The following is a 276,473-nucleotide window of genomic DNA, read 5'->3' as shown; positions in this document are numbered from 1 at the left end:
TCTTTTCTTCAGTAGCATGCCACCGTTCCCTCCTTTGCCTAAATACATGCAATAAATCCTCTAACAGCAATGCATAAGTGTGCGCATTTGGAGACACCTGCAGATTGCACTAGAGTCCTATCATATCTTGCTTGTTTGAAAAGTGACACCATGACTGAAACCTGATTTACATGCTTGCTTGCCTAAAACTGTTTCTCTGATGCCTACTTTTCTGCATATCTGTATTTAACTGAAAAATATTAGTAATTATTGACATTACTTCTTCATGAGCACATGGGGACAGTATCACTGATACATTTGGAAAAGCAAGGAAAATGAATTATTAATTGAAAGTGTATAAAGGAAGATTTACTAATTTTTTTTCCAAAATGCCTACACAATTAATAAATGATACTTTTCAATAAAATTTTAAATGAAATAAACACAAAGAAAATTGAAGAGAATCATATTGAAGAGAGCTGTATTATGAAAAATTACTTTGCTCTGAATGCCAGGAATATTTGTTAGAAAGCAGCTGCCTATTTATTAAATATTATCATAGTGTGTTATCTACTGTATTTCTGCTTCTCCTGTTTTGAATTGGTATAAAACATGCTTAAAAGAGAATTTTAATTTTTATTACAAATAGGATGATGAATTAATGGCTAAATGTATTCAAGTTCTCTGAAAGAAATTTGGTTTTGAGGCCATACCTCTAAAGAAAAACCAACAGCAAACCAGAAAACCGCAACATTCTGCTTACAAATGTGAAAACAGTTTGACAAATAAAGCGTGCACTGGGAAAATTATCAATGTCCAACTACTTTGCTATAAAGGTAGCTCAAATGTCTTAGCATGTTCCACCCTGTTTTTACATATTTATCCACCAACTTTATTAGAAAGTATCAAGTGCATATTGTACATAAAAACAAGCTGGCAAAGGTAATTCTTCGATCTGGTTTGTGCAATCACTTTAATATTACTTGTACTGAATTTTGCAACAGGAGACATTCACAAATTAATAATCCCTCAGGTCTTTGACATGTGTTTTCCTACAAAAATGGGAGCCATCTCTTCTGTTTTCCGTTCTGTTGCTTCTTTACTAGTTCCTTGTACTCTTCTGACCTCAAAAACCTGGGAAAAGAGTCCTTTGCCATCAGACTATAGATTAACCTCTGAGCATCATCAAAGCAGCTGAGAGTGGGCTCAGACATATTCTGGGCGATGTGGTTCTTGGTGTGGAAGTCAATATTAATCTGTAAGAAGAAAGGAGGCATAAAATTAATGTCCGATTGTTCGGAAAGCTGAGGTCTGCTCGTGTACAGGACGCAATCAGCATTTGAATTTCTTTCCGAGTACCCTGGCGGATGCAAATAAGAATGAAAGTTATCCCATCATTTTCTAGCATACTGAATTTTATTTTTTTAGCTCTTAAAAAGATGGCATCACTGAAAAAAAAAAAAAAGGGAAAAACTTGCTTACTTGCTTCTGATTGTTTCATCTTTTTGCCAAAGCAAATCCCATGAAGTACCAATTACCAAAGAGTAAATTAGAGATGAAGATACTCAGCATTGTTTTAGGTTTTGGCCCTATCTATTTTGTAAGGATTTTTTTGTTTTAATAAAATGGATTTCAGTCATATGTAAGACATGGGGACATTCAAAGTACTCTCACTGTCAAAGGCAAAACCATCAGCGTAAAAGTAAATTAATTGGCAATTTGTTTATTCACAGTAAGCATTTTAAAAATATTTATAAAATTGAATGCTGTGATGGAATTTTTTGCAAGTTTGCATTTTGATATTCATGACAAAAATACCTGTATAAAAGAACAAATACAGCCATTAACATTCCAATATACTGTTACCTAAAATATGGAGGAAATGGTGCTTATTGCATTATAAAAATGCTTAAGGTAAACAAATGATACTGAAGATCTATTTTTTTAGAAATTTCAGAAGGTGAGATAAACCCATGACCTGTATGAAGAATGTATTTAAAGTATTGTATTTAAAGTATTGTATTTAACCATGAGATGTCTTTGTTTCCCTCACAGAGTTCCACGCGGTGTTTTCCACCTGGTAAATAATTGACACGAAAATGGAAGCACAGACACACTGAATTGCATTTTTTGTCATTTCAGGAAATTTGGATCTGGATTTTCCCGTTGATTCCCATTCTCAGTGAGTACCCGAAGTACACGCAAAAAGCCCCTGTTCACCTCCTTCGGAGCATCAGCTTGTATAAAGTCAGAATAAATCTTTTGGGCTTTTAAGGCGATCTTAGTGGCGGATCTGGTTTTCTTGAAGTCCTCGCAGGCCAGCCAGAACTCCACGTTCTCCTCGCTGAACTCTGACTTCAAAAACGTCCTAAAAGCTGCCACGCCATCTGGGGAAAAATGCGTGAGACCATGGGTGGAGGAAAACTGAAAAACCAATGCAGACTACGTGTATGTGTATGTATATATGCAGAATACACAGTATAATTAATTATTAAGACTTAAGTGGAGAGAAGGACTCCTGGTTACTACTTTGTTCAACTTTTGTTCACTTTTAAGAGAAAAAAAAAAAAAGAAACAAAGAAAGGCTTGTTTGGAAGAATTTATTTTAAAATGAATCCATATCTCAAGCTGTTAGAAAAGACAACTGACAGCAACCGAATCTAGTTGTGTCAGTGAAATTAATACTGTGCAGAGACGCTGCAGGGTGCAGGTCACAGAGTTCCAGCCGGAAAATGGTGCAAGGAAATTTTTAACAGTTCCATGCGGTTTGGGGCTTAACGCCAGCAGGAACGGGATCTGTTAGAGGAGTGACTTTGGGTGGTTTAGAAATAATCACGACACACGTATTTCTCCGCAGCAGGAACGCGGGGCTGGACCGCAAAGCGCCGTGACGACCCGCCAGCAGCGCTCGCGAGCCGGCTCGGCGTGCGCTGTGCGAAAACGCGCCGTTGTGTAATTCTTACCTTTATTCGCTAGTACTTTATCCACGGACATGGACCAGGCCATTGCTTCCCCGGCATCTGACCTGTGGAAACAACATCTGTCCTTGACGATAACGTGGTGACCGCTGGCCTGTGCACTCTGTAGTAGCTACTCTAGTATTTGGCTGCTTGAGGAGCAGGTGAGTAACTCACGCTACCCCATGCACCAAATAACAGAAAGTCAACAGAAAGTGTGGCACTTTTTTTTTTTTTTGGCACGTAGAGATCAACATAGACTCATAAAGTACAGCGTTATCTGACATTGGCAACTTGATTATTCACCCAGGAGACAGCAGCAGAGCTTGCAATTCATTGAGCTATAACAGAAGCGTAGGAGGGATATTAATGTCCTAGAGTGTCTCCTGAATTTCTTCTCGAGAATAAGGAGCATAATTCTTCCACAAACCTCAGTTTAGTGGTGTGTAACTGAAATTTTATTGAAATAGGTTGTTTTTTTCAGAAAATTTTGGGAAAAAAAATCAAATCTTACCAATGTCCTCGTCCAAAATTTTTGAGCTAGAAATTACAAATGTTAATCAGTTCTTCCTGTAAACTCTATAGACAGGTAGTAATAGACGAAGGATTTTGTTGAGCTGATACTCTATTATGTACCCAGAACTGACTCAGTACAAGATTTTATCTTATGTTAAATCTTAGTAAAATTAATGCGTATTACTTTTTTAAACATAAAAGGGTAGATGGAATGAAGAATGTTTTAGTAGCACTTTGCGTTTCTGAAAGATCTCAAAAATAAAACAGTTTAAAGTGCAAGGCCGGAGCAGAGTAATTGATTTTTTTTTTTTTCTTTTTTTTCCTCCCCATTTTGGATACAGATTTTTTTAAAAGGAGACAAAGAGGTATGTAAACTCTAGAATACCTGGAGAGGTAAGCAATGATTAAGTAGATTTTTATCTCATATTGTTTTTGTTGAAACTGCTTCATTTTGTACAAATAGTAGAGACATATTAACCACACAATGCAGGGAATGGTTCCCTTTAATAATAGGAAACTAGAAATGATGAACCAAGATAAATCTTTCAGTCCTACATAATACTAAAAAAATATTCCTGGCAGCAAAATATGAATCCGTTCTGCAATTTCTTACCTTTGCATCCACTTGCTTCTGAAAGTCGTAACAGGAGAGAAATATGAATTATCATCCCAATTGTCTGCAGTGCTTCTTATTTCCCTTTATCAGTTATTTTTCTCCTATTTCTACAGCATGCACATGGCAGACTGTGTAACATTGTGCCAGACACGACCAAAGGCTTTCCACGCATTGCCGCCAGTTAAACTTCAGCGTCTTAAAGGTGGCGAGAAAGCCTCCAGCACCTGCACTTCCATTAAATACTTTGCGACTGATTCAGTCCCAGGCTTGAGCCTTTGGAAAAGAGGATAAACATAGTACAAAATCCAAATAATATTTGTTTGGAGAGTTTCTGGCCAGGCAGAATGTAAACAGCTAGAATTTGAATTTTCTAACACTGAGACTGTCTCTTTGTTTCTTTCTTTTGAAATAGCACTTTTTTTTTTTTTTCCCAGTGTTCTGGTTTCTGATTTCTGGTCTTACCCTTCTTAGGTAGCAAACAGCAGGTTCTTTCAAGCTGTACACGCCATTTACACGACTTGGTATTTTTAGGAATTTCTCACTGAGAAGTACAAATATCACAAGTACACTAATCGAAGTTATGCAGTCACCTCTTCCCATAAAAAGTAGCTGGTGGTGTTGTCATATACTTCCTCTGCTTGGAACTTAATAACTTCTGGAAAGAAACTCTAATATTTTACTGACAATTCATAAGGAGAAACAGTGATCTTAGTATTTAAACAAAAGCATCAGCTGCTTGTGCAAATCTATTAGCTGTTCATAATAAACAGTATCAAGCAAACAAAAGGAAATATTAACATGTACTAGAGGTGGGCTGGCAATTGCACATTGAATTATTTACAAACTTTTTGGGAATCTGGATCCAGCTGGCACTGCTGACGTCTGCAGTTCAGTTCACTAATAACCCAGACTGGGCTTTTGCAGTGGCTCAGGCCCTTATCTGCTCAGCTAATTTCAGTGTATTTTAAAAACTTTACCTGTGAAGCCTCTGGATTAACATATCCGTAAGTCTGCTGACTGTGCTATGGACTTTTTTTCTGAGTCCCCTGCATTTGATAGGCCATAGGAGAGCTAGAACTGTAGGAAAGGGAATGTGGGTCTATCGTTTCAATGTTTCCTTCTTTGCCAATATTACTTGCTGAGGACTACTGATTTATTAAATATTTAAATCTCCTGAATTTTAGGCTTACTGCTTGACTTTTTACTGATACTCATCTTTTATTGTTTAGCTACCTTTGGGCATTAGTTTCACTGAGTTATCTTTCTTTTTGAAAAGCTATTGGCTGTTTAGGGGAATAAGGCATGCCATTTTTTGTTTCTCTGACCCACATCTCGACTAGATACTAACCTCAATAGATAGTATAAACCAATTCTTTATGTACTAGCCCAAGAAATCACTTCCATTTATATATGTTCCTAAAAGCGTTACCTTCTACTCACCCGAGCGCAATGTTGAGAAATGGTCACACTCTCCAATAGCTGTTTTGCTGTGCTGGTGTTTCCTCTCGATCGAGTTCAATATGTTATTGCCCTTCAGCATTTGGCCTTTGTGAAATCCATCCCATACCTGGGTTTGCTTAAATAGTATTGTTTTGTATAGTGTGACCTCAGCAGAAAAAAAGCTGATGTTCTGCTGGTCCAAGCAATTCAAGCAAACGAGACTCGCCTGAATTTCTTATGTTGGGAGAAGCCAAGATAATCTGCTGGCATCCTAGTAACATGGAAACGCCTGTCGTATGGGATGCAAATACATTTTAATCACAGCCTTATGTAAATGCGTACCTTCCAATAGCATTACACAGCATGGTCAACTCGCAAAAATATTTTTTTTTCCATAGAAGTAGCTCTGTGTGTCTTCAGTATGCCACAGAGCTGGTTTGCATAAGAAAATGAGCTGTTATTTTCCACCCAAGCAAAGTATGCCCTTCAGGTAAAATGTTTTGATTTCGAGAACAAGTTGTCAAAATGTTTTACAGCATTCTGGGCTCCTTGTATACAGGATTTCCAAGTACCATAAAAACACAAACCTGCATTAGAAGAAAATTGGAAACAATTCTCAAGAACATAGGCAACCTTGAAGATTCTCATTTAGCGCTAACTAGTAGAGTGTTTGGCACAGCTCGTGTCCTGGATGAACACGCTGTTATTTACACAGCATCAGACCTCACAAAACTTCCTATTTGTATAAGAAGCCTATATAGTGCAGACATATAGGACCATACTGTGGTCTTGTCCTTGGAGACAGGTATAAATTGCACCACGATAAAAATATACGAAAGGCAGGTGTTATAACCCAGAAAGCTCTTGAACCGTAATTCTTTCCGTCAGCCATCTCTTGAGTAGTGCCTTGCGGGTGGTCCCTCCCAAGCCAAGCAGTGCTAGGTACTGCGTGAAAGGGAAAACCTCTATGTTCTTGGCTGCCTCTTTTTGTAAAGGACTATTGCAAGCGTACTTCTGACTTCTCCAGTGTGCCCACAGCCAAATAACGGGGGCAAAGCATGTGTATGAGATAGGAGAGCCCCTCATGAGTCCCCAACATGAGGATTTAATCCTCAGAAGCCTTCTCTTCCTCAAGGAAGAACTGGAGTAGCATCAACTGCAGAAAATGTAAAACTGGAAAGTTGTGAAGAAACAAGAGTTTCTAAAGAACAAGTAAATTGCATGGTGAAGAAACAACAGTTCAGGCTTATCCTCGTTAGGCTTTAGCTTAATCTTCTGTCCTGTTTGAAAACTCTAAATTGACTTCCATGGGATTATATTTCATACTAGTTAATTTTAATTGGGTTTCATAGAGAAGGCAAAGATAGAGGCTAGATCATAAATCCTGGTGTCTGGATTCTCCCTTGTAAGGAGACTTACAAGGAGCTTCCACAAACACGTGCCATTTAGGCAAAGAGAGAGAAAAGCTTTGGTATAAAACCAGAGGGAACTTTTGAGACTACAAAAAATGGGAGATGACAAGAAGACATTAGCAAGAAAAAAGCAGAAGTAGAAGCAAGCTGGAGTGTGTATAGATGAAATACATTTTTACCCCTGGCACAGAGCCCCACAGGAGCTTAAAGGACATTTGATTGAGGCATTTGCCTAAAATGCAAAAAACAGAGGGGGATCTAGGACAGGCATCTGAGCAAGGCGTAAGTCTGTGAGCATATGAATCACTTATACAATTTTTTTTCCCAGTTGAGGTCTTTTGACAGTATGTGTGGAAAGGAGAGGGAACCGCATTCAAAGCAGTAGTTAACTAAGGCAGGCTGAGCAGCTAGGGACAAAAAGGAGAGAAAAATTGTCTGCCTTTTGTGAGTCATTTGTAAGTTGTAGCTTGTAAAGCCATGTAAGAGCCATATTACTGATCACCTACATTAGTGGAAGACAGAAATCTGTCTTTTTCTTTGAGATTCTTTATCTTAGATTTCACTCCTTGTTTCTTGTCAGTTCAAAAAAAAAAAGTTCTCTTTTGAATGGTAACAAATCCCAAAAGCTGAAGAAGATATGCATATAAGTGTATTTTCATCTCCCTTAAGTTAAATATTAATAGCAGGTAAAAATTCAGCACCTAATTGGACCTAAGTATTGAAACAGCAGAAAAGCTTTGTGCTATAGGAGTCAGCAGATTATCTCCCTTATACTTTGCGTCTGGAGAGATCATGTATCTAAGGAAAAAGTGAAGTTTATGTAGAGTAAATTACTGTGTTGGTAAGAGGAGTATTTTGAGTGCTCTTACTGAATGCTGAATGGCACATACAAGTCTAAAAAGCTGCTACATAAAATAATCCTCAATAAAAATACTTGCCCAATAGTGTTTGTACACGTATTATTTGCACTAGGTCGGCTAAACTACAGGATTTATGGCATTGATACATTTATTCTGCCAAAACTAGAGAAGCCTGACTACGCTCTCTGGCACTCCTCTAAGGTTTATCCTATAAGCCCAGCTTTGCAGGGCTTGCCCTTAGTCTGGTCAATCCTGCCTGACTCAGTCCTGGAACAGCATCACAGACTTGTACTAAATCGATGCTTAGTTCATCTTCCAAAACTAAAGCAGAGCACTCATTTTCTCTCACTAGAAGGAGTCTCTTCTAGAAAAAAACTTTTGCCAGATAATTATGTCATTTTCATTTATCTTTCTACCCTTTGCCTTCCTTTTTCTGAATTTATCTTGACTTTCTTCTTACAGTAGTTCCCATGGCATTAGTCTGCTGTAAATTCAGCTACGGTTCGTAATTATCTTTGGAAAACATACATGCATAAATAACTACCAGGAGTATCTGATTTGTTTGTTTTCATTATGAAACTCCTCAGCGGGACTAGCGCTGTCAGTGCTGCAGACTGGTTTTGAGGAAGGCCTCCCTGGAGATAAGCAAAATTTTCCATGTGTCTGTGAAATGAGACAAAGGGCGCCTGCTGACTTATATTTATCATTGCAGACACTTCTGACTAATAGCTTTTTTTTTGTGAAGACGAAAAAGTCTTACTCAAGGTACTATATTTGTCATTTGTTTGGATTTTGGAACAGTATTAAGTATACACATTTTTTCATTTATTTCATCCATGACAAGAGTGAAAGGGCAGATTCTCAGCTGGTATGAAGGAAAATAATCACACCGGGGAGAATCTAGCTGCAGATGTGTAGGTCTTACGCCTGCGTTGCAACAGACCCGCTGTATATGCTCAAGTTCTCAAACCTGTTGTCTTTCTCTAACGAAGTTGGTGATGCAAAACATAGGAACATGCATGTTTTAAATATCTGAGAACTCTGGCATCCAGACATCGTTGGTGATATTAGACATTCCTTAATCAGAAACAGGATTGCTTCTGGCAGAAATTATTCATGTTCAATGGAGTGACAGTCAAAGAACAAGGGTAAATAATCTGTCCAGAAAAATATACTGACTTAAGCCGTGAAATTTGGTGAGAAAGTTGCCTTTCACTGCATTCATGTGACATCTGTGACAATGACAACATGAGTGTAAACAGTTTTTAAAAAAAGAAGGCTGACAAGCTCCAAAGCGGTGATTTATAGGGAGAAAGATGACTGAAATGCAGTATCGACCTTACTGAAGCCATTTGATTTATTCCCAAATCACTGTGCCCAGGTTCGGACCAGTTCTGCACTGGGAAACAGTACGTGCCCAGAGCTTTGGGTCCAGGAGGAGGGAATGGAATAAAGTGGCGAGGATCGTGCCAGCCTCCCAACAAGCGCGTCCTGCCTGCGCCGCCGGTGAGCGGGGGTGCCTCCCAGGCCGTGGTGCTCGGCAGCGCTCCCGGCCGAGTTCTGCTCTCGGAGGTTCCTTTGCGGTGACACTTGTGGCTAAAGTTGAGTTTTATGTGAAGTGAAGCCTTCACGTGTTACTCATCGACGTGCGGGTGACAAAGTGAACCCTGACAACTTTTTAAGTAGATCACCTCAGATTTATTGAAAGTTAGTAAAGCAGACACAGAAACCCCCAGATTTACGTTGGATCAGTAATGAGCATGAAGTCCCATCCTCGGGAACTGCACCTCTTCACTTTGACCACTTACTACTGAAAAGGGAGGAAAAGGGAGAAAGCTTAAATTACATGCAAAGCAACTGAATATACAAGTCATAATTACGACTAAATCCTGCAGTCACTTGCTAAACTGAACAAATGTTTAAGATTTTAGGAATCGCCTCGTGCTTCATGACATGTCTGCATCAATTCTGAAAGCAAAGGACAGGATAACTGCATGTACTGACTATGAAAGGGTACGTGTGACTTCAACAGTAAAGAAATAAAAAGAGAGATTTCTCCTTCCTCCTCTGTAACTATAGAGAGTATATTAATGATCGGTAGAACTGAAGGTTATTCTACCTGAGTCCAAGAGCTGTTAGTTTTCAGATTCTTTTCCAAAATAAAAGACAGAAAAAATCTAGAACAAAGTTTAGTAACAAAGTTGGTATACCATGAATACTTAGAAATAGAAGTGAAAATATTTCTATGTATCTATATATGCATACACGTCCTGATATTTAATGACACAGATTGTCTTAAAATAACATTCTTGAACCTTTGCTGCTGCACATTTATTTGCAAAAAATTAGAATACAAGTTTTTGATGGCAAAGCTAACCTATTCAGCATAAGCTAAATACAGAGAACAGACACATATAATGAGTACAAAATGTACCCCCAAAAATTAAATAGGTATTCTTATGTTCTTATTAGGATATGTAAAAGCTAAATTTGAATTATGCAGTGGCTGTAGTTAAAATCCATGTAACTTTACATTATAGCTAGTAATGTTCCCATGTGTTTTGCAGTATGAGAAAACACCACAAATACTCTGTGCTTAGTGTAGGAAATATTGCAGAAACATAAATATGTGCAAAGGCCAGGTGTATAAATTCTAACTGTGATGAAACTCTGTGCTAAAAAATACAGGCTCAGGATACATGGTGGATAATATCAGGTGGAATTTTGTACAGCATTTTTATGCAGGAAACTAATTTTTTCCTTCAAATATGATTACAGCTCTTTCTAGATTTTTTAAAAAATATATACCATATGAGAACTTTACATGAGATGTCTCGTCAATATGTTGCCTACTTCTCTATAATAAATGAAATTAATCACCGGCTACAGAACTCTGACCTGGTATAAGTGCACGTAACTTTGCTTTCCACCCATTTACACCTGCTAAGGACTTGGATTTTAAAACACGAGTTGCTGCAGTAGCTAGAATTTATGAGGGCTGGGTCTGCCTGTCACCAAACGGTGAAGTCAGGTCGCACACCCTGGAAATCATTGACAGTAAAAGACCGCGATCGTCTCCGAAGAGTGGGATGAGTGGGATTTCTCCCCTTAACCAAATTTAAATAAAGATCAGATCTTAGGAAGCGTGGATAGCTGTCTTGTTCCATCAGCCTGTAGACCGTGTTTTGTGCAGCATCAAAGGTGGTGATGACGGGCTGTTCAATATTCTGACTTGTGACTTCTTTGGTTTGAAAGTCCAAATTCACCTGGAGAATAGGGAAGAGTGTATTCTTTAACATACATTCATGGATTCCCTGTGTTATTATCCGTAGCAATAATACTGTGCTTTGCTGGAAGTCTTTTCTGATCAGAGGACCTTACATCTCCGATACGATGGGATATTAGTACCACAGAATTAGTTTGTATGTTCATGTCCGGTAATGCCTGTCAGAAAGTCTTCATGATGTGTCACTGGTACAATGGAAAAGTGGTAAAATAGAAGATAAAGTCTGACATTTGACTAAAAGTAACTTTCTAATACTGATCGTGGAATAGTTGCAGCTGTCAGGCTTTGCAACACCAGACTAATACTGAACTCCCTCTGTTCTCATTTAGGATTCAGGTAGAACTTTGTCTCATTAGAATATGTTAGTGAATACTTAACATTTCTGGTTTCTGTGTAGAGTTTTGGTAGTAGGAAGGTGAGAAAACTTTAATAAGTAAAATATAAAAAAATATCGGGTTTCTGGGGGCTTTAGGTAGGAAAAGCGTATCAAAATTATCATGTATTCCATGTACTGCTGCATTCATTCTGGGAAGATCTGATTAGTATGAGAATTTTGTTAAAGTGTCAGGTGCTGAGTTAAGCATGCTGTTCTCAATAATAGAATATATTTCAAAAATTGTTGATCCAGCCAAAAAGTGACTTCTGTAAATGCTGTTTTCCCCTCACTGAGATACACCTGTCATTTCCGTAAAGCTGGTTAGAACAAATAGTTTAGATCTAAGAACCAAAGAGCAATTAACGATGACAAAATGGTCCGGTCATCCAGCCTAAGATTTTATGATCCTATCAAACTGTACTCTCAGAAAGTTGTGTGCAAAAGAGCTCTGCTGGACAAGGAGTTAATCAGAGAGAAGGTTCAAGTGTGGTCTGGAAGGAGGTGCTGTCGGCAGGTGTGGGTGACTCGGGCGACCCCACGAAGGAAGTCTCACCAAAGCCAACTGCCGAAGGTGAACCCCAGCACCCACGCTACATGCACCAAGCCAAAAGTATGACAGATAAAGAAATCGTTACGTTACTGTTAGTCCAAAGTGCCACTTCCACACCCTGTCCCCTCCCTCGCTCTCCTGCTGCTCACCTTTTTACTTACATAGATCTCGTGAGCATTGACAGACTCAGCGCTCGATGCCCTCCCATAACTGCTCATAGATTGACTGATGGGCAGCGACAGGTTCTACCTCAAACAACTCAGGGGGTTTCTTTTGTGTAAGGTCCACCCCAAAGACATGTGGCAGGGAAAGACATAAAAAGAGACAGAAGTCTTTGAAAGTGGGAATTTTCTAGGAAAAGCAATCTGAGTCTTAAATATAATCTGTGGGAATTACAGGTGGAAATTGCACCGTTTTGCAATCCTTCTCTTAAAATGAGAATTACACCCTTTTCCTTCTTGTTACAGGCAAGGAGCAGTTAGTGTTTAACTTTTGCTATTCTGACAAATAATAATAGTAAAATACAGTGGAAAAGGAGCTTTGGCAAGTGACATCTGCTCAAACTTGATAGAATTACAGGAAATTGTAAGTCCAAAAGACCTACTGAAGAGGCAGTTTGTGATTTCAGTTAGAGTTCCATCTCCTGACCTGTTCATGTCCTCCCTAGAGCAGGAAAAATATTCCTTTTGCTTGCACTATTATAGTAATATAAAAAGGCCTTAGCGTTGGTGAGGATTGACATATCAACGTATTTTTGTGTATGTGTTGTGTATGTGTGTAACATACACAAAAATATGCAATTACAGCAAGGGGAAGTGGGTCAATCAAGAAAAGTCCAAGCTTAAAACAAAATTATTATTTTAAAGGACATGTTTAATAATTCCTTCCAGTCTCTTCCACTCTTCTAGCTAATTTAAAACAAAGGCCTCTGTATCTGAGTTATGTAATAATTTCATAGATAATTACTGGTTTAAGAGAAGGGGAAAATAAGCCTTTTGTTCTGTTTAAATCAAGACGGATGTTACTTTTTCACAAATGCTAGCTGATATGTCTCATGGTAGCTTTAACATTACCATTTTTCCTTAAATATACCCTGTATGTGTATGCATCTATGTTGGCTTTATAGTCCATTAGGAATCTCTGATTCCGATGATATGATGTTTAAACTCATGTTCTACGCTTAGAAGAGTGCACGGTGTTGAAAGTAGTGTGGAGGACAGTGAGAGTAATCTATGCAGTTGCTTCCAAATTGCCTTCCAGAACTTTGACATTTAGGATACAGCCTTCTTACGTCAGTGACTACGTGATTAACTGTTGCCCCTGCTTCTGGGCATGTGCTGCTTAAAGCAGGTTTCATCAGCTGCACTTGTGTCAAATACTGTGTACAGCGAAGAACGTTTTTACCGTACCTCTTTTGGAGCATCCTTTTTTATGAATGTCTCATAAATGGTCTTAGCTTTTGGCAAAAGTTCATGTGCAGTTTTGCTTTTCTTGTAATCCTCGCAAGCTATCCAGAACTCGATGTTCTCCTCACTGAACTCAGTTTTCAGAAACTTCGTAAAGGCATCCAATCCAGCTGCAGAAGGGAATGTTGAATTGCATTAAAAAATATATCCTTATCAGGCAGTTACTCTTACACACTCTGCAAGGCAACAAAACAGGTTCTGCTCCCTTTGAATTACATCACATTATAGGTAAATATTTTGAAATATGAAAAGGTTCTAAAATAAGTGCAGTTCTGTCATTATGATCCTGAATGCTGTAACTCCCATTACAGAATTCTCAGCATCTGTAAAAATCCACTATCAAGATCTTGTGAATTTAGAAACAGAAGCAATCAAAACATGTGGACTTATGTGGAAGTGATGGACTTTAGTGAGGTTGAAATCTATTTAGGTTGACCAAACCGCTATTTGAATCTTTGCTCATACTGTTCTCCAGTAGCAATTTAAAATGAATGGCTTTTAGCATCGTTACAATTTGCTTTATCCTATTGTTATTATGCTGAAGTTATTTTCTTTCCCAAGCACGCGTCATCTCTGTGGAAGTAATGCGATCGCATTGGTGTCAGCTGTTCAAGGAACGGATTTAAAAGCACACGGTCTCCAGCGCTGTAGCTGGATCATACGTGTGTCCCCCCACAATGGAAGGAGGGACGTATGTGCGTTTGATAATTATGTAAGCAACAGGCCCTTTCAAGTGAAGGACAGCTTTGATCTTATCAGTCTTTTAGAAACAAACTGCATCGGAAGAGACAAAGTCTGTACATAGAACGTTTTCATTTATAAGGTTTGGTCTTGCGGTCAGGAATATTTGAGCAATATTCAGAGGAAATTCTACTGTTTATTGAAGGAACTTCTTGCTGTCTATTTCTTTGTTCAAGAAAATATGAAAATTAAAAGCTATTTTCAACTATTTTTGGTAGTTGGCAGCGTGCTGTAGCCTAAGTACATGAGGAGAGCAGAACACGTGCTGCTATAAATGACCCACCATACTTAGTTTAGTTAACTGCCAGGTCTATTTAAGAGCACAACTGGATTTTATAATTTTCCATCATTTCCATAATTTTCCATCAATTTTCCAACCTAAAAGTCTGCATGGAAAGGAAAAAAGCTACTAACCTTTCTCAGAAAGCAGATTGTCAAAAGATTCTCCCCATTTCACTGCTTCTTCAGGAGACACACTGCTTAAACAGAAAGTGGTTTTGAAGAATTGTACACATTGTGTATTTATGAAGCTGCTGTAACGTGTTATCTGTTACCATTCATGCTCAGGACTGTTTCACAAAGCCCTTGATTAGATCACGTTACTAAAGGAGCTCATTCTCGCAGGGACTTCAGAAACATTTGGTTTAATTTTTTTTTTTCCTGACATTTTTCTTGCAGATTTGTACATTTTTCCCCATTTAAAAACAAACAAGCAAACAAACAAACAGTTGTGCTACTAATCTTTAAGGGACTTGAGATAGATCAGTCTGGTAAAACTCATAAGGGAACCACGTCAGTCACTTACTTAAACTTAAAAAACGCTCTTGCAGAGATGTGGTTTTCAGCGCGCTCGGTCTGAGGCTGCATTACCACAGACTATTTTTAATGAAATACGGGAAATTCTATAGCCTGAAGACGATGTTGTAGCAATATGGTTTAGGTGATAGTCTTATAGGGTAATAGCACACGTAGCCTGGTTTGTTTACCACAAGCATATTTCAAATGTCATGTTATTCTGAGACACTGTACTCCAGTTAGAAAACACCACATATTCTTCATCAAAAATGTCAAATTGCACATATTTCACTTTGTTTTCAAATATTCTGCCCTAGAGAACAATGCAGAAAGGAAAAAAGAACATCCTGCTTTGTTCACACAAATACAACTTTGGAGAAATCTTTTTTTGGTTTCGTATTGATTAATCCTGAATGCACACCTGGACAGTACTTTGATTTATTTAGCAGACTAGAACTGGAGTAAGCCTGGAGATGAATTGTATCATGCTAGGACTTAAGTTCCAAGCCTGAAGGTGAAGTCTATTTTTATCGGGTGCTTTATGAATACTAAAATTTAGAATCATTTTCATTTGAGGGCAAAGCACAGTACACTGAAGGTATCAATAAGCAACTTGTCCAGAGTTACTTGGTTAGAACAGCTTCTTATGGACCGAACGGTTTTCCAGTGGGACTCCCATTCCTGCACGGAGGCTTGCCGTTCTGTTGCCCAGTTCACATGGTTTGGCTTCTCTGGGCAAAATCTGCAGGCACATGAAGTGTAGATGAAAAGAAATTCCAATTGCTTTGAGAAGGAATTTAAGCCAGTGATGATCTCGGTTTTGCACAAAACTAAAAGAATTTTTTTTTTGAACAGGTGTCACATGTGTCCTAGCTGAAGTCATTGCTTATAGGAATGAAATTCTTAACTAGGGAGAGACAAACAGCTCTTGAGGTACAAAAGCTGGAGAACTGAAATTCAAGAAATGAATGTAGGCCAGTAAAGTAGGGGGATTCTGGACTTGAGGAAGATGAGACCTCACTCCCTTACACAGTTTATTTGAGTTATGAGAAGTACAAAAAGTGCAGTTCTCTGAACTGTGTGCACTGGTAAGTCTTGAAACAGTGGGTTCCTATAGCTACAGAAATTAACTTGGTCACAGTGAAAGTTGAACCCTGGTGGCTTTAGACAGCACACACAATCCACAATTGCACAGAATGCTGGAGAGGTTCTTTGCAGGGTTTGGAAACTCCTAGTGTGAATTTCTGATTTTCCTTCAAAAACTACATCAACCCAGTAGCTTCGCAGGTTCCCAAGACCTGGGTGCAGCGATGAGTTGCTGCAATAATAGACAGAAAACAAGATTTGTTCAGCTTTGCCACTTTCTAAAGGTGAGAAGGAACTCACCTAGGTAACAAGGCATTTCCACTATCACCACACTGTCCATCTGCATTATTTGGTTCAGTTCTGTTTCTATTTATGTTAGTTAGTATCTCTGTGAAGAATGGAAACCATAAAAACTAAGTAAATTGCTGAAATTCTAAATCCCAAACCATTATTTTACTTTATTATTTGAAAAAGGTGATTTGCCTTTTTTCCATTTTCTTTTTCACTGAAAATAATCTACATCTCTCTAAACTATACATATAATAATAGAGAAAGATCAGTACTTTGTATGAAACACCCAAGGGTAGTCAGCCACCCAGCACTGTCTGCATGCAGGTCACGTGGAGGCTGTGCCCGCTTTGTTCAGATCTTAGCATGGTTTTACACTTCGACAACCGAGACACAGAAAGATGCTGTTCTAAGCATTGTTTTACCTTTTGTTCATCATTGCAAGGACTGGTATTTCTGAGTGAATGTAAAACCATCGAATTAAGACTACCGCCAGCAGCAAAACAAGAAAGAAAGAAAACCAATAAGCTATGAAACCTCCTGTGAGTGTAGAGTGAAAAGTCTTCCAGGTCATGAATACATCATCCTGTCATTTGGATGGACATGATATTTGGACACGTGAACAACAAACATTGCCTAATTTTCCAGATGCACAGGCACAAGTGTTTAGATATCCGTTTCTCAGCAACTTTTTCATGGGCTCTAGAAACAGAGTTTGGGTCTTTATGCAACTTCTACCAGGTGTTCACAATTATTATATAGTAAGGGGTTGTAGAAGCAGTTCTGGTCAAAGCAGGCATCTTGGTCCCAAAGATGGTAACTGCTTAAACAAGGTTCATCAAGCTTAAGAGGACAAAAGAGCATGGGAAACACTGAAGTGTTCTGAAGTGATCTGTGATGAAAAGAAAAGGGCAGCACATTTTTTCAGCCATGGAGTTGCAGTACTTCATGAGTTCCTTCTTTTCCGTCAAGACCTACAACTGCAATTCTCAATGTATCAGTGATGTCCCGGTACCCTACCGAAGTCAGGAACTAAGCTCTTATTGAAGTCAACAAAACCAAGATTTAACCTGGCATCTTTATGAGAAATAGTATAACAGGGACAATATTACAACACTGTTTAAACATCAGTATCTGAATTTTGGAGACGAGGATGTTCAAACAATTACTGTAATTACCGAGGAACTATACATTCAGTATTTGACTTGCATCTGGCATTTGTACATCACTGAATTGTTTGGAAAACCTGCTTTCCAAGGAGCTGCGTGATTTCCCCAGCAGCAGTAATGTGTCAGCTACATTTCTGATTTGATGCTTGCTCAATATAGTCAGTGAACTAATAAAAATGCTGTTGGCATGAGCGAAGGTTTAAATGTCTCTGCAAGTGTATGGGGAACAGCCGATGCTTCGTTGTGTGAAAACACGAGTGGTGAGTTACCTTGATGCATATCAGATAATTCTATAGTGTTTGTATGCTTGGGTTTGATTGCTAGCTTTTAAGTTAAATAGATCTTGAAAGCGTTATTCTCCGCCACATCAGAATGCGCACACGCAAATGCAGGAAGCGTTCTGGGTCACACAGGCACTTCCTGAAAGGAGTCCCCGTGACTCTGTCTTTCATAATGCTCACCTTGCTGCTTTTGTCGAGTTTCCAGGTTTACCAGGGTGATCACCTTCGTGGAATTCCGATTTCTGCAGGAGAAGGCTCAGCCTGTTTCTCTTCTGCTTAGCTCTACAACAGAATTAGGGCAGCTTTAAAAGCAACCTTGTTGGAAGTTGTGGGTTTGGGTTTTTTTCAAACACTTCCTTCGACTAATATCTCTGCTTCTGCATCCTAGATCCCCCTATGTTCACTTACAGTAATGCCGATGCCACTTCTCCCACATTTATTAGTCATATTAATGATTATTTTCTCTATAGCTTAGCACAAATTTACGTCGGAAGCACTGGCAAAGAGAAAAAGAAATCTTTTCATTTTCAGTATCTTTTTCACTTACTTTAAAGATAAAGGGGTGAAATTTCACGTTAGAGAACATAAACAGTTGGCTCAGCTGCTTCTACTTTTAACGTTCCGCAAAGAAAAAGGAAGTATTGCTTCCTGTCATTGAAATTTTTAAAAAGAAACCTTCCCAGATCATATTCAGGCTCTAAAGAAGCATTTCCCAGAACTTCTTGAAACCTCCCTTTCGTATTTTCTTAGTCTATTATTTGATTTGGGGTTTTGTTCTTAAAAAATATTTCTGTGATGAATTAATATTTTATGTGTACAATTCCCAGGCTTGTAGTTCAAGAGTTTTCATATATATCAGTCAAAAATAAAACGATACGTCCCCTAAATTCATACCCACAAACTATGTTAGAAGATTTCTGTATGTAAACAGCACGCTCGGAGTGTCAGCATGACCTTAAAACTTACCCAGACTTGCCTGGTTTACGTGGCTCTTCTTTAATTGCTGGTTTCACGATTTTGTAATAGGATTTATCCTTTGAAGCAGAAATGTTTAGCTGGGGGAATAAGAGAAGTGGGTTCTCCATCTTCCTCTAAAGAAGCTTCCCGGTTCCGGGCGGCCGCTGGCGCGGGTGCTGCGCCCGGCAGGGCGGGCGGTGGCAAGGCGGAGGTTCTGCACCTCCGGTGCCGCCACGGCTGCACATGCCCCGGACTCGAGGTCGAGTTCTGGTTTTGCAGTCGTCATTTGGGGAAGTGAGATTGCAACTTTGCAAAACGGTCGTCGGTTTGCACGGCGGTCGGCTCCTGAGTTTCGGCTTGTGGAACTCGATTTTTTACTGGAATTAGGATAATGCCATCATTTTCCCCCAAATACCTGTGAAAAGCATATATAGTTTCCATAAAATGAACTCTAATGGGAATAACTTTGTATAAAATAATACACAATGTTGTCTTAAGCTCTTAAAAGAACATTTAACTGACCTCAAAGTGCCCTCTACAGCCTCAGATGCCGTAAGCTGGACACAACACCAGCTCCACCTGCAGAACGCTGACTTGAAACTCGGTGTTCTCAAAGTCTCCTGCAAGAGCCAGGTGAAGCTGTGGTTAATCAGGTATTTTGTAAGTGCAGATTTTAATTTTTGCACCATTTTTCAGAAACGATGAGCACCTCCTTCTAATTTCAAGTTTTTCCACTTAAGGCTCCTCCTTTAGATTTTATATTTGTGGCTTTATTTTCATTTACAATGTCCCAGCCAGGATTAAAAGCTCTTAATTCATCACAAAAATTTGTGAGGGTTTTTTTTAAAATTATTTTTTATTTTGACAGTAAATAACCCAAAATTTCTCATTTCAGTTTGCATAGCATAAAAATGCAGGCTGATCAGCACAAATTACCTCTTCACATACAAGCTGGATGTCAATTAAGTTTCTCGTTCTTAAGTAGAATTTGTGTTGGAGATGTCATAGGAACAATACATCTCCTAAAGGAACCTCTTCAATGTTAGCTGAATGATGGGCTGGAAAATATTAAAACTATGCCTTAGTTAATTGATTAAGAATGAAATAGACCTCCTTTTTTAATGCTAATGCCTCATTTTGGTTATCCAGGTAAGACCCTGAGCCCTGGGGAGAAGACGCGACCTCATCACATTCCAACAATTTTGTCCAGATCTGTGCAATTACTGCAACACAGGTAAGTTCTGGGGAGACTCCCACAATGGCCTTTTCCGTGTGGCTTGTGGAGCTGAGGGGGATGGGAGGTACTAAGGTTCAAAGGAACTAAAAACAAAAGAAAACCAAAAACAAACACAAAAAACCCCCACCACCCCAAAAACCTCTGCTGGGACTCCAAATTCCTGAAACATAACAAAAAAGAGGTTATTTGTTGTGATTTTTTTTGAAGAGAGAAAAAATGAAAGAGAACTCACATGTATTACATATATGATGCAGATTTTAAAATCAGACCGAATGGGAAATGTTTAATGCGAATCTGCCTTTTATGACCCAAGGACCGTCAAGAAGCAGGGTTATGGTTTCACACTGCATTTTCAGTTTCAGAGTAGGCTTATATATTACATCCTGCTTATTTTAAACTGGCTTTAACCGTAGCTGCTTCAATAATATATTCTGTCTTTTACCAATAAGTTAATAAATACAGAATTCATAATTTCATTTTACTCTTCTGCAACAGTGCAGTCATGTGATTTTTTTTTTCACCTCTTTTATGTGTATATAATACTGTCTGTGTTCATCTGCCATAGTTTGATCACCTGGTGATTTCAGTTCCCGGCAAATGTTGTTAATTGTAGCCTTAATAGTTCATATAAGCTGATTTAAGAAAGATTTGCAGCACGAAACATCCCTCAGAAGTGAATTACAGTGACCTTGCCACTATATCATGTAACTTATAGATGGACGTGACCCGTTGTGTCGTCTCTTTCCGCAGCCGCCAGCAACGGGCTCTCCCCAGTGTGTGCCCGCATGGCTTGTCCAGTCCACTTTAATTTTCTTTTTTTTTCCCCATTGGTAGAAAGCTAATCTTAAACCCAGGCCCTGAAGTAGCCAAATTGTATGAAGGTCAGTCTGTGTTTTGTCAGGGATGGTGCTGGTGCTAATAAGTATTTCTATTTTGCGCTGCAGGCTGCAGTAATTATAGCAACAGTATTAATGACCCTATAAATGCTTCTGGGCTGTTTTGTATACTGCACAGTGACGATATAGAAAAACGAATAAGTTATTTTAAGCCAGAAAAAGCAGACCCAGACTATTACGGTGGTGACAAGACTAGAGATAAAGAAAGCTCTAAAGAAATTTGGGATGAGATCCAAATGTCCTGATTCCCAACCATTTCTCTAGCCACCGAAATGTGTTCACAAATCTTTTGGGAAGGAGGCTTGAGATTTTGAAGCCTTCAATCCAGATAATCTCTGCAAAGTGAGAGCAATATTGATTTAGTGATTTATTACTTGTAGAAAAGCATAAATACATTTTTCAAGAGCTTTCGTAGAACACGTCTTTTCAAACTGATCTTTATGTGACAAAGAAAGCAATACTGAATAGATCATAAAGTGCAGGAGGTTCTTTGAGGTGATGTCCTGATCTCTTTGGGCTTATTCCTCAGGTGTCCGCGCTGGCTTCTGTTAGTGTTTGATAAGGGCCTCTCACAGGTGGTGGTAAAGGCGTGTGTAGACCCAACAGCTGCCCTCTGTGAAAGAAATAGAGGCTGATACTATTAGCAATAATGACACTGTATTATACACTGAATATGCTGTATTTCTTTTCTAAAGGCAAGCACGGAAAAATTCAGATGTTCTATTCAGCCGAATGCAAGTGCAGCCCTGGTGGAGCAGTTCAGCTCAGCACAAAGAACTAGAACACAGTGAGAAGTTCTCCTGTGTTAGAAATCCCTCCACATCTTCCTTCAAACTGTTTTTGCTACCTGCCAGGCAAGTGTAAACTTCGCCTCCTGTTGCGTCCGTGCTCATGTTCTAGCACTGGCTGGGCTTCTCCGCAACTGAGTTCTGCCATTGTTCTTATTCAAATCCAGCTTTACCAGTGTAGCTTTTGTGGGGTTGTTTGTTTTGGTTTCTGCTGAAGCAATATTCATATTTGTGGGAGGGAAAAACAAGCAACACAGTCTCTTTACTGCTCTGTGAAGAATAAGCATGGAAGGAAGCTTCACTGAAGAGCAGGGGCTGAAAAGATGTATTTCCATAGTTCTCTTAGAGTTGAAAATTAAAATTACATGTTTTGAATGAATTTGGCTTTAAGAAATCTGCTGCTCTTCAGTAACTCCTTAACAATGTATCACTTAATATTTTTTTATTCATTATTGGGAACCATAATTGGACTTAAAATTTTATAGCACTGTGACTCAATATATATACTTGTTTCGTTCATCTTCAGATTAAAAAAAAACCCAAACATTTTTGCTTCGTGAAACAATACCAAAAGGAAAATACTTTTACTGTAAATCTTAAGTAGAGGAGCTTGTAGTCTGCTAAACCAGTGGAATTCTTCAGTGGTGCACTTAAGAGATTCATACTAGTGGAGGAACTTGGCACGTGCGATATTTTGGAGCTAGTGGAAGAGAAGCACTATAACGCCTGCACACAATCCACATTGTAAAACCTCCTTTTCTTGCTGCTGTTTAAAAGGAAGGAAACAAAATTGCATTTCTTCAGATATGGATCACTGACAACAGGAACATAATGCTTTGCATTCAGAGTCTGTAGGTCTTGAAAGAGTTTTGTAAGGCATCCGTGATGGAAGCTCAAGGTTGGTGCAGGCTTGGCAATCTCTGTAGTTTCTGCAGAACTTCTGGTGTGGAAAACGTTTACATCTGTGCTAAACTAAATACATTTATTTCATCTTTTGAAAAGGTCACAATAAGAAAGTGAGTCTGCAAAGTTCTCAGCTGTGTTCACTTCCTGCCTCCCCTGGGTTCTATGGCCGGCATCTCTGATTAGTGCTGTTTACATATCACATACGTCACTGCCACAATTAATCTACAGGAAGCGGGTTTCTCAGTTGAACCACACGGTGTTTACAATTGGCTCTCCACGTGGGTATAGCAATGACATCACTGCTCGTTAGACAATTGCGTTTTAATGACCAGCTTCTGGAAGTGCTCACCTAGCACACTCACACGCGTTTTAAAATGTGGGTTTTCGCGTGGTACTCACAGGAAATGTTGAAGGCAGGAGTGTTCTCTAAATCTTGCCCGAAATATCCCTACTGCAGTTGTGCGCTGTATGTGTATCTGTCGTACAGAAGCCCGGAGGGTTTCCTCACACGACAACCTGCTTTTGTTCTAAGAGAAAGATTTTATCAACCCATGCTAACAGTGCAAGCGACAACAAGTGTCGGGCTGAGCGTTTCCTCGTCCTCCTGTGAAAGGTGTGGGAGGAGAGCACGGAGAGACTATCACTGAGTCACACAAGAGGGCCCGTTTTACATCAGAGCTGAGTCCAGCGTAACTGAACTATGGTGTGGTTCAAGCCAAGCCCTCGTGTTGGACGTCGGGCACATCCCCAGTCCGCCTTTCCAGGCAGATGGTCCGGGAACGCCTCGGGGATGCCGGAGCACGGGTCGAGCTGTCGGGGCAGTCATCGTCACACCTCCCGCATGCAGAACTGAGGCTGTCAGGAGCATTTCGCATTAGAAAGGCGGCTCTGGGGGGAACAGGGCTACCCAGGGCTGGGAGAGCACTCCAAACAGGTTTTGAAGGTCACGCCTAGGTGTTTGGGAAGAAGTGAGGCAGGACCTTAAGAGCTTAGGCTCTACTGTGAAGTCACACTCGTTTGCTGCGGTATTGCATCATGTGGTCCCTCAGGATAATACGGTACTGATGCAGATACACCTAATGCTGCCTATTTAGAGCAGAGCTAAGATTTCTACAAGAACGATTTCTTTAGCTTGTATGCCATTATGTTTTATTCATTGTTACTTCTTCCTGAAGGTACATTGTTCTGATGTCCTGATTTAGGTGATGTAAACGGCTCTAGGATTTGCAAAGCAGTATGGTGGATTGCTCATCAGAGCAGCAAAAAACCTGGTACCAATAAATTGAAAAATTTGTCTCTCAGTCCTCACTAAATACATAAATATATATGTATATGAATATATATACATTATAAATTATCTTTAAAGCCTGTCAAAAGAAGACAGCATCTGAAAATTTTAAAGCTACCTGTTACTTTGATTATCCTCTTCAGTAATTACCCAAAGAAGTCGACCATTAAAATTACATATAACTTAATAATAATACTGCCAAGTCAAATTTGAAGGAGTATGAAATCTTCAGAAGGACTGAGAAGTTTTCCAGGAAGGTTCAGCTATTTTTTGAGGATTGAGAAAAGCTGTATTCTAAAATATAAGTTGGGACAGTTGTGTTTCTTAGGTGATGCAAGTTTTGCAGTAGTAGTTTCCTTTTCCTTCTCCCAGTTTGTTATAAATCATCTCTTGTGAGGGGGCGGGCATGAAGGTGGGGACGCTCATTGTCAGTGTTCATCAGCCAGTCATAGCCTCTCCTCTTCTTAGCTAATACCAGAATTTCCAGCAAAAGCCTTCAGCTAACAAGCATATGGGTAACACTGGCTTTCCCAAACCCGCCATCCAATTTCCTCTTCAGATTTGCAAGAGCCCTCGAGAAAAGCTTGCTGGTTACCTAGCACAGCAGTATGCAGAGGGCAGCGCATAAGCCTTCAGAACAGTTTCAGGCGTAGTAGACATAAAGCTCCACTCTAGTAAAGTACTTACGCATATGTTAAGATTTCTTACGTGACTGAAACTAGTCTGATGAATTTCCTGTGTTGGATTGGAGACTGTGTGATCTGGCTGAGATCTGAGATATTTTGGGATGCAGGAGTTGTGAGCAGCAACGTAAGAAAGAATTGAACCCACTTTTCACTCTGGACTCTAGACCACAGTACGGATTTTATGGATTCCTCACGGTCACCCTTGCTGTCATGTTTGCGACCAAAGACCTTGCCATTTGGGCACTATCAACTTCTCAAATTTTTCTGGTTTTTAGCCTGGGTCATGACGTGGTTTGTTACTACAGTTTTGATTTGACACAGGCCTTAACTTTTGCGAATGCTGACCTTGGCAACCTCTGGTTTTCACACCAGCACCTAAACCTGATTCCCATCAGGTCCAATCTGCTGCTCCTGTCTTTCTTGTCTCAGTTTCTCTGTCGCAGCTAGAATAACCAGAATCACAAAAATAAGTTTTGCAAAGCTCACCAAAAGTACTTCCTCAAAACGGAGGAAATGCGATATTTGCACTTTCGGTATGCACACCAGGAAGCAAGCTATTTTAGTCTCTCTGTTGAGTAAAAACAGGTGATCGTTTACCAGGTTACACTGTCGGTTTCATAAACATAAAATTCATAATAATTTTTATATTGCTGTGGTCACCAAATCTAATATAAATGTTTGATTTCATCTGTTGCCAATCAACCTAGATTGTCTGAGGATAGAAACTGTTGGTCTGAAACGTGTCCTTATGCCATATAGGAAATAATTTCCATTCCAATTTTCAGTGATCATGAGTCATTGTTTGTAATTCCTAGGGAAGGTCTGCAGATTGCTTTACTCCATCCACAAGCACCTTTCAAATCCTGAGTTTAGAGACTGTCTCTGAGGCTAAGAAAGACGCCTTTTTTTTCTTTTTTTCCCCAAAATAGTCTCTAAGTTTAGAATCTTTGCTTCCTGATGACCCAATCCTGGCAGCGTTGATGTGTCTTCCCCAGAGGATGGAAGGTGAGAACAGCCATATGGGTGTCCAGGTGTTCCAGAGCCAAAATAAGGCACCTCAGCTGAAGGGCTGACAGTGCAATGGCCACAGCTGTCCCAGTGCTCCCTCTGTTGGAAAAATTCTGACATGTCTTTTCTCCTTTCCTTCAAAAAAGGGGACGTGAACAGCACTGGGTTTCCTGCAGTGAGCGGGTGATGGAGAGCCCCGTTGCATCAGTTGTTGCTGCTCACAAACAGTTACCCTGGGTTGGGCTAGCTGTGGCCAAGGGCAGGCAAGCTTGGCTCCCTGGCCCGGCTTATCCTACTCCTTTTATTTATCTTCTTTTCCTTATCACGCTGTATCTTTTTTCTGGAGGTAATTAAGTCAGACCCTGTCCTGTTTAGGTGTTGCCCAAGGTTTAGAGGTGCGACAGCTGAATGGCCCGCATGGGTGCACGTTGGGTTGGCTGTTGCCCTGGGTTCAGGTTGGAGCTTGCAGTCCATGGTCCCTGAGGATCTACCTCGTGAGCTATAGCAGAGCTCATACATGAGCCAGGCCTTTCAGGCACCTCCAGTTTTGTGATCCGGTTCATACCAGTTCACCCTAAACAGGGGCCAGTACGTGACTCTGCAAACTCGGGCCATCAACCCTTTGTTTGAAGATTATGTGTATCACAGAACCCTTCTGTCGCTGGTGAGAATGACCAGGAATCCTCTTTCTACCTGCTCAGCCTGTGCATTTTCACTTCTGATGGATCTCTGGTATCTAGAGCTGGATGATCATGCGGCCGTTTCCTGGTCATCCTCTTCCAATGACGGTCCTGTCAATAAGAAATCCCTGTTTGTGACAAGGGCCTGCGCTTTGTTTACTTTTGTTTCTAGTGCTTCTGTGCAGGGCTGTGCAGACATGGCAAAAGACACAACTGCTCCCTTGATGTTTGCACCTGGGGTCATTAGTTACGGAGTGCATGCAGGAACCTGCATAATCTCAGTTGTAAAAAACAGGTGGACTGTGAGCTGGAGTCCTTTTCTGGCCGCGGAAGAATAATTTGTTGCTGCTTCGCCTCTGCACCCGCTCTGCTGTATTCGTTTAGCTGGAGTGACTGTGATGGTTATCTGAGCAGAGCCAAAACCAGGGAACCCCAGCAAGCCCTGGGGCAGATCCAGAGCAGGCACTTCGAAGCAAAACCCCAGTGTTGAGCCCATGACATGTGAGGGAAAGCCTGTTGCACACAGGTGAGCCTCTCTGAAGTCGCAGGCTCCTGCAAAACGTGCTTCTTTTCAGGTGGCTTCTTTATCTGCACTTTCTACTTGCCATCACTTGAAAGCAGTTAAGCTTGTGTTAGGTCTTTCTCTAGCTAAGCATGATTTGATCAAATTTTAGCATATTAGCTATAAAATTATATTAAATTCAGTACAAGCAAGGAAAAAACTCATGACTTTGGGGCTGGCTATGCTCAGACTGCACCAGGGAAGCTGTAATTTGTTAATCACCATCTTTCTGGGTGGGAGAAGCTGCTCCCCCTTTGCTTGAATACCGCTTGCTTTAGCAGGTGCACCCTAACATCACAAGTGCTGGAGACATGAGGCTGTCCTGCGGTATTTCTTGACTCGGTCTGGCCTGTGCCGGACTCAAACTCTTGGATGGAAGTTGCAGGTGAACAGTGTCAGTCACATGTAAAAAATGGTTGTCCAGTGACCAATGTTCAGACCTCAGTGTTTAATTGCAGCTGAATACCACGGTGATAACAGCAGGCTGAGTAAGTCCAGCCAAAGTTAGTTTTTGAAGAGGATGGAAATTTCTTATGTCCTGTCCCCGCTACGAGTGACTCAGTGGCTTTGTATGGACACCGTGCTGGGCATATGTGGACACACAAGAAATGAGTACCGGGACTCCCAAGATGGAAGGATGCAGGGTTACAGAGAGAAGGCTGAAGTGTGTGTAGGGCAGTGAGCCTTCAAATCACAAGTGTGTGGTGAAAACCAACCTGAACAAAAGTGATGCTCGGTGGTGTCTATCTGCCCCATGACAGGCACCCAGCAGGCTCTTGCCTCCTTGCTGTCCTGTCAGCAGTGACAGTCCCTGTGCCATGGCTTCCCCTTCCTTAGGAGACCTTGGAATTTTTCTCCTGAAGTTCTTCTCTCTCTGCATTAGCAGCCGTGAGCTTTGGGAATGGAGGTGTGGGTGATGGATGCACACAGCTCCTGTCCCGGGCCTTAACGATCAACATTGTGAGAAAGTGTGAGGTGAGATGGTCTCGCATCCTCTGAACTGACACTGAAAGAATGAGCAATAGTGCTGTGGCCTTGTAAAGCTCTGAGTAGGCTAATTAGCCAGGGCGATGGCATGGCTAATTGGACAAGGTTGAGCATGGTTTTGGTGCAGCTGTTTTGCTGGTATGTGCAGGGAGGAAGCATTCTGGATAGAAGTTAAGCTACTTCTAGGTCCTCCCTAACGTGCCTGGTAGAGATTTCCTTTTGGAGGGACCAGGTGGCACCTGATCCATAGAAAGGACACAAAACGTCAAAGCTGTCCTTGCTTTGTGGGAGTGTTGGACCAGATCGGTCCTGACTCTTTTCCAGCCTCAGTTTCGCTGTGATTCTGAATTCACCAAAGGACTCAAGAGGCTCCTCCAACACAAGCAAGACATCAGATTGTCCCCAGCAAAGTAGAAAATTGTAGAGCAACAAACAGCACAACTCGTAATGATCTTTGGCTCAATCCAGCATAGCAACTAAGGAAGTTGTACCTTGGACTCCCAGCCAGTTTGCTCTGGGACACACATTGCAGGGGCTGCGGGTCGCTGGCACGAGGCGGAATGTCCGTGGCTCTGCCTGGACCAGGTCCTACAGCTGCTGCTACTGCGTCTGAGAGATCAGCGGAGACGTGTGTTTCAGGGAGCAGCTGTTGAACAGAAACCATGCAGGGTCATTTAGCTAAAATTAAAGCAGAATCAAAATGTACAGCGTTCGCCAAAGCAGGTGTTTTGCTGCCGGCAGGGCTGCGCTGTGCACACCAGCAGTGGGCACTCCAAGTCTGTGATAGTGTCCACCCGGTGTCCAACCCGCACGGACAGGCAGAGGCTGGAGAGGTGTCCCCAGCTGTCAGGGGAAGGCAGAAGCCAGATTTCCCCTTGGTCTTAGCACTGCCCTGCAAACCAGCACCCGAGTAGAGTCTGCAGGCCAGAGAGGAGCTGGGAAGAAGGTTCAATGTAAGGAAAAAGGTAAAGGAGCTTTGATTTATTTTCAGAGACAGATGAGATAATTTTTTCCCTCCATGTCACAGTCCTGGGCTGTTGTATTTTTCATGCTTCATTACAAGTGTTTGTAATTATATGAGTGGCTTCAGAAGCCAATTAAGCCTTCATTTGGCGGCTGCTCTGGATGCTGGAAGCCCTCCATTAGCCTGGGCTTCTGCCAGGGAAAAACACTACATTGTCTTTAACAACTACACCAGCTCCTATCTGCTTAATGTTGATTTTCCTATTAAGTTCAGCTAATACTTTTCTAATTGTGTGAGCTCGGCCTGAAGCCAGGCTGGGTGACTTTTGTCGGTTGCTGCCTAGCCTGAATCAGGGGTGAGCAAAACCCTCAAAAACACTTTACTGTGCACACGTTCAGTTGCATCTAAACAGCCTCTGTCCTACCCAAAACTGAGTTGGGTTTTGATTTGTGCCCTCCGTGTTGCTTCCCAAGGCAAGCACCCCTGAGTCAGGAGATGCGAATGCTGGAGAGCGTACTCACCAGAGCACTGGAGGATGCCATGGGAATCAAAACCAGCAGGCCACCAGAACGCACCGATGGCCACAGGGCCACCTGTGGTCACTGCATGTGCTGGGACTGTGTAGATCTCCAGGTCTCATCCTGCAGACCTTTTGGAGCAGTTGTGTTTTCAAGAGTTTGTTCCTCTACTAAGACAGGAAAAATAAAATGAGAAACACTGCTGAAAATTTAGGTGTTTAAGATAGGAAATAAAGTCTGGTAGCAAAAATCATTCTTTTCTTGAGCATAAAAAAAATATGGCCATATGATAGTTTAAAAACATAATATATCCATAATTCCTGGCAGTGAAATATGCCCCCTGCTCAGGGTGTTTGGTACACAGAGAGGAAGGTTTAGAGAGCTTGAAATCACCTGCAGCAGAGCACTAGACATCCGAACAAGCCATTATTGTAGGTGGTTTCCTGGTAGCATAAAGAAGCAAGAGGGAGCCAGGGCTATTTCAGAGCAAAGTTGAAAACACTAATTGACTTTTACCCACTGGGAAAGAAGATGTAGCATGACAAATGGCTTTGTGGTTCAAATCATTAGACACCGAGGAGAGAGCTACTGGCTAATGGGAGTCTACTGGGCAGAAATGGCCGTGTTGGGATTGCTGTGAGCAATCCGCATGATGTGCTTGTACAGCACGGGGGAGGCAGCAGGACCGCGGCTGCCGTGGCGTGGCCGGGCAGAAAGCGAGGTGGCGGAGGGACGGGGCTGGAAACCTTCCTCTGGGCTGAGCAGCGCTGCACAGCGCTTCCTGGGGCGGTCAGAGATGGCTCTGCCCCTCTGGGGAGCAGGCATGGTCTGCGAGCCCTGGGGGCGCTGAAAGTCTTTAGTTACCCCAACCACCCTCACCTGGGCTCACACACTCTGCTGATGGACCAGGAGCTTTATTTAAACTCAGGCCTTGGGCCCCAGTCCTCTCCTGAGCTATGTTGTTGGTTCTGTCTCTAACCCCATCTCCTGCTGCTCCTGATGTAGGGCTCCCTGAATGTCCCGTCTTGATCCATCCCCGGGCTGTGGATGGACCATTAGTTGGTCCCGGCGCAGCCTGTCCTGCTCGGGTGCTGTGGGACGGTGCCCACCAGTGAGGACACAGCCCGTGCTGGGGTCGCCCTCGGCTCCTGGCTTGTCCCGCTTTATGGAGCATCTCCGCTCCTGCTGTTTCCGAACACGGCGTGTTTCGCGGTGCGTCCTCCTGAGAAAACGACGGGAGGTCTGACGAGCGCAGAGCGGTCACCAGACAAGCCCCAGTAGGAAGGAGCTGCTCTTTACCTGGTGGCCTGTCTTCTGGAGGAGAGATGCTTTCTAGCTGCAGCAGTCAAACGCGTTTATTTGTTGAAATAATAAGGTGTGAGTCCAATGCTCTGTATTTCACATCATATGCATCAGGGTTTCTTCTAGCCACCGGAAGAAGTGAGCTCAGAAATAATCCAAGGGTCAGTTCTTCAACATTAGACTGGAATAGTCTTTATTTACTTTTACAAACTTGGCCAAGGCTCAAGGCACTCTAATGTTATATATCCTTCAGTAAACACAATTAACTAAAAACCAGAAACACTGATATTGTCTTTTCGCTTGGGACTGGTCGCTGTGAGCTGCTTTCTCCAGCCAGAGAATCAGCTTCCTTTTCCCCAGTGTTGCGGGGTAGGCAGAAATCCATTTGGCTTTAAAAAAAAAAAAAAAAAAGTGGAAAGACCTGGACGGCAAAGAGCGGCTGCACTGCCCGTGTTGAAGACGTGTTGTACGGAACCCGTGGGTCCCTGCTGTTCACCAGCCGTTCTGTTTGTCTCTGAGACAGCTACATGGGATTGTTAGGAGCAGGACACAGTCTGCCCCCAACATTTAACCAAAAACCTTACGTGCGAGTATCAAAGCTGAACTTTAGCCTCCGGTTTTATCATCTCCTCTATAAGCCCTTGTTTTTCTAATAGTGTTATAAACCCTTCCCTAGGTAATCCAGTCTAGTATTTCATGATCCTACAGCTGTAAAAATCTTGTCTGCTCTCTAATCCTTACTTGCTGTAGTTAAAAACCACCAACAACAAACCAGAACAAAACAAACACACAATAACAACAACAATAACGACAGAATATACAAACCAATGGATACACAGATCCTTTGGAATGCACCCAGCATTTTTGTGTTCTGGTGCATGCTGCTGTGTAACAGTTGGTTACTCAGTGGCTCGTGCTGTGAATTTGCACATCATGAGGAAAAGTGACCCCGTGTAAGCATGGGATTAAGTGACTGAGAGGAAAGAACGTTACAAATGGTTTGGAGAGCTAATAGAAAATATTCCAATTCCTTAATTTGGTTTAAAAGCCTAACTTTGGTAAAAATATGAATTAATTTCAAAAGAAAAGCTATTACACTCTATTGTCCTGAACTGTGTATCTCATCTATTCATCCTACACTCACCTTGAGCAGACTGTGTAGATGGCACAATCTGCTCCCCCTCCCTTCGTTCCCTATGCAGGATCATCATAATTCTCGATGCTTTCCCCCATTACCAAGTCTGTATTTACACTGCTTCTGAGCCCTGTACGTGCTAGATTCAGCACTGCTTTTCCCTGGCGGAGTATTTGGAGATTCTGGACTGAACAGGACGGAGGAGAGTGTTTCCACCTCAGCCCCTTGGAGGTCTGATCTGATGTACTTGCGGCTACACAAAGTATTTGCTTCACTGAATTGTGAACTCTGGGTAATTGGGTCGGTTAGGTCATCAGTGGAGGTTGGTTGAGATAGTCATGTTTCTGCACCGATACCAAAACACGTTTCCTGAAAATACACTAGCAGCTGCAGAACACAGAATAGGGCTGGATAAAAACTGGATGGAGTCTCGTCTGGGAACAACTTCTGTGTCCCTATATAATAACACCAAGGCATGTGCTGTGGGTTCAGGATCTGGTACTGAAGGATTTGCTGTGAAGCTCCGTTGACCTCGGGCTGGAGGTAGTGTATCTTCCTCTGCTCTCTCATGAGCAACTCCACACAATGTACGAAAGGGAAATTGAAGAGAAAAATTATAATCCTTCTACTCTTAGAGCTGTCCCCATTCCCCTTCCAGCCTCTGCTGCACATTACCTTGTGTGACTCACACAGAACAAAGACAAGCAGGATTTTTGAGCTGATTTCTTTAAAATTTGAGCCCACTTTGGTCTATGCTGCTGACGGAGTCCAGCCTGCCTCCCCCACTGGACTGATGGGCTTTGGACCAAGTGCGCATATATCAGAGAATTTAAAAAGCAGTAAAACAGCACAGTGGGATTCAGCCTCTATTATCCAGGAGCCATAAGTAAAGGTGATCCACAGCTGGATGCAGGAAAATGGAGAAAAACAGAAGCAAAAACCTCTCCTGTCAACACCAGATTTCATGCAGTGGAGTAACCCTGTTAAGCTCAGCGCTATCACATTGATGTACCTTGTCTATGAATGTATATGTTGCGGCTGTCGTCCGTCGACAGTGCGTCCTAGTATAAGCATCATGGTGTGAAGTCCTTGTGTCAAACCAGCCCTGGGGATGGGGCACCAGGCTGAAGATGCTGAACTGGAATGTGCTGCCCCTAGGGCACTGAGCTCTCAAGTTGCAGCAGTCTGGCCTTTCGTGAGAAATATCTTGAGCCTTTCTTTCAGGGGTTGTGGCACTGCTGGAGCAGGTGATGCTCTTGGTTCCGCTCCTTTCTCCATGACCTTTTTTACTTTTTGTGACTGGGGTGCAGCTGGCAAGACAGCTGGCCTCTGTGCCTCCCGCCTTACTTTTCCTTCACATCTCATTCATCAGAGGCTGCTTCAAGAGTTGCTCATTAACCGTCAAAGAGAAAAATCCTGTTGGAACACAATTTTTGCTAGAAAAAGAAAGTGTCACAGTCCTCACTGCTGCAACAGAACAGCTCTGCAGAAAAATGGAAACATGGCCAGGATGGTGCCTTTAGGTTACTGTAGCACAGAGTCCCTCAGCGTAACAAGGACATGAGCGCCAGTGATTAGCAGAGAAACCAGCCTTGAGGGCTTGTTTTGATTTCTGCCTCAGCCTTCCAATCTAACACATTTAATGCGCATCAGGGAGCAGGGCAAGGAGACACTTTGTTCTCATATCTCACAAAGTCGATCAGCTGCATAATATGAACCACTGAGGCAGCAGGAACGTGATCAAGTGCAGAGAAGGGATACATCAAACGCTTTATTGTGGCTGTGGGGAGGGGTGAGCCAGCCCCCCCTACCCAACTCATCTTTCCCAAGCTGCCTTTGAGCCTGTTTTCTATTAGCTGCCTGTCACTCTAGATGCAGCTCAGACTGCAAGGTAGCTTCCCTGGAGCCCCTGTCTATTAGGACAGGAGAGGTAAGCACCCCCAAAAGCCTCTGTAACGATTTGGGATTTAAATCAGCCACTTCCTTTGCATTCGCTTCACAGCAGGGCAGGGATTGCTGAGGGTCTGTGCGGTGCTGCGGCTGAGCGGAGCTGGCTGCTGCCAGCGTGTGTGCCGCACAGGTGAGAGACAGCACCGGGGCAGGCTGCGCCCTGGCCCTCTGATTCAAAGGGCTGGACTCTAAGGGGGAAATAGCCTTTTTTTGTTAAGATAAGGCTTAAACTCAGAGCTCCTGCAGCTTGGGAGACGAGTCTGGGCAGCTGGTCTGGTGTAGTGCAAATATTTCTTTCTATGACCCCCCCCATCCTTCTGAAGCTGGGCCACTGTGCGGCCAGGAATACCTGTCACACCATCCAGAGTACCAGAGATCCGCGCATCATGGTAGCCTGAGATCTTGGCTGTTTCCCCTCCTGAGGCCTCTGCTTTTCTTTCATCAACACATGCTTAAAAATTTTACAGATCCATTGTGCTTATTCAAAGCTTGCGCTGCAGATGTACCAGCCCATATCAGAGGGGACAGACCCTCCACACGGGGCAAAAATTGTGACACCCTGAGCGTGAACCTGAAGAAGCCGTGTGTGGTTTTGGCAGCATCTGCCTCTGACGAGGAAGAAATGCTTCGTTGGAGCTTGATGCCGACTTAGAAAATGGCAGGTGACCAGTCCGTTCTCCCCGCACACACAGTCTGATGTGATGCCTTACCCGATGCTCCATGCACACCTACTGGCAGCTAAGCCCCGCGTACTTCGGTTCAAGGAGGCAGGGTCACAAGGTAGGTAGCAGTGAGGTATGCTGAAGGGAGAGCAGGCAAAAAGAAACTGCTCCAATATGAATCCTTCCAGGCATCTGCCACTGTCTTAGGCAATTTCCTTCTTTGCCTAACAAACAGCAAGAGCATTTGCTGTTGAAAGCACATCTGAAAGCTGTGGGAGCATATAATGACTGTGAGGGGCTTCTGGGCTTTCTTGCTTCATGTCGTAAATTCATCTCTCGTCCTTGTTACATTAGCACTATTTTTAGCTGCTCTTACTCAGAACATAAGTGATTCTCCATTATGAATCTCAGGCACGAGATAACAATACAGACAGTTAGGGATGTTGCCAAGCAGAAGGGTCACGCTGGAGACTTGTGCCTGGCACAGCTCCGCTAGAGATCCTGCCGCGCCGTCCCGAAGCGCTGGGGCACTTGTTTCGGGTCTCGGTGCCCTCCCTGGCAGGACAGCAAACCGCTCCGTGCGTGCACGTGCTCTGTCCAGGGACAGCCAAGCCTCCTGGGAGCCCTTGGCTGCTGGGCCGTGTTCCCAAGGATTGTATTGTCCGGATGCCGTGGGACGTGTCCTCCTTCCCACGGCTCATCTCTGGGGCCCCTCCTCACGTAGCTTCCTGCCCTCTCTGTACATCACTGGCCACTTCGCCCCCTCCTGCTCTCCTCCTCTCCAGCTCTCATGGCCCCAGCCTCCCCCCTTTCTGGCCAGCACAGCTCCGTCCCATTCCTTAGCCTTCCCTGCACTGGCACCCCGAGGTGCTGGTGCTCGCGGGGCAAGGGGGGAGCACAGCTGGGGTCTGCTGGTGCCAAAGAGATAGGACGTGTCTCCAGAGGTGGAGGTGAATGCAGAGTGGTGTGAGGCTGTCTCAGGAACAGAGGGAGAGGACGAGCAATGCCCAGGGAGGATTTGCTGGCCGATGGGATATTGGGCATGTTTTCTGTGGGCATCTAGTGCTTTCTGTAACAAACCAGGGTCCATGCCTGGCAGTCCTTTCCAGGTGGGACAAGCCCATGAAATTAGGTTGAGTGGCAATCTCATGTGAGGGTCTTGTGCGTGAAGTTTAGCTGGACTGACTGGGACAGCCGTGTTATTTCACAAAATGGAGAAACACAATTTGTCAGTGCTACCTCACCAGAGGCTTGCAATTCCCCCATGATAAACAAATAGGATAAACACTCTGTACTTATGGAATATCAAGCACTTTGTACATGATGACAGTCAATATATACTTTGATAGTGCTGAACAGTACAACTCCTTTCAGAGCCATGCTTGGTTTTAGAGCTAGCTTGTCTCTCCAGAGATCAGAAATAGCACCCTGGATCCAAACATACTTGATCTGAGAAAGTCCAGGTCCATAATGTACCTTTGTGGCTCCATCTCTGAGATTATCGAAGGCAGCATCTCCTTTGATTCTTGCATTATATCCTTGGGACCACGAGCCCTCTGTGTATGCCATTTTAAGGACTGCTGCGGTAGGTCTTGGTCAGATTCCTGTGTGATCCAAATGATCCTGTGTTGGATGAGCCAGTTGTGGATGCTGCAGTCTTGATTCAAAACGAGCCCTTATTTTTTCCTTCTCTGTTGAAACTTATTTCTAGCTGAAACACCAAAGCACAAGCGTGCCTTGGGATAGCAGCTTGCAGGAGCCTCACCTGCTGAGCCAGTAATTGCAGTCTTTAGCATCCAGCCTGCATCCAGAGTGGCAGAAAGACAGGCAAACAGGGTTTCAGAAGAGACAGTAAGCTCTCAGCCACGTGTGTCCTGCTGAGAAGGTCAGAAGGATGAAATATAACAACATGGAGCATTTATTTCTTTTTTGGGAAAAGCAGAAATTTATAAATGATGAAGGATTAAGTGTTGTTACTCTCAGCATGATGCTGTGAGCATCAGCTGCAGGGCACAGCCATGTGCCATAGATTTTGCTCACAGCTCTTTCTCTGATGTTTTTTCCCTGCAGCACAGTGAAGCTCAGGTCTGTTTGGATTTTCAGCGCTGCTGTAAAGTAAATTTTAAATAGCAAGAGGTCTTGGCAAAGCAGAGCTCACTGACTAGTATCTGTTTTCCAGTAGTCTTTGCATGTCTATTATATACTGTATGCATTTCTGTGCCATCAGCCTCTGCAGCAAGTGACTTGCAAGTGTAGCAATTCCACATTTTTCCTATGCTGGATGTTTGCCACTTGCAGTTTCATTCTGTCCAGTTCACCTCCAAGACACAGATCGAGGAACTTCAGGCTAGGATCAGCTGTTTTCAGTGCAGTTTCATTTTACTGCTTCCTCTTTTTTGTGATTTCTAAAGCAGCTGCATAGGGGCAGACTGATTCATTGAATACCTGGTACCTTTTAGAATTGCCCTTTAGGCTGGGGGCACATCAAGAGCATTTACTTCCACCCCAAGTCAACTCAGCCATTGAATGCAGCAGGCTGGCATCACACAGTGCTTTTGAATGGATGCTTTTTCCCTGCTGCAGGTGCTTGTCCTTGCTTTTGTGTTTCTTTATCCCGCAATCATGATGTTCTGCAACCCCATCCGCAGACTTGTCAGACATCACCTTTTAAATAACTGGCATACCCTTGGGACAGGCTTAGACAGATGCTTACCGCTTCCAAGTTGCCTTTTGTAAGCTGGCTTTGAGAATTAAATAACTAAACGGTGACCAGGGCAGTAAACAACGTGCTTTGCATGCTGAGCCATCACCCCGCTGACAAAACGTCACCTGGGCTCTGCACTTCTGAATAAAGCTGTAGCCTTTGTTCCCTGGCATGGGCGCTTGTGGTGGGGCAGCTCTAACCCCGCCCAGCTGCCACTGAAAGGTAAGAAAGAAGGAAGGTCCGTCTAAGGTTAAGACAGTACATCTAACTAGATCTGCAGAGACAGAATATTTATCCTTGCAGCCTGTAACTTCACATCCTCTAGTAAGTGTCTAAGCAGAAGAGAGCTCAATAGCATTAAAAAGCTGAGCTTTTTAAAGCTGTAGAAAAGAAGTCGCTGCACAGCTGGGTTGCTAAGGTGCAGAAGTACACTGTACTAAGGGTGTCTTAATTTCTGACGCAGGAACCCTCTTCCTGCCTCCCTTTACGCCTCCTCCTCCCCTCTGCCTTGAGGCACGTTCGGTTGAAGCGCTCAGCCCGGGCGAGGTGTGCGCAAACCACTGGCTGTTGCTGACCCAGTGACGGGTCCGTGGGGGTCCGTCTGAGCCGTCCCACCGTCGCCCATCACAGCCCCTGTCTCAATAGGGCATTTCCCAGCAAGCAAACAGCTTGCGAAGAAGAACATGAAGGAACACAGAATTCTGTGCTTAAATCAATGGCAGCTAAATTCCTGTAGTACTATATACCAGGTCAACATATGGAGTGACAATCCTTAGATCTGTTTGCTGCCAAGGGTGAAGCTGTTCACCGTGGGCAGTCTATGGCGCACGTCTCACTAGAGCTGCCTTTGCTCGGTGGGAGCAGCACCCAGCTCTTGGGTGCTGCGCTTCAGGCAGGGCGTGTGGGCTGCGGAGGGGCTGGGAGCACACAGACAGGACAAAACCTGCTCCTTCGCACCCACAGGCAGCTTTCAGGGACAGAAGCAGCAATGGGAGACTTCTCCAGGAGCTGCAGGCAGAGCTGGGGCACAGGGCAAGCATCTGCTCCGCGTCCCTGGCAAAGGCCCAGCAGATGTGTCCCTGCCTGGGGGCTGTGCAGACCTGGGGATCATCCACACAGTTTTATTGTCAATCAGGTGCAACTGGCTTGCACTAAGATTCTTGGAGGAACAGGCTAAAGGGCTCTCAGGACAAAAAGTGGTCATTTTCCACATGTTTTAGAATAAAAGGAGGCTGGAAGAAAGCAAAAGCTATGCTGTAAGCGGGGTGCGCGCGATATAGTCACAGAGCTATTAACCTTTTGATCAGGGCAGGAGCACTATTAGTACGGACGATAGCAGGCTCATTTGAAAAGGTGGTGATATAATTGATACTGACTGATGTGATTTAATGGGAAAATGGACCTTTTCTAATGAGCTTAATAGTGCTTTTATGAGGGAGTTGTGGTGGCGAAATTGATTTATAAATGCGTATGACTTGCTTACAAATATTTGGCTTAAAATGTCATAAAATCCATATTAAATGGACTAAAAGTGGCTAAATGAGACATTTCAAAGTGGTTTTAGTGTCGGGAAAGCATCAGTGAACAGGCAAACGTTGGCTTTGTTTGTGGTTCAGTGTTATTCAAAACTTTCTCAGTGATTAAGCGGAAATGTTTAAGGGGCTGTTGATCAAGATGGATGATTAGACAGAGATTTGGGAAACTGGACAGCAAATTACTCAAATTATAGTTTTTGTGTTGTCTTATGCCCACAAACAAGAACAATAGCCAGACAAAAAAAAAAAAACCTAACACTTGTTTCATTAGCAAGCCCAAAGGAGGAGAAAAAAGGATTCCATTTGGGCTGAACAAAATTCTTCCTTTGATACAAAGTGAAGTCTTTTCTTCTGAGTAGTAACAGGAGAGGTAGGCAGCCCAAAAACTGAGGGTCGAAGCAAAGAAAAACCCAACGAAAACCCCCTATAACTATTAGGAACTTCCAAGCGTGTAGAAATGACAAAAAAATCTACTGATGTTGTAGGTGCATGTATAAGTAGAAAAACACTTGAGAGCATGGAAAAATTGTATGAGTTGTATGTTTGGTTTTACGAACTGCATGAAGGTGACGGGGCTAAGGAGCCCACAGGATGAATGTGTTAACATTTACAGAGCATCATTTTGGAGAGGAGCAGGCTCAGCAAGAAACTACAACAACAAACCAAAGCTGCTTTGCATTTAGAAGTTCATCTTTGCCTTGTCCAAGAGAAGCAGAGAGGTGACTGGCTCAGCCTGGAGGTGCATCCACGTGAGCAGGTTTCTGTGTGAGCAGCGGATTAACCGTGTGACGGAGCGGTGAGTGGTGCCTCTCACCAGGGCTGGTTTGGGAAGAGCCGCTCTCTCCTCAAAGCTGCCTCGGGGGGCTGTTTGTGGGGCCACGGCTGTGGCTGTGTGTGAAGTCAGGCGGTGCATTGCAGAGACACGGGAGGGAGGGGTTTCCACAGACTCGGCTGTGGGACAGCGTTTCTGGGAATCCCAGTGCTGGCAGGGGGACCCTGTAGGGGCAAGTGTGGCCTCTCCATGTGTGTTTTAGGGAGGTCAGGCCATAGTCGGGGCCCTGGGACAGGAAACGTGGCTGCACGCACTGAGCTGATTCATCCAAACCCAGATCCAAATGGTCCTTCCAGGGCTCTCTGCTCCCAGCTCATTAGCCATAATTCAATTAAAGCACACATATATGTGGAGAAGATGCAGCCCTTGTTACTGGAAGGAAATCTTACCCACTAATGAGTGTACTGGAGAAGAAATCAACGGTGGGAGGTTGCACTGGAAGGGGTTCTGTGCAGAGTGCTCGAGGCTGGGGCGAGGGAGAAGCGAATTGAGGAGCTCAGCTCAGCTCCAGGCTCCCTCGCTGCAGCGGGCCCGGTGCCGGGGCTGACCCCACGGGCACAGGAGTCCCCAGGCAGCTGCTCCTGCAGGGCTTCTGCAGCGTGGGGGACTGGTGACACCCCAGTTAGTGCTTCTCGAGGGCGTGGGGGCTGCTCTGGCTCCCCACAATGCTGTCTGCAGAGCAGAGCGGGGGCCAGACACATGTTGGGATGGGGATGCCCATGAGAAAGACGGGCAGTGCCCTGCCCAGTGTCGCCCTGTGCACCAGGCCCTTTGCCAGCCCCGACCCCGAGGTGCCTGGCTGGCTTTGTGAGGGGTGATGGGGAGGAAAATTGGGCCACAGTTAGCAAGACGGGCTGGGGAAGGCAGCAGTGACAGGAGAGGCTCTGGCCCAGCAGCATATGCTCACAGCTCCCATGACGTGCCCCTCCCCGTTTCCAGTGACGCAAACCAGCCTTTTGCGTGCCCGAGCGTCCCACAGCATGCTGCTCTGAGATGGGGAGGGACCGAGGCGGGAGAGCAACAGCCTGGAGCAGCAGCGACCGCCGCAGCAGCGTTCCCAGTGCTGCCCACCTCCTCCCTCGCCGGCCGCTGAGCCCAGGGACACGTACCACACTTGTGTTCGAGGCGAGCACACGTGTGTGACGTTTATCCCTGGCAGTGATGGTGGGAGGGAAAGCTTCATTTGCAGCCTCGTCTCCCGCTGCCTGGGGAGGCAGGGGATGCAGCGGGGACGAGTGGGTGGGAGATGAGGGATGCCACAGTGGGAACCGCAGACGTTTACTATCGTGCTGTTCCCTGTGAGCCCCTGGGTCCCTCCAAAGTGCCACACGGCCAAGAGATGTATTGGCCAGGGAGCCCCCAGCCCATCCTCACTGCTGATTTCTTCATGCCACAGGTGAAGTGAGCCAGAGGTGACGTGACAGACTTAAAAAACTGGTGTGAATTGCTGCTTCTCTGTCTGGCAGGGAGGAGATTTTGGTGTTGAGCACAGCACAGTCTGTGCCCTGGGAAAAGAAGCCTGACTATGAAGGGTAAGAGATGGAAGGGGGTGCTTTTGATTGGGGACCAGCTGGAGCAGCTAAGAGGATATTAAACTGCAACAGCTGGGAAACAGAGCTGAGAGGAGAAACAGTATGCAAACCCAAACTCCTCACATGGGGACCAGACTGAATCAGTGTGCGCTAATGAACTGGAAAAGGAGAAATTTCAACTGCAGCCGTTCCAGGAGTCTGCACACTCAGTCCAGGGAGGATGCTTTAATTGCAAAGCCCTTTGGGCTGGCTGTTGTGATGGCAGTGTTAGAAATTTCTCATTGCAGTTTGCTCATGTGGAAGTTGGAGAACCCAGGTGACTTGATGTTGACAACATCAGCATTCATTTGAGTGTCATTAGAGCTGCACAGCAAACATGCTTACAATCCAGAGAATTGTGAGATTCCTAAATCTGGTTACACACCAATTTGCAGACAAACTGCAGAATTTCTGTGTTTTGCAGAGAGGTTCCGTGCCCTCTCAAGCAGACTGTGGGAGATTCCCGAGCCAGGAGGTCAGGCTGGGGCTGCCAGGGTTCGGGTCAGGGTTAGAGCTTGCAGACACCTTGACCATGTCGGCCAGCTGAGCTCTTGAATTGCTTGGATGAATGTGCTGCAGTTGTACATAAACGGTAGTAACGTTGGATAAGTTTGATATTAAAATTAAATTAATTATATATTAATTAATGAGCTAAGTGTTTTCCTGTTGGCCGTATTCTGCCCTTTGGCTTCTCTCCTCCCCAAACAGAAGACATCAGAGAGCTGTGGCACCAACTCTGCCCATGCTCAGTCGCTTCTTAGAGATCCACCCAAGTGCTGTCAACTCACCAACACTAAAAGCAGGAGGGGATTCACTCGGTTAAAGTTTTACACTCCCCTGTGGTGGAGGTGATTTTTAGTCCAAAAAGGACTTGCAGGCATATTGCCCCAGGTTGGGCAACAGGATAGTCACATTTGTACAAAAGCATTTTAAAGTTAATTAGAGCAATGCCTTTCAGCACAGTTAATGATCCGAGAGGCAGGTAAACTAGTCTGGGATTTGGGTTGTCTCTGCTGCTGGCTGTAGGCTCTAGAGACACAGGAGGGGAAAGCTCACCTTGCAACTTCTGTAGACCATGGGCAAAGAATTTAAAGGTTTCTGGGGAGAGGGAGCATGGCAGTCGGCAGCGTGGGCAGACAGCCTGCTGCTGAACTGAAGCTTCTTTACTTCATAGCAGGAGCAAGACTGGAAATGCAGCAGACCGTATGCGTGTCCGTCTGCCCAAAGCTTTCCCCTCTTCTATGACGATGGTACAGGCTGTGCCGAGCTGCAGTTCAATAAATATCAGCCAAGTCTCTCTCTCCAGGGGGGCAACTGCGTTCTGCACCCTCCAAAGGCTGAGGACAGGTGGTGTAGCTGGAGTCATTCTGCTCTCCCATGGGACTACAGCAGAGCCAGGTAGTGCAGTCCCCACCAAGCATCCCCGCAGCCAGGTGTTCATGGGCTCGTCCTTTAGCACAGAGCAGCCTCAACGCTGCCACAAGGTCCTCTCTGGGCAGGCACAGCTATGCCTATTATTTTAATTAATCATCTTCCCTTAGGGACTTGGGGACTGGTTTGGCTTTTGATTAGGGGCAAATGCTGCAGTCATACTCACATATCTAAGGCAGCCCTGTTGTCAGCCTCCTGTCTTTGCTACACATGTACATGTGTGTGTGGTGGGACACATGTTTTATATTCCAATAGTCATATGCTCCTCAAGCTTTTTTTTTTTTTTCAGCCTGATCAAATGTATATATCTACATGCCTCTAGAACAAAACAGGACAGTCTCATCTGCATGGGTACTTCTGTGGTGAATTTACATTCTTCTTTCCTTAGAGCTCTTGTTTCTGCATTTGTTGGGATTATAGGAACCTTCTGTGTTTAAAATTCTTGTCCCTCGTTTTCCCGAGGTTGCTTTAAATAGAAGGGAGAAATGAACAGAGGAAGCAGCAAAGCTCATCTCACTTCTCAGAATTGATTCTCTGACCCCTTTTACTGTCTGTGTCTCTCTGAAAATCTCCAGCTTTTATCTGCACCGCTCTACCTTTTGCAATAGAGAAAAGCCCCTGAAGCTTTTTCCACCCTTTTGAAAGAAGCCACCTCCGCAGCCAGACACCAAGCTTCGTTTCTGGTAAGGCTGTCAATCCCACTCACTCCTTTGTCTTGGCTTATACGTCACCCTCTTCCTTTTGGGTGGGCAAAAAGGGGACGGGTGCTGCTGCTGCGCTGAGTCCTGAGTGGGTCAGCGAGCGCTGCTGGGCTGTCTGGGCTGGGCTATAAAGCAGAGTGGCTGGCTGAGAGGCCAGGCTGAATTCTGCAGACGGCGAAGGACCCGCACGCAGCCTCTGTGCCTCCCGCCTCGTTGTTTTTCCTGGAATACAAAACCCGACCTCGGGAGCAAGATGTGCAAGGGACTCGCTGCACTGCCAGTCACTTGCTTAAAAAGGTACTGTTTATTTCTGAGCAACCGTTAATGGTCTTGTTAGCCTGGAGTTATGCTGATGTATTGCACTTTGTGTCTGAAGCAGAAGTGGCACATTAAGCTCTGATTCTTTTGTAAGATTAGATACAAATGATTGCTTACAGGCTTTTTTGGTTTTTTGGGTTTTTTTTCCTGTTAGAAGCAGAATTGCATAAAGGTTTTATACTGAGCTGTGGGAACCCTAAGCTCATCCTTCCCATCAGCAAAACAAGCAGCTTTTAGCATTGCTGTATTTTGGTATTCCTGTTATCTGCTTCTGCTGCAAGATTTGCACCCCTTATCTCCTTTGAATCTTCTGCTGAATTTTCTTTTCTGGATTTTTTGAGGAGGAAGCAAGACAAATGGGGATTAAAAAAAAAAAAAAAAAAAAAAGCCCATTCCCCAAAACGCATCTCAAATGCAGAAACCCAGCCTGGCAGGACCAGAGAGCCTGCCGGCAGCAGGCAGGGCAGGGGTGGGGGCCAGCTCTGGATGCGGCACCAACCGGTGTGGGGTCAGCCTGCACCCCCGCGTGCGTCCTGGTGGGGAGGGACCAGGTCAGGCTCTGCCCACGGTGTACAGCGCTATGGGGCCGATGTGGGGCTGGCCATCCCCCCACTGTGCGGTGCTGATGGAGGTGGGCTGAGCTGTACCCCTGCCACGGGTGCAGGATCTGGCTGCGTGCGGTACCCACCAAATATCCCAGTGTCAGCAGAGCAGAGCCTGCGCACCCCCAAACATGCCCTTGGCAGCATGGCCTGCCCCACAGCCCAGCGCGAGGGGGTCTCCGTGCCTGCGAGGGGGCCACGAGCCCTCCTGGAGGGGTGTTGCTCCTTTTCAGGTGCTATGGGACCTGGGAACCCCCAGCAGGGTGGCTCAGGTCCCCAGAATGGCAGTGGCCCTGCAAAACTTCCTTCTCATCCAGCCCACGCAAACGTGCACGGGTCTGTGATGGCACAGTGCTACATTTCTGGCCACTCGTGACCCCAGGAGCGTTCCTGAGGCTGCTCTCCAGTGGCCGTGCAATGGGAGAGGGTTGGGAAAGTGCAAACTGAGGTTCAGCCTGCTCCCATCTGGGAGAAAAGGCTCCCTGATCGTGGTGGGTTTGAAAACAAGTGCTGAAAATGTGAGGAAAAAATATTGGCTCCATGTCCCCACAATTTGCAGGATCATTTGATGGGGGGAAAAAAACCAACCAACCAACACCCACCAAGAACATTTGAAAAAATGCAAAGGAAAAAAAGAAGTTTCCATCTTTTAACCACCTCTGTCCAGGATTCCCAAAAAAATCCTAGTGCTGGCACTGCTAAGGAAAAATTTGTGAGCCCAAGCAAGCAGTGAGATAAGATATGGCCAGGGCTGCTGACAGGGCGCCATGGCTGGAGCAAAGAGCAGTGCTGGGAGGCTGAGCAGCTGCTGGAGCTCAGCCCCACCGCACAACCTCCTGCTCTGCTCCAGGCTCTGATCTGAGAAGCAGGAGAAGAATTTCCTGCTTACCCTGTCATTGCACCCTGCAGCAGGCCAGGGCTTGCACCCCTGAGCAAACAGGACTGATTTATCTACGCCTTCCTTCTTAAACTGGGAGGAAATCCAGAGAGATGCTGAACCCCACACCAGCTGCGTATGTAGATGCTACTGTCAGTCAATGCTTGTCCTGAGCATGCTGGAAAGCAGGATAAAATTAATCATGCATCCTCACAGGAGCTCGCCGTGGAGCAACGGAGTAGCTTACAGTTGGCATGGGATGGTTGTGGTGAAGCTCCTGGCTCATTCCCTGGTCTTGCCCCACAGTCCTGCTCCCAGCCCTTCACGTCTTTCCTTCCCTCTGTGCCACGGGCTTGGCGGCGGCCCCGGCACAGTCCCGCTGTCCTTGAGCTGGGTGGTGAGCTGGAGAGATGGCAAGGGGTGCAGAAAAAGGATTAGGAAGCGTGTAAGGACTGGACACTGGTAGCTGGGCAAATCAGTTTAGGGAGGAGTGACACTTTTACAGCACAGCAATGCCCTTCTATCACAATATTTTAACTGTAAACAAACAGTAGGAAAATAGCAGCTTCTCCCCCTTTGCTAGCCCTGCCTCCAGGTTGGTGACCTCAGCAAGAAAATTGTGCTGTTGATCATGAAAAATGGCTTATTTGACTTTGTTGTATTTGTCTAGTGACAGAAATGTGCATTACATGGGGAGTAGAAAGTCAGCTCTGGAGTCACTGTCAATGACCTGCACCTGTGTCACTGAGTAACGCTGAAGAAGCTTATTGCGGGTGAGGAGGCTGCAGAGGGAGGTGCAATGCATTATCTTCATCTCTTTCTCAAATTGTTTCTTTCAGTGCCAAAGACATGAAGCATCGTCTGGGATTCTTGCTGCAGAAGTCAGACTCCTGCGACTACGGCTCTTCCCAGGGCAGGAAGGAGAAAATATCTTCAAGGCAGAGGTAAGAGCAGATGCTGCCACACAGTTAAGCCCAGGCGGGCTGCAGCGTGGTGTTTACTCTTTCACTGAGCTGAACTTCATTAGCGTTTCTGCTGCTGCTTCCCAGCACCTCCCGAACACCCGTGTTGATCTAGTGTGGCGATAGTCCTCGGGTATTGATAGTCCCCTTCCATGAAGAAGGTTGAACTAGAGGTCCCTTTCTGCCAACACTTCTGTGATTCGATGCACATGTGCACGTGGAGAGACTCGTGCAGGCTCCTGCACAGGGGAATAACACCATCACAAGACCCATTGTGACTTGACACATCGCACAATCGGCAACACTGTCTCTTTGAGCTGGATTTGTGCGATGGTCCACACAGCTGCACGGAGGTATTGGCTCAGAAAACACAGAGAGCAGCTTGTCAGGGTATCGCTGCTTTCACTGAGGTGCAAGTAGATGGCGTCCTTTCCAAGGAGGGCTCCAAAGGCCAGGGTGTGCTCCTGGAACAGGTGAGCCCTAGATGTTCTGGTATGGTTGGGGGAATGAATGCAGGATGTGTTCCCACGTTCCCCATGTGTTTCTAGTTCCCATGTTCCTCTCCCATACAGCCACTGTTCCCCTGACAGGTTAAAGAAATCAGCCCTTTGGAGTTCACTGAAACGACCTGTCATCCCAGGTCCGTGCCTCAGCAAGAGATGCAGCCAGCCACAAAATAGACACAAAACCCCAACAATTTTTCCAGGAAAATTCCTTTCCAGGCCGTGGCTAGTGGTGGAGATTGCAAACCAGAATTTCTGTGGGTTAGATCTGGGATCCCCAGGGGTCTCTGTAAAGCAAGCAGACATTTCCTTCTTGGTCTATTGTGTATGCGCTTACAACAATCAGGGAAAAAGATTTTCTAATGGTGCTGAGCAAAAATCCAAATTCGTCCTTTCTGTACTCCCCTTAAATCTTCCCCATGTTTCTCCCTTTGTCTCCTTTTAGGGTTAGCCAAGAGGAAGTCAGAAAGTGGGCAGACTCTTTGGAAAACTTGATCCACCATGACAGTAAGTGATGACGTGGCTGCGGAGCGCGTGCGCTGTGAGCAGGCCCTGGAGGGGACGCGGGACCTGCTCCCGTGTCCCCAGCAGCACACAGGGGCGCCTTTGGCCACGCAGGGCCCCGGGACGGGGGCGGAGGGTCCTCTGGGTCAGATCCGAGGGACAATCCCGACATGTCGTGAGTGGGGCTTTGACCGGCTGCTCAGCTGTCCCCTCTGTGCCAGGGGAGGGCAAGACTGCGGCACACAGTTAACAGGGGGTTAAACAAGAACCGAAAAGTGGATGAACTGTTTGCAGCGGAGCCCACGGGAGACTTCGTCTTCCTGTCGGTTCCAGGCTACGCCCGTGTCCTTGAGGTTTCCTTCTGTGCTGTTCCCATGGCCTGAGGTTCTGCGGCGTGCTGGCTGTCTCCTCGGGGCCCTCTGGGGACACGCGAGTTGCTGGTGTTGTGGTTGAGACACCGAGGGTCACAGTGGGGAGCAGGCAGCTGGGGGCCCGCGTGCGACAGCCCCGCGGGGCCTGTCCAACTCCAGCCCCCTCCAGGGAGGCAGGCGGCTGTCCTGCTGCGGCCCCCGGGAGCTGCGCGTTCGCAGTTGCTGTTTGCTGGGTGTGACTATCCAGGAACCGACACTCTTGCCTGATCTGGTTTTCCTCTAAACAATCTGTAGGAGGACTGGCTGCTTTCCGCGCCTTTCTCAAATCTGAGTACAGTGAGGAAAACATCGATTTCTGGATCAGTTGTGAGGACTACAAGAAAACCAAGTCACCAGCCAAGCTCAGCCCCAAGGCCAGAAAGATCTATGATGAATTCATCTCCGTGCAGGCAACAAAAGAGGTATGTGCACAGAACATTTCTTGGGCAAAGGTATCACCCTAAATCCTGAACCAGGCCAGCAGCACGGGGAAAAGAGATCGGTAGTTTCACAAGAATTGAAGGGTGCTGCTTCTCTGCTAGGTAGCCAGGAAATTGTGTCCTTTCTATTGCTTTTGTTTTGGACTTGGAGAGAGAGAAAGTGGGTTTAGTTACAGCGACGTGGCCATCCCATCTGCACGCTCAAATGTGAGAAGCCCGAGAGGACTGTGATTCCCAGCGTTCCAGCTGCTCCCGCGCGGTTGTTTGAGTGTCCTGGCTGGCTGTATCCCAGAGGGATGTGTGTCAGCCTCCCCTGGCAGCTCGTCTGGCAGCAGAGATGTGTTGGTACCCAGCCGCACAGATTCTGCCATGGTTGTGGGGTGTCAACAGCCATTTCAGAGAACTGCCCACCAAGGACGGCTGGAGCACACCTGGTGGAGAGACGCTTGGATTTTCCCTTAGCTATGCCTGCTGCTTCCGGCACTGATTCTACTTATGCTGTCCCTCTGGCCCACAGGTGAACCTGGATTCATGCACTCGGGAGAAGACAAGCCACAATCTGCTGGAGCCTACACTGTCCTGCTTTGATGAGGCTCAAAGAAAAATATTCACCCTCATGGAAAAGGATTCTTACCGCCGTTTCCTCAAGTCCCCCTACTACCTGGACTTGGTCAGCCCACCTGGTGCTGGCTGCGGGCCCGAAAACTGCAAAAGAAGCCACGCTCACACCTTAGACTGCAACTCTAACATCATCTCTCAGTGCGCCTGAACCTGCGGCAAGGCAGGAGCGGGCTGGGTTCGCGCAAGAACATCCGGCAGCAAAAGCGTTCATCGGCATGAAGCAACAGAGCTGTCCCCAGTAGCTGTCTAATGTCCCAGTTGTACCCCATGTCACGCTATAGCCAGCATTTGTAACCCAAGCCAGGCTCAGTTGGTGTAGCAAACCCTCCTCTGACTCGGTCGGTGTGGGAGCCCTGGGGTCCGTGTCTGACGGGAAAGCTGGGCGCAGGCATTGCATGGCCGCTGGGGCTCTGGCGAGCCCGGCAAGCCCAGGAGGGCACGAGCCCCCGCGGGACAGACCCACGGTGTCGCAGTGTGACACCTGGCAAGGAGCAGGGGCAAGAGGAAGCCAGGGGAAGTGCTGGGGACTGTGATCTCCCCTTTCTAATCAGCAAAAGCTTAGATGGAAAGGACTTGCTCTGGTCCTTAGCTGTTCATAGAGCTCCCAAAGGTCTAGCCTTTCAGCGGTATTTGCTCAGAACTCAGGCTGTGCTGCATTACAGTAATCAGACACAGGAAGAGCTCCTACTTTTTCTTGAAGGGAGACCAAAACTTTTCAGACGAACCTTGATTGCCACAGCCACAATCGCAGGGAAACTCTCCTCTCTGGTCACTTCTCCCTCTGTAGCATCTAGTTTATGCTGGCCAAGGATTTTTTCTAGGGCTGTACAGAGCTATTATTCTGGGGGAGGTTTGTTATTTCATATATTCTTAATTGTGTCCTTCATGCTCCAGGTTAAATAGCATAGCTGAGTGGAACAGAAACATGTTCCTTCTCTCCCAGACTGACAGGTGTATATTACTGACTGTGGGAATACATTTGGGTTCAGGTTTGCCTGCCCTGGTTTGTGTGGAGTGATTTGTGAGGGAATAGAGCCACAACCACCACAGCTGGGGAGGAAAGGCCCTGCTTCTGAGTACTTGAAAATGTCTTTTTTTTTTTTTTTTTTGATGTTATTTATGGGAGTTTGTATTTCAGTAGTAGCATGACTCACTTTTTTTCCTGAAGGCGGTAGGAGGAATGTGTCAGTCTCATTACTGCTCCTGGGCTTTGCTGGAAGGCAACTTACATTTTAATCACTGCAGTTGGACATGGCCTTCGCCGTAGGCTTTGGGACTGACCTTGACCTGCAGCTGGGGGCACGAGGAACAGCTGCAGGGGTATCACACTCTCCCCCAGCCCTTGGTCTGTCCTTAGCTGGATGTTGCTGCTCTGACAGCTGTATATTCCTTGCTCTGTATCTCAATCCAGACAGCAGTTCTCACACTGAGGTTTTTCTATGACAGGAGGAGGTGTGGTTCTCCAGTAGGCACTTCCAGGCCCATAGAGAAACATCTCTTTTAGCATTTGCTTTATTTTGTATTTATTTGATTGTGCTGACACATACCACCCTGCATGTTCATCTAAGAGATGGAGAGGCTTGCTAAAGCTCTGAACATAGCCAAGCATGTGGCTGTGTTTTATTTTCCTCTGGTACTGGGAACTCTTGATAACTATTGCAAAAACTGTGTTGATATTTAAATAACGATGAATACATTCTAAATAAAAATGTTTGCATTAGTCCCTTCTAAAATGCAATTGTGCGAACCAAAGAAAATGCATGGAGATGCAATTTATTGGCCAAGGTTATTCTAAAAAGTAATTTTACAAATGGCTTCACTCAGGGGTTGTTTCAAATTATGGAAAGATGAAACAGCTGTTACATCCTTCAGATACCCTTGGCACTATGAGCCTGGGGGAGGCAGGGATGTTTGGGGTCCATGCTGTGCCTGACAGTGAGCTCAGCACAGGGACCACCTGTCCTTGCCGAGGGGCTGGGGTGAGCACAAAGCCCCCTTGGCAGCCTTAGAGGGGGGAACTTAAAGGAGCACCTCCTTGCTGCAAATGTCTCCCCAGCCAGGGCTCCAGAGGGGAACACGTTTTAGCTCAGAGCTCAGCCTGTCCCTGGCCTGAACCCTGTGGTGTCCCCGGGCGGTGGGGCTGGGGGTGCCTGTGCTGCGCTGCTGATGGGGAGTTTCCTCCGGACCAGCCTTCTGGGGGGATGTTTTTATTCTCTTTTTGGTTTCCTGACAAATCACCACATCTTTTGCAGCAGAAGCTCTCAGATGCCTTTGGTCTTGCCAGGGCTTTTGGGCACAAGTTTTAGGAGTGCTCTGCAGAGGGTAAGGAAACACTGCACCTTCAGTGCAAAGAGACAAAATGAATAGTCCATCGAGATAGTAGCAGAAATACATGTTTATGTGTGGATTATTGAGTGGTACAAGAATATGAGTTAACACAACCAGTTCCTCAGTTGCACGCCATGCCCTTCCCTGCATGAAGATCTCTCGTGGAAATCACACAGGGAACGTCAGCCTGAAAACCCGTTTCTTGTAGGTGCGAGGAGCCGATCCCCCCTCCTGACCTTGCTCCAGGTCTTGGCCACAGCACTCAGCACCCTCCAGGTAATGACCAAGGACTGGGCTCCCTGGGCAAGCCCTGGGACACCCTCAGCCGCTGCCTCGCCGGGTCTGGCAGTCCCCGCTGCTGGGACCGGGCGGCACCACGGAGCCCTGCTTGGGCACGTGGGGGGAGAGCTGGGTGACTCACACTGTGGCCGGTGAGGTGTGACGGACTGGGTCACTGGAGTAACCAGAAAACACCCAGCAAACGATCCCCCGGTGTTAATCTGAGGGATGCAGGTGCACGGAGCCCCCCTCCGCGTGTCCCATGGTGGGGAGCGGTCACTGGGGAGGCACGGAGGCAGCGCCTGGTGCCCCGGCACCCTGGCTGCAGCGTGGGGTTGCCTTGCCCCACGGCAGGCGTTGGGGTCCCTTGGAGAGCACAAGACCTGCCTCCTGCACCGGGGCTGCGGGAACCCAGCAGCAATGGGCACAGGGTGATTTCGGAGGGGTTTTGGGAAGATGCACCTTCACTCGGGCGGATGGCCAAGGTTTCCCTCAACAGCATTTGGGACTGCGCTAAAACCCACACACACTCATCTCTGTGATGGACCCCAGGCACAACATCCAGAAACTCTGCTTTTTGACTCTTACTGAGGATCCAGATGCCCACGTTAGGAGTATGTGTATATGGGTGTGTGTATACTTATATATGACTATAGGGTTACAGATGTACTATGTTGTGTATATAGTGCTCACACATACACCAAATTTCATGAGAGCAAGAGTGATACAATACATGAAGTATTTCCTACCAGAAATATGATGGTGGGTATCAGCCCCACTGTAAATACCTCAGGGCTCACAGAAAGCTCAGCTATGGGGTGGGTACAGGCATTGCCGCCTTTCTGGGTCAAGCCTGCCCAAGTAATTAGCCAAACGACCATTCTACACAAACACAACTCAAAAACCCTTCAGGGACCACATTTGATGGCCATCTGATAGCTCACTGGCACCTGTTCAATCACCCCCTAAGTAGGCTTCTAGCATTTTAGCAAAAATTGAGCTGGGGAAGGATTTCCAATAGAGCTGTTTTGTCTCTCCTGAATCCAGCTTCCACCTTTCTTTTCAGCACATACATATGTAGACACCTTCTCCCTGCCCCACAAGTTGCTGTTGCAGCCAGTGGTATCTCAGGTTTGGATGGCATGTAGCAAGCCCACCTCCAGCAGCGTCCCGACCTCTACGGCGTCAGTGTTGGCATTTAATTGCGAAACATGTGAGGGTATCTGGAAATAGCTGCCAAAGGATTAAGTAAAAATGAAAGATCTAGGTCTTTCTGCAGGGAAGCCTGTTTGGTTTTGCATTTCTATGAGTCACACTGTAAATAGGGAGCTTGAACATGCTGAACCTGCTCGTGTTGACACCAGTTCATGGAGGCGATGGGAGGGCGCATGGGCAGAGGTCGTGGGAGCATCCTCAGCAGAAGGGCTGGCCGAGCAACGCCTCCCAGCCCAGCCCTGCTCCTGCCTGCCTTGTGCTGCGGGGGGATCCTGCACCCTTTTGAGAGGACTGTCCTGCTGCTCATGGGCTTCCTTGCAGCTCTTAGGGGCCACCCAAGCCACCCCCCGTGCTTGCCCCAGGGGAATGCCCTGCAAGCATCACCCCATGCTGCTCCAGCGCCGACTTTCCCAGGCCATTTGCTCCAGAGTTAGAAAAAAAAGTCACGTTTGTGGTGGCCTCCATCCTTCCCCTGTGTCTCTGTCCCTGCCTAGAAAACACAGCCCACTTCCTGCAGCTTGGGATGTATTTTTCTTCATTGCCATAGTGACAATGTATAAATATTTGGGGCTGGTGGGGATTTGATCAGATTTTGAAAGTCTTGAAGAGGCTGGCAAACCCGTTGTTTATGTTATTACATTTCACATGAAGTCTCATGACTCGCAGTTGAGGTTGAGCAGCCTGGGGGGGTGACCGGTCCAGGATACCTGCTGGGAGCACGGTCGCTTCTTATTTTGCCCGCGTCTGTCAGGTGGCCGGCCGAAGTGGCTCATTGCAAGCCACGGCCCTGCGGATGCTGCGGCAGCGATCCATTGCAGGGACGAGACATCCAGGGCCCGTGGGGCAGGGGTTCATCGCATTCACCTCGAGGCTGAAACGAGACCCCAGCCGCCTTTCGCGTATGCGCTCGCCCCAACCTCAGGTGTGATTTCTTCTGGTAGCAGTGAGCTGGCTTTGAACCATTGGAAAAGAGCTGATATTTTTAAGAGACAGCCTTGTGGAAACACATGTCCTGGGCAGAGGGGAGGAGACAGGAGAGAGAGACGCAGGCTACACAAACTCAGCAGAGTTTGCCATCTGTTCAAGAAGCCGGGGGGGTTATTTTTCATATTTCCAATAATGAGTTTGGGTTTTTTGTTGTTGGTGGTTTGGTTTGGGGTTTTGTTGTTGTTGTTGGTTGGGGTTTTTTTGTTTGTTTTGGGGGGGTGCGCGTGTGGTTTTTTTTTGTTTTTTTTTTTTTTTTTAATTGGATCTGAATGGTTGCAGTTGCAGCTTTTTTTCCCCCATTGTGGTTTTCCTTCCTCTTCTAATCAATGCCCTTGACTGGGTTTGTGCAGAAGTATCGCTTTGGCATGCCTACTGCAGAGAGGAGCGACCAGAGTAAGAAACGGCTGCAGCGCCATCCCTGAAGCTGCAATCCAAGCGCACCACCAGCCACCGGCACTGCTCAGGGCTGCGCGTAGGCACTGGGGACGCGGGCGCAGACTGTGAGCTCAGCACGTCATGGAAGCGCTGGAGCGAGCGGGAGGTCTGGGTTGCTAAACAGTCCTGGTGTTTTGAACAAACAGATCTTGTTTTATCCTCTTTACAGTCTTTAGTGTGAAGTTAACAGGCTGACAGCTGACTCCAGGTGAGTCACGGGGGAAGTGATGCCACAGGCTCGCTCTGTTCTCCCCTCCTGCCAGCCAGGTGCACCCTGTGGTGCCATTCCTGGGTCTGCCGTACCCCTGTCCCTGCTGTACCCCGTCCCCGCCATACAGCCATCACTGCTGTACAACCATCACTGCTGTACGGCCATCACTGTACCTGCTGAACAGCTGCTTTCTGAAAACAAGGTGATGCCAGCCGCGGTGGCCACGTCCCCCCGCGCCCCAGGGCTGCAGGCACGCCGGGCTCGTTGGGGAGGGGAGCACCTGCTGGGGGCCCTGAGCAGCCTCAGCGATGCCCTGGGAAGCTGGGAGGAGGGAGAGAGCCTGGGGCAAACCAGGGATCCAGGCAAAAGTGGGAGAAAAATCATCGTGTCCTAATGAGTCCTAACAAGGCTGAGCTGGCACTTCTGAGCGAAGCCGAGCCCCACAGCGCCAGGGATGTGCTGGCTGCCCGAGCAGCTCCGGTCACTGCAGGGCTGGGGCTGCTTCGCTGCACTTCAGGGTCCCAAAACCAGGGAGGATCACCAGGGATTTCTGCTAATTGGTCTTTTGTGGGAGAGGAAAGAGACTGTAAAAGAGGAGACATGAGGACATCTGGCAGTCCAACACACGTGGGGAGATGTTTAGCAACGCCCCTGGGTGCTCTTTTAGGGTGGTATCAAGAAAGCAAAGCAGCTGCAGGAGAAGGGGCAGGTGTTGAGACAGAAGCAGTGGGACCGCCCGCGGGGAACGCCTCGCACAGCCCTGCCGCATTGCTACTTGATTAACTCCTGGTAAAACTCTGACCGCACAAATCTGGGCAGGGAGTCTTTCTCCATCAGGGCAAAGATCCTCTTCTGGGCCATGTCAAAGCTGCTTGGTGATGGGTCCACCAGGTTCTTCACGGTCACAGCCTTGGTGAAGTGGTCAATGTTCACCTGCGATGGGAGGGTGAGAGGTGTGGGGACCCTGCCTTTGTGAGGGGTGGGGGACGGCAGTTCCCTGCGCCTGCTCTGTCCCACCAACAACCACGCAGACTCACTTATCTGGGGGAATTATTGGCGGCAGATGTCTAAGGATGAGCTCTGTTCTGCAGCAAATCTAACTCTGGGAGGAGTATTACTGTAAATTGTCATCCCTTATGAACAATGCAAGCCCTCCGTGGGGACAGGCAGGAGTTGGAAGTGCCTGTGGCAGGAGACAGCCCAGCAGGAGACCACTTTTTGAGCATCAAAACTGGGGCTGCCAAGGGTGGGAATGCAGCCCATGGGGATGGGGCTGCCCCTCATCAAGGGACCAGCCCTCCGAACCCCTCGGCCATCACTCTCCTTTGGGATGGAGGCCACCAGGGCAACAGCCTCATCCCTCCTGGTACCGTCTCCTGCCTTGTGGCCACTGACCTCTTTGGGTGCCTCGGTCTGGATGAACTCCTCATAGATCCTCTTGGCCTTCTCTGCCATCTTCACAGGGGACTTGCTTTTCTTGTAGTCCTCACAGGCCACCCAAAACTCGACGTTCTCCTCACTGAACTCGGAGCGCAGGAAGCTGCGGAAGCTGGCGAGCCCATCTGCAGGGGAGACAGTCCCTCACTCAGCACCGGGGGCGCTGAGCCCTTGCTGAGCTCCTGGAGGGACGTGGGATGGGGGCACATGGGACTGGGGGGTGCGAACTTACAGGGGTTTTGCAGGAGCTTCTCCAGGGAATCACGCCACTGCAGAGCCTCCTCCGGTGACGGCCTGAAGGGAGTAAAGAAAGCCCAGGTAGTCCATGCTCATCCCACAGCCCCAGTCTGGCCCGCAGGTTTCTAAATAATTCCTTTGAAAACAGGGAGGAACGGCATAACCAGCTGTGGAGACTGTTGCAGAGCAGGGGCAATGGCTGAGCAGTGGAGATGCCGCTGCATCACAGTGCAAGTACCGTCCTCCTGGGAGAGCTGAGTGCCGGGGAGGTGAGGACAGGGCTGGGTGGCAAATTGCCCTGTGTTTTGAGTGGAGATATGGCTGAACTGCGAGGTGGGTTCCCTCTGCAGCCACAGGTCCCCTTCTTGCCCCAGCGCCTGTATGCGGGAGGGCAGAGCGGGCTCTGCGGGCAGCCGGGAAGCACGCCTGCGTTTCCCCCTGGCTGGGGTCAGTGCTCCTCCGCCCCCACAGCCCACCCCATTCCCATGGTGGGGCCGGACGCCGGCTTCAGTTCCAGCTGTCCCCAGTGAAAACCTTCCATGTTTTTCACGTGCATGGTTCTTCCTTTTTTTTTTTTTTTTAAATGCGATTATTCCAATGTGACTAAAGAGGGCTGCGGTTTTGTTTGTTTTGGTTTGGCTGGGGTTCGTTTGTTTATTTTCTGGCTTTGTTTTGTTGGGTTTTTTTAAGCCTGGAGGAGTTCTGCCGAGCTGCCCTGAGGCACAGGGCTCCTGCCTCGCTGCCCAATGTGGGTGATGCCCAGTGCTGGAGGGGAGTGGAAGCCCCCACCCCGCTGGGCGCTGGGCTCACTGGAGACCATCCCCGCTCCCCACAAGCAGGGCTGCAGCTCAAGCTTGTTTTGCTGCCACAGGGGCAGATGGAACGGCTGAAACCCTCTGGGTGAGCAGAGCATCCCCTGGGCTGGGGCCAGGGAGGGAGCAGTGGGCAGGACCACCCGCCGGTCCTGGGGGCCTTGGTACGTCAGCAGTGGGGCTGGGGAAAGTGCAGGTGCTCCCACCCTGCCCAGGTGGCCCTGGGGGGAGAGGAGAATGGCAGAAATGCAAGGTTTGCGCAGCTTGGGTATCCAGCCCTCACTTGTCATCAAATTGTCAGTACCCAGCAGTAAAGACCACGATGAGGTCTATGATCATTCGCTTTCTGAACCCTGAATCGCATTTGCACTTGCTGTCAAGGATCAAAAGCTCTCCCTCCTCCCGCGTTCCTCCCAGGCATCTCCCCGCCCCTGGTGAGGGGGAGAATCACTGCAGCGACTCAACAAAATCCAGATTTCCTGGAAACTACCAAATTCACTTTTCCATTAGCTGACTGTCCCAGGGATGATATTAACTGTGAGCGAGGTGCTGGCGGGTGAATGATACCAGGGCTGCACAACGACGCAGTGCAGGAGCAAACAACTCCTCCAGCCAGCGCGGGGTGAAGATGTTCACCGGCTCTTGGCAGGGACAGCTAATGGGGACAGATGTGTCTCCTTCTCAAGGGCATCTGGGGCATGGCAGCGACTGTGTATGAAACGTGGTGTCTGTCTGGGGTTCTGCCTGGCCTGGGCAGCTCTTGCAGGGCAGCACTGCGGCTGGACTGTGCTGGCAAGTGTCCCCATGTGCTGCAGCCATCGGAGTCACCGCAGCTCTCTGCGGGCTTGTGTCAGGGTGAGCGGGGCGTTCATCTGCATGTTGGGGTGGTTTTAGCAATCCCCTGGTGGAGGGTTACCAGTTTAATGTTGCCTGGGCTGAAGGGGAGTGTGGGGAGAGGGACTGATGTAAATTAAAAATTCATTATTTTAAAGCAGAAATGGAAACTGTGTTAATACTGCAGCACAGCACATCAGCCTCTCTAGGTTCTCCTCTGCTTTGCTTTGTCATTAAACCAGCCTGGTGCTGGAGAGCAGAGGCTCAGGATCAAGGCAATAAGGTGAGACGGTGTCACCATCGCAGACCTGCCCAGAGCCTGGCGTCGTGCTGTGGGGCCGTGCACCCGGCTTGGGACACGACACCGCACCGAAGCCACCAGGCTTGGCAAGGCTGGCACCTCTGCGCTGAGGTGGGTGACTCAGAGAAGTCCAAGTGCTGTATGCCTCTGGCAAAACCTTTATCAAATAACACGAAATCTCATCAAATGCAAATTGAGTTTCTGTGAGAAATCTGGTTTCCATAAAGCTGTATTGCCTGACATGTCTTATGCTGCCCTGACGTAACTCTCAGAGCCTGCACCTAGCCGTGGGGTCAGGAGGAGCGTGCCACGAGCCGCCTGCCTCGTAAAACCCGCTGTGCCCAGCCCAGACCCCGCAGCAGGGGCTTCAGCTCCTCTGCATCCCAAAAGGGCTCACACCCGCCCCTCCGGTCAGCATGGGGGCCCGTGCAGCCTGCCCTGGCGCGGTACTCACTTCTGGGCCTTGGCTGGCTTCTCTGGTTTCTCTGGGTAGGGGATGATGAAGTCAATGGCTGAGTCGGGCTTCTGGAGCAGCGTGCCCAGCTTGGTCTTGATCTCCTTGGCCCTGCGGGAGGGGACAAGCAGGAGCAGCTCAGCAGAAGGATGAGGCAGCGAGGACGGTCCCTGCCCTGCACCCACATGGGCCCTGGTGCAGACCCCAGCACGGCTGCTGGCGGGGTACGGAGCTGTGTAATTCATCACACGTGGACAAATGGACTCTAATGCTGTCAAGGTGCCTGGCTGAGGTATTTCAAACCAGGCACTCAGAATTAGCAGCAGCTCTTGATCTTGATCTCTTTGCTTTGTCCCCATCTGCGGCCGGGATAATTGTATCAGTGGAGCTGGCAGGCTGCTCTGAGGACAAATTAGGGGATGTGTGTGCAGCACTCAGTTTCTATAGAGACACGTCCTGAGGAAATGCTGGCGAGGAGATGAAGGAGCTCCCTTTGCCGAGGAGCCTGTGCAGGGTGCCCTGCTGGGCTGCACAGCGCTGCCTGCCCCACGCTGAGCCCCATCCCGTGTTGCACCCACCAGCCCCACACCGCCCACGGCTGCTGGAGCAGGGTGCCCTCCCTCCCCAGGTCCCGGCCTGCGGGCAGAGGGACCAGGAAACATCCTCATCGTGTCCCCTGAGCTTTTTGAGGCTGCTGCCTGCAGCAATGCATGGTGCAGCTCCTGAGCCCAGCGTTCTGCTACCAAGCACCCTCACACAACACAGCCAAAATCCCGGGGATGCTATTGCTAACACATAGGCTAACACACACTTCTATACTTGCCAAAGTCAGGGTGAAACGCTCCTTGGTGTGCTTTGTGCCCACCCCTGGCCCTCCCAAGCCCTCAAAACTGGGAGCTTTCTCCTCTGTAGAAACTTTTATTGGGATTATCTTATTTTTCTATTGCTCTCAAGGACCACCAGCAATGCATACAGCCAGCAGCCCTTGACACTTCCTGCTAGTGCTCGCAGTTTCTCTGCTCACTCCTAAGTAGTATATAAACCTTATGTCTGCAACAGGAAGGTCCTGCAAACAGGTAACTCCTGGGTACTGCTTTTCCTGGGCAGGGGGGAAGAAGGGTTTCAGGAGGTGAAGACGTCTGACTGGCAAACGAGTTTCATCCTCCATCTTCCATCCTTCATCCATTTGGAGGATACACGGACAAGAGGGGTTGGCAGCAGGTCCAGCTGCCCCCCAAAATGTGCCCTTTCGTGCAATATGACTTGTAATGTGGTCCTGAGCATCCAAAGCCACAGAGGAAGATCCCCTCTGCTGCAGCTCAGCGTTCGTAGCAAGAGCAAGCTGAGATTTGCAGAGAAAATTCAAGTGTGCTGCGTAAGACTGAACAAATAAAAGGGTGAAAATAGACACCCCCCTTGCCACATCTTTTCAGGGCAGGACTCTTCCCTGGCACAGCAACGTTTGGTGACCTCCGGGCTCACTGGCACGGGGTGTGGATGAAAGCAAGGGGACACACGGCTTCCCCGCAGGCTGGCTGCGGTCGGTGCCGTCACAGCCAGGCTGCAGCTCCCTGGCTTCAGGGCTCATTGTGCTCCTCCTCTCTGCCGTTTATTTTCACAAGCCCTTCCTTGGATGATCGCTCCCTTGCTATGTCTGCTATTTCATTTCCATTCCTTCAATTTTTTTCTCCTCCCTGTAAAACCCTCTCCGTGTTTTGTTTTTCCACCTGCCAGCCCCCCAGGGGTGACTTTCTGAGACCTGGTGCAGGCTCTGCTCCCCTGCCCGCTGCCCCCCGCTTTTGCTGCAGAAACCTGCCTCCAACAGCCGCCCTTGCATGGGGTCTGCACGGACCACCTGCAGCGGGTGCACAGCACGGGACAGCACAGGCCCGGAAACTCAGCTGTTCTCATGGAAAATGTCAGCTGCTACAGGGACGGCTTCTGTTGCTCTTGCTTCTGAGAAAACTTGAGTCTTGCCTGGAAAGACCAGGACCTCACGCAAAGGGTGATGAGGTCCCCACGCTCCCCACACCAAGGAGTCTCTGGGACAGGGATGCTGCTGTGCACTGTTTGTCCCACTCCCTCCAATAAGTCTAACACATGGTGGCCTAATGAGGTGGAAAGACCAGACTGGGAGCAGGACCTGGGAACCCCACTACCCCGATGCCAATGAGGTCAATGCATCCACCAGATTTGGATGCAATCAACAGCAGCTTTACGGAGCTGCAAGTGCTCTCCTGGATAACACTGGGACCTGGTTCAAAATTTTGCTCTCCAATTCCCACCCTCTGACAGTGACTTATGGCCAACATCTGTCAGGCTCAAAGGGCACTAATGGGCCTTAATGGCCCTGAGCAGCCCCAGCTGAGCCCCACGCCCTGCACTAGGATTCCATTTAAGTGCAACCCTGGGGCCACCTTCCCTAGCCTGGTCTCCTGGATAAATGCCGGACCTGTATTGCAGCCCCACTGCCTGCTGCTCCCAACTGGGCTCCCTGGATGGCTCCATCCCATGCAGCTGCCAAGGGACCGCCAGAGGCCACCCACCCTGCCGAAGCCCTGCAGGTCCCGTTGTGGGGACAGCAGCAAGAACCTCCCCACCCTGAGCAAGTTCTTGGCTGTGGAGCCTTAGTGAAACATGGGGGGACTGCAAAGATGAGGAAGTTTGTGAAAGGACAGCCAAAAAGGCTGAGTGCTTGCAGGCTGGTGTGAGAGAGGAACTATTTAAAGACTTCAGCAACAGCTAAATAGCAGGATAAAAAAAGGCAGTTATAAACAAAAAGACATCTTTCAAAAACCCCCCAGCTATGCCTGAGTGAGAAAAAGCAAGAGGACCATAAACTGTGGAAGGTTAAGTGTGAGAACACACAGGAGCGAGCCAAGAAAAAGTCTTGAGAAACAGCTTCCAAGAAGCATTAAAAGAAAATATGGGCTCTGTCAAACACATCAAGAGCACCAAGGCTGCTGGGGAGCGCCAGGAGAGACTCCAGCTTTAAAAACAAAACAAAAGAGAAGCTTGAATAAGTTAAAGGTAAAGCTGCTGCTGTGCCCGTGGGCAGGGGGCTGCCAGAGGGAATGCCTCTTGGGGAGGAAAAAGCCTCCGGGGGGATTCAAGGAGCCACGGAGCCGCAAGTGTGACGCCGTATGGGTATGTCAGCAGCAGCTGCATCAGACAGCTGTGGTGGACACATGGACAAATATGGTCTATTGGAGAGGAGTCAACACGGCTCTGGCAGTAGGAAAAGATTCCTTCGAAGCTACCGGCTCTCTCTGAAGAGGCCAGAGAACATGTGCTTTGGGGAGAGCCAGGGGGTACCAGCCGCTTGGGTCTGCAGGGGACCTTGGAGAGGCTCTCCAGACCCCAGGCAGCTGCAGGGGGAAAGACGATCCTGCGGATGACAGCGTGGGAAAGGTAGGAGACAACGCACAGGGGACACGGTGTGTTTTCCTCAGTGGGGTGGTGCTAGGGGAACGCAGGCTGCGGCCGTGCTCTTAGACAGATCACATGTACAGGGAGAAGGGGTTGGTGGCTGGGGAGAAGATGTGCTGAGCAATGGCAGGAGGCTCTCATGAGACCAGCAACCAAGCGGCCGTTGAAATTCCTCGTAGAGCAATACAAAAAAACCTAATTTAGTAATAGAAAGTGGCAGAAGAGTGATAGCAAAGATGAGAGCAGAGAAGAAATGCGTTGTTCACCCACACCTGGAAGAGTGCTGCTCGGCTGCCCGTGGCGCAGAAGGCAGCGAGAGTCCAGACAAGGGGTGCACAAGGGTGGTCAAAGGACACTTTTCAAATAAAGAAATTGTCACAGGCCGGCCTTCCTGTTCATGCCTGCGGTGGGAATTTGCTTTGCTTTCCGGCAAGTGGCGTCAGCCTGCAGTGGCGCAGCTTGAGCTGATGAAGGGCGACTTCTCCCGAGCTCTCCCCGGGGCAGCAAACACCCTCGTTCTCATCAAAAAACCCATACCAAGGCATTCACAGCTGCAAGGAAACCCTCACCCAGTAACTCACGTGCAAAGTCTTCTAGCAAATATCCTTCTTAAGCAAGTGATGGAGCACCCCGCTGCCAAAGGGAGGACCCCCCCCATGCCTCTGCTTCTCCCCGATCCCCTTCCAAAGCTCCTCCAGCCCCACAGGAGAGGGCAGATTTCGGTGGGGGTGAAAGCAGCCCAGGAAACACCACTGTCACCCTGGACAGGCTTTGAGGCAAGCGCCAGGGTGGAGGGGGTGAGGATGGGTGCCACGAGCAGGGCACAGCAGGCGCTTCGCATGGAGCCGAGCCTTGTGAGCGGGGCCAGGACTGGCTCATCCACGTGCGAAGGAGACACAGGCAGTTAAAGAGGATTTTAAGGCACTCTGGAGCCAGGGCTGGTTTTGCCTCAGAAAGGGAAATGCTTTCCTGCTATTTTCCTCCCTTTCATCTTTTGCAAACATTAAGGTCTGAGGACGATGTGGTCCTGCTCAGGGGAACAGCTGAGGTTGGAGGGGTGGGGAATTTGGGGCAGCCGGGACTTCCCCAGCAGAGAGGTTCCCAAACCAGAGGGGACAGTTTGGGACTGGACCAGCGCTCGCCTGCCTGAGGGTCCCAGCCACGCACAGCATCCCGCTGAGCCCCCGCCAGCAGCCCTCCCGTCCTCCCAGTTCAGAGCTGGGCAATCCCAGTCCCCCTAAGAGCTGTCCATGGCGGGGCTGTGCCGGGGGAAGAGCCTCCCTGTCCCCGCATCCCCGCATGGGCCGGCCGCTCTCACCTCTCCAGGCACGTGTGGGGCAGCGCTGCTAATCCTTTGCACATCTTGGCAGGCTGTGGTTTTCCTCGGCTGTGAGAAAAGTGTGAGCAATGGCTAAGACAGGCAGCAGCAGCTCCGTCTGCCGCCCAGCTCCCCTTCTCGCTGCTATATAGCTCCCGCAGCTGGACCCCCGCCAGCCCCGTAACCAATGCCGGCTGTCCAGCCGCAGCCGGCCCCGGCGGCTTCTGGATTTTGTTTTCTTCCCTCCAAGCTCACATGGAGGGGAAAATGAAAAATGTGGTTTTTCTGGGGTGAGATCAGGTAATCAAACTGGAAGGACCAAGCTGCTGTTTAGGGCGCTTCAGGAAGCCCACAGGCTTTCTTCTTAATGACACATCAGGCTCCAGGTCAGTATTCAGAAGAGACAGGTAGAAATGTTTCATTCAAGCAAGGTTTTTTTTCCAGTGAAAAATGTCACTTTCGTAAAAGTGTTTACAAGAAGTCTCGCTATTGATTTAAAGGCTGTAGCTAATGTCAAAATATCCATAGCTTCAACAGTGGTTATTGGCTGCTGGGTAGCAGTGACTTTTGCTCTAGAACAAATTTGTCTGAATGTAAGCTTAAAAAAGAAAAAAAACCTTTTAATCATAGTAAAAGTTCTGGTTTTGTCTGGCAGTGATACTTTGATGAGGCCAAAAAGAATTCCCACCCAGAATTTTGTTGTGTGGAGAATTTGGACCCGTTTTCCGTCTCCCTTCAGGGCAGTAAAACGGCGGCCGGAGCCCAGAGCTGCCCACAGGGTGGGAACTGGGGCCTGAGCAGGGACGGGTCCCTGTCCCCCCGCGTGGCTCTGCCCCCGGGACGCAGCCTTTCCCTCACCTAGAGCCTGGCTGCTGCGCGCTGCTGCGGCGCTTCTGTTTGCTCGGCTGAGACCTCCTTGATTGCTCCGATGACTCGCAATCACGGAGCCAGTGCCCCCCTATGGTTGTGACATCTGTGGCACAAGTTTCTCCCGGCCTCAGCCAGGCAAGCGGGCACAATGTCGGGTCAACCCAAGGCTGGGGCTGCCCGCGGAGAGCCAAACCACGCCAAACGTGGGGACCAGCCTGTCTCCGAGGGGCTCTGCAGCCAAAGCCCTGGCTCAGTGGCTCCCCCCAGGTCTTCGCCACCCCACACGGGTACAGTTATACCCGCTCCAGCACAGGCACCCGCAGAGGGTGTGTGGCTGCCACCCCACCCCAGCCAGCGCGTCCCCCGGGCATCCTGCTCAGGCGTGGGCTCACCCTGGGAACACCACATGCCCATCCCTGACCTCAGCTACCTGGGTGACTGTGAAAATGTGCATGAGTGTCTTGTTTAACACCCACAGCTCCAAGCTGGGCAGACCTTGCTGTCCACACCCCAAGGGCACTAATGGCCTTAATTGCCCTGACCAGCCCCACCTGCCCCCTCAGCCTGGGGCTACATTTAAGCTCAGCCCTGAGCCTCCTTTTTCCTCCCTGAGCAGTATCAGAGGTGTGCCTGGCGCTGGCTCCTGGATGGACTTTGGACCTGCATTATGATCCTGTCTCCTGCTGTTCTGTGATTATGCAGCAAGCTGGTGATTGCATTTCAGCATGTGAGTACAGCAATGGAAAGACAGAAGTCTGCTAGAAACTGCATCTCCCTGGATAGCCTGGGTTAGCTTTTTACTGGTTTGTAATGGAAATTGCATGAAAAAAGTGCACCCTAAAATTGCAGAGAATGAGATGCTCAAATGACATTTGCCTGGGCTTGGGCTGATTAGAGGCCCCCAGGTGCGCCCAAGGAGGGGTGCCAGACCTGGGGTTTGGGGGGCTGCCCTTCTCTCTGCCTGGCATTGACATGCCCACCCGCCCCCACCACTCCTTGCAGAGAGGGGAAGAAAACAGCAGCCGCAGAGGATGGAGGTACTTGACTCCTTCACGGGCTGCTATCACTTTGCCCTTTTCACAGGGGAGTCAGGGGGAGGCTCTTTTATTAGCACGGAGGTGCCTCAGGCCAGTTTGGGGATGCCTAGAGCCCAACTGCCCCACCTGCCAGCAGCTGGGGTGCAGCCCCCCACTCTCCTAGGGACTACAGCCCTGCAAGCTCAGCACCTCCGCTGGGCTGTGCCAGCTGCCCTCGGGGCCAGAGTGTGCCAGGGCCATTTGTTTTCTAGCAGGGTTGCCACCAGGGCATCCCCAGTGCCAGGCCAGTGCCTGCCAGCTCAGTGGCTGCTTTGATAAGCTCCTTCGAAGGCGAGGTGCCGTTTGCGGGGTGCCGGCGCCTCCTGGCATGGACGGGAGCGGGTGGCAGTGAGGGGTGGGTGAGAGGTGCTGACGGTTCTGGCGGCTCTGGGACAAGGAGGGACAGCGGGGCCGTGGGACCGCGTGGGGAACCCCCGCAGCCTCACAGTTGGCTGCCGAGCCATTGGGAACACAGATAATAATTTTTCTCGTTAACCTTCGGTAGTAAAGTTAGCGTTGAAATCCTGGGGGAGCCTGGATCTGTGGGGTCAGGCAGTTTGTGCGAATGCTGGTCCAGCAGCCACCAAGCACCCGTTCGGGCTCCCCTTCCAGATGCAGCCGAGGCTGATGCCTCTGGAAAGAGAGAGCTGCTTCGGGCAGGGTGGGGGTCTAACGAACGCACAGAGCAAGCTGGGGAAATTGAGGTCCAAAATGAGTGCTGAAACTCCTTGCGAGAGGGTGATAAGGAAACTACACAATGTGCTGGGGTTGCAGTTGTGCATTTTAGCAGAGACTTCTCTGAAACACTGAAAAAGAAACAAGGGTTACGCAGAAATAGTTTGTATTTTCCACAGACCTTTGTCCAGTAAGAAATGTTTGGTTTGCCCATTTCAAAGCTTTAGAGTGCTAAGAAAATATTTCCAATTAGAAACTACTCAGATCTTCCTTTTCTTCCCACGACAGCTTAATTTGTTTAAGAGCCCTTCTGGGAGAGGTTTTTTGGAGATCTGAGTGCACTCTGAGGACCAGATTGTTTTGTGTACACCACGGCTGGTTTCTTCCAACAGTGCTCTAGGTTTGTGTCTTGCAACTGGCCCCTCAAAAGCCACATGGAGTTTCTCATTACACCAGATTTATCCGGGCCCTGTTATTTCAAGACTTCATTATCCTTTCTAGCAACTTGCCTTTTATAGAAGGCAGCCTCACTGCTCTGCAGTTTCCTGGTTCCCACTGGAACTTTTTAAAAATTAGCATCATATTTAACAACATTGACTTTTTGGTAAAGGGATCACTAATTCTCACCCAGGTGAGTATTTGGCAGTTCATCTGAGTGTTCCTTCTGGCAGATTTTTAACCATACGTTCTATAAATTGGGTTAAAAATACCTTTATTCCCCCTCCTTCCTCCCCTCTCATACTTTGGAGCAGTGATGCAAATGTTTGTCCCCTGAGGAATGATGCTAGTGTGTGCTCCTCCACAGCAAAGGCCAATGCAAGTAACTCAGCAAGACTTTCTTGAATGGCCCTTTTCTTCTCAGGGAGCCTGATCACATCCTGTCCCTGAGGCTCTCTGGAGAACTTTTTGCTTCTCACATAGTCATGACTAATTTTTATACCTTTAGGATGCTTTCCTCAAGTCTTCTGTAGCCTGACTTTCACCTGTAACTTTCCAGAGCTTGTGTTCTTTTTTTCTTTTCTCATTTGTATGCAATTTTCACTTCTTTTAAGGTCTTATCACTTCAAGTATTCATTTCCACTCCCCAGTGTAAGCACATCACCTTTTTAAAAAAATCTCTTAGAGCGTTGGGGTACATTTACACCTATGTCATCCAGTGCTGCACGTTTGACCAGCCTTTGTGTGCTGCATAAGTCCAACACCCCTCAGATACTTGTGTGACACTCCTGACCAGCCTACCTCTCGTTTCCCTTTTGACATTAATATTACCCTAAAGGCATGGCTTTTGTTCTCACCAGGACAGTCTGATCAATAATTACAGCTCTGTGGCCCCTTATTTGTTACCTTTGAACTAAGCCCCACGCATGGTTGTGTTTTTCAGGTACAGCCCTCCCTTTGCTCCCCATTAGCACACAGTGTGGGGTTACAGCATCCCACCGCCTCCGCCAAGCTTCTGAGGTCCAGCCCGATGACTAAACGCTTGCGTAGAAGGAAGGAGATGGAGGATCCCTCCACTTGCCACATCCAAGTCACTGACACAGGAGCCACGGGTGAGGTCGAAGAGGAGAAAACCCTGGAAAGCAGCATTACCCAGAGCACTGGGACCCTGGCCAGCTGGGAATTCGGAAGTCACGTAAGTCCTGCATCCCAGCTGCGGAGCTGCCAAGTTGCTTGACCCTGAGCACAAAGCCTGGGAATGTTCAGGGCTGTCGCTGGGACACGGCAGGCTCCTCATGCCCGCGCTGTGCCCACAGCAGGGACCTGCTCCCCTCCCAGCACCCTGGCAGCATGGGGCAGGGACAAACCCACCCTGACACGTGCACGGGGCTGGCATCACGTCTTGCAGACACAGAGCGCCCTTGGGAACAGGGCTGAGCTCTGGTTCGCTTGTGTCTGTAAGGAGAGCCCAGAGGAGCCAGCGGTGACAAGTGTTTTCAAGTCAAGGCAAGTATTTGTGTGGTGTTCATGCTACTGAAGCATCGCCCTGGATCTGAACACCAGTGTCCCTGGAGTAGTCCCTGTGCACTGGAGCACATCAGTGAGGACAAGCCACGTGCTGTATGTTTGCAGAGACTGATTGCGGGCAGAGCCAGCAACCCAGGAGGGTTCAAACTTCTGCTGAGCTCCCAGGGGCCCCGCTATCCAAGTGGCACTGGTGCCACTGGGTGCTCTGTGGGGTGCAGCCCCAGCACGGGCACTTGCTGTCCCTGCCTTCCTCTGTCCATCTACAGCATGGCCACTTGCCCACGTGTTCCTTGAAGTGTCACCAAAAGACGCGATCCGTGAACAGATGTGGTTGGGCTGGTGGTGTGCAAGTGGCAGGCACAATTTCAACACAAAGCACAAACAAACCAGTCACAGGATTTTATTTAAGGCCTGAATTCAAGAAATTGCCTGGATTACACCAGTTTTTACCTGGACTGGCATGCTGGATCCAGGCAGCAGACCACGGTTTCTCCTCACCCACCAACCAGCACCCGCATTTTTGATTGCTTGACAGAAACAGCTGCCATGCAAGGAGTGCACCCCTATCTCCACAACGGCAACACAAGCACCCCACTCCTCTCCCACCTGTGCCTTCATCCTCGGCCCAGAAGAGCATCTGAATGGTGATCAAGCTCTTTCCTGCCCATCTCTTTTGCACTACATGCCCTGCTGTGGCACTGCCTTTCCCAGCCTGTGGATGGCCGCGTTCTCCAGCACCTCCACCTTCCCCTCGCCTGGCTGCAGCACGCAGGCCACCATAGCCCTGGCCACCCTTTCCACAGGCACCGAGTAAGCGGTGGGGAAGACCCAAGCCACAACACCCAGAAACTGCCGCGCCACCCACTCCGCAGGCCGGGACTCCTGGCGCTTGCACAGCAGGACCCTGCAGAGTGAGGAGGTAAGATGGGTCAGGCTGAAATAATCCCCTGGGGAAAAGCTAGAATCTGGGTCCTCCAGCTACGCCAGGGGCCCAGCACAGCTTGCTAAACCCTCATGGGGGCTGTGGGGCTTTGGCAGGGTCCTGAGACAAGTCTGAGGTGAGGCCTGGGACACCAAACTTCTTTCCCCCTAGTGCTGCCAAAAGCAGGACAGCAGTTCTCCCAGGCAGCAAGAGCATAGTATAGCTGAAAAGATATAGGTGAGTATGCCCCCCGCACAATGTTAAGTTCTGTGCAGAGATAAGCTTTGACCTATGTCCCCCAACCCCTGCTCCCAACCCAAGCCTCTTCTCCTTGCATGGCACGTGACCTTGGCTTTGGGACGGGCTGTAGGAAATTGCTGTGCTTGCTCCTGCAGCACTGGGAAGCAGCGTGCTTGGCCCAGAGCTGTGTTTGCACCTGGTGGCTTTCTCCACTCCCCTCCACAGCCCTCCCCTTATGCAACCTTTCTCCCTTTCTCCGTCTCCCAGCACACAGCCTGGCAACCCTCCACCCGAGTCCTGTGCCCTCCCTCCTCCACCACTACTCACGCTGGCCGCAGAATGGTACAGTGATCAAAACCAACAGCCTGGACCAGGTTCTCCACTTCTCCCTGTCAGAGCAGTTGGGTAGGATGAAAGGAGACAAGGATGACTGCGAGCACCATCCCTTTCTCCCTGTGACCTGGGGGGAGTTGCTGAGCCGTGGGCAAGATGGCATTAATGCGAATGCAAAGCTGGCACAGGCCAGGCACCATGTGGGCAGTGAGAAGCTCTCCAGGAAGAGGCAGTATGGGGCAAGTGTCCACAGTGCACACATTGACTATTAGTCAGCAGCGCACTCTTGCAACCGTCATGCTAACTGCAACTGGGTGCTCCTGAGACAGCATCTGGACACAGCGTCCAGCCTGGGGGTCCCGGCACAAGACAGTGGCAGAGAGATGGGAGTCCAGCAGATGTTGGGGGCTGCAGCGCATAACATATGGGGCGGAAAACTTTTGCAACAGGTATGGTGGCACCCAAGGTATCTATGGACTCTCTACCCCTGGACAGTTCATGTCTCACCTGGACATAGCTATGAACCCCTGCGCTTAGCTGTAATGCCATCCTGACTTGAGGTCAGAGAGACAGCGTGGGGCTGGAGACCCCAGCATTTCTTTCCATGGTTTGAAGAGGGAGATGGATGCTGCACACAGGTGCTGTGCTGCTTCAGATGAAGCCAGCACAGCTGCCCTGCCAGCCCCCTTCTCTTGTTCCCTTGTCTCCCAGTAGCAGGACACCGTTTGAATCTCTAGAGGACCTCAGCTCCTGCTTCATTCTCGAGCATCCCAGCGTTTTGTGACTGCACGAGCATCAGGAGCCCACCCCAGCTGCCCCCTCACCTTCACACGGAGGTAGAGGAAGCGGCTGTGCGGGTTTGCCCCCTGGGAAGACTGCAGGACAAAGTGCTTGCAGCCCCCTGCCCGTGCCAGCTCCGCTGCCTGCGCGACGTAGTCCCGGTCCACCCGGATGAAGCCAGCCTGCAGGTAAAGGGGAGAGCGCGGTCAGCAGGGCAGGGAGAGGGCAGGGAGGACTCCTGCCCCGCCGGGGTCCTGCTCACCGTGCCAGCCTTGGCTTTGGTGGTGCCCAGGCAGCAGAAGCCGACGTCGTGTCCCTGGAAGACGGCAGCGTGCTCGCTCAGCCGCTCGAAGTCCACCACCGCCTGCTCCTGCGGGGCAGCCGGGGGTCAGCGCGCCCGCCCCGGCCCCGCCCCGCTCCCCCGGCTCCCCGGGCCCCGCGCACCACGGCCGCTCCCGTCTCCTCGTCCAGGCTCAGCCGGCGCCGCCCGACCAGCGTCACCCTGGCGAAGAGCCGCCGCGCCAGCAGCTCCCGCAGCAGCACCCGGCCCGTCTCCCCCGAGGCGCCCAGCACGAAGCAGCTGCCGCCGCCCGCCGCCGCCATGCCGGGCCGGGCCGGGGCGCGGAGCGGCTGCGCTGCTGCCGGGGCGCCGGGCTCGTCCCGGCGCTGCTGGGGCGGCGGGCGCAGGCTGCGGTGCGGCACGCTGCCGTCAAACGCTTTTGCAGACACTGGGGGAGATCGCAGCGTTTCTGTCCCCCCGCGCCGCCCGCAGCCTCGGCGCCGCCCGCAGCGCGCAGGAGGGACGCCTGCTGGTGTCCTTGCGGTGGCAGAGCCCGCGGCGGAAAGTCCCCGGGAGGCTCTGTGTGCCCTCGCCGCTCTGGCGGACGGGATGTGTCCCTGGAGGGATGCTCAGAGGGGTCTGTGACCTGCCGGGCGGCTCCTCCCCAAAAACTGCAGCGCTCAGTGTGCGCGACAGAGCGGGGGGCCGTGTGGCTGCGTCCCCGGGCAGGAGGTGAGCGACCCACCTGGGCACCAGCTCCGGACCCAGCCACAGCCGTGGGCTCACACCCCGCGGTGACAGCAGCCCTGCCCGCCGGGAGCAGCCTCCGGTGCCTGAGGAGCGAGGGGATGGAGCCCACTTCCCTGGGGAACCCTCGCTGAGCAGGGCCTGGGGTGTGCTGGCAAGCACAGCCCCCCTGCTCCAGATCCCTGCCTGGACGTTGTGCCGCTGATGGGGACGACGGCGATCGTCACCGGGGGGCCAGGTCCTCCCGGGACCTACCCCTGGGCATGGCTCTGGGGTGGGTGCGCGGGCACCCGGGGGCTCTGTGCAGCTGCTCCCACAGCCAGCGTCAAGGGACCCCACGGCACCCCAATCCTGTTTGTCCTGATTCCTGGGCAGGGAGGTGCAGAGGCTGAGTGGCTGGTTTTGGGATCAGCCACGCGATTTTCCAGCCTGGCGTGTTAGCCGAGCGCTCCCCTTGGCCAAGGGCTGAGGATGAATCCCTGATGCACGTGCGAGGCAGGACACACGTCATGAGCGTCACCAGGTTAATGGCCGGCATCCTGCTCCACCTGTCAGTGTGCCGCCGGCACCCACGGCCGCGCACCCCATCCGGCGGGCTGCACCCCCCAGCCACAGGCAAACCCAGGTGGGTGCAGGAGGGGGAGGTTGGGACCTACTGGGGTTTGGGGGTAGTGGGATGAGTGCTTGAGGGAGGGGTGGGGTCAGGATGTGTGGGGGCCATGCAGCGCTCCCACTGCTTGTAGTCTGCTTCTCCTCCACATCAGGGCTTGGTGGGGCCAGCCAGGTGCTGAGGCACCCACTCTTCTGCTGGCATGGAGGCACGGTGCCAGCGCAGCGTGGCATTCGACTGCACGCCCCAGCCAGCAGCCTGCTGCCCCGACTGGATGGCAGGGCTCCCCGATGCCCTGCCGCTCTCCTGCCTCTCCATTCCTGGCACCCACGACTCCCTCAGCCTGTTCGGCGGCCGGCGCCTTCGGTGTCAGAGCTGGGGGCTGGAGGCCCAGCTGGCAGCCGGCATTCGCTTCCTGGACGTGCGCTGCAAGCTGGTGCGAGGTGAGCTCCAGGTCTACCACCTCTGCACCTTCCAGCGGGCCAGCCTGCGGGGCGTCCTGCGCCGCACCCTGCGCTTCCTCCGTGCCCACCCCGGCGAGGCCGTGCTCATGCGCATCAAGGAGGAGCTGCCCATCTTCTCTCAGCCCGGCTTTGCTGCCCAGCTGCGCCGCTGCTTGCTGGAGGAGGGACAGGGCCGCGTGTGGTGCCAGGAGGAGGTGCCGACGCTGGGCCAGGTGCGGGGGAAGATTGTGGTACTGGAGGCGCTGGCACAGGAGGTGCTGGGCATCCCCTACGAGCAGCTGAGCATCAGTGATGCCTGGAACGTACTCTCGCTGGAGCGCAAGTGGGCACGGGCCCAGCGGCACCTGGAGAGGGTGGCCGGTGGGGACACCACAACCATCCACCTCACCTTCTGCTCCGGCAATGGGCTCTTCACCTGTCCCGAGGTGGTGGCCCGCTTCGTGAACCCCCGCTGCTACCAGCACCTGCAGCACCGGAGGGGGCAGCCCGTGTGCTGGGGAGTGGTGATCATGGACTTCCCTGGGGCAGGACTCGTCCGGCTTATTGTGGAGAGCAATTCCCTGCGTGCCAGCAGACACGTCACAGCATCCCCCAGCAAGCCCACAACATCCCCACAGCACCCCCGCGGCAGGGAGGACAGGTGCCACATCCCCACGGCATCCCCGCAGCAGAGGGGACGGGTGCCACAGCCAGCACAGCTCCACTCACCGCCTGCACCTGTGTCCATCAGGACAGACACTGCTCCTGGCCCCATGCCTCTGCTGAAGAATGTCAGCGCCCAGAGAGAAAAAGCAGGTTTCTAACTCTTGCTGAGCACTGCGAAGCCTTTGTGTGACAACAGTGTGACGGCGCCAGAGGCAGCAGAGGAGGGACAGCGGCTGTGGTTGGAGCCAGGCAGGCCGGGAAGCTGCCCCCTGCATGCTGCTCTCCCCCGAGGCGCCAGGTACGGTCACAGCCTGGGGCTGGGGCAGCCGAGTCCCTGGTGGAGCAGCAGGGATGGGGTGGAGGAAGGAGGTCCTGCTTTGCCTCCTCTCAGGTGGGTGAGTCCACCCGAAATGCCTCTCTGCAAAACAGTCCTTTTCCTTTCAAGGGTAAAAGAAGCTAGGAAAGTACTCCCTATGTTGCCTTGCCATGTCCTAGCAGAAAAGTGCAGAGAAGACCTTTTGCTTTTGCTGCTCAGCTATGAAAGAGCTTGGACCCCTCTGCCTGTGGCCTAATCACAGTTAAACTGGTATTTGTAATCATCTTGCTCCTAAAACAGAGCTGTGAGAGGTCAGAGGATGAGGAATTCATTTCAAAGGCAACAACAAATGGTTAGGAACATCCTTCCCTTTGTTATTTTAGTTTTTGTTTTTTTCTTGCAGGGGCTTGCCCCAAAAGTCAGAACCGTTAGAGAGAGACAACACCAGCAAGCACCACCAACCCTGTGCATGAAGAGCTGGATGGCCAAGGCAGAGGCTGTTCAGACAGGGCTACCCTGTCCTTGGGGTTGCTCTACAGGGTAAAGCCCGGTGGTTTGCAACATCACGGGCAGCGTGGACAGGGCAGTTTATAGATCCACAAAAGCGAAGTGTTTGAGATGTAAAAAAGACCTTAAAATGCACATTGTGCCAGAGCCTGCTTTACCTGCAGAAAATAAATCGGCAGTTTGACTAGACTGGCAAGTCACAGGACACAAGCTTCTTGGAGCAGAAAGATAACAGAGATCCCAGGGAGAAAGCATCAAACTGCCAGCACTGCTGAAGCAGGGAGGTGAGAATGAGAAGAGGAAAGCTCAGCCCTGGCCTGCCAAAAGGTGAAGAACGCCCTCAAGGATGCTTCTGTCTTGGGCTAAAAGGCAGCTGGGCTCAGTGCTTGACAGAGGGGATGCCGCAGGATTTCCTGGCCAGAGGAGAGGACATTGTTTGCTCTGCGGTGGCTGCCCCTGGCTGGAGACGCGGCTCTCGGGGCTGAGTATGCTCATCCGCTGGCCCGGGCGAGGAGGAGCAGAGGAGGACAGAGCCCACCCATGCTGCAAAGAGCCGGGCAGGAGGGGAGGGGAGCAGGCAGTGGTGCGCAGGGGGTGATGGAGGTGACGAAGAGAAGAATCTGTCTCTGGGCGTGTTTTGTGGACAGGAGAATATTGAAATTTCTGCATTAAACCAGACATATGACAAAAGCACTGGTGACGTCTGGGATGCTGGTGGCCTGCTCCGTCAGCTGCCAACGCCTCCAACGCCTGGGTTGCCCCCGTGCCAAGCCAGCATGACACCTTTAGGTATTTCTCTCATGCCGGGAAGATGGGTGCCATCAAGGGAGGGCCCGTCGGGTTTGGTGGCCCATCCCAGCCTTCCAGGGACGCACGGTGCCATGGGGAGCCCGTCAGGGTGCAGGCAGAGCAGTCAGAGTTCCCAGGAGCAGATCTACTTGCAGGGTGCTTCTGCTCTGGCCTAGGGCAAGGGCTGCCTGCATGGCTGCACCCCTGGAGCTGCACCCCAGCACCCCGTACCCACCCTGTGCCCCGGCTTGCTGGCAGGACAGAGGCACTGCCTGGGATTCCCCGGGTGGGCAGAGCCGCTTGTTTACTCCTTACCACAAAAGCAGTGAGATAACCTCGGCTTTATCTACGCCCACGGCATCCTGTTTGGCGAACCATTATCTGTGCCAGGCAGGTGTTACTGCTGCCAGGCGTCAGAGAGCCGGCAGGCAGCGTGGGCAGGGGTACCCAGCTGGCAGTGGTGCCCTGTGAAAAGGTGCTCTATCACCAGCGTGGCAGGGGAAAGGTGAGAGGCAGAAAGTTGTCCTATAACTGGCACCAAAGAAATGTCTCTGGGAGGGACCAGGTGACATGGGCAGGAGTGGTTTGCCCAAAACTACCTCAGCACCCCACAGCCCGAGCTGTCCCACAGTCCCTGTGGGCAGGGGTGCAGGCTGCCATGGCCCCTGGGCTGTATTGGAAGCATCGCCATCCTTCTGGTCCCAGCTAATCCTTGCAACCTTCTCGCCCCGTCCAAGCCAGGGCAGTACTTGGATAACACGTTTTCCTGTGGCCAAACACTTCCGAACTGTGAGATAGATTTTATCAGGCACCTCCAGCATGGTTGGAGGACAGTCTGGCTGCTGGGGCTGCAGGCCAGGCGTTGTGCTGGGAGACGTGCCCAAAGGCACCCTGCAGCTTGGGGACACCCTTTGGGTCAAAAACCCCCTGGGGACCTGCGGTGGGGGGGACCTGTCCCCTGCCTATGCGCAGGAGGTGCCTCCAAAGCCTCCACTCACCAGGGCATTGCGGGACCTGGGGAGAGCTGCCCTGGTCCCCATGGTGGAGTGGAGGGTGGCAGGAGTGGGGCTGCACCCCAGCGGGGTGTGGGTCCCCACAGGCACCACGCCACATTCCCACCGGGGTGCCGCCAGCTGCCTCCTTGCTCCAGTGAGCCCTCCCCAGCACAGGGGCAAAAGGAACGGGGAGCGGGGGGGCTCCCCAGGAAGGTGCCTGCTGTATCACTGGTGGCAGCTGAGCTGGGCGGGCTGTGTCAGGGTGACTTGGTTCCTCTGCGGTTTGCTGGGACATTGCACAAGGAGGGAAATAGGCTGGGGCAGGAGCCTCTGCTGAAAACAACACATTTGCCTCTGTGCAGGGGGTTGCGGTGTGCTGGTGATGGGGGTGTCCCTTGCACCCTCTGTCCCCGGGGTCTCACTCTGTCGGGTCCTGGGCGCTCCCTGGGGACACCATGCATGGCACAGCCTGGTCTTGTCCCTGGGGCTCTGCAGAGGCTAAGCCTTGGGGCATCTGCCCAGCTCTGCCAGCTCCCACCTCCCCGTGCAGCATGTGCAGCCCCTGTCACCATGGGTCCCATCCACACCTGGGCACTTCCAGTGCCACTGGGATGCTCTGCACAACAGCCTGCCCGTGGCACGGCCAAGCATGCCGAGAGCGAGCAGAGCATCAGCCTGGGCAGGCAGCGATGGCTGCAGCGGCTGAACCGCTTCCCCTGCAGCGAGCCCTGTGGTCACAGCCTGCGGGTGGGTTGCCCAGCACCCCCAGCTGCACAGCACCCTTGGCAATGGTTTGGAGATGGCATGTGTGCCATCTTCCCCACAGATAGAGCCCACAGCCAGGCTCTCATGGGCAAGAGCATCACCTCCAGCTGTGGCTCAGGAACAGGACACAGCAAAGGAGACACATTTCCATTCCAGATCCCTGCAAGGCCCAGAAGGACAGTGAGGAGGTGACATGGGAGAGTGTCTTTGTGCCTGCTCCCTTGAGCCCCTGCTGCGTGAAGCCCTGGCTTGCAGCTTGTGCTGTGCCCTTGGAGGGGGCAGAGAGACAGGATGCGCCATCCAGCTGCCTGGGAAATCCCGGCGCTGCTCAGCCCGTAAGGCAGGGATGGGCCTTTCCTTGGTAAGCGGGGCAGCAGGAACCCAGCGGGGAGCGTGTGCCCTGCAGCATCCTGAATCCTTCCTGGGGAGCCAGCCTTGGAAACCACCTGAGATGTGAAGGGGCTCCTGGTGATCAGCCAGCTCCCAGCAGAGCTGATTTGGGTCTTCTCTCCCACCACACGTACCTTTTTCTGCTCCCTACAAAGCAAACCTTGGTACCGGTCCTGTGATGCAGGACTCCCCCTGCACGCCCAGGTACCCACAGGCACAGAGTACCTGACCCCACAAACAGCTTTGAACGTGGCCATGTTCCACTATTTGCAGTGGCAGCCTCTGAGTCTCAGCCACCTTGGTTCTGTTTTGAAAACAATATCAGAAACTATTTGTAGTTAAAAAAATAAAGGTGGGAATATTTTTTTTCTGCTGCTCTGCCCTACCGTATCGGGCCTCAGCAGAAGTGAAACTGGCAGGGGCACAGCCTGTTCCCCACCCGGGGCAGTGCCGCCTGTGAGCACCCTCTGGCTCCTAGTAGGTCTCCCAATGCAGGGGAGAGGCAGCTCGCACCCTGCCCAGGTGACCCTCAGCATGTGGAGATGCTCTCCTGCCTCACCAGCTGCCCCTCAGCCTCTCTGCCTGCCTGGCCGTTTCTTCCTGTGCCGTAACTGCACGCCCTCTGCACGTGGGCTGCGAGAAAGCAAACAATCCTGAATTACTGGACATACAGGCTCATCCTCAGCAATTCCATAAAAATAGACAATTGCAGCAAAACATTTTGCAAAGAAGATATCCAGAAACAGGAACTGAGTTGCATTTATATTGGCCAAGTATAAAGTCATTGTGGTGGGTTACTGCTTTTGTGGGATGAGTTCCTCCCTTTGTCTAACATGAGTCCCACTGGAGCAGCGTCTATTTCTCTGGAACTGGAAAATGCATGTGACCTGCATGGCTCTTGCTTTGGCTTTGGCTGGAAATGAGCAGAGTAATTCCTGCAGAAAACCCTGCCAAGGCAATCTTACTTAGAAGCAGGATGGGGTAAGGAAAGATTAATGATGAGTCAAGAATGATCCAAGGGGAGGGGGACACAATAAGGCATGTTCCTGAAGCATCGGTGGAACTTCATAAGGGATATTAACAACCCACAGGAAGCTCCTCTGGCATGTTCTTGGACCATTCTCATAAAGACTTAAAGGCAAAGACAGGAAAATACGTTGTGTAAGTACCTGTTTATAAACAGTGTATGAAAATTCACAGCCAGAGCAAAACGCCTGCCAGTGAGGAGAGGGGAAGCTGTGAGCTCCTGCTCATCACGCCTCATCCCTCCTCCGTCCCCTGGCCACCAGCGTGGGCACTGCGACATGGACGTGGTGGGTCGGAGAGGTCCCAACGCTCTGGGCACCACGGGCGGGGGCCGGACCCTGCTGCACCTCCCGGGGGCTCAGGCAGACCTGGCTTTTTGTGGGGTGGCTCCTGCGGCAGCGTGGGGACGCGCTCAGCTCCCACGCCGTGGGGCAGGTGACGAGCCGAGTCCTGCCGGAGCCATGGCCAGGGCTGAGCGCGCCGTTCCGTTCCGGCGGGGGCCGGGGGTCTCTGGGGCTGGGAGAGCCCCGTGGCGGGGCAGGCGGGCGCGTGGGGCAGGATGCGGGCCGGCAGCGGGGCTGGGCGGGAGGGGAAGAGGCCAAGGGCAGGGAGAGATGCTGTGTGTGCTCGGAGGAAGTGTGGGCACCGCCGCCCGCCCAGGCCAGACGCGCCTCGCGCTGCCGGCAGCTGGGCAACGTGCGCCCGCGGCACTGACATGGTAGGTCCTGCTCCTTTCTGTGGGGATGAGTCGGGGTCTGCCCAGCAAAGCGGGGTAGGGGAGGGCAGGGCTGTGGGCAGGTGCTGCCAGGAACCGGTGCCACTGCCGGGCACCTGTGGGACAGACGCGGAGACGCCGCTGCGGGCAGCCAGGCTGTGCCAGGAGCACAGCGCACTGCCGCGGCAGAGGCAGATGCCAGCCCTGGGGGGCGGGAGGGGCGGGGGCACAGGGCATGCCCTGGACCCTGGGGCTCCCCAGGAGTGAATTGCATGGCAGGCACAGCCCCCGAAAAGTGGGGGACCCTTTCTGCAGCAGAACTGTACGTGGCCGGTGGCACGTCGTGTGCCTGCTGGCACACGCAACATGCCCTTGTGGCTACCAGGTCTGTGGCGCGGGGGCACGGCGGGGTGCGTGAGCCCCCTGGGACAGACGTGCTCACACCTCCCTCCCTGGCACGCAGGGCACTGCTGCGGGACTGCGGTCTGCTGGGAGGACGCGGGCTCTGGGCTCCCGTGGCGTCTGCTACCTGAGCATCGCTGCCATCGCATGGGGTAAGCCGCCTGCTGGGTGGGCACACAGACGCAGCCACAGCACCCACAGGTGCAAGGGCTGGGAGCACAGCTGAGGCAGCACCACACGGAGTTAAAGCTGCTAATCGACATCAGGGAAAGGGGGTTCAGCTCCAGGTGGGGCTGGGAGACGTAACATAAGGCCGAGGGGAAGGAGCGGGGATGAGCTGTGCTGCAGAGAGGTTGTTACTGGTGGGGCTGGAGGAAAGAGGTAGGAAAGCATGTGGAGGATGGGCACGTAGCAGATAGGGCCTCTTGGTCCTTCTCAGTTTGGGGACGGGGCACATGGGAGCAGCAGGGTGGCTGCCCTGGGCTGGGCTGGGGAGGCAGTGAGGGCTGGGACATGGGTGGTGGGAGCTGGGGACACGGCAGGTTCCCAGAGCCGCCCTGAGCTTCTGTCCTGCAGCCCCAGACTTGAAAGGGGTGAAGAGGAGAGCTGCTGTTGAAGACCACATTTTCCTCAGACTTGGTTTTGTTAAGTGAAGTGGATAGTTTGCTCTTCCACAAGGAAATACAGACAAATTATGGGAATTTTGCTTAGAATTATGTGTAATTATTGACCAAACGAGAGCCCTAATTAGACTTGAGAAGCCCTAGATGTGCATCTAATCTGTGATGCCCAGAACACTGCCTGCACGACCACAGTGTGATACACTCTCCTGAGACACAGGGTACCCCAGGCTGGTTCTTTCGAGAAAACTTTGATCCCCATCTCACTTTCTGCACAGATGGACATAAGATCCTTGTATCAGTTTCTGCAGTTGTGGAGATACCTTCTTCTGGGGAGGAGGGGGGAAGCTTTTTTTTGTGGCTAAAACCCTTTGATTGCATCAAGTTGTGGTGCGAAACACTGTAAATAAGAACATGGTTTCAGCAAAGTGCCCCCTCACTTCTGGGTGTGGGTTCCAGTTAATCTCTGGCTTTGCTCTGGCTGATGGGCATGACCAGGATGTGAACTTGGCTTTTGCAAGATGTTGTTTTGCAATACTGAGTTTTGCAAGACTCTTCAGACCATCTCTGGATCCAAATGCTTTTGGGGATGAGGGCATGCTTGTTGCTCTGTCTCACTCCAACCTGACTCTCATGTAGAAGTGTAAAGCAAGAAAACCAAAGTGGTACACTTCTGTGCTTGAGGAAGGAATCCTGTTTTAAGGAACCATCTTGATGTTGGGTTTTCCCCTTTGGGAAACCTTTGTGGCCAGGGGTGTGAGGCTGTGGGGCTGGGCTTCCACCCGTTGGCTGGAGGAACTGTTGGTATCACTGTTTGGGGCTCTCCTGCCACCTGTGCTCTGCCTGCCCCATACTGTGCTTCCCACCTCAGCCTTCACCCACCTCCCTCACCTTCCTCACCCCTGTCCCACCTCAGCTCTTTCTACAATGCCTTGATCCACCCAGGTCTCTGTGTACCCTTAGAGCCCCACTCTCACCCACTCTTGTCCTTTTGCCCTGTCCCCTCAGTGGCAGCTCTTGGCCAGCCCTAGCCCCACCCTCATGTCCCAAGGGACCCCATCCCTGGCTGGGTTCCCGTCCTTTCTGCATCAATCCCGGTCCCCATCCTCTCTCGCAGGTGCAGTGACATGGGTGGAGGTGGGTGCCTGGACATACCACTACAGTGACCAAGGGGACTACACGTGGGAGCAGGCCAGGAACTACTGCCAGACCTTCTTCACCGACCTGGTGGCGATCCAGAACAAGCGGGAGATTGAGTACCTCAACGCGAGCCTGCCCTTCCACAGGCGCTACTACTGGATCGGCATCCGCAAGCTGGGCGGCACCTGGACCTGGGTGGGCACCAAGAAGCTGCTGACGAAGGAGGCGGAGAACTGGGCAGCCGGGGAGCCCAACAACCGCCGCTCCAACCAGGACTGCGTGGAGATCTACATCAAGCGGCAGCAGGAGTCGGGCAAGTGGAATGACGAGAGCTGCAAGCAGAAGAAGAAGGCGCTGTGCTACCAGGGTGAGCGGGGCGGCCGCAGCACGGAGCCGGATCGGGTGGGCTGGGGAGCTTGGCAGGGCGGCCAGCGGCTCCTGCTGACCATCCTCTGTGTGCGCAGCCTCCTGCCAGCCCCTTTTGTGCAGCCAGCGCGGCGAGTGCGTGGAGACCATCGGGAGCTACCGCTGCCAGTGCTACCCTGGCTTCCATGGCCCCGAGTGCGAGGACGGTGAGCCTCCCATCCCCGGCCCTGCCGCCCCGATGGGCAGCCCCAGCGGCAGAGCGGGCAGGCTCATTATGCTCCTAATGGGCTGGTGATGCTGCATCTCCCCCAGTCGTGCAGTGTGCTGAGCTGGAACCAGAGGGAGCACGCATGAACTGCAGCCATCCCTACGGAGACTTCAGCTACAACTCCACCTGCGTGTTCGGGTGCCAGGAGGGGTTTGAGCGGCGAGGGGCGGGCACGCTGCGGTGCCTGGCTTCCCAGCAGTGGTCTGCAGAGATCCCCACCTGCACAGGTAGGGCCTGCCAGGGACTGGGGGACGCAGCGATGTGGCATTGATGCGGCATTGATGCTTTTGGGGGGCAAGGCTGCTCAAGCAAGCAACAGGCTGGGCTTGCTGCACCCCTGCCATTTGGGGAAGCGGCTCCTGGTGCTGCATGCGGGGAGCAGTTCCCCGATGAGGCTGCGATGGGCAGAATGGCTGTGAGCTCTGGATAAGCCCCCTGCTCTCCCAGGCTGTCCCAGCACTTGCTCACTGTCCTGAATCACACCCAGGTGTCAGCACCCTGTGTGCACCGAGCGTGGGGGCAGGACGGTGTCTTGGCACCTCCGTGACCTCGGTGGCACGGTCTGCATCTCCCCAAGCCCCCCGCCAAACCACCTTGGGAAGGTGCTCAGCATCTTGGGGGTCCTCAGAGAAGGGTGAAGGGGGACTGCCAACCTCCAGCTGTGGGAAGGGTGGATCCTGGCAGACTGGGCTGCCTTGAGCAGGGGTGAGGACCCATGAGATGAGGTTAGATATGAGCTGGGAGGGACAGAGCAGGGCAGGAAGCCACAAAGGAGAGAAAGTTGTGGTATGTTACCCTGCAGGGGCAGGGCAAGTCTTCCTGTCAGTGGCTCGAGGGTTGCAGCCAGGTGTCGGGTGCCCCAGAGAGGTGCTTGGCTTTTTCTGGGGGGTGCGAGGGCCCTGCTCCACCTTCCTTGCACCACTGTGTGGTGCATTTGCAGCCTTGCACAAATATGGGATGAGCTGAGAACTGGAGCAGACACAGGACACAACTGAGGACCCTCTCTACTGGGTGACCCAGCAGGAGGGGTCAAGGGGTGGGCAGGGTGTCTCTCTCTCTCTCTCTGTATATATATATATGTACAGCCAGTCGCCCCAGCAAACATTGGGTGCTGCCCTGGCACACAGTGAAGCATGCCAGGCACAGCCTGGGAGGCTGGCACACACACCTGCAGCTATCATAGTCATCCCACACCGGTCCTCTACAGCCCCAAAGCCGCTGTGACAAGGATGGAGGCAGGGAGGGAGGCGAGCAGGACTGCAGCAGCCGTGCTCGTTTGTCCTGGGGGCTGCGACATGGGGCAGTGCAGGGGATAAACAGGGCTCTGGCAGAGCAGCAACTGCTCCCCCCTCCCAGGAAATCACTCCTACAGCAGAAAAATCATTGTACCAGCTGCATTATTACTGCTTTTGAAGAGGTGAGACTTGTCTGGGTGAGAAAGGTAAACAGAAGACATATCACCGTACAGTGTTTTGTTTGACTGGGATTCAACTCTTAATCCCTAGATTTAACCTCATCTATCCTGTCTCTGAGACCTGCTCTCCCATTGCAGCCATCTCCTGCCCGGAGCTCAGTGCTCCAGTCCGGGGACAGCTGAACTGCTCCCACCTCCACGGGGACTTCGCCTTCGGCTCCACGTGTGCCTTCTCCTGCCAGACGGGGTTTGCACTGATGGGGCCAGAGAGCCGCGAGTGCACGGCCACGGGGAGCTGGACCGGGGATGCCCCACGCTGTGAAGGTAGAGCTGCTGCTAGAGCCCAGGGTGTCACCGGCCTTGGGGTGACACTGGGATTTTCCCCAGCCTCTTGGTCCGTCAGTTTAGTCTCCCAGTCCCCAGGCTCCTACTTGAAGCGTGCCTCTTTGCCCTGCAGTCATCACCTGCCCCATGCTCAGCGCGCCAGACTGGGGACAGCTGAACTGCTCCCACCTCCACGGGGACTTCACCTTCGGCTCCACGTGTGCCTTCTCCTGCCAGACGGGGTTTGCACTGATGGGGCCAGAGAGCCGCGAGTGCACAGCCACGGGGACCTGGACTGGGGACACTCCACGCTGTGAAGGTAGAGTTGCCATGCAAGGTGTCACAGGCCTTGGGGTGACCATGGGATGTTCTTGGGTGTCTTGGTCCTCTCATTACAAGAGTTTAGCCTCGTAGTCCACAGGCTCCTATTTGAAGTGTGCTTATTTACCCTACAGCCATCGCCTGCCCGGAGCTCAGTGCTCCAGACTGGGGACAGCTGAACTGCTCCCACCTCCACGGGGACTTTGCCTTCGGCTCCACGTGTGCCTTCTCCTGCCAGACGGGGTTTGTGCTGACAGGTCTGGAAAGCCGCGAGTGCACGGCCACGGGGAGCTGGACCGGGGATGCCCCACGCTGTGAAGGTAGAGCTGCTGCTAGAGCTCAGGGTGTCACTGGCCTCGGGGTGACACTGGGATGTTCCCCAGTCTCTTGGTCCCAGCAGTGTAGTCTCCCAGGCTTCTGCTTGAGGTGTATTTCTCCCTGCAGCCATCACCTGCCCGGTGCTCAGTGCTCCAGTCCGGGGACAGCTGAACTGCTCCCACCTCCACGGGGACTTTGCCTTCGGCTCCACGTGTGCCTTCTCCTGCCAGACGGGGTTTGCACTGATGGGGCCAGAGAGCCGCGAGTGCACGGCCACGGGGAGCTGGACCGGGGATGCCCCACGCTGTGAAGGTAGAGCTGCTGCTAGAGCTCCGGGTGTCACTGATCCTGGGGAACATCCTAACGCCAGCCCAGCCTCTTTGTCCCAGCAGTTTAGCCTTGCAGTACCCAGGCTCCCACTTGGAGTATATCTCTACCTCTGCAGCTGTCACCTGCCCAGCGCTCAGTGCTCCAGACCGAGGAAACATGAACTGCTCCCATCTCCACGGGGACTTTGCCTTTGGCTCCATGTGTGTCTTCTCCTGCGAGACAGGGTTTGTGCTGACAGGACTGGAGAGCCGTGAGTGCACAGCCATGGCGACTTGGACTGGGGATGCCCCACGATGCAAAGGTAGAGATACTGTGCAAGGTGTCACAGGCTTTGAGGTGACCATGAGATGTTTTCTGGTGTCTTGGTCCCCTCGTTCCAACACTTTAGCCTCGTACTCCACAGGCTCCTATTTGAAGTGTGCCTATTTACCCTGCAGCCATCGCCTGCCCGGTGCTCAACGCTCCAGACTGGGGACAGCTGAACTGCTCCCACCTCCACGGGGACTTTGCCTTCAGCTCCACATGTGCCTTCTCCTGCCAGACAGGGTTTGCACTGGTGGGGCCAGAGAGCCGCGAGTGCACGGCTATGGGGACCTGGACTGGGGATGCCCCACGATGCAAAGGTAGAGCTACTGCTCAATGCAGCACAGGCCTTGTGTTGTCCGTGAGATGTTCTTGTGTGTCTTAGTCCTCTGGTCCCAACAGTTTAGCCTCATAGGCCACAGGCTCCTATTTGAAGTGTATCGCTATCCCTGCAGCCATCACCTGTCCAGAGCTCAGTGCTCCAGAGTGGGGACAGCTGAACTGCTCCCACCTCCACGGGGACTTTGCCTTCGGCTCCACGTGTGCCTTCTCCTGCCAGACGGGGTTTGCACTGATGGGGCCAGAGAGCCGCGAGTGCACGGCCACGGGGAGCTGGACCGGGGATGCCCCACGCTGTGAAGGTAGAGCTGCTGCTAGAGCTCAGGGTGTCACCGGCCTTGGGGTGACACTGGGATTTTCCCCAGCCTCTTGGTGGCAGCAGGTTCCTTCTTGAAGTGTGCCTCTTTACACTTGCAGCCATCAAATGCTCAGCCCTGGCCAGCCCCAAGATGGGCCAGGCTGCCTGCTCTCACCTCCATGGGGACTTTGCCTTCAGCTCCACATGTGCCTTCTCCTGCCAGACCGGATTTGTGCTGATGGGGCCAGAGAAACGCGAGTGCACAGCCATGGGGACCTGGACAGGGGACACCCCACAATGCAAAGGTAGATTTTGTGGTCACACAAGTCTGGAAGTGCTCTGCCGTAGCAGACTGCTTTCCCCAGCACTCCCTTCCCCTTAGCACCCCCAGTCCATGGCAGCTCATCCTCTGCCTCCCCAGCCCACACGTCCCACCCAGCAGTCCTGTCCTATTGATGCTACCACTGTGCTTTATCTCCAGCCATCAGCTGCCCGGTGCTGGAGCCCCCCAGCAGCGGCCAGCTGAGCTGCTCTCACGTGCACGGGAACTTCACGTACAACTCCACGTGCACCTTTTCCTGCGAGGAGGGGTTTGTTCGGATGGGAGCAGAGGTGCTCAGGTGTGCAGCCACAGGGAACTGGACCAGGCATCCCCCTGTCTGTGCAGGTACGGTGGGAGCCCCTGCTCCTCTAGCACTGGGGGGTCTGGCTTCCTGCAGCACATCTTGAATAGGGTGGGGGGGCACCCCAGCAGCCTGGGTGCTGTGAAGTCCTTCTGACAACTTTCTAACCTGTGGGTCTGCGGATCTGTTTCAGAGGATGGTGCCCCCTTCTTAAAGCAAGTCCTGGCTTACAGCAGCGGCACGGCTCTGGCAGTAGCCGGCATCGTGCTCTCAGGGACGCTTATCGCGCTCCTCGCCAAGCGGCTCAGCAACAGAGGTAACAAACACCTCCTGCAACCGACCATCACTTTGGTTGGGGGCTCTCGGACCAGGGGGTTACACAGTGTCAGGGGAGGGTGGGATGATCAGACAAGTTTAACAGTGCGACAGCCTCAATACACGTGTTTTATTTGCTGCAAGTTGCTTTGGTCTGGCAGCACCTCCTTGGCAGTTTGTCCAGCTGGAATTGTCAGCAGCCAGGTTTGGAGTGCAGAGCCAGAAAAACATCTTAATTGCAAAGGGGAAGAAGGCGATTGTTCCAGGTCCCCCTCCCTGCTCCATCCTGTGCTTGTCACACTTGGTTCCACTTCGGACGCTGCTCTCTGGCTGAAGGAGAGAAGCCAGAGAGTCGTGGTCAATGGGGCGGAGTTTGGTTGGAGGCCTGTATCTAGTAGAGTGCCTCGGGGGTCAGTACTGGGACCAGTACTATTCGATACATTCATCAATGACTTCGATGAGGGAATTGAATGTACTATCAGCTAGTTTGCTGATGACACCAGGCTGGGAGGAGTGGCTGACACTGGGAGGCTGTGCTGCCATCCAGAGACCTGGACAGGCTGGAGAGTTGGGCGGGGAGAAACTTAATGAAATAGAACAAGGGCAAGTGTAGAGTCTTGCATCTGGGCAGGAACAACCCCAGGTTCCAGCATAGGTTGGGGAATGACCTGCTGGAGAGCAGTGTAGGGGAAAGGGAGCTGGGGGTCCTGGGGACAGCAGGGTGACCATGAGCCAGCGCTGGGCCCTTGTGGCCAGGAAGGGCAACGGGACCTGGGGGGGATTAGAGGGGGGGTGGTCAGTAGGTCAGAGAGGTTCTCCTGCCCCTCTGCTCTGCCCTGGTGAGACCGCATCTGGAATATTGTGTCCAGTTCTGGGCCCCTCAGCTCAAGGACAGGGAACTGCTGGAGAGAGGCCAGCGCAGCCACGAAGATGCTGCAGGGAGTGGAGCATCTCCCGGGTGAGGAAAGGCTGAGGAGCTGGGGCTCTGAGCTGGAGAAGAGGAGACTGAGGGCTGACTCATTCACGGGGATCAATATGGAAAGGGGGAGTGTCAGGAGGATGGAGCCAGGTTCTTCTGGGTGACAACCAGTGACAGGACAAGGGGCAATGTGTGCAAACTGGAACACAGGAGGTTCCACTTAAATTATGAGAAGAAACTTCTTCCCAGTGAGGGTGCCAGAGCCTGGCCCAGGCTGCCCAGGGAGGTTGTGGAGTCTCCTTCTCTGCAGACATTCCAACCCGCCTGGACACCTTCTGTGTAACCTCATCTGGGTGTTCCTGCTCCGGCGGGGGATTGCACTGGATGAGCTTTCGAGGTCCCTTCCGATCCCTGACATTCTGTGATTCTGCAGCTTCTCAAGTACTTCACTAAACAGATCTGGTTATTTCTTTTTTATCTGTACTGCCCATGGGGATATTTGACACCGTTATCAGAGGAGAAGAAGCAGCTCCTGAACCCCACCAGGTGAGCCACGCTCCGCAGGAAGGTGGGTCTGCACTGCGCCCATCAGCCCTGCAGTCACCCTGCGTCACCCAGCCCTGCCCACGTGCGGCTGCCTGCATCGGCAGCGGGAGCACGCTCGGCGGGGATGGGGCGCTCCGACCCCGTGCCCTTCGCACCCCCGCCCTCGCCCCCACGGCGCCGCGCTCGTGTCTGTTTTCCAGTGACCTGGGATCACCGGGCATCTTCACCAACGCGGCGTACGACGCCACCCTGTGAGGCGCGCGGCGCCGAGGTGCCGGCGGCGCCCCGCGCCCCCGCAGCACGCTGGGAACCGTGTCCCCGCTTCCGCTGGGAGTCCCACGTCGAGTCCCCGGGCTGGGGTGCTGCAGCCGGGCCCCCCGCTGCCGGCCCGCATCCTGCCCCACGCCCCCGCCTGCCCCGCCACGGGGCTCTCCCAGCCCCAGAGACCCCCGGCCCCCGCCGGAACGGAACGGCGCGCTCAGCCCCGGCCATGGCTCCGGCAGGACTCGGCTCGTCACCTGCCCCACGGCGTGGGAGCTGAGCGCGTCCCCACGCTGCCGCGGGAGCCACCCCACAAAAAGCCAGGTCTGCCTGAGCCCCCGGGAGGTGCAGCAGGGTCCGGCCCCCGCCCGTGGTGCCCAGAGCGTTGGGACCTCTCCGACCCACGCGTGAGGGGCGCTGGAGCCGAGCCGGGCGCCGTGCACCGCCCCCGCCAGCTGCCGCCAGCCCCTCCCCACGGACGTGCCCCCGCGGCTCCCCCCACTCGCGCTTCCGGCCGCGGGCTTGTGTCAGCGGGACCTGAATAAACGCCTGTGTCTAACGAGCCGCCTTCGTGTGCCCGGGCGCGGGTGGGGACGGGCCCGGCTCGGACCGCGGCGGCTGGAGCCGAAGCGCCGGCGCGGGCACCGGCCGTGGGGGGCCCACGCGCGCCCCGGAGGTGGCCGGCACGCCGCGTGTCCGCCGGCGGCCGCCGTAGGCGAGGCGGGGCGCTGCCCGGAAGGAGACGTAGATTTCGGGAGGAAAGCGGAAGCGATGGCGGCGGCGGAGGCCGAGTGGGAGCCGGTGGGGCTGCTGCCGGCCCCGGGGGGCGGCCTGGACTGGGGTGAGCGCGGGGGCCGGGCGGCGGGGGCTGCCCGCCGGTGGGGGCTGCCCGCCGGCGCTGAGGCCGGCGCTGAGGCCGGCGCTGAGGCCGCTGTCTGTCCCGCAGAGGCGGTGCTGGGCGAGGAGCTGAGCGAGCTGCTGGGCGCCGCGGAGCCGCGGGAGGCCCCGAGGGACGAGCCCGACGTGAGTTACCGGGGGCGGGAGGCCGGGGTCTCACCCGGGCCGCGGGTCCCGCGGGGGCAGCGCGGTGGTTTCGTGGGCGCTGGAGCCGGCGGAGCGGCGGGGCCTGCAGGCCTCACCCCGGTTCCCCACCATGGCTGCGGAGCTGTCGGGCTGGCAACAAACTGCGATTTAAAAGCCAGGGCAGAGCTGGAGGTGAAAGCTTGAGGCGCAGTGCCCAGGGAAAGCCGTGTTGTCACCGGCCCAGCGGAGGTGAAGTTCCCTGCGAGGCAGAGCTGGCGGGAGAGCACGTTTCTGGGTTACCCGAAAGGAGGAGTGTGGGTACATTACATCAGTGTCCACCGACGCTGTGCTTTATTGCCTCGCCTATAAGATCATTTTTCTTGTCTGTTTTCTGATTTTGTCCTAAACTCTTTACTTCCAACCTTATGCATTAATCCCCACGTTTTTCCCTGTCTGATCCTACACGCTGCTTTTTGCCTCCCACGGCATTTGCCTCATGGATTCTCCACTCTCTGTTCTTCCCCCACCTTCTCTCTGCTTACCGTGTCCTAACACACCTCTGGCACAACCCCTGGGTTATCCGACATCAACTTCAGGTACTAAGAGCATTCCTGCAGGTGTAAAGCCAGGTACTGGAGAAAATTTGGTGTTGTACAAGGGCAGGGTATCGCTCGTCAGCAGGTCAGCGTTGTCAGAACTTGTGTGCAGGCTCTTGCTGCGCAGCTCAGGCTGTGGTCTTTGGTCATTCTTCTTGTGTGTTCTGATGAGCCTTTTCTTCATCCTAGCCTGCAGATACTAATTTCTATGCAGTCTGTAGGCTTTCTCAGCCTCCTTTTATGAGGCAAGTTGAGAACATAAGGAGAGGTTAGATTTGAGTGGAGATCTGAGACTTACAGTTGCATCAGCAGAAAAAATGAGGCAAAAACCCGATCACTGTTTTAAAGGTTGTACAATAAATAATGTATATGAATTTATTTTAGTCTCATTTTTTACCATTGAATAAGGCAACTGATGACCCTGGCTTTAGAAGATGATGATGTTGGTTTATTCAAATGTGGGGCGGCCTAATACACACTGTTCATCATATCTTGAGCAAATCAGTTCTCATGTCTCTCTTCCTGCTGGTAAACTGACACGGATACTGCTTTTGTTTATAAAGTACTTTGAGATCTGGTGATGGAAGGGCATTAAGTAAATCTTTCAATTAAGATGAAGGGGAGGATGCCAGCAAGTTGCTAAAACTTGTTTTTTATTATAAGGTGGTTCAGTGACTAGACTTAGAACTTTCACTTTATAAATTACTAATAACAGTACAGTAATTAGTGATGGTCTTAAACTGGTATGTTCCTTTCCTACAGCTCTAAGCTTTAAAAGAAGCCTTGTCTTGTGTATTCCAGTTGAGGATTGCCCCGTTGTGCCCTTAAGGGCTTTTATATCTGGGTGCCTTGAGGCAACTGAGGGATAGTTTTGTTTTAATTTCTAGAGCTGTAAGAATGTGAACATAATGGCTGGTGATTTCATTGTATGTTGTCTTTTTGTATTGTTTCTTTCTCTGAACTGTCATTTCAGGAAAATGATCTCTATAACTTTCATTTTGATCTGGATTTGATGTCTTGCGACTCGGATCTTTGGAATATCACAGGCCATGCTTATGCAGGTAATTTACCTTTTGTATTTTGCAGGTGTGACTAATCCCCCCCACCCCGCAAGGGTGAGCTGTTGTAACTTAAGGACAGTGTTAACGTATGTGAAGCTATTTGAAGTTCTGCAGCATTTAGCTCTGTGATGAGAAGTCGTGCTGTTTCTGTAGCATGGGTACAGCTGATGATGACTGCCCTACAAGTTAAGCTGTTTAATATCTTTAATCTTGCTGTATTTTCTGCTGTGCCTTGCTTCAGGAATTAAATAGCTGGTGTAGGGCAGTGTGTTCTTTACTGATCGGCCATTGTTAAACACTTGTACAGTAAAATTTGTTTATCTGCCTCTTGCAGATGCAAGCGTGAAGACAGAACCCTTGTCACCAGCCACTTCGAATTGTTCGGTCCCTTCTCCATTGTCTGTGGACTCTCCAGTGCAGAATGTGCCTGTATGCAGAAACCTCCCTGTAACACAGCAGCACTCATTCAGAACCAGCTGCCACAAGCAAAAAGCCCAGTGGTTTACTTGTCTGACCAACTTAATGGCATAAGAGGAAACAGCTTGTTTTTCTAAGCCTTGCAAAAACAATTTCCCTTCAGTGATGTTTTCCTTCCTTTCCTGCTGTGGCCCATTCTAAAAAGAGCATGTTCAGTTCTGTTTCCTCAGTTGTGTGTATTGGTCTGGTTGCCAAACTAAATGCTTTCTGAAATTTAGAAGTTGCTGGCCTCTACCCCGCTTCACTCTGCTGATAAGGAGAGGTACTTCTGTGGTTTTCAGTGGTACTTAGCATTGACCAGGATAAAACTGCAGAATGAAACCTTTCTCTTGTTTGCTGAAGGGGTAACACAGATGTGATGAAAGGCTTTTATACTCTGAGCTGCAAGTAGACACTTTTATGTGTTTCTGAAGCATTAATCTCATGTACTTTCTGTCTGCAGGATGATGTGGACTGCAGCTGTAGCTCCCAGATGTCTCCCATATCTCTGTACAGCAAGAGCTGCAAAAGCCCTGCATCCCCTGAAGGAAATGGAGGGAAGAAGCCTCCTGTCAGCATCGCTTCTCGGTCTGGTATGAAAGATTGGGTTACTTTGATTCCGCAGATAGTATGTATATTGTCTTCCATATTGATGTTTAACTAACAGACGCTAGTATATCCTTTCACTTCTGATTTGAATTTGTCATCAAATATGTCTATTTTTATTAAATATTATAGATGAGTGAAAAAAACATACCATGTTATTTCTGCTTAAGTTATTTTATTTTATACCTTCTGGTCCAATTCTGACTCTTTTTCCTTTCCTAGCAAATAATTCTGCAAGGACCCTGAAGAGGTGTGGTCAGACAGCATCCAGGCCTTCGATACAACCTAAACCCCTTTTGCCAGCTGTCCCTGAGGCTCAGGCTAACATTGGCATCCCAGCTAAAACCATCATTATTCAGACTCTTCCCACGCTTGTGCCACTGCCAAAGCATCAGCCAGTTGTTAACATCCAGCCAGCACCCCCTAAAGGTAAATGAATTGTGACTGAGCCAGGTCTTGGGGGTAAACACTCTGTCTGTTTGGGATGGTTGCTAGAATGAAGTTGGTTTTGGTGGTCGAAATGAGAGGGATAGGGGAAAAAAGAAGGGTCCTAGATGCTTTGCTAGAAAAGCTTTAGGCTGAGAAGGTGGCCTTATTCCTCTCCTGTATAGTCCTGTGAGAACCAGCACTCACCTGGGCATTGTGTGGAAAGGAAGACAGTATAGCAAGAGAGACTTTGCTGAGCACTGGCAGCTGTGGAGAAAAAACTGCTGGTTTGGAAAGATCTCTAGGGACCTTTGCCTGTGGTGGCAAGTGGTGTGTAATGAGATTACAGTGCTGTTCTCTTGTAACCAAAGGAAGATCCAGCAGAATCAGTTAGGATGGCTTGAATGAAGCTTGAAAGCTTGGGAGGAGTGAGAAAAGGGTTTTTTTTACCCACATGAAACTCTGCCGCAGGATGGCGGGAGCATGAGTTTATGGCTTTTTGTCTCAACAGCATTCTGTAGGATGCTGTGAAATCTGCTAAGACTGGAGAAGGTTAGAATGGTTGCCTACAGCTGCTTGCTAACGCTAACAAGAGACAAGTGATTTCCTGTCCAGCAATAATTCTTCATTCCTCCTGTTGCCCTATAACAGATTTTTGAAGTAGCTCGAGCCTTTATTTTTGATTCCCAAGCATAATTTTACTCTTCAGCTAAGGCGGTAGGGACATGACTTGTATTGCTGGAATTGTCAGATGCAGTTTCTCGTTTTCACCAGCTGGTGGCTGCAGTCACTTGCGGTTGACTGTACAGGCACTGAGGTGTGGAAGGAAAATGAGACAAATACTTGAGGGCATGTGTCTAGAATTTATTGCAATAGTGAAAAATTTGTCTTTGTTACTAATTGCTCATCCATCAGGAGTTAAGCCGAAGATGGAGATGCTGACGTGTGTTACAACATGCCTAAGATTGTTGGACCACGGTCAGCGTGACCTAATTTGTATTCCCTCTGATGTTCCAGCTGATAAAATACCATCTGGAATAAGGAATGTTGTGGATATGGATTTTTTTGGATATAAGTATAGTACTGTGAAGAGCAGCTTCTCCTTTTCCCTGAAGAAAAATCAGGAGAGTATTTTCTGTGAGACACTCTAGAGGAAATACTTTTGGGGAAGTATTTCCATGCCATGTATTTACTTTAACTGGCGGTGTGTTTAAAATTTTTATAGTGCTACTTCCATAACAAAAACCATAACGATCTTTTTTGTTAATCAAAATCCCCTGCGCATGACAAGTTGGAGTTACCAGTTTGAAATATGCTATTATCTTCAAAGGAGTATGAGGAATGATATTTTTACAGTCCCTTTCATAAAAGCTCAAAGAGGAAAGCATGATCTTAGAGCATCACATACTTTGTGCATTTAAAAAACAGTTGAAATAATCTCAAATTCACCATTTGAGGTTCTTAAATAGGGTACTAACTTCTGATGTCTTCAAGGTCATCTCTGCAAAAAAGGAGATCTAATCCTATACCTCATACATAAAAGATCTTGGCACTAGGTAAATGACTTTGTCATGCATTTTGGTTGGAATGCTCAGCTGGAACATGCTGTTTCTGAAAGCTGTCGAGGTCATCCTGTTACAAAGGATTAAAGAGACCTTCATGTGTTTTCAGACAACAAAATGTTACTAAAGCACCTGCTTGAGTTAAATGTAGTTGTTGGACTGAAATTTCTTGGAAGCGACTGTTCTTAATTCCATTTCAAACTCTGTCAAAATTACCTCATTTTTTCTGCCTGCTTTTCTTTAAGATCTGTTCAGCTTGTGCATAAAATTTCTTACATAAGACATTTCTCAAAAAAATTAGTCTCGTCTTAGTGTGAATTGTGGTTTTAACTTATGTTTTGAAAGTAACTTGCGTGATTCTCATTTATCTTCTTTCTCTATGCTGTTTCTGAATTGGTTTGTATAGTACGAGTCACTTCTGTATAGTAAGTTTTCCACTGAATAGAGCAATAAAGTAGGGATGGACAAAAGGAAGGAGAAGGATTGAGGTAAGCTGGCTAAATTCTTTGAAAAAGTTGTTCAAGTGCACCAAGTGTTAGCAATACTGAAATGAGTAATGTTTCTAACAAGTGTTGACTTTTATAAACTTCGAAGAGCTATGGGGTTTTGGGAGAGAGTTGATTTAGTGGATCCCTGTAATACGTGTGGTTTTGGTTTGCAAGGTGGATTAAGAGTCCTGCAGACTTTTGAGTTGTTTTCTTTACCATTCCTATCTTGTGGAAGGTACTAATGCTGAAGAGTCGGACTTGAGATAAATCGTGTGGGACAGGAGAGGAAGCAAGGCTTTCTACCTTCTGTCTCAGTATTCCCCTACAAACTGGTCATGTACAAATCCGTTTCATATCGTACGCTGAGCACTCCTGTTGTTGTGTTCTAGGGCAGTCGGTGGTGCTCCCCCAGCCCACCATGGTGCAGCTTCAGGCTCCAGGGGTGCTTCCTGCCTCCCCACCAGTCATTGCTGTCACCGGAGGGACCACGCCACTCCACAGTCACACGGTGAACGCATTGCCTGCAGCTGCTGGAAATGGCTCAACAAGCAGCAAAACACCAGTGACTAAGCCCTTGCTTCAGAGCCACGCACCAGCAATGGGACTGGATGTAAGTTCTCACTGTGATGACAACTGATAACCAACGCCTGGAAACAGTTTTCGGTTACCTGCATGTGGGATGTTTGAGAGAACCAGGTCACTTTAGAGGGTCAGGAAGACAGTGCTGTAGTTTGGCTCATCTAATAGGATTTCTAACAGTAAAAAGGACATTTGGCAGCTTGGTAAGAAATGGGGAGGAACAGCTTGATGTCTGCTGGCCTGCCTGGAGCTGCAGACTGGGTATGTAAGCATTGTGGCAGAAGACAGTGCTGATATATTTTTTACTTAGCTTGTCTTCTCAACTGTAAGCTCTCAATGGCTGGAGCTGTCTTGCATACAGGAAGATTTGATATATCTGGTTTTCGATTAGTGCTAAACCGTGTTTCTAATCCATATAACAAAAGCTCTCCTTTGGAAGTAGATGAATTGGAAATGTCAGCAGTGTGTCTGATTCTTTTTCCACCCACTTTATCACCAAGAAAAGCCAGGCAAGCCCTAGAGGATTGACCAAGGACCTTAAACTGGTTTAAGGATTGTCAGTTAAAACAAGGTAACTCGAGGACAGGAATAGTTCTGGGTTTCATTTAAGCAAGCTTCAGAAATGAGTCCCAGTGAAATTGGTGTGGCATAGACTGAAATGTGCAAAGTACCTTGAATCGGACTGGAGAGAGCTGTTGTTCCTGACAGCATTTGGAGAACACTGTAAAGGAGCTCAGTCTACATAAATACCATCTGAAACATAACCGGTAGTGTCTGAAATGGTGATAGATGTACCTTAGGATGTACTCTTGGTGTACAAACTCTGCACTGCTGCTTCAACTCTGTTTTCTCCAGGAAAGCAGGTAGATTTTCCAGAGGTTCCAGACAGTCAAAAGCTGTCCAGTAGTGAATAACTCTGACCAGGTCTGCAAACAAGAATGGATGTAAACAATTTGGTCTTCTCTGACTTCATGATGCAAAATTTATTTTTAAAAAGAGGAATGTAACTGCTTGTTTGCAGTATCACATAACTCAAGCCACAGCTGCTGCACAAACTCATTCCTTATTATTTCATCTCTGGACAGTTGTGATGATCCTGGCCCCAAATTGCTGTGTTCTATACACTGCAGACCTTGGCTAGCCTGAATATTTTTTTTCCAAAGTTTTTATGTGTCTGCAGAAGTTTTCTAATGTTAAGTATTGTAGTGCTTAAAAAATTCAAGACAAAGCTTACTGTTAATGAGAATATGTTAAAATCTTTTCCTTCTCTACCCTCTGCTAAAGAGAGAAACTGGAGTAAGTACAAACAGCTTCGCTTTCACAGACTTTTGTTGGTGTCGGACTAGACATATAATAAATGATCTTTACAGAAAGCAATTAGATCAACATGGAGACAGCCCAAAATGTTAATGCACTGTAACATGTTTTCTTAGTCTTTGTCACCAGACTGCAGTATCACAAAGAAGAATGACTTCTTCAGACAACCTGCAGCCAATTTTTCTTGCAGACACCAAAGCCCTGGAGTGACATATCGTCTGTGTGCGGGTATACACAGGGAGAGAGTTGGAAGCTGTAGTTAAGGTTGTTTAAGCAGCGAGACCTTAACCGGAGCACGCTATCTTAAGTTTGTTAATGTTACGATTCTGTGACCTGTTCATTTTTTCCTACACTGATACTTCTAGAATAGTTCGCATCTTTTTTCTTTAGCTTTCATGCTGTGAGAGATGCAGATTACTCCAGTGCATCTATTGGTAGCTACTGGAGGATATTCAGGTCAGTGTAAGATAGAGCATTCAGTTCTCTTTCAGTGTAAACATCATTAAGGCACATCCTGTTGTAGCTCAATAATGTGATGGAAGTCTTCTGTTTTTAATAAAAACAGAGTTGCTGTTGCTACTCTGTGAGGGGAAGCAAATCAACAGAGTAGTGTTTAAACTTAGAATTTCGAGTAGTTTTGTATAGCTCTGCAGTATCGATCATCGTTATCCTTGTCAGCACCAAGATGCTTTCAGTCTAGGTCGTCCCACTCAGTGCAGACTGCAAAATTAGTAAGTGGTAAAAGATGATAGACTGTTCCTGCTTGGGAAAAATAATCAGAGTCCTCAAGACTGTTGGAGGATGGGAAGGGGTTACTTTGAACTGTCCCCATCTGGTCTTGCAGACCGAATGCCTGCTAGCGGTTGGAATGAATTATGTGCCCTCCTGGAGTATATTTGCCGGTTTAGCTTCATCCAGAAGGAATCCAGTTTGTGTGCTCTATCAGATACTGTTCTGTGAACCAAAGCATATTAAGTGGGACAACCAGGAAATGTGCATTGAAGCCACAGTCCTGATCTGAATTAAAATGCTACTGCAGATGCAGCCAGACACTGCATTTAAACTGCCATGTAAGTGCTTGATACGCACAGAATGTACCATCTGAGGTCAGCAACAGTATTCAGAGTCTTAAAAACTATATAGCAGAGCTGGAAAAGATACAGAAACAGGTGTAACCAGTATGGAAATAGCTTCCATGCGGGGCAGACTGAAAAAAATGTAGGACTTTCTAGTTAAGAAAACAGATTACTGATGGTAGCCTATAAAATGGTCTGTGGTAAAGCGAAGGTGAAAGACATTCTTGCTACCTTGCAGATCTGTAGATATGTATTTTCTGTCTTTTTGATTGATCACATCAAACTGCTGGTTGAGTATACATTTTGTGTCCCCTACGCATAGAAGATTGAGAATGCAGGAGAAAACAGAGCACAGGACCTGCTTTTTCATTATCTGCGAGCTGTAACTCTTGGAGGTGTACTGTGAGTCCTAGTTGCCTCTGTGCTGAACATTTCAGCTCATTTGAAGCAGAGTGCAAGAAGCTATCTGTGCAGACTTTTGACAAAGCAGAGGAGCAGGAATTATGCATGAAATAGAGGCGCTTTTAACTTGCAGATCATTAACAGGCCTCTGAATTGTCTGTTTAGGTCAATGTCTTGAGAAGACAGCAGCGCATGATCAAAAACCGGGAGTCAGCCTTTCAGTCACGGAAGAAAAAGAAAGAATACATGTTGGGACTGGAGGCGAGGCTGGAGGCAGCCTTACTGGAGAACGAGAAACTCAAGAAAGAGAACAGCACACTGAAGAGGCAGCTGGATGAAGTAGTACTAGAGGTAAGAGGTTGTGATGGTGATCTGACTTTATATAAAAAGACAGTTGCTCAGGTGGAAATGTTCAGAATATGAAAATGTTGACTGTAGGACCTTTGGGGGTTTCTAGCCCAGCCTCCCACTCCGGGCAGGACTTTCACCAACTCTAGGTCACAACAGCTGTCACGTGGTTCATGGTGCTTCTAAAGATTTCACTGAGAAGATAGACTGGATAGAAGCTGAGTATAATGTACAAAAAAGAGAGGTTTATTTTAAAGTACTCCTGGTGTGTATTTGTACATAACTAGGCAAATATAAATCTAAAAAGCAAGCACGATCTGGTGTATTTAGCATCTGACATACCTTTGCTCGTCTGCACCGCTTTTTTATTGCATATCTTCTCTGTTTTTTCCTGTGTAGAACCAGAAGCTCAAAGTGTCATCTCCAAAGAGAAGGACCCTGTGTGTGATGGTGATACTGGCTTTCATAATGTTGAATTATGGTCCATTGAAGTAAGTGGCCTAGGAATTCTTCTCTGCATAGCACATTTGCTGTCCCGCAGTTTTCATTTGAATCTTTAATACAGGCAGTGTTGTGTTTTAAAGCCTTGAGCTTGAAACCTGACTTCTGTCCTTTACTCTCCTCCTGCACAGGGGAAGACTCATAGGTGTAATGTTTCCTCTTTTGGAATCCTTTTGGCAACAAGAGCTAGATCTTGTCCTTTTAATTTCTCTTGCCTTGGCATTTTATTCATCAACGCTATGCACAGCAGTTTGCTGCTCCTTTTATACCTAAAGAGAATAAAGAGCTGTGTTTAGAATCATTTTAGAAAAAAAAAAGTCACTGACTTTGAGAGCTCTTCTGCTTGTTTATACCAGTGCTAATCTCAGTAGCTGAGTTTAAGCTGCTTCTAGTACCCAGTGCTGGAAATCCCACTGTTAGTTCCAGTGCTTTGCAGTCCTGACCATTAGGTGTGTCTAGTCATAATCGTTACAGTGTAAGCCCTATATTACTTGTCTTTTAGATCTGGTGAAGAGGTTGTTCCCTCTCCTTAATTAGTTGAAGTGGTAATTAAGAACCTCTCTTGTTCAAAGTGTATTAGTGGGGCATGGGAACCAGAGAGCAGGAAGGAAATGCTGCATTACTTCCCAGACACTTTATAAAGAAATCTGTGGAAGAGCAGAGACTAAAAAGGGATATTTCTTGCATGTATCTGTCTGTTTAAACTGGTTTTGGAATATAAGGACCTTTTTATATGAAACTGTTCACCTTTGGAAAAGGAGAGTATGTTTCAGTAGATTCCCAGTCAGCAGTCTCTCCATTTGGAGATTGGAACAGGGGGCTTGAGAAGGTGTAATTTTTTTTTGTTTTTTAATTTTGTTTTTTCTTACAAGTTGGCCCTCTCTAAGGCTGAAACCCCTTTCAAACTGGTAAACAGACTTGATGATGCAAGCAAAACTTTGTAGCCTGTATTTGTGGTAGAGGATGACGGAGGTGGTGGTGGATGGAGCAAAGTAAAGCTGCTGATTCAAAATCTTGTGTTTTTTTGACCAACAGCAGCTGTGCTAGAATTGCTGGCCTTCTGTAGAGACTTCATTGCAGCCCCTTTCTAGAGTGTCTTGATGGTCTCTCCTCTACTTTCCAAGACTATTGTGGAAACTGAATAATCTGTTAAAAATTTAGATCCAGTGAGAAATCTGCAGATAAAGACACCTACCTGGGCAGCTGAGAAGTGTGATTTTTCTGCTGTTGTCATAGACTGCAACAAATGAAGAAGCAGTTATTTTTGACTCTTGAAAAGACTTAGGGGTGTGTCTCATTTCTTAGATTGGTCACACAAACATTACAAAAAAACCCAGAAGTGGTAAGATTAATCATCTTTTACTAAAAATAAGGAAGTCACCCAAAGGTTGTGCAGCTGCACGCTGCCACAATCTGCTTGTAAACATGAAGTAAGCACAGCACAAGTCTTTCACCATCGCCCAGATGAGCATCCCAGCGAGTCTGCAGGCAGCACCACTGTTGCCTGCTGAGCTTTTGGAGCGCGTGTGTTTTGAGCTGCTGGAAGCACCATCCATTAAGCACACCTGTGTTGGTGTCAGTGCAGGTTAGAGCCCTCAGCTGAGCTGGGCAATCTCGAGCTGGTGTGTGGGAAAATGGGATTATTCTGAGCTCTGGTGCATTCAGCGGTGTTTATGTGCAAGCTTTCTATTGTTTGAGCCTTAACGCTGGACTCCTTGATTAAAGAAACAGACCTGTCTTACAGCAAATAGGAGGCTAGGGATATGGTGGCATGTCAGAAAGTTAGAGAAATAATTTTGTAGTTCCCTTAAAAGGAGCATTTTCTGTGTGGGCCATGGAGCTGATCTGGTTACCATAACATCACACGCGGTGAGTGTTGTGTTGCTGCAGAGATGTTTGAGCTGCATATTGTACATTTTTTTTTTCCTCTTGCTGTAACAGTCTTCCTGGCTCTGTGTGTGCTCCTTCCTCACTCCGTTTTGGTGTGATGTGAGGCAGGTTAGTTGGAATCACTGATGGCTTGTGGTGTAACGGAGGGGGAACTCCCGAGCCAGGCTCCTTTCTTGTCCAGCACCACCTTCCAGCTGGGCTGGTGCTTGGTCTGGGAGCTCTGAACTGTGAGCGTTAAACCTGGTACCTGTGGCCTGTGGTTGTCCAGCCTGCAGCTGAAGGAAATGTTGTCTAAACTTGTGCTGACTGCTGAGGCATCCCTAAAAGATGTTCTGAGAACAGAGAACCACAAATCATGGGCTGTACAACAGGATGAATTTCTTACTCTGAGTTCATCCAATCCTGGGCTTTTTCGCAGTTGGGAAAGGACAGAAAAGGATTGCTTCACTGCTTTTCGCAAGCCTCAGTAGCCTTTCAAGTATCTTCAGGAGGTTAATAGACTTCTGTGTGGTGTATATCTGAAGTATGCTAACAAACATACATACAAATGAGAGTCTATTAACTTCTTACACACTAGTAGAGAGGAGCAGGTGAAATGTGAAGACAAAACTATTAGATGAGTGCAAGAGGCACGCAGCAGTGCCATGTTAGCCAGCTCCTGCTGGCTGCCAAGGAAGTCTGGAGCCCTCTGTGTGTTTTAGCCAACACAGAAGCAGCTCTGGAAGACACAAGTGCCTCTTAACACTTCTAATACGAGAAACTTACTATAATGCTTGTGACACTGAAAGAATACGTTTCAATGCTGAGTGGAGTGTACATTTGTGTTGGAAATGGCCCGAAGCTGGAAAACTGCTTCTGTAGCACACCTTTGGCTTTGTGTTGTAGTTCCTTCTTGAAGAGAGAGAGAGAGAAATGGAGAGGAAAAGAACAAGCTGAGTAATTTGGACTTGGCTTCAGGTTCCAGACCTTTCAGAACCTCTCTTGATGGGTCGGTGCTTGAGTAAAATGGAATACCCTTGATTTTCTTACAAACCACAACTGCAGGAGCAGGAAGTGGTTCCTTCCTCTGTCCTTTGCTGATCCCAGCCACATGTTCATGCTGGCAGAGCTGTGCCTTGGCCTGGCTGTGTTGTCCTGCACGGAGATCATCTCTCCGGTTTGGGTTGCTTTTCTCATCCTTCCCAGCCGAGGAGAGAGGCCGGGCTCCTCTCGCCAGCCCCGTGTTTGCGGATGGTAGCTCTGGAGCAGCCCGGCAGGAGAAGGTGGCGGCTTGCTGCTGGCAGGTGGTGCCCTCATCGGGAGTAAGAAAAGAGAAATACTTTATAGAGAGCGTTTGGCACTGGGGCAGCCTTGTCTGGAACCAGTTAGGAAGAGGACAAAGTCCTCAGTTGGTGTCTCCTTGCAATGTCAACTTCAGCCCGCTGGAAACATCCCAGCTCATACTCAGAGGTGGTTCTGTCCCCAGAAAACTCTTTGTTATGATATCACTATTGGCTTTCGTCTACAAATTACTGTACAACTTAAATGTCAGTACTCAAAACTTGAAGTGCACGGGGTTTGTTCAGCCAGAAGTACAAATGAAATTTAGTTCGGGCTCCTGGCAAGACTTGCTTTCACATTTTTCAAACTGACATTCAAACCAAAGAAGTAAAAATACAGCTAAAATATCAGGTGCCATTGAATGCCTGGAGAAACTATGACAGGAGTGGTGCTTTTCTTTCCCTTCTATAATCAAATTTATCTACACTTCTGAAACAACAGCTGCACAAACTATTTATTGGTTCTTTCTTTTTTCCCTTGGATCTAGTTTTGCATCTTAGACAGGCTGACAGCTTAGCCAGCTTGGACAGAGTGTTTGTGGCTGTGTGAAAACTGTTTAATACTCATGGTATTCAGGATGTACAAATGCATGCTGCGAAGCCTTGGTGGGCACCTCAGGTGTGTCAATGTGATCAAACAGAAAAGGTTCCAGATTCCAAGTTCTAACTGGTCGTCTTGTCCAGTAAAGCCATTTCTCGGGTTCAGTCTTTCTTGACTTTTAATGTAGGGCAATAACTCAATTCCTGCAAATAGAAGGACTTGCTCAGGGCAGATATGCCAAAGTGCTCTTTCTTTTCCAAATTCTGATCTTGTAGCCCAACAGAATGAAAAAATTGTCCATGCTTTTACCATCTGTCATATTAAATCATTTTTTTAAGCAACTATTGATAGCTTAGCTGAAAATACTGCTTTTCAGAAGCTTTCTTCCCTCTGAATGGGATCATCTACCTTTCCTTTTCACTGTTTCTAGCCTCTTCTACCTGATGTTTTTAAATGCTCAATGTTGACTTCGTCTTCAGTGTCCTGGTGTTGGGATCTTCTCTGAGGACCCTTCCTGTTCCAGCTCGCTCTGCCTAGCACCTGTAAGGCTCAGTGTGCCTCAGGTGGGCAGGTGTTTCAGACGTAGCTCTGCAGGAGAGGGCTGTCCTTCATTCCAGCTGCTAAAGGGATTCCTTGGCCGTAAGTCGTGCTTTCCACCCCCTGTCAATTTGAGATGTCAAAGGAGGAATATTTCTGCTATCCTGTGTCGCACTCTCGTGTACGCACTTGGTAAGGAAAGGTCTTTGAGAATGAGGGTCAGAGGATACAGAGCGTTATCTGCACATCCTCTCCTATCTGTTACCTGAAGATGGAGCCCTGTTTACAGACGAACTGCACAAGTTTCTCATGGGAGAAAGGGAGGGGAAGAAATGATACAACAGAACAACAGCATCTTTTGTTCAGATGGGGAAAAAAATAGCAAAACTCCCCAAGTAACTAGAAGGTGGAAGGAGAGCAGTATTTCAAATTGCAGGGTTTTTCCTTTTCCAGAATAAAAGTTCTTTTGGTTTTGGGTCATTACCACAAACCAAAGGAGCAAGGAAGGGGATTATTTTTTCTATAAGGCCTATTTGAGACTTTGAGAAGGATGCTTTTGATCATCCTCAAGGTCCTAAAGAAAAATGAATGAGAAGGGGGAGGCAGATGTAGCCCATGTCGCTCAAAGCAGAAATTGCTGCTAGCCCTTCTTCAAAAAAAGCACCTTGTAGAAAATAACAATCATGATAAAGGAAAGGGCATTGGTGCCCGTGCTCTCAGAGGTGGGAGCCATGGTTTATGCCTGTAAGGATGGCAAAACACACTGTGTTCACCTCCTTCTTTGTCTTTTGCTGCTGAAGATACCTTCTTTGAGGTTGAAGATCCCATCCTTAGCTGCTGCCAAAAGTGAAATTTAATTCTAATGAAAAGATTAATGTGTTTTTTAGCATGAGGAGAGTAAAAATAAACATTTCCTCTCTATCAAAGCTGCTATAGTGAAATGAAGTATGTGTGATTTTCAGTGGCTGTACAGCTAAAACAACTAAATTACAAAAACTAAAGATTAGCTGTGATTATGGAGCGCTGCTTAGCTTTATCTTTGATGGACTTGGTTTGGATTTCTCTACTTTTGTTCAGAGTTCAGGGTGAACTGGAGTAGGAACATGTTGCATGGGGCATTTAATCTCGAGCTAGTCACCTCGCCAAGCTAGAACCTGAAAGAACAAGAATCACCTTTGCAGAATGAGGCAAGTAGGGAGGAAGAACCGTCATGGAAAAATGCCGATTTGCTACAGTTCTACTGATTAGGTTTTTGTCAGCTTTAACGAAATAATTATATGGAAAATTTCTCTGGTTCAATATGCAGTTTTGAACAGGAAAGGAGAGAAGTAGGATAGGATAAAACGCCAGACCCAGGAGGTCCATTAACACACTGGATGGCTAATACACTTCAGGCTGTGGAGAAACTTTGCAGGAGAATTACACCTTTTGGATCTTCTGATGGATATTCTTGATTTCATGAATAAACTTCTGTACACTTTTAGCTGTCATGGCTCCAACTAAGGTAGTGTAGGGACATTTCACAGATGAGTGACTTCTAGCCAGGAACGTGTGCCATCCATTTAAGCATCAGCCTTAATTTGGAGCTCTGGTTCTGGGCTTGAGGTGCTGCCAGCTGTGCTGATGCTTTCATTGGAAGAGAAGAAACATGATCTCATGAAGTGTTGTAGGTAGTGGACGTGGTTTCTGTAAAATTGGACAGCCGGGTGCAGCCTGATGAGGCTGTGAATAAACCATTAGCTTTCTGTGCTATGCAGTAGAGACAATAGACATTTGAATGCTTGTGTACATACACAGTAAGGAAACTTTAAGTACGTTTCTGCCCACTGTCACAAGTGAAGCCAGAGCCTGGAGCCTTTCTGCTGCCCTGATTCTGTGCTGCTGCCTGGAAACCTGAAGGAGAGGAGGCAGTCCAGGCAGTGTCGGCCTGGATCTGGGGTTGCCCTGGCTCCGCGGTTCTGCAGAACGTTGACACAATTACTCATGGGGAGACCTGGGTTCCTGCTAACAGGAGCGCAAATGTGTTGGCAAAAAGAGGGGATTGCTAGGCAACTGTGTCTGTGCACCTCATGTTTAGTTGTGGTGTGTTTAATCTTCCCTCCTTGCTAGTTTTTGCCCTTCTCTGTTATTATCATTTGCATTTGTTGCTTGTTGCAAAGTGATGCCACGTAACAAATAGGAAAATGAGATTTTCCCCTGCAGAGTTTGTGCTCTGCTACTCAGGGGAGGTGGAGCATGAATCAAAATGTACTCTGTGGGCAGGGATCAACATGCATAGCAAAGATCTCACCGGCATGCTGCGGTCCTTTTGCATTTTTGTATTTTTGCTGTGTTGCTGCGGGTGATGCTCTGCTGTTGTCAGCTAAGAAGGTTAGGACTTGATTTTGTAAATGTACGTATTTCAGGAAGCAACTGTGTTTATGACAGAGTAGCCTCCGGAGAGGATATCTGGAAGTATTGCTTTTGCGCTTTCAAGATTTCTCACTTGTAAATCCTCCTTCTGAGCTAGGATGCAGTTGATCTCGTGTAGCAGTCGTCTGGTCATTTTTCCAGCTCCCGTGTGAAATGCTGCAACCTGGCTTTGCATGGAGAGCAGCACAGACGTCCCCGTGCTGCACGGCTGGTGGCTGAGCAGCCCCGGGGGACAATCCTTCAATCAGTGCAAGCACAGACCAAGACCACGGGGCATTGGGGACCGTGGCCTGCCGCCACTATGTAGAAGGGGTTGTCAGTCCTGCCAGTGTTTATAAATCCAAGTAGAATTGAACATATATAAGTTTCTGTACAGTTTTGTTAGATTTCTAGGGTAATATTCCAGGCTTACAGCTGCATGGAATTTGGTAGCTATATTTTCCTTACATATTGTGTTCATATAAATCATGCCAATTGTGCTTTGAGGCTGATGAAAGTAAAAGTTCAGGGGTACTTTGATTTGAATACAGGTAATTTTCGTATGCCTGCAGATCTAGATTATGAACAGGTCGATCTCAGTTTCATCAGGTGAAGCTTGTGGTGGAACATGAAAACCAGAGCATCAAAATCCTTTAAACAATTAAAACTGAAGAAGTGAACAGAAACGCTTCTCTGTTTACTAATGTTTTGAATGACAGTACTATAATGACACAAGACATCATGTTTTTAAGTTAAATATGACACGAACCTTATCGATGTAACATAGCAGCAGCCAAAAATTACCCGCCTGAGTATTTAACACCTTACAGTAAAGCATCTTGCAGACCCTTTATATGTGTAATACGTTTTGCTATGGTTATTATGTTTTCCAGTGTATTTGAAAAGGATCCCAATGGAGCTGATTCCACTGCAAGTTCCAGCCACCGGACCAGAAATCTTCTGGAGTTCTCAGCTAGCCAGGAGTCCGGCACAGCTCAGAAAATACCTGGGGACAACATTCCACAGAAGAGTAATAGGTGAGATGAAAACCTTTAATATCTTTTAAGTGGCAGAGGGTAATGGTGCTTTTAGACCTCACTGTCCTTCCCTTTGATAATCTTTTTGGCCAGGGTTATTGCTGCTGTTCCAGAGCAACTGAGTTTACAAACACAGTGTTTTGAAAGCTGATCTCTTTTAAAAAAATTATTATTATTTAATAAAGTTTACCAGATTGCTTTTCAAATGAGTATGATCTCCAAGATAACCCAATACACAGAGCTTCAGAAGTGTACACCTGACTATGCTGTGTAGTTGTAGGGACAGTGTGGTGGAAGAGAGCATATAAACAAGCATATGTCATGGAGATTTTCATGACCTTCTTCGCGTCTTCATCTGTCTGTTTTTTTCCCTGATCTTTATTTTAGCTTGCATAGTTATGGTATTTGTCATCTATCTCTTCTTACTTTTCAAGCTGGAGTATTTATTTTCTTAATTGCTCGAGAAAAGTTCACAATTGAGAACATATTCTGCACTTAGCACTGTACTTTTTTAGCAATCTCTGAGTCCATCCTCATGCTTACCCATTATTTCATGGTATAGTTACTTTCAAGCTTCCTAGATCTCTAGCATTCAGTGCGTAAGTGAAAATATAATTGTCTCCAGATTGAAGTCTGGCTAATCCAGCTCATGTTTTCCCCTTACAAGATTTATCCTATTGGAGTGTTTTGGCTGGTTGAACAAAGCCAGGCACAGATGTGCAGAAAGCCCTAATGTATTTTGCCATGCAGAAAGAAGGCAATAAATCAAGAGCATTTTAAGGCTGTAGCCATGGTGAGGGCTTTGTGTCCTATGTGGCAAGTTTTAGACCACGACTTATGGGATGTAGTAGTCGAGTGGTTCTCTTAGGAGGGTATGCTGGTGCCTGTACCTCCTCCTTTTCTTTCACTCTTTCATCCTGTTTTTTAGCAAGCTATGGGCTCTTTGCTGCATATTCTCCTTTATCAGTTCTAGATGCAGTAAACAGGAGAAGCAGATGTGAAAATGGAGAGAAAGCTGAGAAAGGGAGGGGAATGTGAATAAGGCTTTCATGAGCTCTTATACCTGATTTTTCAGAAAGAAGTTGAGTTTTAGGAGCTATAGGTTTCTCAAAACCAAGAGGACTAACGCTGTTATATTGATACCCTGCCAAGAGGGGAACTTATCATAGAAATTTGGTGATAAGTAGTTAACCTCTCAGGAGGTAGGAACATTAGTCTTTGCTTTGTTGCTGAGAGTGCTGTGGGGTTTTGCATTACAATACATGCTCCTTTTCAGTTTTTTATCAAAGCCAGGCTAGCTTCTGGAGACTGTTGGAGACCTAAATCCTCTCCACTCAGTTGTAACATGGTTTGTGGCTGCTCGATTATCATATAGCTCATGGTCTTTACATCTGCATGGTTTTAGTGGCCAATAAATTTAGTATTTCTGTAGCAAAACTTGTACAGCTCTGGAATGAAAGGGAAAGTTGCCTCTGCAGAGATCTCATAGTTTACATATTATGAGGAATATTTTACAGGCTTTGTTTTCTTTCAATATTTGGCCTGTTTGGGAAGAGATCCAACATCTGCTAATGCTTATGTGTCTTCCCTATATTGAGTGCTATTAGACCCCTTTGGAGAATTGACTGAGACCATTGAATGTTTGATAGAAATTGTTGTTCACCTGTTTCAGAGCTCCCATAGGAGCAGCTGTGACCTTTGTGGGTTTGCCGCTGGTAGCGCTTATTCTCTGGATTTGGTCAAAGGCTCATGAAGGACTAGTTTCAGGGATTTCTTAATGTCTTTTTTTTTCCCAGGTATGATGGTTCTGTATCTGAGAACAAAGCACTGATGATAGTCTCAGAAGAACCACTGTTATATATTTCACCACCACCACCACCCTGTCAGCCTCTGATCAACCGAACAGAGTCGCTGAGGTGAGCAAACAACCTTTTCTGAGCCTTTAAGCTTTTATTAGGAGTTTAGATATAAATTATGTGTTGGGTGAGTGCTACCGGACAGATAACTGAGAATGCTGTTATTGTCCCTTCGTAGTGTTCATCCAGTATGTGGCCAGTGCCTCTGGAAGTGTCTGTGCTCTCCAGTGTCTACTGCCGTGGAGACAGGAGAGCGACTTGGATCTTTTGGCAGCTTTTGATGTTTTTAGTGATGATTTTCACTCAGTTTTCAAGCTGGTCTTTTAGCAATAACCAAATAACAATTTTCTGGTTGCCTGGAGGTTTTTTGTGTCTCAAGAGAGAAATCACTTCATATGTGGTAGTGTTCATAATATGGAAATCAAGTCTAGCTAAAAGCCTGTTCCATCTGAAATACGTAAAAGATGGTATCCTGCTCTTCAGCTTCTGATACAAGCAGACTTAACCTGACATTGCAGATGTGCTTTATTGACTGTTAGAAAACACGTAGCTCCACTTTTTCTAAAGATATGAGCACATCACTAACCTTATCTCCATTCTGCTGTGTCCATTCTTTCTCTCAAATTTATTTGTTGTATTTTAGCCTTCTTAACCCATATTTTGTCTTGAACTGGTCAACTTTTGATTTTAAATTGCAATAGTCCTTCCAGTAACTTCAGAATTGCTGTTCACTGGTCAAAAGAAAGTACTGCATCTGATTTATGTTGAAATATCCATGATCCCAATACTGTAGAGACATTTCCTTACAAATTCTATCATAAATTTAATTTTGCAATTGTATTTTCTTACTCTGGTATTAAAATAAGTTATCATAAAGTAAAAGAGTAGTGATCTGCAGTGTCTTTATAGTGGCTAGTTTAAACTGTTTTCTAAAATTAAAGAATTCTACCACTGTTCTTCAACATCTGTTAATGCTGTGGGTTTTTCTAGGCTGAATCACGAACTTCGAGGATGGGTTCATAGACATGAAGTGGAACGAACAAGATCTAGAAGGCTGTCAAATAACCAACAGCAGAAAGCAAGGGTGATGCAGGTAGGCAGGTTTATACTGCTGAGTCAATAGCATGACAAGATAATTTCAGACAACATAACAAAATATTCTCTCTTCCTTGTCTGTGCTTGTCATTATAGACAAAAGTAGCAATGGTGCCTGTAATTAAGGTACCAAACACTTCCCATTTTAAATTGCTGGGTTTGGTTTATTATTATGTTGTCAAAGTTCTTCCATTCCTGTTCTTGGACTCGGGCTAAAAGTTTTAAATTTTTTTAGCGGTCATGAAAAAAAATATGTTTAGTGTTTTCTAAAATTACTTTCATGACTGCTCTGTAATGCTGTGTCAGGATAAGGATAAACGGTTAACAGAGAGAAATATAACCTACAGCACATTCGTCTGGCTCATGGTTAAGGGGTGCAGCTGATTGGTTTTGTTGAAATATTTCTGTTCCATTTTTTTCAGATTTTTGCTAAAGGCATACGGTTTTGGTAAGAGTACAGAATTAGGAGATTTGTGCTCATACTTCCCATTTTTTAAAACCCTTGCACCTACACGGTATATTGATCATGAGGATGAAATTAAGACCATGAAGTTTCACAGTGTTTCACTTGATTAAGAGCTAGTAACAGGCTTAAAAGGAAGTGAACTTAACAATGTGGGAAATGCCACACCGTTCTAGAGAAAAACTATTGAACGTTAAACTTCAGATTCTTCTCATTGGTGCCCAAAGGAGAATGGTGGAACACTGAAGCAGGGCAAGTCTGGGGGCTTCTGGTGTTTCAAATGCCAGAGGCGTGTTGTGGGTAGTGTATTTTAGTAGAGATGCAAAGGGGCTGTGACCTCAGAAGAATTCTGCAAATCTGACATCAGTGAGAGCAAATTTTGCACATGGATGACACAATATGTCCAACTGTTGTGTGTGGTGCCAGCTTCACTTCTTGGTCTCTGAATGTATGACTTTAAATTTGGCTGTATTAAAACACTTGCTTTTTCTTTGGGTCCAACTGGATTACTGGTTGCTATTTCAGTTATTCACATTTCACCAGTGAAAAAAATGTAAATTTATTGTTCAGGGAACTGATTAACCTCTGTGTCCCATTATATATATTCACTCTCTACAGATGTGATTCAAGTTTTATATAGTCCCAAACCAAGAAAATGATTATTTTTTCAGTTCGTGTTACCTTTTTGTTTTCCTCCTTTTTCAGAGCTCCCTCAGTCAGAAGGCAGATTCCCAGCTAATGGCCGTGCCTTACAAAGACACCAGCCTCAGGTGAGGCAGAACAACTGCTTTGTTATTGCTTTCTATTTAAAGACCTAGTTTTTCACCAACAGCTGGTTAAAAAATGCCAGTTTTCACCTTGTTGTCACGATTCTTAAGTCAGGTGCTAGCTACGTTTATTGGCCTAATTTTTGTACCTTGGCAAATAACTGTTTCTAATGATTCAGACTACACTTAGAGGGACCTCTGTATCACAACTCCACTCTTCTGGGGTCTTTCTACTAATGTGTGTCAAGAAAATCATTACCTCACTCTGCAGGGTCCCTTCCTAAACAGATTTTAACCTTAAGGGGGGAAAAAAAGGAGGGATTGTCTTGGGATTATCTGGAGGAACATCATTATCTTATAAGAAGGTTTCAAAGGGCTGTGAGTGCAGTAAGAGGAAGGTTTCTCTCACTGTCTTCAAGGGTAGAGCCATTATAGCTAGCACCAAATTATTTTAACAGGGTTAATGTATCATTACATCTTATTTGTATGGTTTGTCTTCATCTCCTGATTTTCCCTGTTGATTATTAGAACACAATCACACGAAGTTTCGTGATTGCCCTGCCCTCCTTCCTGCATACCTGTCCTGTCCCTTTTCCCTGGGTACAGGAAGAACTGGAGAGAAAAGTTGAAGGAAATAAAAATAAAAATTCTCTCTCCTGAATTCTCTGTGACAGTGTTTAAAAAGGATCCTGTTTAAAAGGATCTTTGCTTTGAAGTGCCAAAAACGAGTGTGAGAGCAGAATGTGGAGTATGAAGCGGACTTTTTTTTTTTTGAGAAGAACACCTGAAATGTTGCTGTTGAAAGTAAGACAGCTGTGGCTCTTCTCTTTGCATTGCGGCTTTGAAAGCAGGATCAGCCTGGGAGAAAATAGCAAGCTGCAGGCAAATGTTACGGAAGCCAGGCTGCCAAATTTTAGTATGTCTTGACTAATAAAAAAAGAAAAAAAAAATTTAGTTCTACAGGCAGATGAAGGACATCTGTTTTAACTGAGGACTGGACAAACAAGCCTCCCGGCATAAGGCAGTTTAATATAAATGCTTGCATTACTCTTAAAAAAAAAAAAAAGTCTGGATTATTAGAAACAGTCTGCAACATCCTGCAGCTCTGTGTGGAATAATCTGTGCTCAGAAGGAAGTGAGAATATTTTCAGATGAATGATGTTTAAGTGAACAGGACCAGTGAGTCATGGCAGCTGCATGCCGTGACTGTCCTGGAGCTGCTAGGAACACAGAACAGACTTCCAGTTGCTCCCAGAGCCATCAGCTATTAGAAGCTCCATGAAATCATAGGATCACAGGGGTAGTTTAGGTTGTAAATGATCTCTGGAGATCTCTAGTCCAAGCTCCTCATCAAAGTGGGTTTATCTTCAGGTTTAATGTGTCTGTCAGAAGAGACCGCCTCCGTTGTAACCCCCATCAGGAAGCTGAGGGTTGCAATGGGAGCCCTCAGCCTCCTCTTTTCCAGGCTGAACAAGCCCAGGTCCCTCTGTCCCGTCTCTCCTTGCACATCCCGCACTCCAGGGCCTGACTGGAACTCAGCCCAGCACCCCGGTGCCCTCTGGACACTCAGCTGCACTTGTCGGTTTCCTGATACATAACATGTTTGTAGACGTCCCTGAAGCTTTTATTAATAACAGAAGTACCTTTTCGTGGAGTGTACAGTCAAAGCTTTTGATTTTTAATACCAGTGATTAATTTTTAATGGCCAGACTCAGCACCACTGTTGTAGATACACGATTTAATATGATACTTTCTTGTAATATGGTATGGTATTACTAAAACAACTGGTAGCTTTGCACCTGTTTTGAGTTCTTAAGTTCCTCCCTTCCTTCCATGGAACAGTCCATAGTGGGTACTCTTAAATGCCCAAAGGTAAGTACAATGTAATACCAGTAATCCACTGATATTACTGGGAATTCGGAGTTGGTCTTAGACTCGTTACATGGACCCAAGAGAGCTTTGTAAAAAACCCCGTGGTTTCCAAATGCTTTGGAACAACTTTCTCTCATGGCTGGATTTAGAATTATAAAAGGCTGCTTTTTCGGTCTAGCTGTATGTTCTGGAGTGTGGGTGAGCAAACGGATCTGCGGGACCTGTTTCAGTTTTCAGGATGTGTTTTACTGAGCAACGCGTGGGCGCGGTGCCTTTTATCACAGTAAAACTTCAATGCCGAATCTCAGGGGTGGTTTGGTGGGCCTACGTATTTTTAGGAATGAGTAATCAAGCTCAGATTAGCTCCAGTCTTTGTTTCCTGTGTGTGAAGGATGTGATCTGATTCCTCACTTGCATAATTCTGCTAAAGAGGGTATACAGGGTAGAGCTGCCTGCCCTTGGTCCCCCAGGACTTACATCCCAATCCTGTTAAAGGGCAACTGACTTGGCAGCTGCAGCCCTTTGGTTGCAACAGGACTGTATTTGCAGGAGAAGAGGAGATAATGATGGTCTACTATTACTGCTGCTCAAGAAAATCACTTGATGATAGATTTGTACCTTGTTTTGGGTGCATAATTATGTATATTTTAGAAACATAACAAAATAATCTAAGTCAGCCACCGTAGTTTAAAATCTGGGTCAGCAAAAGACAGCTTGGGAGGAACAGCCTGATCAGTGTTTTTGCCACAAATACTGCAGACAGGCAGAATGTTGTTAAAGTGGGAATGAATTAAAATGACTGGTTGAAGGTCCAGCTAATGGTTTGTGTAAATTCAGCTTTCCAGTTTGATTAAATATGTTTTCAGTGGGACTGGGGAAGTATACGTGATAGCAAGGCGTGCTGGGAATTTCTCACCTTTCCAAGATAAACAGTGGCTAAGTACCACGACTGTATGACTTGCCGGTGTTTTTGCTTAGAATAGTTTAGGCAGAATGTCTTTTCCTTATGTCTGGTATATGTAAGACAAGAATCGTGTAAAAGATAAGCCAGAATTCTGTGAATATCTTATTTTTGCTCCACTGTCTAAATTGAAAATCAAGAGGAAATCTTTGAGTTGACCAAAGAGGCACAAAAAGTAAAAATGGTGGGTGAGCGAGAAGATGGGAATGTCACTGACAGTAAATGAAAAGCTTTGTTTATGCTTAACTTTGCACTTCTTTCAGTTTGAGTGGTTTGGATCCTTAGCATAAACAAACAAACAAAAAAAATAATTAGATGTTTTGATTCATTATTTCAGAATGACATTTCATTCTAAAATTTGCTAAAATCTATTTTCAGAAGTCATCAGATTTTTCAGACACTTTAGGTTGACTTGAAACTTTTTCTTTCTGTTGAGCTAGCAGGTGAGTTTTTGCTACCCACAAAAGCATGAATAAAATCAAGCCTGGAAAAGTTTCCTGCAGCAAGACCTTTAAAACCTTGAACTTTCAAAAAATACCCAGTAGTTTCACTGTCACCTGTGTTTAATGTTCCTCATGCTGCCCTCAGTAGGCTAAGAGCTGCTCTTCTCTTGAAAAGCAGGTCTTTGAAGTCATTGTCTCACTGAAGTTGGCTTTCTGGTCTAAAATAATTACCTTCACCCCGTCTTCATTTCAGCAGGAACTCAGGGAATGAGCTGCAAGTGTATTATGCCTCTCCAAGGAGCTATCAAGACTTTTTTGAAGCTATTCGCAGAAGGGAAGATACATTCTACGTGGTGTCGTTTCGCAGAGTAAGTGTAGTAGTCGTTCAATACTGGCCTTTTATGTGTATCCATAAGACTGTTTCAAACACTGAGTGTCTTTCCTTGTAATACAAAAGATGACCTAGTCAAGGTCGAAGCTAAATTTGTTTCTCCACAAGTGATGCTTCTGTATATCCTTTACAATAATGTGGCCAGATCATGGTCTTTGCAAAATAAGCCCATTACAGGTAGGAATGGAAAAAGACCTTTGCAGAAAACATTGTAGTGCCAGGGCAAGACAACACAACGTTTCATGAGCCCTGTGGTTACACACTTACGCATGGTAGCAGTCCAGTAATCAGAATAGTTAACTGGATGTTTATTTAATAGGTGTATAAACCTTTTGTGCTTCTGAGCATAGGAATAAATGTACCCTGTGAACAAATTATTTCTGCTAGCTTAACGTAATAGTATTTCTATCTTCTCCTAAAAGACTTGTATTTGCAGTTTTATGTGTCACATATTGCAGCTGTACGGGACTCTGCGCAGTGGCACCATTTTTCTGTGGTTTTGTGACTTGTAAGCTGAGACAGGTGAGCAATTCTGCTGTCTCTGCTGGGATACAGCACAGGCTTGTGCTACGGCTTTGTCAGGCACATCCTCACATCTGCAACGCAGTTAGTGACAGTAAAAGCTGTTTTAAAATGGGATTCCAGGTGTTTGATGGCACTTTCCGTACTGCAAGCCTGAGTGGTGTTGAAGCCAGGGCAACTGCAGTAGTGAGAAGCTGTTCGGGATCTGGTGATGGAAGTGAAAAAGGAAAACAGTGGTTGAAACACCAGCTGGGGTTGGGAGAGTTAATTCCCTCCCTTTTGAAGAGGTCTTGATGAGTCCTTAGACGTTGCTGTAATGCATATTTGTCCCTGACCTGAACCCAGGGTCTTGGCTTTCTAAGTCTCTTGCCTTGCTATTTTGCAGTTGTGATATTAGGTGAGAATTGTCATACGCCTGCTCACACCCAGCCATGGTTTTCCTAGGACCCTGCAAATCTCCGCTTGTTTCCTCATCGTAGGAGAGTCCTGAGAGGGGTTCCAAAGTGGTGGGGACCAGTAGTTGCCACTACAACAGCTCATCCAGCTACATCCAGTTCTGTGCAGGAGCACACAGATGAGCAGAACTAGCTTTAGCAGTTTCTCTGTTGTCATAATTCTACCAATCTGTAAATGCCATATGTACACAGGTAACACAACCTTGTTCGACCTGGTCTACGGTAACTTTCTTAATTAGTGAGATATGCGTCTTTAGAAAAGGTTCAGGCAAAATAAAAATAGCTGTGCTCTTGTTAGGATTAGGGTTTTATGCTGAGTAGAAATATGAGGTTAGTTTCCAGTCTTGGGATTACTGGATTGTGTCACAAGGCTGGAATTTTGTTATTAAATGCTTGGCATGTTCTGCAGTTCTTTCAGCTAGCAACACAAATATAGCCGGCACCAGGCTCCAAATATCCAGAGGATGAGTAGAAGGGAGTGGAGAATTGATTATAAAAGTTTTCCTGGAAACTCAAAACAAAAACCAGAAGAATAGTGTTTGTCTAGTTCTTCACTTGCAACCTTTGCTCTAATCCACCTGAATGCGTGTTCTGGTACCCAGGTTCTGTTTACGCTGTCGGATTAATGACCTGGAAGCTGTCAGCTCTTATTTGGACTTGCAGAACTGTCCTCGGACACAGAATGTGGCTTGTGCCACGGAATCCCTACTGCTTGGCTCTGCTCTGTTGCAAGGAGAGGTCTGGGGACTTTTTTAAACCATCTATGAAGTTTATTAGGTAGCAAAGCTCTTGGTAATTCTGTTTTATGAATGAAACGTCCTCAAATCGAAGGCAGTTTCGCATTACCGCATTTATTATTTTAACAGGGCAAACCTGATCTAGTGACAAGCTCTGCCCTGAGGCACTTTTAAATGACTCGCTTGGATTCTTTTGTGAGTGCAGCAGAAAGGAGTCCTGCCCAGCCCAGGGCTGCCACCCAGGGCCCCCGCCGGGGGCTGCCCTTTCCCCTTCTCCTCAGCGCTCCTGACTTCGCTTTCTGTGCACCACAATTCCCTTTCCACTGATTAGGAGCTGGGAGAGGGAACTGGTTTCCTCCTCAGTGTTACGGGACCGTTCACTTTTGCTTGCTCTCTTGTCCAAGTTAGTAGGCAAGGCCTGGAGATGGCAGGTTTTGTTCTCCTTGCTGGCTGTTTTCCATGCAGACACTCCCCAGCACTTAATAAGCTGTTAACAGCTGTATACAAAAGAACAGGAATCATCCAGTTAAGAGTCCCAGGGAGTGGATGGCTCTGGTGTTGGTGATGATCCTGCTCCAAGTGGAAGGTAGGACTAGGGATGTCCAGAGATCCCTCCCGCCTGATGTCTCTGGGATCCTCTTGCCATGTGTTTTCTGCTCTGTGTGCAGTGTCATGTAACCCAGCATCTCTCCCGGGTGCATGGGCTGGAATGTAATACATTTTTTTGTGTATGTTTTCTGCATTTTCTTGCTTACATTACAGGAGTTATGCCCTGAGTTCCTTGGATTTTCTAGAAAATGGCATTTGCTAGGGCTGCCCGTGCTGCTTTTGTGCAGTAAGACTTAGCCAGGGCTTGTGACGGTGCAAGGCAGGGGAGCACAGCTCACATGTACTATGTCATCTTCTAGTGATGCTTGGTACCTGTAAGACCAAATGTATCATGATCGCTTCAGCTTTATTTTCTTTCCTTATCATGGAAGGCCTGCATATTTACAGGTGGAGTTTGATTTTTTTTTTTTTTTTTTTTTTTTAAGGAGGAGGGAGGAAAATTAAGTAGTATTTGGATCAGCTGAGTCCATACAAGAAGTTTTCACTCTGGGAGTCTAGAGAATTTAATTTTCTGCTATTGCCAGGGGAATATGTAATGTTTAAACAGGAAGAAATGTGTAACTGACAGTGAGTGAAGAATTCTTGAACTGCGGCAATGTTGTCTCCCAGCCCTGCCAGGGCCCAGCAGTCAGCATCCCCCATAGACAGGGCTCGGCACCATTTATTTCAATTTTATCTTTTCTTACTGCTTAACTTCTAGAAGCCGTTGTTTTCAGTGGTCATTTAGCACTGCAGAACTGACACCTGGCAATGTAACAAGATGTGCATTCCCAGTAGTACATATTCACACCTGGACCCTCTGCTGTCCCCAAGTACCCCAGCACTCAGAAGCCACATCTTTGCAGTCTGCCTCTAAGTTGGGCTGGTTTGGGTTGGTTTTGGAGCTCATTCTGAGCTGTCTGGTCTGTGCAGCGGGTACCACGAACAGGTTGCCGTGCTTCTGTGGAAAGGGTACGGCTGCTTGAGCTCTGCTGAAGCATCTTGGAGTCTCCAGCTGGCACTGAACCTTCCTTCCATTTCTCCCAGGTTTGAGAGGCAGAACTGAGAGCATGTTTCTCTGCCAACACCTTTGATTTCTGCCCTTTATTGTCTGCAAAATTCAAGTGAGTTGGTCCAAGGTGCTCGGTCAGCAGGGAGGCAGAGACGTGGCTGCTGCTCCAGCTCCCCGTGAGCCTGGCACGGAACCAGTTCTCTCTGAGCTCACATCTGTTTTGCCATGGACTATTCAGACCCGGAGATTGTTTCTAGAATTACTTGAATAGCTAGCTTAATTTGGAAGGTAAATAGTAAATCATTGGAGAAAACAAATGCATTTCAATTTACTTTGGCCTGTAAATGCTGCTCCAGATGATCTCACTCTTGTGCGGTTCGGGTCAGAGTCCCCACACCTTGCAGTGGTTAAGCAGTAGATTTCCCCATCCTGGAATATTCTGTCAGTGATCCTTTGGTGACATCTCTGCAGACTTACTAAGGATAGTGACATTTTTTTAGGGTAAGAACATAATTTCTGTTCTTAAGCAAAGCATGATTTCAAGTTTGATGCACTTGGAAAATTTAGAAGGCCACTAGCATTCCCTCTCACTACTTTCTCTGTTTAAAAGCACAAATGTCTCCTGATATCAAAGTTTGCCAGTTACATTTAATGCAGCATGTATACAATATCTTAAAGTATATTGCAGTACAATAACTAGATATTAAAAGGTGATCCTTGTTATTATCTGTTAGAGCGAGAGTGATGCTGGCCCTATAAAAAATCAATGGCAAAGCCGTTACCAACTTCAATAGGATCAGAATTTCAGTTTCTAAATTTCTGCTTCAGTGCCCTGGCATTTAAAGCAGAGAGCTTCAGGGAAACTTATTATTATGGATGTGAATTTCAGGCCTTACAAGCCAACATCTGGGATGAGCATTTAAGGATTTCCCAATTTCTGCAAACAAATTTTCACTGAAGTGTTTGAGCCAAATTTAAATAAGAACTTTTGTTCTTCCTTTGTGTGAACACTCAATGTGCTAGGAATAAAAATGTCTAAGTTGTGTTTTGCTTTTGTTGGTAATAAGCCTGTGCCGTGTTAATTGTATTTGGGATGATATATTACTTTCAGGCAGCAAAAGATTATGATGCCTGGCTTTGACATTCTTGTGTAGCAGTAGTTTGCTGTGCTGCACACACAGTTCTGGCAATAGTTTGAATTTATTCAGAGAGCATGAGTGAGGCAGGTTCCAATTCACTGCACTCTTGATGCCATCCGCATCCTCCGGGCAAAACTGCGTTGTAAGAAGTGGGCTTCAGACGATGTTTCATAGCCAGAAATTCAGTCTTAATGTATACTTTTATCCTATTTTGTTACATTTGGCAACGGCTGGTTTTTACTGAACATGAAGTTTTCTGCTGTTGACTTCGTTTGTGGATTTCCATGGGCTGGGATATGTAATTTGGTCTTCTATTCAGATAAAATGCAATGATCAGACTCACATAATCTTGCTGCGCCTAAAGACACAGTAGCTAATTTATATGTTTCAGTCCTGTGGGTTTGCAACTGCTGCAAGCTAACATGCAGATTTCGAAAAGGTTTTACAAACTCCCCTTTCTCCTTGGGGACCCTGACCTTAGCTATTGAGAGGAGGAGATTACTTTATCTCAGTATCCTAGGGTTTTAAAATGTTGTTTAAAATGTTGTGTACAGATGCTGAGAATAACGTGTTGAAAGAACCGAGGGTAACGACATAGTATCCATGATAAAATTGCCTGTTCTGTTCAAAGCAGGAGTCACCTTTTAGCCTGTCTGCTCCGCGAGTCAAACCGTTGCCTCCGTGGGAGAATCTGAGGAAGCAAACAGCGTGTGTGGTGGTGCTTCAGCACGCCCCGGAGCTCAGCAAGCCAGCCCCTGTCGAATTATGGCGACATTTGACTTTCAAATTTGAAAATCCATATTGAAAACCTCCTGTTTGCATTTAAGTGTCACCAGTGAAAATGAAGTCTGGCCTGCTGCAATCTTTGATACAAATTCCCTCTTTTCTGGATAAACTGTAGATTTTCTCTGTGTCAGAGAGAATTTTGTCCTCGTAAAGCCCTGGCGTCCCCATGAAAAGAGTGAGGCAAGCTTTCTTTTTGGTCTTTCTCAAGCTGTCATCCTTCCTGGTGTGCAGGTGGGGAGCAGGGAGAGCTGACTACCAAATGGACGGGGAGTTGCTGGGGAGAAGAGTCTTCTAGATACTCAGCTGAGAAAGACGTTGCTTTTGGTAGCATCTTAGAGCTGTTCTTGCTTAGTCTAAAAACCTACAGAGAGAAATCTAAATCTAAAATTAATCTAAATCTAAAATTAATCTAAAATTAAATCTAAAAATATATGTTGTTCTGTAGAGCACAAATGGCCTTATCTTTATCCAGGGCTTATCAATATGGATGTGTGCGAGAACAACGCAGCTCCAAGTCTAAGTAACAGGAAGCTCAAAAGAAGTTTTTTTTAGTTTTGCAGCTGAAGGCCAGTAATTCTTTAAAAATCATTTCCATCGACACGTTATAGTGTGTTCCAGCAAAGCCTCCGATTGCTCCGTTATTCCTCGCTGTTGTTACTCTGCAATGCCTCCAAGTTTGTTCCCATGTGAGTACAGACTTCCAAGGCTGAAGCAGGAAGCAAAGTCTTAGTCACTCTGATGTTTATCTCCGTGGGTCCCTTTGAACCCCACCGTGCTCCAGATAACATCGAGAATGAATGTGGTGTTGAGGACAGATGTATAAGCAGAGACAGAAGAGTCACTCGAATATGTCTGGCATGGAGCAAAGGATACTCTTGAGTTTGTGTGTATAGTCTTGATTCGTTTGTCTTCTGTATGGTTGCTGGAACTTCATGAATCATATTAATACTGTCACTGAACTTCTTTCAGCCTTATATATCCCAGGCCTAACTAATACTTTGTTATTTTTAAACTAGTCTTTGGAAGGACAACATACAGTGTAGATAATTATAGTGAAAATAAAACATACTGCAAAAAATGTCTCCAAAACCCAGAGTGGTTGCAGACAGACGTGACCAGTAATAGTATACATGTATTTAAAATGTGCTGCATGCTTGACAGACAAAGAGTTGCGGGCAAGGAATAGAGGAAGATTGTTGGGTTTGGAAAGCCTCTGTGAAAGACCCACTGCTTATGAAATTGGTGTGGACATAGGCTAGAGCAGTATAATTGGGAAGTGTGGGAGGAAGATGTGGTTATAAAGTGGGAAATGTCTCAGTAACGGAAGTGACAGCAGTATCTCACTTATTAAGAAGAGAGAACAGACAATTGTTGACAACAAAATGAGCAGGAACACAAGTTTATCCACAAACAAGTAATGTGCATTCCATCAGAGCAGGCAGTGGAAATGCAGCTCTGAAGCGGTCCCTTTCCTTCAGGAAATAACCCAAGTTTAATAATGCATTAATAATGCTTTAATAATGCCAGATAACAATGTGGTTTTCTTTAGTGATAGCATGGTATTCATTGAAGAAAATTTGGCTCAGATTGTTCTGAACAGTTCCCAGAAGGGAAAGATGGGATCTTGCTTATGATCTGTAGCAGTGTTTAATTATGGAATCGATGCTGACCAAGCCCTAACTGTATAAAGACATAAATGATACCTTCAACTCTGGAGCTGCAGTAGCCAGGAAGGCATTGACTTGTGTTTGGTAGGAATGAGATTCTACATGAAATAATGACCTTCATTATATTTAATTTGCCGGAATGATGGTATGTGCAGAGACCACTTCGAAGTACCCGTGCTTATTTTCTTAGTTGGACTTCACACTTTCACGGCTTCAGACTACTGATTTTTTTTCCATTCATTTCCAGGTTTTATATCTGACAGCCCTAGACAGAGTCTTTGTAGAAGTAAAATGTGCAGAACTGAGATGTTCTTGATTTCATTAAGTAGAAATTCCACTTTATAGCAAATGTTGTTATAGTATTACATTTGAGAGTGTTATTTAAAATCTTAGGCACACTTTTAGAGTTAATTCTGGTCAGATGAAGTTATTTGCTTCCAGTTTGAATTAATCCTTTTGCCAGATTTTCAGCTGGACGGCACACAAAGCTTATTTTATGAAGTAAGAGCCCAGGTGCTATTATGAGCGTGTACAGATTATCATCACCTCCCACTGGACCAAACAGAACACTTGTGGCTTCCAGGTTTTATTTTTAAATCACTTACACTCCTAGGACAAGAAGTGTGATAAAATTAACTGTACTTTTTAAACTTCAAACTGGCTTTGAAACTTGTAACTGGCTTTTAAACTGTTTGAGAGTGGAACATAAAACTTGTTTGCTACATGTGGGACTCGTGGTTGCTTGTGGCCTATCTACCGGGATGGCTGATGGAAAGGCAGAGTAGTAGCTGCAGGAATTGTCTGGCTTCTCATAAAGGGCTAAGACATATTAGGAGATTCTTCGGCACCTAAATCTCCTCTCTCTGGATCCTAGAAAGCAGTAGAGCCGTTTCTCCAGAATGTGGTCTTGTCTTTTTCACTGTCTTTTATCACAGCATCAGGATGGGACTGTTGCAGAAGTGTGTGCTCTATGGCTAAATGCTCTTTTAGAGAGTCGTGTATAGGTGTGTTCTGCTTCTGTCCGCAGCAGCTTCTCACCACTTAATTATTTTAAAATACACTTCCATACCAGCTCCTGGTAGGGTGGACTTTTGTTTCTGATGGTTAAAGCAGAGAGATGCGTCTAAGAATGAGATCATTTTGCTCCACGCCTGGTATGGCTTGCTCCTCACCATGTAGTTGGATAAACTCCAGCTTTGCCAGCATAGTTAATGGAAACCGTACGGCTTTGGGTCAGTGATTCAGAATTTTGAATATCTTGGGCTAAGCTGAGAGATCTTTCATGCTGGAAACCACTGTTCAGGAAATCCTCTTTGTGTTTTGACTGCAAACATTAAAATGTGCCTGTGAATAATCCTGGCACTAGAAAACACTTCTCATCAAGAGAAGGCAAAGCTGTGCAGGAGCAGCACGTGAGCGACTCGGACAGCGTGTGCCCCACGGGAGTCCTGGGCAGAGCAGCTGTGTCTGTCAAATCCCACTGCCCTTGCAGTTTGGTTAGCAAAGCTCCTTAAGCATCGCGTAATTGATGATTATTGTTCCTTGGTGTCGTGACCATCCAAAATAAGGTTTGAAGTGATAGCAGTCTCAGAGGGACTTGATGTCCAATTTGAGGAAGACAATCTAAGCTGTGCTCAGACAGAGCTGGCTCTGTGTGAGGAATGTACACCAACCTTCTTCTCTTGATCTAAGTCCAGCCAGGCTCCTGTGTATTAAACAATGCTCTACTCTGAGGCTCTAGAAGTGGACATTCCCAAACTGTTCCTCATTGATGGTTCCTTCCCTGAAGCTTTGGCCAGTGTGGAGGTTCCTGGGCTGAGTCACTTGTTCGCATGTGGGAGGTTCTCGTTTAATCTCCTTTCCAGGAACCCGGCGTGGAGCTCTCGTCCTTTCTAGGAACAGTCCTGAGCACTCGGACCTGGACGTTTTCATCAGGATCAGGAACTCAGTACGTAATCCCTGGGCTGGTGACTACTGGAAAACAAGGTTGAAAACGGACCGTTTTTATGTCTCAGGTAGTCTGGGGCCAGCATCTCCAGAAGGGGGTACCTCCTTGACGTCAGGGAAATACACTGTGGGTTTCTCTTTGCTTTTGCTAAAACCATCTGTCTGGTATTTGCTTACCAGCTGTAAGCTGTAGCTCTCCGCCAGGGAACCAAGGTGCCGCATACAGGCGAGGCAAAAAGTTTCCTAACTTCTCAAGCTCAGTTTCTGAAGTGCCAACGTAGGGAAATGTGTACTGAAATGAAACAGGGCATAAACACGCTGTCATTTGGAGAAAAAGGACAGATACAGCAGTTTTCTTGGTTTAAAACGTTGACAAAAGCAGTTAATTGTGGCTCTAGGAGAATAAGAGAAAATGTAAAGAACTGCATTTGCACAAGCAGAAAGGAACTCCTCAGGTTCACACTGAACAGAAAGGTTATATTACAAATGCTAAAAAAAGGAGTGTTAAGCCAGCTGGGTAAACTGTTGAAGTGTCGTGACAGGATATTTCCGTTTCGATGCAGAGCTGGTTAAGCGTTGGTTTGGTGTGGCGGGTCAGGATGAGGATTTTACCCACAGCTTGTGACTTGTCAAAAGGTTGTAACAAATGCATGTAAGAAGTGTGTATGTACTTCAGGCTCACGTGCGTCTGTAAACAGGAGGGTATGTCTGCAAGCCTTGTCAGGGAGAACAGCCCGATGTCCTGTATGTTCTCGAATAATTAGCATTTAACTCGCTAGGGCACTTCTGTCGCCCCTCTGCTCCCCTGGCAGTTACGACCATCACCGTCCCTTATCTTCCCGTGGATTAGGACCTCTTCACATGGATCAAAACTGACAGCCCTTGTGATCTTGATAGTTGATTTAAGAATGTACCTGTTTGCTTATAAAAGTCACTTCCAGTAACTTAATTCTCATAGGAAACAGATGCCTAAGAACAAGATTGGTCTGCATTGAAAGAAGGAAAATAAACCCACAGCCCTGTACCTCGGATATGGCACCTTTTGTCCAACTCTATTACAAATCACCTTTGTCTGCTTGCAGTGCCTGTTTTGTTTAAAAACATCCTGACAAAGTCTCGATGCAGCTGCTTTGGCTTGTATGAAATTCCAGCATTGAATCCGACCCATCAAAGGACGAGCTGCTGTGTTCCTCGGCTGCGTTTCCCTCCCAGTAACGGCATGTGCAGTTGTTACAGGGCTGCGTGCACTTTTGGTGCGCTCATAAACAGGTTTCTGTGTGATCAGAGGGAGAGAGGGAAATGATGTGCAGCTCAGGGACTGCCTGGAGTTCACCGTGCCTTTGTGCAGGTCGGGGGGGCTCCCAGAGCTGGGAGAGCTTCAGAGGGCGAGCGGGAATGGAAATGAAAGCGCAGCCGCCAGGACCACGTAGCCTCAGGCTCTCGCTCTTCTGCATACCCTGGTGCTGAGAGCCTGATTACTCATCTTTTCATTGATCAGCTGGGGTAATAGAATAGAGACTACACATTAAACTGGTTAATGACAAGCTGAGTGGCTCTCCAGCTGCGCTGGAGGACAGAATTAGGAGTTAGTGCCCTCAGGGTGCTCGGTACCTCTCTGATATTTTGCAGAAATTGGGGTGAATCCAAGATGTTCAGTCTTTTAATGTAGAATTAAAAGCACAACGGTAGTGAGAAAAAGAGGGGAGGGTTCATGTGGGAGCTGGTTTGAATGATTAAAAAAGTGCCCATGCAATTGATGATGTCCACGTAGTGAGATCAGTTTTATTGCCATAGTATTTGTAGCCTCAGTGTCTAAGAGTGCATTGATGTACTTACTTGCCTAAAAACCTTGATGCATCATTCTTCACATCTTTATCCTGTTATTAGAATTCCAGTAGAGTCTTTCTTTGACCTGCAAGTCCTCTATGTTTTGAAACAGTTAGAGAAGCTGGAAACTCCAGTGGCTTCGTGAAATGTTGTCAATGGGTCATTTCATTTTTAAAACCCACATTTATGGAAACACAGCTTCTGTGGTTCTCTGATATGATTGCATCATACTTTGCAGGATATTGGCAGAAAATGTTGAAATGAGCTTGAGACTTCTTGTTTCACAAGCAAAATGTACATAATTAGAATACGTGAAGGCAAAAGCATTTCTTGTAGTTCTGGATGTTATTGTAGTTCTGAGTTTTTTTCTTAAACCGTTATCAGGGGCTGCTGTTGCTGCTTTGTGGACTACCAGGCACCACAAATTCTCAAGCACCATGCAAGGCTCCTTCTCTGCTTAGTGGAGGCAGAAAAACCCTTCTACATTTTTGCACCTGTCCCTAACACCTACCATTGCAGGGACTGAACTTCCTTCTGGAGATGCCTCTCTCCTTCTGCAGATTTTAAAGGGAGCCTGGGCAACTCTGTCAGACAGCTAAAGCTGGAAAAAATTAATCTCACCCTGAGTGGGGAGATGAAAGGCTTCTATTTGCTCGAGCCGTTATGTTTTAAATGTGGTTGAGAGTTGGCAAGTACTGATAGAAGAAAACATCTTGCTCTCCAGGAAGAGAGGCAGGCCCAGGGCCTGATGTGTCTTTTGAGTGCAAGCAAGCATCTCTCTACATTTTTATCTTCCCAAAGCTGACCTTTCACTCTCTTTAATCGAATCTGGTGTCTGTGATCTTGCTAATTCAATTGCTGTGGCAGACAGGCAGTTACTCACATGCGCAGTCATGAGTTGGATAAGGAGTGCGATGCTCCTGCACCAGTTTATGCCGCTGTTTATCCTCTATCTGTCAGGCTGCAGACCGGGATCCAAGCAAACGATCGTTGTCACAAGTGAATGCTTTTTCTCAGGAAACTGCTGGTTTGGTTATGAAAAGTGAATAGTGCTCTGCTTCCATCACAGTGCTGTAAATTTCGATGGCTTATTGGAGTTCCCACAGCATTTTAGTAAAAAAAAACCAAAAATGTACTTTCACGCTGTTCAAGATGGAATGATTTCTTCTCTTCCATAGCTACATGAGCAGCTTCCAGGATTTTTTTAGGGTCAAGGCCAGTGAGCCAATTAAGCAGTTTACCACCACCAGAAAGGAGAGTTCCCGTTGTCAGTGTTTCCTTGGTTGTGCATGTTCTTGTCAGATCCGTTCCTGAGCCATTTTATCGTCTTTGCAGAAAAGCAGCCCGAAGGGTTGAGCGGGCTCGGGGGGCACGAGGGGCCCCCGTTCCTGGTGGCGCTGGGGACAGGCTGCTCAGCCGCCTGTGGGACGGGCCCGGCCGGCCCGAAGTACAGTTTTGTAAGGTGGGCTGGGGGAGGATAAGGAAGAATCCTCAACATCAGGCATCCAAGATCCTTTTTGCTACCAAGTATGAGTTAATCACGTAACTTTATGCCTTTTAAGACCATTTTCCATCAGGTTGTTTTCGTGTTTTGGTTTGAGGCTTTCTTTTTTTGGGAAAAAAATGTTAAATGTTTATAGGCTTTTTTTTTTTTTCCCCTTATAAAATGAAATCTGTTTCTAAAATTGATTTACGTCTTCTTCAGCAACACTAGAAATTCAAACAGAGCAGGCGCTTGGCAACAAAACTGGGCTCAGAATTGAGATTTAGAAGTGAAACTTACCCACAAATGTGAAGAGAAGGAAGCTCATCAGGCTGGGGTAAATATGAGTTATGCAAACCAACAGGCAAAAAAAAATGAAAGGAAACTTCATACTCTCTTGTTTTAACTGAGATTATTAGTAACAGCGGTGACAACTTCTTTAACGTTATTATATTGAATATCTCTTTAATTAGAAGGAACTATGAATAATTGGTGAATCCTTAGCCATATAGATGTCCTGGGATCTGCAGAATGAGAAACATCTTTCCAACAAGCATCTGGAATGCAATACACATTACACAGATTAAAATGCTGCCGTCAGACTTGGAGTCAGCCCACTGCATCTTGATATTAAAACTCCGTTGTCTCTGAACTGACGTTTTGGGAAAAACAAAAGGCAGTTTGGATTTGGAGCACCAGCCCTGGCCCGAGTGTGCCAGACCACCGTCCAGCCATCGGCCGCCCTGGAGCTTTGCCTGTCGCAGCTGCCAAGACGTCCAGAGACCCACCCAGGTCTGAGCTGAAGTCATGCACGGCTCTGGGTCCATCCAGGGGAGTCAGGCAAAAATGCAGTCTCGCTGCTGACTGAGGAGAGCGTTCGTTTCCTTGTTATCTGGCTGTGTGTCTCCCTGTATCACTCATGTTGCTTTATTCTCGTGGCTTCAACAGTGGCATTTGCATTGCGGGAAATCATGTTTATATAAAGGCATGCTTTTATTCAACTTTGGCAGAATGTGGAAGGAGGGGGAAACCATTTTCTGTAATGAAATCAGAGAAGGGAAACTGATAGATCAGTAGAGAAGGAAGAGCACCCATTTCTTTAGGTTCCTTAGAGAGATGCTTTACCAGCCGATACTGACAATGCAAACGAGACCTAAATTTTTAAAATCAGGTCGAAGGCAATTTACTAAAAGTACTGCCTGTATTTATAAAACACCTTCTGCCTGTGACCTAAACCACCATTTCTTGTCACTGCTGGGAGGTGATACCTCCATCTCAGTGAAGAGGAATTGACCTTGGAATGTTTAAGAGGGATATTCAGGTACCTCGAGCATGTAGGGCTGAAGGATGGGGGGCAGGAAGAGATCCCCAGAGACTTAACTCACAGTCAGCTGCTTTTTCCAGAAAGTTGAGGGACAACAAATATTTCAAGCAGAGACTTTCCAGCCCTTCTCATGTGTGTCTGTGTAGCTGATTCAGCATCCACATTTAGGAAAGATTTGTTGCTGGTTTCCTGTACATGTACCGCGTGCTCCGCAGCAGCATCTCGGCTGCAGATGAGATTCAGGCTGCTGCTCTTGGGCAGTCAAGGGAAAACAGCAGCAAGGGAGAATAGAGAGGAGCAACCTCTGCTACTGAGCTTTGGCTTTCACTGATTTGAGCCTAGAACTTAATGCAGACTATCACTTTATTCTCTCCTGTCATTACCCTTGAAAGCCGTTCCTGGGTTTTGCCACTCATTGCTTTCAATTTTTTTGTTTCCTCCTCTGTATGCGTTACCCTCCCCAGTAAATATATTGTCCGGAAGTTATTATAGCAACAATCACAGATCAGCGAATGGATCGGGAAAGGGAGAAAGTCACAGTGACTGTGAGATGTAAGATGCTGTTGGCCCAATGTCATTTTATTCCCTCAAACCAGATTTTAATCCAGTATGCGATATCGTGGCTGCAAAGGACATGTATGTTCTTTTGGCAGACACTAAAATGTATTTTAAGATAGATCCCATGCTAGGTGCTCAGCTCAAGAATGCATCTGCTCACGTTCAGTATTTGGGCTAACAAACAGTTTGGTCCTTTTGTACAGTACGACGGACTGGGTGCATACTTTTTAGAATAATGAGCAGCTTCTGTAGAATGGAGTTTTGCAGTCTGGCAGTATTTTTAGCCAAAACCTTAAATGTATATTCAGCTGTGCACCAGTAATAAATATAATTGTTCTTTTCATGAGAACATCTTTTGTATCCATTGTATGAAAGTTGCCCTGCAGACTGAATCCTGCATGTGTTCAAATTCTGGCTCTTTGGCTCTTTGGCTGAGCTGTCTGAGATGATGAGTCGTCTGCACTGACGACTGCGGGGGATCTACTTCTTGCCTTGCAGCTATCTTACATAGTGCGGAGGTTCAGTGGGGGGTTTAAACACATTATTTCTGCTGCTGCAGAAGGCAAGACGACAGTAATTTCAAACCAGAGCTGGATCTTGTGCCATATGTGTTGCAGGATTGAACACACTGTGATCAAATCAATTGCCTCTGTTTCAAAAAGGTTGAAGTGTGGACGCTACTTGGCAGTTGTTTCTGTTTAGGATTTTAAAGTTCTTTTGCATTCCCGGCTACCTGTATGCATGGGCGTTTTTGCTCTGTAAGAAAGGATGCTTTCTTCTGCTTTGAAAGGAAACGGTTTTGTCACAAGAGTGTTCAATCACACACTTGTGTGGCCTTTCATGGACTTCTGTAGCTATTCCTAAACATTTCTCATGTGTATTAGCCCTGATTGCTACCAACGTTCTTTCTCAAAGGGTGTTTGCATGAGTGGTCTGCAAGTTACTAAGGCGGGGAAAGGGTAAGGTAGAAGTATCATCTTGTCAGACTCTCCCAAATTTGAAAGAAGGTGCTTATGGATCTTAGAAAAGCTGGTTAGAAGGGCCCTCTGGTCCGAGCTCCTGTGCAAGGGAAGGCTGTTGCCGACCCTGCGTGAGGTTGGCCATGGCACTGTCGGGTGCCATCTGGCGACCTCTAAGGATGGAGATCTCACCACAAAGCGAGATCGAAGTGTCGAGTACTTCACTGCCCTTTGAACTCTGTTGGAAGAGAAAGAAGAGGACAGCTGTGTTAGCAAATGGATTTTGAGCCGCAGTGTTACGTTGATCCAAGATTTGGAGAAAGTCTGACATAAATTTCTCTTTACCCATCCAGCTTCTGTTTCATGGGGAGTCTGATCTAGAGAGAAATGAGGATTTACAGTCTAGTCCATCTCAGGATACTGGATCCAAGGAGCGTGACCGTGAAGCCGCATCACTTTTGTGCGTTGGTTGACTTTCTGCCTATGTGACAGGGCTGCAAAGGCAGACCAGCGGAAAAAAGGTGTTTGTTGGTAATAACATTCCCCACTCCAGTTTGTGCTGTGTGTGTTCTTTTGGGGCAGAGTCTCCAGCTGGGCAGTCATTCTGGGAATCCAGAATTTGTCTTCTGTAGAAGACCTGAGGTCTTGCAAGCCCATATAGCAACTTTGGGTTAACATTTTGTCAGAGAAGTAAAGAATCTGGATTCTATCCTTTTTGGTTTTACTGGACCTTATTCACATGCCCTACCTAAATTACATGTTTTTGCAATTACAGATTGCAGTTGCAAAACTAATAGCCTGCAGATGCTGCGCAAAAGCAGAACTCTGCTGCAGTGAATTAGAGAAGGAGCGGAATTTCTTTTTATGGGTAGTAGTAATAGAACAATTAATTCCTTTTGGGTCTTACAACTCTGTAAGATCTACAAAGATAATTGACAGACTCAACTGGGAGTTACAGATGAACTGCATTTCGGTGCTTATATAGCCCATGGGAAGGGCAGAAAATGGCAGAGAAACATTATTTTCAAATATTTTGGAGCAAACTTTTTTATTTTTATGATGCTAGTTTGATTGAGAGAGCCTTTAGCAGAAAATCTGATCCTTATCAAGCATAATAGGAGGAACTTTTCCACCAGTACAAGCTGGGATTTTTTTTTTTGTCTTCACAGAAGCTCAAAACTGAGTCAACTATTTGCATTGACATGTCTTTTCCAGTTTATCTGGAAACTCAGCTAATTTCCACAACACATGCACAAATTACCAAAACATTTTCAAGTCCTTAAAAACCTTCCTATATGATTTTAACCAAAACTGTTTACTTAAACGTAGAATTCTGTTCTTCACATCCTCTTACTTTGGGTTTAGGAATTTTTTTTTAATCTGCTGCCAAACCAAAATTACATCATAGCAAATGCATGCATTGTTCTTTACTTTTGGGCCTTGCAAAGCCGTTCTGCAGACAAGTTTAACTGGCTGGATTTCTGGCCAGTCTGTCCTGTGCCCTCCTTGTTCACATGGCCTTTTTCTTTCCTGTACAAAGGAAAAAAGACGAAACTACAAGGAAGAGTATGTATATGGGAGAAATGAAGTCCAAATGGGAAGCCTTCACCTCTCTCTCCATTGCGATCGGATTGGTTTTGCTGTTCCCCATGGCGTGCCTAATTAACAGATGTACCCACGAGCTTCTGCTGTTTTTCCAGAGTATTCCGCGTTCGCAGGGGAAGGCTGATGGTCGTTAGTGCCTTTTGGTTTAGATGTGTCGCAAGTCAAAAGTGGGATTCGAAAAGCTTGGCTGGAAAAGAGGCAGGTTCATCTCGGGCAATTCCAGAACAAGGGATTTGCAGAGGAACGGGGAGCTTGGAACAGCCCGTGGTTTGGCAGCCGGTGTCACGTCGTTAACGGGATGGAGAGAGGTGTTTCGGTGGCATGGAAGGTTAGCAGGCCTGTCTTCTGGAAGTGTGCTTATATCCTGGTTCCTGAAGGGACACACGATTCCTTCTGAGAGGCCGCTGGGTAGATTCTGCTGTTTGACTAATAGATACCTGATTACCAGCATATTTCAATGTTATCTTAAGGTATAATCCCTCCTCTTTGGCCTTGGAAGGGATTGTAAAGCATGAAAGTAAAAAAATTGAATAGTATATCATTTTTTTTTCCACCTTTATATGACATCTGCTTTGCAGCTGCCTTTGGTGCATTTAAGTAATACTTTGCATTGTAGTCTGTGGCATATTAGAAAGGTGCTGCGTTGGTCTTCTCAAACCTTGACAGAGTAATGAGATTCTCTTGCATCTTTTTTTCTTGCTTTCTCACTTGTAACGTGGGTATTCTACGTAGAGGGAACCGAGCAGAGTACCAAATGAAACAAATGGCAGCAAATTAAGCTGCGAGGATGTGGGTTCAAACCAAGGAAAGGAAGCAATTCATACAATAAAAGTCAACTTGTGGAACTTCTTGCCAGAATGCGTTATAGATGCTATAAGTTTACGTGCATCCAAGGAAAGACTGGGAAAGTTCATGGAAGAGAAATTGATTAATAGCTGCTAAATACGTAGAAGTCACGTCTTTGTTAGAAAACCTCTAAAACAGTAATTGGGAACGGTTGGTGGCTGGAAGGCAGGTAGGGGAAGGTGTCATGTCTGTGCACGCTGCTTGTTTCTGTCTTCGCAAGATGATCTGAGTTTCCTCGGAGCGGGAGGACAGCAGCAGCTGCAGGGCAGCGGGAGCGCCCGGGGCAGGACAGGAGGGGAAATTGGGAACAGCTTCTGCAGCGGGAAGAGCTTAATTTGCCTCACGCCGTCGTGAAGCTGGGTCCTCTGCTTTTACACCTGCAGAGATTTTTCTGTTCTAAAATAGTATCATATGGTGAGTGCTGCGATGTCTTGGATCTTTTGGGAGTCAAGGGCTACTGGAAAGATGATTTGAATAAATGTCTCAGCCTGAGGCACTTGAGCAGTCCATTTAAAAGTCTAAACTAGATCACTTTTATTTGGCCTGTTTTTTGGGTTCCTTTTGGTCTTTAAGGGAATGTGACATAATTTCAATCCAAAAGGAGAAGGGACAAAGAGTAATTCCTGCTTTACTGGTGTTTGCTGTCTCCATTTGTGAATGGCAGAGGAGGACGCAGATCACAGCAGGTCTCCATATCCTTAGTAGTCTTCATAACCTTTTTAGTTCTTAATCCAGAAGATGTCCTTTGCCACTTGGTCTCCTTTACGCTGGGAGGACACTTAGCGCTGACCTCCAGAGCTGAGCCCTGCTCAGAGACAGGCAGCCGTGCTGCCACCGAAGGGAATGCAGGAAATTCCTCCAAAGGAGGCTCGTGACAGTCAATTTTCCGTTCCTCTGAGGTCTCTGGGATTTCCAGAGGGGCTCTGACTCACAGCGAGGTGCTTTCCAGTTAGTTTAGTTTTGGAGCCGAGGCCGTATCGCATCTGGCAGTAGCACAGTTGACAATAAAAGGCACTAAAGACTTCTTCATTAGAAGGTCTCTCATGTGGGAACTAAATTGGATAGCAACTCCCTCTTCTGCAGGGACAGTGACCAGAAAGTGTTCCAGAGTGCAGTTAGGTGTTATTTATAAGAATTTGTCTGGGAATGTCAGAAAGGTGTAATCGTACACTACAAGACATTTTATTGACTGTGGGATTGAGCTACTTCTGGTAAAATGCTTAAATAAAAAGCATATCTCATCACTTCATTGCTGTGTGCAAAGTATGGGCTGTAAAAACCACCTGTGCCCGGGGGTTGGAACAGCATCCGTGTGAATAGGAGCACTTCTGGCAAAAATGAAAGCAGAAAAAGCAGCTCTATTCCCACCACTTCTGTGAGCTTTCCTGTCATGTGATACTTTGCTCCCCCCTCCAAAATAGGCTTAAAACTTAGAAAAGAAATTAAATTCTATGATTAGGGATTGGGAGTTGAATTCTCGATTACAAACTCTCTTCTTTAGTATGCTGCAAAATCAAATTGTGTTAATATATGCTAGCTAACCTCAAGTTTAATATATGCAGAACTGGTACTCTTTCGAATTAGGTTAAATGGTTAGTATTAAGCTTAAAGTAGTAAAGCTACTGGGGCCTCCCAGGGTGGGCTGTCAAGAGCCAGTGCAGAGAGGCTGAGACCTTGTGAAATTTTATTGCGGGATTTCAGTGGATTCCTTGCAGTCATTATCCCGTCTTTCACTCCCTTACTCATCTTTGCATGTCCTGAGTTCCCTGTAAGGATCCATGACGGGGTGAGTAAATCTGTTCGGATTTATAAGGTCCACCTTTAAAAAAAATTTTCAAAAAGACACATCAACTTGAAAAACAAGGCAGCGTTACAGTTCATGGTATAATGAGCAAGTAGTGTGGCTACAAGTCACAGTTTGTATAGAGGTTTTGACTGGTTTCCTCTCTTTTTTCTGCTTTTGAAACCATCCCTCTGCTTTTCAGATACAAGGGTCAGACTGAACTGCTGGGGTAAGGGTAGTTTCAGAGCAGCTCCCCTCTGCAGTTACTGCCCTGTTTAATGTCCTCTGGTTGCAAAAGCAACATTGCAGGAACTTCTGGGATGTTCTGCTGGACCAGCGCTCTATCCAGCGTGGTGTGTCCTCAGGACACCATATGGCTGCCATCACCCAACCGAATCAATAGTGAAATTATACAGCCATTTCCTCTACAAATTTGTAAACTTTCATAAGCGTCCTCTTCGAGCTCACAGAGGAAAATAGAAACAGATACGCCGGGACCTGATTCTCATTTACACCACAATCTGTGCTACGTGCTTGGCAGAGTCGGGAGCTGCTGGAGTAAATGAGAATCAGCCCCTAGGCCATGAGTGCATTGCAGCAAGTTCTCACCCCTGGAGAAAAAGCTGCTTTTGTGTCCAGAGAGCCGCTGAGGTTCAGCCGTGGCCGTCCTGAGAATGAAGTTCCACTTCACGGGTACGGCCTCCCGGGCAGGAGCCGCGCGCCCGGGGCTGCGGTGCTGCTCAGGGCAGGTTCGGCGGCCTGTGTAGGAGATCGGGACAGAAACATCACATCTCTGGCAACAGCCAGACAGCCTGAAACAACTGTTTTGAAATTTTCAAAACCTGTGAAATCTACGGTTTACGACAGAGAAGCTGGCGCATTGGCTCTGTCAGCCCAGGGTTTCAGAAAGCCCAGCTCCTCAGAGGAGCTGCGCAGGGCACTCTCTGAAGTTCCACACAGTTTTTTGAGCCCCTGAAAGCACATTTTTGTTTTCACACACTTTGTATGGCCAAAAGCATATCTGTAAAAAGGGTCCAGTGTCATTTCATTGACCTGAAATCCCTGAAGATGTTCAGAAAAAATAGGTTTGAAAAACAATACATGTATTCATAGATTTCATGCACAATTTTTTATGGTAAAAAACCCACTTGCTTTCTATCTGCTCCATCTTGAGATCACTAGATGTGGTCAAATATTTAATAGATAAGCTTTTAAGCTCTCAGAACGTGCTGAACACTATCAAAATAGTGTGATTAAAGAGAAATGGTGCCCCCGGCAGCTTTGGGAAGCTGCCAGTGCTTCAGTGGGATGAGGGCAGCTCCTCAGCCTGTGTCAGCAGCGGTTGTGATGCTGTCCTAGAATCGCAGCGTGAAGATCCAGGCTGGAAGAGGTTGAGGCGCGGTTCCCTGGGACACCTCTGAGTCATAAACAGAGATGCAGAGACGCCCAGCTGCGGCGTTTGTTTGCCGTCAGGAGCCTCTGAAGCTTTGGGGACGGGGTGCGTACCCTTTGCCTTGCCGAGCCGCCTGGCCGCGCGTGCCCGCGCGCCTCTGGCAGCTCTCCGTGTTACTCGCAATATTCCAGCATCTAGCTGGTCTCCAAGGCAGCGATGAAGATCAAATCTCCTCATCAAGGCAAATTAGGAGAACAGCACGTTGTTTTCCTTTGATATTTTAAACCTCGGAGCTTTTTTTCATGTAAAGTAACAAATGTCACTTGTTTTCAAAAAGCCTGTCCTCAGTTTGTCAGAGATGGGTCCCTTAACGAGGAGCCGGGCTCATTCAGACCCCTTGCTGAAGCCTTTGTGAGAAGTGGGGTAGGGCCGGTCTGGCAGGAGCGGAGTCGCGGCTCCCACACGGGTCACGTCTGCGCTTGGGGGGGTCTCCAAAGCCCTGGCAGGGTCAGGCGCGGCGAGTCCTTCGGCAGCGCGGCAGACAGCGCTGCCGCGGGCAGATGTGCCAAGTGCGCTGTAGCAAAGCACGTTTCAATCAGGCTGTGTTAATTATTTTCTAGTAAGTAATGCTTTTGCTCAAGACACTGGAAAAGGCTTTAAAAGTACTTCTCCGTACCTAAGCACAGCAGCTAAGAAGGTGGGAAAAATCCAGGGGAATTGATTTGACAGATAAGTAGCCTCGGGGGTAGGAGGAAAGACAGCTCGTGCTGAGAGTGCAGAGCCTTGGCGGGTTTGGAAATCCGTTCCTTTGTGTCCCCTGTCGCCCAAGTGTCCCTCAAATGCACGCATTCCCCATAGCACTGGTAATGTTTTCCTCCATCACGGGCGTGCTGCAAGGATAAATGCCTTCGTGTTTCTTTCGAATACACAGAAGTGGAGAAGGAGCTGCACAGTTGCCTGTAGCGAGGTGGCAACACTGCTCCCTGGGGAGGTGAATGTTACTGATGGGACGTGCGTTGCAAAAGCCAAAACAAGTAATAGCGCCAGTTCTAATAATTTGAAAGCCAAGAGTCCAGCTTGTGGAATAATTATAGTTAAAAAAAAAAAAAAATTAGACCCTTGACCAGCGTGTTTTCTCTCTGTTGAATGAAACTTCATGGTATGCAGTGATGTTTTCTTTATGTCCTTTAACTATGAGAGTTAGAAACAACTGTTTATTGTTTTTTAAATAAAAGCTAAGATGCCCACATGTTTTGATGCATCTGGGGGCTTTGAGAACCAAACCACATGTCACAAGACTCAGGCTGAAGCCACAGGAGCAGCTACTTTTAGAATATTGTAGCACAGTGGAACAGAATTTCCATTGCCAGTTGACTCTGGGGATTAAAGATACACGAGGCTCCAGAGCTTAATCCCTGTTAGAGCCCTGACAACACTTATCTTATGTTAGAAGCCTTAAAATCTTTATTGCAGTTCCATGTGTTGCTGGGTCCAGCAGCAGATCAGCAGGCTCTGAATTGGCCAGCAGAGTAAAAAGATTCAGTGAGGAAAGTGATTCTATGGAGGTGCCTAAGTGTTTACAACTCTGATTAATTATATTCTAATAATATAGTGTCCTGAATGTTTTGTGTTGGCAAGGACTTAATAAATATGATTATTAATGAGAAGTTTAACAAGTAACAGCTCCAGACTATCCCCAGGAAAAAAAAATGTGTTTCTGCCTCCCAACTTATTAAACTAAGGTAATGCATTTGCGGCTGGATTTTTAGTATCTATATTTATATCTATATTTATCTATCTGTCCATCCCATCTGGCTTCAGTATCACCGAACTGTAGAGATGATCAAAAGCAAAATGAGAATGCTGAAGCTGGGGTCTCATTTGAAATATTGTCTTTCCAGGCTGATATTTTTCCAGTCATTCTGCCAACAGTCTCAGATCTGCATCGTCTATTTAAATTGTCATCTCATCTAAGTGCAAGTCTTGGCCCAAGCCAAGGCCATCTGTTGTTGGGTAACAGTTGTGATTTATTCTGCCTCTGGTTGACATTCAAGCTCATGGGCCAGATGCTGACTTGCAATATTTGCTTTTATTCATTTTCAGTTTTATACCATGTGTTAATATCACAATCAGCATTTTAATTTTAGCTTTTTTTGTCTAGTGTTTAAAATTAGGGATGAGTAATAGCATCACACACCTCTCTGGGATGCGATTCAGCATACTTCAGAACAGGATAGGACATGAGAATATTTTACATGTTAGAAATACACTCATTGTTTCTAAATGTCTAATTTCTTCCTAATCACTAGTCTGTACTCTCATTTATGTTGCATATAAATATTTAAGTATTGCTTTCAAATAAAAGTTGTGGACTATTTGAAAGCTTTTGAGCTCAAGAATATTGTAGGGAGCTAAACTGTAGGCAAAATATCTATAACACTCTGCAGCACACCCACTGCTACCTTTGCCTTCTATGTAGAATGAGGGTAGTTACGAAACTTTGCAAGTTGGAACTGACCGTCAGAGGGACACTCCTGCAAATAAAAGATAAAGATTATTAGGGAGATGGGTAAATTTCCCTAATTCCAGAGTTTAAAAACCAACTCTTTGTAGTAGAGACGGGCAGCATCCCGCTTCCAGACCATCTGTGCATCTTGCACATTAGCTCCTGGTAGCAGTTTGGACTTCGAGCCGACCACTCCAATGCTGTCTCAGTGCAGAGTGAAATACCTGCTGGAGCTGCCCACTTCAATTGACTGATCTACCAGAAAACGACTTGGAGTTTTTGCTTTAAGCCAGAATTATGAGGAAGGAGAGCAGATAGTGGCGAACTGTTCGTTTCTTCTTTGCAGCTCTTTAAACATCATTTACAGAAGCCTGAAATTGGTTGCAATTAAATCTAACTCCTGGTATTTAAAAAAAAAAGGGCTTCTAGGTGAAGTGGAACTAAGAAAGGTGACTTTTATGTCTCATTTTCAATGCGAGGTTTAGAATAAAGTATTGTTTTCCAGCAGATCAGTTTGGTGGAACCTGAACCTGCCCAGCAGTATTTAGTGCATAGTTTGGCTGCATTGTAGTCATGGCAATGAAATTCGTTAACTGCAGAGCCAGTCTGAGCCAAGGCTTTGAACGTAACCGTGCTGGAGGAGATGCAGAGCTTGCCAAGGCCAGTCTGAGGTGTTTGCGCTGCCTCTGTAGTCACCACAGGGCTCTTCTGAGAAGTTGACGCTGCCGGTGTCTGACCCGTGGGCTGCAAAAAGAGGATCACAGGGTCATCGCCAAAGGGTAGAGAAAACCCATTCTCCTTGACAACCCTTCTCCTTGCAGCGGAGCGGTTGGTGACGGTAGATAAAGCAGCCGTGACTTTGTGTAGCTGGGTCTTGGAAACCTCCAAGGACAGAGATCCCCTGGTGCTCTGCTGAGCTGTGCCAGGATGGCACCACGCGCGGGTGGAAATCTCTTTCCGAGTGTCCAACCTGAACCCTCCATGGTGCAGCCAAGGTGGTGATGATACAGGAGGTATATGAGGAATTTTCCTTATTTTGTTGCTATCCAGAAATTTGGCGTTTCTGTCGTGACACTGTTGTTTATTCCTATAGAGGTACTCTGATTGTAAAGTCTTTGTGATAGTTCTTAATACATTTTTATACATACAGTAAATAAAGGTGCCATTATAAAACAAAACTAAGCCAGCGTCAAATAATGTACCAATCTTCAAATATGTTAGCAAAGAGTAGTAGTTATTTGTAATGATTCATGGGTGATCATCTCTGCAGTAGTCATGTTTTACTTGGTGATGATGCTGTCGACTCTCAGAAGCATTGAAAAAGAGAAAAGCTAGGATAAGCATTTTTTAAGTGATGTTAAAAATAGTTGTCAGATCACAACAAAGACGTTGTTGCAAAATGTGGTTTTAATGGACATCTTATCTTTGGCCTGTTCCCTTGGGAACATTGAATTTCAAGAACAGTTTTTCTGTAAAGTTCATTGTCTTACTGAGTGTTGTCTTAATCTCAGTGGTTCCAAAATGAGATGGGAATTACATATGTAGTCTGAGAATTATAACAGAGTGGTTTTATAGTTTTGGTACCAAGATGTTTTTAATTACAGTCATTTATTGAAGTAATGTTTTCTTCTCATGGTCAGTCGTTTGGGTTTTGGTGGAATTTTTTGGTGGGGAAAAAAAAGAGACTGATATTTCTGTAATGTATTTACAGAATATCTTAACATATTCAACACCTAATTTTGTGTGTAACTCAGTTCTCTGCTTCTGAGACATAACAACGTAGTGTTTAGATATTAAAATGGGGAAAATACAGATACCCTGACATTAAGAAGTTAACGACTGTGTCCTGAAGGAAGTCTGATTTATCTGCCGAGAAGATAACCTTGGCCAAAAGCACAGGGTATTTGTGTGTCTATTCTTACCCTTAACCAGGGAGCTGAAGAGCTGCTTGGAAAGTTTTTGAGTACTGGTTTTGTAAGATATCGTGGGAGTTTTGCAAATGGGAGAGCATGAAATGAGATGAGCGCCTCAAACTCGTTTCCGCTTTTTAACCGTGTGAGATGGATGTCTGGATCCCGCAAAGTGAAAGGCAGAGGTTTGGATCTGGTTTTAGGACAGATGCAAAGACTTCTTCACGAGTTGGTCTCCACATGTGTGACACGGTGGCACCTGCTGGTTTTTGTTCTTCCCAGAGCCCCTGGGAGTGAATTTGGCATTGCTGGGACTGGGAGAGGAGCAAACACGGGGGCTGGGAAAATAAACCTTTCCATTCATTCTTTGGGGCCTGTAAAAGATAGTGATAGACAGGTTTTTGTTTCGCTTAGAGCCCAAGTTAGAATTTTAAACTCAATTTGTCAATTATATGAATACAGTCTTTTGCCCCTAATAACTAAGAGAGAGCAAATATACTTCCCTGATGCCCACTCTGTACTACGGTGGTGCAGTGGAGCAACCTTCTGTCAGCAAAGCTGAGCTTTGCAAGGCGTGGGAAGCATCCCTCAGCCTTAGTGTTCTGTCTTTGATCCGTCAAGATCAGCTTCGTACAGCAGTATGGGAGGTGCCTGGACTGGCGCTTTATATTCTGTTACTTCTGCTGATAAAGGAGGAACCATATTTTACCAGGCTGCAAGTTGAGCAATTTGAGTTCAGCAACAGCAAAAAAAACCCGAAGAAAGGCTGCACGTTTCCTTGCAGGTCAGGTCCATGTCCGGGGCATCCCCTGCAGATGCACCTTCCACTGCTAAAGCCCAGGGTGGTTAGTTTGGACACTGGTGTCTCACAGCAGCCACCTCACAGTTGAGATCAGCTGCTAAAGCACAGCTTTGCCATCAAACTTCCCCGGGAGGTTTTGTCACAGAGCTCCTATTTCATGCCCTGACTGACACAGTCCTGCTGCACGAGGCGTGTGGTGCAGAGCTCGACACAGACATAGCAAGATGACATTTATATAGAAAGCAGACAGCGCTGCGAGTAAGGGCTCGAATTCAGCAGAGCCCTTAACCACATGTTTAAATATCATTGAAGTTAAATTACTTTAATCAAATACATAAGTACTCTGTTGAACCAAGGGCCTAATAGTCGTTTCCATCTCTTTCCATGTGATCAAGGCTTTTTCATATTCTGTTGCATGCGATAAGGATTTCTTCTCCGTTACACAGCATGAGCAATTGCTGTGACTTTTGGAAGACTCCCTCAACAATTTGAATTTGCCAAGCTGTTGTAAATAGCTTTATGTGGAATGCCTGTAAGACAGAATGGAAAGGAATTTTCCCAGCTCTGTACTTCCAGGGCAGATTTAACACAATTTTCTCTTATTTTCCAGGACCACCTGTTATTGCCAGCCACCACACACAACAAGACCAGGAGACCAAAGATGTCTATAGTGCTGCCAGCTGTAAACATCAATGGTAAGTCCAAAACATGAAAGAGAATGATAGGAGAATAATTTCAAAGGGATATGCCCGACTTGTATATGGAAGCCAAACTTAGACCAAATGTCTGTCTTTATAGCTTTGAAAAAGAAGTCAAACTGGTCATTACTGGGCTGTAGTTGCCAGGGTCCCCACCAGAGCCAGGGTGCTGGCAAGTCACCAGTGCTGGTCACCAGGACTGTGACGAGAGGCTGCGGGACTCGACCGGCAGTTCTGCCGTGTCCTGTCATTGGTTGTCACCGAGAAGAGCCTGGCTCCATCCTCCCAACACTCACCCTTTATATATTGATCCCCGTGAATGAGTCACCCCTCAGTCTCCTCTTCTCCAGCTCAGAGCCCCAGCTCCTCAGCCTTTCCTCACCCGGGAGATGCTCCACTCCCTGCAGCATCTTCGTGGCTGCGCTGGCCTCTCTCCAGCAGTTCCCTGTCCTGCTGGAGCTGAGGGGCCCAGAACTGGACACAATATTCCAGATGAGGTCTCCCCAGGGCAGAGCAGAGGGGCAGGAGAACCTCTCTGACCTACTGACCACCCCCCCTCTAATCCCCCCCAGGTCCCATTGCCCTTCCTGGCCACAAGGGCCCAGCGCTGGCTCATGGTCACCCTGCTGTCCCCAGGACCCCCAGCTCCCTTTCCCCTACACTGCTCTCCAGCAGGTCATTCCCCAACCTATGCTGGAACCTGGGGTTGTTCCTGCCCAGATGCAAGACTCTACACTTGCCCTTGTTCTATTTCATTAAGTTTCTCCCCGCCCAACTCTCCAGCCTGTCCAGGTCTCTGGATGGCAGCACAGCCCTCTGGCGTGTCTCATTCGAGCTCCTTTGAGAACTTCACGCTGTTGCCATCCAGTCTCGGTGATTTATACACAGCTGATTAAGGGTTACTTGAATGTGATCTAGCCTCTCTTGGTAGCTACAAAGATCCCATCAAGTGTAGAGACTGTCCTCCTCCACTCATTTGGGTTCCTCCTACGCCTCCTTAGCAGGGCAAATTCCTTGGCCTTACTGGTTTGTTGGGATGCTGACTGGCTCCCGTCGGCTGTTTACTGCTGTTACACAACACTCGCTGTGAGCGGGACCTCTCAGCACTGCACGTCAGGGTTGATAATCATCATGTTACAGTGCTGCAGGACAGCGGAGAAAACAGCTTTGCGCTGAGAGCACAGGCTTATTAGCGAACAGAAATGTGCTTGATCTCCATTTTAGTCCCACATGGGAGACTGGACATGAACTGTATAAATATATTTTCAAATCGTATGGTGAGGAACTGCCAAGCTGGGACATGTTTGGGGCACAGGGTCACTGTCACAGTCAGCAAACGCGTCGTGAACCCTGTAACAGTATAAACTTTACTTTCTGAATATCTGTGTACCGTAATGCCTTTGTAAAACCTATGTGTTTTACTGTACACATGAATCATAAACCCAAATGGTTTTGTTAAAATCAAGCATGCTGAAAACATCTGACGATGTGAATTTCTATGAACTAAGAAAAAAAAATCAGTTCAGGCTTTCAACATTTTGATGATTACATTTTCCCATGCAGTACAGTAAGTTGAGTGTGATAATGTATAACCAGCTGTCTTAGGGGAATTTGTATTAGATGTATCAGAATCATTTGTGGCATTTATCTGTCTGAAACTCCCCTTTCATGCTCATTACAAAAATCGTTTTCTGGCTGAGCTAAATTGTCACGTGCAAATGAGCACTTTATCGCTTGGAGAACAAACTGTTTCTAAATTATGGAATATTTCTTCTTAACATGTTACTGAGTCTTGTTTTACTTGAAATAACTTTTCAGTTGGAGTAAATATCATTTGGAAAATACGCATCAGAATCCAGTGACAAATCTTATCCTTCATTAATAATGAAACATTGTGAAATTATAGTTACTTGATTTCTTTGGGATTTTTCTTCAGAACATCAACATAATCCAGGAAATAGCAAAATGTCCAGGGATTTGGGCAGAGATGTTGAAACAGATGAGACACAAGGATAGCATTAAGTAAACAACAGCACCAAACGCTGCTTCTTCTGTGACACTCAGCCAGATGTTAGGGAAAAAAATACAAGATACACAAGAGCCAGCAGGTAACTTGGCTTGATTTTTAATTTGATTGTTAGTAGATTATCTGGCTGAGATTATTCCCTACAGGGTTCTGCCTGGAGAAGAACCCATTTCTCTCCATGGAGAACATTGCTCCTCCACCCCACTCTGCCTCCGCAGGGACCGAGCACATCCTGAAAAGGCATCTGGAAGCTGGCTGACAGCAAAGCTTTCCTCCCAGCTCTCTGCTCTTCGTCTTTTAAGCCCACCTTAATTCTTTGTCCACCTGCAGAGAAATGACTGCTGGAAGAGGCTGCGTCTCCCTGGGAGGAACTGGCAAAAGTTTCGGTGAAAGAACTTGTCCCCTCCTGCCTGTTTTCATGCCTCAGCCAGGCCCCTGTGGAAGAAGGGAAATGTTTTCCCCGGCCATGTACTTGCTCTTCCTTTTTGTTTCCACAGTCCTGGCAGAGGAGCTGAAGAGAACGCAAGTGAAATGGCCTTTGCTCAGAAACCTTTTCGGAACTTCTTCACTTGCTTTCTTCTGCAGGATCTTTGTCTGGGTACTAAAGCCTCCCCAGATGCTCTCGCAGCCCTTTACCCTTCTCCCATTTCCCTGCTGGCCCCCAGAGCAGCTCTCCCCTTTGCCCCTGCAGCCACTCATGCCCACGTCTTCATCTGCCTCTGCTCAACAACAAAACCTGACTTCGCAGACACAAGCAGTTCTCACAGAAAATCTGATGGGACCCAAAGACCTTAGGGTTGGTAAGCCTGGAGGGGAAAATGCAGAATTTGCTAGTCCTAGTCCCACTGTGTGTGGTTTGGGGGCACCATTGCTGTGGCTTTATTGAGAAGTTACTCCAAGAAGAAATATCTTGCAGTTCCTCGTGGGAGTGAAAGCCAACTGCAATTTACAGTTAAACTCCGGCTTTTCTTTTTAAGCAAGTCATGTTTGTTATGCTAGATCGAGGCTATTATTTTAGAAATATAACTATGCACTTGAGACCGGTTAAGTCTCCAGTAGATTTCATTCCTAAATTTGCTTTTATTGTAATTCAGAGTCCCGTTGGCTTATTACACCAATTCCAAATTGACATATAGGCGGTGCCTTTCTTGAAGTTTAAATGAAAACATCTGCCATTAGCCCTGTATTTACTTAACTGCTGTAAAAAATGCAGTGGGTTATAACATTGATCTTTGGATCAAAATAATCTATAGAGTACAGCCTAGCTAAGCCGCTCTTCCTACCCCAAGCACAAGCCTTTTTTCTCTGCGGGACGGCCGCAGCTCTGCAGCGCAGCACACAGCACCAGCAGTCCTCTCCCTGCAGCACGCAAAGTGAGAACATACGTACAGTTGCTCGGCGCAGGAGACAGCGTTCAACGTTTAGCCCAAGAAGCCGCTTTCATTAGTGCGTTTCTCCCTGTGATTAGGTCAGATGCTCGCACAGCTTGCTCTTTGTCTTGGTAGGAGCAGCTGTAAACATCTGTGCAGGTGTGTACTCTGCATGAGTACTGGTGGCCTTAGAAGCAGTATAAAGACCAAAAAGGCCTTTTATCTTCTTGGGATCACAGTGCAAAGCAGTTCCCCATATGTGAAAGTCCTTCCATCCTTTGCTCTTTCTGAATTGGAGGTTGGTGTCTGTACTCTCAGCCAAGCGAAAGCGAGAGACGTGGTGGGAAAGCCACTGGTGAGATTTGAGGCTCATTTTCTGGGAACTGGCAGCCATGACAGAGACGTTTTGAATTTTATACAAGTATTCTGGGTAGGTTCTTAGTCTAATGTCACGTGACGGGACTTGCCTTCATTCTGCTTTTGAGATCGTTGTTTGCGCGCCTGACTGTCCGTAATTTGCATTTTCCTGGTTCTCAGGGTGCCCCGTTCTCTGAAGGGGTGATTCTTTCACGAAACATAGCAGCACAATAGTCTCCTAAAGGCAGAAATTTGCTGGGAACAGGATGGTGAGCTTTGCAAAGTCCACATGCTCTGTTGTGTTGACCGGCTTCTGATCACTGCCACTTCGCTCAGCCTTCCTTCCTAGCATCCATCATTATACTGAGGTAACAGGCTTCAGAAGTGCTCTGAAATAATACTCCTTCTAATGAAAAAGGTCAATAACGAATCTGGTGGTAAGGCTTTTTGATCAAAACTGGAGGGATTTCTGCCATCAAGCAGCATGATTATTTGCATGCAAGTACAAAGAACGTTCTTTTAGCTGACAGCCACGTGCAAAAGCCGCTCACAGATGTCCGAGGCTGGTAGCAAACTGTCTGTGAAAAATCCGTAAGGCAAACAGAACCCACACAGGCTGAGAAGGAAAATAAAAGCACAAGCTCTTTGGGAAGCGACAATACTCTGTAAGTTCCCATGTCTTGGGGCTGAATAAATAAAGTCGTCAACTTCCTCTGCCTTCCAGGGTCAAGCAAACAAAAGATGCCATTTCCGTCTTTCGGAGCAAGCAGAATTCCCAGTCAGTCATCAGATGAGGAAGGTCTAAAACAACTCATACCGCTGACGGCAGCTGACTTCCCTGGAGGTTGCCACTTAACGTTTTGGGTAGCCTTCTCTCTCACTCTGAGTAGCTTCAGAATGGTTTCCACGAGACGAATGGCCCCAGCTATCTCTAGCTGTTGTTGGCTTGTTCTTCTTCTCATGTTAAAAGCCAACCCTTGGTCCCTGTGGCTCCTCACAGCTCCTGTCCTTGGCCCCACACTGAGAAGCTTGTGGCACTTTAGTAGGTACAGAGGTTGTTTTTGACAGGAAGGAGAAGATTAAATTATTCAAAAAATTAGGAAAGAAATCATTCAAGAATCTGCGCACAAAAGTAATGGAATCTGTGTCACTTGAGTTCATGTTTATTTAGTTAGACAGGAAACGATCAAGAAGTGAAATCATAAAGGCTTATTCCCCAGTGACTTTTCATAACGAGCTGTTTACCTAAGTTGCTAAATAAGTAACCTATTTTTATGTATTCAGAAGAACAGGAAGTTGATTTCAGAGGATCTTCTGTGCCTTTTTGCTGCTTCGTTAATACATAAAAGAATATCTCTTGGGTTTTGAGTGATAGAGCGAGCCAAGCCCCAGTGCGACTGGTCTTGCCTGTATAGACAGGATAAATGCTACAGATGGCATTTTCTTGGGAACATGCTGTTCACGAAGGGGCTAGAGAATGAGTCATAAATTAATTGGACTTCATACTTCATATTTCCAACTCCAGTGTTGACTTCTTACACCAGATTGTTTTTTCCATGTAAAAGGCAAACTTATATAAAAATCCACAAAGTTGAAGAAAAAAGGAACCTATGACATTAGCTGCCAGTGTGGGTGCCAGTATGGAGTTGCAGAAGTAGCCAAATTCGGTTTAGAACTGAACAAGTACACGTCTCGCTGCAGAGACCCCGTCTTTTAGATGTTCGCTAACGCTGGATGCTGATGCTGCATCGGAGTTTTCATCCTGTTCTGTGAGATTAACGTTGCCATCTCGGCTACATTGCAGCACACCGTAATTCTAGCCTCGAGCCCAGCTGATCTGCCTTAATGCATTTTCAAATGTCGTAAATTCAAGATTACATAATTCCTCTTAGTGTTAAATTATGGGTGGCAAACACAGTTTTATGCTTGTGATGCACAGGCCAGCTCTGATTACTGGTAGCTCTTTATTTCTACAGTGATCTGAAACATAGTTATCCATAATGAGCTCACCCTGTAAAAACATTAGAAAATGGCAACAGAGCTGTAGAGGAGGTTTGCATTTATGAGTTCTGTCTTGAGAACATTGCTGGGGTAAACCTAGAGATTAGTACAAGTGCAGCAGTCCAAGATGGGCTTTTTCAGTGTTTGGACTGCAGTCTCGAAGGAGGCTGCTGCCAGCAGGCCCGCGTCTGGTCCTCCATGCCGCAGCTTTCCTCACCCTCTGCATACAGTCCTAGTGCTTCCTGAGCATCTTCTGGCCTTCATCCTTTGTAGCAGGGTTGCTGTAGGAGATCACTTGAAAAATACATCCTGAGCATTTTCTGGTCATCCACCACTTCATTGTCAGTCATCTGCCTCCGTCCTGTCTTATTCTGTAGTAACCCCAGATGAAGACACCATAGAATCACAGAATGGTTTGGGCTGGAAGGGACCTTCAAAGCTCATCCAGTCCAACCATGGCAGGGACATCTGCACCAGCTCAGGTTGCTCAGAGCCCCGTCCAGCCTGGCCTGGGATGTCTCCAGGGATGGTTCATCCACCACCTCTCTGGCCAACCTGGGCCAGGCTCTCACCACCCTCAGGGCCAACAATTTCTTCCTCATGTCCAGCCTGAATCTCTCCTCCTTTAGTTTAAAACCATCACCCCTTGTCCTGTTGCAACAGGCCCTGCTAAAAAGTCTGTCCCCATCCTTCTTGTAAGGCCCTTTGAAGTACTGAAAGGCCACAGTAAGGTCTACATGGCACATCCCTGTAGGGCACATGTGCCCTCTGGGTGAAGTGGATGAAGAAATGGTGCCAGTCTGAGCTGCTCCTCACCATGAGAAAGGAGGCACCTCTGTGTTAGAGCAGGACCGGGACATTAGAGCTGTAAATCTCCTGTTATTGTAGCTGAGAGACAGAAATCTTGGAAACAGACGTCTCGCTTTTATTAGCATGCCGTGTTCGGATAGGCACTCTGCAGCATGTGTGTATGATATTTTTTTTTTTAATTAGCTGGCAAATGCATTGGGTCAGAGAAGCTCACATGGAGGAAGGTGCTTGCCCCACGCAGACAGAAGCTTCACAGACCTGGTGTTAAAAATGCTCTTCTACGAGCAAGAGCTGATCGCAGTATCTAAATAAATGAGGTAATTTTATGTATCCGAGTGAGACAGGTGGAAAATTCAGCTCACTCTTTGGATATCATCCAACCTATAAAGACATTTCTACTGTAAGTGAATACAGGCTCTCACCAGCCTTCCCTCTTAAATCAGCGAGACACTTTAAGCCTAGGGTACAAATGATATTGGGAGATGGAGAAGGTCCACGCTAATGAAAAAGTGATGCTGCCTCTTGAAAAAAAATGAAGGCAAATAGTTAAATTACTTTTATCAGTAAGCACCTAGAAATTGAAATGGTGAAGTCCATACTACAGTTAAAAGGCAAGGACTAAATAAGAATAGGAAAACATATTAAAAGAAAAACCAATATGGTAAAATGCTGGCAAATGATATGAAGACTGACTAAAGATTAAAAGCTCCATGCAAAAATGCTTAAAAGGACCCTAAAAAATCCAGCGGCTTGAGTAACACATTAAAGTAGATTCATAGAAGTAAGAAGATCCCTTTTAAACAACAGACGTTGTAGTCAAACAAGGGAATAGAAAAAAGAGCAGGATTTCTGGCAGACTAAGCGTCAAACCCTAAGAGGTCAAGCCAGAAAATTATGTTGAGGAACAGTGTGCCTGAGGCATAAAAAATTAATAAAAACATTTTTCAGATGAAGCCTGACAGGGAATCTCTAGTGCCTATAGAGGAACAAGGTGTAAGAGAGCACTTAAAACTCAAGTCAGCACTGTTGAAGAGGAAGAAGTTCTTGTGCTGGTGTGAACTGCTGAGGCTGTATAAATACCAGGAGAATGGCAAGTGACAAATGAGGCAAGCTTTTTTAAAATAGCCCCAGGAACTGTGAAAGATCAAGTCTCACTTTCGCACAAGCTGGCTGAATCTGTGGGACTCGAGCGTGCCTGGGGAGACACGGCAGGTTGGCAAGAGCTAGTAAAGCTTCTGCAGAGCAAAGTCCTACCTCGGTGCTCCATCAGAGGCCTCTGAGTGAAGCGAGGCTGAGAAGAGTGGTCTCTTCAGCACAATAACATACCTGAGTGTTGGAAAAACTTTGAAAAAAGCGGTTCTTCAGAAACTGCTAAGAGAAAGCAAGTTTTTGTGACTCAAGAGGGGAGACTCACTTGTGGCCTGGTATCTTCCTGAAAGATGTAAATGAAAGGTGTGAGGAGATGGTCACGTTTTGCAATGAAGGGGATGTTACCAGTAGGCTCTCCTGCAGGTCTGTGCTGGGCTCGCTGCATCTCCAGGCACAGGCTGGGAGGTCGTGGCAAGGACAGAAATTCCATTCAGCAGGTGAAACTCGGTGTGAAAAAGTGCAGAAGAATTTACAGTTGAATTTGACAGCAGTGGCTGAGGGAAGGGTTATAACAGAACCTGAAGAACCATGAATAGTATAGATAAGGTGTCTGGGAGGCAGTTACTTACTGTTTCATGTATCACCAAAAGTGTGTGCTTGCCCTGACTGTTGTTTCTGCTGCTGGTCACTCTTAGAGCCAGACGTGCAGGTCGGACGGGGCTTTGCTGCCAGGACTTTGCTCTCCTGCCTGTGCAGAACAGCGTCCTTAGGCAGTGCCATGGCTAGAAAAGGACAGCGGCCAGTCCAACAGCACAGCGGGAAAAGGAGGAGCTTGGTAGCGTCTAAAACCAAAGGTAGCACTGGGCCAGCCAGGTTTTCCAGCTCTACCAGCATCCATGGGATGCTAGACCAACAGTGGGGACCTCAGGGGACATGCCCATGTCTGCTGGTCCCTCCCTGCTGCACTCGAGCGAGCAGTCGCCCATGTGCTGTCCTGCTCCAGCCCTGGTTCTTGCAAGAAGCTTCTACCAGAGTGCCTTTTGGGGCTGCTTTCCTGGCTACAGTTATTTGTCTTGTAAGTGGTATGTCTGGGTTTGCAAGCTGTGTGGGGAGTTTATTTGTGCTGTTTGTGTCCCCCACGCAGGCAGGGGATGGTTTGCCCAGCAGAGCTGCTCTCTCCAGCCTCTGTCCTTCACTCCCAAGACAGATTTCTGTGCAGCAAAACTGCTTTTCTCCTAGTCTTTGTTTTCTCTTCTGGTTTTTTTCCCCCCTGTCATTAGCATTGCCAGAGCTGGATAGGTTTCAAATATGGCCATCGTGCAGCGATGATACCCTGCCAACAACACGCATATGCACAGCAAGGGCTGTCAAAAATGTCCCAGTATTTCTGAGAAATACTCTACCTGAGGGAGCTTTAAATGATGTGCCTGGGAGGGTCAACAGTGGTGACACTGATCTTCTCTTCTTGAGATGCCTGTTGGCTCCCTCTCCAAAACAACAAGAGTAATTGCAGCAGATGCACACAGGACCCTTTCCTCTGTAGTTCTTGCTCTTTCTCGGAGGGGGAAGTGAGCACGCAGCGTGAAAGGAGATTGGAAGGGGAGATGGGAGATGAGGTGGGAAATGGTCCCTGGGAAGACTCAACTTTCCTTCCGTCTCCCTGAGACCTCCCAGTGTGGACCAGGTACTGGAAGCACATCTGGCACAGATCTGCCACTGACCACATGGCCTGCAGGCACCAGCCTTTTCCAAGAATCACACAGTGGTGTAAGCTAAGGGCACGTTGTGCTCCTCACCCACAGCCAGTGCCCATCTCTCCTGTGGCTCCGTTATTTCCTTAGGAGGCCACAGAGAGCTGGTTTCCTCCAGCTTTCTTGCTTACCCGTTGGACAGCCCCTGGCACCACTGCTTCAATGGCTTAGACGTGGGCAGAGACCCTGTCTCCTTCCTGTCAGCTTGTGGCTCGTCAAAGTAGCTTCGATTATGCGGATGCGGTGTTTCTGACCATGGCTGGCTCGCTGTTTTTGAGAGGTGCTCGGACACCCAGAGAACTGAAGTGCCCAGGACCTCCCTTCACCGTTGTCGGGGCTGAGGACAGCTGGGTCTGCAGAGGTGAGACCATTGCAACTGGTTTGCTTGGCAATAGTTCCAAGCAGAACTTTGCTTTTAAAAAGAGAAGTTATTTGAGTCACAATATAACTTTCTCCCTTGCCTCAAGTAATCCTGTCTAACAAGCAAATCTGTAAATATTTTAGGAACCCTGCTGCCTTGTTGCACTGAGTGTATTTTTAGTCTTTGTAGCTGTTACAGTAACACTGCTTCGTTTATATACTTATTTGGTAGTGTGTAGCAGCCCTTTGGATGGAAACACTGTCCAGATGTGGTGGGTAGGACAGTCGGGCTGCTCGGTGGGGATGAGGTGGGAGATGGCAGAGCGGAGGGAGCCCCCGCGTTGTCTGGGGCAGCTGCAGCCCTTCGGCAGGCCGGCCCGGAGCCGCGCACGGCTGCGCCCGCAGCTTCTCCTGCGGCCTGCCGAGCTGTGCTGCCCCAGACATAAGCTCCGTTTTGAGCTGTAAATCGTTTGGGCAGTTTGGTGCTAAATCGTTCTTTAAACCAAACTTCAGCGTCGCCAGCTTGGTACAGCTAGCGCAAAGCAACCAGGTACTGGAACTCATCCGGTGGCTGTTTGAAAGCTGCCGGGGTTCCTGCCGGTGGGATGGATGGGGCTGCAGAAGGGGCTCCGAGTGCCAATTAACACTGACGCTGCCTTTGGAATCTGGTGTGGTGAAGCAAGCTTTCTCATTAGAAGGAAATGTGGGAAGTATAAAGGGTGTGAGCAGCTGTTGATGGTCTTAAAAGAGTTGGTTATTTTTGTATCACCTTGTGCAGAGATAATTTCCTGGCATGTAACTTTAACATAAATTATGTGAGCACAGTGTGGGAGTAGAGCTGGGCATGTTGGTGCTGCTGGGTGGCTCTGTGGAAGGGGAGGGAGGGAGGGAGGAAGGAAGGAGGGAAAGGAGGCACAGCTGCTGTCTGAACCATGGGTGCTGGCTGGGTGCATCCCTACCCCGAGGCAAACGTCAGCTCAAACCTCACTGAAAGGGCTTCTCCCAAGTTGCGCTGCCTTGTCTTTGTCACGAGCAAAGAGCAGACGGACAGCTGTGGCAGCTCAGTTGATGTATGGTGGCTACTTTGTGGACCTGGGCTCTGTGATGGGTCGTGGTCTGCCCGGAGGGGCTCCAGCCATGCATGTGCAGCTCACGGAAAGGCAGGGCGAGAGACACCACGAACGACTGATGAGGGAGGTGAGGTTCTCAGGGACATGGTTCAGAGGTGAACTTGGCAGTGCTACCTCAGTGGTTGGACTTGATGATTTTAAAGGTCTTTTCCAACCAAAATGATTCTATGATTCTATTACTGCAAGTGCCTGTGCCTGTGTGGAGGGGGGGGCAGTCAGATACCCCAGGTCTTGTCTGATGGGTGATCATCCAGCCTTCCCTTAAAAACTGCCAGTCACAGAGATGGTCTCCCAATAGTTTAATCCAGGGCTTGTATTTCATTATCGTTAGAAACTTGGTCAAAACTGTTTCTCTTGAAATCGAGCTGATTATTTCTAGTCCTGTCGTACCGTTGGCTTATGCAAAATGATCCTCTGCAGTCCTCAAGCTTTTTCTGCAATGTTTCTGCCCAGCCCCATTTTGTACTTGTGTTTTCCAGTTCTCCTGAGCATTGTACTTTGCTCTAGCCTTGGTTGAAATGCATCCTGAAGATTTTGGACAGCTTCTCTCTTTTATTGAAACTGCAGTCTAATCCAGTACTCCAAGGTGGTTGAAATGTCTCCAGTTCAACATCTTCCAGAACTCTTATAAGTGCATTCTCTATTCCTCATCCAGATCATGAAACAGTTTAATGGCATCGAGCTCAGGACGGAGCCGTGTGGAATCATTTTTGCAATGCCTGCCAAACATCGGGTAGCGCCGGCTGCGTTCAGGTCACGTTTACTTGTTGTTTTGCTGGGAGCATCAGCCCCTCCGCCCTCTGGGCCGGGGTGGGCCGGGCAGGGCTCTGCGGTGGTGGGCAGGCACCCTGGGGCTGGCACGGCTTCCAGGCTGCTCCTGGGAGCACAGCTGGTCCAGGTGCCCGGCAGCATCACCCAGCAGCGACTGCTGTCTCTGCCGAGAATCCCACCTCCTCTTCTACATCGTTTTGGTGCTGATGGTAATGAGAAAGGCTGCTAGAAATGTCTGTGTTGGGAGTCGAGCCGTTCTCGCTGCTGTCCTCATCCCTCTGAGACCCTTTGCAGAGGCTTCCTCCAGCAGTTCTTCATCAACAGTGCTTTCAACCCAAAGGGGGAAAGAATCAGATGCTTGTGTTTAATTCATACGCGCAGGGCAGGATGCAGGCACTTTGTGGATGTCTGAGTTGGGTGTGTGGGTCTGGCCAGAGAGGCTCGTTGTGAGCCTGATTCCTCCCAGCTATCTCAGCTGTGGTGGCCTCTGAAGACACAGCACCTCTCGCACAGGGGAGCAGAGCTATGACTTACTTATGGCCCACGGAGTCGCGGGGGGAGCCTGTGGCAGCGCTGGGAGCAGCGGGATCCCGGCTGGCCGAGCTGGGCTGCTCTGGTTCCCGGGCTGCCACCCACGCAGTGCAGCTCCAGCTCCCTCCCTCGCACGGGCTCCTCTCTGGGATCGCTGTTCTCCTCCGTGTTCTGCTGTGGCAAGGAACCCGGTGATATCCCACCGCGCTGGCTGCTGTGGGCAGTGGGAAAGTCTTACCGCCTTGCCGAGAGGTTTTCCTGGCCCTGGCTGCCATCCCATCCCACCTCACCCACTTGTGGCTTTGGAGCATAATTTCTCACGTAGCTGAGGTCCTGTCAAGCTGTCGTCTTTGCAACGTGAGAGCTGAGGAGCTGCGTTTTCAGCTTGCTGTGTCGCAGGGAGCTGATCCGTTCCTGTTTACTCTCTCCAGCCCAAAGCCAGGCTCCTACCCCCTGACAGCCTTGTCCTGAGCAGCACCACCAGCCCAGCCCTCTCCGTCTGGTCCTGAGCCTCCTGGGTGAGAACCAAGAGCACATCCAAAGGGTGAGAGAAGGGCTGGCGTGGAAGAATGGCCTCAAAAAGGGTCCCAACTGGGGACACAACACCCAAAGCTATGGCAGGGCTTTATCAGCAGGACCGTGGCCGGGAGGGATGAGGCTCGTTGTGGAGTGTTTGGATCAGCAGCACAGAGACATGCACAGCTGCTCCTGGCCTCAGTCACTTGATGGCACGTACAGAGCTTTTTCCATTTCATTTCTGCAGGTGGGAGCTTTGATTTCCCTTGCAGGCTCTCAGCTTCCTTAGCAAGGGTTTGCTCCTGCTTTTCATTACTGTACCAGACATACTTGATCTAATGGCTTCTACAGGTGGCGTGGGGTACAAGAGGGTCCGGCCGCAGTTGTCAGCTGTCATCCAGAGTCAGAGTTAATCCAGGAAAACAGTAAAAATTAGTAATGTATATTGCATTCCTCCGATCCATACGCTTTCTATTAGGTGATCTGCCATCCTCCTTAGCACAGAAAGAAAACCCTGCCGATGGCAGTCAGCGTTTCTGACTGAAAAGCGAGGGTTGGTCGTGCCTGGAAATCCGATCTTGGCTCTCGCATTCCTGGACCCAGTGTCTATGCAGGGAACAGTCTCCCACCTTTAAATCCAGGCAGCAGATGCTGGCCATGCGCTCGGCGCCTGCCCGCGAGCCCAGGAGCTCCTGCAGCAGCCGACGTGCCCGGCCGGGGGCCGCGCTGGGGTGCTGCAGCCCAGCATGTCCTTGTGCCGGGGTCCCGCACTCTGAGGTACAGTTAATTCTTTCGAGAAAGAGGATTTTGACTTTTTAAATTTTTTTCTCAGTAATCCGGTGAAGAAATTCCTCTAGATCCTCAGTGTCAAGAGGGTTACAGTATTCTTAAAACAATAAAAAGAAAGTGAAACATTCAGCCTTCTTAAGTAATCCCGATCTTCAATCACTCCTACGCTTTAGTGGCTTGAGAACAACAGTTCAGTAATAAATGTTATACAAGGCAAACTCTGGTGGTAATTATGTGCAGATGAAGAAGTGGAAAAGACATTAATATCTAGGTGTGACCGCACATGGTAAGCATGGCCCAGGCCCTTTAGGGTGTCATGAGCAGGCTGGGGCTGTGCTGTGTGAGATGGAGCTGCAAAAAGGAAAGGGTTCGCCCATCCAGCTCCTGCTCCAGAAAAAATAAAGGTCTAGAAAGCTCTGCTTTTGGTGCCATTAGATCACTAGCTTGCAGGGCTAACTCTGACTTTTTTTTTTCTTTTTTCCTTACTTTTGCAGAGAACGTGATCAATGGGCAGGACTACGAGGTGATGATGCAGATCGACTGCGAAGTGATGGACACCAGGATCCTCCACATCAAAAGTTCATCTGTCCCTCCGTACCTCCGAGAGCAGCGCAGAAATCACACCAACACCTTCTACAGCGCGTCTCCCTCCGTCCCGGAGATGCCCCACGCTCTGAGGGCGATTGTCAAATCCCTGCAGTAGCTCCTGCGGTCCCGGTACGGCCCCTGCACCTGAAATGCAGCAGCTCCTGCTGCCAGACTGAGCCCCCGCGCTGGCGGCTCCATGGGGCTCCCGGCACACGGCACAGCGCGGGCAGACCCGGCTTAGCCCGTTCCTGCGCCTGGCCCGTGCCGCGGGTGCGTCCTGCCCGGGGCTGGTGCAGCTCTGCCGGGGCCGGGCCGGCTGACCCGCAGCGCGATGCGTGGTGCCGGTGCTGCCCGCGTCGGCAGCCCGGGGCTGGCACTGGGGCCGGCACCGGGGCCAGCCTGGCTGCTTACGCACTGTCCAAACTTGTGGTGTTTTGGTTTGTTGGTTTGTTTTGGGTTTTTTTTTTTTTGATCCCTGTTAAACCTTCTCCCAAGGTGGGGTACTGAGCACTGGGGTCCTGCTGGTGTCTTCTCCAGCCCATGCGGCCACATGGCAAAAGCTGAGGCTTGGCCCGAGGGTGGGGATTAAGTGCAGCACAGGCATTTCTAAAGATTGTACTGATGTTCTGTTTTGTTCCTTTTTTTTTTTCTTTTTTACCTTTTCCTCCATTTTTTTCCTGTTTTCCCTTTTTTCTTTTTTTCTTATTTATTCCTTTTTTCTTTTTTCTTTTTTTCCCTTTTATCCTTTTTCTTTTTTTTCTTATTTTTCCCTTTTCTCTTATTTTTTCTTATTTTTCCTTTTTTCATTTTCCCCCCTTTTTTCTTTGTTCTTTTTTCTTTGTTCTTTTTCCCTTTTTTCCCTTTTTAATTTTTTCAGGGTTTTTTTCCTTATTTTTTCTTTTTTTCTTTTTTTCTTCTTTTTTTCTTCCCCCTTCTTTTTTTCCATTGGTCTTTTTTCTTTTTTCCTCCTTTTTTATTTTCTCTTATTTTTCTTTTTTCATTTTTTCTTATTTTTTCCTTTTTTCTTTTTTCTTATTTTTCCTTTTTTCTTATTTTTTCCTTTTTTCTTTTTCTTTCCTTTTTTCCTTTTTTCTTATTTTTTCTTATTTTTTCCTTTTTTCTTATTTTTTTCTTTTTCCCCTTCTTCTTTTTTCCCTTTTCCTTTTTTCTTATTTTTTCCTTTTTTATTTTCCCCCTTTTTTCTTTTTTCCCTTTTCCTTTTTTCTTTTTCCCTCTTTTTTCTTTTCTCTTATTTTTCTTTTCTACTTTTTCCTTTTTTCTTGTTTTTTTCTTTTTCCTTTTTTTCTTTTTCTTTCCTTTTTCCTTTTTTTAATTTTTTCCTTTTTTCACCCTTTTTTACTTTTTCTTCTTTCCCTCCCCCCTTTTTTTCTTGTTTCTTTTTTTTTTCCTTTTTTCCCCTTTTTTCTTTCTTTTTTTTTTTTTCTTCCCTTTTTCCCTCTCCCCGTTTTTTGTTTGGGTTTTGAGGGTGGGGTTTTTTTTGTCATATTTAATGCTTTTCACAGCTGACAGCCTATGGAGCAGCACGGGCTGTTTCCACTCAGTGGGACGCAGCCACAGCACCTTCCTTCTCAAACACAGACACACACACGCTGAGACCCGTGCAGCCCCCTTCTGCCCCGCAGCCCCACCGGCCACCCGTCCCCCGGCAGAGGCTCGTTCCGCCCGCCCCCAGCACCGACCCGCTGGCCGCGGCTCTTGCTGCAGCCGACTGCTGCCGTTACCGAGCCCGCTCAGGGCTCCGGGAACTGGTGCCCAGTTCGTCAGCCAAGCCCCGGCCGAACTGGGCCGGGGCCTCCAGCGCACGGGCGCTGTGGCGCTCAGCTGGGATGAGACGCCAGCGGAGCGTCGGCCTTTCCTAATGACTTCAGCATGTTACACTATTTTTTTTTTTCCCCTTTGCAGTTAGCACAGAAGATGATGGGCTCCAGTTTGCCAGCCAACTGCCTTTCCTTCATTGTCTGAACCACTGACTGATGTATTTTTTTTACTTTTACTATTATTAATATAATTATTATTATTTGTGTGTGTGGCTGTTAGGAGCTAAAGGTTGATCCTGCAACAGGACAAACAGCTCGGAGGAGGAGGGTGAAGAGCAATCCAGCCCTTGCAACACTATGGAAAAGCGTTGCCCTTTGCCACGTAGTCAGGGCGAGCTGCACAGGCCCCCCGGCCCCTCGGCACTCACGCTGCTGGGAAGCAGCCGCGCTCAGCGAGGGGTTTGGCCGCGCTCCTTGCACCAGTTCTGTTTTCCTGGCCCCGGCCCCACCTGACTGCGGGCCAGCGCACACAATAGTCAAAAATAAAAACCCCGGCGGTGCCCCAGCCAGAGGCACGCAGCTCCCCCGGCTGCTCTGGGGGGTGTTTGCTGCTGGGGAGGGGACGCGGTGGTGGCCGAGCGCGGCACAGCCCGGCACGTTGGCAAGGGCTGCCAGGGGCTCGGGGGCTGCGCTGGCACCGTGGCCCCGGCCAGCACCTATGGGCACTGGTGATGGAGAGCACCCCTCGTCCTGGGTAGTTCTGTTGTTTCTCTAACACTGATGGCAATAAAATGGTTCTTTTATTTATTAATACTTATTTATTATTATTTCGCTTGTTAATGCTGTTTTACTTAAGCAAATGGCAGTGTGTAAACTGGCACTTCCTGAACCAACCAAAACACCCCTGTGCACCCAGAGGGTGAACCAGACCCAAAGAAGGCCCCGAACAGCTGCAACAGTACTTGATCTTTTATTATGGACAGCAGGTAAATACAATATTCTGCTGGGCGAAGGGCAGGGGCTGTGCCGCAGTGAGGGGCTCCCGGTAGCCAACAGCTGGGAGCGGGGCAAGGGACTGTGGGCTGAGACCCAGCAGGAGCTGGAGTGGCAGCAGGATGGGGAGCAAGGGCTCCCTCAGCCCCCAGGGCCCCCCAGCCTCACAGCTCCCTGCCCAGGCAGCCCCGCGCCCGGCCGAGCAGAGCCTTCACCCAGCAAATGCCAAAGGGGACTATTTTGGGTTACAAAATGAACAAACAAAAGCCATCTACACGCATTTACAGTGTCCCCCTCCCGCTGCCAGCTCGCCCCAGATGTGAGTCAGGGCTTGGGGTGCGCCCGGCCCCCCCAGAGCAGGTTGCAAAGGGCAGAGCCGCGGCCGGAGGGGACAGTCCTCGGCGTAAGTGCCAGCACCAGGGGCTGCTGGAGCTGCTCTCCCAGCCCCGTTGTACAGCAGGATCTCCGAAGGGCCTGCTGGCCGTTGGCTGGGATGATGGTCCTGAGAGATGGGACATCCCCGTGGGACACGCACACCCTGCACCAGGACAGGCGGACATCAGTGTCCTGCTGCGATCTGGTGCCTGCAGCAGAAAGGCCAGCTTTGCACCAGGTTCTGGGGCTCTTGCTGACCATCCTTAGCTACAAACCTCATCAGGAGAGCAGCATCTCAGCCACCTCCTCCTCCACGGGCAGGAGAGCCAGGTCTGCCCTCCAAAACCCTCCCCTGGGGAAGGAAAAAAAGAAGTAAAGTTACAGCAAAAACAAAGGGGGTGGTTCTGGCCTGGGGATTGATCTACAATCCACCATAAAAAAAACAGCTTGAAACAAAACGCATCATTTACTCTTTGATTTGTACAAAATAACAATAAAAATAATAATAAAAAGGTGCTGGTGGCCCCTGGCTTGCAGTGCCCCACTGTGGCGGGGGGGTCTCAGTAGGCAAAGATGACATGGTAGGTGACTTGATGCCCATTGTCCCAGGCGTAGAGCAGGCGATCCTTGGGGTTGTAGTCTATCTGCGTGGTGTAGGCATACTCGTTCTCAAAGAGCAGCCTGGGGATGATCTGTGTGTTGGTGTGCGTGTCAAAGGCGTAGGAGATGTTGGCATTCCTCTTGTTGTAGCTGTCAACTGCGTACAGGACCCCGCAGATGACAAAGCAGTTCCCGTAGAAGTTCTTCCGCAGCCCCGTCCGCCACGTCGTCTCCTTCTGGGTGCTGAGGTCGGCTGCGTTCAGCTTGCTCAGCACAATCACCTCCTGGTTGAAGCCCTCATAGCTGATGGCCGGGTAGATGATCCACAGGCCGTTCTCATCCACGGCAAAGTCCACGTCCGAGTGGCCTCGCCACCGCCACGGGGTGGACTCCTCATAGGCCACGTCGTGCAGCATGGCCCAGGCGGCCACGTACCGCTGCTTGAGGTCGTATTTGATGATGTTGCGTGTGAAGGCTCGGTTGTAGTAGAAGGAGCCATTGTAGACAACGTGTCCCGTCCCAATCCAGCTGTACGGGAGCTTGTAGGAGTTGCTCCAGCGACCTGTGGGGTGGAGACACCTTGTTGGTGAGACCTTCCCTTTGCTTTCACAGAATCACAGAATGGTTGGGGCTGGAAGGACCTCTGGAGATACCTAGTCCAACCCATCTGCTAAAGCATGTTCAGCTAGAGCGTCGGGGTTGGTGGCCCTGCTGCCAGCACCCTCTGCCCCCAGTCCTGCCTGCACTCCCCCCCTGGCCACAGCCACAACCTGGCGTGGTGACGAGCAAGTCCAGAGCCACCACAGGCAGCCTGACCTGCCCCATGCTCTGAACCCCACACGCCAGGTACGGGTGTCCAAGGGGCAGGTCCCCCACAGTGCAGCTTCCCAGGGAATGGGGACACTACTTGGACCAGCCAAGCGATGGCCGGCACAGCATCGGGGATGGCGCAAGCCCACCTTGCTTGAAGTTGTCCAGGTTCCTGAACTCCACCAGCGTGTTCCCATAGTAGTAGTTAGTGACGTAGATCCGCTCCTCCCGGGCCAGAGGGTCCTTCATCCAGGCCCCCTCGTTGCGCCCATAGGTGTTCTGGGTGATGGGCCCCGAGATGGTGGACAGCGTGTCCTTGCAGCGCCCTGCACGGGCAGAGAAAGGCTTGTAAGGCCCAAGTAAGGGTGGCCATGTTCTCCCTGATCCTGCTGGGGGTGTGCGGGCATCACCCCCACTCCAGCCCCCCGGCAGGTACCCCCGCTGCCCCGGCCTGGGCTCAGCCTCACGAGGCCCAGCAGCACAGGCCAGATTCTGCAAACATCCCCCCACAGCCTCAGCCACGTCCCTGTCCCAGCTGAGTCTGCTGCCTGTCTTGGGTCCATCCCCAGGGAGGCCTCTTTCTCCCCTGCCCAGCCCTTCAAACTGGGAGGAGACTACAGTAGGTTCCAGAGTTAACAAGCAAGTAAAGCTGGTGCCCCAGTAAAGTGCTGTCCAGCCACCATCTCCATGACACATCCCACCTGTGACCAAACCCAGGTGTTCTGCGCTCAGCAGGACGCTGTGGGCTCGAGCCAGCCCCCCACATACAGCTGGGTCGGTGCAGGACACGCAGGTACTCACCAATGATGTTCCTGATGTCCTCCTCCTCCAGGGCCTGCTTTGGGGTGGCAGGGATGGTGGGGCTGACTGGTGTTGCAGGGGTGCTCGCCTGTTCCCAAGCTCCCGGGCTGGTCTCCAGCGCAGGGCTCATTGCCGTGTCCCTCAAGGTCCCAGCAGTGGTGGCCACGTCAGGGCTGGGGACAGCGGTGGTGGCTGTGGGCAGGCTCTCCGTAGCTGTGGCCATGCCCTCTGTGGCTGTGGCCACCACTGCGCTGGCCAAGGCTGCCGGTAGCTGTGGGGTCCCCTCCTCTGCCAGCCCCACCGGGGCAGTCGCGGCCTCTGGGGTGGGGGTCAGCCGGCTCACAGCGGTGGGGTCGGGGGTGGGCCCCATGGAGGTGGCAGGGGACAGAGGCGCGGTGGCCGTGGCGGCGGTGGCGGCGGCCGGCGGGGTGGTGGGGCCGCTGCCAGGCGTGGGCGGCCACCCCACCGGGGAGGGCTTCCTCATGCCCTCGCCCACCCTGCTGCTGGGCCTCAGGAGCTGGTCCTCGATCAGCAGGTCCACCGTGTTGTCCCCGCTGAACAGCTCGTCTGCTGCCAAACACAGGCACGGGTGTCAGCCCCACGGCAAGAGGGAGCGGGTCCCCTAAGGCCCCTATCTGCCTGCCCCACTGCTCTGGCTCCTCTGCCCGCATCTCCAGGCTTTCTCATACTAAATCCATGCAATTTTCCAGAGAAAGGCTGCACAATCAGCAGGGGCTGATGGTGCTCAGGTTAGGAGGTCAGTGAGACCTCTTCACATCCATGTCCACCACCTCAGGCCGAGTGGAGCAGGAGGTGATGGAGAGCGATCCCGTCCTGCCAGCTCCCAGAGATGGGGCAGGATGGAGACAGCTGCAGCGCCCAGCCACATCGCACCCGCCCGCCCGGGCTGCCAGAGCGGGAGCACCACGGGGACCACTCGGGCTTGCGGCCACCACGGCTGCCCTGCGCTCCTCCTCATCTCAGGGTCTCACGAGTCAGCCACAGCTCCGAGCCGCCTCCACCACCTCAGCCTCCCGGGGTGCCACACAAACCTCCCGGGATGCCATCAGGCAGCCGGATTTGCAGGAATAACGTATGTAATAAACCTGCATTTACTTCTGGAAAAGTGTTGGTGCTGGGTGTTTTAAGCCAAAGCAGTGACCTGTGTCCTTAGCCCCCCGGAGTTTTCCATGGATAACAATGCTGCACAGCTCCCCCGCACAGGGCTCAAAGGCTGCACAGCAGTGGGGCGCAGATCCTCCCGCCTGCCCCCACCTCCAAGCCCTCCTCCCCGAGGTGACCCCCCATGGGCTTTGTCCGCGCGTTCCCAGGGGACAAGGCAGGATTCGGGGGTTAACGCTGGTTTTACTACAGGATGCAGCCAGCCAGCCCACCAGGCACGGCTGCAAACCCAACTCACGTTGCTCCTCGATGTCATTCTCTGACTCGGTGGACTGGGCTTTGTAGTAGGTGACCCCTCGGACGATGGTGGGCTTGGACGGAGGCCGGCTCCTCACACGCAGCTTCCTCTGCAAGAGCTGCTTGGGCTTCTCATCCTCTGGAGAGAGGTGCAGCTCCGGGAGGGACTCGACAGAGTTGATTTGCTGGGAGATGGTTTCATCTTTCAGGAATCTTTCCTCGTATCTGCCCTGGAAGAGATGCGTGAAGTTGTTACAGGATGGGTCAGAACGGCCACGTTTTGGGGGACAGGGCAGGTGAGGCTGGCCATCCAAGCACTGGGTAGGATGCTCCATCCTCCCTCCTTTCTCAAGGTCACCCTGTCACTTCTGCCCAGGGAAATGCTCCAGGACACAGTAGGGGCAACAGCTCAGCAGCATTGCCTCCACCTGACCTTCATGCCAATCTGCAAACCCAGGACCCAGGGCTCAGCAAGGCACCGGCTGCGGGAAGTGGGGTGCAGGATGTGTGAGCAGAGCCAGGGGACCCCGAGGTGACGCTAGAAGGGTACATCCCTGGACACCACCGCTTGCACGTCCACCCGCCAGACATCCCCTCGCACACCAGGGACGGGTGCCGGTAGCTGGTCCCTAGAGAACGTGCGACATGCGCCCAGCTTTGGTGGAGCAAAGAGGCCGAAGGCACCTTCCCAGCAGGGCTGGGAACCCCCAGGGCAGGGACTGGGAACCCCCGGATAGGGACCGGGAACCCTCTGGGACCAGGACCAGGAACCCCACGCTGAAGCAGCCACCAGCTGCCACAGCTCATGCCTGAAGGATTTCATCTCATTAAAGGAAATCGGAAAGACAACTCGAAGATTGAAGTGCTGCCCATTTGGCTGAGAAGATGGTCCTAGGGTTCCTTTGCAGCCCTGCTGCAATTAACAGCGAGAAAAGAGGAACACTGGGAAATTAGGTCAGCCGGGGTAATAAAAGCCCCACGTTTGCTGTCCTGCCTGGCCAGGCTGGCTCCTCTCCAGCGGGCAGCAGAGCTGCTGCTCAGGGTACGGCCTGGGGAGCCGGGGGCGAGGGGCCGGGAGCGCTGCCGGACACGCTGTGCCATGGGGTGCGGCCCCCCGAGCACAGCACGCTGGCACATCAGTCGGTGCCGTTTCCCCACTTGCCGACCCCCAGCGTGTGTGGGGTCCCCCCTCATCCTCACCGGGTCTCAGGGAGCCCACCTCTGCACAGGACCCACAGCGTCTGGTCCTGGTGCCAGGGGTCCCGCCTGCGGGCTGTCCTCAGGAGCTGAGCACCCCTCTTTGGAGCTGGAAATGACGCAACTGTCCCCCCTCCCCAGACACCTCCTCCTGCCCTGAAGGCAGGATGCTCCAGCAGCCACCCGGCGTGGTCCAGAGCAGTGCCGGGCCACCCTAGATTGCACCACCGAGGCAGAAAGGGGGTCAGGACACCCTGTGTGAGCCTTTTCCCAAAACACCCCTCTGGGGCAGCACAGAAACCATTGCTCTGAGCAGTGGATGTCCCCACGCTGTGAAGACCCCACAGGGACCCCCGTGGTGTGGGGCTGGGCACCGCAGCCAGCAGGACACCCAAATCTCTGCCCGGAGCCAGCCAGGTGCAGGGGCTGGCCGGGGCGGGAGGGCGGGCGGGCGACAGGCTGTCCCCCCACCGAGCCCCCGAGCCCTGCTGATCAAAGGCTCCGCGTTTCCCAGCTTCCCAGCCGGCCCCGCAATGACATCACTCTTTCCGAGCAGCACGGCCGCCACTGCCCTCAAAACCCAACAGCCCCGCGGGAGGGAGGGAGGCCGGGGAGCGGCCTGCTCCTCTTCCCTCCTCCGTCCCGGCGGCAGCCGCGCCGTGAGGAGCCGGAGCCACAGAAACAGGGCTGGTGAAAATGACCCCGGGCTGGCGGCCGCATCCAGGGACACCCCCTGGGCTGGCTCCTGGGTTGGCAGTGACCTCGAGCCATGCCACCGCCGGCGCGGCCGCACCTCTGTGTGCATGTAGGCAGCCTCGGCGTCCCGCTGCAGCGAGCTCTCGATGTCGGCAAGGCTGTTGGTGGTGAGGTGGGAGCAGTTCTCCCTGTCCCTGCGGTGCGGATCCTCCTGCACTTTGGCTCCTGCCCGGTTGGCTTCCTGCGAGAAGTTCCTGGCCATGCCCTAGGAAAGCAAGAGAGGAGATTTTACCCCCCACGTAAAGACAGGGGGTGCTCCACAGCCACCAAACCACAGCCCAGGAGCCAGCAAGCGTTGTGCTCCCACCCTGGACTCGCAGCTGGGCTTCTCTGTGGAGCTGGGCACTTCAGCTGCTACGAAAGTGCCCCTGACCCCGGTGGGGTCCAGAAACCCCATCCCTGGTGTGCACATCCCAGACCCACTTCTTTGCCATGGGGCCCCAAGCAGCAGGAGAGTGGCCTTGAGGTTCTTCAACACCCATCTTCAGCTGTGTTCACCAGCTCATAAAAGGAAGACAAGTGTAAGTCCCAGCCTCATGTCTTTGCCTGTGCTAGTGAGTTCATCTCCCATTTATTAATCCCACTTTCCTGGCAGGGTCCCATCCTGGCTGGCCACTGCCTGCTTGATCCCCAAGGCATGTCCTCAAGGTTGGCATCCCCCTTGCCTGGTTTGGAGCAAGAGAAGCATGAACTTTCCCAGCTGCCTGCCAGCTCCAGACACAACGGCACCCATCAGGGCACTGGGACATGGCTCGGGGCTCTTCTCCGCACCCTGCCCCACCGCCCAGCCGTGCAGCTCCTGCCCCCCACCCTTCGCTCTCACACAAGAGAGGGAGAATCTGGGGTCAGGGAGAGAGCCAGGGACCCTCAGAGAGCTGTCCCGGAGCAGGAGGGAGCTGGGGCTGGCTGCGCTTGCCAGCCCAGAGCAGGTAAACCCCTTTGCCCTTCACACGTGCACCTTGTCTCCAAGGGTGTTGCAGCATCTGCTCATCACTCCTTGGTCTTTTACATCTTAAATGGCAACTGCTTTGAATAAATGGTACATCAATCAAAGCACTTTTGCACAGAGAGTGGGGGCAGTTCCCCCTGATCTTTCATTTTCAATCTGTCCTGCCATTAATTTCTCCTAAAGCCCACCATGACCTCCATCTGTGACCTCAAAATCGGCAGCTGATGCAACAGCTGCAAGCTAAAGACAAAGCAGAGAAGCTGCCTCGCTGGAGAAGGTACTAGCTCTGCAGAGCAAGTGCCTGGGGGTTCATTCCCTTGACTGACACCTTTTGCATAAAATACCTGGTTATCCTGGAAACAACTCGCAAACCTTCTCATCTCTGCAAAAATACCATCCTGAGCTCAGTTAACCCCCAGCCCCCTCCATGGGTATCTGAACTCGCAGTCTCTAACCAGGAATTGTGAATCTCAGCTTTATCATGCAATTTTAAGGCTGAGTCCAGTAACACTGGGACTTTTCAGCAAGCATTTCGCTGTGGTAAGAAAAGGAACAGGGGATCTCACGATGCTCTCCTAGGAGCAGAAGCAGCTTCAACACTCTCCTCCTTTTCGGACGATGGCTAACTCCGACAGCCATGGGCCCTTATCACTTATTCAGTGTGACGTTTGGCTTATGACCTGCTCAGGGATAAAATCTGCCTCCCCTTGAGCAGGGAGGCACCACCGCAGCCTGGTCTGTGATTCTGCTTCAGGCTGCTCAGCTGCTTCGCCGGGGAGCAGCTGCCAAAAGCACGCCCGCCTGGGAGGCCGATGCTTTGAAGCGATGCCAGGCTCTCGTTCAGCATCTCAGCTGTCTGTTGTATCAGATCCCCTGGCCGATGCAGGGTGTGATCGTCCTCCTCCTCCTCTCAAGAGGAATTTACATGCTAAGCCAGCAGCAGGAAGCGTTTCACACCTGCTGCCTGCACCAGCTCTGCCCTGCCCCAGCGGCACTGGGGAGTCTCCATCTCACCCAGACCTCTCCCGTCCTTCTCCATCCCATCCAAGTGCCTGCAGGCAGCTCCAGCTGCTTGTTACACGATCCTGCAGCCCCGCTTTTGGGAAATTAAAGACCCAAATCTGTGAATCCCCCCTCTCAGACCTTCACTGCCACGTCTCCGGCCAAACTACTTCAGCCAGACCGAGCTTTCTGCCCTTCTGCCCCACCGCGATGGGCTGCGAGCAGAGCAGCCGCGTGGCCAGGTCACCATGACGTGCCCGGACAGACAAGTGCACCAGCACTGCTCGCGCTGAGCCCCCTGTGCAGGAACAGGCTGGCAGACAGGGGCACTGGTGTGCCAAAGAGCACAGCAAAGTAACCGCTTGTGCCATTTGTCAGTACCCAAACCCCAGCGCTGACCTTCCCTTAGCCTGCGAGTCCACCACGGGCCAGGTCTTTGAGGAACCTGCTCACCAGCTGTGGCCGTGCCACTCTAGTCTGACCGGTTTAAAGGTGGCAATGTCTAACAGCATCGCTTTCAGTCAACTAGTTTCAGAGTGAGACGAATCCATGGACCATAGAGCCATAAATGATACCCAAAAAAAGGGTTGTACCCCCATCATCCCTAAGCCAGCAAATGTGGATGTTCAATTGCCATAGACCATTAGTTGATCCTGCTGAGCCTGGCTTAACATGCCCAGGGCAGGGCTCACCCCGACACCAGACCCAGGGCTACCAGTGCCACTGGAGAATATGCTAAACCACAGGAAGAGCGTGGGATTGCAAACAAAAACATTGGTGCTCTGTTATTTTTAGACCTCAAAAGCCCTTTTCCCCTCTTTTGGGTCAATCACTGTGCTTGGAAACCCAGAGTCCCCCAGGCAAGCATGCTCCTCTCGGCTGTCTCCTTCCTGACCCCGGGATGGAGCATGCCGTGCCTTCCCGAAACACTTTGCAAGTGGAATTTTGGCTTTATAAATCATCGCCTCTCTGCTCCTGGCTGCAAACGAGTGGGACTGCTCTGCTCCAAAAAGAATGTGGAATTACTGTCCCAGATACAGACCACGGGAGAAAACTCCAGTATTTAATCTGGCAACCTGTTACTACATAGCTCAACAAACTGCAAACCCTACTTTGTGCTATCCAAAGAAATATTAAACTGTATGGAAGTGAAAATTATTTCACTGGAATTCTGCTTTACAAAAAGTAGGAGGTACTTTATCTATGTTTTTAGCAGTGCTGAGGGCTCAGCTCTTTTTAAACACATCCCAATGTATAACTTTATCCTTAAGGAATTCGACCTCCTTGGCTACCAGCGGTTCTGGCGAGCGCATCCCGGTACCAACCCTGAAATGCTCTCCCCCACATCAAACAGCACAAAAGCACCTGGTTGAGAGCAACTATCCCACCAGCACAGAGATCAAACTGAGAAGAGGAAAAACTTAACAGCAGACCCTTTGGACCCCAAGGAGATGCTGGTCCTAGTGAGGCCACAGCTGGGATCCTGCACCCAGTTGGGGCCACAAGAGATGAGGGAAAGCAAGAAGGTCAGAAGACAGTAGGCACTGCTGTGAGGAACAGGGGAGATCTGCTTTGGGGAGCCTGGGCTGGTCTAGTTTGGAGAGTTCAGTCTGGTCTAGTTTGGAGAGTTTAGTCTGGTCTACTTTAGTTTCAGCCAAACAGCTAATTAACATTTCTTCCAAAAGGAATGAGGCTCTGAATGCGCCGAAGGTACCAAGGGCTAGACTTGAGGCAAGTCCCACTGAAGGCAACAACCCTGAAGTGGAGCAGGACTTATCTTACCTCCTCAAGCTTTTCCACCCGACCCACCAGCTTGGTTGTGACTGAGTGCAGCTTCAGAAGGTCCAAGCCATAAAAGGCACTTTCCAGCATCTCAACGATGGAGGACAGCTGTAAGGCAAAAGGAGCGCAATATCAGTCAGGGCACTTGCTGCAAGGTGCCTTGCATGGGTTTTACAGCTGAAAAGTCAAGGGTAATGCATGCATCTGAACGCAAGAAGTTTATTAAAATGCAAGTTTTTCCTTATACAGCCCTGCCACGTCGCTGCTGCAGTCAGGAGCAAAGCATGCAGAGCTTCAGGGGTTCAGGAACATGTCTTGGGTGCTGAGGATTAGTAAAGAGAGCACTGCCCTCTCTGCCATCTCTGGCAAGCTCTTTCACACTCCCAAAGGTTTAGCTGCCCCACCAGTGATGTGACTGGCAACAAGAAAACAGCAGCTCACACAAAACTGTGTTTGATATCAAACTCTGAGTTCACGCCACCACATTTTTTTCTTTTTCCAGGAACAAGAAGAAACTTGTTTAAAAGTTTTCAAATGTTCACAAATGCAAGAGTGAAGCAACTGAGATTCAGTGCCAGCCTGGTAAGACTTTGCTTTCCCTGCAGTCCCCAAAGAACTTTGTCAGAAGAATGTTGCCTTCTCCTTCACCCTCCCATTTCGGAGATGCCCTGTATTTAACTCCCCCTCTTCCTGCAGCAGGAAGTGTTACATCCACGTGTCCTGCCAGCATCAGCCCTTGCTCATCAATCCTGGGGATCCAGGCAGCAACACCCTTGTTCTGCATTTTGTACGGTTCCTGGTGCTCATTTTGCAGAGGACGGATCCGAGCCAGGCAGGGGCTGATGGGGTTATCTCCCAGGCCATCCCCTGCCTCGGCTCCCACACGCGCCTGCTCTCTCCAGCCCCACACGTCCCCACACATCCCCACACATCCCCACACATCCAGTGTGGTACTGTGGACCTTACAGCCCTGAGAGCTGAGAAGTATTTTCAGTGCATGGGAATTACTACAAGGCAGTGACATTTTCTCCCAGCAGCTACAAACTGGTCAACAGAGTTCCATAAACATGGGAGAAGTGCAGGCAGCACTGCTGGCAGCACTCTGAGTTTCCACCCCAGCCTCTGCAGTCACCCTGTGGAGTTGACAGCAAAGGAAAGATTGTTGGGCCAGATAAAATAGCAGCATGAAAAGACAAGGACTGTTTTATGGCTATGCATCCACTTTCCACCAAGAACTGGATGGAGATGACCGATACAATGCACGCAACCTGCCAGACAGCCACTGGAGACATGTGCTTTCCCTCCAGGCTGGATAATTTCCATCAACGCACAAAGGTTGCAGACTTTATTAACCACCTTCCAAATCTTCCTGAACACTGACTGCTTGCACAGACTCTGCATCTGAGACCCCCAAAACACACACCATGCCTACAAGCAAGATGCAATTTCACAAAAATGGATCTTAGACTCAGCTACCCCTGCCAACACCAAGTTGTCCCTCCCCAAAAGACCATGCTGATGCATGCACCGACTCACTCTGTTTCCTTCCCGTCACCCACTGTGGACTTTGATTCCCACTGTCTGAGGGTCTGTTCGTTCCCGTGGGACCTTATTAAAGGCACAGATGGGACTGAAACCTTCAGCTGGGATGCTCAGTGCAGCTTCATAAAGCACAACAGACATAGAGCATGACTGACTCTACACACTTCTTGCTGCTGGACCAGGCAAGAAGGATGCTTATCAGACCAGCAAGCAGAGTAAAACCCCAGGGGCTGTTAGGAGCAATGAGGTGGTCTTGCCTCTCCCTTCCAGCCCCTGATGAGCATGGGAGCTGCTCCTCATGAGTCACATAAGAGCTGGAGCTGTGTGCTCTCCTGTCTTCTCCTATGAGAGGTGGCTGTTCCCAGAGAGCCCAACCCCAGGAGGGACTCTGTGCTTGGCGAAAAAGCCAGGCTATTTCCACAGCTCCTGGGGCTTGACTTTCACAGCAAAGAAAAACCCCATGTGTGTGTATTTGGATAAACCTTGTGAAACCGCTTGGCCGCGGATCCTTGCGAAATGAGCGGGAAGCCTGGGCCAGTTCCTAGAGGACCAGCTTTCACACCACAGCTGGCTGCGAGCAGCTCCCCAGTGGGAAGAGGCAGCTGGAGCCAAGGGCGCAGCTCGCTGTGCTCCTCCCGCCGGCTGAGGGCTCCGCAGGGCCGGGGAGAGCTGTGAGCTGCTGGGGGGCAGCTCTGCCTGCCTCCAGGCAGGGGACTGCAGCGGTGGCTCTGCCACCCTGGAGGGTGTCGCCTCCCCTAACCACAGACAGCTCATGGCTCCTTATCTAAGGCCAGCTGGGACACGGCTTCTCCTGCAGGCGAGGGACCACCAAACAACTCTGGACTGGGACTCCTCCTTCCCTGAAATGATGGATTGTCTGCCTGTGCCTGTTTATCTTCCCTAGCTGCAGGGGAGCTTGGACAAGAAGCTGCTAACTGTCTGCAGTCAGACAAGATGATACACATCCTCAAGCTCCAAATTAATTAGAACAAACCCACGGTGGTGGCCCGGGGGGGACGGCTGCCCCGCAGCACCCCGCACGCTGCCTGCCTTCCCACCTGAGCTGGGACCAGCAGTTCTGCCCCAAGGTACGTCCCATCACCACCCACACGAGTGCCACCAGCACCCAAACTTCTGCTCTGGGGACTCCCCAGGGCCGGAGCAAAGCAGAGACCCTTTGGGGAGGATTTCTACTGCCCTACGCAGGTAACCCACTGGAAAACTCAGTAGGGTCTGATGCCAGCTGCTAGACTAGCAACAGTAAGCACCCATGAAAAGTCATGAGTATTTAGAACAAACACTGTCATATTTGGAAAAAAGGTACATGTTACTAAAGAGATAAAATACTAAATAGTGTAGAAGTGCCAGCATTTAAATCAACAATACCCATCCTGCCATCAGCCAGCTGTGTAACACACCGGCGCATCAGTGGCTTTAGGCCCACAGAACCCAAACCAGCTTTTTGCATGTATCCTCGGAAGTCCTTCTGTGTGACAGGAATGAGATCTGGCAGCTGCGGAGCAGAGCAGATCCGTCCCCCTGGGGACACTTAGCGCTGGACAAAGGGCAGGGAGCAGCCCAGTCCCTCCTGGGCTTGCAGCGCAGGCAGCCACAGCGGACCCAGGCAGCACGGGATGAATCGAGTGAATCATCGACCGCAGCTGCTCAAAGCAATCCCTTAAGCTGAGCTTAATTTTTATACGAAAAGAAAAGGCTTTGGAAGATCTTCCCCTCCCCAAAGACACCCGAATTCAAGCTGCTCTCCTACCTTCAGGTCGCTGCTCTCTGCCTCCCGCAGCTTCTTCAGCCTGAAGTCGCCCTCGCAAGGGTTGAGGGCTGAGGGGGGGGCCACGCACGCACACTTGCAGCTGGGTCCTGATGTGATGGTTTCCACCGTGTAAAAGTCTTCTGCTCTGAAAGCGCCTTCGTTAATCCTTTGGCAGGCACCACGGCCCAGGGGTCTGACCAGGCATTTGCACCGACAGTCGGAGCCTTCGGACACCGCCTTCACCTTGTCGTAGTCACCTAAGAGCTGAGCACAGGGCACCAGCAGTGAGCAAACTCCTCATCCTTGCTTCCCCAGCAAGGGACAAGGACACCCTGGACCCTGAGGTCCAAACAAGGACAATTTGGACACCCTGAACCTTGAGGAAACTGGACAGCTCTTCCAAAATCTGCTGTCCAAGAAGTTTTCTAGCCAGTGCAGAGCTTTATGATCCCTACCTATAAGGGGAATACAAACTGCCTTCTTCCAACAGGGTGTTTTTTATTCTACTTCATGTAAAATGGACCTAGCCGCTTTGAATTTTAAATAAAAACTGCACCCTGCTGTCTTCTGGTGCTCTGTATCCAGTAGACCCACTAGGTCACCTGCTACCCTGAGCAAGATTTCTTTACACAGGTAAACGTGGTAAGCTGGAAGGGCGACTGAAAGCCTTAAGCAGTGTAACCTGGTGGTGAAATAGTATTTCTGATTAGGCCCATACAATGCCAGGAATTTCCTTTACGGAGATTTGCAGACAGCACTTCTGAAAGCCCAAGCACAAAAATAACTTTGGTGGTATGTTTCCAATAGTCTCCACGTTAGCCATTTCCGAGGGCAGATAATAGCACACAGTCCAATCAGCCAAATCTAACAGAAACCTCCACTGCATCCCGCTGGCGGGGAAAGAGTCTGGAGCCTGGATCCCTCCCCTCAGCACACAAAGAAGCTCCACCAATTCCTCTCCCAAGGAGTTCCCTATTTATTGAGTACCCCCCAGGAAACAATAGGATGGAGTCTGTGAACTGCACCCTGTAGTGCTTCAGTGGGTTCACTGTACCCCGGGTAATAAGACTCCCTGCAGTTGCACTCACCCAGCACTGCCAGCGAGTGCACGGCATCTCTCAGCACCATCGAGCACGTACATCCAGTATCACCCAGGGCGTGCAGAGCATCCCCCCGGTTGGGTACCGCAGCACCCAGCAGCACCTCCCGCGGTGCGCACAGCCCCGCGCCGCGGGTACCCAGCACCCCCCGAGTTGCCCAGCATCCCCCCGAGTTACCCAGCACCCCCCGAGTTGCCCAGCATCCCCCCGAGTTACCCAGCACCCCCCGAGTTGCCCAGCATCCCCCCGAGTTGCTCAGCACCCCCCGAGTTGCCCAGCATCCCCCCGAGTTACCCAGCACCCCCCGAGGTGCCCAGCATCCCCCGTAGGTACCTGGGAGAGGATGTTCTCCTGGTTGTCCGCCTCGTCCTGCAGCGGCTCGGCGGAGGGCCCGGCGGTGCCGGCGGGGGGAGACCCTGCCCGGCAGCCGGCGCCCAGCGCGGCCAGGCAGAGCAGCAACGGCAGCGGCCGAGCCATGGGCGGGCGGCGGCGGGGGCCGGGACCGGGGCCGGCGCGGAGCCGCCGCTGATCGCTCAGGTGCGGCGCGGCGGGCGCGGGCGGGGCCGGGCTCGCGCCCCGGTCCTCCCTCGCTGCCTCCGGTCTTCCCTCCCTCTCTCCGGTTCTCCCTCCCTCCCTCCGGTTCTCCCTCCGCGGCGGGACGGGCCCCCGGGCGGGGCCGAGAGCGCGGCGGGGCGGGGACGGGGCCGCTCCGGGCGGCGCTTCCCACCCGTGGCGGGGGCTTCCCGCAGCCCACCCCCAGCCCGGCGGGGCGGCCGTGCGTGGGCCTGGGGCTCAAGCTTCCTCCGTGGGAAAGGGAGAGCCCTGTCCCGGGGGGAAGGCTGGGGCCAGGAGGGAGCGGGAGGCTATGGGGACTTGGGCATCATCTGCCCGAGGCAGGTGGTGATGACCTCCTGCTCATACGGCTTCTCTGGGGGGCCACAACCCAGCCGGCACCACATCTTCCCAAAATACCTGCACCAAGCAAACCTGCACATCCCACCCCTCGGGGTGTCCAGGGAGCTGGTGGGGGACAGAAAGCCATCCTTACAGCCTGCCTGGCTCGTTTTCCATCTCCAGTGACAGCCTGGCGCTCATCCTCTGCATGCTTTGGGTCACAGGGAAGCCATCCTGACGGCACAGCACGGCACACCACGCCTGCAGCTCTCCAGTAACATTGTGTGTGCTGGGGTCACACAAGCAGTTGATGTTATCAAGACAGGCCTCTAGCCATGACTGCAAACCTTTGCATTCTTACTGAAATTCGGGCCGACACCTTTGGGAAACGGCCGTGCTCTGGCAGTCCTGCATCTTTCTGCACCTCCTGCCAAATGGAAATGTCCTGAACACGCTGTTCCCAGGGAAAGCACAAGTGCAGCATCCTCCGCTGCGTAGGTGTCTGCACTGTGGTTACAATGTCTGGGCCTTGCTAAACTCATAATAAAACCTCATATTGCTTCACAAATGTACCGATGGCAATCAAACAGTCCAGCACCACACCCCAGGTATTGCACAGGCTCCCATCTGCCTCAAAATCTGCCCACAGGTCAGAGGGAGAAACCACAAGCACAGTGGGTGGCACGAGAGGCCACACAAAGCTCTTGCTGAAGCAAGGCTGTGCATTGGCACAGCACCTTCAGCCCTTAACATGCGCGTGTCCCAAAACCACCTCAAACCTGGTGCCTGCAGCCCTGGGAGAGATCACATCTCTAGGGGGGCTCCAGCTCTCATGGCCCAGGGACAGGCTGGAGGAATGGAGCTGCCAGACATAAAGAAAACATCTTGTGTGAGAGAGGAAGCGGCTGTGGCACGGGGAAGTTGCTGGCTCCAGGGCCAGGACCACAGGCTTGCTGTGGCATGGCGCCGTGCCCCCACCTCCTCCAGCCTCCCTGGGAAGCAAAGCTTGTGGAGAAGGGGGCAGGGATGCACGAGTGCCTGCGGCAAGGCTGAGCGGAACAGAGCAGGAGAGGAAGCAGCCAGGGAGGATGGGAGGACAAGGACAGCCATGCTTCGGGAAACTGGAGAGCTATACGAAGGCCAAGGCTTTTCTAAAAGCCTCTCCCCCACCAGCCTCCCTCAAGAATAAAACATTCCTTGGGCACCAACTCCTTCACCTCTGTTTCCAGCACTCCATGATGATGACAGCTGAGTTTCCCCAGGGGTAGCTACTTCATCGTCTGACTGTCGGCACAAACTGCCCTGAGGCTGCGAGACGGGGGCTTCTGCAGCCCCCAGCTCACGGAGAGCGGGGCCTCCGGGAGATCTTGGCCTGGCTTAGAGCGCTGGGCTCCCATGCAGCCCAGTCACCATCAGGGTTAGCAGCCAAGAGCAGCCCCCAGAGGTCCCAAAACAAGCAGAACCTCTGACTTTTCAAGCCTTCTTCTAATGGTCACTTTCAAAGGCTGGAAAAAGAAGGAAAACGAATCAAGCATGCTATTTCAGAACGAAAAGGAAGGATTTCCCATATTACTGACAGCCTTTGTTGATTTCTTTTCTTTATAAGGGGAAGAAAGCCTTTCTGGTGGTATTTAGCTTGGGTTAAAGACAAGTTTTAGCCTGTCCTTTCAGGGCAAAAGGAGATATTGACAGGCAGCTTGGGTTCACTGTGGTCATCTCTAAAGTCTGAACATTCCCCCTTCAAGAAAAAAGAAAAAAAAAAACCAAAAACCAACCAACCAAAAACCCCCCACAAAACCAAAAAACACTCATGAAACCCCCTCACCAAACAAACAAAAAAAGAAAAGAAAACAAGCAAACAAACAAAACAACCAAAGCCACAAACACAGGAGGACAGTGGAGCAAGCAAGTGTGGCTCTGGCTTTTCTGTCTTGCTGAAAAAGGGTGGCCCAGACCCTGGCCCGAGCAGGAGGCCCCAGTGTCCCCACACCTGGCCCCATTCTGTGTGACTGGTCTCATGCAGAGCAGGGGCTGCCCTAGGAAGAAGGTAGGTGGTGCTCTGCAGGTGCTACGAGTGAAAACATCACTAGCTTTGGGGAAAAAAAGCGATCTAACAGCACTGTGACAGGCAACAGAGCATCTCTGTGCCTGGAGCTTTGGATACAAAAGACTGTCCCCCACCAAGCCCTGCAAAGTACGGCCCTGTGCGCCTTGCAGCTCCCCACGCTGAGGCTTGGGCGGTGCCTTGTCAAAAGCGCTGGCAGGAGGGATACTGTGCCATTACGGGTCAAATCAGGCCACGGATATGATGGTGGGAGGCTTAAAGCCTGGGCTGACCCCGATGCTAGGTCTAGGGAGTGACTCATGTTGATTTTAGCGGATGCTGAGCCTGGCAGGACCAGGGGAGGCTGCGCACGCAGCAGCACATCGAGCCCTTCGAGAACAACCACCGCCGCCATCCGCGGCCCCGGGCCGGCCGGGTGCTGCCCTGGCCCGGGCAGCGCTCCCGGGGGACGCTCGGTGCCGGGGCGAGCGGCCCCGGGCGGGGCCCGCCGCCGCTGCCGGGCGGGGCCGCTGCCGGGCGGGGCCGCTGCCGGGCGGGGCCGCTGCCGGGCGGGGCCGCTGCCGGGCGGGGCCGCTGCCGGGCGGGGCCGCTGCCGGGCGGGGCCGCTGCCGGGCGGGGCCGCTGCCGGCCGCAGTCCCGCTCCGCGGGGGCGCAGCACCACCGCGCGGCACCGCGGGGCCCGGCTGAGAGGACCCGGGCGCCGGCGGTGTCACTCGTTGACATTCTTTGCAATTAAAATGCTTCGTACTGTGGGCGGAGAGGCAGTGCCGGCCTGCCCGAGATCCCCCCACAAGCCTTCTCCAGGCTGAACAGTCCCAACTCGCTCAGCCTCTCCTCGCTCCAGCCATCTTAGGGGACCCCCACTGGACTCTCTCCAGTATGCCCACCTTCCTCTAGTACTGGGCAGCCCAGAACTGGACACAGCACTCCAGCTGTGGCCTCACCAGTGCTGAGCAGCACTCCCACTGATTTTGCAAGGGACTCTAAGCCAGTCCACTTGTGCCTTCCAGGGGCCACATAGAGAAAGAAGCTGGTGGAGTTTGCCATCGTGTCCCTGGGGCTCTACGGCTCAGTGTCTGCTGCCACCAGCAGCCAGGGGCTCATGAACGCAATGCTCCTGTGGCTGTCGAGGGCCAGGAGGGAGATAACTGGGCATTTGAAGTGAGAGGTGGACCCAACAGGTGGCACTCACTGGGGGACAGCACACGGTTGGATGGCAGAGACGAGAGCCTGGCGAGGGGCTGCAGCAAGCAGTGACAGTCCCTTGTGCATCAGCTCCACCACACAGCTTTGCTGCAGGTGCCCAGGGTGAGGGAAGCTCCCTTCTGCCTCCATCTGCTGAAGGAGAAAACCAACGTCACAGAGCGATGTGACTAGACAGGAAAGCTCATGACATGACCCTGAGTTGCACAGCAATTTGAGTGGTTTCCCTACTGACCTCAGCAGTGACACTTCTGTTTATGACTGCAAGTCAAACAAGACCTGGGTGAACAGGCACGTGCCCCAGAAACCACATCTTGCTGTGGCTGTCCAGCCTGTGTCACCCGCAGGACGCACAACTACATCAAGCCTGACCTTCCAGCCTCTCTCCTTCAGCAAGGCCAGGGAAGACAGAGGAGGTTTGTCTAACTCAGGAGACATATTTACAAATACATCTTAGAAATAATAATAATACAAATTTAAAGACTGTTTTTAAAAACCTGGAGCAGGCCAGGAGAGTTTTGCAGTGTCAGATGGCTCAGCTGGCTGGGATGAGCCCCAGGTTCCTAGGCAGGTCTGTTCAACCTGCTAAGAGCTTATGAGACCAGTGTAAAGCTGGGTTTAGGAGAACTTGCACCAAGCTGAGCTGCATAGGCACCCAGTACAAAGCTCAGGACAGATTACTGAAATATGAGAAAAGTGGGACTTCATACAGGTTCTGCCTTATAATCATATTAAGCTGAAATTCATGGCTTCCTATTCCCATACACCAAGCAGTGCCACATCCTGGGGCCTGGCAGTCTCCCATCAATGTCAGAGACTTTTTGAACCTTTTTGGGTTTCCTGCACACCACAGGTGCCGGTCCTGTGCCAGCCCTAGTACCTGTGGGGTGCAGGCACCCCGGTTCCCCTGGCAGCCTTTGAGACCCTAGAGCCCTGCTCTTCATCCATGGGATCCCCCTGCCCCGTGGTTACTCCACGTGTAGGCATGGCTGGGAAAAATGGGTCTGGCTAGGAGCCCAGCTTTGAGCAGCACAAAAGATGACCAAAAAAATCCAAAATAGAGGGTAATGGAGGGGACTGTCCATCCCCCTGGCCCCCCGCGCACACCCACTGCTTCCTTCCCCAGCGCAGGATGCAGTTATACACATCCTGCCTCCCTGAGATGCCAGTTGTTTGTCCCTGTCCCCACTGCACGCCGTAATTAAACCTGGCCAAGCCCCTGTGATCAAGGCAAGGTTCCACCTTGTTGTGTTTCAAAACATAAATCCCCTTGAGCATACACATCACAACATGCCCTCTCCACTGCGTGGGGCTGTGCAGGACCATCCCTGGGTTTCGAGGCCACCCAAACAACACCACTGCCCTGCCACATCGGCACGCCGCCAGCACACCCACACGCTGCCCTGGCTGCTCCACCAGCACCTGGACATGCAGGGATACCTGAGCTGCCCCTCAGCCTCTGGACCACCCGGAGCTGATCAGCACGTCCCACCCTTGGTGGAGGCTGAGATGGGAAGGGACACACAGGGGATTCACTGCAGCAGCAGTGTTCATGGTACCGCACACGTGTGCTCACACTGCTCTTTGCACGGAGGCTGCATGAGGCACCCATCGCATGAGCTGTCACAAAAGACAGGACCTCTCGCATGAGCTATCACCAAAACCTGACATGGTCACAAACGAACTTTCAGCTGAAAACACAAAATGAATGATCTATAGACAAATACTGTGATTTAACGAGCCGGGCAGGATTGCCGCAGGTCAGAAGTCGCCTTTGCAGCATCTACCAGAGCACCAGTATGTGAACTGTGGGTCAAACCACAGCGTCCTGGTGCTCTGGTAGATGCTGCAAAGGCGACTTCTGTCCTGCGGCAATCGTGACATTGCTGAGCACCTTGGAGGGGGAGACATGGGCACAGTCAAGAGGAAAAGGTGGGGAGAAATGGTGATTAGCAAGGGCTGATAAAGACAGGACCTCTCCCTGTCAGACGTCTGGGTCACAAGGAGGGTTGGCGGGTCCTGTTGTAAATAATTACAAAGCTCAGCTTGTCAAGCAGCAAACAGCAAGCATCAGCCCGATCTGCAGCATTCAGGGCAGGTGATTGAACAGGCAGGGTGGATGTGCTGCGGCAGGGCTTTCCAGGACACAGACACAACATGCCATCAGTAACCTGTTGGTGAGGTGCCCTGGCATCGCATCCAGACACAGAACCAGCCCCAGCACCACCAAACGTGGGCGAACACGCTCCGTCTTTGCCCTGCAATAACAACAGCAGCTCGCTCCACCACAGTTGGTGCCTACAACTCACTGAGGATCTTGCAGGCTCATGGGGAACCCAAGGGACATTTAGGAAGACACATCCATCCCACCAGCTTCTAATCCCACCATCATGACTGTGTGCTGACCCTTCTCTCCTACATCCTCATGAACACTACTGCTCTACATGCCAACAGTGTTGTCCTCAAGTTTGGGAAAAGGGAAGAGAGCAGAGACTGGACCCAGCCCTCAGCCTCCATAGCAGGAGAATGACTATGCACACCGAGGAGTGATCTCCTGTGGACACGTCCCACCCTTGTGATCCTTTCTCATCAAACACCGTAGGACCTTGGCAAGAGCCACCAAACTTGCTGAGGGCTTTGTTGATGAAGGAAGTGCCAAGGGCCATCGCCACGTGGGTGGCAGGAAGCCGCTGGCGCCCGCGGGACTGAAGCAGCGCTCCGGCATCTGGTGAGACCTGCCTGCCGGGCCGGCACGCTGCCGAGGGGCCCACCGGCCCAAGAGCTGGATTTTGGCAGGGCAAAAGTTCTGCCCTGGTGTCTGCTGTGGGAGACAAGCCAGGTGCTGCTCGTGTGACTGGTTGGGTCCCCCCACAGCCAGGGAGACCTCTGTTGACTTCTGGTCCCACTGGAAATGGCAGAGGGGTCCCCAATGTGACATGGCAGCTGCCAACGCATCCAACCCATGCAGAACAGGGAGCTCCACCATGCATGTATGTCCCCATGGCCAAACACCTTGGGGTCTCTGCTACCCTGGCTCATCCTCCCCCCGGAGGGAGCTCACTCTACAGGAGCTGTTCGGGCACGAGAATGGGTCCCTTACCTTAGGTGCAAACTGCAAGGCCAGCACATAAGATGCCTGGATTCAAAAGCCTCATGACTCAGGCCATGAAAGGAGAGCCCAAGGATGTGGCCAGCACCATGGGACCCCGTAGCAGTAGGGAACAGAGAGGTGGACTATTACTGCTGGTGCTAGTCCTGCTCCAAGAGGGATATCCCCAACAAGGGACCCACAGAAGCCCTTGTTGTCAACACTCCAGTGAGTCTACAATAAAACATCTGGAGACACTACCCACTGCTTGTATACAGAGAAATGCCCAAACTGACCATCGCCCTCACCAATCTGACTTCTCCAGTCTTAGATCTGGTGTTCCCTTCTAGTCTAAACATGAGGAAATGTGCTTGCTACAGCCTCCTCTTCCTAACTTGACTGACCTCAATCTCTGCCACTGCCTGGCAGCTAGCCCAGAGATGGAACCACCCTCACAGCTGGCCTCCAGCCCTTTCTGTTCCCCAACACCTCTGCTATCTCGTGGACCCAAGTGGTGCCCCCAGCACATTCTACCCACTCCCATCCACACAGCCTAGACCCAGGTGACGACACATCCCTCTCCAGGCAAGGATGCCTATCATGAGCTGGTTGGGCAGCTGCTGGGCACAGCAGGAAGAGCTTGAGTCAACCCAAGAGCTGCCCAAGGCGAAGAAGCCATGACTTGCTGAAAGGTATCCAGAGAATTCAAAGCGGGGACGTGGTGCAGCTCTTCTGACCCCCAAGCTGTGGCATTTGCCTCCAGGCAGAGGGTGGCTAAGTAGCATGAGGATCTGCTCTGCTCCTGAGTGGTATTACTGCATTTTAAGGCCATTAATAAACCACCGGTGCCTGGAGACCATGCGGCACATGTCCCTGGGCTGTGCGGGGCTGGCATGCACTGAGCAGCACCCCTGCAGCCTCCACGTGCTGCGGCTTGGAAATTGCTTACCCAAACCATCTCAGCAGGTCTGGCTTTTGCTGGCTCACCATGGATGAGCCACCGTCTATTGAGATGACAAGGACGTGAGATATCACTGTGCATTCCTTGCGCTTCCCAGAGAGGTGCAGACCACAGTGACTCATGGAGCTACTTCAGAGGTGAATCTCAGGAGTACCTGAGCAGTGGGCGACCATCTCTAGGTCTCCTGAGCTGAACACACATGTTCTTCCAGAGGACACAGCTCTGGCAGGCAGATGTACAGTGAACCAAACTGAAATGACCCAAGGTCCTGCTGAGACAGGCAGAAACAAAGAGCAGGGCAAGGCTGAAGCTGTGCCTCCCCGGTGCACCCTGAGGTCATCCTTGTCTTTAGCAGCTTCTCTTTCAAGAAGGAGGATCCCACACCTGCGTGCGGGACCTTGCATAGCTTCACCCCGGGTGGGCTATCCAGCCACCTCCTCCCGTTTGCTTTGCTTGAGGACGTTTTAAGGGAGAAATGACCACACGGCAATCTGTTCGGCTATTTTGTCTCAAGATGAATGTCATCATCCAGCCCCGTTCATCTATCTGCCTGCCCTGCAGTCTCCCCTGCTTGCACTTAGGTCAGGTACAAATCCTTGTGTTTACAAGAGGGTTTCTGGTAGGACAGCCTTCCCAGGCTCCTCTCACTGAGGCCAAAATATTGATTACAGCACTGCAGCCTCTCCAAGGTCTGCTCTTACACCAGAGCATCTATTGATGAGGTAGGATAAAGGATTTACTACTCATTCTGATTCTTCTCACGGGCTGCCCCTGAACTCATCCACCAGTTCCCCTCAAGGTTTCTCCTTCGGGCACAGCTCCGCGCTTTGCAAAGCAACACTGAAAAGCCTTCTTGACCCTGCAGCTGGTCTTGGCTCTCTTGGGGCTTTCCCGTTCTCTTGGCCACATGGCACACATCTGCCCTGAGCCTCCAACATCTCACCCTTCGAGCCATTCGGCCTTACTCTCCCCTGGGAAGCTGCCAAGCAGGGTGGTGTGCGGGAGCAGCCCCAGGAAGCTGTGGGGTCTTCACCCCACCTGGACACATCCCTGAGCTGCTTGGTCCAGCCGTGAGCGCATCCCTGCTCGGAGCGGGGCTGGCTGGAGGGGTGAGAGCTCCCTCTCAGCCAAAAACTTCCTAGGGCTCTACAGTTTGCCCATTCTCAGTGAAACCCACTCGAATCCACATCCCCGTTGGCGCTTCCTTGCCAGACAGACCTGTCACGCTCCTGCAACACTCCCAGAGGGGTTTCCACTCCCCATTTCTCACCCAGCTCTTCAGAGCTATGTCTCTCCTCTCCCCTCAGCGCCTCTGAGCACGCTTCACATCAAAGCTGCCGTTCAGATGTTAATGCTGGATGTTTCAACACAAGCTGGCTGTATCACACCCACCTCTGTTTACAGTGACACATGCTGGTCCTTCTTGTTTACTTCAATGCTGTTGCCTTGTCCTCTTGGAGAGGCAAAGGTCCCCCAGCCATGGGGATTTCAGCCCTGCCACACCAGTCTCGAGCTTTCTCCTCCCTTGGCCACAGCTTGGGCTGCAGTTCCCACCCACGGTCCTGTTATCCCTGCCCTACATAGCTGGAAGCCAACTGAGCAATGGAGGACTCGGGCTGTATCTGGAGCAGGGCAATGTGTTTGTCCAGGAAGATAAGAAACCAGAATTTTCACATTCAGGACCTGCCCCAGAGCATCTCTGGAAAGCTCCGTATCTGAGGACGGGAAGCAGAAAGCCCCTTACTCAGCACTGACCCACAGTTGCTGCTGTGGCTCTTCCTCCATCGCGTGCCTGGCACGCCTCAGTGCCCTGCATCACCCCCAGTGCTGCCGCGGGCCCCGTGCTCCGGGCAGGACCTGTTTTCATTGCATAAAGGGTGCAGCAGCTCCACGTGCACAGCCTCAACAGAGGCACTCGGCTCTTGGAATGGCATCAGCGGTGTCTCCACCACCTCAGTGAGCAAACACGAGGGGCCAGGAGCGCATTGTGAAGAGTCTGACAGATGCAGGCACATGCCTGCTCTCTTTGAGATGGTTGTTTCTCCATTACCGATTTCATGCTTGGATGTGCCCACTGGCTGAAAGGGATTAGCTGAGGGATTAAGTTCCATGCAGAGGTGTCTGTTAGCCAAGAGCAGAGCACAAGGAGCCATCCCTCCCAGCAGACCAGCAGCTCCAGAGCATCAGCCAGCTCTGCTCAGAGTCACCTGTCTGGTGGGCAGCCAAAACAGGTGCCACAGCACCCCGTGGGCTGGATTCACAGGGCAAAGCTCACAGAGGGCAACAAACAACTGAGTCACCCTCCATTTCAAGGCACCAGGTCCTACCTGTGCTTTCAGGACAAAAGATGAAATTTAAGAGGTGGTTACAGTTCCCATCACATGGAACAGTCTCATCCTTTGGATGCAAAGATATCCAGCTTCTCACATGGAGAAGAGGAGCAGAAAGTGAGGTTGAGCACAGCCAAGTTTCCTTCTACAGAAGAGCATAGACAATGACACCTGGGGTCACAAAAGCAGGCAGAAACCCCTATAGAGCAGTGGGGTCCTGCAATAAGTGCTATAGGACACCAGAGCACCTTCTCCAACTGAAGAGCAATCTTCTGGAGACACCTGGGCTGATTGTGCATTTCCAGCTCCATGCAGCACCAAACTCATAGGAAACCACAAGCTTTATGCTGTCTTTCTAGGTTGTCCCATCTCTCCAAGGCTCAGCTGGTGCTTTAGTGCCTTTTGTTCCTTCTTCATGTAACCCTCTTTGAGCAGGTAGCTGAGCTAATCATCTCCAAAGGCCACTTTGCATCCACACCAACCACAACCACATGCGGCAGCAGATCTCCCACAACCCCTCAACCCCGCACTTGCGTCTCCCAGGTTGTAACACACATCATAGTGCACCAGGTATCTTCACAGCAACCGAGGTGAAACTAAACCTTGAACAGGCTGAGCTCAGACACAACAGAACAGAAATACACATATTCTCTAACCCTGAACCCCAAATCCTCAAGAGAGAGCTACAGAGTGCTTTTAGGATGAGCCCAGAAGCCCATTCATAGCTCTACTTGACACCAGTGTCATGGATAACAAAGACTGGTGGTGGTACATCGCACATCCTTCCCCCTCACCAGCCTCTGCGTGCTCCGTAGGCAAAAAGCACTTGCCCCATCCCATCAGGCAAAGCTTCCCCTGGGAAGCGCCCAGCTTCAGCCCATAGGCACACACCTGAGAAAAAAAAAACAAGAAACAACAAAACCTCAAAGGTCCTACCTGTGCTCATCAATCTCTGCCCATCCTAGAAATCTGCCGCTTTGTTCCAGGCTTTAGAGGAAAAAACAAAACACACACACCCCCCGCACACATGCAGAAAACACGCAACACCACCACAGAACAAAAAAACCCACACCACCAACCCACCAAAACAAACTCATATACCAGAAAGCATTTGGTTTTCCTAACTATACTGGCTTATCCAAAGCTACCTCTTCTAGCACCGCCGGACGTTACTGCCCTCAAACCGCCGGACTGCCGCAGCCACAGGGCCGGCACGAGACGACGCCGGTGACCAGCTCGGTGTAGGAGACCCGTCCTTCACATCCCTCAGCATGTTGCGCTCCTTTCAGCAAGCCTCGTGTCAGACACTGCCCTGAGCAACATTTGCTATTCGGTTCACCTCACCCCAGAGAGAACGTGCGGCAGCACCAGAGCGGGGCGAGGAATGAGCAGGTGCCTCTGGCTGGGGGGTCGGGGTGGCAGGGCTGGGGGCACGGCCGCCCTCCCGACCTCCCCAGCCCCCAGGGCAGCACCTGGGCACACAGGGCAGCCCTTCCTTACCGGGGAGCATTAAATCGGTAATTCCATGACACGCCAGGCTGAGCAAGCAGCAGAGATATGGACATCTCCCAAGCGCCTGAGGCTGGGAAACAGTCCCAGGCATCCGCAGGTGCTCAACACACAAAACCACGCTGAAGCCTTGAGAAGTCACTCACGTCTTTCATTAACCAGAAGGAATGAAAAGTGAGCCCAAACAGGTGGTGAACAGCTCTCCTATGACAGAAGAGACCCCATACATCCCAGGTATGTGCAGGCTCATTGTGCAAGGCAACAGAAACCAACCTCCCTTCCAGCCCTCCCAGTGCAAGCCAGACAGCTACTGGAGCGAAAACACCACTGCAGCAAGGACAAGTCAGTTCCAGTCATTTATTCATTGCAGCATTTGAAGTACACCAGGTACGTGGTGAAGTTCCTCAGACAGACAACAGGAAAGATACTTGGTACAGGAAATTTATATAAAAAGAGAGTTAAACAGATGAAACAACACGGTAACCTCTTACACTCGCTACAGACAGAGCAGACTAGTCCTGAGCCCAGGTTAACATCAACAGCTTAGTCTCCCCAGCCAGTCATGGTTAGACGGGACAAAAGGCAGGCATCTGTCCCCACAGCTGAGGCTGGGAGCACTGCTCGGGCCAGCTCTTCAGGAGCTTGGCTTCAGATGCTGTGCAGAGCCTGACTTCCAGTCAGGTTCAATCCTGCTGAGCACGTCTGGAAAGCCGGCCCCAGCTTGGGTGTACAAATGAAGAGCAGCTCTTCTGAAGATGAGCCTTCAAGTACTTCAGGATCAGCCACAGGTTATGCGTTCGAGCCATCTAGAAACACTGGCAGAGCCAAGACGCAGGGCAGCAGCCCAGACTGTTGCCTTTCTGGCACTCAGCCAGATTTAAACCACACGTTTTGAGGCTGTTCCTGAACCGCGCACAGTTCAGTCATGCTTTCGCAAAACACTGTTTTGCACCTGTATTAAGACAGTCTCCATCTACTTCAGGTCTCCAGTGTTCTGCCAGAAAAAAAGAATCCTATACCAAAAAGACTAAGTGTTTCTCTTCAGTTTTCACAATTCCATGCTCAGGAACTGTTCACCTTCTGTCGAGAAGGAAGATTGGGTCTGAAGCCACGTGCCTGTGGAACCGCAGGCATCATGAGTAGCACCAGAATGAAGAAAGCCCATGTTACCGAGACGAGGCTGTCATCCCACTGAGACTGGCTTTACTTAATCTAGGAGGTCACTGTATTTCTCTAGAGTCTCCTTCTCCAGTTCCAACAGCTTTTGGTAAAATTTCTCAGCAGTTTCTTCATCCACATCCATCTGGAAGACAGTAAGAACAAGTACTGTGAGACCATCACCTTGGTGGCAGCCAGCACAGATGCTGAGGGCAGCTAGGAGATAGCTGGGTGCATCTCCAGAACTTATGCATCCACAGAGAGGGAGCCAAAGGCATCACCAGGACACATTTTTGGAAAGCATCATTACACACTGATCCTGTTCTGAGCATTGTCTCCATTGCCTTCCAGACTCCAGCCGGAGTTACCCTAGGAAGCCTCACAAATAACTCCACATCAGTATTCAACACCCATCTCGTTTCCCCTCCAGCCACAGGACACCCTTGGCATCGACCCTTCCACGCAAGGCAGATGGCAGACCCCAGCCAAGTCCCCCACAGCAGGAGGTTGCTGCTCCATTTACCTTTCTGGGCTCCACATAGCTCTTCCCCAGTCCAGAAGTACAGCTGTGGTACTTGACAAGAGCATCCAGGCTCTCTGGCTTCTGTTTGAACAGCCACACCTGGGAAGAACAGCACAAACACGCATGAGACCCGCACACACAGTCCTAACCGAGCCCGCAGCCAAGGACCTGGCTGCCCATGGACACGGGAGAACAACGGACAGGAGCTTTCACCAAGCAGAAAAAGACTTGATATCCAGAGAAAAAGGTCTCAGCTGGCTCCCCTCAGCTGTGACCTACCCAAGCCAAAAGTAAAACCATGTTTATGCCCCAGTGCTAAACCACGAAAGCAGTTCAACATGGCTAAACATGCTCACTGCTGTGCTCACCACCCTGCATTACTCACCTCCTCCCTGTGCCCGCATGTCTACAGCTGCTCGACTGCCAACAGGGAGAGCCGTGTTCTCCCTGCCTGAGATGGGGGAATAGTGTTTTCCCAAAATCGGTTATTTTATGGGCACCTGATGAAGGGCATGAAGCACCAGGGCAGACCAGCCCTGGTCACAGCTGCTTCCCCAGCACTCCGCTGTGTGCCGTGCAGGGGTGAAACACAGCACCCACCCACACGCCTTGCTGAGAGGCTCTTTGCTCACACCAGCAGACTCTGGAGGACCTACCCAGAAGGAAGGAATATTTAAATCAAGTTGTGAACTACTTACATGAGCTGCTGCTCCATTACGCGGTGTCAGAGTGTAAGTTTTGGCAAAAAAGCGGATCTGAGGGGAAAAGCAGCACATGACAGAATCTGTATTTTGGCCCACGGTTTCTTTGGCAAGCTCTCTGCAGCCCAGCCACACCAGATCATCTGCCAGAGGCAGAAGTGCTTCTCAAAGTTGTCTACGGGTAACACCACACGCTTACAACTAAAGCTTTATCACCATGAACTCTGGTCTCTGGGGCCACCCACCAGATCAGCAAGACTCGCTCTGTGCCCCCCAGAGCAAGAGGCCACAGGCCACACAGATGCCTCGTGGGCACCTCTTCTCGAATGGCCTCTAGAGCACATCAGGCAGAGCGGATCCGCAACCCTGCGGGTCTGAGGACACGTGAGAAGGCATCACCTCTCCTCTGCCGGGAGAAACGAGACCCGTCAGGATCAGCTGCTGCCAGCTGGGGCAGCTTCAGCAGAAAGGCCAACCTTGCAGCACCAGCACCCAGGCTCAGAGCTGGCAGCCTTCAGGGGCAGAGCTGCAGGGAACCTGAAAAGCTGAAGCCTAGCACAAGAAAGGCAAGGGAAGTTTCGGGACAGCAGGGGAAGAGGCAATAGAAAGCAGGAGGCTTCGCCTTCCAGAGAAATGGAAATAAAAACACTGAAAGACATGGAGTCTGTTGTAGGGACAAACAGCATTTCAGTGCACAGGGGACACATCTTGTCCTGAGCTCTGCTGCCACCACAGTGACTGGATTTTACAAGCCCACAACAGGCTGGCAAACCTTCTAAGGGCAGCCCTGACAAACACTGCTACAACTGAAGGGCTGAACCCTGGCTCTATGTATGGTGCTTGTCCAGTGCTCTGGTGGGGCAAAAGGAACTTGGCTTGGAAATTGTAGCCTCAAGGTACCAAAGGGATGTTCTGCAGAGGGGCCAGCCTGCCCAGTCCAACAGAAGGAAGAGCAGGGAGCCAGAAGCACACTGCACATAGCTCTGCAGTGATGCACTTCACTGCAAGTGATCTCAACCTGAAATTGCCCTAAACCAGCCAGCAGTTCCACTTACCAACCACATAATGGGCATTAGCAGCTTCCACAGGAAAACCGGCAAAATTCTGTACGTCATATTAGACATAACGAGACCAGGACAAACGACACTGGAATACAGACCCTGGAGAGAGGAAACTGAGTCAGTTTGCAAATATACAGTAATTACTTTAAGAATGGATGATACTCCTTCCCTCCAAGTACTTGTCAGCAAGAAAATGAAGGTGAGTATAGAGACCAGGTAATAGCAGATGCTTTCCTCTCTAAAGTTACCAGCAGCAGATAGTGATTAGATGTAGTACTTTCTGAGAGGTCTCAAATTGCAGATGTTTATGTCTAATCTGTGCCCATTAGAAGCTCACGAGACAGCAGGCACAGCCTCCCAACACATCTCAACCTCACCTTGCAGTCTACATGCGGCTCAGCAGCAATAGCAGTCACCCCACAGATTACAGCCCGCTCAGATCAAAGGCTGCCTCGCATTTAGGAGACAAGAGTTCAGCATTCTAGCACTAAACTATTTTCTCATGAAGTATTTGAAAAGAGTGTAATCACTATCACAGGACTGGGGCTGCCACTTGCCAATGAAATCCGCCTGTCCTCCGTGATGGCGCTGGCAGGTTGCTCATACACCGTAGCGTGGAAAGCTCGAGCACCAGCATGGAGCCACCAGCAGAGACAGCAGAGCCTGCACCCTCAAGTACTTGCAGGCAAAGCTGCCTGAGCAGCCCTGTTCTGATAGGCAGGCACACCTGAAAACAGCAGCAGCTCTTTGCCTTTTAAGGCCAATTCTTTGGTCTAAAGGGACAGCTAGAGCTTGCAAGGTAGGTATCACTGCTAAAAACTTCTGCTTTCAGCTGAAACACATGGACAAGGACCCCAGAAACAATTTCTCTGGCAGCTTCTCCACCACCAGTTCACCCTCAGCTGTGTTTAGTGCATTAATGAACACATCAGATTGCTACAAACGACTGCAACTAGGTAACAACAATGTAATGATAATTATACACAGTAGGAGCTCATTAGGTTTTTTTAGACATACAAACCCCGTCATTACCTGGTCATTAAATTTCCTGTTCAAAACCACACTCGTCAGGTCAGTAGCATACTTAGAAGAACTGTATGATTCCTGCCCCTTGGCATGCTGATAGTCAGAGAGGCTGAAGGCAGATTCCCTGGCATTGCTGGAAGATGTCCAGATGAGTCGCGAAGGCTTTTCGTTACCGCAGAGTAGAGACTGAAGTTGACGAACCTGCAAAAGAATTGTTAAATAAGTTAACACAGTACTTTTGAAGTCTTACGGTATAGCTTTACAGTTCTTAAAAGCTTTCCTAGTCTTGGTCAATCTTCACTAAACTAGTCAGAAGCAGCTGTTGCTCAGGTAGAAGAACTTCAGCCCAAGGTCCACCAGGAGCATTTACAAGCAGCCACTATTCTCTTGCGCATCTCAGTTAAACACCTCAGAATTTAATATAGCCAAGTCTGGACAGAGAGAATGGTTTACCTCTATTCACTGACTAACTAGAGTAACCTCAAGATTGTATTATCCCTTGCAATGGCTATCACCATCTATTGCTATTTTAACAAAACTCAAGACCTTTGCCCTATCATTCCTCACCCGTCGGGCTGCAGCCTGCATCAGCATCCGAACCAGGATGACGGAACTGATTCATCAGTCCTACCTGTACCCATCTTTACCCACATCGACCACCAGACCAAGGGCTCAGTCTTCAAATGCAGCCTCACCAGGATAAAGTGTCCAAACAGGTTGGTAGCAAACACCTCCTGCAGTCCATCTCCATTAAGCCTGTCCGTCTGGGTCATTACACCCTCCGCAGTGGTCAGCATGTGAAGCAGCTTCCTGGAAGCCAAGGACAGGAGTTAGGCAGGAACATTGCCAGTAGACATCTAATGCTCCCCTGCTTCAGCCCTTCAGGAGAAGCCCCCACCTCACAGGCTCCATACAGACTCTCTACTTTCCACCTCAAAAAGCTCTACTAATACATGAAAAAAATGGCTGGAAAAAGTTTACGGAGCGTCCCAGCCCCTTTATTCGTAAGTGCCTCAATACCGACTAGAGCACCACAGTAAAACATGGTTTTAAAAAAAAAAAAAAAGCGTTGCTTTTCCATTTCACATTCAGATAACAAAACCAAGCTCCAACATGGAACTAAGCCCTAGAGCCTAATGCGGGTAAGGAATGCAGTCTAACATCTACATTCAACATCCCAACCACTGTATTACACTCAACACAAGTCACTTTCCTCTCTAGCTCAACTTCTTCATGTTGCTTATACAACAATGATGCTTATAGAATAAGCATCGGCTTCTAGCTGCACCAAATACCATGATCGACAGCTGAGAACAACTATGAAAACCTACAGTGGAACTCAAACACCAGTAAGCAGACCCAATAAGAGGAAACTGCGCCTCCCCAACACCGCATCAGCATTTCTCACTCAACACCAGGAGCTGCAGACTTTGGGTGCCCTATGCTGGTACGCAGTGGGACCCACACCAGGGATGAGAAGGAGCACAGGGCTCCTCAGAGCACCCCAGCACTTCACCCAGCTGCCGAGCCCACCCCACGCAAGGCCACGCGCCCCACTGGGGAACAGAGATAGCGTCTTCAGCTGTGGACACGCGGGCATGCCGTGGCCACCACGACGCTGCCAGCAGCCCGTGCTGCCCCCGGTATCTCCTACCCGGTGAGCAGACCGTGCCAGAGCGCCTTGAAGTTCACGTGGGGGTTGGGCATGATCCCAGCGTTGAGGTAGACAAAGTCCAGCCGCTGAAACCTGCGTGGGGAAGGGCAACAGGAGTGAGTAGCAGGACGGGGGGGTCCGTCGGGACAGCATGCAGGCAGATGGGGGTCTGGAGGGGCCGAGGACAGAGACCCAATACCTGCAGCGGAGCTCCTGGGCGGCACGCAGGACAGACGCCAGGTTACCCAGGTCCACTTCCACGGTGGACACCTGAGCGGCGGGGTGGGCGGCCAGGATGAGCTCTCGCGTGGCTTCGCTCTTCTGGTCGTTGCGGCAGGCGATGCAGAGATGGATGCGGCCATCCTCCTCCAGCAGCCGCTGGCACAGCGCCAGCCCCACGCCGCTGCAACGGAACGGCGTCAGGAGCGGCGCTCAGAGGGCTGGGGCGAGCCGCGCCGGGACGGGACGGGACAAGCCCAGCCCGCCCCAGCCCAGCCCGCCCCGCCCCAGCCCTCCCGGTTGCGCGTCCCCCCGCGCAGTCCCCGCCGCTCACCCGCCGGCCCCGGTCACCAGCACCACCCGCTCCATGGTGCGCCCCGCGCCCGCCGCCCCGCGCTATAACCCCTGCCCGCACGTGACGCCCCGCCCCGGCCCGCCCCGGCCAATCGGTACGCGCGGAGGGGGCGGGGACTCACCGCCCGTGGCGTGATGGTGGGCCGAGCGGAGGGGGCGTGGCGTAACGGGACACGCCCCCTCGGAGCACGCCCCGCTGTGCAGGCCACGCCCTTGCGGCGCAGACCACGCCCCGCTGTGCAGGCCACGCCCCTGCCGCGCAGGCCACGCCCCGCTGTGCAGGCCCCGCCTACCCCGCCGGTCTGCGCGGGTGCCTGTTCCCGCCCTCGCGCTGCGCTGCCCCGTCCTGCCCTCCCTCCCCTTGTCCTGCCTTGTCCCGCCTTCCCTTGCCTTGCTCTGCCTTGCCGGCCCAGCAAAGGCAAGCCCCTGGTGCTGCCCAGCTGCAGCAGGCAGGCTTTCTGCAGGCAGCTGTGTGTGGCACGCTCTGCCCTTGCATCCCTTTTGCAGCCAAGCAGAAGTGCCACCAGGTTACTGTTTCCCAGTGCTGCTGTGGCAGAGAGGGTCTGGGTGCACAGGTCCTGCAGGACATCTGTCCCTGCCCTCCCCTGTCCCAGGCCCGCTATCTCACCTTGGTCCCTGCCTGGGGTCATATCTCCTGCCATGGATGCTAAACTTCAGAGCACCCTCACTGCCAATCAAGGAGACAGGCAACTCTTGTGTGTCAACCAGCAGGTCTTCACAGAACCACAGAATGTCAGGGGTTGGAAGGGACCTCGGAAGCTCATCCAGTGCAATCCCCCCGCCGGAGCAGGAACACCCAGATGAGGTTACACAGAAGGTGTCCAGGCGGGTTGGAATGTCTGCAGAGAAGGAGACTCCACAACCCCCCGGGCAGCCTGGGCCAGTGTTCTGAGCATCCTTCCTCTATCTCTTATGCCATTATCTGTGTGCACTCCCCTGAGCTCTCCCCACACAGCATCTTGGGCAGCACAGTGGAGCCCCAGAGCCCCCCAGCAGGTGGGTACCAGCCAGGCTCCCGGGATGCCCACAGAGGACGTAAGCCACCTCCTCCACCTTCTGAACTGCCGCAAGGAAACCAGGCAACCAGATTCACGTAGCAAGTGTCTCTTCAGCGGGTTTGCCCCTATACATAGGTACATCTACTGAATATATACACACCTTAGCAATAGTATACTGGAAACTGTGCCACGCGTGACTTGATGGTGCTGAACTAATGCATACAAAAGTACAGAGGGGTCCATGTACCCTCTAAGTACAAAGTTCCTTGTCTCCAGCTGCAGGAAGGTCCCATTGTGGGGCACGACAGATAACCTGTCAGGGCTCCTGGGGGGTGCACAGCTTTGGCACCTGCCCAGTTTGCTCATGAAGCTGCCGGATCCAGGAGGATGGACTGGTGCCAGACTGCTGTGTGACGCTCAGAGCAGGAGAGTCCAGCCCAGGTGCTCCAGCTGAGCTGCAACCCCTGGGCTGAGAGCCAGGGAGAACCGGGGTGCTTCTGCTCCCTTCCCACGGGCTATTGCAGGTTTGGGCATCAGGCAGCAGCCAGCGAAAGCCCAGCTACCTGTCTTCCTCTGATGGCAGGTGAAGATGCAGGTTAACCCTGGAATAGGAGGACTTGGAGATTTCCCTTGCAGGAGAAAGGTGCTAACATCTCACTACCGTGCAGCACCCACAGGGCACCCAAAATGCATTTTGTGGGCAGCTGAGCAGCTCTGGAGTGGCCGTGGTGGGTGACAGAAGGTCTCCTTGGTGCTCCTCTCATGCCCACTCCTCCCCGGCTGACACAGAGAAGCCACGGCTGAGCACATCAACTGCTCCAGCAGCCAGGCGAGGAGCCAGGGGTGCTGCTGGGCTTCTCCCTCTGCAACTGGGTTCTAGCAGGCAGGGATGAGGCTTCCTGCCCCTCCATGTGGCATGTCCAAAGCCCAAAAGGCCCAGAGAGTTTTTGTTTTCACCCTGTAGTTGCACAGCCCACTGTGAGCTAGTGGCAACTCCCGGCCCCTCCTCGAGCAGGTTGTGGCCACTGGACGGTCCCTGCTCCAGGTACTCACATGCATCCCTTCCCCAGGCGCCTGCCCTGTGCATGAGCCAGAGCCTCCTCACCGACAAAGTCCAGCTGATGTTCTTCCCCTTCAACAGGGGGAGAGAAGCTGCTCTGTCCCAGTCATCATCACCAAGAACACGCTGCATCAATAAATAACCGTCGTCTCAGCCCATGTCGCTCCCAGGCATGGATCAGCAAGTGAGCGGGAGGTCCGAGTCATCCCACGCTGTAGCTCTCCTTGCTGCCCTTGGGCTTTTTCTCTGAGGCTTCACTGTACAAGTAGAACAAGACCAGCTGCCTGGGTTTTATTGCTAAGTCCAAGTGAAGTGGCTTCGGTTTGCATACGGGGATCCTCTGGGGATGGGGTGGGACGGGGACTGGGCTGGGGAGGAGCAGAGGGTCATTCTTCACTGGCTGACTCCTGGAGAAGGCGGTGGATGTCCTGGAAGGAGGGACGATCTTTAGTGTCCCGTCTCCAGCAGCTGAGCATTAGCTTATAGACTGAGTCAGGGCAAAGTGCAGGCTGGGGAAGGTAGGTCTTCGAAACAAAAGGCAAAGATGACAAAGGGAGAGAGTTACTGCCACAGAAACCACAATGCAAACTGCTCCTGGGGAGCCCATTTCTCTGTGCACTGGGGCAGGGGGTGGTGCTGCTGTGTGTCCAGGGGCAAGGGGACCCCAGAGAGCATGGTGAGGGGGCTGAGGACACCAGCTCATGTCTCCCAGTCTGGCTAAAGGCTGGAGAGGGGTCAGTGGGCAAGTGGTGCCTCGGACTGTGTGAAGTACAGGGTTTTCCATACCGGGCCCTTTGCCAGGACTCCTTCCCAGAAGATTCCTGCCCCATAACCCCTCCATAGCCAAGCTCCCTATCTGGTCACCTTAAAACCTTTTCCCAGGTGCCCCGGTGTCCTGGGCGCACCACTGCCTGTCCCACCCCGTCCCACCTCATCCCACCCCATCCCACCCCATCCCACCCCACCCCACCCCATCCCATCCCATCCCATCCTTACCTGACGGCCCTGGTCCCGGAAAAACTCGCCAGTGTTTTCGATGACCTGCTCGTCAGACAGCTGGGAGTAGGGCTGCTCCCGGCAGAGGGTGAAGGTCTCCCACAGCGTCACACCGAATGCCCACACATCACTGGCTGTCGTGAACTTGCCCTGACCGAAGGGAGCAGAGCAGGGTTGGGTACGGGCATTACCCCATCCTGCTCTAGAAGCCCCACGTGCCTGGGGTTCAAAACTTCTTTCTGGATGCCCCAGCTTCTAGATCTGGGCCCAGAGCAGGGCTTGGTCCCATAGACCTACTCTCTGCCCAAAGTCAGAGCCTGGTGAGCTCCAGGTCCAGCTTGCAGAGACAGCTCTGAGAGATGGGGCTCAGTAAGGACCCAGCTCCCTGCAAAGATAAAACCTAACCCTGCTCCCTCTTCTAGGTCTGACCATGGCCAGGAGGGGATGTCAAGCATCCTGCTCAAAGGTTGGGCACTGGTTTGCCAAAGATCACTGCGGTCCCCCCATCCCACCTCGAAAAGATGCTACTGCTCCTGCCTCCTGCTGCTCCCATGGCTGCATGCCTCACTCCAAAGCTGGGCTCCAGAGACGATGGACTTCTCTGTCCCTTCTGCACCCCCCAGCCCGAGGAGAAGGGGCTGTGAGCAGCCCCAGGGCCCTGCCAGTGCCCACCAGAGCATACCAGCAGGATGCTCTCCCAGGACATCCAGCGGATGGGGAGCACTGCCCGCCCCTGGATGCGGTAGTAGTCCCCGCTGTAGAGGTTCCTGCTCATGCCAAAGTCGGCTATCTTGATGGTGTACTGCTTCCCCACCAGGCAGTTGCGCGTGGCCAGGTCTCGGTGCACAAAATTCAAGGAGGAGAGGTACTTCATGCCGGAGGCAATCTGGGTGGCCATGAACCGCAGGTCGCTGTAGCTGCCAAGGAGGGACATGGGAGGACTGAGGTGCCGGGTAGGGTCGTAGCCATGGGGGCACGGCCCTGAACGGGACACTCTGCAGCCAGGAGGGGTGCGTGGAGCAGGCACCCTGCCCGTCCCTGCCCGTCGCAGGCACCCTGCCCGTCCCTGCCCGTCGCAGGCACCCTGCCCGTCCCTGCCCATCGCAGGCACCCTGCCCGTCCCTTCCCATCACAGGCACCCTGCCTGTCCCTGCCCGTCGCAGGCACCCTGCCCGTCGCAGGCACCCTGCCCGTCCCTTCCCATCACAGGCACCCTGCCTGTCCCTGCCCATCGCAGGCAGCACTACCTGACGGTGGGTGCGTGGCCGGCGGGGGGGCTGCCTGCCTGCTGGCGGGACAGGAACTGGTTGAGGTCCCCGTTCTCCATGTACTCGGTGATCATGCACAGGGGGTCATCCGTGATGCACACCGCTAGCAGCCGGATGATGTTGGGGTCCTTCAGCCGTGACATGATCTTGATTTCCTTCAGAAAATCATTCCTTTCCGGAACAGAAACCACGTGGATCGGATAGGCAGACCCGGAGGGGCATGGAGGTGTGCACGGACCGGCTGAACATGCCACCTGTCTGCCCGTGGGACCCACGAGTCCCCTCCCCTGGGACTAGGGGCCATGAGGGGGAGCCCAGGCTGATCTGCACATGGCTGTGGGGTGGACTCAGCAGGCAGATGGGCCACTGGGGAGCAGGTTAGAACCAAAAAGGACCAAGAGTCCTGAACTGCAGCAGCCCAGCATCCCCAAACGGCTCAGGCACGTGTGGTCGTCACGGCTGCACCAAGCACCTGGCTGCCAGAGGCAGGGGACACTTTGCAAGCATCCCAGCTCTCCTGGGGGCTCTGCACGGTGGGTGGTACCAGGGTGCATGCACACCCCCTGGTCCCCTACCTGGCGTTCTTGTTGGCATCTGCTCGCAGCATCTTCACAGCCACCAGCACGGGGCAGTTGGAGCTGGTGTCCAAGCCCTCCAGGGCAAAGTCCTTGCCCATGAACTTCTCCATCCCCTCCACTTCGCAGAGGTGAACCTGGAGGGGAGCAACAGGCGCCGTTACCTCTGCTGACTGATGGTGTCCCCGGCACCTGGCAACAAGGATGAGCCTTGCCCGAACACTGCTCCCACTCACCTCCCCAAACTGGCCTTCCCCCAGCTTCTCCTTGAAGGTCAGCAGCTTCCTGGGGAACTCCTCAACAGCCACGTCCTTGCCGGAGAGCAGGTCCATGGTGAGGGCTGGCACCGAGTAGGTGTTGCCGCCCGTCACTCCCTGCAGGTTCACGATGTCGGCCTCGGCGTAGTGGGGGACACCTTCGGGGACGCTGGCCTGGGATGTCTTCACGGGGCCGCTGCAGGCTGTGGGGAGACAGTGGGGCCAGCCCTGCCGTGGGTGTCCTCCCCGCGGCTCCCCTCGTGCTCTAGCCACCGGCTTCTCTGTCCCCGTCCTCCCCAGAGCCCCTGCGCTGCCTCAGCGTGGCTGCGCTCCGGCAGCACCGCAGCCTGCTCCGCTCCTTCCCCATCACCGACAGATGCCCCAACCCAGCCCCAAGCGCCAGTGAGCAGGGACCAGTGCCCGACCTCCAGATCACTGAGGAAGAGAGGCTGGAGCATCCCAACGATGGTGGTGGGGACACAGCTCAGCCCAGTATGGACGTTGGTGATTGCTCTTGGTCACAGGTTTTCTGTGACCTTCGAGGGGAGTGTGCCATAGATCGTGCAACATTCCCCCCACCCCTCTGTGCCAAAATGTTTGGAGCTTGGCCAGAAGTTTGGGCGGGGGCTGTGCTGGGCTCGGTGCATGGTGGCTGTCAGCACGCAGGGTGTCCCAGCTCTCACCTGTCTCCTCCTCTCCCGGGGTGAACTCGGGCAGCTTGCGGATCAGGCGGGAGGGCTCTTGGTAGTCAGGGCCCAGGGGGAATATGCGGTCGTAGGTGGAGCTGGACTCCTGCTCGCTGGAGGAGGTGGAGCGGTTGTGGTTGAACATGCTGGATTCGCTGGGCAGGGAGAGGCTGACGGTCATTTCATCATCCAGCATCCTCCGCGATGCCTGTGAGAGAGGAGAGAGCTGGGACAGGGGGTCATAGAATCATCGGATGTCCTGAGTTGGAAGGGACCCACAAGGATCACAGATTCCGACTCCTGTCCCTGCACAGGACAACCCCACAATTCACACCATGTGTCTGAGCACGTTATCCAGTCTCTTTTTGAAAGCTGCCTGCCTGGGGAGCCTGTTCCAGTGCTCCACCACCCTCTGAGCGAAGAACCTTTTCTTAATCTCCAATCTAAACCTTGCCTGGCACACCTTTCTGCCATTCCCTTGGGTTCTGTCATTGGTTGCCAGAGAGAAGAGGTGGGCGCACAGCACTGGCAGGTCGGGGTCTCTGTGCTCCGTGGCACTGTGGCCATGCCCACCCCAAGCCCCACGCTCTGGTGCCCTGTCCCAGGGCTGCAGCAGCTGCCTGGGGAAGGTACTTGTCCTCGTGTCCCCCTCTTTTTTCTATGGAGAAGAGTTTGGCTGCATCACCTCTGCGACTGCCCTTGATTAGCCAGAGGCTGCAGTGAGACCCCCTTGGGCTCTTTTTCCCCAGCCTAACTTCGGGACAGAGGGATGGACAAGCAGGCAGGTCCCAAAGTCAACGTCCTGCTCAGCCGAATCCCTGTGCTTGGGAGATGGGTGCAAATCACAACCTTCCCGAGGAGGGGAAGGAAGCCTCAGCCCCTGCATGGCCTCTACTTTCCCTGTGCTGAGCAGCCAGGAGAACATGCCCGGGACGAGCCCGCTGTCCCAGGGCACTTTGCCAGCCACCCTGCCCTTGCTCACCTTCTCCAGCATCTTCTGCCAGAACTGCCGCCACAGTATGATGACGATGATGGCCACCAGGATGAAGATGATTGCCACCAGGCACCCGATCAGGATGCGTGTGTTGCTGTCATCGACCTTGAGCGTGGGGTCTGGCAGGAGGAGGGGACAACGAGAACCAGTCACACCAAGGCGAGTGAAGAGCCGATGCCCCTTTCCTCCATGGGATGGGGTAGACGCCCCCCAGAGCATCACCCCACGGGGAGGTGACCCCAGCCCCTGCCCGGCTCAGGGTGATGTGCTGGTTGATGCCTTACCGTAAGTGGTGGGGACCACAGGCATCTCTGGAGGGGCCACCGAATTGTTGTACATGGCTGCATCTGGCAAGGGAGAACAGGAGGGCATCAGGGTGGGGACACGGGTGACCCACAGCCCCGCTCCCTCCTCAAAACATCCCCAGCAAGGAAGGACCGATCCCCCTGCGGGGCTCATGGTGGCGGGTACCTGACTGGAAGGTGATCTCGCTGAACATCATCCAGGCATCGGCAAAGTAGTACTGGCACTTGATGGCACTGGCCATGCGGTGGAGCAGGGGCACGGTGACGAAGCGGGCGCTGGGGTTCACGTCGTCCAGCACCAGCACCGAGGAGACGGTGCTGGGCTCCCACTCGCTGGTGTCGGCACGGAAGTAGCACTGCACCTCCTTGAAGATCTTCACCCCTTTGGCGAACATGTTGTTGCAGTGGACCTGTGGGGCAGCCTGTCAGCGCGGCCATGGCGGGGGTAGGGATGGGGAACAAAGTCGGGGACACGCGGACCTTCATGGCGGTGAAGTTCCTGATGCGGTCGAACTCGAAGGTGATCTCCACGTAGCCACCAGTGGTGCTCTCGTTGCGCCAGCCCACGTAGTCGTAGCCCGGCCAGACATGGTACTCGTGGGTCTGCGTGAAGTCGTCCAGCCCTGACACCCCGTCCGTCAGTTGTCCCAGGCCCTCCGTCATGCTGCCACGTGCAAGGGGGAAAGGGAGCATGACTCCTGCCAACCTCCCAAACCTGCCAGCACCCAGCAGCACCCTCCCCAGCAGCTCCTCACAGCCCATGGGAAACTCATAAGGGATTTTTTTGTGCTTCTTGACGTTCTCTCTGGAAAAGGCTGCAGGATGCTGAGTGTGCGGTACAGTTAGTGTATATCTAAGAGAAGGGCTGAGCGTGCTGCCACCATCATGTCACCATGTGCAGCCTCCCAGACCTGGCCATGTCTCCTGCTTCGGGGAGACCTCAAGTATTTGCTCTGCTGAGGATCAGCATGCGAGCCTGCAAACGCAGGGAAGAAACACCCCATCCCCTCCCGCCCAGCACAGCACCCACTGTGTGCGCAAGCCCACCTCGTCCTCACCTGTACCCGAACGCCCCGTCGTACACCGAGTCATTCAGGTAGATGACGGCGCCGCCGGGAAGGACGAGCTGCTGCCCAGCCGGTGCGTTGTAGGACACCAGCCCATCTGCGGGGAGTGGAGGATGAGCGGCTGCCTGTGCCATACACCGCTCTGCCAGTGAGCCCTGCCAGCCCCTGGTGGGACGGACAACCCCAGAGAGATGGACACCCTCCAGCCGGGCTCTGGGGACACGGGGAAGGACACAGGACCCCGCCACCCACCCAGCCAGACGCAGCCGTACAGCTCCACGCGCAGGCAGACGTTCATGGAATGGTCGGTGACGGGGATGAAGCGGACAAAACGGGCGATGAGGGGCGGCTCCAGGTCCTTGAGGACGATGTCGTAGGGGTTGGTGTTTCCATCTAGCACCTGCGGAGAGGACAGAAGTGTGGTGGGGACGGGCAGGCACAGCCCCCCACCCGCCAGCAGCGCAGCCCCCGCTCGCCTCCTCACGTGCTTCCCGTGCCGGTTCCTCCAGGAGATCCAGCGGGTGCCGTCCCGGCTGTAGTTGATCTTATACATGGGGGCAAACTCGTTGCCGTGGCCCCCAGCGTGGCGGCCCTGGGTGCCCACCAGCGTGATGAAGTGCAGGGCGCGCAGGTCGATCTGCAGGAACTCCTTCAGGTCATCGGGCTCCACCGGGATCTCGGGGCACCAGGCGCCATCACCGTCCTCTGAGTCCAGCCTGTGAACCCAGAGCAGAAGAGACGTTTGCAGGCAGCCACAGCCAGCCCCGTGCCCCGCTTCTTCCCCTCCGTGTCAGCCCAGACCCCGCCGCGCTGTCGCAGGAGGGTCCCCACACTCACCGTCCGTACTTGGCAGCTGTGGACTCGGACCACTGGCTGGAGGCCGAGATGTCCTCGTCGGGGATGTGCCCGCCCGACATTCCCAAGGGGTACCGGCACACCGCTGCAATGAGATACAGCTGAGACGCGTGCCGAAATATGGCATGGCAGTGCCGTGGCACGTCCACGGCACCGTGGGCGCCGCCGGCGCAGCGCTCTCCATCCCAATGGCTGATGAAGGGGGGATGAAGCACGAGGGGACAGTGCTGCACAGGCAGACATCTGCCCGGGCAAATGCAGCCCTGGCCAGAAACGGGTGCCAGCCCAGCTGGAAATGAAGCTGGGAGCAAGGGGAGCCACAGCTCTAAGGGCTGCTGGACGCACCTGGTCCCCATCCCCAGAGATCCTGCAGCCCGGCTGGCACACATTTTGGCTGTGGCACCGGGAGAGCCTGTGGGCTGGCACTGCTGTCCCCGTGCTCACTCTGCGGGCACCCGGAGGCTGCTCGCCCAAAAAACCCCCCCGCAGCAACCAGTTCTCAGCGACACCATTCTGCTGTTCTCCCCACTTCTCTGGGGGAACAAGCGACACAGGCGGGCACTCCCCCTCCCCGCTGGCCCCGCGGCTCCCGTTGCCAGCCCTGCTCCTGCCCCGGCTGCCAGTGGAAAAGTACCCGGGGCTGCGGGCGGGCTGCGTCCCCGAGCGGCAGCCGGCTCCCCCGGCACCGCATCCACGCCACTTCCCAGGAGTTATTTTTTCACGCCCGGCTGCCAAGAGAGCTGCTGAAAGGCCGGCTTGTTTGGCCGTGTTTGCTGCCTGGCCGCTGGCCCCAGCCCACACGGCTCCCCCCGCACACCGCCCCGATCAGATGCCGCCCCGAGACGGCGGCGCCCGGGTGAGGACGGGTGCCGGCGCTGCCTCCTGCCCCCGTGGCCTCCGCCTCGCCCGCTCCTGTGCCCGCGCGAGCCCGCGTCCCAGCGTGCGGTGCTGCCCAGCAGCCTGCTCCCATCCCTGGGTCCCTGCACCACGGCGACCATCTCCTGCATCTGACAGAGGGATGGGCGCATCTTCAGCATGAGTATTGTGACAGTGGGGAGCATCTCATCGTGTCTCCAGCCCTCCCGCTTGTGATGTTCTGCAGAGGGCAGCTCCCACTAAATTCCCATTTAATTCTTGCCGACCGTGGAGCCAGCCCAGCTCCTTTGCCTTAGGTAATAACCATCCTGGCCAGGCAAAGCCAATGCTGCCAGCCCTGGATGGCTGTAAAATAAACAGGATTGCTTCCCTAAGCACCATGCAACCTCTGGGGGAAGACCCAGCAAACTCTTCCCATGATGGAAAAAGCCTTTGAACGGACTCGTCACAGGGATGCCCCAGGGAAACCCCAACACGCGGAAGGAGCGTGGGCTCTGTGTCCGTCCTTTCAGTGCGGGAGGGGGCTGAGCCCTGGAGAAAATACGTTTAAATACAGTTCCCTCACTGATGTCTGGTGCAGTGTTGTGGTTTCTGAGCAGAAGCCAGGCACCTAGTCAAGCTGCTTTACTAAAGCCAACCTTGGTTTTCTGCAAAACCGCCAAAGCAAGCACGTCCCGGCGGCAGCAAACAATATCGGGTACCTTGTCTTCTGCGTGCCGCAGCCTCAAAACTGAGCGGGCTCAATGAGCCCCTGATGGAGAAGCGCCCCACTGAGAGCAAGCTGCAGCACGTGGCCTGTACCCCAACACCCCGCCAGCCCACAGGTGCCAGGGTGGGCTCCCATGGCACACGGAGGGTGCTCTCTGGGTCACTGGCCGTGTCCGAGTCACGACAGCCGAGTGCCCACATGGGCTTGGGCGCCCCTCACACGCTGCTCCCAGAGCTGGGAAAGTCCTGGAGATGTTGGAGCTGATGTGAGCCCAAGCTTGGACACCCTGGCAGGAGCACAGCCCAGGGACACACGCACCTCACGGCTCTTGCACCCGCCTGGTCCCCGTCTCACTTACCCGGGTTGACCTGTGCTCTTGCAGCCCATGGGACATGCAGCAGCAGCAGCAGCAGGGCTGGTCGCGGGGTGGCCGGCATGTCGGCTGTCCTGCAGAGACAGAGCCAGGACTCGTCATGCTGAGGCAGATGAGCTGCATGAAAACGCCAGTCCTGCTTGGGGTGGCCAGCCAAAGACAGGAGGGCTTCCCCTGCATGAAACCCTGTGTCCCCACATCAGCCTTGGAGGAGGAGCAGAGCCCCAAGCCTCACATCTGTGATGGTGGCCAAAGGGCCCAGGTGTCACATCCTCTCCACCACCGCCCCCAGGAGCCACGGCACCACAGTGCTGTGCCGACACAGCCCCGGCACGGACAGATAACGTGGCTCTGCCACGTCCCCGGAGCCAGCTGCGTGGAAAGGCCACGGGACCCACACCAGCCTCCCAGGGCTCTGGCTGGGGCTGGCGCCATCCGGCTCCACCGACGGGCAGAAAGGCTCCAGCTGGGCCACCCGCCTTTGGATGGCTTTGAAAGCAAGATGTTGCACAACTCCATCATATAACAAAATAATAGCACGTTGCAACACGGAGTTTCCCTGCCTTCTGGCTCAGGAGAGATAATAGCAGATAATCGCCCGAGATTTACAGCATATTTATTGTGACGGTTCTCTATGGCTTAGCGGATCTCGAGATGAGTGACACAGAAAGGTGTGACAGAGGGCACGGAGCCGGACTGCACCCACTGCCTCTAGGGGAGTGGGGACACCCCTAAATGTCACCAGTCCTGCCCCAGGCTCACTGGGCTACCCCTTCCCTTATTTGCCAAGGGGACATTTAGCCTCCTGGGACAGCCCTTCACACAAGCACTGGATGCAGATTAGCCCTCTTTCTATCAAAAAAAAAGGCTATTTTAATTTAGCTTACATACCCATTAACCTTTACAGGAACAACTTACTAACCTGGGGGTTAATGGGACCACAGCTGCTGGCTACACTTGAGTGCTGGGGTAAATCTCAGCCAAGTCCCACCATCCAGGGATGGCTGGGCTAGCGGGCCCCCGAGCTTGCCCAACGCCAGTGACCCCACAGGTGGGTGCCTGCTTGTGTCCCCACGCCACACGGTGACCCGCAGCCTTGTCCCCACCACCAAGAGAAAGCCCGAACCCACCCTGAACCAGCTGCCACGCGGCAGATGCCCCCGTCGCGCAGAGCCCAGCTGGGAGGTGCTGGACGCAGCCCTGCTGGGGGACAGAACCAGGGCTGGGGACAGCAGGAGCGCGGCAGGCTGGCTGTGACCGTGCCAGCACCCTGCTAGAGGCTCTCTGCACCCCACGCTGCGCTGCTGGCTTCCCGGGGAGCTCCGCTGAACACCACCACCTCTGCAGGAGGTACAAATACACACCTGGGCTGAGGGCAATTTTTTTTCCCACATTTTTAATAACTTTTTTGGAAAAGCACATACGTGGTTGCTTTTTTTTTTTTCCTGTTCCCAGTTGGGGAAGTTTAATTGATTGCAACTAACTCAGCTGCAACTGGGAATTTCAACTGTATCCCTGAGAGGCATGCATGAGGCGCCTCTGTTTGATGATGGCCAGTTCCTCCAACATTAAAATCTTAATTTCCTTCTGCATTCCAAAAAACATCCAGGGATATTTTTTCCCCACTATTCTTGCAGGCTGAGTAAACCCTTTAAACATCAGGATACCAGATGCCATGATCTCCCACAGGGAATGCATTTACATTTAGTTTAATATAGGAAAATTATCCCCACACAGCCGGTGTGAAGAGCTCATCCCTCCTTGGTGGAGCAGGGCTGGGGGACAGTGGGGAGACGGTGACTCAGGTGTCGTGGCTGGGTGCTAAGGGATGCATTGTCAAAGCAGCTGAAGAGTGTTGGCAACCCAACTGGAAATCATTTTTTGTTCCACCAGCCCTGCAAAAGGGATGGCTTTGCAACGTTTTGTCTGAAAATGTTTGCTGAAAATTTTCAATCACTGGAAATTTTTAGTGCAGAGGGTTTTTGGAGCTCCTCCCTGGTGGCGCCTGAGCTTTGGAGCTTCCCTTGACTGCTGCTTTTTTTTTTTTTTTGGTCTCTTTTTATTTACCCTCTTTCTTATTCTACTGAAGTCACCAGGGAAAGTCAGCAGGAAAAAATTAAGTCCATATTTGTTTAGAGTCAAACCCCATGCAAGCCGCAGTCCCTCTCACCCCCAGCCCATGGCAGCTGGTGAGGTCCCCAGCTCACTGCCCAGGTGGGTGGGTGGGTGCCACCATCCCCACCAGCACCAGAGCAGCATCATCTGCAGGGAGGGGGCTGGATGGCAACAGCCCCCACCCCGTGTGATCACCAGGTCCCCCAGGGCTCCTGTTGCAGAGACCCCGTCCTGGCATGGGGCTGGGGGCTCCCTTCCTGCTGGGGTGGTGATGGGTGGGACATGCTGAGGACACATTTCCGAGCAAGCAAGAGGCTCCCTGTGACCCTGGGCCATGACCCAAGGCACACAGTGTTTCGGTAAGGGGGTTTGGGACACCCATCCCAGCTGGCACTACAGCCCCCAGCATGCTGTGCCGCCGGCACAGCCTCGGCAGGAGCGCAGTACAGCATGTCGGGACCCGTAGTCCCCTTTCCCCGCCAAAAATGCCATTTTAGACCTTCTCTAGGCTGGATGCAGCCCCATTTTCTACAGCAGCAAGCATGTCCCCAGGCACGGGCTGGCCGGTTCAGCCGGGAGCATCGCAGCCGTACAGGGTGCGAGGAGCAGCCGATGTGGCCCCACGGCTGCCAGCTGCCCTGGAGAGACCTGCCGCTGGCACAGCCCACGGCCATGGGACCTGGGGACACGGTCCTGTGGGTGCTGCATCCAGCAAGCAGCCGCCGTCAGCTGAGAACTTGCAGCCCTGCTCCGTGCCACAGTGCACGGCGTCACCCTGCCACGGTGCACGGCATCGCCCTGCCACGGTGCGGGGTTGGGAAGCCACAAGGAGGTCCCCAGCACCAGGATGGGGGGCGGGATGCTGAGGAGCACCAGACTGGTGACCGTGTCCCCTCCCCAGTGTGACCTGGTGCCTGGCTGGGGGACCCTGGGGACAGCAGAGCCTCTCTGGCTGGCCAGCACCGCCGCCAGCTCTGCCAACAGACACACAGGCGGGAGCCAAGGAGGGACACCAGGAAACACTGGCCTGGCATGAGACACGGGGGGAAATGCTGGCAGCGAGGGGAAAAGTAGAGAGAAGGGGCCAAATGCCACCTCCCCGGGTGGGGACACTGTCCTGCTGCTGCCCCAGCACCTTCCTGGGCAGACCCGCACCCCAGCGCCTCTGCCTCAGCTCCGGCATGGAGCACGGCTGCCTCCACATCCCCCCAAAATCCCAAGCCGAGAGGCGACAAACGCCTCCCCGCACACCCGAGAGTGACTCACCGGAGCGAGGAGGTGAGGGCGAGCGGGCTCCTCGCCCCTCGCCCGGGCTGGGGGAGCCAGGCGAGGAGCGAACTTCCCCGGGCTGATGCAAGATGCCTCTGGGAGCGCGTTCGCATTCTGCAGATTCCTGGGAGCCAGCCAGAAGTCCCACAATCCTACATCTTGCACATTTGGTTTCAATTAGGGAGCGGAGAGGGGGAGCCAGTCACCAATCCAGGCTGGCTTTTCGGCGGAGGTTATTTTCCTCAGCCCGAGGGAATGTGCGCAAAGCTATAATTTACAGCAAAACCCATTCATAGCGCAAGAGAAAAAAAAAAAAAATCCCCGTGGCCAGTGAGGGTACTTAAAGCAACAGGCATCGTTTTGCTTTCCGGTGCTCACCCCCACATCCATGGGACGGCACACGCTTCCAGCACCCTCCTCCTGCACCGTGGGGTGCAAGGGCCAAGCAGGACATCCTCAAAGTGCGGGTGATGGAGGTGCTTGTGCTCCCGGACAGGCTGCCCCGCTCCGGGCCCCTGGAGGGAGGGTGCCGGGCTGTGCACGGGCACACGCGGCAACGGCACCGGCCGGACACCGACCTGCCCCGGCACGTGGCACAGAAGCAGCGCTCTGGCTCCCCAAGCTGCACACCGAGCGCGGGGTTTTACATCATTTCCAGGCACTGGCTTGGCACCGTGGCCACCAGCTACGCAACGCGGCAGGGAGAAAATAATAATTAATTTTTGTGCAATAGCTAAAAACACAATTTAAAAAACCAAAACCAATGCTCTTTCAGGCTAGCGTTTTAGCTGTATTTTATACCAGAACCCACACCACTGCAGCTGGGAAGCGGCACCGCTGGAGCAGGCCAGCAGCCCCCAAAAAGCGTTCCTGCACATGGAGCTCCCTGCACTGGCAAAGGCGCCTGCCCCGGGGCTGCAGCCCTGCTCCCAAGCCCCCAAACCCTCCTCCTCACCAGACTCCCAGCCCCAGACAAACCAACCGAGGGCAGGCAGGAGCAGGTGGATGTGGTGCCCACCGCAGGGCTCTGCACCCTGCTGTCCCAGCTCAGCTGGCCAGGGGAAGCCCTTGCCTGTGCCCAGGCTGCCCTACGTGCACGCCGGCACAAACACCGGCCGGCTCCGCTCCAACCCTCCCGCTACCTGGAACTAGCGCTCAAACAACTTGGCAGCAGCCAGCACTGCATCACTCTATCCCAGGACCTCATGCAAAGGTGTTGGTGTGCAAAGCAAGCCAAAAACCCAAAGCAAACACCTCCCCTGCACCCTCCCAGTGCCCAGGGAGCCAGCTGGAGCGGTGATCCCCCAGGCTCACCGTGCAGCCCCTCACCCCTGCTCGGCGCTGGTCCTGGGGCCATGTGCATCCCCCCGAGGTGGGCCATGCCGTGCTCCGGCTGCTGCCCACCCCGTGCCAAGGAGGAGCAGCTTTGGGGGTGCCTGCTCTCTCCGCAGGGAGCAGAGACGTCCCTTCCCCAGGGCAGCGGCTCCCGGGGCGGCAGAGCCGGCAGGCAGGGGCAGGCGGTGGCGCAGACCACCCACACACTCGCACCGGCTCCTCGCGTCTGCTCTGGCCCCAGCCCAATGCGCCTCCCCCGGGACCCAGGGCCGCCAGCCTGCCTGGGCCACACACAGCCCAGCTGGCCCGTGGAGAGCCACCAGCAGCCACCGCACCGGCCAGGACCCCCGCACGCTGCCGGTGGAGCCCAGCGCTCGGCTGAGCCCAGGGTGCCCAACAGCCACTGTGGCACTTGGGGGACTTGGTGACTTCCCCCGGGGGGAGCAGTTTGGGCCCCATTCCCAGCTTTGCAAGGGAAAATCCCTCCCCAGGCGGCTGCGGGGCAGCGGGAGGCTGTGCCCCCACCCCAGGGGCTGTGGTGGGAGCAGGAGAGGAGCCAGATGAGCACCATCTCCTCTCCCAAACAGGAGGGGAGGTGCAGCGCTGCTCTGCCCGAGGGCATCAGGACACCACAATTCAGGGCAAGGGGCTCAGGCAGGAGCTGAGGAGCCTTCCCTGGAAAGCCGAGGGTATGAGGGTACTCAGCGCTGCTGGAGGGCACCGTGCCGGCTGGTTTCACCCCGAGTGCTCCGGCAGCGCAGCACACCTGCCTGTTCCTATCTGCTCAAGCCTTACCAGGGTTTGCAGAAATCCATAAGGAAAGCGCAGCCCTCTGCTTCCTCCAGGAACACCACAAACGAGTGTCGCGGGCCAGAGGACCCACGTGCAGCCCCCCAGGCAGCCACCCCTGCCTCTGCGGAAAGCCACCATCACTAAACCACCACCAGACGACAGACAGGAGAGGCTCAGTTTAATTGGGAGCTTCCAGTTGTGCAACATACAAAGGATGACCAAAAGGGAGGACGGGGCAATGACAAGTACCCTATTAAAAAAAATATTCACGTAGATTTGAGAAAAATAAAAATTCAAGATTAACCCCAGCCCCGTACCATAAAAATCCTCTGCATATACAATGACTATTACTATATACATGTTTAAAAATAAATGCCCACAGCCTGGAGTGCAAAGAGTAGCGCCATAGCTGTGCTTCATGGCAGAGGAATCCATAAAGTGTTTGGTTTTTAAATTAAAATATAAATAGAAGCGTACAACATGCCAAGAACTGAGTGGGTTTCATCCTCCTCTGCACAAGGCCAGAGCGAGCAGGACCAGCCCCTGCCACTCACAGCTATAAACCTTCATGTGTCCGAATTCCCAGCCCACCAGGTGGAACGGGCAGCCCAGCTTGGGCACGTCACCACTACATCCCGTTCTTCACCAGCTCGTGGATCCCGTCCTCGTCGATGATCAAAGGTGCACGAAACTCTCGGTCCTTCACGTACTTTTCCAGACCCTAAGGGAGGACGGAGCAGCTCGTTAGGAACACATCATGCATCATCCGCTCTGCTGGCCTGTTTAGCTGCTCATGGGTGGCTCTGGTCCCCTCCCATGCTAGTGGCTTGCAGGACACTGCCTTGAAAAGCTCCACAGTGAATTCAGGTAACATTTCTGTGGCTTACTGCCTCCCTGGTCAGGGCTCCCCATGTGTGCCCCACCAGCCTCCCCAACCACCCGGCTCCTCTGTGAGGGCACCTGAGCTGTAGAGAGCCAGTACTCACTTCTCCACCATAGGAGATGAGGGGAGAAATTTCACACTGGATTGGCAGGTCATTTGCATCCTTCAAGCTGCAGAGAAAAAAAAAAGCAAACAACATAACAGGAGGGTTATCCACATCCCACTGGGGGATGCAGACGGGGTGCAGAGATCTTGCAGACGCCAGCGGCAGGTGCCGGCCCACGCAGACCCCACCAGCGCAGAGCTGCCCTGGGTTAGTCAAGCCTTGCGTGCTCTCCACAGAGGTGCAAGCTCAAGTTTAGATACCAGCAGCAACTGAAAGGAAAGAGAGATTTAGATGCATCTTTAATGAGAATCTTGGTGCCTTGCAGCGCCTGTGCCCTGGACCACAGACCCCTGTGTTTGATGCTGTGTACAAGCTAATCACCCCTTCCTCCTCCTGCATCCTTGGGGTGACGAGAGATGCACTCACAGCACCTTCCTGTTTGTCTGGTCGCAACAGGTTGTGGTTTTTGTTTGTTTTTTGGTTTTTTTTTTAAACACACTCCTTGCTCAAAGCACAACCTGAGGATACAGGCTAGGTCTGTCTGCTCACTGAGAAATACACCCTGCGGCACTGTCTGCTCCTCCTGCCTTTGCCTCCGAGATCAACTGTCTCAGCTCCTCTGCTCTGCACGCAAGCCTGAGCTGGTGAGGGCAACGGCAGAGCCAAACCAGTGCTGTCCCTGAGAACAGGACCGCAGCACCGCCACGGAGGGGTCCTGACCCCGCTCCTGCTGCCACCAGCCCCGGCATGCTCTGTGCATCAGGATGGCATGTAAGGCTGGCGGGGAGCACAGCCACATGGAGCTGATGAGGATCCATGGCAGCATCTCCACGTCTGCTCGCCACGGCGGCCAGAGCAATGCTCCCTTCGCCCAGGTGGAAGCTCCTCCCTTCTGCCACACACTCGGCTCAGCTCCCTCCCATCTCAGCTGTGAGTAACTAAAACCACTCCTCCCATCCTAAGCCAGCCTCGCACTTGTGTTTGCCTTAGAGTCAGATTTATTTCAAGATAACAGTTAAAAAAAAAAACAGAAAAAAAAAAAGAATTGCCATTAAGTGGCAATTAAGGATAAATGCAGGCTAAAGTGCATCCTTTATCCAACATTATAACTAGTGTGATGGCCTACTTAAACACCTGAAAACAGTTGGAGTTTTGAATTAAAAACAGAGAGCTGAGGTGTATCCACCAGAAAGCAGAAGACACAACTTCTCCTGAAAATAGGGAGAGGTAACAAGCTTGGTCTGCCAAGTCATCGACACTCACCAGCTCTGAGTACCAGCCGCACAGATGTGCCCTGTGCCTACAGAAGGACACGCCGCTATTACAGAAATCCCTTTAACACTTCTGTCAACTTCCCCGTTTACTTCTGTAAACTTCCAAACACTGAGCCAGGGGCTTTCCCTGGTAGTGTCACAGTCTAGATCTTCAAAACTCAAGAGCCGGAGTCACACAGAGCACAGCTGGCCGCCTACGCTGAGATTTGCACATGCTACATCAAAGCCTGCTTGTCGTTTACTTAGCATTTTAAATCCCATTTCGATCTGCCCGGACGCCTGGCCAACACCGGGAGATGGCGGCTGCCTCCAGCTATGGGACCGGCTGGGATCAGCCCAGGCTGCGCTACGCCGTGGCGTGAGGAACGGGGCAGTGTCACCGAAGGGATGCGCCAGCATGTTTCACAACAGCGTCCCGCCCAGCTGCCTCTGCGGAAAGGAGCCCCAGGGGGAGCAGATGCTGCTATTGCCCGTCACTGTGAGAAGCGGCACCCGCGGGTCCAGCAGTGAGACATGCCCCGCTCCCGGCATGCGGCCCCGAAACCCGGTCCCGTTAGTCAGTACGGGCGCCCGCTCACCAGCACGCACCCATCGCGGCCACCGCAGCCTGGCACGCTGCTTCGCCCGCAGCCCGTTAGTACCTAAGCGCAGCCCCGCCACCATGCATGCTGCACGGTATAGTTACTTGTCATTGACATCTGCTGGGGTGGCATCTGACCTTCCGTTTGTGACACTACGTGGGAATAAACAAGGGTTAGCAAGGGTGGGGAAAAAAACCGAGCAGGACAAGTCTGGGGTTTGCTGTTCTACAAACAAGTGTGGCAGGAGGCCTCTCAGACGAGGGATGCCACAACCCCAGCCTGGCTGCTGCACGGATCTGCTGGTGTGCTTGGGCTTTGGGGAGCTACCACCTCCCTGCACAGCCAACCTTGGCTGCGCAATGGAGACCCGCAGGATTCAGTTCACAGGGGCTGAACCAAGAAAAGCTCCTGCTGACCGAGTGAGCGCCCCTCCTGCAGCCACCACCCGGCTCTACCCCACAGCCACCTGGAGAAGGGACCCACTGCTGGGGGCTCCAGCAGTGCTGGTTTCAGGAGCGCTGAAATGGAGAAGGGCTGGGGACTGCCCGGTGCTTTACACCCAGCCCAAAAAGGATGCACGAACAGCAACTCACCGAGGGATGGCAGGGATGCGTGTGCCGTTTTCGTCAACAAAGTGCCCTCCCGCATTGAGAACCCAGCAGTGGTGCAGGGACATCAAAGCATGTCGGGCTGTGGTGGGGTTGTCCTTGCCGTTCTGGCTGTCTGCGTTCTTCAAGGGAGAAAATTCATCCTCACGCAGCACCTCATACACCACGAATGTCCTGGGGGGTAACAGGGCACAGGAGGGTCAGGTTTGGGAAACACGGCTGTTCCCTGTCGCTTCAGCTTCTCCCCTGCCAAGATGGTTGAGACAGGGCCATGGTCCCCCACAGCCTGCACCCATGGGCTGTAGGATCAGGAGATGCTCCTCCAGCCCAGGAGCAGGGCTCAGCCAAGCAAGAGGCACACAGCACCTGTCCCTCCCGCTGCTCACGTCCCTGCTCATCTCAGGGCACAACTGTCCACCGCTGCTGAGCAGCACAGGAGCCGGCATCCCGTCCTGACCTGGGGCACCACCAGTGGGCACAGTCCCCTCATCCCCCTGAGACTCCCTGAGCTGCCCGAGCAAGAGCCAGCAGCCTGCTCCCTGTAGAGAGAAAAGGGCGTACTTAGAAAACTGGAAGATGTCGAAGACAAACTTTTCCATCTTGATCCCATTGGGCTTCTCGGGTTGGATCAGCTGCCCTGTAGTGATGTCCACATGTGGGATCTTCTTCTCGGCTACATGGTGCTGCAGCTGTGGTTCATAAGTGCTGCAACGGGCCAAGAAAGAGCCATCACTCACCAGAGCAAGGCACATCTCCAGCCCCCGGCTCAGACACGCCTGTGGCAGGATGGCGGCTCTGCCCGGACCCCCAGCCACCCCACTGCTCCTCCTCCGGCACCACAGCAGCACCCCGGCAGGCCCTTACTTGACAACATCTTTGAGGAAGGCGGTGGTGAAGAAGTGATTGGCAATGTTGCCCGCATTGAAGAGCAGCCGCCCGTCCGGGCCCCGTTTCTGGGCAGTGGCCAGAGAGATCTCGCTGTACTCCACCACCTGGTAGACGCCATCCACTCGGCACACCACGCCGACCGGCTCCGTGGGGTTCGTCTTCTCCACCACCTGCCCAAGAGAAGCACTGTCAGGGAAAGTCCCCCAAAGCTTCACACTTCAGATACACCCCCTTGTATCTAACAGCCCCCGTCGAGGTGTTCTCCCGCATACGACAGCAGGGTTACGGCAGGGATAGGGATGCTGGAGCTCTCTCCTCACAGGTGCTTCTGGTGACAGTGACCAGAGGAGGGCGAGATGGCAGGGCTGGGCGGCAGGGTGCCAGGCACACCCAGAGGCAGGATCTGGCACCAAGCCTGAATGCAGCTGGCAGAGGGCACGGGTATTTTTAGCAGCCAGCCTGCATGTGAAAGCCAGCTTGCTGTGCACAAGCAGGAGGCTGCTGGCTCAGCACAGCCATCCCCCCACACCTGACCTCCCTCTTCTTCCTCACACCCCACAACGCTTCCCTCTTGTCATGGCCCCCCCTAGCAAATCCCTAGCCACCAAAGCCACCACGATGGCATGCAGGGACATAGGACTTTCTCCTTCCTCCACACTTGGGTTTATTTCCTCCTTCACTCGCCTGGGTCAGAAGGAGGAACTGCTTTCCCTTTCCCAGCTCACTCTGCGAAAGCTTCAAGGTCAACAAGCCCTCTCACCTGTTTGCCAGAGCCAAGCCCAACGCAAACACAAACACACAGCCCCTTTGGCTGTTAATCCAGGCTTTAAGCAAAGCTTTGGTCATGCAGCGTCCTACCCATGAGACACAGGGCTGGGCTCAGCATCAGCTGCACCCATGGTGTCCTGAGCTGGTGCCCAGGACGTCACAGCTGGGGACAGGTGGCAGCCTGCAGCAGGGATCCCAGCTACCCATGGTCCCTGCAGCCGCCCAGACAGCTCTCAGCCCTGTGCAAGGCAGGACGGGAGCAGTGCCAGGCAGGGTCAGTGCCACTCCGTATCCCTGCGGATGCCAGACCCAAGGGGCAGGTGTGACTCTGGCACCGCGTGCTACTCCACTAGCGAGCTCCTGTGCTTAAATATCCCTCCTGGCTCCAGCAAGCCAGCAAAGGAAGGGCAAGGAGTCAGGGAAGCCAGGAAAGGAGAGGACAGACGCCACCCTGCTCCAGGGAAGCGGTGCCTGCCTGCCCCTGAAACCATACCTTGGCCCCGCAGTCCGCTCCCTTCTCCAAGCAGAACCCGATGAACCTGGGGTCAGCCACCTTCACCAGGATGTTGTCCACGCAGTAGACATGCACGCTCTGCACACCCCTCCGCTCCATGTCGTCCACGATGCCGTGAGCCCCCAGGGCCCGGTACAGGCCCCCGTTACCATCTTGGGAGAAAAGAAAAAAAAAGCGTTGAGGCCACAGGAATGCCTGGCTGTCCTGTTAGACACCCATGCTCATCTTCCTTCCCCATGGAGCCAGGGTGGAGGGTCCCCATCCCAGCCATGCCCCACCCTGGTCCTCCCTGCCAAGACAGACACCTCCCAGCTGCGTCACTCGTGGGCCACGTCAGACAGGCTTCAGCTCCAAAAGCTCGTTCTCAGCACCACATCTTGCCCCCCCACACCCCTCCTGCCAGCTCCTGGTCACCGACCTGGTGCCATGGCAATCTTGCCCTTCTCCTCCAGCAGGATTTTCCCATCAAAGCCCAGGGCAGGCAGCATGCCCTGCTGGAAGAAGATTACGTTTTCCTTCTTCAAGCCAAAATAGTGATGCTTTAAGAAGAACTCCTTGGTGGACTCCATAGTGCAGCCGCTTGTCATGATGTACCTGCCACAGTGTAGAAGAGACCCAATGAGCAGGGAGGCACAGTAGGGTCTCACACTCCTCATCCCAAATGTGGGGAACCGCTTCAGCCTGTAACACCCAGAAAAAGCTTCTTCCCCCTCCCCAGATGCTCAGAAGGATCTGACCCGCTGCAGTCCCACCTCTTTGGCAAGCCAGCAAAGGGCTTCAGGCCTCCTTGCAACACACATCTCCATAACCCCACCACACCCTGTGCAGTGGGTGGGACATGCAGCTGCAGCAGCCAACTCCTGCTGTGACACCAACCTCTGGCTCACGGCACCGCCGCAGCCGCTGGCCTCCCAGACCCCCACCTTGCACAGCTGCTGTCCCATGCAGCAGGCTGGCCACAGGTGACACGACATTTGTTCCCAAGGGCTGTAGGGTTGAGCCTGACAACGTGGGACCTGCCAGTGCTGCCCTCCAGGCTTTGACCCACTAACTCCAACAGGCTGTGGCCATGGCAATAGTGTCAAAACGGTCTATGCCAACCCACGGGTCTTTGGCTGGCCAAGTGGGTCTGCAGCAACCCATGGGTTTTCAGCCTGCTGACACCAACTGGGCTCCTTGACCCACCAAGGCCAACCAATGGGGCTTTGACTCAGCCAACATCAATGGGGCAACGCCAACCCACAGACCCTTAATCCACCAACGCCAGTTGGGCTGATGCCAACGCCAACCCACAAGACCTTGACCCACCAACACCAATGACATCCCATGAGCCTTGTCCCACCAAGGCCACTCCAGCGGACTTTGTCCCACCGCAGCCCAGGGCAGGGTGCTCACCAGGGGATGTGGCAGGGGGTGCCGTGCTGCTCCTCCGCCAGCTGCTGCAGCCGCCGCAGGCGCTGGGCCTGGAGGTGGAAGAGCGTCTTGCGGGAGGGCAGCCCCACGTCGCACATGCCCTTGGGGTAGGGGACGCCGAGGCGCGTGCCCTGCCCGCCGGCCAGCAGCAGCACGGCTACGCGGCTCCCCGCGATCTCCGCCAGCCCTGCGCCCGGGAGAGAACACACGTGTGGGACCCGCCGCGCCGGCCCCGCACCGGCCCCGGCCCCGCGCCGGCCCCGCGCCTACCGCGGCTCTCCCAGCGCGGCAGCAGCTCGCGGTCGCGGCAGGCGCTGCCCAGCACGTCCCGCGGCACCGGCTCCATCCGCGCGTCCAGCCCCGCCGCCGGCCCGCCGCCGCCGTCCCCGCGGGCGCGGCGGAAGAAACGGTTGATCTCGGCCACGTCCATGTCGCGCAGCTCCGCCGCCAGCGCCCGCCGGGCCGCGCCGCCCAGCTCCGGCCAGAAGCGCAGCACGTGGCCCTGCCCGGCCGCCGCCAACCGCTGCCCCAGCGCCTCTGCCCCGGCCCCCGCCGCCGCCTCCATCCCGCCCGCCGCCGCCGCGCCGCCGCCGCCCCTTTATACCCCCCCGCCGCTGCGGGGCCGCCAATGGCAGGCGGCGGCTGCACGTCCCGCGCCCTCACTGGCTGCGGGGAGCGACGTCACCGCCCCGCGCCACGTAGCGCCCGCCGCCCGCCCAATGGGAGGAGCGGCCGCCGCGGCGGCGCGCGCGCCGGCGGCTGCCATGGCAACGCCTGCCACGTCAGCGCGCGGCCCCCGCGCTCCCGCGGCGGAAGGGGCGGGGCTCCCCGGAGCGGCCGCGGCCCTCCGGCTGCCCCGCCCGGCCCGCGGCCGCCCGCCCGCCTCCGTGTCCCCTCCTGCAGCAGAAAAAGAAAGAAAAAGGCGACATCCACCCAAAAAAGGGCAGCGAGGCCTCTGCAAAGGAGCCCCGCGGAGAGCAGCGCTGCCGGGCCCGGCCGCACACGCACCGCAGACATCCCTGGGCCCGGCGCCAGCGCTCAGCAGCCACAGCGCTGGGGACCCCACCGCACCCCACGGGCTGCAGGAGGCTGCGCAACCCACAGCAGCGCCTGAGAGAACATCCACGTCACCCAGGGCTGATCTTCCTCCGGCTGATGTCACTTCGGAAACCGTTACGCCATTCCCCCCGGGATGGTGTCACCATTACGCCGGAGCCAGCGTGGAAAGCGCCCGCGCACGGCGTGACTAATCCCACCGCGAGGGCTGCGCGAGGGGCGAGTGCAAGACGCCAGCGCCGCCACGGCTGCGGTGCGGCCCTGTCCCCCCAGATGGACACCCTGGCGTAGGGGGACAGAGAACTCGCTCAGCGACATGGTGTTTCGCCGGTGGCCCCCACAAGAAAAGCTGCCGAACCACCGCTTCGTACTGAAGCATCGTTTATTAATCACCTGTATCAAGCACACATCTGCTCAGCAACGGTGCGTGACGGGACACAAGAGTTGACATGGAACCCGAAGGGAGGCACGTGGCTACATGATCCGGCACAGCGGGGGGAATTCTGCTGAACCCTCTGGAAAGACAACCCGGGTGAAACACGGTGCTCAGGTGGTGGTGTTAAGAGGATGGAGACCAGCGAGAATAAAATCCAGAATAGAACTAAGATTGGAGCTGATTTGTGCTTCAGCCAGTGATTTAAAAACCAATTACCCTCCTTGCATATAATAAACAGGTAGAAGTGCAAAAAACTGTCTCATTGCCCCAGACATCAGTGGCAGAGGAAGGACAGCTATTCTTCGATTGGCAGTGAGATTTTGCATCAGATGAAGTATGAAACCCAGACACCACCAAGGAATAGCAGAATGCCAACATGTTTCCCATTCACACACAAACTTGGAGGGGGCCCAGCCCCCTGGGCTGCCTCCTCCCGGGCAGGAGGGCTGGGTGCCTGCCCTGGCACCCCACCGGGGCAGTGCCAGCCCCCCTGCGTGGCTCCAGAGGCTTCATTTTCCATCCCGTTCCTCCCCACAACAGATCTCACCCTCAAAGGCAGCCTGCGGGTTTGCACATCTGTTGCCTAGCAAGGAAAACGCAGGTCGTTGCTCCACCTCGGGCTGTGTGGAGGGAGCCGTGTCAGCAGCACAGACCAAGAAACCCAGCAAGCATTCGAGCGGAAAGCCACAACACCTCTGCACCTCGAGTGGTCAGTAATTTGGAGACAAAAGCCAGGCCCACCCAGGCACACGCCACGACAGACGCCTTGGATTGAATCACCACAAACACTTCAGATACAATCTAGAGTTAAGCAGCTCACAGGTTTTAGCAGGGTTGAAACTTATGCAAGCCACCAATAAATCGCTGAGACACCAGAGCTTCAGCTTGATAGAAAAAGGCTCTGAAGGCAGAAGGTGAGGGATAATGATAAAATGCTTCTGCTCTGAAGAGTTTCTAAACCTGCCTGTATCCCACACCCTGCAGAGGGAAGTGAGCGGCTGGATCCAGTGACAGGACAGAGATCAGCATCTTCAGCTCTTGCCAGGAAGAAAAGAAAAAACAAGCAGCTTTGGGGTTTTTGCCCAGCTCAGTTCTCAAGCCTGGTCAATGAGCATCTGGAGAGAAAATCTGGCGGCGGGAGTTTGCATCTTGAAGTTTTATTTAGCTCCTATTGAAGCAGCTGAATAAAACCCCAGCCAAACTCTGGTGGAACAGCTCTACCATGCTGCACGAACAGGTTGTAGCTCTTCTCTAAATATTAATCCTGGCATGGCTCTTTAATTGCAAATCCAAAGTGCAATTCTGACTAAAAGAGATATGCTTGAAAGATGACAGAGCAGCTCACAGTCCTAGACAAATGCTTGTGAGAACTTAAATGCATTCAAGTTCTGCACCTGCACCCTGAGATCTTCCTGTCCCAGCAGCGCTGTAGGTGACAGACCCCACACCCTGTGTCCCCCCATGCTGACACTCAGTGGGACAGGAGCTCTTGGCACACCCGCAGCCAGCTTAATGCTGTGGACATGATGGCATTCAACAGACAAATTTTGGGGACAAAGTGCTTTCACCTCTGGTTCAGCCCACCAGGAACAGCAACAACCCAGAGCTGAGAAGCTCAGTCAATACCTGCCAATACTTAGAGTACTTTAAACACTGCTCTTCACACAGGAAAAACCCACAGCCAGTTGATCATCCAATTCCTCCCAGACACTACAGGTTTTTCACTGCAAGGATAATTAAATTAAAAGCAATGAACCACACACCCCATCTATGCCAAGCTGCTTTATAGCTATGTACACCAAAGTAGCATCACCCCCAGAAAAAGTCTGATCAGCGGATCAAACCTTAAAACTCATTGTGGGATTTTTTTTTTTTTCCCCTGGAAAACCTACCACCCCAAAGGCAAGAAAAAAATTCAAAGAGATTGGTCCTTTCTGGAGAAGTTTGGGAAGGGCCATAGTAGACAGGACTCTACACCAGCATAGAGAGGAACTCGGACTCATGAAATGCTACAGACATTGGATCTCCCAACACACCACACGCGTGCACGCAAGGCAAAAATCAAGAGAAACTTTAAGTGCAGGATTCCAGCAAGTCCAGCATCAGCAAGATGCAGAAAGTAAACTGCAAGGTAATTCAGGTCTTATTCTAAGGAAGGTCAGAAATGGTTCAGGCAGCTGCCTGCAGGCATTTCAGCTGGAGAAAAGAATTCACGAGGGCTCTCCTCACTAAAACTGGTACCAGGGCTGCAAGCTAGAACATGCTGGTCCCCCTCTATGTAGGGCTGTTCCACGCTGTGGTCCCCAGGAGCAAAGTGCCCATCCCTGGAAAACAGCCACCACCTCCCCCATGCCCACAGCTGCTGAGAGAGCTGCTGCCTGTGCATGAAGCCAGGTGAGCATTCGGCAGGGGAGCAGTGATGCTGCTTGCCCAGGTTGGTTTTCTTTTTTCCCCAACCCTGACGCTGGCCAGTCAAGTCTGATGACTGAGCGAGCCCTTTCCATACAGGATCTCAGATTGCCTCAGGCCCTTTGTGTAACCTATGAAGGACCAAAAGTGTCAGTGCTTCTAAGCTACGAGTCTCGTGGGTTAATGCAAAACCAAAACGCACAACATGGAAAAGCCAAGCGTGGGACCTAAGACAGACAAATATTTGTTCTTTCTCTAGAAGACTCGCAGGGCAGGAGTCCTGCTCAGACACAAAGAACACTGCGTGCTGTACCACTCCTTTCCTAAATTATCACCTAAAGATGCTTACGTATGACAGAATATTTGGCATCAGAGCTAGGGAGCATCAGTGCCAGCACAGGGTATATGCTAGGAACTCCACACGACATGGTTCTCACATCACCTCAGGCTACAAAGTGCTTGCAGGTGGTGTTGGGACCCAGGCTGGCACTGCTCCGAGGACACGCACCCACCACCAGCCCCTGCCCACCCCAGGCATACAAGCAAGTTCAGCTCACCGCACGCAGCGTCACCCACACTGCTCAAGCCCAGTGCGCCACCGCTGCCAGGTCAGACGGTGGCTCTTCTTGGGTCATGAGGTGGTGACAGGGGAATGCTGTAGGCTCAGCAGATCTGATTTCACTGCCTCTCTCTGCTCTACGTGATGTGAAGACTCAAAAGTCTTCCTGGTTTAATTTAGAGAGGATGGTGTTTCTGGTTCTTTATTTACCATAGATATCAACGAAAGGCAGGGAAGCCTTCCTCCTTGTCCTCTGCATTAGAGAAGAGCACATGCATTATAGGAAAGCTTAACAAAGAAATCCTCTCTCCAGAGCAAAGTCAAGTACTAAGGCCAAGTCTTTAAATGGTCTCACTTCAAATCACTGAAAAGTGCTTGCCAAGATCTGCTGGGCCTCCCAGGCTCCCAACAAGCCACAGCTCCTGCCGCTCGAGCGCCCGCCGGGGCAAAGCCGCACACCCAGTGTAAACAGCAAGCACGACACACACACAAGCACACGCCGAAAGCCATCCCGGCCTCCTCTGCACATCACAAAGCAGCAGTAAAGGTTTCAAAGCCCAGTGAAGTCCTTTGCATCTCTCCTTCACAGATGACTCAGAAGCAGGGCTAGGAAGCTCTTTTGTACATTCAACTTGTAAAACACGTGAGGAAGAGGAGCAAGAATAACTCTCCTGATTGTTGCTACTGCCTACAGCAAGTTTTGGTACAGATATCCTCTCTTATAGGCACTCAGTGGGTAAAACGTAGCCACAACGAACTTGCCATCAAAAATCTTTCCAGTCAGCATTTTTTGGGCAGCTTTGGAATCACCAGCATTTGCATATTCAACAAAGACCTGAAAGAGAGAGAGGAGAAACAGGACTTCGGTGCAGCCTGTTACCTGCCCCTCCCACCCCTGCAACTGGGGATACAGCTCCCAAACTAGTTTTTCCCCTCTATCCTTGGTTGAGCCCAGAGCAGTGGAGCTAAGAAGAACGGAGCTGCATCTCTGAACTAGAATTTCATCCCTTGCTCCTCATTTCTAAGGGGTGCATGTTTGACACAGTAAGATAAAGTATGATGATGCTCTACATCCTCAATGCTGCTTCTCCCCTTCCCTCCCATATTCTACCTCCCCTGCTAAAGCTGTTTGGGGACCTCCCAGGTTAGGCAGCCTTACATAATTGGGAAGGAACCTGTGCTGTCCCTTCAAGACAACCAGCTATTTTTAGTGCTGTCATCAGCCAGGAGATTTCCAGGAGCTGTGCAGCAGTTCTGCAGCACACAGAGCGTACACGGAAATACACAGCCTCTTCCCTTCATTCACTTACTTGGCCTTTGCCAGGATTCTCCTTTGGAATAAGCAAAGAAACCACCGGTCCGTATTTCTGACACTCCTCTCTGATGTCTTCCAGGATATCTGAAAAGGGAAAGAGCTGGTTGTCTTTCACTTCGCAAACTAGGATGAGCCAAGAAACAAATGAAGGCCAGATGAACACATCAAGAACACTCCGTCATCATATAGCCTTTTCCTCTCAATTTAAAATAAACAATCGAGAAATGCCACAGCAGAAGGTGACACTGATGAATGGCCGAATAATGAGACAAAGTGTCTGAACTGAGGCTCCGGAGCAGACCTGCAGGCAGTGAATCCCCAACAGCAGGGTTTGGAGCACATGGACAGTGCTTTTCCTTGGACGCGAAGCCTGGCCTTCCAGTAGCTAAAACATTTGGGATTTGTGAGTGCTATTTTTTTTTTGTTATGGCATTTGGAGGAGGGGAACTAAAGCAGCTGCCACAAACCCTTCTTTGTGTGAGCAGAACCCAGCCTTTCAAACACACATCCCCAGAGCTCTCTAGCTTTTGCCACTCACATGGATTTGAGAGCAAGCAGAAATGCAAATTCCACCGACACGTCTTGCCACCTACCATGTATAGTTTTTGCTACAGTTTAAGAACTCCAGTGAGGTATTTCATTCTCTGCTGAGATCTTGGATAAGTTCACTACCAAACTTTTAAGGATCTCTGCTACTGGGCTCCAGAGTACTGCAGACGTCCAGCAGGAGCTCAGAGCCACAAACATTATGTGGTCTGTGGGCATCTAACCAAAAAAGAAAATCAAAATAAATTTTCTGTTTATTTGTTTAATCTGGGATCCTTCAAGAACTCACTACAAGCTCTGCTTTCGGTCTCAGTCTCTTAGTCTCTTCTCTGATGGTGCAGCTGACCCACTTGGTACCAAATCTCAGCTGAGTAGCACTTGGTTTGCTGTTCTTGCACCTATTAACTGCTCTTCTGCTTGCTCTCGCATCCCCAAAACCAAACAAAACAGAGGCTGTAAGAAGACATTGCTATATGGGAATTGTACGGCTTGCACCAACCTTCGTATTCTTCTTCGCACTGCAGAGAAGCATCACTTAGAACATTTAGCAGCCTCAGCACAGGCGTGGGGAGCATCACCAAATCTTCAATATGGGGAGCTGTTTGACACCCACAGAATTAAAGAAAAGAAATCAAAGTCCAAAGGAGCAAGAAAACAGGAAGCTGACTCAATATACACTATCATACACAAGCACTTACTCCTCTTTGCAGTACAGTTTTGCTTATCTCCCATATTACCTGCATTTACAGCCTGTATTCTCCCTGTTTCCAACTTATCTTCACCTGTGCACCGAGAGACACTCCCAAAGGGTTCAGTGTACTCTGCAATTACACTGAGGACAGCACCTGAAATTGCTTTAAAAATTACAAAGCTAGCAGAAATTTAGACTGGAGTTATATCTACTTAGCTCAGATTCAGAAGCTGATGTGACCTCAAGAGCTATGTTAGTTGAGCAAACTGTGCCACATATGGAGATACAAGAAGATGAAAGAACTACTCTGCAACCTGCCTCTCCTGTTACTGCTACCAGACAAGCTGAAAACAGGCTGGTCAGCTTCTGTAACTCTCATTCTCAAGCTATACTAAGGCATAAGCCTCAGCTTTCTCTAGGATATCTTTCAGTTCTTCCCTAAACACCATTTAGACCCTCCCCCTCCCAAAATCCAACTGCAGTGCACTGTTTTTAAGACTGACATACAATCTTGCAACAGAAATGGGGAAAACTACTTAGTTACTTAAACAAGGCAGTGCTATAGAATAAGGCATGGCCACACAGTGGGTGAGCAGTGATCCTGTGAACAACTTCAAAGAAGCAGAAATAAAGCCCCCTGCCATGGGGCACTTGGCTCTAGAAAAGAGGCAGCTCCAGGATGGCGTGGAACAGCATTGTGTGGAGACTAGGGTGGAAGAAGGAAACAGTCAAGGTGGACAGACTAATGCCAAACTACGAGGGTCACGTCTGAGAGGACACCCAGGCCTCTAGAAACTTCAAGCAGCAGGGACAATGTCATTTCTCCAAGGATAAAAGCTCAATTTCATGTTCCTGAAAGGGACTGGCAGGTCAGTCATGAATTTAAGATCTGGGAGCCCAACCTGCAGTACCTGGTGAATGTTAGCGGTTTTATTTGTACTGGCACCTACAGCAGCTGAACACAATAGCAGAACCTCACAGTTCTCCCACTTGACAGTGAGAAAGGGGAGAGAAAAGAGAAGAAATGGCTCCAGTTCTCCAGTCTGTGCCTTCTGACTACGTTTGCAAAGATCGTAGGCTATTATTTCTTCGCAAATACTTTTCCAAGCTAAGAACACAATACATATGAGGGAGCTGTCATCTCTGCCAGGCACAGACAGATGTTCATTTCATAATGCAAGAGGAGGTCAAGGTAAGCACACATTATAAATCTCCTCCTGCTTGACATGGAAGAGTCCTTATGAAAAGCTCAGAGGATGAAAGGCCTTATCAGTCTAGACGATGCCCAGACAGTGCTCAGGGACAGCCCTTCGAAGAAAGGTGCTGCACTCAGATAACCAGGCGTGTTCCAGCTCCGAGTGAACCTCTGGGACCGTTCTTCCACAAGAGTGTTGGCAACCAAGAGACGACACCAGATGAACAGGGGTCTGAAAAAACATTTAAGTGTCACCTCGGTCTTATATGCTGCCCCTTTCATTCAAGTAAGTCTGTCCTTCATTTCACATGTGTTTTTTCGGAGAGGGAGACAAACCAAACCCTAGGACTCAGAGCCACCTGGACTTCCTGTAATCAATAGACAAATGCATTTCTTGCAATACCCTTCTGCCCTAGGAGGAACTTGCTGCCCAGACCTTCTGCTCCTCTTCAAAGGGCCAAGTGATTCCAACCACACTGGCAGCACAGAGGGCTGCAGCCTGCCAGGAGCTCAGGAAAGAAGCTGATGAACTGGAAAGTCAAGACTTGGCTGCAAATGACAAGGAAAGCCATTCTCAGCTGCCTTTGCTCTAAGCAGAACTACCATGCCCAAGTGAAAGGCAACGACAGATCATTTTCTGACTTCTAGGAAAGCAACACTAAATGCTTCTTTGTGCAGACAAGCTTACGTACAAGTTTGCAAAGAAGAGAACCAGTGATTTAGAAAAATTGAAGCTGTTGTCTAAACTTGTAGCACTAACCACAGAAGCACCTTCCCAGATACAGTTAGAGGTCTGTGTGTTTAGGACTAGACCAGAAAGCACTGCCAAGATACTATTCCCTCTGCTCTAAAGCAATACTGGCTGCAGGGTTCAGTTCCTTCCATGGAAAGCGGCTTTGATTACAACAGTCCCTGTTTCTGAGATGCAAGAGAAGTTTGAAAACAGGAACAAGTTTGTTACCTTTGCCTAACACACAGGAAAGCCAGGATCTTGACGTTACCTCGAGAGGCAATACTTATCCTTCACTGCAAGGTACACCAAGCAGCATGAATAAAGCAGGGCTGAAATTCAAGGGAAAATGCTGGCCCAGCCAGAAGCTGGATGCCTGAAGCATTAGTTTATGCTGCAGAAAAGCTGGACACAGCTCTTTGCTGGTGTTCTTGAAAGTAGAGAAGCTCTGGAGAATGCTGCCGCATTACTTTTGGAACAGAAAACAGGGAGGGCTATGAGCCTAACCAGGGCGGTCTCAGCCCATCTTTGGCTGACAGCCTGCAACATACACGAGGAGTCCCTGGGGAAACACCACCATTTTATTAAATTGAAGAGAAAGTGCCAGATCAAAGCAACAGTGACATCTGTCTGTGACCTGCCACACAGGCACCAGAAGAGGTAGGCCAGGCACTGCAAAAATAGGCTCACACCACGAGAACCCACTAGGACTATTTGACTTGTGCAGAGGAGGCAGCAGCAGATGCCACCACCAGGCACTGCCTTTGTCGCTCACGTTCCCAGCTGCTGAACTGGGAAACTCTGGGCATAAGAAAACCCATCCACCTACTATAAATAGCACGACACTCTTCAAAAGCACCTTAACAGTCACAATATTATGTAAGTACATTGGTTATTCCAGTCCCCTCAGATGAACGCTGCTGCCAATATACTCTTGATCAGTTTGATCTGGGCAGAATTTACTGGGAATCCAATCAGGGAAAGGTGACAGCCCGTGGGGTGAGGGGCAGAGCAGCACTAAGAGCACAGGCATCGCCCCGACCTGCCTGCTGTGGTACTGCAGAGGGCTCGAGAGCACCACAAAAAGCGACAGCGCAGCAGCGAAGCCAGAATCAGAAACAACATAATTTAACCGCGCTCAGTGCTGCTTCCAGTACGCGTTGGGAAATCCGTGAGCAAAGGGGACGTGAACAGCTTACCGAAGGGAATGCTGAAGAACGGGCTGCATAAAGCCTTCTCAGCAGAGGCTCGCTTTCCTTGGTCACAATGAAGCATGCTGGAAGAGAAGGGACACCTTGATGCTCTTGCAAGTGACATTCCTGCACTGACAAATTCAACTCAGGCTGGAAGCCAGTACAGAGGAATACCCCATCTTTGGAGTACTTATGGTACAAAGAGAAGAGCGAGAAGCACAAAATCACAGCTGAAGCACACCTGAAGGATCCCTTGAAAACATGTAGGGTTCATGGTACAGTAGGATTTCCTTCTCGATGCCTCTCAGCATCAAATGATGGAAGTGGCTCACTTACAAGTGCACAAGCAACAGCGCATGTTCCAGCTCCACCTCCCCAGTCCATTCAGCCTGTGTCTCAGGCACATGTGCAGCCTCGTGAAAGTGATCACACTCCAAGGAGCTCCCACATCTTTCCACAAATGGGATTCAAAGCAGCTAATAGCCCAGGGCTTGCCTGAGAACATCCTCTACTTGGCTTCACCAGTGGCTCCCGATGCTATTTCTGCCAAGTTGTGTCCTCATTCACTCTGTAGCCTCAGAGCAGAGTCACAGGACAGCAAAAATAATCCCCTCAGGAGATCTCTCAGGAGAGAGCTGCACAAGTGCATTTGAATCTTGACAGCAGTGGAGAAGCGGCACTGTCTGCCCTTCTCCCTCATTTCTGACAATAATGCCCTAAACCAGCAAAATCTCCAGTTTTCTCCAAAGATAACTTCACTGGCAGGAAGTGCAAAGCATTGAAACAGCAAATTATGAACATCATGACTGATATTCTTTATGTGCTTACTCCAAACTGTGCCAAAATCAGAGGAGCTGAAGCGTCTGTGCTAATGGTTGCACTTGTTACTAGCACGGTGGCAGAGAAATTTTTTTAAAAAAGAAAAATAAAGTGTTAGGTGTGGGCTCTAAGTTACCAAGAGCAGGGCATAAGACTTTACAGAGTACATCTTTAAGCAATGGTTAGTAAATATGACAGGATACCTTTTGATAAGGTCTCTGAGGTGATAAGCTGGAATGGCTGAATTAACCACCCCTTCACTGGCAAATATGCGATCAATGATGGCAGAACTGTTTGCCTGAAAAGAAGAAGAAACAGTGCTTAGGGAGGAAAAAAATCAAACCAAAACAAAAACCACCAATGCAAAGCTTGCAATATCCCATCATTTTCTGGACTGAGAGGCAGAGGGCTCTGGTACTGTGGAGTTTTGTGAGAGGTCCCCAATGCTGAAGTCTCACATGTTAAACCAGCAGATCCACATCAGACAAAGTTTGTCCCATTTGCCTATGCAAAAGCTGGAAATTTCCATGCGCAGGCAAATTTGCTGTTACTGTGAATGTTATGATGCTGAAAGGATACTCTTACGGGAAAGGAGAACACAAACCAAAATTATTTAATACAGAACAGAGGACAGAGTCAGGCTCCAGGCTCGCAACACAGATCCTTCTTCCTGTTTTCTCAGGATACAGACTTACAAGAAGATCCCCAAATTAGAGCTAATGTTAGACTAAAACCAGCAAATAATTCCTCTGTCGTGTTGCTGAACTAGCTGGCAGCCGTCAGTCATCGGCCATCCATTCTGTTCTTCCTTCTGTGCCACATTACAGCCAGCGCATCTCACCTCCCAGATCTTGGCACGACACAGGCTCCAAACAGACTCCTGGAGCCCTCAGCAACCTGAACACAAGCAGCATTCAGATACGCCAGTTCCACGGGGTAGGCAGGTATTTAAGGCTCTGGAACCTTAATCCTCAAGGCAATTGGATTAAAGAAACATCCTGGAAACACTCTCTAGTTGCCAGGCGCTACCTCACAAATCCAGGTTACAAACAAGAAGCAGGAGGACCTGTTTGGTGCAAGCAAAAACGCCCGCATCAGCTCTCACCTTCCATTCCTGAGATTGGACTGTATGTTTCAGTTTCATTCCTGAGAACATTTCCAGTAAAACAATTCCCAGACTCCACAGATCCACAGCAGAGGTACACTCCGTCTCACTCGGGAGCCCTGCCTGCGCTAGGCAGTTCTGCAGTTCTGCCTCTGGAGCCCGATACCCGTCTGTTTGAATATATTTCACATCCTACAGAAAATCAAACACACAGAAAGAGTTAATTTTCCAGATTGAGGTTCTCCATCCATCCTTAAATCAGTTCACAGACATCCTTCCAAATGGGTCACCAAAATACAATTGCTAAATTGACAGAAAGCATCATACAGCCAGTTGTGTTAGGCAGGGAGTTCAACTCCCTACACTGCTGTGTTGGTGAGGAAAACAACAAGACTGTTAGGAAGAGAAAACATCTCCCAGCAAAACAGGAGGCATCCCACTAACATCTGATCTCTCTGAATGACAGTTCTGCTGGGAGGAAGAGCCTGGATGTCACCATGGATGCTAACCTCTCATAGAAGTTTCAGGGTAAGGGTCAAATACAATAAGCTGCTGAGAGTACAAACGGCCCAGTCTGAACAGTGAGGACCTCTAACAGCTTCCATTACTCAAATACTGATGTTCTCTGGAACAAAATGTTGTAAGAACAAAGCAGGCACCTCACGCTCAGACATGGAAATTATCAAAGGTGCTTCCCACGCGTCTCTTCCTTCTCCCTCTCACAGCCAGAAGTGCTGCAGCAATCGACACCTGCCCAGCTGCCACGGCTGGCAGAGACCAATAAAATGCCCACATGCTGCCTGTTTAAAAGAAAACAGGAATTTATAGACTCACACAAGTGCTGGCTGGAGGGGCTGCTCTGAAGGTCTCCAGTCCAGCCTCCTGCTCACAGCCAAGACCCGATGGGTCAGCTGTGGCTTTGTCTGGCCAAAGACAAACCGCATGCTGCGTCTTTTTATCACGGGAGGGCTTGTTTTAGACACACTGATGCGACTCAAGGAATGACAGAAGTATATGCAAGTCAGCATCCTGGACAAGGCATAGGATTGAGAATTCTTACCAGGGAAATATATTCAAACCAAAATTACCTAGCTGTCTGATCAAAAATAAAGTTTAAAAAAGACATTTCCAGGCAACAGAGCTCCAAAGTGTTTTATGAACTTAAAAAAAAAAAAAAAAAAGATACACAAATTGCTCATCAGTGTCCCTGTTCCTATCAGCAAAGAGCAGAGCCTCTCACGTGGCAAAACCAGACGTTTAGTAGACCCACCAAACAACATTTAGAGAGAAAAAAAATGCCATGGTCAATGCCACCAGCAAAACCAGTGAGACAGAATTTCACTCCTACCATCTAAACCATTTTGAGAGATTCAAGCCACTTGAGACCTTGCTCTATGTACAGCCATTCGCTGTTAAACAGTAATGGCAGGAAAAGTCATGCATGGATAAGCTCAGCAGCATTGTCACACATAAAATTAGTGGTCTTGGCTCAGATAAGGAAATCATACACGTATGCTGCTGCTCAGGGCAGGGGCGGTGAGGGGAAGCTGATACCCGGTGCACACTCAAAGCAGGGTCAGAAGGTTCAACCATACAGCCAGTGTATTTCCGAGAATGGGCAAAGGAAACTCAGCCCAAAGCAAGCAGATCGGAAGGAACCACAGAAGGAAATAAAAAAAACCTGATGAACTGTTATGAGGCAACTCGCAGAGCAAGCAGCAAAACATTAAAAAAATATCTGCATTAGACACAGGACAGCAGCAGAATGTTTTTTGCTGATAGACAGCAACAGATTACCAGCACAAACTAGTATTCAGCCAAGAATGTGGAAAAACAACAACATGGAGGAGTTAAGAAGTACAAATATTAAAAACAGCTCCTGTACCAAAGAATTCAGAGACAGGTCACCCACAGTGGGCTGTACTGTCAATACTAGGTAAACCAGTAAAAAAAGTATATTAATTTAAAACCACTAAATGAGAAATGAGTAGAGACAAGCCAGGACAACGTCTGCACAGAAAACTCATAGCGCATTTACTAGACTTACTGCCCATCACACAGTGATTAAAGACAAATTTGCTAAGAGGCTACCTGATGAAAAAAGCTTTACTGATACTCCCACAGGTGGTCACTGAGAGAGGCAGGGGTGAAAGGAAGCTCTACCAAGCCAAAAGCAGAACCTCCTGAGACTCTCTGCTTTCATCAGCGGCCACAGACGAGAATAAAAAGGGCAAAGACCAACTTACAAAACCTAGTTTCACCAAAACAAAAAAGTGACAGCAGAAAGGGGGAGTGAAAGCCCAGCAAATGGGAAAAGCAGGAGAACAGGCAGAGATCTGGCTGTTGCAGTAAAGAACAGACACTGCCTGCACACAACTAGTGCGTGGGCTCTTGTCAAGACAATGACATGGGAAAGAGACATCCAGACTTCCTGAGAAAGGGAAGCTGCTGAAGACAGGATGAAAGTAAAGACAAACACAAGGACACTGCCAGAGATAATGCAATCGACTGGGCAGGCTGACGGTGAAGCCTGGACTACTAATACATACGGTAAGGGATGATAAAATTCTGAGGAACTGGGTGCTCCCACTCGTCTGACCGTATGAAAACTAGCAAACTCTCCAGGAAGATGAGACACTGCTTTTTACAGTGCATCATTAACTTTGGAATTCATGGTCATGTGTAGCACAAAGGCTAAGCCATCAACAGAAACCAGAGATATGCAAAGAGAATGGGAACACAAGCTTCTGTTTCTGGGGCCAGACAACATTTTAGCCTTTTGCAGGAAACCCTCAGGACCAGCTCAGCTACTACTCTGATCAGGTCATGTTGATTTCTACATTCATGAGCTCAAAGCATCACAGACCCACACAATTCAACACAGAGCCAACTGCTTCGAGAGCAGCATGTTCCAAACCTGATTGCCCTCTTTGAAGCTAAGTCCAAAGTCAATGAGCTTAAAGCACTCCTCCTCTGCGCTCCACAGGATGTTGCGTGGCTTGAGGTCTGCGTGCACGTAGCCTTTGTGGTGCAGGAACGCCAGGGCTTCGAGAACATCTCGGGCGCAGTGCTGGATCATCCACATGGAGCAGCCCTGGTTGCTGGAGTGCAGCAGCAGCTCGGACACACTGATGTCCAGCAGCTCCAGCAGAAGACAGCGAGATGGGCCATTCGCAGAGTAGTGGTTGGTGAACACGCCGTACAGTGTCACTACGGTGAGACACAGTGACAGGCATCGGTAATGAGCAATTACACGGTCATCATTCTCCACTGCTCTCCACTACTGCCCAGAAGACGACAAAAGCTGCAGGACGCAGCTCATCTGTTTTACAAGGTGTGATGTTCAGAGAGATGGAGAAACAAACTTCAGAGGGAAGCAGCAAGGGAAGATGAGCCACATCACCCCGATGGGTTTTGGAGGACTAAAGCAATAGGGGTGGGTGCTCCTGCTCAGAACAGTCTCTGGGACATGGACAAGCAGGTCCCGGCGGGTAAAATGGGTGTAGCACAGTATTTTTGGGACACATCAATCTCTTCCTGCGATAAACCTAGCACAGTGGGAACCCGAGCTCTGTCTGGGTGCCTGGGTACATTACAACACTGATAAAAACAACAACAAAATCAGCGTTGGGAGAACCTGGGGGCTTCCAGCAGCCAGCTCTGAGGTGCAGGCTTCCTCCCACACCCATTCCAGCCCCCGCAGGCGGCCCGGGGCTCCTGCCAGGACAGGCAGGCTGGTGGGCGCCCACGGCCCCGCGGGCAGCGCCGCTCTTGCCAGGGTGGCTGGGGTAGCCCTGCCCAGAAGAGGATTTGGGGGTGCCCTGCCCGCAGTGACCTGGGCTGCCTCCCCAAAGGGTGACGCTCACTGCCCCAGGGCAGGGCTGGGGCACCCCGGAGCCCGCGCCAAGGGGGTGCCGGGGAGCGCCCGCTGCAGGGATGCCGCTTCGGGGGGTCTGGGGTGCCAATCCAAGGGGCACGTTGGTCTGGGGGTCCTTAGCCCTGCCTGTGGGGGTCAGCTGGGGGGCGAGGGAACCCATCACCCCAAAGGAGCTGGGGATACCCCTGCCTGGTTGGGGGGCCCTTTCCTGGTTTTGAGGGCAGGCTGGGTTGGAGACACCAGTTTGCCCTGTGGGGGGGGAATAGGGGACAGGGGGTGCCCGGGCGGGGGAGGCCCGGGGATGCCCGGGGGGGCCCAGGCGGGGGTGCCCGAGGGGGGGTGCCCGGGGGGGCCGCGGTGCCGTTACCGATGTTGCGGTGCCCGCGGAGCTGCTCGAGCGCGGCGCGCTCCTTGCGGAACCCGTACTCGGCGCAGTCGGCGGCGGGCGGGCGGGCGCCGGGGCGGCGAGCGGGACCGGGCCGCGGCGGGGGCGGCACGAACTCCTTCACGGCGCCGGGGGGGGCCCGCGGGTCCCCGCAGCAGCGCACCCGGTAGACGGAGGCCGAGGAGCCGCTGCCCAGCGGCGCCTGCACCTCCCACAGGCGGCCCAGCGCCTCCAGCAGCGGCGCCGCGCCCCACACGCAGCCCGACATGGCGCCGTCCCGCCTCACATCGCCGCCCCGCCGCTCCCGCCGCCCCGCCGCCGCCGCGCCGCCAGCCACGGCCCGGCCGCCCGCTGCCGCGCTCCGGCCGCCATGACACCGGAAACGGGGCGTGGCCGGGGCGGCAGCGGCCGGAGGCTCCGCCCGCCGCGGGACGGCCGGGTCTGTCCGCTCGCAGCCCCGCGGGCCGCCCAGCCCGGGGCCCAGCCGCCCGGGGCCCAGCCGCCCAGCCCGGGGCCCAGCCGCCCGGGGCCCGCTCCCTCAGCAGCGGGCGCGGCAGGGCAGCCACATCACCCCGTCAGCCCGGCCACCCCCAGGCCCCGCACCGCCCCCGGCTCCTCGTGGCTCCCGCGGCGCGGGTCCCTTCGCAGGTGGCAGGCCTCCAGCAGCGCTTTTTGGGGAGATTTCCCTTAACCTCGCAGCTTTAACACGCAGACCCCCCCTATCCTGCCCCTTCCCCATCAGGGGACTTCGGGGTTATACCGAGCTGCTGCCGGGTCCCCTCCCATCAACGGGCTGCTACATGGCAGTGGGTAAAAAAGAAAATATTTATTGTGCAATCTGCATCTTTCGTCCCAAACTACGCACACACCCTAGACAACATAAATAGAGGGACTGGACCAGCAGTGAGGTTCCCTTGTGATCGGCAGGGTTGGAAGATGCTGGTTCATCAAAGATGGGCTACAAGCCCTTGTTTCCATCAACATATACAATGCAGTGCAGGTTTAGGCAACATACACGTATACATACTCATACAGATTTCTGTTTGTGGGCTGGCATCGCCCATGCACAGCATAATCACATTACAGACGGGGCGTGTAACACCTCAGCACCCATCACCAGCTGACCACGGGCTCTGCACAGCTCTGGTGCGTCCGCTCTCGAGCGTGGATGTTCTGGGGGCCGAGCGCTGCAAAGCCCCAGCGCTGCCACGGCACTGGCCGTGCTGATGGGCAAGGAGGCACCGCGGCTGCTCCCAGGGCAGAGGGATCCCCGGGGCTGTGTGGGACCCACGACCTCATTCCCTCAGGAGGACCACAGCATGGCTTGGGGTGGTGGAAGACAATTCTCCAGCCCAACCACCCATGGCCCAGGAGTAGCTGGGAGCAGAGGTGCCCCATCCCTGAGCCCTAAGCCTCCTCCAGCCCAAACCTGGTCTTCAGAGCTTTTCCTCTCAAAACCGCCTTTGCGATGAAGACACGCACTAAAGCTCCAAGCAAAAAGTGCCACCTCACAGCTGCTTCCTTGCACTGGGCCAGGGGTCCACAGGCTGACTACCCTCTCCTGTAATTCATGGGGAAACAATCATAGAGCAGTATCAGAGCACCACACGGCTCCTTGTGTCCCAGCCTCACGAAGACATCACCGTCCCAGGAAATAAAGGAAAGCAGTGGCACTGGCCCACACAGAGCAGGCTGCCTGCCTGGGCAGGTGTTCTGGTCCATGGTGGCTGGGGCAAGACCAAGAAACAAGCGAAAGCTGGAGGGGGATGTCCCAGGGAGCTCAGCTCCCTGCCAGAGCCCACTGGCCAGCAGCTGTGCAGCCCCAGGCATCCAGCCCTGCTCCCTGCAGATGTGGGGAACAGTGTGGGATGCTCACGGGATGCTCTCCCTGGCAGAGCCAACTGGGCTGGGGGCAGAATGGGGCTTCTGCATCCACGCACAAGGACCTGGCAGCTGAACGAGGCCACTGTTGGTTCCCAGCTCAGCGTGGCCCCTGGCTGCAGACAGAATGGTGACACCACGGCAGGACGGGAGCTTTGGCTTTGCACTGACCAGGCTGAATAGGCCAAGGATGGGGCTGCAGAAGCCATGGCAGGACAGGCTGTGCCCCTCCTAGGAACGTGGGGAGATGTGGGGCATCATAGTTCCCCACACACCACACTGAGGCAGCAATGGCTCTTGCCACCTCAAGGCTCTCCTCTCTCCAAAATAATGACCCCAAAAAGGGCAAGTGGCAGGGAGATGTGCCCCTGTCGTGGCTCCCCTGCTGCTACTCAAAGGACAGTAGGTCGGGATGGGGGCCCTCCGCCTCCCGGCCGGGGGTGCATGGCTCCAGCCGCCCCGTGCTCCCCGCCAGCTCACGTTCCAGCCCCGGTCTCTGGGAGGGCTTCTCCATGTGGGGTGAGGTCTCAGCAGCCCTGTCACCCACTCGCCATTGGCTGTCCTGGCTGCCCTTATGGATGAGATCGGGCACAGGGAGGGCACTGGTGGGCTGGTCCCCACTTGGGTCTGGGGTGCCAGTCATGCTGGGGACCCCAGGGCACTCTGGAGGGGATGGGTCCCTCGCTCCTGGCTGCTCCTCTGCAGGGTGAGGGTAGGCTGTGGGCAGTTCGGTGGGCTCCTCCGTGCTGCTGCTCAGGATGGTCCCCGCGGGTGCAATGAGCATGTCCTGCGGGGTCTTCAGGGCGCGTGGCATCCTCTTCTTGGTAACAGGGGGTGGGGGGTCCAGCCGAGGGAAGGTGTCCAGCCCCACAGCCCTGCAAGCACAGAGAAGTCACATACAGCCCCACGCTGAGGCCCCTCCAGCCCATCCCAACATCCCCACCGCAGGGTGCACGCTGTGGGGACACTCACCTGTCCTCGCTAGCTGGCTGTCCCGTGCCCAGCACGGCCCCGGCGCTGGCGTTCACCTCCATCACCCCCACGCTGGGGAGGCTGGCCGGCTCCCTGCGGCGCAGGAGGTCGTTCACCTTGGCCCCCACGGCTTTGCCCAGGTTGCGGAGATGCTGGCTGCCGGCGGGGCGGGGGGGCTGCGGCGGGGCACCTGCTGTGGTGGGGCCGTGCTGTGGCCGTGGGGTGGGTGCAGTGCTGGCGCTGGCGTTCTCAAACATGCTCTGGTCCACTAGAGGGGGAAAGGGAACAGGGAGGGGGTGTGAGCAGGGCTGGAACGGGGACCCTGGCAGGGACAGCACATCCCAGAGAGCTGCCTGCCATCTCCCAACCCAGCAGCACGGGGGACACAATTTGGGGGACAGGGAGGCTGCAGCCCCACAGAGGCTGTGCATGCAGTGGGGACAGCATGGGGCAAGACGGGGTAGCAGCAAGCCCAAGGCTCCACACTGACACACTGAGAGCATCTCTTACCTGATTCTGAGCGACTTGGGAAGCAGGTTGTGGAAGGAAACAGAGAGAGAGAGAATTTACCAAGGGAATGGCAGGGTACAGTGGGCCTGTCCCTTCCACGCTGCTGGGTGAGGTGCACTGCCAACGCACTGCCCAGACCTGCCACGCTGCCCATGGAGATGGGATTTGCATGGGGCTCTTATGAGCCAGGCACCCATGGAGCAGCAGGGGGGTCCGTGGGGGCACCCGCAGCCTGGACTCTGCACTGCCCACACCACCAAGGCTCCCTCTCAGCCCAGACTGGTTGTTCCCTTGCTCTGGCCAAGCTTCCCAGAGACCCACCGCCCAGGAGCATCCTACTGTGCACGGTACACACGTGTGACATCGGCCCTTTGTGACGTCAGCTGCTGACGGCATGGGTACCGCGGTGCAGTATCCACATGCCGGCTAAGCGAGGGTGATGGAGAGCTTTGCACTGCCCACCGTTTCCCTCGGGGCCGTGCCCCGTGGTACCAGGACAAGAAGCTCAGAGGCCCCGTGCCCCTGGGGCCCTGCCAGCCTGCCTGGTGAGCCTGGTGCTGCCCACTGCAGCCAGGCAGGGGTGCAGGTGGCTGGCTTTGCCTATGGGGAGGGCTCCCCCGGCACCTCCTGGGCACCACCACGGCACCACTGAGCCTCCTGTGGCGGATCGGGAGCACCTATGGCAGTGGGTGCTTTCTGGGGACCTGGGCGGGTCCTGCAGCCACACGCCACCTCTGAGCTACTCTGGTTTCTCCCCCATGTCTTCCCAGCAGGCATCCTCAAAGCTGTGGGTGCAGTCCCCAGGAGTGCCAGCTCTACCCCCTGTCACTGCCCCCATGCCAGTGCAGCTCTCTGTCAGACGGCTCCAGTGAGCTGCTGGCTGAGCCTTGTGCCGTGCCGGTGCCTCGGTGCCCGCCAGCATCCCACACCCATCTCTACCCTTGTGTCCTGTGTGGGGAGGCATGGTACCCTCCATGCCGGGGGAATGTACTGTGACAGAGCCAGCCACCTCTGCATCCCACGGGGACAGAGAGGGACCCCAGCACCACTCCTGGTCTAGGGCTGGGCTCTTGCAGGAACCCCCGACTCACTGAAGACTCTTTCCTCCCCAGCCCCGCCGGGCAGCGAGCTCCCTGCCCGCTACTGTACCATCTACCGGCCCTGGTTCTCACCCTACAGCTACTACATGTGCACCAAAGGAGCCAGCCAGCAGCACCCGAGCAGCCCCTCCTCCAGCCTGGACAGCAGCACGCAGGAGCCTGCGGAATGCGATGACCTCTCGGAGATTGTCTGCTCCTCCTCTGGCTCCTCAGACAATGCCCTGCTCACCGACAGGGGCAGCCCGGCCAGCGGCAGAGCCAGCATCACGGTCCGGGACATCCTCGCCGCTTCCCAGCGGCAGCCGGTGCCCCAGCGCGGCTACCAGTGCATGTCATGCTGCCGCGTCTTCCCCACGCTCTGGTCCATCAAGACCCACATCCAGCACAGCTCCCAGGAGGGCTACAGCTGCAAGCTGTACTACCGGCGGCTCAAGGCCCTGTGGGAGAAGGGGCACAAGGAGCTGGAGGCTGCAGCCCCCGTGTAGCCCCGCTGGCCGGGCAGCCGCCACGGGAGGGCACTGCTCCATCGCATCCAACAGCGGCACAATAAATTGTTCTAAGAGCAGCCGGCCCTGCCTGCTGCTGCTCTTGCCTACACAACACCTCTGCCAGCCTTTAAGCAAGGCTCTTTGTGATTTTTCCTTCCCCAGCAGCCAAAAATCTCCCGAGCCTCTGAAAGTGCTGCTTAGCATCTCCACATCTCCATGGGGAGCTCTGAAGATGTCGGGAACCCCTCGGCACCCTTGAGCTGTCAGGTCAGCCCTGAGACGAGCCCGCGCTGTGCAGCGGCCGAAGGAGAAGGCTGAAACCCCTCTACCCTCAGCAACATTCGGGGCAGCTCGTGGCTGTCACTGCAAGTAAGGGTCCCACAGGGGAGGATGCCGTGGTTGGAAGGTGTCTGTGCAAGGCCAAGGGACACCACCGCCCGTGCTGGCTCCTGGCGTGGATGGGGAGAGCAGCACAGAAAGAGAGAGTCAGCGAGAAGGAAGAGACAACAGAAAGCCTTGAGAAATAGAAAGATTTATTTTGCAAAAGCCAGTCGACTAATGACAACACCCAAGGGTTAAGTGCACTTACATTGACAGATTGATTGGTTTCTTGATAGATTGAGTCAACAGTTAGTAACATGACAGTTGTAGGAAAAGAAAGGACAAAAAATATAGCTATAAATTCCCAGTCCAGGTCCATAACAAAAGTCAGAGGCTAGAGAGGTGTCTTGGAGGCAGCGCTGACTTAGGAGGAGGATCATTTACACATGTACACCCGCGGTGCAGCAGGATGCTGGCAGGGTCCCGCGGCTCCGGCAGCACCCCCAAGCCCGTGGGGCACTCGCCACCATCCCCTGCAGGCAGAGTGCCAGGCAGGAACCCGAGCCCACAGCCGGTCCCTGCAGCTCTGGGGGCCCTGCCTGCGCTGTGCGTGTGCAGCAAGGATGGGCAGGAGATGGCTCAGCTCTGCCTGGAAGAGACCTGCTGCTCCTCCCAGGCTCTCCCTTCATCTGTCCTGAACTTATGGCCAAGCTCCTGCCATCCCCTCTCCTGCCTGTGCCATGTCCTGTGTGTGCTGCCATCCCCACCTCTCCCTCCTGGTGGGACCAGCCTCCCACCTCGTACCTTCACCTCCAACCACTGTGTGGTGGCAGTGGGACGTGGCAGTCCCCAGCAGAGGGGCTGGCACACAGCAGCACAGGACAGGGTATATGGAGGTACTGGTGGTCAGAGGACAGGAGCACCTGGGACGCCCTGCAACTGGGACTTGCTCCCATCTGTGGCCAGTCTGGGAGCTCCCCTGGACACCAGGGCGCTGCTGGGACGCTGAAGCATGGCCTTCCTTCCCACGGGGAGTCTCGCAGCATCCAGCCTCCTCCTGTGCTGGAGGGTGCAGGGCACAGTTCGTACCAATCCCAGGGTCTCACCCACACCTCTCTCCTCAGCAGCCCTCAGTCCCGGGGGGCTGGGGCAGAAAGAAGCAACAGACCTTCCTCAGCAGCCCGGCTAAGACCTGGAGGAGAGCAAGAGCTCATGCCTGGGAGATGCTCAGCTAGGGGTTAGGTGCAAGCAGACCTAGCACAGACAGAGCTGGTGACGGCAAGAGCAGCAGGGAAGCAATGAAGTGAAGCAGAAGCAGGACAGGAGGGTGGACAGGGAGGAAACAACTGTGCCAATCCCCACCTTGTCAAGTGTTTCCACAAGAACCAGGGGGGACATCAGGACTCTGGCTCATACCCCTTCAGCCGTGACCTCTTAAGAGACTGCAGCAACAGGCAGCTGACAAACATGCTTGTAGAAAAGAGACAAGCTCTGGGTCCCTTGGAGGCCCCCAGAGATGGCTCAGCCAAAGGTGCCTTGGGGTCTGGTGGGGGATCCCAAGATCTTGGATTCACTTTTCTGGAGGGTGCAAACCAGTCACGAAGGAGCCCACCTGCAGACACCAGCAGTTCGCTGCCCACTGAGGGGCAGCACATGTGCCCACCCCTGCATACAGCCGCTGGCAGCACTGCGTCCCCCAGCCCTGCTCCGGGGACAAGTGACTGCTTGGGAACAGGAGTGTTTGTCTATAAAGCAAAGCAGGGCGTTTGTGGTGATGGAGATGCAGGGAAGTGCTTGAAAACATGACCTGAGAGCACCAGAAAGGCTTTGAAACCTGGCAGCCATTCCGAGGAGCCCAAAGACTAGGTAAGGAGGGGAAGGACACCAGGTGTCCCCGTGCTGTGTGCTCCACACCCAGCCCTGCCTTCCACCCCGCTCCACAGCCCCGGAGAGGAGCAGGCGGTGCCCCCACACCCTCCACCTGCCTCAGAAAGGGACGAACCCTGTCTGGGAGGTACCACAAACACCATCACCCTGCCAGGAGCTGCCTGCACCTGGCATGACCTCTTCTCACCCCTTCAGCTCCTTCCCAGGCTCATCCCCGCTGTCCCTCACTGCCTCACCTCTCGCACACCCACGTCGACAGTGTACTGTCACCAACCCCGAACCTCCCGCCAGCTCAGCCCTGGCCTCATCTCCCAACATCTCCATCATGCGGAGACTCCTGCCAGCAGCTTTGTCCCTGCTCACTGCCCCGCACTGGCTCCTCGGTCCCTCTTGTTCTCGCTCTGCCCTGTACCTGTTCTCTTGTTCCTCCTGCAAAAACCTTCCTCTGCTTTCCTGCTCCCCCTGCAGCAGCACCAGCACAGTGGCTGATCCGGCAGCATCCCGAGGGGTTCCTTGCTTCTGCCTGACCTCCAAACACAGCTCATGGGGGAACAGGGACCGCGGGGAGCACACACAGCTGTCAGCTCGCTGTTCCACGTGAAGCGGGGACTCTCCAGCCCAGCACACAAGCCCATGCACGCTGGAGCACAGCACATCCAGCACACCCCCACGGTGCAGCTCTGTCCTCACCTCTGTACACCTCCCAAATGCGTGCGGGGAGCCTCATGCTCCCTCCTCCGTCCCCTCTCCCTCCGGGCTGTCCCATCCCTGCCACGGCTTGGGGGCTACGGCCAGGACCTGCCCCAGCTCCGGTGGGTCCCAGCTGCTCCGCACCACCTCCTGCCGACCCCTACACCGCGATCTCGTCCTCCAGGCTGTCGCCCAGGTCCTGCCTGGGCTGGACGTGGAGCAGGCGCGGCGGTTCCTCCTGGGACCAGGAGTCCCGCTCCTCGCTCTCGTCCGTGTTGGACTCGTACTCGGAGGCGATGCCCGACTCGCGGAATTTGAGGAGCTCCAGGCTGCCCAGTGCCGGCTCCTCCGGGGCGGGCGGCCCCGAGCTCGGCAGAAAGCGGTAGCACTCCAGCTTCACCAGACAGTCGTTCCTACCTATGGGGCTGCCCAGGGTGCTGGGGAAGCCTGAGCCGGGGCCCAGCGGCGGCGGGTGGGTGTCCTCGGGCTGCGGGGTGGTCGGGTCGCAGAGGACGGGGAGGACGTTGGAGCGGAAGGTGATCTCCAGCAGACTGTCCTGGGAGCCCGCTGCAAGGGAAGGGCACGGCTGAGAGGCAGGCAGTGCCACCCTGGAGATCTCCAGCCACCACAGCTGGCTTCAAACTGGACGGTCTGGGGCCATTTGGGTGTCAGCCTCCCCACCGCCACCATTGAGAGGGGCTCACTTGGTGCTAGGAGCTGCTGCTGGTCAGCAAAGTGCCAGTTTTGCAGGATAAAAAGTAATGTGACTCCCACCCCAGCTCCTGCAAGGCGCTGATGGCCATGTCTGCTGGAGAGGAAGGTCAAGGAAGGGCTCTTGGGCAGGTAAGGGGCTGGCCTAGACCATGCAACCACTGTGGAAAGCATTTATACAGCTGATGGACATATGTGACTGCCTGTCCATACAGCCCTCCCCAGACCCCCTCCCACACTGCATGCAAGCACCCTGCCGCACACACACAAGCCATGCCAGAAGGGCACAAATATTCCCATACAGAAAACCACTGGAATTACACAAAACCCCCATGAGAAACACCCACATGGACGTCCTGCACAGACCCGGCTAGATGCGAGGGGAGAGGAAGGGGCAGGAGCGCTTACTAGTGTTGTTCCCCGCCAGCTTCAGCTCAAGCTCCTGCACCTGTTTGACCAGGAGCGAGATGTGCTGCAGCAAGTCCTTGTTCTGGAGCAGGAGCTGGTGCACACGTGCCTGGGCCTCCAGCCGCGCTGCTGCCTCCGCGGCCAGCTGGTCCTTCAGCAAGTGGACCTGTGTGACAGGGAGAGATGGGTGAGCACGTGGGAGATGCTGCTTGAGAGCTGAGAGCCTCAGTTCTGGCCGTCCCCACCCCTCTACCAGGGCTCACCAGCACCCCACCAAACAATCTGAGGAAGAAGCCACTCCCTGCGGGTACCCGCACACATGATGGGGAAAGTGGGGGCAGGTGGCACTGTCACACCAGGGCACACTCAGCAAATCCAGCACATGGCTCCCTGGCCCCTCTGATGGAAAAGCCCGAGGCAAAGGGAGGTGGTGCTGACGGAACCGTCGGCCGTGCATGCGTGCCATGAATGCCTGAGGAAAGGGCAGCCCAGGAGGGAGCCAGACGGATGCAGAAGAGAAGACACACTGGACGGACTGCATGGTGCTGCTGGTGCACGAGGGCGCAGCCCTGTACTGCAAGCTGCTCCTGGCTGAGCTGTCTTTCCAGGCAGGTTTCCCAGGGACAGTGTTTTGCACCAGGCAGGGTCCGGCCAGTGGTGTCTCTCGCTAGCAGAGGCCAGAGCATCAGAGCTGCCCCCAGAGCCGCTGGCAGCTCCGGCAGGCACGGCACGCCTGGAGCAGCACAGATGGCGGAGCGCTGCCGAGACACGGTGGCTCTGGGGACACGAGCTGGCTGCTCATTCTGGCCCTGGGAAGCAATGCCTGGATGTTAGCTGGTGGGAGTCCCCAGGCAAGAAGTACATTGATTTTGGCATAACTGCCCATAGGCATCTGTATCACCAGCATCATGTCGCAAGGAGGTTGGGACGCTGCTGGGCGAGACCAGCCAGGAGCCCTTGCCCAGGGACAGTGGGGACAGGTCTCTGCTCTGAACTTGAGCAAGGAGAGCCCCAGGAACATGCTCCAGACAAGGGGACAGCAGCGCAGAGCCACCGAGGACCCATAACAGCTCAGCATCCCCTCCTGCCACCCAGGGCTACTACAAACGCTCCTCTCCCCAGCAAGGTCCGAGCCAGCCAGGCTCGTGGGGAACCAAGAAAGCATGGGTTTAATGCAAAAAAAAAGTCCAAAACAAACAACACCACCACAACCCTAAAAAACCCCAAAACAAAACCAAACCACCCCAAAACAACAAAAAAAACCCAATGAACAACCAAACCATCTTCCCTGCCCCAAAAAAAAACGCCACCAAAAAAGGCAGTTTTACCTTGGCCTAGACAGTGATTTTGAGGACGAGGGGGAGCTCTCTGCACCCTGCCGGACCCGTGAGCTGCTGCAGGGCCCAGAGCAGCTCAGCTGGGAGCCACCTGCCCTCCTGGCTGGTGCCACCAGCCACCTGGGGACAACGGCCAGGGAAGACTCCTGGCCTTAATTCAAGAGAAGCAACTTTCACAGGTATCTGGAAACACCTTGCAAAAGCAAGTCTCTGGTCAACAAGGGAACTAAATGGCATCTCATCCTCAGCCAAGTAATTAGAGGCCCAGATAATTACAGGATTGTCCCCGTAGCTATAGACCACGCACAGATTCTGGTCTACATAGTGGATCTCCCAGCTTTGTTAGGAAAGCATTAAGCCTGTGCCCATCACCACATGTTCAGGAACAAACTGACTTGGTACTTTGAGAGAAGATAACAAGTGCCATTGAGAGAGGTGCTGATGTAATGCATTCCGTCATCTGAAAGGCATCTGACGTGACATGGCCCAACTTTTTCATTAATAAGTACAATGATACAAAATCACCACGGTGCATCGTGAAGGGATTAGAGAGCAGCAAAGTGACAGCTCCTGGGACAAGAACCATCTCAGGGTGGGCAGAGCTCCAGGACAGGGAGTCAGCCCTTGGAGAGAGGAGGATGAGGCCACTGGCTGCCATCCCACCAGACAGCCAAAAAATGGTGTTACACTATTTCAGATTTTTTTTCTTTTTTTTTTATCTGGAAGTAGGAAGAAAAAGAAACTGCAGGCAGACAAGGACTGGGAACTAGGGAAGGTGAGCAGTCCCCACCACAGAGGGACACGGCTTTGCCTGGCAAGCTTTGCCTGTAGCAGCACAATACTTGGGCAGGTCCCTCTTCCCCCCCCAGAAAGAGCTGAGGGGACCACCTGTGCCACAGCCACTTGCGTCTGCTGCTGCTGCTGCTGCAGGAGCTGCTGGAGAAGCTGCATCTGGTGGTGGGCAGAGAGGGGTGTCCCCAGGTCTGGCAGCTGGGCAGACGAGGGCAGCAGCATCTTGGGTGATGCTGTCAGGATGTCTTCAGGGTGGAGGCAGCCCTGCAAAACACCAGCATCAAAACTGTGACCTCGTGTCCCTCGCCACAGAGAGCTGGCGGGCACACATGGGCTGCAGCACAGAGCAGGCCCCCACAGTACCCAGGAAAGAAGCTGCTGCATTCAAAGAAAATGCACACTTTGCTGGGGGTGCTGAAAAACTTTGAAGGCAGTATGTTTTCAGTTTTGACAAAAGCCGAATACTTCTGTAGAAAATTCCTGAAAAGACTGATGCTTCCCATGGGAATTTCCACTGCATTAAAGGAGTCTTTTTTTTTTTTTTTTTTTTTTTTGGTGGAAAAACATTCCTAGCAGCTCTGCCCAAGATGCTTTCCGTGTGGCTGCACATAGCTGAGCCTCGGCACGGTGCTCTCCGGGAGGGCCCCGGGCCCCGAGCCAAAGGGCAGCCCTGCAGCGGCAGATGGCTTTGATCCAAGAGCCGGGGAATGCTGCACAATCCCTCCTGATCCCCAGGCCCCCGGCATGCACAGCAGCGCTGCGGGGCCGGGGCCACGCCATGCTCCGAGAGCGGAGGGACGGGACCCACGCACCTTGGCATCGGTGTAGCCACTCGCCTCCTTGCCCACGGCGTCGAGGTCGGTCACCCCGCGGCTGAAGTCGAGGATGTCGGCTCCGGGCAGCGGCAGCTCCACGGCGTCGATGTCCGTCTCCTCCGCTGCCGCGGCCGCCCTCTCGGCACCGGTGAGGCGGCAGGCTGCGGGAGCGGTGTCAGAGCAAAGCACAGCCCGCTCAGAGCAGGAGCTTGCTACTTGGTGTGGCGAGTGATGCCCACCGGTCCCCACCGCCCCCGTGCTGCCCACCCTCCAGCTCCCAGGGGAAACAGGTGCCCAGTGGCACGGCTGTGCTTCCTGCAGGGGTTTGCAGCCAGAAACACAGCCAGCTCCAGCACGGCAAAACTGGGAAACAGTGAGTGGCCAAAACCCCTGATGTGGGACAAACAGGCCATCAAGAGCAGAAGACACAGAGAAAGCTAAAGAAAGGTTACAACAGATTACAGGGAAAAAACCCAGGGGACTGCATATCATGTCTGGGACACTGTGCAGAGGAAAAACAAACAATGGTCGGCCCAGGACGGGCCAACGATTCAGACACCACGACAGCGCTGGCTGCAGAGGCCGGCAGGAACCACAGCACAGCCCAGGCTGCTCCTGCTGGGATGGGGAATGCAGCCCCAGCACGGGCTGTGGGGCTGGCAGCCCACGCACGGACAGGCAGCAGGACCTGCCAGCATCCCAACAGGTGTTGGAGGTGTTTGACCAACCTCTTGTAAAACCTCTGTCCCCCTCCAGTGCAGCTTCCCGGGGTCCCGCAGAGCCTGGGGCGATGGGGTGGACCAGCAGTGCCCGGCCAGGAGCATCTCTGCACCCCCCACCCGTGGGGCTGAGGAGGGAGGGGGGGCCCGCAGGCTGCCTGCAGCCCTGGGAGCTTGATGCAAGATACCAAGCACGGCTTTGTACACGCAAGGAATTGCAGAGGTGGCGATGGACCACAAGCTGGGTCCACGGCAAAGAGCTGGACCCAGCCCTGCGAGTGCCCGGGGATGCAGGGAAGGTCTGTGCTTGGAGTCCTTTCTGTGGCAGCAGCCAGGAAATGTTTGTAGCGTGTGCAGCCAAGCATAAATAGTATTTAGGCGCCCAGCAGAGCCCCAGGCGCTGCTAATGGGCTCCCAGCAAGGGGGATGTCTGTGAGGAAGACAGCTAACACCTAGCGAAGGCTCCGTGCTGGGCAAGATCCCAGCTTGAGTGCGAGGCGCCGCAGGCCAGATTGCTGTGCAAATCCCTTCCCCGCAGGCGTCAGCCAGCAAGCAGCAGTGTGAGAAGTCGGTGACTCTGCAGATCTCGTCTGCCAGGCTCCAGGAACCCCACCCTCACAGAGTACCTGGGACATCCAGGTCGTCCCCGTTCCTCTCGCTGTCTCCGTCCTCCTGCCCGTCTGCGTTCTGCTGGGTGTGCTGCAGGCTCAGCTTGTGGCAGACCTCGAATGCCTGCCCCACCGTCCGGACGATGCGCATGGCTTGGCTCTGCGGCGGGCGAGGAGCGGAGGAGCATCACCTCAGCTGGGCTGCCCCTGCCCACTGCCCTCCCCAGCCTGCCGCAGCTCTCGGGGGTCTCTGGGTGCAGCTGCAGGCACCAGAGCTCAGATGACCACAGGGTCCTGTCCCAGTCGTCCCACCCAGACCCCTCCGTGGTGTGATGCACATCCCAGCATCTTTACCTTCTTCTTGGATTTGAAGACGTTGCACCTGAAGACATTGCTAGACCCATCCCTGGCGATGTAGCTGAAGATCTTTAAGTCCTGGGAGTCGTGAGACACATAGAATATCCTGCAAGGACAGAAAGCAGGAGAGTATATCATCTGCGACGCACATATTAGCCACGGTGCCCAGGAGACAGGCAAGGCCACAGCCAGCACTTCCCAGGGCACGTCCTGGGGTGCTGGCAGATGCCCAGCCTCTGCAGCACATCCCTGCTAAAGCCCATCAGAAATCTTTTTGGCAGTGGTTTTGCCTTGGCTGGGAATATTAGCCCACTGACTCAGCAGCAGCAAGCATTTTGCGAAGGCAGCACGTAGCTTCCTCTGCTCAGGCCCCAGGGACAGAGCTGGACCCTGGAGCCCTCCAGGGAGCGAGCAGAGCAAACCTCGCTCCTTGCCTTGCCTGCTCGGAGAGCTGGCCTGCTTGCTTGAGCGCCTGCTGTCCCCTCCCTGGCACAGCTCCCTTCCACTTGGCTTCCCCAGGACACAGATGCCCCACGCTCTTAGCTTTTGCCAACGAGATGGAGGAAGAGAGATGGGGACTTTTGGAGAGCACAGCAAGTGACAGCAGCTCCCCGTGGTCAGTCCCCAGCGCTGGTGCAGTGTGGGGTAACCGGCACGGTAGAACCACCCAAGTCTCTGTCCCCTCACGAAGGAAGCTTACCTGTAGATGGGATCATGCATGACGAGCATTTTGTTCTCGTCCCAGGCCCATTCTTTTTTCTGCAACAAAAGAAGCTGAAAATGAGTACGTTAGATGCTGCCCTTGAGATCAAGGACAGGGCAGAGACAGCCCAGGGGCAGACCCGGGAAGCTCTTGTTGCAGCTCTGCTGCTGTTCCCCTGCAGCCCTTTGCTGAGTGCCAGGTCCTGCTGGGGACCAGTGATGTCCCCCACCACCTCCTACAGAGCCCCCCGAGTCCCTTTTGCTCCTGCATCAGGGCCGGCTCGGACATGCTACAGGACCACGGCTCGCCCGCGGCCAATCCCAGCCCAGCCTTCTTGTGCTTCCCAGAAATTTCAAGGATCCTGCGTGTCCCTGCACTGCAAAGGAAGGTGACCCGCTGCCCCAGGGACCGGGTCTGCCTACCTTCTTCTTCTTCTTCAGAATGACCTTCACACCATCCACCGACACGATGAGGCTCACTTTTTTCTTCTTGATGTTCTTGGCTTTAAACTCATACTGTGGGGGACAGAAGACAGCACCTGAATTAGCCTTCCTGCACCAGGAAAGCCTCAGGGAGGGCTGAGGAGGCTCCGATAGGAAGGGGTGAGAGGGGCATGGCAAGATTTCCCTGACTCACATGCCTCCCGGAGCACATGCCTGCATGAGCCTGTGCATCCACGCCAGGGCAGGACAGGGGGACGTTTTGCCCTGCAGTGTCCCTGTGCCCAGCATCTGGAGGAGCACACCCTGACGCAATCCAGCCCCTGGCTGTGGATAACGCCTTGTTCAGGTTTGTCCCACTAGTTTGTGGCCATTGCTGACCTCTGGGAAGATAAATCTAATTTTGAGTGGGGCTTTTTAGGGGCTCAGTATAAAACTGAAGACGATTGTTGAGGACTCTGTGAACCTCTCCAGGGGAGATGGGAGAATGCAATTACCCACTTCAATCAGAAGTCACTGGGCAGGAAAAAATCATCAACAGGAACTTCCAAAGATCGTGACTAAACACAAAGCCCTGATCCAGCCCTGAGGAGAGAACAAGGTCCCCCAAAATCCAGCCACTTTTGCATTTAGAGTCTTGCAAACAGGGATGGAGCTGGTGGGGGAACAGGCTAGATGAACAGCAAGCTCCTGCTGTGGGATTTTTGGGGAGTCGCACAGCCAGCCTACCACGGGTGCACCCCCATCAGGTACCCCGGGTGCTGGTCCCACGGGCAGGGTGCTGCACACAGCCCGGGGACAGACCCTCTGTGCCCGCCCAGCAGAGAACAGCCCCACATCCTGCACCTCGCATGCCCAGGGAATAGGAATTTAATTAATCCACTCATTATTTCGCCAGTCTCTCTGCAGAGGGAGCAGAGGGCAGGCACCCCGATGCCTCCAGTCTGCACCGAGCCTCCTTGTGACATTTCCAGCATGGCGTGATGTATTAACTCTGGCAGCCGGAGCCAGCAGGCAGGAAAAGCTGCTGGCCCTGACCTGCGATCAAATGATAAAAGATCCCAAAATACAATTCCTCAAAGCCATTTTAGAGTTGCTGATGTGGATGGGAGATACGGATGACTCAGAAAACAGTGTGGGGAAGGCAGCTCTGCCCTCCCCAGTGCACCCACCAGCCAAGCTCCAGGGCCGACGCTGTGGTGATGGGCTGGAGAAAGCAGAGCTCGGGCTCCCACCATGGCTACAGCCAGCCTCAAAGTCCCCAGCACACACCCACACGCTGCTCGCAAGGCTTATTCCTCATGGAGAAGGGTCTCACCAGAGTCCCTCACCAGAGAGCCCACCAGGGTGGGTTTCCAAAACCCATCTCTCATATTCCTCTTCCCTGCCATTACAAGCAAGAGGTGAAACTGCATCCAAGAGACCCCTCTCTGTGACTTGCTAAGACACCAGATCCTGGCGGCGTGTCTGGTACCTAATACTAAAGAAATGTCTTAATTTAGCATTGAAAAGGTGAGCTCCAGCCTGGTTACCGTGGAGTAACTAACCCAGCACTTTCTGAAGCGCTGCATGTGGTTTTTCTGGGAGCCACAGGCTGTGCTGGCTGCTCTCTGCAGCACCCTGGCTGACTGCATGGCACCTGCTCAAGCTGCAGCTTGATTTATTGGTCCTAACGATCATTGGTTATAAACATCGAGTTGCGTTTCCGAGCTGCTGAAGCCATGGGGTTTCTATTTTGGGCCATCCCAAGTGCTAATTAACGTGGGCTTGGAGGAGAGAGCAACCCTAAAATATATCAGGGTTAGTGAGACTATTTTTAGGCTGTTTTTTGGGTAACAGCCTCAGAACAGCAGTGCAGACAGGCCAGGACATTTCAGCAAAGATGCTGCCCAGCTCTGGCATAGGTTTCAGGGACAGAATCACTGCAGAGCTCCTTGGAGAGGCTCCCGCAATCCCTGGCTGCAGGCAAGCGGTTCTGCCCGGGCTCGCCCCGAGCCTGGCAGCGGGGAGCGCCATGGGCAAAGCTGCTCTGCCTCTGCCGCGCTGAGGCCAAAGCAAAACTCCAGCAAGATCCGACGGGAGCAAAGAAGTCAAATTCTCAGACAGGCTGACCGGCCAGATTTGTTAAGCCCTTGCACAAATCCAGGCCTTTATGCCGATGCCAAGGCGAGAGCCAAGCTCCTTTGCAAGTCTGAGCCATGCGCTTAGACAGCTATTGCACACCCTGCCCCAACCAGAGCTCGTTAGCACAATCACTCCAACGAGCGCAGATACTCTTTGGGATGCCTTTCCCATGGAACGAAGCGCTGCTCTAACCCATAAAACGCTAACGAACTCATGCCCACTGGGGCTCTAATGAAACACTAACCGGAACTTAATAACACATTAGCGAGGAAGAGGATTCAATAAAGCGGCAATTCAGCCGAGCCGCCTCTCGCACCCCTGGGCTGCACGGGGCGGATGCGCCGGGTCCCATGGACCAGGAGATGTGTCGCTGGTTTTCGCAGACTTTTAAATCTGAATTTGTGCAAATAGGTGCAAGAAGGGATGAAAAGCAGACCGAACCGAGAGTGAGCATGTACTGCTCTGCAGAGCCTGGCACGCCGTTCGTGTGCTGCCACCCCCCTGCTTACAGCCCCAGCCTGCAATGTGCTCTGCCTTGGTCACCAGGCTAGTTCAGCAAACCAGAGGCATCTCAGCCCAAGCAGCAGCTCTGGCTAGGGCCAAAGGAACCATCAGGTCTGCGTGGTTCCTCTAAGTGAGATTTGAGCCACAGAGACTGTAAGGGATGAACCTCAAACCGTGCAGGGCAGAATCTTGGCTCAGAGCTGCCGGCTCACGGCACAGCGGTTGGCATTAGCAGTGACAGCAGCTGCCACCACCAGCCCCACTCAGTACCCTGCCATGCACGTCGACAGGACCTGCCCTTGCTAACACCTGCCCTGCAAGCCCGTTTATGAACGGGGCAATGGGAAACCTCTCCCTACACAACTGATCGGGACCTCCCTGGCTTGGAGTTATTCTTGACCGTAGCTCCGTCTGCTCTGGGCGCAGAGATCTGCTGGGTCTGTCCACATTTGCCAACATCCCTCCTGCTGTAAAATGGAGAGAGAAAGCTTAAGAGGGATGCAAACCATTAGGGTTTTAGTTTTCCCTGTTTCTGGGAGGAGAGCAGAGGTGATGGCAGGGTTGGAAATGCCCCGAAGGGACTCCAGGACCATCTGCATAGCCACATCCAAAACCAGCGGGCACCAGCGGACCCAGAGGAGAAGAAAACCCGCACACTTCCAGGGAGGCTGGACCAATGCCACACAGCCCTTGCTGGGAATATACCCTGCATCCCCAAAAGTGTGCTAAAAATCACACCATCACCGCTAACAAGCTTCTCACCAAGCCAACACAAAGCTGCGTGTGCCGCCAAGCAAAAGCAGGGTTTCTCAAAGCTGCCGGCGGGGACCCACTCTGCTGCCCAGAGGGGATGGGGATGACGCTCAGGAGGAGCTGGTTGACAGCAATTCACCCCGCTCTCTCTGGAAACAGCGTTCTCGGTTCAGGTGGCCCTTTCCCCTTTGGTTTCACACCATGTAGCACTTCACTGTATTACTTATAAATAACCGAATGGCCAGAAGGGCTTTCTTGGCTTTCAGTCCAGGTAGTTTGCCCATCTTGGGCACATTTCTAGATTTTGAAATATCTGTAACAATACTACAAGTTTGGCTTAACGATATTAATTCTTGGCTACAGCCTCAATTATGAAAAAGAAGTATTAAATCACTTGTAAACTCCAACCAGCTAAAAAGTTAATAAAGATTACCCCTTAATTTTATACTGCCCACAAAAAACCAGTTCATCTTCTCAATTAGAAAGAAACATCTATTTCATCAGGCCACAAGAGCCTTACCATTGACCCCAGGTTAGCAGGAGTCTATGTTCAACATCTGTCTTTTAAGCAGAGTTTACTGTTTTAATAACTTCAGATGGAAAATAATGCCAGCTGGTATGCATCATTGCGCAACACATTCCTCCTGGCAGAGCATTAAAATTGCCCTTTGTGGAGAACAGAGTAACATATGTTGCTTAATAGAGAGCTCATGTAACCTTGTCAGCTTAGAGTAAAATTATGTAGGAATCCGAGTGTGATGGGTATGTGTGAAAAGGACAGAAAACTCAGAGTCCTTAGAAACATGTTACCCATCCCTGTCGTGCTGTTTCCACATGGTAAAAGCGTCAGAAAACTTGTAACCACGCACTGTAGGGGAGGTTAGGAAGATCAGGGAGATGATATCTTTCTAGATTCATCATCCTCTCATATTCACAAGCATCTGAAAAAGATGAACCTGAATAAAAATGCCCTCATTTCATTCCAGCCCATCTAAACTGCAGCGGGCACAGGTTTAAGTCTGCCCACTAGCGCTCTCCATAAGTAATGGAAGCTACCACAAATGCTATACGGTCAGATTGTACTAGCAGAATACAAATAAGTGGGAAATTTTTTAATGCAAATTCAACGAGCTGTCTCTATCCCCTTCCACCCTCCATCCCCCTCAAAAAAAAAGGTTTACAGGCTTATACTGGGGAAAGAGCAGTAGTCTGAGAATTCAATTAATAGGGAAAAATAGAGAAAAAAATCTGTTATAGAAAAACGCATAGAAGGGGATGCATTTTTTTGCCGGAAGACTGTATTTCTTTGCACTTATACAGAAAGGACATGAACCCCTGAGCAAAGCCGGATCCCACGGAGCCACCTTTGCTGAACGCGAAGGGCTGGAAGGGACCCTGTGACCTGAGCAGCCCGAGCTCCGAGCTCTGCCCGCGACGATGCCCTTTCGGCTCTGCCCTGGCTCCTGCAGCCCATTTCATCCGGGGAACGACAAACCCCAAGCGCGGGGCTGGCAGCCGGTGTCCACCTCCCACCACAGCCCATGAAATACCTCTAGGGTCAGACTTTAACACGACGTCAGCTCAGGCTAACGAAAGATGTTTCAGACCGGCAAAGGCTTTCCCAGCGCTTTAGGGGGAGGAGCAGGTAATGTTCTCTTGATGAAGAATTAATGCATTACAAAATGACAGCCAAGCTTGGGTTTTAATTGGCACAGGCTCCACGGTTCCAAGAATTAAAGACTTGGGGGGAGGGAAAGCACATACCTCACAATTTCTGCTGCTGAAAACACAGGGCATCAAAGTAAATCTCAGACACTTACAGCAGATCAGGCCTAACCCACAGCAGGGAAGGCTGAGAAACTTTGCTGGGACCCTAACAGCAGCAATTGGGAGGAACGGTGAGCACCAGCACCATGCAGGAGACAAGGATTTCGCTTTACCGAACCACACGGGGAATGGTGAGGGTGGGCAAGCTGCAACGCCCCTGTGCAGGACGGGCCACAGGTCTCCTCAGAATCACGCAGCACAAGCGCCGGCACGCTCTGCGGGCAAGGAAGAGGCACAGAGAAAGGCCCCCCAGGTGAGCTTCAGCAGGGAGTGCTGGCCATCCAAGAAGAGCCCAACCATTTCAGCTGAACGGGAGAACACAGCCCGTATTCTCTAAACACAGTGGCAGAAAGAAAAGAGCCCTGGAGAGGAAAAGAGAATGATTTAAAATACAGCGTGATTTGGCACAGTAGCAAACGTGTACCCTGGCCAGGAGTCTCACAGATCAGGAGAGAGTTCCCGACCATCTCATCTACAGGGAACAGCGGGATGGTGTCCAGCAGACACGGGCTGCCACACAGCAGGGCGCGGAGCCAGCACCACCCCCCCGAGAGCCCGTCCGCGAGACGGGGAGGGCGGCAGAGGGGACCTGGGCATGCAGCATCACCGCCCTTGCTGTGGGTTGCTGCCCCGAAAGCAGAGAGGCACCTGCCAGCCGGCATCTCCCTTGCGCAGTGCCCCAGACTCTACCGGGGCAGCAGCAGACGCCAGCAAATAAAACTGTTGGAAAGCAGGATACCTCCCAGGAGGGTGGTCAGACTCATCCAGGAGGTATTCCTGAGCGAGGCTTCAAAATATCTGACAGTCCGCTGTTTCTGGGCTGCACTTTAAGGCCACAGAGGACTCGAGCTTGCTGGGGGGGAGTACACTGGAATACCTGCTTAGCCTGCTAATCTGATCAGCCATAAACGGACTAAACCCTGCTTTTAGAAGACTGCCTTAAGCCACCCTACCTGCGTCTATCAATGACTCTTTTGCCACGGACACGCAATCCCATCTCGGCTCCAGCAAGCACACGCTGTCCCTCCCGCTCCCTGCATGCCGCTGTAAGGTACACCCAGGCACGGGCGCGCCCCAGCATCGGCAGGGTGCTCACCCTCCCGGCGCTGGGAGACAGCGGGGAGATTTGGGGATCCCCGTGGCACCATCATTCAGCTTGTGTTCCCCTCTCCTGCTGCCAAAAGCTGTGACAAAACCAGCCTGCAGCACTCGCACCTGCCGAGGGGACGGCTCCCATCACAGGGGGTCACAGAGATGTTTGGGAGCAGGACCAAGGTTCCATCGGCAAACCCGCTGTTCACACCTCTGCCGTCCCGCCACCCTGGGTTTGAGCTGCTCCTCAGGCTGAAGTTTCCCATGTCATCCTGTCTACACCCCAGTGCTGGTGGTTTTGCCAGTAGCTAGACTTTAGCCAAAGGGCATGGTAATTTGGAAAGGGGGGAGGAGTAATGAAGGATTGGATGCTTAACGATGCTTTTTAAAACTCTTCCACAGTTCCTCAGAGTTTGCATTTGCACATATGGGAAAATGTGGCTCTGAGGTGCATGTGTTCAACTGAAATAAGATATGATTTTGGTTCGTACTGACAAGGTCAGTGCCTATTTTCCCATCCAACTTCAGGTTTAATTTTGGTAACCGTCTGTGACGGTCATGAGTACTGATGGGTATAAATGGGAATCAGCCTAAAAATACCCATGTTGTGAGAGCAGCGGAGCAGAGCTAAGGTTTTTGCTTTGAAACAATCCCTGGATTGCAGCATACCCATTTATCACACTAAATATGTTTTCCAATAACACTGAATATTTCACAATAAATTCCCTCTGCTCGGTTTGCTGTTTCCTACCAGATATCAGAGAGCTGCCTCGATCCACCTCCTCCAACCTCCTCTCACTACCTCCAAGTTTCTCGAGTTGAGCTGCCAAAGTGGGATGCGTACACAAGCCATCTTCAGCCTAAGCAGTTTCACAGGAATCTCAGAGGAATCAGAACTGGTAAATATTAAATCAATATTAATCACAGGGTTAAATGGATAAAGATCCTCTAGGTAACAGCTTATTCTCACCCTCTCTTTTGCAGACTTCTATTTACAAGATCATTTATCTCCCTTACAAGAAATTCTTAGTGCTTCCATACCTCTCTATCCCAGTCTTGAAGTACCATTTTTAAAAAAATAAACTTGAAATCAGAATTCGAAGGAGACCTGAGGCACATCAGCGTATCCGCCAGGGCAGCTTGCAGCCCCTCTGCGTGCCGTGGAGCCCGGCACTGTGCAGGCGGTGCAGCGGCAGGAGCACGCAAGGGATGCCGTGGCAGGAACACGCTTCCCAGAAATGCCCCTCAGCCCACCCAGCAGCTCATTAAAGACACCAGCAGGTCGCTATGCACCACTTCACTGAGGCTTAACCAATACCAAGATTATCAGAGAAATTTGGGGAACCCCATCCCAGCACAGCCACATCACTTCTCCTCCAGCTCGGGCACACACAGCAATGGCTCCAAGCGGGAGCGACGGCTCTTGGGCTGGGAAAAGCAGCCGTTCTCAGGCAGGAGCGAAGGTCGGTGGAGACCACACTGCCCGCCAGCCCCCAGCCTTGAAACCACATCTGAACCCCTTCCGGAAAGGCAAGGAAGCGATGCCAGCGCGGGCCGGAGCTGCGTGGGAGCAGCAAGCTCCCGCCTGCCTTCGCACGCTGCCATCTGCGACGGCCGAGCGAGGTGCGCGTGAACTAACCCGCGCGTGGCTGCGAACGGGATACTGGTCGAACTGGTCGCAAAAGAACCAGGTTTTGAGCTGCTCCCTTGGGTTAAGGAAAACAAGCAGCGTGCTCTGCGTGCATCTGCAGGCGCTGCTTTTGGAGCCTGGGAGATACAGGACGAGAGATGAGCCGTACATGTTTTAATAGATACCACCTGTTGCTAAAATAAGCAGAAGCACATTCCTTGGAAACTCCACATTTGACTGGAATTTGTGGTATTTTTAATTACATATGCATCAGTTCGCCCTACGCAGGCAATGGCAGTGGGGGCACGAGCTGCTTGGCGACGGCTCCTTGCGATCAGCCTTTGAAAGGGGTAAGAAGCTATGGGAGCCTAGAAATGGTCTCTATTCATCCAGGCTGAAGTAGTTCTGGAGCCATGTGCTAGACAGAGCTCCACTTAAAGAAAAGCATTGCCATTTGCAGCAGTTTAAGGTAACCCCTAATTGAACCCCTGCCTCTTTCAGGCACAGGCGAGACCCGATGGCGGTGCCGAGCAGGGCAGGCAGAGCCCAGCCACGCACCTTCCAACGTCCTACCAGGAAAACAAAAACCCCCGAGTTCACGATGAGCTTTCTTCCCAAAATGCTTTCCTTCTCAGACAGACCCTGCCTCGAGGCAGCTGAGATCACGCCCCTGCACGCTGGCACCACAGAGGAGCGCGGGCACCCCGGCTGGAGCTAAAAGACGCCCCAACTCCACCCCAAGGGCGGGCGACAAAGAGAGGGGCGCCACGAGCGCCCACCCGCGCCGCGCTTCGGGAGGTGTCAGTGCGGCACAGCCAGCCGAATCAGAGCACGGCGAGATCCGCGCCTCGCGTTGTGAAATACGGGATTTATTTCGGTTTTGTTTGGTTGGTTTTTTTACTGCTCGCTAAAGAGCTGCTCTCCCACCGTTCCATAAAAAGCTTGAGTAAGACCAGTTGAGAAGGCAGATGAGAATAGCCAGGCAGAAAAGCAGTGACAAAGTGAAGGAAGGGAAGCTGGTAATATCATAACTAAATCAGCAATTACGGAATTCAGACAATTAATAAAGAATAAATGAGCAGCAGCATTAAACACTTAGCACATCAGAAACAAGCCAGCCCTGTGGGGCCCATTAGATGCTGGCGGTGCTCACCAACGTTTCTGGGTTGTAACTGGAGAGAAGAGGTAATTATTCATATCACACTTGTTTCATGGCTCCTATTTCAGCAATAACTAATGCAAGTATTAAGAATAATTCACTAGTTTCTACATGCTGAAGTCAACAAGTCAGAATAATGTTCTTCAGAGAGATTTAGAGAGAATTATAGAAAAAATTCCAAGCTAATAAAAGTTCCAAGATTTTAAGTGGAGTTAGAAAACGGCCAATATAGGACTTCACATCAAGCCAAAGGATTGCAGTACAAGTGCTCACAGCACTGGCTCTGTGCAAGTTGAAATCTTAAACTATCTCAACGAAATTAAAAGTGTACTTCACAGAGCTATTATGCTGGCTAAGAGACTTAGAGAATACATTGCCGTTCCCTCCTTTGCATGCATTTTGACAAAAAAAGGCATCTGAAGTGACCACACAGCCCAGATTAAGGGGCTGAAATCCACCTCGCTGGTGGAGCCCCAGTGAAGCAATGACAGACAGACAGGTGACAGACAGATGACAGAACGTTGCTGTGCTTCCAGGAAACCCCACAGCAAGGAGAGCACCGCAATGCTCATTTTTATGCAGGTCTGGAAGAAAAAGAGCATTTGTTGTCGAGGTCAAGTGTACCGGAATTTGGCATCTACTCATTTCAGGTTGATTTTATATTGCATTGGCCAAGCAGCCTCCCAAAGGAAAAAGGAACAGAAGCTGCATCCACAAAATGCTGAAATGCATCGTAAAAAAGACCAAAACCCTGGAGACATCGAAAGGCGTCACCCAGAGGAAAGGACGCCGTGAAGAGAGCGTGGTCCCGGGCAGTGTGAGCAGGGAACATGCAGCAAAAGAGAAAGGTGACTTTATCTCAAAACATAGCACTGTTGAAATCACTACGGATATAAACCATCCTGATATAACGTGTTCTGCTTTAACACACACTTCAAAGCAGCAACAGAAGAGAATTTATAGAAAAGCAATGAGAACATGAGACAGGTTTCCCAGACTCCTAAGTCCCAGAGGTTAAAACGAACTCTTTCTATTTCGCTTATCCAAAGAGCGGGCTTGTCTGCAGCTCGGACATGGGGAGAGCTTCCTCGCATCGCGGGCTCTTTGACTTCAGGCAAACACAGAAGATCGACTAGCTGGGATCCACTCAAACCACAGAAAGCACGACGGGCCCTGCACCCTGAATCACGCTCACCGCCAGCTTTGGGCCAATTACTCCGGATTTCTCTACTGCGGATTTCTAAGCATGCATTTGGAGGTCAGCAGAGACGTGTTCTTTGTGTTTGCAGTACTGGAGAGATGCGCACACATCCCCAAAGCTCCTGAGGATCAGGGAGAGTTTGAACGAGTCCGGACCGATCCCATCCGTCATGCTACTAGGAGTAAGAAAATGTCATTGGAGCAAAATGCCGAAACAAAACCAGAGGCCTTGCAGGGGAACAAGGAAGAGATGGCTCCCTACAGTGCACATCACTATTGCAATCCAAGAACAACACTGTAAAACACCACAGGTGGAGCTGTTTTCAGTTAAAGACTTAGGCTGAAATTTAACCATCTTTTTTCAGTATCCGCTGAAATGGATCAGCAGTTTCCATAGGGAAGCATATGGCAAGAACTGGTTTGGTTGGGGTTTTTTCCTACCACGCTAAACTCATGCTGGTGAAGACCAAGTGACAGATTAAGAATCACCAGGATCCTTGCTCTCCATCAGGGAAGCCTGGCCTGAGAAGGAAACATTTTCTTCTCAAAAAACACCTGAATTTGGCTACATTCCTCCAGGCAGACTTCACTCCAGCCTGGGAAAGCCCAATCCCTCCAGAAATCCCAGTCGAAACATCACTTCACCAACCGAGTACCGTCCCGCAGGGCTTTCATTGTGCTTTGTACCCTACAGACCATCTCCGCCGGGACCGGGAGAGCGCTCGGCTCCTTTATCTTGTTCTCAGCTGTGCTTCTTGTTCTGCTGTCCGACAATAGACACATCCTTCCCTCCAGCTCCCTAATTAAACGAGATCCATTCCCCAGACCAGCTCGCACAATACTTTTTGCAGCCTCTCACCTTTAGCAGATGTGAGCCTTTCCTCCGCTCCCGCACGCCACAGGAACACGCCGTAACACACACCCCCGTACGGCTCCCACAGCCACAAAACCTGTGCCAAAACCCTCCTCGCCAGGCAGGCTCTGGTGCTGCTCTTGCCCCCTCGGCCATTTGGTGTACAGCATCCCCTGGAACATCTTCCTGCTGCACCAAGCCAAAACCACCAAGAATTAATTTTAGCAGTGAAGAAACTGGAGCATTTGGCTTTTTTTTTTACCCCCCAAGGCTGCAGCTCTGCGCTTTGCCTCTCTTCTTAAATGATGCAGCAGAGGAGAACACTTCAAAAAATTAAATCAAGGGGTCCTTGGCCTTCGAGGACCAGCAGAGAAGCACAAGAGCAGAAAGTATCATACATGAGAGTAGCATTTAAAGTGTTGACTTCAGCCTGGTTCGATTTTAATCCAGCCTGGTTCACTGCACGGGGATGTCTCCCTCGCAAGGAGTCTGACAAGTCACTTAGTCTCCTTGTGTCTCAGCTTCTCAACCATAAAACAGACAATATATATTGCTTGACCCCTGACTCCCTGCCTGTGAGGTTTTTTACTCTTTGCTCTCCTTTTCCTAAGTGATTTCTCCCCTTAAGCACAGAGCCAGGTATCATTTCTGGACACACACGTCTGGCTGGAAGAGGCAGCTGCCCGTGACTCTTCTGCTCAGGTCCACGCGAGGTCACTGCAGAGCTCAGCACAAGGGAGTGTTTGGACCCCACTTCACCCCAAGAGTAAAAAGCTGCCATGATGGCAGCAAACTGATGAAGCCTTGATTTACTAAAAAAATGCAGGAAAATTCCATGTTGCAGTAAGCCAGAGGGAAACAAAAAACTCCAAATAAAAGCAATAGCATGGGTGTGAGGAGACACAACACAAGGGGATTGCAAAAGGGAGATGCCAGGACAAGTTGCAGACCCTGAAACCAGCCGCGCCCCAGCGTACCCCTCTCAAACCCATTTTCTGTGGCGTTCCTCCCCTCAACAATCTCCCAGGTGCTCCACAACCTTATTCTTATACACAGGTATTTACTCTAAAATGCAAAGATAAGTGGAAGTGGTTATCTTCGCTAGCAAGTCTCTAGAAGCAGCAGAGCCTGCCACGTCTTCGTGACACTGATGGGGCTGGAGTGCACGGAGCTGATGGAGTTACGACTGGTGACGCTGAACACAGCCCCTTCCCTCGATAACAGGACTTTCTGCAGAGGCTTATGAGAGTTAGAGGGTCGGGCAATCAAAGGCAGCTCTGTCACCTTGCAGAAGGAGCAGAGGGCTATCAAAGGACGATGGTTTCTGTAAGAACTCTTCAAACCCTCACAAGCAGCAATTACCAGTGCTCTCATGACCCCAGATCTCCCAGAACAAGCTGCAGACCCCCGCCTTGACAGCCAGGCTCAATTCAATCACGTCTGTGAGCCAGAGCATGCAACACATCACTCCCTTCTTGGCAGGAGGAGAAGCCAGAGCAAGCATGGGCACAGCAGGAGAGCCGCCTCGGCACCAGCACAGCTTCCATGGCATTTGTGGCACTGCAGACGTTTTGTGCATCAGTGCTCCAGCTGCACCGTGTTCCTGCAGTAAAGAAGGTCTGCGGCACCAGATTCCCTTGCTTCTAGTGCAGCTGAGCCCTGGCAACAAACTGGGCCTGCTGTGCTACCAAAAACGTGCGTGCAACATGGAGAGCCTCAAAGGAGCCACGGGAAGCCAGGGGCACCTCTCCAGCAGGCACCGACACCCTTGCACAGGCTCTGCTGAGCCCAATGAACACACAACCCATTCGTGCAATGCTTACAGGCTGCTTGAAGAAACACTGCTGAGGAAGAACAAGTGTGAAGCAGGAGGAAGAGGAAGGGGCACAAAAGGGGACAGACATTTGCGAAATGATTTGACAGGCTGGCCTTGAATTTAGAGAAGGGGCGGGAGCCAGCAGAGCACTCCCTGGCTGGGAACGAGCAATGCTGAAGGTCTTTTCCCCCAGGTTCAGGGAGCCTGGTAGACGTTATTCCCTGTCCTCTCCCTTGAGCTCCCAGCGGATATTTGCCGATGGCTCAGCCGATGGCACCGGGAAGCCGGTACCGTGACTCGCAGCGCGTGCCAGCGGGGAAAGCCGAGATGAGTCACGGGGAGATGCCGTCAGCTCTCAGAGAAGGAAGAAAGGCCAACCAAGGAAAGGCAAATGCAAGCAAACACAGGGCAAGGATGCGTGACGGTGACACGGGGCACTGTTGCCTCCCAGCTTTTTGCCAGCAGCTCCAGCCCTGCCGCGGGCTCGGCGCCTACCCGGCTCCCCTCCCTCTCAAAGGCACCTGCCTGGCTGCGGGCCGGCATCGCCCACCAGAGGCTCTGCTGCTCAGGCTGGCGTGCCCAGCGTCAGCCCGCGTGCTCCTGCCAGAGCCCGGAGCACCACCAGCCCTTGGGACACCTGCCCAGAGCAGAAGGGCTGAGCATCCCAGCGAGACGGGAGACACGGGGAAGACAATGCACCATCATGCACGTTCGGGCTCATGAGCCTTCCCAAAGCACGCTCCCTTCTCCGGGTTACGGTTTCCTTCATCCTCGCTGGCTCCACAACCAAGCTCTCTGTCCAGCTGGGAACTCCCCGCTCCTTCCCAGCCTGGACCCCCTGCCACCAAGCTCTCCCCACCGTGGCTGGAGCCCAGCCACGAGAGACGTGCTGTCACCCAAGCCTGGCAGAGAATGCTTAGCTAGGGCGCCGCTGAAGCCAAAAGGCCATGGGGTTATCATGACTTATTTATCAGGCCAGCTACTGAGGGAAGAGGATCCTGCCTGGCCCTCGTCTCGTCAGGACCCATCAGGTCGCATGTCCGGCTGAGCGCAGTCATTCCTGCCACCGTGTGGGCCAGCAAGCCCGGCACACAGACACACAGCACGGACAGCCCCCACGGACAGCACTTGCTCATGTCTGCCAGGGAACTGCTGCCCAAAGCCCCATGCCCGCCGGGCTCCCTCGGGGCTCAGACCTCACTTTCCAGTGTTAATGGCTCACGCTTCACACGTCTCACCAGCCCAGGCGTCTGTCCTCTGCCACACGGAGTCATTTACCTCCTTGCACTTGTAATTGTACTTACATGTGCATTACAACCGAGCGTAGCTACAACTCGCACTACTTAATGCTGCCAGGAGCAGACAAAGCTTCGCTGGAAAACACTTGCCGCATCCTGGCTGTGGTATTACAACAGAGAGCAAAGCCAGGGCCACCACGCTTGGGCCAGCTCTCCTGGAAACCGCCCTCCCCTGCGGGCTGTCCTGCTCAAAAAGCTGCTCCGGTGAACCTGGGTACTAATTTAGCTACTTTACTGATTAAATACTAACCACAAGATAAGATCCTGACCTATTACTGCAATCAAGTAGGTGGCATGTTGGTAGCGATGCCGGACTAGCTATTATTTTATCATGATGTTAAGTGGCGCTCATGGCACTGGTAGAAAAAACAATAAATTTGCTCAGAAACCTTCACCCTTTTTACTGCGATTGTCAGAGCACTGAAAGAGTACTTGAAATTATTACAAATACCCCTTTGGTTCCTCTCAGATCTAATACAGCGTAATCTCGTTCATCTCGGATGATCACGTCAGGTCGTTAAGCTCGATGATAACTCGCCCTGCACCGAGTGCCGTGACTTGGCAAGGAGCGGGCTGCGCTCTTCAGGCAGCCGAGCACGAGCATCTCACAGAATCGTAGAATCGTTTCGGTTGGAAGAGACCCTCAGGATCATCGAGTCCAACCATAACCCAACTCTGAGAACCTAAGAACCTCATCTGAACACCTTTTAAACCCCTCCAGGGATGGTGGCTCCCGCTGTCTGCTGTCCCCAGGCGGACACCAAACGTGCAGGGCCAGCTTGCTTTCAAATCCTGCTCTGTTTTACGTGCTCCTTGCACGATGAAATTAAATATATATACATATATATGTTAAAAAGAGACTGCATCATTGTAAATGCCCTAACAATTTAAAAACACTCACCATGGCAGGAACTGAGGTTATCTTGGAAACATTTTAATTAAATGAGCTCAAAATTACACCAAGCACTCTACACAAATAACTGGCCGAATGTACCAATTTTCACACCAGTCCAACTGTGCGTGTGGCTTGCAGAGGATGCAAAAAAAAAATCTTGCTTTAAACCAGCTTGTTGAAATTCAGTTAATTTTGCCAATTTGCTAAAACAGAGCTCAGCTATGCAAAGCACCAGAAGTCCCACAAAATCAGATGTACCTGACAGAGTGGGAGGTGTAGAGGAGCTAGATTTTTAAAGTGTTTGAAATACCTCCTTTTTTTGAGCCTGCAAAACTCAGCTGGACACTTCCCAGAAACAGGCTTGCAGAAGACTTCCAGAAAAGCAGCTTTTAAAAAAGCACCTATACAGGATTTCATCCTTTCTGGCACCAAAGAAAACCTGGATTAAAGCTGCACTCAGCAATCTAAGTAGCAAAAAAAAAAAAGGATTAAAAATTCTCTAGAGTGGCCGCACCAAGCCATAGCCAGGTAGCACTGGCTGCCCTGGAGACGTGCCAGGAGCACGGGGAAAGCATTTGCATACATTTCCATTCTGACAACACGCTTTGCCCTGGATGGGCACAGAGCAGAAGAGCACCGTGGCCTCTGGGCTGCGGCTTCCCAGGGGAGCCTGGGCAAGGGAGGTCCCCTGGGCTCACACCAACAGGACAGGCTGGCTGCAGCTTTAATGAGCGTTTAACTACTCTTGAGCTTAGGATCGTTTGATGTTCAGGTGCCCAAGGGTAAGAATCTGGACTTACAGATGGGTTTCTCACACCTTGCGTCCAGAGGAGCCAAGGAACACTTTGATGGTAAACCTACCCCACCAGCTTAGGGCATGAAGCTACATGGACCAGGTCACCCTGTTTTGGAATGAGGAGGAGAAGGGGTTCAGTTGTACAAACACAAGCACAACTTTCCTTGGCCCATTTGCCAAGGAAAATAAGCCCTGGCCTATTGTATTCACTAGTACTGATGTGGTTATCGGTGCTCTGCAGGGAAGCCAGAAGATGTTGGCTTTGCCGGAAAGTCACAGCAAATGCTCACAGAACTGCTGCCCAAATGCATCTTTGGCATGGCCAATGTCCCATTCCACCAACTCCTTTCAGGGCCAGGGATTTGCACCGAGACGCAGGACACGACGGGGCTGTGTCCCCACCAGCCCAGCCGGCGCAGGCAGGAAAAGCGGGAGGCGGTGCAGCCAGCTCAGTGCCCCCCTTCCCTCCTCACCCCCCAGCTGCAAGAATCCGGGGAATTCTCCATTATCCTCCTGCTTCTGGACAAAACCCCTCCCTCGGGCCAGCACCGTGAGGATAGCCATGCTGCCGCCAGCCCTTCAGGACGGGGAGGACGGGGATGGCAACACTGCCTCCCTGCATAAAGTCCCTCTGGATCCAGATCCACAAAAAGGAGCAAATTTGGGCTTTAATATATACATCTGGCTCTGGTGGAGCCGTTCTGCCCGTGCTCGGGAGAGCTGCACGGGGCAGCAGAACCCGGCTGAGCAGGAATCCCAGCAATGCCGGCGATGCCGTGTCCTCCTCTTTGCCCCCCAAGGGTCAGGGCTCCATCTGCGCAGGAAGGCGGGATCAGCCAGACCCGGGGCGCTCGGCTCCCAGTCCTGGCTCCTGGGGACGACGAGGGGGCAGCGCTGCTGGAGCCGCTGCTCTCGTGGCCCTGTCCATCCCCACTGCGGGCGGTTGCGGGGGCACTCCAGGGCACTGTCCCGCCTGGGGACCCCCGCTGCCAGGCAGCGTGCTTCCTCACTTCTTTGCAGGATCATTGTTTTAACCATTATTAAACGGAGCCAAAGCCCGGTAAGCAGCTAGTGTGAAGGCAGCACTGAAAGGGGGGCTGCGGCGGCAGGGGGGACAGCGAGGGTCCTCCTCCTGCACCGGCAGGAACTCACAACACGCTGGGACACACCACATTCCCCCTAAACCAGGGACCGCGTTTAAAACCGTACAAACCTTGGGGTCCGCAGCTGCTTCACACACTGCACACAGAACCGCTGCAGCTTGCACTCAAAGATCTCCCGCTGCTCGCTTTCTGTGCCTAAATAAGCTTTTTCTTCCTCTGGTTTCCCCATGCCAATATTTTGGGATTACTTTATTCCTTAAAGAACACAACTACCCTTCTGCTTTAAGAAGGACGCGCATTCCTTGACCTCCAGCCAAATTCCAACCAGCCTCGGCACCCAGCCCAGCCAGCAAATGCCCTTGCAACACCCCAAGAACGCCTTGCTGCTGGGTGCAAGGCCAGTGCAAGGCACAGGAAACCAGGGAAGGGCTATGCATGTAAACTCTCGTCAAACAAACCATCCTGGCATCCTCTTCACAAACAGCACCCCTCGACAAGTAAACAGACATGGAAAGTCTCTCTGGCAGATCTGACCTGCAAACTCATGGCCTTACAATGACTTGTATCTCTCCTGTCTTGCATTACATCAAGGAAGCCTGAGCACACATTTCAAGCACATCACTCACCAGGAGAAATCATTATTTTACCCAAATCTGTGTCCTTTCCCTGCCATTCAGAGATTTTTCTATGAATTTTCTAGACTATGATTAAGTTTATTCATATTGGTCAACAATAATGTTTTGGTGTTCAGTGTTTTCTTCCTTCCTAGGGTTTATTTAGGCCCTCAAAGTTGTGCCAATCCTCCCATGCCAATGCGGAGTTGTGCAATCTTGGGGCTGGAGCTGCATTCTTTCAAAAGTTTTATCTTGAAAGGCAGCAGAGAAAGCAGTTGTTTATAAGAGCTCCTGACAGCGTAAGAGTTGTTCTGTCCCAAGCCTCACCTGGACCCAAGGTGAGCAAACCTAAAGCCATAAAGCAGTTTTCAACTTGTGCACTGACAGCAACATCAACCACCACTGAGAGGACCGGGCAGCGGGTAGGAAAGCTGCTGAGAAAAGCACGCAGACTATTTACACCCTGAAAGTCTGAAACAGAAGAACCTTGCAATCCATGTCCTTGGGATATGATACTTCTCTCCTCCTCTGGTAATGAGAAAAGAGAAAAGGAGATGATAGCAACAGTCTGCAGGAGGGGCTGAGGGAGAAGCACCGGGAGGGCTGTTTGGCCACACCACCAGGTCCAGGGCTTGCAGGATGCCACGAGGCCACCAGAAAAACAGCTCAGCCATCACTCAAGGTCCCCGCCAGTGTCCTCAGCTCCTTCCATTATAGAGTGTTATTTCCAGGAGAGAGCCATCCCTGGAAGACGTGGCAGACCCCTTAATGTGACCCACAGACTAGACCAAATTACCTGCCCTGTGTGTCGCAGAGCAGTCAAGCTCCTGCTGTTTTAAGCCTGAGGGCAGCGAGCTCGCCGGGTGCGTGGTTTGCTCATCGCCCCCCAGCTCGCCCTTGGACACCTTCCAGTTGTGCAGGCGCGAGGCCGGGAAGCAGAGGAAAAGCTCCTCTCCTGGCTACCGGCCAAGCATTATACAGAGCGAGCGCCCCATATCCTGACTGCAAGTGTTCTGGGAAGCCAGATGACTTCATCACCAGCTGACACCCCCGACCTATTCGCTGTTCAACCAGCTCGCCGCTGGCTGGCCCCACAGCTCATTACTCAGCACTTTAATTTGCACGTTGCCATTTACTGGGCACTAACCTGCTGGCATATCCAGGCAGTGTCCAAATTTTCACGCGGCTGAAGTGCTTACGCAAACAGTAAAAAACAAACATACTTCTTCCATAAGTAGCTTGCTGTTGCCTTTGAATTGGGACTGACACACGAGGAAATCCTCTGAATCACGGACGCGTTGTGGTTTCCATCTGGCTCCAGCAGCCCCACGTCCTGCACCCACCTTCCACCCCATCCCGCAGCCCCGTGCGCACAGAGAGGGTCCTGCTGGGGCTGCGGCCGGCCCCGCTGCGGCGCGCAGCCTGCCCAGGCACCGCGGAGGACGGCCAGCGCCGGCGATGCTCCGGGTGCGGCAGCGTGGCACAAAGCTGCAGGCACCGCGTTGGGGTGCCACGGAGATCTCCATGGACAGAGCGATGGTGAAAAATACAGAGTTATGAATAACCTGGAAGATGGGATTGATGTGGGACAAGGCTGTAAGTAGAGATGGAGGAGCGGTGCCCCCGCCGCCCCGATGCACAAGGGGAAGGAGCGTCCTCGCCACACTCACCCTGATCCGCCGCATGGCCGTCACGATCTCCACCCGGCTGTTCGGCCGCGGCACATCCAGACTCCCAATGTACTGGAGGGGAAGAAACAGCAGATTAGTCAAGATTCCATGGCACTGGAAACCTCATGGTCCCACCAAAGCCTCGATGGCATCCTCGGAGGGAACCCAGCACCACTTCTGAGGAATAGGAGGCATTTTGCCCACTGCATTGAAGCATTGCATGTCTCCCCCTACAAAGCTGTTCCCCCACCGCAATGTTTCAAGGATTCAGCAGCCCTTATTCTAACAATAAAATAACTTCGATAATCAGGCCAGCAGGACTCATTCATCTATGCCATGATCAAAGCCCATAGGTATAAGCCAATATCCCCTCGGCTGCACTGAGTCATCTATTATAGACCTGGATGTTGGAACATCCCTAAAATAGCTGGGGCAACCTGTCCTGTGACAGGCCCTTCACTATTCAATTACAGCCCTGCCAAACCCTTGGCTGTTCTTGCAGCGATGCTGAGCCTCCAGGCCAAGCCTGCAGAATAAAGGAGCCGCTTTGCTATTCAAAGGGGACCAAAGGCAGCACCGCTGCGACCCAGCACGGAGAGCTGCCGAACAAAAACCCTTTAAGAAGTAAAATGGAAGAGGGCAGATTCAGAAGAAGGATCGGAAAACAGACAAGTGATGAAGAGTCAATGCAGAGCACTAAAAACATGTAGTTAGAAGAAAAGCATTCTGAGTCTATTTACTAGCCCTCTGTGCTCCCACGCTCCATCTCAACGCGAGCGCTGACGTAACCCCCAGCAGCACAGCGTGGGCACCAAACCCAGCGGGGTTGTATGTTCCTGTGAACATGACCGTACCCTTTGCTGACACCCTGAAAACGCAGGTCACTGGTTGCTAGCGCTGAGATGGGTGTTTAGACGGCCGGACCTGTACGCGGGGTCACGGTGCAGGCAAAGGGCTGCTCCTCACCCAGCATCGCTGCGGGACTCCCAGCTGCTCTCTGCTGGGACGCTGCTGCCACCTCCACTGAGGACACAGCTCAGAGGCTGCACGACCTCCCCTGGGTTTTGTGTGTGTGTGCTGTCCCCAGGAGCCCTCCTTGCAAACCCTCTGCACCCCAGACTCAAGCAGCGCCCCCGGCTCGGCGAGGCCAGCCCCAGCCACACGGCTCCCGCCCCGGCTGCAGATGGAGGCAGGCGTCCAGCAACCAGCACCGGGCAGCCGGTGCTGCGAGGAGATGCGAATAGAGGGGATATAAAAATAAACACCAAACAGCTGGTGAGCCCATCACATGCCGAGCAGGCTGCCAACAGCGCAGGGCAGCTTTACGTAACTGGGAATTAAAGCCCACAATGCGCCCTGCCAGCGAAGGTGGCATCAGCTGCCCAGACCCAGCTGCTCAAACCCCAGCCACAAAAGCACAAGTCTTGATAAGTTTTCAGTCGCATTCCCTAAATGGAGCCTTCCCACCCCTTCAAAGGTTCAGGTCATATTAAGAGAGGCATCTTTGACATCAGTTGATTCCCTTTTCTTATATAAAGTCCGGAAGCCATCAGTAAAAAGTAGGTGATGAGGAAGAGGGCTGAGGCAGCCAGAGCCCTGGGCACACAGTCACCGTGCAGCACGTAAGAGAGAAACCTTTCCCTGCCTTCCGCTGCCAGGGGGACATCTTGGCTCCACAGCATCTCTCCCTCTGAGCCCCCCCAGCAGAAACCAGACACCACCTGGGAGCTCCTTGGATGGTCCTCCAGTCGCAAACCACGCAGATCCGCCTCTGCTCCAAAGCCGGGCTCCAGGGCATCCTGCTGCATCCCGCGCCCAGAGCGCGGCTCCACCAGAGCCCACGGCACCGCCAGCCACAGCGTGGGCTCATTTCACACAGTTACTGTGCTCAGAGCTCCAAAAACACTCACCTCTCCCCCTACTCCGCAGGCAGGTATTCTGCACACGTTTCACTAAACTCAACAGATGGACAAAGTATCTCCAGATTATTTCTGCCTTCAGGGCAGAAATCATAAGCGGGAACTGCACTGCAGAGGAGTAACCCCTCACAATGCGATGAGTATCCTCCCAAAAATGTGGACTTGGAGGTCAGTCTTTCAGCTTAACTACTATTTCCCAGGCGAGGAGTAAGGACAGCCTGAGAAACCACCCATATTTATTAGTGATTTACAGGTGATAAAGGCTGCTCCTGCTCTGCTCTCCTCCAGCCCTCCTACTCACAGCACCGACCTTCATTTCGGGAAGAGCTGTGGGAAAAAGCAGGCGATGCAGAGCTGAGGATCAGCAGAGCAGCAGGAGCCTCCGGGGTGGGAGACTCTCCCGTCACGCCACCCCAAGGCTGAGACACAGCTTCCCCCTCCTGGGACAGGAGCCCCAGGGACCCCTGAGCACTGGGGCTCCCAGACCCCGGGCACATGGGGTTTTGCCTTCCTTTAAAACCTGTGTAGCCCAAGCGAGGTGGCCCTGGTCCCCGCAGGGGACAACGTCTGGGCTCCCAGGGCTCGGCCAGCATCCATGCGGGAAAGAGAGGCAGCGGGGCCAGGGCTGAGCCCGGGGAGGAGAAAGGAAGGCGCTCCAGACAAAAGGAAGGAAAATAAAGCTGTGTGAAAGAGAGCTGACAAAGAAAATAAACCCATGAAAGAACCCACCCTCCCCGAGCCCCCGGGAACCGAGAAGGAAACCACATGCACATATGCAGGACACAGCTTTCCCAAATAATCGCCTCCAGATCTGTATCCCCATCATCCTGCCAGGGGATGGGGGGCTGAGGTGGAGCCCCCAGCCTGCACCCAAGGGCCAGGCGGGATGAGGGTGTCACCAATCTCAGCGGGGAGGGCGGTCCTGGGCAGCCCCCTTCCTTCCCAGCCCAGTTAGGAGCAGAGGGGCTGCCTGTTTGGAGCACCAGTGAATGGGCAGCCGAGGGGGTCCCTCCTGTAAGGAGGCAGCCCCACAAAGGCTGCCCTTGTGTTGCATGTGGCCAGAGCCGCTCGAGGCTGTGTTGCCCGGTGGCACGTGCAGGCACAAAGCACCTATTTTGCAGGATGCTTTCAGTCCCTGCACACCCTGCTGCTCCTCATCCCCGTGTGTGGGACCCAGCCTTCCATCTGTCCCTCCCGGGCCCCTGGAAAGGGCAGCCCCTCGCCCCACCATGGCACCGATCGGGGCTTCTCAGCACCCAAAAGGAGCCTGCTCGCTGCCCCCCTCCCATGCAAGCAGGGTCCCCTGTCCCGGGCATGGCTGGAAGGGGCCACCAGATGCAGCCCATGCTATGCACCCTGCTTCCATGGCTTACAAGACCTGTCCAGTTCAGGGAAATACCAGTCCTCCCCAGGCCAGAGGGGAAAAAACCAAATCAAAACAAAACAAACCCCCACACAGAAAACAAAGGAGAGCATTTTGCCAAAGCAATATTTGCACAAGTCACTTAGTTTCTCATTTTTCCTTGAGGTTGTTCAATAGTGCTTGTTTTCTGCGCTGTCAGAAGTGGATTTTCTTGATAAGGTGCTTTTTCTGTGACAGCGGGTGGCAGATATTTTCGGAAAACCGAAGGCTGGCCGCACCCCTGGCTGGGGGACACCTTTCGAGGGGTGTTGATGAGGTCCCTTGCAGGTGGTGGGCAGCGAAAGCCTTCCCGGAGCAGAGCTGCCGCCCTCCCGAGGAAGGCACGCTGCCTCCCCGCCAGCCCCATCCTGCGTGCAAAGGTCAGGGCTGAATCACGCCCAGCTTACAGGGGAGCCTAGATGGGCTGGCCGACGGGCTTCCAGCACGGAAAGCCACCCTGCGTCAGGGAGCTCACCACAGATGACGAGCCGCTGCTTCTGCGGAGGCGCTGCAGGGCCAAAGTGCTTGGGCACCAGTCCCCAGCCAGGTGCCCCAATATCTGAAACCTCTTTATTTCCCCAGTGCCCAGGGAAACACCCAGCCTGGCTGATAAGGGCTTCTCTTGGGGCTGCTGCCATCAAGGAAAGCAAGGAGAAACCAAATTCCCGGGACTTTTGCTGTCTCAGTGCTCCCACTCACCCACGCACAGCAGCAGCGGGGAGCCACGGGGCTGGGCTGGTACGGCACCCGCTCTGCCCCGCACCCCAGGAACACCCAGCCTCGCTGGACAGAAAGGGGGGAAGTTTACTCAGACTGTGGTGGTGCAGACTCAGAGGCCAAAAGCAACGGAAATTTGGGATGCCAGCTGACTTCATTGGAAAAAAGCCCTGGCTTTCCAGCCCAAGCCCAGCAGATGGGTGCAGCGGGCTCTCTGCTGCGCCGGAGGGCTCCCACCCTCCCGTGATAGGGCTCTGCACCCTAAGGACACCGGGGTGCACCCAGCCCTGGGGGCCAGGTAGTTTAATGCTGCGTGTCAGATCTGTCCAGAGCTACACAACCAGTCAGTGGGCATCAACACAGGGCCACCTCATGCCAGGCAGCAGTGGCCAAGCCAATGCCCTAAGGATATTGGCATTCACCTGCCTGCTGACCCCAGAAACGCCTGCACTGCAGATGAGCTGCACAGGGACTCGAGCACCAGCAGTACAGAGCTCTGGGGGTCCCGCAACAAGACCTCAGTGCCCACCAGAGCCATGCGCACTGCACCCACCCTCCCCTCTCCCCAGCCAAAATGGGGCTCGCACAATAAGGGGAGACACCTTTGTAGCGAGATGCGACCCTGCAGCAGGGGCAGGGGGACACAGAGCAAGGGGGTGCAGCGGGAGAGCTGATGTTTTTCCATGCCAATAAAGCAGGGCTGTCCACTCGCCCCCATTTCCATATTCCGTCCAGCCACGCTGCCTGCAGCTGCCCCACACACAGGGATAGAGCTTCCTGCACCTACACCCACTTACAGTCTTAACAGGCGTTCATGTACGGGCTGTGCAAGACCCAAGCGCTTCAGTGGCCAGAAAGCAGGGCTGAGAGCATCCCGCTCCCATCGCTCCGTCCTCAGGACCTTCTGGCATCTGCCGAGCCCACACGCTGCCCGGCCAGTACCCACAGTCTGGGCACACGCAGCTTTGCCAAATCCCAGCAGAGGATTGTTTTGTGCCAAGAGCATCACTTAGCAGCCTGTGAACTGACTTAACAAGTATGGCAGAAATATGCCACTGTTTCAGACGAGAACTTTTGTGGCACTCGGGAAGGTTATTTATAGCCTCAAGCAAGCAATCCTGGGCTAAATCACACTGCAGCTTTGCTCTAGGCTGAGCAGCCCTGACGGAGCACACCCTATTCCGGAGCTGCCAGTACAAACAGCCCCCAAATAAAGCTGCCAAGTCTCTCCCAGCCAGCTAAAGAGGTGCAGAGCTTCACACAACCTGTCTCTGGCTTCCCAGCCCTCCAGGAAAGGAAATCTCAGTGGGAAGGGAGCCTGCAGCAGAGCGGGGAAATGAAGACCCTGATCGGAGCTGCTGCATGCAATTCAACTTACTTCAAACGCTTTTATGTACGGACCCTATGCACATAAAAATATACACAAGAGTGGAAACACACATGCATTTGTTGCTTAGTCTTCATCTGAGGCCATAATCCTTTTCTTGATAAAGGATTTATCTTTGCAGCAACCGGCAGGCACTGCCAGCACTGGTAGCCTCGGGAAGGTGGCAGCAGGTGAGCTGGAGGGCTTTGGAGGAAGGAACTTACTGGATCAGACTAAAATCTCCTTCATGTCCCATCTCCAAACATAGACAGCAGCAGATGTTCAGTTCAACTTCAGTTTCCCACGCACAAAGGCAGAGAAAAGTACTGACAAATATGAGAGAAAGTGCCTGGTTGCCAAGATCTTTTAAAAGGAAAAAAAAAAACCCAACACACCACCACCCAAACCCCAAAATCCCGCCTGCTGCCCAGGACAGCAATGCTCCCAAACCTCCAGTCCCACATTTATCTGCAGACAGGCCTGATATCAGGAAAAGTGGTTCTCAGCATATCTTGTCGCAGCCCATGGCAGTCCGGGACCGCGGGCGGTGGGTCTGCCCCAGGACCCCGGTTTGGCTGGACGGCCCATCTCCCCCGCTCTGCAGATGGGCAGCATCTCCCCATCTCCTCCCTTCGTTGGGAACCACGTATGTTATGGCACTGCTAATAGATTAGTGAGTCTTGGCACTGAAGAATTAAGAGCTGTTTCCAAATAATGGGTATTTGGTAGGTGGGACCTTGCTCTAGAGCACAAGATCTCCAGGGCAGGAGGGATCTCTCGCTGCTTTTGAGGAGAGCCCAGCCCAGGAGCTCCTGAGAGCGGCTCTAATGACAGGGGCCAGCAACAGCTTCCCCGTGCGAAGCTGGCAGCACCAAACACCCCTGCACTCGAACGGACGGGGGTCCAGCAGTCTAGTGACAGGCTCCACCACTCCATTTAATTGCCTCTACATGCCGATCTCTCCGGAGGCATTGGAGTAGCCTGAGTCATGATTTCTGAACATGCAGAATTGCTGGTGTTGCACAAGCTGGACCTCGGGTTTTGTCCTGCAGCAGGAAGGCTTTGGGAAGATAAGGAGTAAACTCGCATCCCCCTCCTCCTCACCCCGACTGGCAAAGCGCTGGGCGGAGAGGCGGAGGAGGACAGAAGGAGGCTTTGCTCTCTACATACCCATTTATTTAACCAGGAAACCATTGCACAAGTGGCAATTTATGCCTGTTCTCCTGTGCCACGCTGCAGCTCCCACCTCTTTCATCTGAATGCTTCAGCTAACTCAAGAGGCCTGGCTTTTGATTTTATTCAACAATTCAGACCACAAGACACAGTAGAAAGCGAACGCCTTGCCTTCGCTTGGAGCCAGCACCTCCAATTCCCAGCAGCCCGGCTGAGGAGCCCCAGGGACAGAGAGTTTTGGTGCCAAGAGAGGTGGCCAACAAAAACAGATCCAAAAGTGTCAAATGCATTACTATTCCTAAGAAGATGGAGTGGGGTTTTCCAACTATTGGATTTATCTCCAGAAAATGGATTAACATAATCCTTAGAGGACACTTCGCTCAGACTTGGCGTCCCTGTGCCAGAGCATATGGCTGCAGTGGGGACAAGCAACTCAAGTCTCCTGATGGCATCGCATGTGACACAACCCCTTGCTTCAGCGCAAGTCCATCGCTCTGTGCTTGAAAAGGGCCCAAATCCCAAATGCCCGTGGCCACCCACCCCAGGGAGCCTGCACTCCCTTGGGAGAGAGGCAAGGGGCACAACGGCACAGATGCCAGCAGCTACTGATGAACCAAAACACCCATTACATCCTCGACACGTGCCACATAAAGACAGCAGCAGACAGCATAGGTCTCAGTGTGAAATTAAAATTAAAACAATAAACAAGCGCACACCGACTCAGGCCCACGTTACCCCCCTGCAGCGAGCCCCAAGCAAGCTCGACAGGAATCCTGGGCTGCCGGAGCAGACACCGCTGATCCAGCTGCCGAGGGCTGGAACACCGGGATCCCCGCTGCCTGCTGTATCAGCAGTCCTAGGAGCCTTCTAGGAGACAGGCATATGAATCCTGGTGCCCCAGATGAGCATTTTTCATCTTTAATCTTCCCCCAAAGCTCTGCTCTAAAGCAGAGTTCCTCGTTTTTGCGACTTGCACTGGGTGCCCAGCCAAAACAAGAGCTGTGCTGGTTTAAGCGCTTGGGATTCTTGGGGATAAAAGGAACTAAAGGAGTGTAAGCATTTAATTAATCTCCAGCAATCTAATAAAAGGATGGAGTAATTGCCTAAGCCATCTGCATTCTGCATCTGGCATCAGGAGCTGCTGGAGAAACCCACAAATTCAGAAGCTGGGTTTTGTACGGATTGTGCTTGGCATTAACGTGTGCCACGGGATACCAAATAAGAGAAATAGGAGCTAACAGAGACTAACATGCACAACCCCATTCATGCAGCCAGACCCGCAGCACGGAAAAGAGATGAGCTGCGAGCAGACCGAGGGGGCAGCTGAAGCCCTACCCCACTCCTCACCCCCCAAGCTGGGCTGCCCAAACCTGCCATGGAAGAGGTACATGGCATTTAGTACTGGAGGTGCTTTGCAGCCTCCCCACAGGTGAGGCGTGAGCAGGTGCTGGCCGTAAAACAGAAATCGGCTCCAATAATCCAGAAGCAAAAGGCTGCAAAGCTGAATTTGAACAGTCTTTCCCAGGAAAGAGTTGCAAAGCAGGTTTAAGTTTGCTCCGTAAACAACTCCTCTGCTGTTTTGCTCTCTGCAGCACAATGCCCGTCAGGAAGGCAATGGCCTCTGCAGAGAAACCCTCCCAGCTATGAGAAAAGGGGGAAAATAACACTTTGACACCCTCCAGTGGGCCACAACCTTGCCCCCAGGGCACTGCATGCAATTAGATGCCAAATCTGTGATTTCTTTCCCTTGACAGCATATGTGCTCTGAGGAAAACGGTGTGCAATAGATGCCTGCCTCTCTGCCACTCAGAACTGTTTTACACCAGGTTTCTTCCAAGTCAGCCTCACTTAAGTATCTCATCAGTGTGACAACTGTATCCCTCAGGAACAGCAAAAGGGGTAGAATTTTATGCTTCCCCTTTTCAAACTTCATGCCCAGCTACTTCCCAGTGCACTGCCAGCCAGTGCTACCTGCTTGAGGCTGGGCAGCAATGATGGGTAGCTGAGCTTTTTCCCAGCCTGCTGTGAGATCACAAGGACTCACACTGTGGAATGCCACAACCTAAGTGGAGTAAGAGACTGAGAGGTTCCAATAGGAGAAAGGAAAAAAAAAAAAAAAAATAGACTGCTTCCTGCCAAATCCACTAGCAGGGATGGCTTATGTATGTAAGGAGAAATTTATTTCAGGCGGGCAGCCCTGACCTCTTGCACGGCACCACAAATGGCATGCAGTTCCTCCCTCCGCTCACACAATGAGTTTATCCCATTAGAGGAGCACCGGGGTACAGGGCATCCTGCAGACACCAACCGCCCCCCCATCACAGCAGCACTACCCACGGCGCTGGAAATGCAGAGCAAAGCCCCAGCTCCCCGCTCCTTCCAGGCAGATGCACACAGTCCCTGGCTCTCCCGGGCCAGCGTCCCCAAGCAACAGCACGCAGAGCCAGGAGGGATGCTCGGGTGAAGCAGCGGGGTGACCCCCGCTCCAGGTGGACTCACCCGACCAGCTTCACCATCCTTACGGGATGGGTGGGAAGCCTCGCCCGGCTCTTTGCAGCTGAGTTTGAGGGAGAGCAGGCAACGCCACGGGGAAGGGCTCCCGGGGAAAGTGGAGAAAACCCAAGGCTACGCGAAAAGAGAGATGGAAAAAAGGAATCCCGAGGGCTCGGGGGGCAAGCGCTAGACAGGGACCCCCGCGGACCCCCGCCGAACCCCTCCGCGCCCTCTGCCCACCTTGGCCTCGAAGCAGATGCCGTGCTGGAAGGCGTCCTCGTTGTGCAGCGGGATGCGCAGGTCGTGCCGGTCGTCCACCAGGTTGTACTTGGACTTGGCGGGCATGGCGGCCCCGCGGCGGCCGGCGGCCCCTGCAGCGCGCCCGGCGCCGCCGCCGCGGAACCTCCGCCGCGGAACCTCCGCCCCCGGCCTCGGCCGGCCCCGGGGCGGGGACGCGCCGCCGCGGAGCGCTGAGGAAGGGCGGGGAGGGGGGGGCTGTAAGCGCGGGTCTCCGCAACCCACCCCCCGCTTCTTCCAACGGGGAGGGGCCGGGAAGCGTTAAAAAAAATGAGGAGCCGAAAGGGGCGGTAGGGAAGGCACCGGTGACATCTAGTGCGAGGTGCCGGGTCTGCACCCGGCCCCGCCAAAGTTTGAAAAAAAGAGGGGAGGGGGGTGCAGGAAAGCGCGCCTCGCAAGTGGCTGCAGTGGTGGGGGCCCAGCGCAGGGTGCGCTGAGCGACTGGAGCGCCGCGCCGGCTCCCCGGGGCAGCCCTGGCCGGGAGCCGCACCCGACAGACGCATCTCCTCGGTGGGAGAGCCTGGGCTGCTGCAAACGCCCAGGCCAATGAGCTCTGCATCCACATCGCCGTATCAACACCAGACACAATCGAATGAGCTGGAGGTGAAAAATCCCTATCTTGTGCTTAATGAAAGCCCAGTTCTTGTGACTAGACCCAACCCTACTGTGCCCTGCCTTGTAAATGCCCTGAAAACTGGGAATGTGCTCCCCCACCCACTGAAAGCACCCCAGAGTTGCTTTTCCAGATGTGCAGGGACCCACTCATCTGGCTCTAACTGCAAGGCCAGGCTGTTTCACACCTTATCCCCATGTATGCAGCACACCCTCAGGTAGGGCTCCAGCCCTCTGTGCTTTAACACCCACAGATGCAGCATGACATCAGTGGAGCTCATCTCACTGCAGCACAGCTGAAGAGCTTGCACTGGCCTTCACACATGCCAAAGACACTACTTGCGACCAGCCTTTCCCAGGAGAGATGTGCACTCCCACTCCACAGGAGACCCACAATTCCCAAAGGCCTTGCCTTGCTCTGTTTGAATGGTCCTACACACCAGAGCACATTTCCCTCAGGTTTCTAAATGACTGCAATGCAAACAGCAGTGCTGGCTGTTGACCCTTCCCTGGGCATAACGGATTCAGAGCCATTGATTTCTCAGACTGAATCAATGTGGTGAAACTTCCTTTGAGTTTATAACATAGTTCAGTGCCAGCCACAGCATTTCAGCCACATCTGAAAAATTGTTGTTTCCCTTCCAAAGTGAAGTGGGCTTTCCACAACCCCCACCAGAGGCTCAGATAATGGGCTGGGCACAGACGAATACATGACAAGCTGAGAAACCCCTGAGCTCAAGCCATGCCCAGGAGAGGTGCATGGGGATGGCTGCTGTGCTGCCAGCTTCCCTGCACCAGGCTCCGGGTAAGATCACGCAGAGCTGTCAGCACTTGGAGAGGTGAATCAAGGGCTGATTTCCCACTGAAGACAAGATGTCAGCAAACTCTGGGCTCTTGAAAACCTTTACTCTCTATTTTGGAAGCAGGCAGAGGATCAGTGCTGTGCGTTGCAGCTGCAGCAGCTTGGTGACTGCACTTGCAGAGATCCCTGGACTAAAAGGGTGCAGAGAACTGAACACCCATGAGGTGCTTGACCTCACTCAGGTCTGGCATAGGCAGAAGGCAGTGGGAGGACAGTCTTGAACCTGGATCTGTTATGTGGTATTTGATGGTCCAGGTTGTCACTGAAGGTTTCTCTCTGTCAAGGGTTTAGTTGACAGCACTGAAGTCCCAGGTGCTGAGAATGATGCAGCCACTGCAGCAGTCCCCTGGAGGTCTCTCATCCAACACCTGCTCCAAGCAGGACAAACTTCAGGATGAGGGCAGCAGCACAAAACTGCATCTAGGTAAGCTGCAAGTATCTCTAGGGACAGAGATCCCACAGCTTCTCTGGAGCTCTGCTCCTGTGCTATGTTTGATTAAAGACACAGAGTCTTGCCAACTGCTGGCTTTCCACAGCTAGCAAAGCCCTGTGGATTTGGTGAAGAACTGAACTCCCACGTGGGAGAGCTTGTGAGCAGCTCTTCAGTGAACGGTGCCTTTGGGTAGGTTTTCCCCAGGCACAGACGTGTCTGTTTGACAGCAATCCTCAGAGCCTGGTGAACAAACCAGCTTCTCCCAAGCAGCCCCAGTGGGTCTGCCGGGCAGCCCTGGGGCTCGCAGCCCCTGGCGGGTGGTGGCTGCTCTGAGCAGTCCATAGCTTGCTCCTCCGGCCTCTTCCACAGCCACGGTGGCTGTTCTCACTGACTGCTGTCACAGCTAGAGCCAGCCTGGAGACTGCTCTTACAGTGCCGGGGTTGAACCAAAGGACAAGCCTCACTCTGCAGTTGCTTCTGGACTCTCAGCTTGTGGGTCTCTCCCACCAGCAGCTCAGTACTGCTGCAGCATGTTGAACAGCAGCTTGGGGGGGCAGCAGCTCTTACTGCAAGGGATTTGTCCCAACCCCCCACCTGCCTGTTGCCCAAGTGCAACTGTGTGGTACTCCCGGCGCCAAGTGGTGCTTCAAAGTCACACAGGCTCTGCAGGCAGTTTAGGATACCTGTGGCATTTCACATGATTCCACCTTCCTGCTATGTTACAAAATTTAACTGTGTCTTTTTTTTTTTTTTCTGGAATCAGGGACCAACTCTCCCTGCCCTTGCACCATGCCTGCCAAACCACCACCTCTTCCTAGGAGAGCCTTTCTGGGCTTTGATCCCAGACATGAGTCTAGACCAGCACCACCACCAGGTACAGGAGATCCCCAAAGAACAGGGAGAGAATTAAACTCTCACACTCATGTTTGTGTAAGTCCAGAACCTGTTTCCTCCCTTAAAAAAAACAAATCAATAATTAGAAGCTCTGGAATTACACGTTGAAGTTGTGTAACCGGTTTGCTTGTTTTGGCAGTTCCATCCATTTCCGCCCCGTGCAAGGACACGGTGGCACAACGGCCCGGGACAAAGGTCCCGTGTACCACCCGAGCAGGAGGGGACCTCGCTGAAGCCACGGAGACATTTTCAGGGATGTGGCCCACGCAAACTTGAGGGAAGAGGAAGGACATTTTAAAGGACTCAACCACGAACAAGAGAGTTTCGCGCAGCCTCGACGGTGGGGGCAGGAGGGGACAGCGGGGGCACCCGGGGGTCCTGCCCGGCCCTCCCGGGGTGCAGGTCGCCGGCTGGCAGCCGCGGGTTGGGGATTTCTGAAGCTGCCCTGCCATCTCCTGGGGATGCTGTGAAATGCAGCGCAGAAAGCCCAGACCGGAGACACGCTCGCCTTCCCCCAGCTCCCCTGCCCTGCAGCCCAGGGCTTTGCGGGGCTTCTGCCCTTGCTCCTGCCTCAGCATCCCCGGAAAAACGGCCCCATGCCCCATCTAAAATACACAGACTTCCTTTTTTTCCCGCCCTCTTAAGTTCAGAAGATGTTCTTGCAATGCTCATGCAAAAGCCAGGCAAAAATTTTGTCACCATGTGCCTGCTCTGACAATCCACCACGAGACCCCTCCGGCCGGGGCCAGCAGCAGAGCCCCACAGCTCCACTGCACCCTCCAGCAGCAGCCGCTGGGCTGCCAGGGGCACAGCGCGGAGAGCTGACCGTCACCCCAGCTGGCAGCACACTTGTGCTTCAGTTTACGTTGAGCAACATACCCAAACCCAGTTGAACTAAAAGAGCTGGTCAGGAGTGTTTTGAGTTTGCCAGTAGTGTTTTTCAAAGCATCACAAAGCTTTGGTAGGTTTCGGGACTAGAAATGAGCTGATATTGTGCAAATATTTTGGGAAGGCAGCCTGGCCTACAAGTGCCAGCATGCATTGTCTAGTCTCGCCTTTTCAAACAAAACCAAACCAAAACCGCACTATGAAAGTACTGTAGCATTACCAGCAGAAAGACACATTTGTTACTATAACATCCATGGCCTATAAGGTAAACCACTGGCAATCCTTTAGCTAGGAAACAACGTTTGCAGAGCACTTTGTACATCAAGCACAGTTTG

At 51.5% G+C, this 276,473-nt stretch overlaps 15 protein-coding genes across 28 annotated transcripts; 5 read left to right on the top strand and 10 right to left on the bottom strand.

The window, feature by feature from the left end:
* Window positions 1-1,031: 1,031 nt before the first annotated feature.
* Window positions 1,032-5,608, bottom strand: LOC135996715 (regulator of G-protein signaling 21-like). Of its 2 annotated transcripts, none has more exons than XM_065648886.1 (3): window positions 5,509-5,608; window positions 2,200-2,366; window positions 1,032-1,235 (listed from the first exon to the last, which is right to left on the bottom strand). In XM_065648886.1, the coding sequence occupies exons 1-3, from the start codon at window positions 5,606-5,608 to the stop codon at window positions 1,032-1,034; spliced, it is 471 nt and encodes a 156-aa protein (XP_065504958.1). The 2 variants fall into 2 exon arrangements, with proteins under 2 accessions (XP_065504958.1, XP_065504959.1); XM_065648887.1 differs by lacking the exon at window positions 5,509-5,608 and adding an exon at window positions 2,943-3,024.
* Window positions 5,609-9,478: 3,870 nt separating this feature from the next.
* Window positions 9,479-19,000, bottom strand: RGS18 (regulator of G protein signaling 18). Of its 2 annotated transcripts, none has more exons than XM_065648884.1 (5): window positions 18,785-19,000; window positions 17,999-18,100; window positions 14,614-14,678; window positions 13,402-13,568; window positions 9,479-11,046 (listed from the first exon to the last, which is right to left on the bottom strand). In XM_065648884.1, the coding sequence occupies exons 1-5, from the start codon at window positions 18,901-18,903 to the stop codon at window positions 10,792-10,794; spliced, it is 708 nt and encodes a 235-aa protein (XP_065504956.1). In that variant the 5' UTR covers window positions 18,904-19,000; the 3' UTR covers window positions 9,479-10,791. The 2 variants fall into 2 exon arrangements, with proteins under 2 accessions (XP_065504956.1, XP_065504957.1); XM_065648885.1 differs by having other exon boundaries at window positions 14,614-14,675.
* A 24,292-nt stretch (window positions 19,001-43,292) lies between these two features.
* RGS4 (regulator of G protein signaling 4) lies at window positions 43,293-50,098 on the top strand. 2 transcript variants are annotated; one of them, XM_065649098.1, is made up of 5 exons: window positions 43,293-43,415; window positions 45,755-45,859; window positions 46,826-46,887; window positions 47,550-47,716; window positions 48,252-50,098. In XM_065649098.1, the coding sequence occupies exons 1-5, from the start codon at window positions 43,372-43,374 to the stop codon at window positions 48,501-48,503; spliced, it is 630 nt and encodes a 209-aa protein (XP_065505170.1). In that variant the 5' UTR covers window positions 43,293-43,371; the 3' UTR covers window positions 48,504-50,098. The 2 variants fall into 2 exon arrangements, with proteins under 2 accessions (XP_065505170.1, XP_065505171.1); XM_065649099.1 differs by lacking the exon at window positions 47,550-47,716 and having other exon boundaries at window positions 48,252-48,406.
* A 634-nt stretch (window positions 50,099-50,732) lies between these two features.
* RGS5 (regulator of G protein signaling 5) lies at window positions 50,733-62,768 on the bottom strand. Its single transcript, XM_065649100.1, has 5 exons — window positions 62,633-62,768; window positions 57,886-57,996; window positions 55,480-55,541; window positions 55,206-55,372; window positions 50,733-54,743 (listed from the first exon to the last, which is right to left on the bottom strand). Exons 1-5 carry the CDS (start codon window positions 62,674-62,676, stop codon window positions 54,582-54,584), a joined length of 546 nt encoding a protein of 181 aa, XP_065505172.1. The 5' UTR covers window positions 62,677-62,768; the 3' UTR covers window positions 50,733-54,581.
* Window positions 62,769-67,672: 4,904 nt separating this feature from the next.
* HTATIP2 (HIV-1 Tat interactive protein 2) lies at window positions 67,673-70,145 on the bottom strand. Its single transcript, XM_065649097.1, has 5 exons — window positions 69,938-70,145; window positions 69,756-69,863; window positions 69,538-69,675; window positions 68,708-68,769; window positions 67,673-68,122 (listed from the first exon to the last, which is right to left on the bottom strand). The coding sequence occupies exons 1-5, from the start codon at window positions 70,094-70,096 to the stop codon at window positions 67,897-67,899; spliced, it is 693 nt and encodes a 230-aa protein (XP_065505169.1). The 5' UTR covers window positions 70,097-70,145; the 3' UTR covers window positions 67,673-67,896.
* Window positions 70,146-71,325: 1,180 nt separating this feature from the next.
* On the top strand, window positions 71,326-73,721 carry LOC135996831 (1-phosphatidylinositol phosphodiesterase-like). 2 transcript variants are annotated; one of them, XR_010607319.1, is made up of 2 exons: window positions 71,326-72,537; window positions 72,959-73,721. XR_010607319.1 is itself a non-coding variant. In XM_065649090.1 (2 exons), exons 1-2 carry the CDS (start codon window positions 71,333-71,335, stop codon window positions 72,395-72,397), a joined length of 975 nt encoding a protein of 324 aa, XP_065505162.1. In that variant the 5' UTR covers window positions 71,326-71,332; the 3' UTR covers window positions 72,398-72,555. The 2 variants fall into 2 exon arrangements, 1 of the variants encoding a protein (XP_065505162.1); XM_065649090.1 differs by lacking the exon at window positions 72,959-73,721 and having other exon boundaries at window positions 71,326-72,234; window positions 72,325-72,555.
* Window positions 73,722-77,691: 3,970 nt separating this feature from the next.
* Window positions 77,692-87,404, top strand: LOC135996746 (P-selectin-like). Its single transcript, XM_065648940.1, has 17 exons — window positions 77,692-77,745; window positions 78,206-78,296; window positions 79,882-80,271; window positions 80,369-80,476; window positions 80,583-80,765; window positions 82,091-82,276; window positions 82,410-82,595; window positions 82,732-82,917; window positions 83,042-83,227; window positions 83,361-83,546; window positions 83,683-83,868; window positions 84,004-84,189; window positions 84,305-84,490; window positions 84,667-84,852; window positions 85,002-85,124; window positions 86,558-86,588; window positions 86,789-87,404. Exons 1-17 carry the CDS (start codon window positions 77,743-77,745, stop codon window positions 86,841-86,843), a joined length of 2,658 nt encoding a protein of 885 aa, XP_065505012.1. The 5' UTR covers window positions 77,692-77,742; the 3' UTR covers window positions 86,844-87,404.
* Window positions 87,405-87,612: 208 nt separating this feature from the next.
* Window positions 87,613-156,117, top strand: ATF6 (activating transcription factor 6). Of its 3 annotated transcripts, none has more exons than XM_065648945.1 (17): window positions 87,613-87,690; window positions 87,796-87,872; window positions 89,442-89,529; window positions 89,864-89,958; window positions 90,449-90,578; window positions 90,814-91,020; window positions 93,457-93,677; window positions 96,607-96,792; window positions 97,189-97,280; window positions 104,862-105,005; window positions 106,802-106,921; window positions 107,852-107,954; window positions 109,125-109,189; window positions 112,719-112,830; window positions 139,313-139,397; window positions 153,396-153,618; window positions 155,548-156,117. In XM_065648945.1, exons 1-16 carry the CDS (start codon window positions 87,621-87,623, stop codon window positions 153,602-153,604), a joined length of 2,004 nt encoding a protein of 667 aa, XP_065505017.1. In that variant the 5' UTR covers window positions 87,613-87,620; the 3' UTR covers window positions 153,605-153,618; window positions 155,548-156,117. The 3 variants fall into 3 exon arrangements, with proteins under 3 accessions (XP_065505017.1, XP_065505015.1, XP_065505016.1); XM_065648943.1 differs by having other exon boundaries at window positions 112,716-112,830; XM_065648944.1 differs by lacking the exon at window positions 155,548-156,117 and adding an exon at window positions 155,413-155,535 and having other exon boundaries at window positions 112,716-112,830.
* OLFML2B (olfactomedin like 2B) lies at window positions 156,114-171,023 on the bottom strand. Of its 3 annotated transcripts, XR_010607307.1 has the most exons (9): window positions 170,695-171,023; window positions 169,262-169,525; window positions 165,952-166,059; window positions 162,256-162,423; window positions 160,267-160,495; window positions 158,847-159,416; window positions 158,195-158,371; window positions 156,911-157,797; window positions 156,114-156,798 (listed from the first exon to the last, which is right to left on the bottom strand). XR_010607307.1 is itself a non-coding variant. In XM_065648941.1 (8 exons), exons 1-8 carry the CDS (start codon window positions 170,836-170,838, stop codon window positions 157,196-157,198), a joined length of 2,262 nt encoding a protein of 753 aa, XP_065505013.1. In that variant the 5' UTR covers window positions 170,839-171,023; the 3' UTR covers window positions 156,114-157,195. The 3 variants fall into 3 exon arrangements, 2 of the variants coding, with proteins under 2 accessions (XP_065505013.1, XP_065505014.1); XM_065648941.1 differs by having other exon boundaries at window positions 156,114-157,797; XM_065648942.1 differs by having other exon boundaries at window positions 156,114-157,797; window positions 158,847-159,413.
* Window positions 171,024-182,769: 11,746 nt separating this feature from the next.
* Window positions 182,770-189,158, bottom strand: HSD17B7 (hydroxysteroid 17-beta dehydrogenase 7). Its single transcript, XM_065648949.1, has 9 exons — window positions 189,088-189,158; window positions 188,734-188,937; window positions 188,535-188,627; window positions 187,576-187,690; window positions 186,887-187,081; window positions 185,849-185,953; window positions 184,791-184,847; window positions 184,093-184,191; window positions 182,770-183,714 (listed from the first exon to the last, which is right to left on the bottom strand). Exons 1-9 carry the CDS (start codon window positions 189,120-189,122, stop codon window positions 183,619-183,621), a joined length of 999 nt encoding a protein of 332 aa, XP_065505021.1. The 5' UTR covers window positions 189,123-189,158; the 3' UTR covers window positions 182,770-183,618.
* A 1,078-nt stretch (window positions 189,159-190,236) lies between these two features.
* On the bottom strand, window positions 190,237-203,644 carry DDR2 (discoidin domain receptor tyrosine kinase 2). The gene is made up of 17 exons (XM_065648939.1): window positions 203,529-203,644; window positions 200,133-200,221; window positions 198,172-198,274; window positions 197,819-198,050; window positions 197,587-197,734; window positions 197,326-197,431; window positions 196,748-196,931; window positions 196,434-196,677; window positions 196,247-196,309; window positions 195,951-196,081; window positions 194,966-195,176; window positions 194,262-194,485; window positions 194,026-194,162; window positions 193,430-193,621; window positions 192,865-193,099; window positions 192,183-192,332; window positions 190,237-191,710 (listed from the first exon to the last, which is right to left on the bottom strand). Exons 1-17 carry the CDS (start codon window positions 203,642-203,644, stop codon window positions 191,573-191,575), a joined length of 2,703 nt encoding a protein of 900 aa, XP_065505011.1. The 3' UTR covers window positions 190,237-191,572.
* Window positions 203,645-205,848: 2,204 nt separating this feature from the next.
* On the bottom strand, window positions 205,849-213,204 carry UAP1 (UDP-N-acetylglucosamine pyrophosphorylase 1). Of its 2 annotated transcripts, XM_065648947.1 has the most exons (10): window positions 212,964-213,204; window positions 212,676-212,880; window positions 211,699-211,874; window positions 211,260-211,432; window positions 209,975-210,168; window positions 209,672-209,815; window positions 209,096-209,284; window positions 208,607-208,654; window positions 206,645-206,711; window positions 205,849-206,379 (listed from the first exon to the last, which is right to left on the bottom strand). In XM_065648947.1, exons 1-10 carry the CDS (start codon window positions 213,121-213,123, stop codon window positions 206,287-206,289), a joined length of 1,449 nt encoding a protein of 482 aa, XP_065505019.1. In that variant the 5' UTR covers window positions 213,124-213,204; the 3' UTR covers window positions 205,849-206,286. The 2 variants fall into 2 exon arrangements, with proteins under 2 accessions (XP_065505019.1, XP_065505020.1); XM_065648948.1 differs by lacking the exon at window positions 208,607-208,654.
* Window positions 213,205-214,113: 909 nt separating this feature from the next.
* UHMK1 (U2AF homology motif kinase 1) lies at window positions 214,114-229,374 on the bottom strand. The gene is made up of 8 exons (XM_065649031.1): window positions 228,992-229,374; window positions 227,665-227,957; window positions 224,748-224,939; window positions 223,846-223,940; window positions 222,830-222,906; window positions 219,514-219,612; window positions 218,464-218,552; window positions 214,114-217,988 (listed from the first exon to the last, which is right to left on the bottom strand). The coding sequence occupies exons 1-8, from the start codon at window positions 229,275-229,277 to the stop codon at window positions 217,842-217,844; spliced, it is 1,278 nt and encodes a 425-aa protein (XP_065505103.1). The 5' UTR covers window positions 229,278-229,374; the 3' UTR covers window positions 214,114-217,841.
* Window positions 229,375-229,826: 452 nt separating this feature from the next.
* NOS1AP (nitric oxide synthase 1 adaptor protein) lies at window positions 229,827-272,567 on the bottom strand. Of its 5 annotated transcripts, none has more exons than XM_065649032.1 (12): window positions 272,393-272,567; window positions 263,083-263,154; window positions 243,731-243,823; window positions 243,306-243,379; window positions 242,603-242,711; window positions 242,267-242,408; window positions 240,919-241,082; window positions 240,203-240,370; window positions 237,978-238,143; window positions 237,276-237,425; window positions 231,863-232,130; window positions 229,827-231,765 (listed from the first exon to the last, which is right to left on the bottom strand). In XM_065649032.1, the coding sequence occupies exons 1-12, from the start codon at window positions 272,495-272,497 to the stop codon at window positions 231,279-231,281; spliced, it is 1,998 nt and encodes a 665-aa protein (XP_065505104.1). In that variant the 5' UTR covers window positions 272,498-272,567; the 3' UTR covers window positions 229,827-231,278. The 5 variants fall into 5 exon arrangements, with proteins under 5 accessions (XP_065505104.1, XP_065505105.1, XP_065505106.1 ...); XM_065649033.1 differs by having other exon boundaries at window positions 243,306-243,364; XM_065649034.1 differs by lacking the exon at window positions 240,203-240,370.
* SPATA46 (spermatogenesis associated 46) lies at window positions 232,812-233,957 on the top strand. The gene is made up of 2 exons (XM_065649037.1): window positions 232,812-232,917; window positions 233,485-233,957. Exons 1-2 carry the CDS (start codon window positions 232,812-232,814, stop codon window positions 233,955-233,957), a joined length of 579 nt encoding a protein of 192 aa, XP_065505109.1.
* Window positions 272,568-276,473: the final 3,906 nt, after the last annotated feature.

This window comes from Caloenas nicobarica, chromosome 20, assembly GCF_036013445.1.
Source record: "Caloenas nicobarica isolate bCalNic1 chromosome 20, bCalNic1.hap1, whole genome shotgun sequence".
NCBI lineage: Eukaryota > Metazoa > Chordata > Aves > Columbiformes > Columbidae > Caloenas > Caloenas nicobarica.
The sequence above is the reverse complement of the archived record's forward strand: the minus strand, read 5'-3'. Positions and strand labels throughout refer to the sequence as shown.

Excerpts from the sequence above, each read along its gene's own strand:
- UAP1 (XM_065648947.1), bottom strand. The coding sequence starts at position 213,123 with ATGGACGTGGCCGAGATCAACCGTTTCTTCCGCCGCGCCCGCGGGGAC. Across the intron at positions 211,875-212,675 it reads ACCCCCTGCCACATCCCCTG|GTACATCATGACAAGCGGCT; the intron begins GTGAGCACCCTG and ends ACACTGTGGCAG. Across the intron at positions 209,285-209,671 it reads GACATCTTCCAGTTTTCTAA|GACATTCGTGGTGTATGAGG; the intron begins GTACGCCCTTTT and ends GTTACCCCCCAG.
- RGS4 (XM_065649098.1), top strand. The coding sequence starts at position 43,372 with ATGTGCAAGGGACTCGCTGCACTGCCAGTCACTTGCTTAAAAAG. Across the intron at positions 45,860-46,825 it reads AAAATATCTTCAAGGCAGAG|GGTTAGCCAAGAGGAAGTCA; the intron begins GTAAGAGCAGAT and ends GTCTCCTTTTAG. Across the intron at positions 46,888-47,549 it reads AAACTTGATCCACCATGACA|GAGGACTGGCTGCTTTCCGC; the intron begins GTAAGTGATGAC and ends AACAATCTGTAG.
- HTATIP2 (XM_065649097.1), bottom strand. The coding sequence starts at position 70,096 with ATGGCGGCGGCGGGCGGCGGCAGCTGCTTCGTGCTGGGCGCCTCGGGG. Across the intron at positions 69,864-69,937 it reads AGGAGACGGGAGCGGCCGTG|GAGCAGGCGGTGGTGGACTT; the intron begins GTGCGCGGGGCC and ends GCTGCCCCGCAG. Across the intron at positions 69,676-69,755 it reads CCAAAGCCAAGGCTGGCACG|GCTGGCTTCATCCGGGTGGA; the intron begins GTGAGCAGGACC and ends CTTTACCTGCAG.
- LOC135996746 (XM_065648940.1), top strand. Across the intron at positions 80,766-82,090 it reads AGAGATCCCCACCTGCACAG|CCATCTCCTGCCCGGAGCTC; the intron begins GTAGGGCCTGCC and ends CTCCCATTGCAG. Across the intron at positions 84,491-84,666 it reads GGACACCCCACAATGCAAAG|CCATCAGCTGCCCGGTGCTG; the intron begins GTAGATTTTGTG and ends CTTTATCTCCAG.
- SPATA46 (XM_065649037.1), top strand. The coding sequence starts at position 232,812 with ATGGAGAGCTTTGCACTGCCCACCGTTTCCCTCGGGGCCGTGCCCCGT. Across the intron at positions 232,918-233,484 it reads GGGCCCTGCCAGCCTGCCTG|CCCCGCCGGGCAGCGAGCTC; the intron begins GTGAGCCTGGTG and ends TTTCCTCCCCAG.
- LOC135996831 (XM_065649090.1), top strand. The coding sequence starts at position 71,333 with ATGGAGGCACGGTGCCAGCGCAGCGTGGCATTCGACTGCACGCCCCAG. Across the intron at positions 72,235-72,324 it reads CCCCGCGGCAGGGAGGACAG|GACAGACACTGCTCCTGGCC; the intron begins GTGCCACATCCC and ends TGTGTCCATCAG.
- HSD17B7 (XM_065648949.1), bottom strand. The coding sequence starts at position 189,122 with ATGGAGCGGGTGGTGCTGGTGACCGGGGCCGGCGG. Across the intron at positions 188,628-188,733 it reads GCCCAGGAGCTCCGCTGCAG|GTTTCAGCGGCTGGACTTTG; the intron begins GTATTGGGTCTC and ends TTCCCCACGCAG. Across the intron at positions 184,192-184,790 it reads GTAATGGAGCAGCAGCTCAT|GTGTGGCTGTTCAAACAGAA; the intron begins GTAAGTAGTTCA and ends TGTTCTTCCCAG.
- UHMK1 (XM_065649031.1), bottom strand. The coding sequence starts at position 229,277 with ATGTCGGGCTGCGTGTGGGGCGCGGCGCCGCTGCTGGAGGCGCTGGGC. Across the intron at positions 222,907-223,845 it reads CTCAGAGACCTTATCAAAAG|CATGCTTCATTGTGACCAAG; the intron begins GTATCCTGTCAT and ends CTTCTCTTCCAG. Across the intron at positions 217,989-218,463 it reads AGAATCCTGGCAAAGGCCAA|GTCTTTGTTGAATATGCAAA; the intron begins GTAAGTGAATGA and ends TCTCTCTTTCAG.
- ATF6 (XM_065648943.1), top strand. The coding sequence starts at position 87,621 with ATGGCGGCGGCGGAGGCCGAGTGGGAGCCGGTGGGGCTGCTGCCGGCC. Across the intron at positions 97,281-104,861 it reads TTGAATTATGGTCCATTGAA|TGTATTTGAAAAGGATCCCA; the intron begins GTAAGTGGCCTA and ends TATGTTTTCCAG. Across the intron at positions 139,398-153,395 it reads GCCAGCTGTAAACATCAATG|AGAACGTGATCAATGGGCAG; the intron begins GTAAGTCCAAAA and ends TTACTTTTGCAG.
- NOS1AP (XM_065649032.1), bottom strand. The coding sequence starts at position 272,497 with ATGCCCGCCAAGTCCAAGTACAACCTGGTGGACGACCGGCACGACCTG. Across the intron at positions 263,155-272,392 it reads GCATCTGCTTCGAGGCCAAG|TACATTGGGAGTCTGGATGT; the intron begins GTGGGCAGAGGG and ends CTTCCCCTCCAG. Across the intron at positions 242,712-243,305 it reads ATGCATGATCCCATCTACAG|GATATTCTATGTGTCTCACG; the intron begins GTAAGCTTCCTT and ends CTGTCCTTGCAG.
- LOC135996715 (XM_065648886.1), bottom strand. The coding sequence starts at position 5,608 with ATGCTGAAGGGCAATAACATATTGAACTCGATCGAGAGGAAACACCAG. Across the intron at positions 2,367-5,508 it reads TTTCTCAACATTGCGCTCGG|ATGGCGTGGCAGCTTTTAGG; the intron begins GTGAGTAGAAGG and ends ATTTTTCCCCAG. Across the intron at positions 1,236-2,199 it reads AAGCTGATGCTCCGAAGGAG|ATTAATATTGACTTCCACAC; the intron begins GTGAACAGGGGC and ends TTCTTCTTACAG.
- RGS18 (XM_065648884.1), bottom strand. The coding sequence starts at position 18,903 with ATGGAGAACCCACTTCTCTTATTCCCCCAGCTAAACATTTCTGCTTCA. Across the intron at positions 18,101-18,784 it reads CGTAAACCAGGCAAGTCTGG|AGCTAAGCAGAAGAGAAACA; the intron begins GTAAGTTTTAAG and ends ATTCTGTTGTAG. Across the intron at positions 14,679-17,998 it reads AACTCGACAAAAGCAGCAAG|CAGTGTGTCTCCTGAAGAAG; the intron begins GTGAGCATTATG and ends TTTCTGTTTAAG.
- DDR2 (XM_065648939.1), bottom strand. The coding sequence starts at position 203,644 with ATGCGAACGCGCTCCCAGAGGCATCTTGCATCAGCCCGGGGAAGTTCG. Across the intron at positions 196,678-196,747 it reads GGAACTTCACCGCCATGAAG|GTCCACTGCAACAACATGTT; the intron begins GTCCGCGTGTCC and ends GCTGCCCCACAG. Across the intron at positions 196,082-196,246 it reads TGTGGTCCCCACCACTTACG|ACCCCACGCTCAAGGTCGAT; the intron begins GTAAGGCATCAA and ends TCCTCCTGCCAG.
- RGS5 (XM_065649100.1), bottom strand. The coding sequence starts at position 62,676 with ATGTGCAAAGGATTAGCAGCGCTGCCCCACACGTGCCTGGAGAG. Across the intron at positions 57,997-62,632 it reads CCCCACACGTGCCTGGAGAG|GGCCAAGGAGATCAAGACCA; the intron begins GTGAGAGCGGCC and ends CCCCTCCCGCAG. Across the intron at positions 54,744-55,205 it reads AGACCGAGGCACCCAAAGAG|GTGAACATTGACCACTTCAC; the intron begins GTCAGTGGCCAC and ends CTCCCATCGCAG.
- OLFML2B (XM_065648941.1), bottom strand. The coding sequence starts at position 170,838 with ATGGCTCGGCCGCTGCCGTTGCTGCTCTGCCTGGCCGCGCTGGGCGCC. Across the intron at positions 166,060-169,261 it reads CAGAGAGCAGCGACCTGAAG|CTGTCCTCCATCGTTGAGAT; the intron begins GTAGGAGAGCAG and ends TTTGCCTTACAG. Across the intron at positions 159,417-160,266 it reads GAATGACATCGAGGAGCAAC|CAGACGAGCTGTTCAGCGGG; the intron begins GTGAGTTGGGTT and ends TGTGTTTGGCAG.